At 46.0% G+C, this 288,358-nt stretch overlaps 1 protein-coding gene and 1 long non-coding RNA gene across 11 annotated transcripts; one reads left to right on the plus strand and one right to left on the minus strand.

Moving 5' to 3' along the window:
• Nucleotides 1–7,282: 7,282 nt before the first annotated feature.
• Nucleotides 7,283–208,883, minus strand: ARNT2 (aryl hydrocarbon receptor nuclear translocator 2). 10 transcript variants are annotated; one of them, XM_082388504.1, is made up of 21 exons: nucleotides 208,366–208,880; nucleotides 207,957–208,027; nucleotides 206,969–207,085; nucleotides 155,031–155,145; nucleotides 148,149–148,196; nucleotides 135,332–135,545; nucleotides 131,482–131,695; nucleotides 99,920–100,022; nucleotides 96,960–97,025; nucleotides 96,532–96,617; nucleotides 57,854–57,930; nucleotides 55,550–55,684; nucleotides 53,145–53,219; nucleotides 45,502–45,653; nucleotides 35,441–35,513; nucleotides 33,997–34,120; nucleotides 28,745–28,844; nucleotides 25,338–25,476; nucleotides 24,461–24,611; nucleotides 13,285–13,421; nucleotides 7,283–11,673 (listed from the first exon to the last, which is right to left on the minus strand). In XM_082388504.1, the coding sequence occupies exons 3-21, from the start codon at nucleotides 207,027–207,029 to the stop codon at nucleotides 11,575–11,577; spliced, it is 2,169 nt and encodes a 722-aa protein (XP_082244630.1). In that variant the 5' UTR covers nucleotides 207,030–207,085; nucleotides 207,957–208,027; nucleotides 208,366–208,880; the 3' UTR covers nucleotides 7,283–11,574. The 10 variants fall into 10 exon arrangements, with proteins under 10 accessions (XP_082244630.1, XP_082244631.1, XP_082244628.1 ...); XM_082388505.1 differs by having other exon boundaries at nucleotides 13,260–13,421; nucleotides 24,461–24,626; XM_082388502.1 differs by having other exon boundaries at nucleotides 24,461–24,626; nucleotides 208,366–208,877.
• Nucleotides 104,986–118,588, plus strand: LOC309627049. The gene is made up of 2 exons (XR_014243515.1): nucleotides 104,986–109,142; nucleotides 109,858–118,588. It is a non-coding gene; the product is annotated as an uncharacterized lncRNA (long non-coding RNA).
• Nucleotides 208,884–288,358: the final 79,475 nt, after the last annotated feature.

Here is a 288,358-nt window from a genome sequence, read left to right on the forward strand (position 1 = left end):
GCCCTCTCGAGCTCAGACAGTTTTTATCATGACCCAGTGCTAACCACGTCTCCATCCCAGCTCTCCACTGACTTCCGTCCTCTCCATCTGCTTGAAGCAGACAGGAATAAAAATACAAGTGTGCATGCCCATCCCTGGCACAGACGTGGGGTCTGAGACCTATCCAGAAGCCTCTCAAGCTGCTATCAGTCATTATGAACTCACTGTAAATCTGGACAATTGAGGAATCTGCCTCTGCCTCTTCTGTCAAATTCTTGTGACTTAGAGCAAAATGAATTCCTTATAGTTTTTTTTTTAAACTTTAAAAAAACTACTTATTTATTTTTATTTATTATTTATTTATATTTATTTTGGCTGCGCCGGGTCTTAATTGTGGCACACGGGATCTTTAGTTGCGGCATGTGAACTCTTAGTTGTGGCAGGTATGCGGGATCTAGTTCCCAGACCAGGGATCGAACCCAGGCCCCCTGCATTGGGAGTGCGGGGTCTTACCCACTTGACCACCAGGGAAGTCCTGAATTTCTTATAGTTTAAAAAAAATTTTTTAATTCAATTTTTATTTTATATTGTAGTTGATTTACAATGTTGTGTTAGTTTCAGGTGTACAGCAAAGGAATTCCTTACAAATTAAAGACTAGTCACTGAGCACCATGTACTGTTGGATGTACTGGGCAGAGACTGATGAAAAAAAACCCTGAACTAGCCTCCACTGAAAAGCTCCTCAGCACCACACCGGAGATCTTTTCTCTTTTCTGTCCCACCTTCCTGGGAGCCGGCCCTTCTCCCTGTGTGAGCACCCATGCTTAGACGAAGGTCTCCCTCCCACCCTTACCTGATGACTTGGAAGTGCATTAACACTTCCTTCTGCCAGAGGGAAGTGAACCTAGGAAAACATAACTCCAAGGTCTCTAGCATTTTCTCAGCACTTGCGATCCTGGCTCCTCACTGAGCTGATGTGACTAGGTGACCTTCTGTGTCTTCCACAGGCAGCTCTCAGAACTACGCCTCCCAGAAGAGTAGTCAGGGGTCTAAGGGATCAACCGACAGAGCTCAGTTCTGTGGGCCCAGCTTACGCTCAAACATGGCCATGATGAAAAACATGGTAGCCATTTAGGGATGTGGAAGTTCCATGAGAAACATGAGTCGACATGGCTTTTACTGTCAAGGACACTTCTGGAAGAGAAATGCTCACACACTGATGAATCGCTGTGATGAAATGTTGTTTTCTTTGCCCCGTTAGTGCCAGGTCATGTTTCTTTGTTTTTGGCATTTTTATTTGACTCTTAAGTGAAATGTGTGGGAAGAATTAGGAGTTGGGCTGTAGGACCAGAGGCAGGCTGCATTCCAGTCATTTTAATCCGGTGTGCTGCTGAGGGGTGGCATACCTGGTTCATGATTTATAAGGGTCTTGGGCTTGGAGACGGGAACCCATTAAGTGCTTTCTGCAAAAGCTGAGCCAACAAGCTGTGAGCCCAGTGGGGAGGGTCCATTGTTGATGGGCCCCATCTGGGACCTGTTGGGTGAAATCATGCTAATCACAGCCTTCCAAGCTATTCAGCCCTTCTCCAGCTCTCCTTGCCCATCTGTGTTGGCACAGGATGTGTGCTCTCCTCCTAAACCCTTAGCACACTCTAGAACGTCATATTCTGTTTGCTTGTCTCTCTCCCCTAGGGATGGGGCTTCTAGGGGTGGGGATGGGTCTTCGCTGTGTAGCCCCAGCACCATGCCTGGCAAGTGGCAGGTGCCACGCAAGTGTTTACGGAGAGAACATGCTTGAGAGGGTGTGCGGGAGAAGTAAAAGTTCACAACCGTTAGGCTTCAAAATGGTAACAGGGGAGACGACCTTATTTTCCTCTCAGTGGAAGATGAGGAGCCATTGGGACCCCGGGGAGGCTGGGAGGTGGCCTTGGAAGTGTAGGGAGCACAGTGAGAACGTAGCTGATGGTCCTGCATCTTTATTCCCCCCTCCAATCCTGAGAAGCCTCGTGCTTCCACACCACTGCTTTTCAACCCTGTCGCCCCTCCCTTCTCACTGGGTCCCTTCATCAACAGCAGAATTGGAATCAAATCTTTCATTCTTCATACTTTCCTATACTCTCTACTTTAAAAATAATGAGCATATATTATTAGTAACATGAGGAAAATAATAACTATTGCTCTGTCTATGACAAGAGTGTATTTTCGTTTAGTTGTCTATTTGGGGGATTAAAGAGAGGCTACAGGTGAAGTACCAGCCCAGGTCCTGGCAAGTATTTGGGCTTTATTCACTATTTCTTCTCTCCTGTTCCTGCCTGGCAATTCTTTCACTGTCCGGTCTGTCACAGGTGTGTCCAGCTACGGCTCTTTCTAACCACTGCATAAGTGCATGCTTCTCTCTCCCACCTCTTGGCATCTAAATTCCTAAGTATGTGGCTACTCATTAACTTTCTTATTCTTTTTTCGTTTTAAATTGAAGTATAGTTGCTTTACAGTGTTGTGTTAGTTTCTGCCGTGCAGCAAAGTGAATCAGTTATACATATACATATATTGCCTCCTTTTAGATTTCCTTCCCATTTAGGTCACCACAGATCATTGAGTAGTATTTTCTTACTCCGACAGGCGATTCGCTTTTTATTATTTTTCAAGATTTTATAAGTAATATATATTCTTTGTAAAACATATAACATTAAAAATTACAAGGATAAAAGGTAAATTCACCTGAGATTCTATCATGTTGAGATAGGTTACTATCGTTTCATAATCTTTCATGCATATAAACGCACACAGAATTTTATATAAATGCAATGGGACCAGAACACTTTTCCAGTTATATGTATTTATTTTCATTTTTGCTTACTCTCTCCACTTCTACAATCCCTGTGACCATTCTCTCCCCTTCAAATACAGTCTAATGTGAATATTTTTATACATTTTCTACATGTACAACACACACACACATATATATACACAATCATATACTCATAAACGAACCTACAAAATGAGCTTTTGCTAATGTTTGTTTTTATCAAATGGATTAAAATTATTTATGCTTTTCTGATTATTGCTTTCATTTGCTAATACATTGAGGTAATGCTATATAATATTTAATGATACAGATGTTCTCCAGTTTGTTCATCTGTTAAGGCTTTGCCTTAATTTCGCTTTTTCCCACTGGAAAATATTCCTGCAGTAAACATTCTTATATATCTATCTATACATTTCAAAGCTTTTATTTCACTAGGAAGGGTGTTTAGAAGTGAGATAGCTGAATCAAAATATGTTTATTTTAAATTTACAGTTATTGCCACAGTACCCTCAAAATAAGTTGTGAAAACTTACATTTCTACCAAAATTGTGAGAAAATTCTTTCCCATGTATTCTCACCTGTGGCAGATATAATCACTATTTTGTGCTTTTGCCAGTCCATCAGTGAGAAATGCCATCTCATTGTTACTTTAATTTGCATTTCTCTGACTACATAGTGAGATTTCTTTTTTTTTTTTTTTTTGGCTGCGCCCCATGACATGTAGGATCTTAGTTCCCCGGCCAGGTATTGAACCTGTGCCCCCTTCAGTGGAAGCCCAGTCTTAACCACTGGACCACCAGGGAAGTCCTACAGAGTGAGATTAAGTAGCTGTTTTTTTCATTTACTGATTTATGTTTAATTATTAAATATTTCTACTATACAGCAAATTTGAGAAAAAGTATACCATATTCTTATGTGCTCATCACCAAGATGAAACAGGTGTTTAACATTTTGCCATAACTGCTTCAGATACTTTTCTTTTTCCCTGTATTTTCAATCAACACCTCTCTCTTTTCTCTGTCTTAATCTGCTTTAAGGAATTCAACCGCACAAGCCACTCCTTCCCCTCTTTCCCTCTCTATCTGATCTCAGGCGGCCTCGGCCTGCAGCAGCTTGAAGCAAGGTTTCAGTGCCGGCCAGAGATTGAGGTTGGGTCTTGGCAGTGAGAGTGCTGAACCCTAGCCACTAGACCAGTGGCCAGTGACACGGCCCTGGCCCATACGGCTTTGCAGAAATGAATTCCCACAAAGGCGAAAGTAGTGAAACAAAGTGTTTATTAGGAGGAAAAAGAGTACGTGTGGATAGACACACGGGAGGACTCGGAGAGAGATTAGTGCCCTCGTGGTAGTTTGAATCACTTATAGGGGGCATTTCTTCCCAGTTTCCTTGGGCCAATCATCTTGCTTTGCCTGGTTCTGAGTCCATATTTGGTTTATCTCAGGGTCCGCCCCTGTGTGTGCACGCATGTCTTAGCCAAGATGGATTCCAGCAAAGAGGCCTGTGGGTAGGTTGGCATCACTCCCTTTTTGACCTCCAAGGAGGCTTTCTGTGCTTGTGTAGTCGGGAAGGTCTCCTTGACTTTGAGAATGAGAAATATGTGGTCTCTGTCTTTTATCTGGGCAGGGCTCAGCCTCTCCTATTATCCTCCTGTTATCTTCATCTTAGAGGACAAACTCCAGCTGCTCAATCTGGGGCTCATCTATGTCCTTCCTCAGTTGTGCCTATCCGTCCATGAGATTCTTCTTTTAAAAAACTTTTACTGCATATCTATTTATGCACAAAAAAATATGTAATTGCCTTCAGTTATGCAAATATGCACAGTCTTTTAAATTCAATAGTATGTTTTTAGGACGTGTGCACGCTGCTACAAGATCGTTTTAAGTGCTGCACACACATTTTGTGTGACTAAATCAGTTTATTCATTTCTCTGCTAAAAGGATGGTTAGACCCGTTCCCACTTTTTCACTATTACAAGCAGTGCAGTGAATTTCCTTTTACCTGCCCTCTCGTGCACACGTGGGAGGTTTCCTAGGACAGACGCTTGTGTTCACTGAGTCATAGGGCTCTTACATTTTTGATGTGTCGGGATATTGTGTAACACCTGCCAGGGCATCTGTCCTGTTTCCCACCAGCATGGGAAGAGTCCCTGTTTCCCCATATCCTCATAATAAATGCCTAGTAAATCTGAGTGACAGATGTTATCTTGCTTTAATTTTGCATTTCCCTTAATTACTAGTGAGGTTCAGTCTTTTCTCATGTATCTAATGCCATTAGAGTTTCTGTGAATTGGCAATTCAAACTCTTTGGCTCTTCATCTACTGAGTTGTACTGATATTTTTCTTATTGATTAAAAAAATATATTTATTTATTTATTTGGCTGCACCAAATAAATAAATATATTTATTTATTTGGCTGCACCAAATAAATCTTAGTTGCGGCATGCAGGATCTTTTAGTTGTGGCACGTGGGCTCTTAGTTGCAGCATGTGGGGATCTTAGTTCCCTAACCAGGGATTGAACCCACGCCCCCTGCATTGGGAGTGCAGAGTCTTAACCACTGGACCACCAGGGAAGTCCCTCTTATTGATTTTTATGAATCCTTATACTCTGAATATTCTTTCTCAACAAAGTGAATAGCACTTTGTTGGGTATATAAATTGCAAATATTTCTACCAGTTTATTGGTTGTCTTTTCCATTTCTTTAAGCTGATTATTTTTTAGTGAGCTTAAACATAACAGTTTTTTCCCTGGTTTGTGGTCTCTGTGCCTGGTTTAAAAACTCCTTCCCTGACTTGATTTCATAAATATATTTTCCTAGATTTTTTTCTAAATATTTTACATATATTGCTTTTTAACACTCAGATGTTTTCATCTGTGTGGAATTTATCTTTTGTATATTGTGTAAGATAAGCATATAATTACTTCTTTTCCTATGTGCTTTTCCCCAGCACCATTTATTGGAAGTCTGTCTGGTCGCCATGATATGTAATGCTGACGCTTGCAAATAACAGTCTCCGGCTCGCTTCAGTGGTACGTGTACCAAATATTCTCTTTTCTGAATGTGTGTACTTCTAGGTTTTTTGCAGTGTTCTATGGATCTAGTTTTCTATCTCTATGCCAATCCACACTTTTAATTATGACGTTTCCAGGCGCCTCGTAGTTTGAATGTTCCATCTTTCTCCTTCTCTTCTTCTTCGTTCTTTCTCTTCTTTTTTCTAAAATATCATATTAAAATGTATTGGCTATTCTTTTTTTTTTTTCTTCTTCCATGGGAAATTGGGGATCACTTTGTCAAATTCCACAGAAAACACTCCTGCAATGATTTTTACATCCACTTAATTTAGACATAATTTACACAAAACATAATTTAAAGAACCCATCCTAAGTGAACAATTTCATGAGTTTTGTCATTTAAATACACGTTTGTGACCTTTGAATTTTTAAAGTCCAATTTGTCATTTTATTCTTTTACAGGTCATGCGTTTGTTCTAGTATCCAAGAAATCTATGCCTAACTCAAGGACGCAAAATTTTCTCCTGTCTACATTTATTTTATTTTTAAAAATATTTTCTTCTTAAATAACCACAATCACCTGCTGATGGGGTGTGTGCACCACTTCTCAAAACTTGGAATCGGATGGACATCGTCACCTTCATTTCCTGTTCCGCACTTACTTTCCCTGTAGTACTTGCTTTTGTTTTGTTTGGCTGCACCGTGTTGCTTGCTAGATCTTAGTTCCCCGACCAGGGATTGAACCTGGGCCTATGGCAGCGAAAGCACCAAGTCCTAACCACTGGACGGCCAGGGAATTCCCACCTCCCGTGTGCAATTAAATATGTGTAGTTTCTTTTATGTCAGTAGTAGCTCAATAAAGCTGTAAAAAATAACAATGCTAAATGTTTGATGGAAAAGAGTTTCCAAGTGATTTTAGTCTGCCATTTTGCTAGAACCCAAATGGTCTTCTTTCAACAGAGAAGGTTAGATTCTGTAAGCATTTACTAGAAGTTTGAGCATATTAAAATACTAATTTAATTTTGGGAGAATTTTAAAAAGAAATAATTACTGTAGAGTGTTTGAAGAGGACAGTATATACAGGGTTTTGTAATGAGACCTAAGATCAAATCTTGGTTCTGTCATTTCCTTCCTGTGTGTTCTTAGATAAGTCACTTAACTTCTCTGAGTCCCAGTTTCTTAATCTATAAATCAGGAATCATATCCACATAGCAGAGGTTTATAATGATAATAAAAATTGCATTTGCAAAGAGCCTTCTAGAGGGCCTTGCCTAACATACAAAGCCAAGAACTATTAGTTTCTTTTTTAATTTTACATAGCTAGACCCCCTGACAGAGTCACTCTTTAGCATATGTGTATTCTACACACTTTCATGGCTACAACACAACACAGCCCTTAGGAAGCGTAATACGAGATAATCTCCCAAACTCCAAGAGTAGGTTCTACGAATTGTTCAATTACAAAGTTGGCCTGGGCTATTCAGCGTTCAGAGCAAAGCCATTTTTATTGTAATGAAATTTTAAAAGGCAGTTACATTAGTTACACATATACACAACTGACTTAATAACTGTTAGTCATAGAGAACATTCAAGAAATACAAATGATGATTTATCCACAGCACAGTTCACATTCATAAGAAGAAAGGTTAAAAGAGAAACGATTAAGTGCTTAAATTGTCCACTGAAGCTCATCTGTGAACTCTCTCGCTTTTGAAGGAAAATGAGATTGTTACTGGAAGCAAGCTGCCCTGTTCCTGTGAGACCTCCCTTTTCCCACCTCCACAGTCATTGGCCCATAGGCTCTGGCCCCAAGACCCAGCCACACCTACATGTGAAAATGTGCCTGCATTGTGGTGTGATGTCGCTTCAAGTTGCCCCAGACGCCAGGCAGCCGAGGAAAAAGAGGACAGCCAGTTCCCTTCATATCCAAGATGAGGATCTGGCATGGGGGGAAGGGTTGGAACGGACAAGTTGGGCTGTCCTGGCAAGTCAGGACACAGCGACCTCATGACCAAACCCATACTTTCTAGTGGAACAAGGAGCATTTCCATCCTGACTTGTTACTGGCTAGAGCTGTTAGGTGACCGGCTTGGTCTTGCTAATATGACAGGTCGTAACTGTTAGGGAGCAGGTGGGCCCAGCGGGGAGAGGCTCACTGCTCATCTGCTGGCCCAGGTACTGATGTGGCCGGAAGGGAACGCACTAATTTCCCCGGGGCCTGACTCATCTCTCGGCCAAGCCCGGCCACAGCACTGATAGTGTCTAGGGTGGCTCGTCTGGGGAAACACGGTCTCTTTATTGGCACAGGAGATCCACGCTCCCCGATGTCAGTTCCATCAGCTACCAGACTCCTACTCGTTGCAACAGGTATTCAGGAAACAACAGAAGGGTTGAATTTGATAAACCGGGAAGCAGAGAAGAATGCGGCTGTTTGTGATGCTCTATTGCTCCCTGAAACCAAAACTAAAGACAAAGCTAGTGGGGAGCAACACAGAGGCAGGGTGTTCTAGAACCTCCGGAGCCACTGTCGCAGTTCCCTAACCAAGTCCAGGCCGAGCCTCAGCGTGGCGGCGTCTGTGTCCTCACCAATAGTTCAGGCAGCCACTGCCCGGCCCTTCTGGGTGGAAAGCCTTCTGCTTGCTCAGCCTAAGGAAAGCCAGCCGAAGGCCTAGTAGCTGTGAGATGAGGTGTGAGTGAGGAAGAGAGTCCCAGAGCCGAAGTCCCAGGTGCCGCTCGCCTTCCCAGCCCAGCTTTGCCTCCGTCTCCAGTAGGAGAGGGATCAGGACCGAAGGCCACGCCGACGCAGGGGCCGTGGGCATCCTGGCCTCCTGGCTGGGCGGGACTGGCGAGGGAGGTTCTTCTGCAAACTGGGGTAATTAGACCCTCTAGGGCTTTAATTCTCACTCCAGTTTGTCTTAAAATTCCTTGGGGAGAGAATCCCTCGGATGTGGGATCCTCTCGGTCTTCTCTGTTCCTTCGTGGCCACATGGTGGCTTCTAAGAATCACAACCAAAGAGTGGAATGGGGAATAGAGAGAACAGAGAACTCGAGCTGCGGGTCAGACTGCAGTCAGACACCCGCCGTGGGCTCCGGGCACAAAGCTGGAAGGGGGACGTTGGGCCTATTTAGTCACGATGCTCCCCCTTTATGTCTGGCTTTCAGTCGCCCATGAATCCTCGCCTTCTAGGACCAAGAACTGAGTGGTCCTCACCCTAGATGCTGTGTAAGTGGGTGAAGTAGATGAAAGGTCCCTGGGGGCGAGGCTGTCCTCCTCTGTCCTTTTGCATCCCCTCGGCACCCAGCACAGCCCAGATGGGCTGGGCCTAGTCGGCGTGCCGACCAGTGTGTGCCCCTCAGAAAATCCCCAAGTGCCCTCCGAAACCAGAAGGAAAGACAAACGTACCCTCATCCCCCGTCAAACTTCCAAACTCAGAGACTAAACGCCACAAAAAGTCCATTTTCATTTCACTGAGAAACCATTCTTTGATCCAAAAGCTCTTTTTGTGCCTTTCTGGGAAATAATGAAGCCCACCGCCTGGGGCAAGCTCAGGGCTGGGGGCAGGGGCGGGCAGAGGTGGCCCCAGGGGCAGGGCGCGCCCCGGAGCCCCTTCTGGGTCTGGTACTGACAGGGTGTGTGGAGTTTCAGCCACTTGCCATTTTCCCAGAAGCCAAAAGGCTCCTAAGGGTAAAAGGATATCATGTGCGTCTAAACCCCACGTCCAATCACCACTATATACAAAAGGATTAAGAGCCACTCTAGAAACTGTACAGTCAGTGTTAATTTAGAGCCTAGAAACTGGGATCACACAAAGCTACCGGACAAAGGTATTCTCCTGGACAGTGGTGGACTTTCATCGCTGGAGCTCTCCAGGCAGGACTGAGCACACACCCCCTCTGGACGCCAGCCAGGGCTGGGGTTTTAATGCAGAACTTTCAGAGGATGAGAGCAAACCCCGTCCCCCGGCTCCTTCCTGCAGGCCAGGCTCACTCCCCGCTCAGGCAGCCCAGAAGCAACTCCATTCTGCCTGGCCCATCAGAATTACGGAACGAGGGATACAAGGGTCGTTTCCCAGCCAGGTGCCTGACAGGGGTGGGCCGGAAGGGAAGGCTTTCCCCGTGCATGGGCTCCTCCACCTGCCCCGAGGCAGCCACGCACGGGCAGCGTTTCTCCCCTTTAGGAGTCGGTGAGCTGATGGGATGCTGATGCAGGACAGGAGGGTGACCATTAGGAAAGGAAGAGAACGCGAGAGTTTCCTTCCTTAGCGTCAAGGGCATTCGAGGGGCAGAGGTAAGTAAAAATGGAGGGATGGATTCTTAAACTGATCTCCTCAAATCTGAGGGAAACACAGCAAGCCAGGGACCGGGAGCTCAGAGGTCAGCCAGGTAGAAGCTTCTAGAAGTCAGCTCTTACTCTGTCTTGAGACCACCTGAGGAATTCAAGGCCCTGGCGAGTTTGCGGCAGAACCAGAGCTGGAACCAAAACCGGAGCCGGGGTCCCGCAATCCCCACCACCCCCCGCCCCGCCTCCGCCCCCCGAGAAGCCACTGTTCCCAGCCGGCTGGGGAGAGAAGGCTCGGGTGGCCTGGTGGGGAACGTCTCAGAGCTCCCACCTCCACGCACAGGGCTCACCCCTCAGTCATCTCCAGAGGTTGGTCCCAGGAAAGCACCCTGTGGCACAGAAGGACCGGGAGGCCTGGGCGCCCTGCCCTCCCCCTCACACTCCCATGGGGGCCAGGGTCTCTGTGAGCTCAAGGGGTGCCCCCTGCAGCCGTCGGGCGGGGACAAAGCCCGGCTCTCGCCAACAGGGCAAGGACGAGAAGCCCTGGCGGAACCAGGAGAGGCTGCTCTTCAGACACAGAGAGGAAAGGGTGGGCACTCTCGTGGACTCTGAATCTGCACACGGGGGGCTTGGACCAAACAACTGACCCATCAAAGTGAGCAGCTCCCGGCCAGGGTGACACTGTCAAGTGCCCGTCTGCTCAGTTCAGCCTGTCCGCCCGGCGCCCAGACCCTGGGCCCTGCCTCCTCCGGCCACAGGGGCTCCTGCTCAGCTTGGATGGGGCTGCACATCCGGGATGTCACTCTCGCCACACACCCTGGATTCTAGACCCTCACTGTGGCCGCACACGACAGACACGGGGCACAACACATCCATCAGGACAAGGATTCACATCACACTGCACCAAGTACACACGTCTCACGGCACGACGGATGCACAGACAGACGTGGCTGAGACAGGGCCCAGAGGAGCCGGCGTCCCCCCCCGGTGTCCCCAGGCTCCTCCTCTCCGGCTCCGAGAACAAAGCCTGTGCACCCTGCTCACGTCTTTCCCCAACACCCCCTAAGCCCCACCCGGACACAGGAGTTAAAGGCCAGAAGAAACCAGATTCCAGCTTCCTGGGCAGGCCTGAGGGTGCGGCTTGGGCTCTCTGAGCTGTAACTGAACTTTTTACAGATGAGAATTGTCTAATATGAGATTATTCACAACCAGATTTTAAGAACCCAATGGGCTCGCCTCCCAAGCATAGACAGGTAAAATACAATAAATACAACCAGCCCCTGACGTCTACCGGGCTCCTGGTCGGTGGCCGCGCAGCTGCAGCTGTGGGTTAGAAGCTGAGCAACACCATGGCAGTGAGGGGAACACGGGGGGCGAGATGTCTTCTGCTGGGGGGTCCCGCGGCAGGGCAAGCAGGGCGCGGGGGGGCCCCGTGCACGTGGGCGTCGATGTCACAGCATGGGGGGCACTGCCTGGTGGAAGCCTCGCTCTGTCCGCAGCTACTCAGAAAACGGCGGGAACATGCCCAGGTCGGCAAAGTCTTCGATGTTATAGTTGCCGGTCCCCTGGGTTGGATCCCCTGGCATGGGCAGCATGTCCTGCAGGAGAGAAGACAAGACAGCGCAGCGGAGTGGGCTCACCCTCCTGGGCACCGGCACATCCCGGGAGCCCAGCCGGCCAGCCACCCTCACGGTCATCTCTCTAAGGGGGCGGCCCAGGAGCACGCCACCGGCCACCTGAGGGATGCTCTGAGACGGTCCTCAAATGTCTGAGATCCCGGGAAGCTGTCATTCCAGCACACAAACACAACATCAGGACACGACCTTTCTCTATTTAAAACGGAGCCAGGACACAGGGCGGACGAGAGGCCCACTGGTGGGGAGAACCCAGCTTGGTGCCAAGCAAGGTACATACAACCGACGATCAAAATGCAACAGCACTGCAACACGGGGAGGGGCAAAAGGAGGGCTGCGTGCGTGAACAGCTGAGTGGCCTGTCTTCACTGTGTATATCTAGGGCAAGGCCAAATCCCTGCCTGGTTAGACTTCACCTTTAACAAGTCCTTCAAGTTCTCTGGGCCTCAGACTACCCATCCAGAAAATCCGAGGAGCTATATTTCAATCCCTTATGGCAAATTTCCCAAAGTGTGTTGTGTCCAATTCTTGGCCCATGAGATACTCTGGGAGGAAAGAATTCTGTGGACAAATGAGTTTGGGAAACAAGGTATACTTTGCCTACCTCCTAAAAATCCTCAGTCCTCGTTAGTATAATAAAGGCTCTGATAAGTCCTGCAGTCAAGAAACCGAATAACTCTGTTTAATCATGTTTCACAAACTTCTTTGACCAAGAATTCTTTTTAGCATCGTGACCATGAAGAACCAGGTTAGGGAATTCTGCCTTACATGGCAATTGTGAGGCATAAGGATGGGCCAGGGCTGAGCCTTATGGATGGAGGAAGGAGGGACTGATCATTATAGGTCAGGATACCTCTCTGCATATGTAAAAGGATTCTGCCCCTTTGGGGACCTGGAGTGACATCTGGGTTCTAGACCTTTGTCTCTGAAGATGCTGCTCGACCTGGTGGGAAAGGTGCTTGGGACGAGGGTGGGGTAAACGGAAAGCTCTCCCTTGAGAAGGGGGATCATAGTCTGCGGGTCTCAGAGCCCTACCACCAGGTGCTTCCTCCCCCATCCTTGCTCTGCGGGGCAGGCTCTGGGACATGACAGAAGGCACCTGGGGCCCTTGTTAGGAGGTGTTTCTCCCTCATGAAGACCTGGTGGGGTGGATGGAGCCTCAGCCGGTTCATGCCCCCAACAGGAGCCTTTCCCCAGTGAGAACTTTTCTGGCTGAAAAGTGGGGCTCCGAACACCCCGAAGGGGCTGGGTCCTGCGCCGCGGGGCTGCCGGCGGTGTCCACTGCCGCTGCATACTTAGGTCAGGGCTGCCCCAGGTGCGAGGGTTGGACCAGGAATGGTTCAAAAAACTCAAGGGTGGCAAGGCGCCCAGGCAGCCTCAACCAGCAATACCTGCGTGGAGCTCACGAGAGGAGCCGAGCCTCCTACTCCTGGCCCCCCTCGAGTCGGGGCTACTACCTTCCCTGGGAGGGGTCAGCACTCACAGTCTCGCTGTGGCAGGGAGGCAGAGACCGAGGGGGAGAGGAAGCAGAGAGAGGCGGCGGTACCTACGAGAAGGCGGTGCTCGCTGATTTACCTGGAACACTTCAGTCTGACCGGGCTGCTGGTGGGGGTGCTGCTCCCCGCTCTGCTGTCCGTGGTGCTGGCTTTGCCACTGCGACCAGACTTCCGAGGGCCGCCCTTGGAACTGCCCGCTACCTTGTCCACTTTCAGCTGAAAGATCCGACGCACAGGACACTTCCTTTAAAAGCCATCCCGCGGCTCTGGGAGACCTAAGAACCACTGCAGCCCAGAGGGTCCCACATTTCTGAAAGGCGCGTTCCATCCAGGGCTGGCTGACTGTGTTCGCCGTCCCCCTCTCGCTCACGCTGGCTGATAGATAAGAAGTTGGCTGCGCACCCGAGAGCTGGATGGGTGAAACAGGAAAGGGGGCTCTCTGCCGAATGGCGCAGGGACTGGGCAGACAGGGTGGCTCTCCCCGCGTGCACCTGCCGGGTGACCAGGGCCTTAAGCCTCAGAGCCCTCGGCCCTCTGTGATCACTGCTGGAGGCTTGCTTCCGTGGGGCCTGTCTGTGGCTGAGAGCAGCCCTCTCCTGGACATGCGCGAGAAGGGAGAGGCGGTCCCTGCCACTCTGGATGCCCCTCGGCTCACAGGCTGATCTTTAAAGGAACCTGGCCCTGACAGAGGAAGAGCCTCACTCAGCAAGCCCTGACCTCCGGCAGCCTCGCTGCCTTTTGGGCAACTGGGCTGAAGCCACGTGTGGCGTTCCCCAAGGTCCTTCCACGGGCGCCAAGAGCCATGGCCCTTTCTGCCCATCTCTTTAGCTGAGGGTTTCTCAGCACCACTGGTTTGGGAGGAAAGGCATTTGGGTGCAGCTTAGACAAGAAGACAGGTCTTTTTGTGGGAATCAGCAAATTATAATTTGTAAGTGAGAGCAACCTTGCTTCTGTCTACACTTTACAAGAAATACCCAATGGAAAAACAGAAACTGAGAAAAATGAGCAGAATTTTATCTAAAACATTTAAATATTCAACCCGAGGGGGGTAGTTTATCCTAAGGTGTATTAAAAAAAAACCACAGGAACTTTTTCTTGTTCCAAACCATGCAATAACGTTTTGGAGGCAATGGGTTCACTGTCAAGCTCTGGGTGGCAGGACAGGCCTCATCGTGGCTCCACTTGTTCTTCCAACAGGTGACCCTACTCACCACCTGCTGAGTGGGCACTGGGTTAATCTGGGGGAAGGCTAGACAGTGTGCAGGGGGAAGAATCAATCCCTCTCTCTCTGACACATACATCTCACCTACTGCCTGAGACATAAACGGCTTTAATAAGACATACACTCCCTCGAATGCTTCACCACTGGTGCCTTTCAAGCTTTGCACGATCACAGTTGGTAAAGGGGTTTAGAAAATCAGGGAAGGATACGATTCCCTATTTCAGCACAAGAGGGGTTTAAATCTATCGTGTATGTAGGATTCTGTTGTTTAAAAAAAATGCGTCTGGCTTTGCTGAAATGCCTTTACCTAAGACTCTCTCATGAGACTCCCTGGGCCAGGAGGAACTCTTTCATAGAATCACATCCCCTGGCCCAGTTTCGGAATGGGACAATCTAGAACAGGCCTGGTGTGGCAAGATTAAATGCACAGCAGCCCCAGCTGGTGCAGTGAGGGAAGCCCCACTGGACAGACACTCGGCCCCCATCCTGGAGGCCCAGGAGGCTAAGCACAAGCTGGGCCACCTGTTGCCCGGAGGGAGGACGGATGGACACAGCCACCTGTGCTGAAAGCAAGGCTGGGGCACAGCATGAGGACTGTCCTCGCATATTCAGAGACGACTGCCTCTCAGGAGCCCTCCGGCTTCCTCCAGGACCCTCCTGCCACAGTGATTCCCCGCTGGAGTCATGCCCGTCATGAATTAATTCTCTCCACTCTGCCTTCCTACGTGGCCTGAAGTGTGTCTCCCAAATTCATATGTGGAAGGTCCAGCCGTCAGTATCTCAGACTGTGACTGTATTCAGAGAAGGGGCCTTTAAAGAGGCAGTTAAGGGGACTTCCCTGGTGGTCCGGTGGTTAAGAATCCACCTTCCAATGCAGGGAACGTGGGTTCGATCCCTAGTTGGGGAACTAAGATCCCACATGCCACGGGGCAACTAAGCCCGCATGCCACAACTAGAGAGCCCGTGTGCCACAATGCAACTACTGAGCCCATGCGCCACAGCTAGAGAGAAGCCCGCGTGCCAGAACTAAGATCCCGCATGCCACAACTAAGGCTCGACGCAGGAAAATAAATAAATAAATATTTTTAAAAAAGAGACAATTAAGGTGAGATGCGCTCATATGGGTGGACCCTGATCCAATATGGCCGGTGTTCTTATAAGAAGAAGAAATCCGGACACAGGCACAGAGGGAAGACAATGTGAAGACCCAGGGAGAAGGTGGCCATCTACAAGACAAAGGGAGAGGCCTCAGAAGAAACCAACCCTGCTGACACCTTGATCTCAGACTTCCAGCCTCCAGAACGGTGAGAAAATAAGTTTCTGTTGTGCAAGTCACCCAGCTGGTGGTATCTTGTGATGACGGCCCTAGCAGACGAATACATGCTCCTCAAGCTCCATGTCTATCTCTCCTTCCCTTTGCTGTCCATACACACAGCACCTTCTCACCTTTCCCTCCCTCCTCCACGCTCTGCAATCACTCTGCAGCCAAGTCTGTATATCTGAGCCCAACCCAACAGAAATTCAAATTCAATTCTCATTGTTAAGCTCTCTTGGGTATCAACACTTAATGACCACCATCTTCTCGAAATTGTTTGGTTGACTTCTCCGACTACATCTGATTTTGGTTCCACCACCTCCTACGCCACTCCTTGTCAGGTGCCCCCTGGTTCTTACATATGTCTCTGCTCCTTAACATGGGCTGAATGCAGAGGTCTGAGTTAGGCCTTCCCTTTGATCAGCAGACAAGATGCGGGCAACCTCTTCTATCCCCATGAACTAACTGATTGATTGATTCATTGCACAGATATTTCCCGAGCTCCTACTCTGACCCAGGCTCCAGGCAAGTATTGTACATACACTGGGAAACAAGACAGTTCCTATCTCGAGGAGCTTACAGCATGGTCGGGGGAGAGGAGTAAGCAGCTATGTCCATCCAGTTGTAAGCTGCTATAAGAAGGTTGAGCAGAGCTGGAATAAAAAACCTCTTAGGAGGGATACCTAACCTAGTTATCCCTCAGTATGAGTTATGGCAAGTAGAAAATGCTTTTCAGAGACTTCACTTGAGAGCAGAAGGGGAATAGTTAGTAGTCAACCAGGTGTAAGCCTTGGAGGTGGGGTTAAAAAGCATTCCAGACACAAGGATCAGTCTGTACAAGACGTGGCAGTGAAGAGGGTCCGTTCCACCCAGGGACCTACAGGAGGTTCCGGATGCCAAAGGGCCCGGAGAAGTGTGACCTGGCTGGAGGGCACACCAGGGGTCAGGTCCCACACCATGAGGGTGACGGATTTTGAGGGCAGCAGAGAACTGCTGAAGGCTCTTAAGCTGAGGTGCGTCACACACAGACCTTCACGTTTGGGAAGGTCACTCTTGTCAGTGGACGAGGGGACAAGGTGAGGGGGAAGAAGCCCAGGTAGCATAAGGCTGCACGAGTAATCCTTGCAGGAGATGACAGTAGCAACAGACGTGAGGTGGAGAGAAGTGGATGGATCTGAGGTATTCTGGAGAAAGAGGTGCCAGGACTTGTGGACTGATGTTTGGCTGTGCTGAGGGGCGTGAAAGGAGGACCTGGGAGTGGCAGAGTCACATCTCACATCTCTGGTGGTGTTTACAGCGCAGTTTCTCTCCTAAGCTTTGGGTCCATCTATCCACCTTAGGAAACGTGTCTAAACAGTATGACAGACACCTTGGACCCCTCACGCCTAAAACAATCGTCCCACCTCCTTGGACAGCCCAGACGGGGACACCACACCTGTCAACTCCTTGCTCTCACCCACCCCTCACGCCCAGTCACTCACTGGGTTCTGCTGCATCCCCAATCCCCTAACACCCCTCCGCCCAGTCTCCTTCCCTCCATCCATTCTCACAGCCGCCACCAGTGCTCCGCGCCGGGCCAGCACCCAATCTCCCCCAGACCCACGCAGCTACCGGGGTGGTCTTCCTACAGCGGCATCCGCTGCTTAGAAACTAACACAGTCTCCCCTCGCCGCACCCCACCCCCACCCCATGGGAGTTCCCTGGCGGCCCAGTGGTCAGGACCTGGTGCTTTCACTGCCGTGGCCCCGGGTTCAATCCCTGGTCGGGAAACTAAGATCCCACAAGCCACGTGGCGTGGCCAAAACAAAACAAAACAAAAAAACACAGTCCCCCACCGTCCACGTCCCTCATAGTGGGCACATTCGAGCCTTCAGCATATGGTTCCTATTTTTCGAACCCCATCTCCCCCTTCTTTGTGCCCCCAGCCCCTCTCCCCCTAGTCACATACCCCCGCCCCAAACACTGCACACCGCTCTGTCTCTGTGCTGTTGGCACCTGTGGTCTCTCCGTCGTGGGCATCCTTCCCCTGCTCTGTGCCTGCAGGAATCTACTCATGCTCAAAGTCCCGACTGAACGTGACCCTGCACGACGGATTCCCTCAGTCATTCTGTCTTCTTCGCTCGTCTGCAGCACTTGCATTGTCTCTCGGGATGGTGCCCATCACGCTACACTGACCCATCCCCAGATCGTGAGTAACTTAAGGCCAGAGATCTTATCTACGTCTGTCCCAGGCCTTACTGAGTATACTGCCTGGAATAAAGGAGGCTTCAATAAGTATCTGCTGAAGGCAAGAATAAAGGAATGGAAAAAGGAGAGGAAAGAGGGGAGAAGAAGGCAGAAACATGAACATTCTGTTCACTTTTACTTCTATTCCCCTTTGAGGCTTCCTGGACATCGTTGACTTATAATGAAACAAAAACACATTCTCTCATCAGTCTTCCTCGGTGACAGCCAGAGACAGGGCAGGGTGGAGTGGGGGTGAAGATTAGAGGAAAATTAGCTCTCCATTTGTATCTGGGGTGATTCTATTAATTACAGGGACAAGATTTCAGAATAAAAATTCTTAAACTTCTGGGGAGGGAAGCGCTCTTCTTAAATGTGTGCAACAGAAAAAAATCAATTAACTGGATTGCTTTAGAAACAGCATAAAGTAGTTAAGGAAGGAGGGAAACGACTTAGTATTTTTGGAGTACTGACTAGTATTTTTGGAGTACTGACTAGTATTTTTGGAGTACTGACTATGTGCTAGGCATCGTGCTGGGTACTTTCTAGACATTATTTCATTTCTTCTTCACTCTGACTCTAAGAGATGGGTCCATCTTCCACATTTTTCAGATGAAGAAACCGGGGCTCAAAGATGTGAAGAAATATGCTCAACTCATTTAGCTTATAAATGCCAGAGGCAGGGTTTGAATCTAACCTTTCTGACACTGAAGCCCACGTGCATTCGTTTGATAAATGCAGCTTTCATACTGAACCCTGACTATGCACCTGACACTGAGCAGTGTGTTGGGGATACAATGGATTGCAATGGCCCAACCCATTGAGAAAGAAAGATGAGTACTTAGGCAATTGGAATTGTTAAGAGTGCTTATAGGGGAAGCATGGGCAGTGTGGAGGGACAAAGGAGCAAGACCTAACTTAATCTGCATCTTCCTGGAGAAAATTACATCCAAAGATGATCTGCAGGATGAGTTCCCCGGCCATGTGGTGGGAGAGTTAAAGGGGAAAGCCCTCCATTCAGTCTCTGCTACTGAAATTTTTCCTGAGCTGCATTAGTGACCTCTCTGATTAAATAATGAGTAATAACTACGACATGACCTCTCCCAGATGACAGAGCCGTGTGGGGTCTTAGCCTAAACCCTGGCCCTGACTGACCTGCCTGCAGACAGATGGTGAACAGGGCATGTTCGTGGCCTGCCCTCGAGATGTACCCACAAGTTTCTTTCTGGAAAAAGCCCCAGTGTTAACCAACATCCTTGTGTTGCCTTATTGCTCCCAAAGCCATGTATATGGCTGCAAACCATGAGCTAGGTTCTAGCCATGCTCTGTTTCTTGTGTTCTGTGGGCTTCCTGAGCAAGGCCTAGGCTGCTACAGTCCTGGCTGGATGCCTGAGCCACCTGCCAGCCCAGGGGTCCAAATAGAGTATATTTTTAGGCTGCTACTATCTGGGCCAACTGGGTGGGCTTTCAAACCAAAAGTCAGAATCTTGAGGAGCTTGTAGATTTCCAGGTTGTAGGGGGAAGCGGATGACAACTTCCTTAAAACAAAAATTCACTGGCACTCAACGTTATAATTTCACTTTTGCTAACTAACATTTTTGGTGAGATTCATCTGATTTGGAAATTGCCCTAAGGGTCAAGGTTCACTTGAAGGTCCTAAGTGGTTGGGTTTAGCTCAGTGGCTCTCAAGCAGGGATGATTTTGCCCCCTCACCCTGGAGGGACAATTGTCAATGTCTAGAGACATTTCCCATTGTCATAAATGGGGGACAGAGGCCAGGGGTGCTGCTAAACACCCTCCATGAACAAACAAAGAATCACCTGGGGCCAAGTGTCCACAGCACCGCAGCTCAGAAGCCCTGCTGGATAAAGCCAGCAAAGAGCACCAAAGGGGCAGCTTATCCTCTTATGAGCGCCTTCCAGCTGCACCTCACAACAAGGATCACGTGCTTCACACGATTTCTGGTTAAGATCTTGTCTTTTCATCACTAACTAGTAAGGGTGGAATGGTCTATAATTCCCTCAAATTACAGAATTTGAAGAAGTCCCAGGGCTGAGTTTTGGGGGTGGGAGCTGGGGAGTAAGAGGGACAGGGTGCCTGCAAACATTTCGGGTTATTGAAATCCCCTCTCTCATAGTGCTTATCCTACCCTGCTTCCCTATCCCTAATTATTCATCCTATTTCTCCCTGAAAGAATCTTCCGACATTTCTGGAATGACAATATTCTTTCAATCTTCCTCTCCAAGGTAAATCTGCTAGGCCAGCTGTGACTTGTGTTATGCGGGAATGAGATACTTTAGCTACCTCTTCCTAAACTGAAAGGCATATGGGGAACAAATGAGAAGCAATGGACACGCTTGTGTCTGCCAACTTATTACATCAGGAAGCACGGTGGTATGACAATAATGTAAGTTAGCCCCAGCCCTGAAAAGGCATATATGCAGCCCTTGAGCCAAGTCAGGGAATGAAAGCCTGGCCTGCCACAGCACCTCTGAACCACTTTCATCGAGCAACTTGTCTGCGTGGCTCCCTGCATTTCTCCTAGAAACACGGTAATATCAACAAGCAGACGCCTGAGGGTAGTTGAAACAGAGAACTAACCAATTCAGGGATTCGCATCGTATAAATCTTTGGCAGTTACCATTTGAATGCCTCCAACCTCTAGATCCACCCTTCTTTGCCCTGCTTCGTGAAATGGGAACTGGACCCTGTAAACATTTCTCCTTTGCTAGCTGGTGCAATGTTAGGCTTTGTCAATAGAGGGAGCTGGAGAGACAGGCCGGGCACAGAGGAAGTGGCTTGTCTTCTGGTTCGGGTGGCTTTTCTGCCTGGCGTGTGTCTACCAGCAGCGTGCAGGAGGCCCAGGGGCACTCATGCTTCAGCAAGCATCCTCAATCACTCAGAGGGCTGCAGGCCAGCCCCACCCTGCCGGCGCTCTCCCTGAAACCTCAGCCACCTGGTGGGTGGGTCCACTGGCTCTGGTCCACCTGCGCCCTCTAGCCAGTGTCTCTGCCAGCTGCCAGGCTGCTTCTGCAGACCTGCTGCAGCCCACAGCCTCTGGCAAGTTTGTTTACCCCCAGTAGGTTGTGTGTCCTGTGGTGGATACACCTTCAACAAGGTAAGGCTTCATGGGGTGTGGTCTTCTCCAGGCTGCCTTGCTTGTAACCCTCAGGCCCAACCAACAGGCCCCGAGGTACAGCTGTCTCACCCATGCACTCGCGGAGGCGCGGGGAAGCCGCTCAGATCTGCACCTACCGGGCCAGGGTATGTTCACACCAAATGCAAACACCACCAGCTGTTTTAATGGTTTCATATTTATTTAATAATTAATGTGGGCTTCCCTGGTGGTGCAATGGTTGAGAATCTGCCTGCTAATGCAGGGGACACGGGTTCGAGCCCTGGTCTGGGAAGATCCCACATGCCGCGGAGCAACTAGGCCCGTGAGCCACAACTACTGAGCCTGCGTGTCTGGAGGCTGTGCTCCGCAACAAGAGAGGCCGCGATAGTGAGAGGCCCGCGCACCGTGATGAAGAGTGGTCCCCACTTGCCACAACTAGAGAAAGCCCTCGCACAGAAACGAAGACCCAACGCAGCCAAAAATAAATAAATTAATTAATTAATATAAAAAAAAAGGAAATCAGGCTTTAAAAATAATGATAATAATAATAATTAATGAAACTGACCTTTTACCGAGATTGCTCGGTTCCCTCCCCACTCATCCACTCCCATCTGCTCTTTCCTGCATCCCTCCCCTACGTGCTCTGGAGCAGCCATCGTCGTTAATAACACACCTCTCAGGCCCTTTCCTTAATCACGCCCCCCACTTCTCTGACCATAACCGAAGCTTGCCCCCTCTCCTCCCCCAGGACTCCATGCCCTTGAAGCCCTCTGGAGCAGGAGCTGCTTGTTTTACCCACACTCCACAGATCCCATGGTCCGCGCACTCTCCAGGCCACCTCCACACCATGGCTCTCCACCCTGCTGTGAACTCTGACCCCTCTGCCTGGGCCTCCCCCGCCTGCCCTGGGAGCTGTCCTCCAGGAGCCTTGCATCACAGATGACTGTGGCGCCCACCCTGCTGAAGGTCCTCCTCATCGCTCCACCTGAGCTGGCTTCCAAAAACACGCCAACTGTGTCCTTTCCCACTCAAACTGCTTGTGTGAGGTTAACAAACGAGGTGTTGATGGTAGGGCCCCAAGAAACTTCTCAGTCCTTACTTTCTCTATTTTACAGTCTCTTCCATGCACTCATTGAAAGGGTTCCAGCCCCTTTCTCATTAATATAAATTAGGACGCATCCAATTCCCACGTAACTCTAAGATACCCTGAACGATGGATTAGAGAGAACGGCCAGGATAGGGTAGTGATGGGAGCACAGACTCAGATGGCACTACCTGGCTCCACAGGCATGATGCTACCACTGACCAGCCGTGAGGCCTTGGGTAAGTTATCTGACCTCACTGTCCCTCAGTTTACTTATCTGTGCAATGGGAATAATCATAGTTTCTCCCTCATAGGGCTACCATGAGCTTTAAGTGAACTCAAATGTGTAAAGTGCTGGGCACGTAGTAAGCATCTGGTAAGAGTTAGCTACTGTCATAATTATTATTGTTATCATCCGCGTGTGAGATAGCTGGACGGCAGCTGTAAAAATGGTTGCTGAGCCTCGACCCCCGTTTGTGTGATCCTGTTCTTGGTCTTCAGGTTGTACGGTGGCCTCAGCCCCACGCTTTGTCCTTTCTGTGTTCCAACTCCATTTGCACTTCAGGGCCTGGCATTTGCTAAGTGGAGACCAGACAGATTCACAGAGCTAAAGGCCCTAGTCGTTGGGGCAGGGGGTGGCTTCCCCTCCTTTCTTGCTAGAGCCACACTGAGGTGCTTCTAGGCCTTACGGGGTGAGCGCCAGGTCTCCTCTGAGCCTCTCCTGACCCTCCTGCCTTCAGTAGACCTTGGCCGCTGCACCTCCAGCACTGGCCTGCCGTCTCCCTGTTCCCATCGGTCTCCCCTGCCTCTGTGTCTGCACTGCTGGTCGGAACCGAGTCTCCTTCCCTCTGTTTCCAGGGCTCAGCCCAGGGCCTGGCACTCAGGAGGGCCTGGCACTCAGGAGGGCCTGGCACTCAGGAGGGCCTGGCACTCAGGAGGCCTGGCACTCAGGAGGGCCTGGTGAGTAGGTCAGTGCCAGGTGGGCCCTGTGCTTCCAGGAAGGACTAGGTGCCTGCATGCCACGCGTGCCAAGGCCAGCCTTCAGGAGGAGACTGGGGGTGGGGGAGGGTGGGAGGTCTCTCCGTATCCAGGTGAGGGAGCCGGACGCAGAGACTGCAGGGAGGCGGGAGTGCTCCTGGGAACCAGACTTCCAACCTCAGGGTGGGTCTACGTTGAGGGCCTGGCTGACTTGAAAGCAATTGCCTCAGGGCTTCTCCTTCCTGAAATAGGGCGCTGTGCTTCTAAACTCACCAGATAATCTGGCAAGAATATTTAAAGCTGAATGTGAGAACCTGCTACAAGGAAATGGGATTCACGCTGAGGGGACGGCTGAGTCCAAGGGGGAGCGACAGATAAGGAGTCGGGAAATGCTGGGCCCCGAGACTCGAGACCTCGGGCTGAGGGGACCAGAAGTGCTGCTATTAGTGGTGGGGACGGAGAGGGCGTGAGAATAGCTGCCAACCCCAGGTATGGGCTAGGAACAAGGCACAGCTCCTTCCTAAGGCTGACACGGCTTAAGAGGAAGCTTGCAACTCAAATGGAAATTCAGATGTTTGGGCTCTGCTTCATGTTCCCTCCCCCGAGCACACTATTGGCTGTCTCTCTCCGGGGACACGGGAAGATGGGCACCAGCTCAGGCTTCTTGCCAGCCCCACGGTCCCTTCTGAGCCCCCGCCATGTGACATGGAACCCTGACCCTGGCAGACATGCTGAGGGGGTCCATTAAATACCTGCAGGGTGAGCAGTGGTAAGGGCTCCTGGGAAGTGCACCACAGGGAGTGGTTACTTAACCCTTTATGGCCTGAGGTTGTGCAAACAAAGCTAGGCAAGGTGTTCTTACGCGGGATAGGATCCCTCTTTTAATATTAAAAAGTGAACTTTACAGTGTTTATTATTTACCCCATTTATTTACACAATTGGTCATCCCTATAACCTATACTTCTCTAGTTTTTTGAAATAGGACTATAGGGTTTTTGACTTGGGCTTGGGCGACTTAAAAGTTCTTGCCAAGGGCCATAAAGGGTTAAAATAGCATTCAGATGGCATCAGCGCAAGGGAGTAGAGTCCCAGAGCCTTGAAAATGATAAAGTCAATCCACAAAGCCGAGGTCTGGGCAGCCAGTCTCTTAGGGACACGACTGGCCTCCAGATAGCCAGAGAGAAGAGGCGCTTGGAAATCTCCAGACCCGGCGGCAGGATTCTGGGAGCTTGGGGCTCAGACCCCCAAACTCGGCATGTCCAGAAAGCACCCCTGCTGACGCTCCCAGGCGTTCCTTCCCTCCTTCCCCACCTACCGAACCCTGGAGTCCTGTTGGCAAGACTGGAGTAGGCGTTCCCGCCGGGCGAGGAGGTGGCTGGGCTGGAGAGAGGACTGTAGGAGGAGGGGTCGGCCGGGTAGGTGTGGCTCGTTCCAATCCCGAAGGGAGAAGACTGAGTCTTGCTGGACTGAGAGGGGATTGGCTACAATCAGGACGAAGCACAGAGATGGAGAGCATCAGCTGCAGGACTCCCCCGCCCCACGGCCTGGGCTGGTCACTGCCACCCGCAGTGACAGTCCCGCCCTGGGCTGAGAGCGGCTCCGAAGGCCCTCCTGGGCCTGCTGGGCACAAGGCCTGGGATCGGCCCACTGTGTGCTGGCCCAAGAACCACAGCACTCGGGCCCCGGACCTCTGGGGCAGGTCTGGTTGAAATTCACCCCCAGGGCTACAGTGATCTAGGTCCTCTGCCTTCTGCTTATGGGACCTTGGCAAGGAGCCCTCAGCCCAGAGGACGGCCGTCCTCACAGTGGCTACAGGGAGCCGCGTGTGTCCCAGCGTTGATGTTCTCACGCACTCCTGGGCCAGGGAAATGCAGGTCCAGAGTCGGGGGGGGGGCCTCGCTCCTGATGGAGGGCCTCTGTGCGCCCGCCCCTCCCCCAGGTTCCCCAGGACTTCCCCGAGACTGCCGGGAGAAAAGGCTGCTGAAACCAGACTCGGTACCATTGCTGGGGACCCAGTTCCTCAAAGTACCCTTAGGGTGGCCAGTGCCCCTGGGAGCCCGGCTGTGTCTGGGGTGGTCAGCTGCAGCTCAAGAGCGCTGCCCCTTCTCAGAGCTGGGATGCAAAGTAAGCACAGCCCAGCTGCTCTGCACCCTCCGGGCACCTGGGGGCAATGCCCTCACCGACACCCGTACCTGTCCGGGAAAGGGCGGCCGACTCCCCGTCCACGCCACCTGACTCTGGTTTAGCTGCCGGGAGATTTGGGACATGTTCTGGCTCGTCGAGGAGGAGGACTGGATATCATTCACGCCAGGCACATGCACCACCGAAGAACTGCAAGGGAAGAAACTGCATTTGTCCTGGGGAGACGCCCCAGCTCCACGCGCCCTGCCCCGGGCCACCTCTCCCGGAGTGCACCGCTCTCTCCCACCGGGGCAGTGCATCAACTGGATCGAAGGCCCTCAGGGGGAGCCCCCGGTCTTCCTTCTCTCCCCCAGGGCTCCCTCGACCCACCACTGCTGCCTCTTTTTCCCCACAGGGTCTCCCCCTCACTCTCCTCTACGCAGCCCCAATCCCACCCCTCGGTGTCTCTTGCTTTCAACGGATGATTCCCAGCAAGAGAGCAGCTTCTTGGAATAAAAATCAGTCTTGGTGTTAACTTGCTGTCTGTGCTCTGGTTAATTTGTTCCTTTGGGGCACCGATAAAGCTTAAGGATTCAGGAAGTAGGCCACAGGCTTTCAGAGAAAAGAGCGTGTCAGTGGAAGCCTGCTGGGTGGGGCCTGGACCTGCCCGCCCCCAGCCCAGCGCAAACTGCTGTTTGCCTCTTTTGACCCTTCAGTGAATCTTCAGTTGAATCCAACGAGTCCTTAGCAGACACCCGCTGTGTGTGTCACCCGTGCTCTCCGCCTGTCCTCCCGCAGGCGCGGTCCCTGACCGCTGTCTCTGCCCCTGGCCTGCGCTGGCTGCACTACCAGACACGGCTTCTGCGAGGCGCTCCCAGTTCCGCCAATTATACAACAAGCTCATTAAAGATAAGGAGACGGGGCAAGACTTGCGTTTGGTTTCAGGCTCTTCCTCCTGCCTCCCCAGGGCCAGCTCCGCACAGGCAGAGTGCTGGGCGCCCACGAGCGAGTCACGTGGGGAGAAGGGGGCTAATCACGGAAGGCCTGGGTGGAGGTGGGTTTTCAGCCAGGTTTTAAAGAAAGGAAGGTTACAGACCAGTAAAGGAGACCGGGTACCGTTCCACTAATTGTTATTACAATATGTTTTCCATGCTATCCGGTCCCTCTTAAAACAGGGAGAACTCAAAGATGATAAGACATTCCCACACTAACCATGATCAAGGGGAACTTCATTCCCAACCTCCTGAAAGCACTTCCTCACTCAACACAGGACTCCTTTCCCATTCTCCCTCCTGATGAATGTGTGAGCTCAGAGGGCCTTTTCTCATCACAGTTCTCTGGGGCAGGGTGGCCCTCGGTGCCCTCACAGCACTGATTGGAGAGCTGGCAGTAGCCTTGTGGGGCCTAGGAAAGGTGCCCTGGCTAACGTATGCACAGGGCCCACGGGACCACAGCAGGACTTGGGCTGGGGACATACTTAGGGATGTGCTGCCACAGCTGTGCCGTTCTGCTGGGGGCTCAGGGTCATTCATCCCATAGCCCTTCCCACTCAAACCAGCTCAGGCCCTGCAGATTTACAGGAAACTGCCCATCCCACAGGCGTAAAGCCTCACGCGTTCTTTAATTAATTAATCCACTCATTCTATAGACCAGGATCTAGTGAGTGCCTCCCCAGTGCCAGACTCCACACGGGGGCTGGTGTCCCCCCTGGACTCCTTCCTTACACAGCCGTCCAGACACCAGCCTGCCTTCCCTTCTCGGTAACAGCCCTCCACCCCGCCCCGCTCTTCTGTTTCCGTGACGACAGTCCACACAGGCACAGCACCTCCAGCTGGACCGTCTCACTCCTCCACTGCGCCCCCCGCACCCCTGCCACCCTGAACTTTCTCCAGGACTCTGCTTCCTCAAGTCCCTCTTCTCCCACAAGTCATCAGTGATGGAGTCCAAACTCCCGGGCGTGGTATTCAAGGCCTCCGAGGTCTCATTCCATTTCTCCCAGACTCGAGGCCTCCCCATCTCTCCTGCTTCCCGGGCTCCGCTCACCACATCCCCGATGGCTGGGTGCCCGCCCTGGCAGCAGGTGGCCACCTGACTTTTGCTTCTGGGCCGCCCTCCCGCCCCCTGCCACGCTGCCTCGGGCTGTCCCTCCTCACCTCTGGCCTCTGCTCCGTCCCTGCTGCCCTCTGTCCAGACGGCAGGGGAGTAGGGGGGGAGCAGCAAGTGTTACGAGGACTCGATGAACACGGGCCTGGGCTGGCACACAGCCTGGCACGGAACTACAACTGGTCACCGTGTGCTGAGTGCATGAGTAACACAGCAGCAGGGCAGAAGTCTGGAGCCTCGGCCAGCGCTCAGCAGAGCGGGGTGACCGGCGGTGATGATGGCTCAGGAGCAGCTCACCGGGGGTTGTCGTCTTGTCCTCCTGTCCCCAGACCAGAGAGTCGCTGCCTGTGGCCAGGGTTCCCCAGAGACTCAGAACAGGCTGCAATCCAGCGAGGCCCCAGCTGCAGGGCTGGTCAGAGCCACCCTGAGATTTCAGAGGCTGCTGTTCCAGGGCACAGCTGCTGAGCTACCTGCTGCTTCCCCAGGAGGTCTGTCCATGGACCAGTGTGGAAGCATGAGCCTCATCCCCTTCGAGAGGGCAGTCCCGGCCCGGACCTCTCCCTGGGGTGGCTGGTCCCACCTGCCCAGTCTTGGCCCCTGCCTGCATCTCATCTGGAAACTCAGCTCTGGCCAAGTCAGCCAGAGGTTGGGCTGTATGAGGGGCCCCGTCCTCCTGGGCATGCATCTGAGATGCTTCTCCTAGTTGTCTGGGGGCATGTGATGCTCACTTGGGTACCCACACCCCCTCCCTGAACGCCGCGGGTCTCTCCTCTAGCCATTCTCCCAGCCCGTGCTCCTGTTTCCCCGGCAAGCAGTGGAGCCAGGCCTTGCCTCTGGTGGTGTCGTCACAGCTTCCTCTGTGACAAGAGGCCCCTGATGCTAAGAACCAAGCTGTGGGAAGGCCAGACATCCTGCTTGTACCTCCCATGAGTGGCCCTTTAGGCTGAGACCCCAGGCACGATGGGCCAAGTTGTCCTCTCCCCCTTGGAGTTGGCCATGGCCTCAGGACCAGGGAACAGGGCACTTTCTGCTGCCTTGTCAGGTGTCCCCAGCTCTGCCCCATCTGGGTCCTGGCTAGAGGCCACCTCACTCCCTTCTCCCCGGCAGGCACCGCTACACGACGCAGTGGCTGGCACCTTTCACAGCCGAGATAAAGTAACCGACACCGTGCATTTACGGTGACTCACCTAGGGCTCACAGGGCAGAACCTGAGACACTGGACTCCTCAGCCTAGCCCGGGCATGTGGATGTGTAAGCACGAAGTGAGGTCTGTAGTATTTGTTGCACACAGAGCCAAGCTCTGAGACCCAGGGCTTCACTGGGTAGGGGGGCCTCTTCCTGCCCTCTTGCCCCGCTGCCCGCCCCTGCCAGGTACCTGAAGGCCTTTCCCGAGTGTCCCGGGGGAAATGGGCTTCCTTGGGAGTAGATCTGCTGAGTTCCTGCTGCAGAAGCTGAGCTCATCATCTTCTTCTCCGCTGGGAAAAGCAGAGCAAGGGTCACATTTGAGGAGTTCCTGCCCTACAGACCCCAGGGCAGGGAGCCCCGAGCACAGATGCAGGGGTGGCGTGCACAAGCGGGAGGGCACAGGCCCCGGGCAACCCATCCCACCCGCATGCAGCCTGCCCCGCCCTGATCGCCGCAGCTGCTCTTGAGGGCCCCCGGCTGTTCCCTGAAGCCTCAGCTGGGCCACATGCTGTAAGGCAGGCTCTTTTCAAGAGAGTCGGAAAGATGAAAAGAACTAAAGAGGGTTCTTCCTCAGACAGTATCTTACGGAGTTCTTCTCACCTGGGGTGGGTGTGATGCCTCTCATTTTTTTTTTTTTCAAGATTTTTTTGATGTGGACCATTTTTTTAAAAAAGTCTTTATTGAATTTGTTACAATATTGCTTCTGTGTTATGTTTTGGTTTCTTGGCCGCAAGGCATGTGGGATTTTTTATTATTATTATTATTATATGTTTGTGCTTTTTTGGGGGGGGCGGCACTGGGTCTTCGTTGCTGCGCGCGGGCTTTCTCTAGTTGCGGCGAGCGGGGGCTACTCTTTGTTGCGGTGCGCAGGCTTCTCATTGGGGTGGCTTCTCTTGTTGCGGAGCACGGGCTCTAGGCGCGCAGGCTCAGTTGTTCCGCGGCATGTGGGATCTTCCCGGACCAGGGATCGAACCCGTGTCCCCTGAACTGGCAGGCGGATTCTTAACCACTGGACCACAAGGGAAGTCTGACATGTGGGATCTTAGCTCCCTGACCAGGGATCGAACCTGCACCCCCTGCACTGGAAGGTGAAGACCTAACCACTGGACCGCTAAGGAATTCCCGATACCTCTCATCTTATGCGTGAGAAGGTGCAGAGCCATGGTTAGGAGGACAGGCTCTAACGTCCAGCTCTGCCCTGTTTATCTGGGGTGTGGCCTTGGACATGTTATTTAACCTCCTCCTGTCTCCGTTTCCCCGAGTGAAAGATGGTGATAATAATAGTAGCTTCCTCATAGGGCTGTGGTGTTAGCAATGAGTTAGCATAAGTTAAGTGCTTAGAACAGGGGCCAGTATCAGAGCCAACAGCATTTAAATGTTCGCTATCACTCGCTAGTGTGGAAACTGAGGCTCAGTTTGTCCAAGCTCACGAGCCAGTGAAGGAGGACTCAGGGCTTGAATCCAAGTCCAGCACTCCTCCCATTGGCCCAAAACCCTGCCTGACCCTACTGCCCTAACCCAGCAGGTGCTCCAGCTACCCTGGAGCAGCCCCGACCTGTGTTCCTTACCCTTCCACGAGGGTTTCTTTGAGAGGCCAAGCTCCTCATACAAATGAAACACTCAGGCCCAGCCAAGATGCGTAATAGTGGATACTTTTCTGCCACCACGGATTGCTAAGTAGAAAACTCAGTTCAGCAGTCTCTTCCACAGAGAGAGGCTGAAGAAATGGGCTCAAATCCCAGCGGGGCTGTTAGATCTTAACACGAGGAAGAGGGTGGTAGTCTGAGAAACAGCAGTGGGAACGGGAGCCTTCTCGCTCCCTCTGGTAATTGAGGGGTCCAGGGCTCTCCGAAGCACCCTCCCAATTTCCCTAGAATCCCAAAATCCCTACGCGTCTTATTCCTATAGATCCTAACATCCCTGCTTGCAACAAGATCTTGGAATAAAGGATATAAAGGTGAGTTACATGGCAATTATTTTGTGCCTGGACAGACCCCACGTCTGCACCTGTCTCTGGCTTGCTGGTGGGGGGATGGGCGGTGCGGGTGGATCCTCCATTGAGTGGGCGTGAGAAGTGATGGACGCTCAGGCTTACGGGCTTGGGGCCCAGAGAGCTGGCTTCAGGGGCCATGTGACAAATCGCCCACATGTGTCAACAAACCTCTATGACGTTTTGAGAAACCGGACGCACTGAGCAGTTTTCCTGGTCCATTTTCTTTTGCTGCAGTGATGGGGTGCTCGTTGGGAAATCCTTACAGGATGGAAAGAATCAGACTCTTGGGTGTGTATTTCTAACCCAATCATAAGGCCTTGGATCTTGGAGAGAAAGAGATGAGGCTAAACGTTGCATGAGTTAGGAAGACTTCTGGACTTCTCTTGACTATAAACAAGCCACTTTTTCTCATGTATTTAAGGTTTTTTGGTGGTTGGTTAAATAAGAAACATTTTTTTTCTAAATGCTCCAGGACATCTGTGGGGTACAAAATTACACCTATCTATCTATAACTTAATATATACATACATAAAATTATTCAGTCTTCTATATCTTTATTATTTTGATCTACATGATTTGCTAGAGATGAGGAAAGGCATATTGAAATCTTCTGCTATAATCTGGCTTTGTCAGGATCTCTTGTGTTTCAAACTATTTTTGGATTTCACATTTCATTGTTCATGACATTTATAACTTCATTTTAGGTTCCGTCTTTTACCTGTATACAATAAGCTTCTTTCTCTGCTTTCCTCCTTGGTTTTGGAAGGCATCATCACCACCCGCTCTTTCCGGTTACATAGTTTTATTTCATCTTGTTTTGGTTATATCATATTTTGGCACCATACTATTCAAGAATTATCAATCAGAAGCCCTTGGGCATCAACTTATTTCATTACTCGTGCTATTCATATTTTCTTGCTATCTCTATTTTTCTCCTGAGTGTTTTGCAAGTTGCTAAAAATTTCCTTGTCTTTTCTTGGAAGTGGTTTGGAGGCGAGACCTCTTTCCTTCCATCTTTCTTTTTTTTTCCCATCCATTAGCGGTTATGTTTAAACATACTTGAAGTTATATGTCAGAGATAAAATAGTAGAGACTGATGAGAAATTTCTGTTTCTAGTCCCCTGATCCAAAGTATGTATCTTTGCTGAATTGACTCTGGTTTTTATTTATTTTTAAATATCTTTTTTATCTTCTAACAATGTTATATTAATTCCAGGTGTCTGTCACTAGTTTCACTTTTTCATCGCTACTTCTTTTCCAACCTATCACTTTCATTCTTGTGTTCCATATTTTGATCCATTTCACAAAAAGCACAATCTTCTGCAAGTAATTTTTTCCCAGGAAGTATAAGTAGATGGTGCATGTCCGAGAAGGTCTTTCTGTTGCTTTTTCATATAGGAAAGCAGCTTGGTTGGTAGAAATACTTTTGGATTACATATTTTCCTTCCCTTCTTTTTCCTTTTCTGTTAATTTTTTTTTCTATTTTGTCATCTTTATGGGAAAAGGTCTATGTTTGTATAATATTAAAATTTCAAATGGGTTTCCCAGAAATGCTGTGGGTATCTGACCAAATATTTCAGGCTTATCTGAGAGGAAGAGGAACTTTTGCTATTGTTTCCTCTTGCTGGATGAAATGACGTTTCTCTATAAAAGTCGCGGAAATACCGCTGCGGGCGGGTGGCACATCTGGATGGCCGCTGGGAACCACCAGAGGGGAGCCTCCCTGTCATGCTAACAGGTCTGTTCTCTGTTGGCAGCTGGGCACCTGCTGCTTTCGGTTCAGGCAGCTCCAGCGCGCTCCCTACTTTCCTAGCTTCTGGTTCACAGCCACGTGGGCACGAGGGCTGGGGTCTTCCACTACAGGTGCTGGCAGCAGGAGGCCTGAGATCTGCTCTCTCCCAGCTGCCCGGGGCCTCTCTGTCCTCCCTGTGGCCCGTGCTGACCCCAGTTCCTCAGTCCTAGGAGTACGCTAATGGGGGGGGTCCCTTCCCATGACCGCGTTTCCCACGCTTCCATGGCATGAGTCGGCCGGTTTCTCCCTTCAGCTGATCCTGATTACACTGTATCTCACAGATCACATGAAAATGGAATCTTTTCCCTGAATTTTGGAATGGACAAAGACATTTCCAAGTTTTATATGTTGCTGATCTTGGCGGCAGTCTGAGCGGGCGAGGGAGGCAGCTGCACACGTGGGTTCCACGTGACACCTGAACTTTGAACGGCACCATTTTCTTTTTTAAAAAAATTTCTTATACCGTTTTATTTTTTATTATTTATTTATTTATTTTTGGCCGCCCCTCGCAGCATGTGGGATCTTAGCTCTCCGACCAGGGATTGAACCTGAGCCCCCTGCAGTGGAGGCACAGAGTCTTAACCACTGGACCACCAGGGAAGTCCCAAGAATGGCCCCATTTTCTCTAACTTTAGTGCTAACACAGGTGAGCACCCCAGGGACCACCGTGAAGGGTGACCCGTGGAACACCCACACAATGGAACACTACGCAGGCGGCAAATACGATTCAGACCATTCAATAATCCAGAAAGATGTTCATAATAAATTGTCATGTGAAAAAGTAAGCTACCAAACAGCAGGAGCTCGACTTTGTATATAAAAAGATTTCATATGTGTAGAAAAAGACAAAAAGGACAACCTTTAAAAAGTTAAAAAAGATTAAATCTGGGTGGTAGGATACTGGATAATTTTTATTTTCCTTTTTACTGCATATTTTTATTTTAAAATGCGGTCCTCTCTGCATTAGAGATTAAGTTGAGATTCTTTTTTTTCAATAAATTAGTTTATTTTTGGCTGTGTTGGGTCTTCATTGCTGTGCGCGGGCTTTCTCTAGTTGCGGCAGGCAAGGGCTACTCCTGTTGCGGTGCTTGGGCTTCTCATTGCGGTGGTTTCTCTTGTTGCAGAGCATGGGCTCTAGGCGTGCAGGTTTCAGTCGTTGTGGCACGTGGGCTCAGTAGTTGTGGCTCACGGGCTCTAGAGTGCAGGTTCAGTAATTGTGGCGCACGGGCCTAGTTGCTCCACAGCATGTGGGATCTTCCCGGACCAGGGCTCGAACCCATGCCCCCTGCATTGGCAGGCGGATTCTTAACCACTGCACCACCAGGGAAGTCCCAAGAGATTTTTTTTTTTTTATAGGGTCATGTCTTTGTCTTGATAAAACTAAATTCTACCATGATTAATACAGCTCATTTATTCCAATTCCTCAAATTTTGAAGATGAGATGTCAGAGGCCCCCGGTTGGTTGCCCCAGGTAACGGGTAAATGAGAGGCGAGGCCAGGAGTAGAGAGGATCCACTGGGACCCCTGTATTTGGTGCTACTTTTCTACCCTGTAGAAGTCGCTGTAAATTCACCCTCAAGGTTGGCTGCCTCCAGATGGCTGGATAGCGACTGTAAACCCCGCAATCTCACCGCCTCAGCATCCTCTGGAAACTTACATGCACTGATTCCTGCAAACATCTCGGCAAACCGCGGATCTCTTTCCTGGGAAAAGATTGAGTCTGCCTTTTCCACAGACTTCCCGGCCTCGTGAACCCCGGCTGGTAGGTTGGAGACAGGAACCTGTTTGCACATGAAAACACAAGAGCATCCTGCGTGTAAGGTGCAGAACAAACGCTCTGAGCGGTCACCTGTTTGCCTCCACCAGATCCCCCTCCCTCAGAACAGCTGGCATTTCAGCCTTTGGTGTTGTGTAGGGCAGGAGCTTTTCTGTACATGAAAGCCAAGAACAGACGGGCGGGGGTGTGAACGAGAGGTCACAGAAAGGTCACTGGAGTCCCACTGATCACTTGGAGAGAGATAAATAAAAATAATCAACCTAGTCTGAATATCGGGAAAAGCGAACGTAAAGTTTAATTGGAGAGAGAGGCCAAATACCAACACAAGCTGCGGTTTCTCTATGGCGAGAAGCAGTGAGAAGAGGAGGGGGATGAGGGGAGGGAGGGGGGCCTGGGGAGATGGAGAAGGAAAGGGGACAGGGCAGTGAAGTGGGAGACACAGGCTGTGACCGGACAAGTGTGCTGAGAACAGAGGGGCTCAGACTAAAGGCGGGAGAAGCAGCGAGGAGGCTGCAGGGCTGACACAGTTCAAAGCCGTGCGGGCTTAGGGTTAGGGTTAGGGTTAGTTCCCACACAGCCTCTGCATCTCAGTACCAGTAAGTCCCCTACATACGAACGAGTTCCGTTCCGAGAGCGTGTTCGTAAGTCCAATTTGTTCGTTAAGTCCAACAAAGTTAGCCTAGGTCCCTAACTAACACAATCGGCTCTATAGTACTGTACTGTAATAGGTTTATCATACTTTTCACACAAATACTACATAAAAAACAAACAAAACATAAAGAAGACCTTTTTAATCTTACAGTACAGTACCTTGAAAAGTACAGTAGTACCAGCTACATCACTGTTGCTTTTACGCTTGCTTCCAGACATCCTGGGCTTGAAATAAAGATACTGTACTACTGTACTCTCTACAGTACTGTACAGTAAAGTACACAAAAGCACAGTCACTTGTAGAGGACGCACGCATGTGACCATGTACGCCAGACACGTGAGCTAACTTCCGTGACTGGACGTGCGAACGCACGTTCGCATCTTTGAAAGCTCGCAGCTTGAAGGTTCGTATGTAGGGCACTTACTGTGCTGGCTGACCGCGGCTCCTAGCGCTTCCTGTTTTACACTCTTCATGGCTCGGCTCGGCTCTGCACGGAAGAGTCACAGCCGACCCCCCCCGCCCCACTCCGGGGACCAAAATGCTTTTTGCAGGGTGGGTAGAGGGAGAGACAGCACCTCTTGAGCGGAGGGGCTCAAGCTAAGGATTGGATTTAGTCCGCAGTCCTTCGGTTGGAGACAGTTCCAACTGGGAAAGCGTTTTCCAGAAATTCACCTGCGGTAAGTCGTAGGATGACAACCCGTCTCGCTGGTGCACCTCCAGTTCCGCCTGCTGCTGCTGAAGCTGCCTGGGAAACAAGGAGTCAGCAGTCACGAAGAACAGAAGTGGCGCTGACGGGGCGGAGCCACAGCTGTCCCCGCTCCCCAAGGGCACGGAGGGCAACGCCCGATGGATCTCTAAACTGTTCTCAGTTATGACTGATTTCATTATTTTTATGTCCCAAATCAAGACCCCAAGCCTTGTCTTTTCAGTGTAGGCTGCCAATATTTAGGAAATAAGTTTTGATTTATGACTTCATTTTATGCAGGGTAAAAGACACCAACACTAAAAGAGAAAAAAAATTTAAGGCAAAATTCAGAAAAGCCCAACGATGCTGTTGGCTTCAGCCAACCCTTGCTTCCCTGTAAGCTGGTAGGAGGTGACATCATCCCATCCAAGTCTCACGCTAAATTTTCACAGTGGTTACTTTACCCCACATTAAAATTAAGAGATGGAAGTCGAAAGAGGCCAAGTGGTTGTCCCGGTTGGCTGACCAGCAAGTGGCTGTGACACGACAGAGCTGGGATCTGACCTCACGTGTCTGACCCGGCTTGCTCTGCTCTCTGCATGGTACCGGGATGCTTGGGAAAGAAAAAGACTCCTTAGAGGGAATGGCTGCCTGACGTTTTAAAGTATGGAAACTGGGTTACTTTCAAGGCACAGTGAGTCCTGCAGCTCAGAGCCTAAAAAAGGGGAAGGATGGGCTTCCCTGGTGGCACAGTGGTTGAGAATCTGCCTGCCAATGCAGGGGACGCGGGTTCGAGCCCTTGTCTGGGAAGATCCCACATGCCGTGGAGCTACTAGGCCCGTGAGCCACAATTACTGAGCCTGTGCGTCTGGAGCCTGTGTTCCCCAACAAGAGAGGCTGCGATAGTGAGAGGCCTGCGCACCGCGATGAAGAGTGGCCCCCACTTGCCACAACTAGAGAAAGCCCTCGCACAGAAACGAAGACCCAACACAGCCAAAAAAAAAAAAAAAAGGGGGCAGGATGGCCCTTAAACACCAACAAGGATGTCAGGCAAAAACTTACTGGCAAATTACTGACAAAAATCAGTCCCCCACCCTTGCCCGTGCATCAGTTTAAAGGACATGAACAGACCATTCAAGCATAAACAAACATGTAATATGCAATATGTATACATATAACATGTATATACATATAACAAGCAAGTAATTAGGGAAATATTTTCACCACTAAACTAAGCAAAATAAGTGCAAATTAAAATAACCCCGAAGTATAATTTTTCACCTACTAAGTTGGTAAAAACATGCTTAGTGTGGTGGCTTGGTGTTGAACCCACTCTGCTCACACCCTGTAGGAGAAGCGTGTGTGGACGCAATCTTCTTGGAAAGCAGTACGGCGACCACATTAGGAGGTATGGCCAGGGTCACACCCTTCCCTTCCAGGTGGTCCCCCTGCTGCTGGGGTTTCTGCTAAGGAAATGATTCAGGGGCAGGAAACAAGAGCTATCCACGCAAAGCTGGCTCTAATAGGGGAGTGGCTTTGTAAACTACGTATATTAATTTGCTAAGGAAATACTCCACCGTCACCAACGGTGGCCACTGTGAAGACTATCTGGAAACACCAGAAGGTGTGATAAGAGTGTGTGGAAAAGTTCAGCACGAAATGTTATGAACGCTATGATTACGGCTACAAACGTTATGTCCTATGTGGGTGAACAAGATTTGGAACATGGAAAAAAATATCTTAAGTGCTTGCATTAATTGGACAGATTTTCATTTTCACTATTTCACTATTTTAAGGCAAGAATGATCCTAGGGGGTCCCTTTGTACATCTTTGGACATCAAGCTTTTCTCATCCCTGGCCACGCCCTGGACAGGGAAGTAGAAGGACCCCTGGAGGGACGGCTCACAGATTCCCCCCGCCTTCACTCGGGGTGTGAGGTGCACGGAGAGCTCACTAGCACTAGACAGTCCACGGGGAGGAACAGAGGGGTGGGCTGGTGTGGACCAGCTCAGTCAGGGGAGCAGGTCCCTGCAGGGGGGCCACTGCGAGCTCGCAGCGGGATAACTGCAACCTGAATCAGCAACCGAGGATCTGGGGGGCCCCCCTCGGAGGAGCGGTGTAGTTGGGCCAGGGGGAGGGCAAAGACGCCGGCATCCACTGTGCATCTGCCCCAGCCCTCTGCTACGGCTCTGCACTCACGCAACTCACGCTAGCCTCACCGTGAGCTAACCCTCGAGGTAGGTATTTTAGAAACTCCCTTTACAAGTGGGGAAACTGAGGCCCAGAGAGGCTACTGGGCTGCAGAGCCTGGATGGCGCTCTTGGAAGGGGTGATCCAAGAGGGTGGAGGGAAGGGGTTACTTGGCAGGTGTGGGACAGTGGTAAGGGAGACTCGGCTCGGATACTGAAGAACCCTTGGGCTAGCAGCAGTGGGGGGGGGAAGCCCAACTTCCCCCCGGGCCGAAGGGGCAGGAGGAGCCGGCAGGGATCAGCTGCCTGATGACGGATGCAGCCTCCGCTCGCCTTGGGAGGTGGCCGGCCTCCTCTCACCCCACTGTCTGCAACCTGTCCCTCCAATGGCCGGACAACTGGAAACCCTCTCGCTCCTGTCCACAGAGCTCAGTGTTGGCCCCTCCCGGGCACATAACAGGGCAGAGTGTGGAAACAAGGTCTCAAAGGGCAAACACAACCGCCAGGCTGGTAGGTGGTGAAGACTGAGAAAGAAGAGACTTTCTAACTCCGAGCGCAGAAGCATTCCTTTTACTGACCATTCTCAGCAACTAGGAACGGAATGAACAGAGGGGATCTGGTCCCCAGCTCCCCAGCTGGATCAGTCTCTGGTATTGATACACCATCTCCTCAGACGGGCCACTGGCCAGTCTCTGCCCGACCGCCACTGTCCTGGGGAGCGTGCTACTTTCTGAGGCAGCCTGCTCCATTTGTAGACAGAAACAATATAAAAAGTCTGTCCCCAAAACAGCCCAAATCTACCTTCCTACAACTCCCAGTTTGAGTTCCAATTCTGCCCTGGAGAAACACAAAATAACTTGAATTGTGTTTCTCAACTCTTTTTCTCAGCATTCAAAGAGATGTACGGTCCGAACACTACTCACTCCTCCAGCCTTGCCTTTCACTTGGTGCCCCTGGCGTGTGTGTCCCCTGTAAGGGAAGACATGCTAGAAAAGGACCCCAGTTGGAGGACCCAGTGAATAGTTTATTTGGAACTAAGCCCGGGTGAGCCACGTCTTCAGTGAAGTGTGCTGAAATATCTACGCCAAGCTCTGTGCCAGGCACTGGACAGAGGATGATGACTCAGAACCTATGTGGTCTCTGCCCTTGGGGAGCTGACAACCTCCAGAGGAAAACAGACAAGTTGGCAAGCAACTGCAGTATGTTGAGTTAAGGCCACGACACAGGAAGAATGAGGTTCTATCTGAGCACACAGTATGTCTTCCCACCTTGGTGTGAGAGCCCAGGGAAAAGGTTAACAATAAAACCAGCATCCTGAGATTGCCCACCAGGCAGTCTAAGCCTATGCTTATAACACCAGGAAACAGGAGCACTAACAATAATTTTCAAAAAAATGGATATTTCAAAAACATTTTAAAGAATCGATATAATCATCAGTAGAAAAATCACAACTTTCTATATTTTCTTATTCTTACTTGACAGTTTTGTTTTGTTTTATTTTGATTTACATCTTGAGGGCACCCTCATCTTTCATTTGCAGGGCCTCTAAAATCTGAGTGTAGTACCCAGAGCCAGTACTTCGCTACTCTTTTCACATCTCTGCAAAAGTCCCATTTTACAGATAAAGAAATTGAGGCTCAGTGACACAGGTCTGTGTGGTGCACACAGGACTCAAAGCCAAGTCTGTCTGGTTGCAGACCCCGCACTCTGTCCCACAGGTGTAACAAGAACCATCATGTCACGCCTCCCATTCCAGAGCTGTGGGCCCCACAAGACACCACCTTGAGCCACCAGGTGGGAGAGAAAAAAAGACCTGTGCTTTGGGATTTTTGGAGCAGTGAACTCCCCTTCTGGGCTTCTAATTTGCACAGAAGTGTGGTCAGGGCCTGAGGTGTTACGATGGGAGTTTGTTCTCAGCTCTGTTGCTCTGGGGGCTTTGAGACCACAGAAAGCAACTTTCACTGTAGAAGGAAAATAAAGTCTCAGCTTGGCTGGCAAATCCCAAGGATCCTAACCTCACTCCCCCTGTGGTCCGGACATCAGATTCTCTGTCCTGGCCTTTGGTTTCCGCTTCCGTAGCTGAGTGCATGGGGAAGAAATGCTGACCTGCAGGCCGCCCCATCCTGAGAAGAGGCCAAAGGAGCTTTCTCGGCCATTTCACGGCAACGGAATAAAAATAAACCTTGGTGTGCTTGCAGATTCCAGAGAGGGAGAGACACGGCAGCTCGGCTGCAAGCTGACTGACAGTGTACGGGAGGGACCTGAGGGAACCGGGCTCCCACTGCCCCCGACCGCTGCCCCCTGCCCCCTGCCCATTAGCTGGGGGACTAGAGCTGATGACTAGAAACCAGACGCATCAAGCCCAGGCTTCCTGTCGGTGTGGCCTCCCTGCATGGGAAGGCGCAGGATGTTGGGCAGATGCAGACAATTTATCTCTGACGCTCCCAGAATGGAGGTTTTTACTCAGCCTGAGTAAGTGAGCAACCAGCCATTAGGGGGGCATTCGGGGGCAGCGTGTGATCGCACCCCTGGGAGTAACCGGAATCCAGCTTGGAGCCATCTCGGGGCTGGGCAAGCTCAGCTGACCAGAGCGAGGCTAATAATACCCACCACTGATTGAGCGCCGTCTGCATGCCCATTGTGAAGGACTCTGGGTGCCTGTCAAGGGGTTTGGAACTGTTCTGATCAGGGACAGGGCACAGTGTGAGTGTGGTTTTACAGAGATGGCGTCTGGGGCCGGATGGAAGGCAGGAGGAACCGGTCAGGAAGGAGGACGGATGCTCACCCAGGAGATGGCAAAGGCCTGGATGGGGTCATCGGAGAAGGGGCAGAGGAGGAGAAGGAGGGCCAGAGAGGACCCCAGACGGAACCTGTGGGCCCCGGTTCTCTGCCAGGTTGTCTGTTGCAGGTGGATGAGAGGGCAGGACCCAAGACAAGTCCCAGGATGGGGCTTGGCGACAGGGAGTTTTCGCCCCTTCCCCTTCTCTAAGTTCTGCAGAGACCAGGAATGACACCTTCCGTGTAGGTCTTCTTTGCTTCCTTTTACTCCCTGCTCCCACATCCTATCAACTACCGGCCAGGTGGGCTGGGCCCGAGACAGCCATCCTTGAAGACGTGGGGATGGACGGCGGGCCCTGAGACGCCCACCATGACTACGGGCGTGGTGGAGTTTCAAGGACACACACACACAGGCACAACACGCAGCTGTGGTTATGAAGAGCCACAGTGACTTTGTAAGGGGCTGTCACACAAACAGGGCTCCGACCCAGCAGATGCAAAGGGATGCCTTCGGTCCCCGCTAAGGAAAGCACAGCACCTGGGTTGTGCGAATGACTCCCGCACCAAGACACCCACGGCTTGTCTACCTGAAACAGTGTCGATCACTAGACACTAAGACGTGGGCGCGTTTCAAAGTTGTGCCACCAGTGTGTGAAATGGGAGTCTGTGTTTTCTGGACTTCGTTCCATTTTCCTGCATCAACGTAACAGGAAAATAGGCAAGGGTGACAAAGAGGCCTTCTTTTCAGCAGCTTCAAATGCTAACCATTAACACTCCATTTCCCTGGGAAGTTTCTTTTGGGTGCTCCTGACTGAATGCAACTGGGTCTGCAACTCCCCACCCAGCCCCGGCCCCCGCCCTGCAAGCACAGAGCATGTAAGGACTTTTCCATAACGAGTCTGCCTACTGCTGGCGACGTTTAGCCACAAATTTGAAGCAGGGCGGACAGTTCTCGTGACAGTTGTCACTGCCCTCTACTGTCCACAGTAAACATTTCCTACCATCTCTACCCACCGAAGACCTTTTGGTCCAGCAGACAACAGCTCAGGCCTCTGCTGTGAACCCATGTGCCAAGGGGCATCGTCACCCCATCTAACCTCAGTGAGCTGCCAGGAGCAATCGTCCTGAGAAGAGATGTAGGGAGACACCCCTGGGGACAGAATGTTCTGTTTTGTCAACGATGTCTGACTTCCAGGAAAATAAATCAAAACCTCTGCCTGTGATTGCTTTTAGGAGGAAGGGCTTCACTTTCCTTCCAGGCTCCGCTGCAGCGCTACCTGCTGGGGATGCTTTCTCAGAGGCCCTGTGTGGAAGCGTGGATTCTCTGTCTCCCCTGTGCCCTCACGATGGCGTTTTTACCTGTCCCTCCCTCCTGCTGCCTACTTCTCACGCTCTCCATGTGATGGGAGCCTTCCGGGGGGGCGGGGGGTGGTGGTGCAGAGACCAGAACAGAGGCATCCTGAGTTTACTGGACGCCTGGCACAGCGTTCAGTGACTACCCACTGCATTGAACTGAGTCGCAACAAGGCACGCGACCGTGATGGCTGAAGCTTGTATTCATGTTAGAAGTGAATGAATGGTGAAAAAGGTAAAACTACCAAAAACCCAAAAAAGGGGAGCTTCAGTCTGTTCTTCTGCCCTAACTCTAGAGGACTCTGCCCGGTCCCCAGCCTGGGACCACGCTCTCTACTGCAGAGGGAGGCCCGCACTTGAGCAGCTTCAGTGACAGGTGGGCTGTCCCCGCCACACCCTCAGAGGTCCTCTCGCTGCAAGCCACAGACATCAGGCACCACACGCGCGGCAGGCGTGGGGCAGGAAGGCAGGCAGGGATGAATGGGAGAGAAGAGGGACAGGATCGTAGCAGGAGGCACCTTGCACTAAGAGCCAGTCAACAGGTTGGCATCAAGAGGGGGAACGTTCTAGGAGAGCGCCCACGGCTCGGAATGCGTGGCCGGCTTGCCCGTTTCCACGGCTTCGGGCACAGGCAGCTGGCGGGGCTGGAGAGGGGCCGGGACAGGCGGGGGGAGCCTGCGGATGAGCTGTGGCTTGCACAGATGCCGAGCAGGTTGTTGCTCTCTCGCTCACTTCAGCCTCGTCCCCCGGGGCTCCCACTGCCCGTCCCTGGCTCCAGGTCAATGAGCACACCTGTTACCTTCATCCTAGGAGCTCCTGGAGGTCAGGCCTGTGTCTCACCTCCACATCCCCCTCTGCGGAACGAAGAAGGAGCCATGGGATCCTGAGCCCTGCCCGTCTGACTCTTCCTCCTGTTTCTTGAGATTCACCATTTTCCCCAAGGCCAGGGTGGGACATAGGCCTGGCACTAGCGGGTGCCGCTCGGCTCCCTCTCCTGCCCAGGTCGGGTGAAGTGGGAGAAGCAAAAACCCCTCCATCTGACTGAGTTTACCAAGCAGTGACTAGACAAAGTCAGTTATTAAAACATAATAACATTATCTTTTTGCATACCTGGATCTACAGCTATATTTACTCCTGTTATTCTCACCACCAGCAAAGTCCTGACTAGAATATGGAGGTGTAAGAAGAATCAGAATCAAGTAAGCCAAGGGATAAACTGTAAAGAAAGAGGAGTCGGGACTTCCCTGGTGGCGCAGTGGTTAAGAATCTGCCTGCCAATTCAGGGGAGTTGGGTTCGAGCCCTGGTGCGGGAAGATCCCACATGCCACAGAGCAACAAAGCCCATGCGCCACAACTACTGAGCCTGTGCTCTAGAGCCCATGAGCCACAACTCCTGAGCCCACGTGCCCCAACTCCTGCCTGCGCTCTAGAGCCCGCGAGCCACAACTACTGAGCCCATGCACCACAACTCCTGAGCCTGCGCTCTAGAGCCCGCGAGCCACAACTACTGAGCCCATGCACCACAACTCCTGAGCCTGCGCTCTAGAGCCCGCAAGCCACAACTACTGAGCCCATGCACCACAACTCCTGAGCCTGTGCTCTAGAGCCCGCGAGCCACAACTACGGAGCCCATGCGCCACAACTACTGAGCCTGCACTCTAGAGCCTGCAAGCCACAACTGCTGAAGCCCGTGCGCCTAGAGCCCGCGCTCTGCAACAAGAAAAGCCACCGCAATGAGAAGCCCGTGCACCGCAACAAAGAGCAGCCCCTGCTCGCCACAACTAGAGAAAGCCCACGCGCAGCAACGAAGACCCAATGCAGCCCAAAATAAATAAATATATAAATTAATTTATATTAAAATAAAAAAAGAAAAAGACAAAAAGAGGAGTTGGTCAGACAGTCTGGGAAGAATGACCAGAGAGAACGAGTTATTGATGGGGTCCCTGGTGGCTGCTGGGAAAGCAAGTTAGCAGAGCTGGGTGCCACAGCCAGGCTCTCGGGGGTCAAGAGGAGATGCATGGTGAGGGGGCTCCAGTACAGACAGGTGGCAGGGCCAGCTGGGAGGAAAGCAAGGAGGATTGGCAAGACAGGGGTTTTCCAAGATCAGGAAGCCATGTGCCTCGGTGAGGGCCTGGGAGGGAGGCTGTGGCGGGACTGGACGAGAACCCAGGGGCCACAGGAGACAGAGGATGTGCTGGGAGCTAGAAAGCAAATGGAGAGCTTGGCCCTGGAGGGAGAAGCCAGCAGAGCAGGAGTGGAGGGGATGGAGACAGACCCTCACGTGAACAAGGAGAGGTTCACGCGGAGGGCCCTGGCTTCTCTGTTCGCTGGAAGGCAACACGATGTGTGCAGGGTTCGAAGAAAGCGCGCACTTAGCGGATCTGGGGCAGCCCGTACAGAACAAGCCAAGAAACCTGAGCAGCTGCGGCAGGTGGCAGAGGGCTTGCCGCCGCCTCCAGAGCATTGGTACTGACTGCTGCAGACCCCACCGCCCAGGGCTGCTACTCTGCCAGGGTGATTCACACACACCGTCTACACGCAGGATCCGAGGCGGGGGGGGGTTCTGTTATTCTCTCCATTTTACAGATGAGCAACTGAGGCTTCAAAAGAGCAGGTGACTTGCCCAGGTGGGAGCTGGGATAGAAACCATGGTCACCTGTCCTCTGAGCGATCTTGTGTGGACCCAGCTGTCAAGCTCTGTGCCTTGTGGCCCAGGAGCAGGGCCAAAGCCGAGACATTGAGGGTGCTGCCTGGAAAGGAGGCTGCTTTGTGGGACCCAGATGGGAACCCCCAAACCCAGGGAGCTGGGCTATGGCAACGGAGAGCCCTGAGGGAGGCCAGGAGGTCACGGTGAGTGCCTGGAGGCATCAGTGCCCAGGGGGGCTGTTAGCAGATGAGGATGGGGAGGTGGCCAGGGTGGGAAGAGACTCCACGGACTCAGTGTGGAACCTGGGAAAGCGGAGGACGGCAGTGCACTGACCGGTACGGGGAGACACGGTGACAGTTTCACCAGTCAGCTCATCTCATGCCCCTGAAGGCTGCAATTCCTCCCACACACTGGGCACAGCTTCCATGTGCTCCTGCACACCTGAACATCATTTTGCCTTTGTTCCTGTTGGTTCTCTGGACTTCTATTTCCTCGAGAGGAAGTCCAGAGAGGAGGCATGACCCTCCTGTATCTAGGAGCCGGACCTCATCTAATCCTCACGGGAACCTGAGAGGGAGGTGTTATCACCCCTTCCACACGTGAGGAATGAGGGGACACACCAGTCAAGGTCACACGGCTGGGAAGTCGGGGGGGCCAAGACAGGAGCTCGGGTCTGTGTGTTAACATGCGTGGGACACAGCGGTGGTGACGCCAGCAAAGATCTTGGGAGGACTGCGTCAGTGATCAGGCAGAAGAGAAACCACGTGTCCCGAGGGCGCCCACCCCCACGCCGCCTGCCCCGACACCCTAGCGCTGCCAAGAGGCTCAGCCTCATTCCTCTGCCCCCGGCTTCAGCAGGACCACGAAACCAAGCCAGGCGGCAGGCACACCGCGGAGGCACGAGGAAGCCCCCAGCTCTGCCCTGCTGGGCTCTGCAGCGAAAACAGCATGGGAAACCAGAGCACCTCGAACCGACTGTGCTGACGGAGAGGGAGGGATATGGGGGTCATCGCTCAGCGCTGGGGTCTCACACCTCAGGAGGGAATTGAGAAGGGGGTCCCGGAAGGGGAAGGTACCTACTTGACATTGGTGTTGGTGCAGATGATGTACTCGATCTCATCAGAATAGGGGTTCTGGAAGGTGAAGCTGCTGGTGCGGATTAACACCCACTCCCGGTTCTTGGTGCGGAATCGATACATGACCGACAGCACTTGGCCTTTCAGCTTCACCACCTGAGCAAACATTTGGAGAAGGAAGTCAGCGGGAGGGAGGATGGTGCCAGACAGAGGAGGGGGAGGCAGCCAGCGGGAGCTCAGGACAGGAGCATCGTAGCCAAAGACAGGCACGGAGGGAGGGTGGGGGTGGGAGAGAGCGGTCACCTGACGGGAGCCCTCTGTCCACTTCCCCCGTGAGGCAGGGCACTGCATTTAGGTTATTCTGTCACCACCGTGTGAGAAACCAACTACTCAATGCCCATTTGATATCAGAACGTTTCAGTGTTTACAAATCAGATCATGAAAACTCTACAAGCTGGAGGGTTTCCCTTTTCACCTTGGCTGCTAGGGCGCTCTGAGTTTGGTGCCAGTGCTCCCGTGAAGTAAGGCTCTCACACTCAGCTATGTCGTGACATTGTATTCATGGGTTTATTTATTCATACCTCTCATTAAGAAATTCTTAAACTGTTTAACATTGTAGATTGGATTAAATATACTCTCTGGGAGAGATAAAACAAAATAACTAATTTCTATGCATTATCTATTTGTATGCATGTATCTATTATTACCCTTCTTCTTCTTTTTTGGCTGTGCTGTGTGACATGAAGGATCTTAGTTCCCTGACCAGGGATCGAACCCGTGCTCCCTGCAGTGGAAGCGTGGAGTCTTAACCACTGGACTGCCAGGGAAGTCCCTCTACGATTACTTTTATGTTGCAGTATGGTTTCCAAAATACTTCCAAATGTAAACCCTCACAAGAACTAGGTGAGGTGGGCTTTACTATTTACAGAGGATAATGCTGAGTGCCACCGAAATAAAATAAGTTGCCCAAGATCGGACAACTTTGGTGGAAAAGCTGGGACAGGAACCAAGATCTTGCTTCCAAACCACAAGTGTGTTTCAGCGGACACACGGCTGGCTTTCCTGCTCTGTGCAGACACACACGATCTATCACACACAGAAACCCGGAGATGCGGAGGCGGGCGGGCGCAGGTGCAGAAGGCGGCAGTTCTCAGGGGCAGTTCTCGGCTGAAGCAGGAACGTGAGAAGAAAGGACACAGATGGCTGGTGCGCCTGGGCCTGGCTGTGCTCATGCACCCAGGACAAAGCAAGGCAGACAGGAGCGCCCCCTCCTGGCCTTCGGGACGGGAAGGCCCCAGGCGCTGGGCAGCCGGCCGGCCCGACTGTGGACCATAGTGTGACCAGAGATGAGAATGGGGACCTGGTCCTAGGGGTCGGCGAGGCACTTGTGCTTTATTCCAGGTTGGACGTCAGTAGCCAGTCTGGGGGCAGGGACCCCCTCGGTCACCGAGTCTCCCCCACCCTCAGCCCAGGGCCTGGCACAGAGCAGGCACCTGAAGCACATTTCCTGAGCCGACCTGATGCATCTGTGGCCCCGTGCCCTGGGCTGATGCAGCCGGGGCGACCATCTTTCTGCGCCACCCCTGGGGAGCAGGATGAGCCACCCCTGGGGAGCACCTGAGGGTGCTGGGCTCCCTGGTGGGAAATTCCACGTGATAGAGAAACCAGACCAAAAGCGCAAGGAGGGGAGACCCTTCCTGACACTTCACGTGAGGAAGCAAAGCCGTGGGGCGAGGCCAGGCCGGGCGCTTGGAGGTGCCTGCCAGCCGGCCTGCAGCCCCAACAGGAAGCTGGCCAGAGGTCAAGGCCACGTGCCCCTGAGGTCGATATTCTGAGGGGTCCTCTGGGGGACTCCTCTGAGTCTGCACAAAGCACACGGGACACAGGCAGTGCCCCCGTCGTGAGACCACGTCTTCCACACTCAGAAGCTCGCGGACGGAGACTTTTCATGTTTCCTCTAACCAGGATGTCTGAGATGGTGTGAAATTTTTTAACTCCATGTAACAAACACTCCCAAGGCACGGCCTGTGTGCAAGCTCAGCCCTTGGAGCTGTGGCTAAAGAGCTGAGGGAGGGAGCGCAGCCCTGCATCCGCCTTGGGGCTGACGTACAAGCATCTTGTGCATGTTACCTCACGCAGTCCTCACAGCAGTATTTTGTGTAACAGGAAACTGAGCCTCAAAGGAGTTAACTTAACTATCCTGCCAAAGCCTTATGACTGAGGAGGGGCAGAGACAGGATGGGATCCCAGGTCTACCTGACCCTGTGCCCCTTGTCTTTTCTTGAATCGCTATAGCTGAGACAGAACACTTGTCCCCAAAGAGCTTCTCACCTGGCACAGGCAGGGCAGATGCATGGGTAACTGTAACTCAGAGAGAGCAAATACAACTACAGAAACATAAGATTGAGGCAGGAGATAGATGGGCCCCAGGCTGAGCAGCTCGAGTTTTCCTGCTATGGACAGATACTCCAAAATAGCAGGAGCGAGAGAAGAGCTGGGCCCTGCCCAGATAAGAGATAAAAAGACCACATATTCCTCATTCTCGAAGTCAAGGAGATCTTCCTGACTACACACGTGCAGAAAGGCTCCTTGGAGGTCAAAAAGGAAAGGGGAGCCACCCGTAGCAGGTGATGTCAACCTACCCGTAGGCCTCTTCACTAGAATCCACCTCGGCTAAGAGATGCGCGCACACATGGGAGGACCCTGAGATAAATCAAATACGGACTCAGAACCAGGCGAAGCAAGATGACTGGACAAAGGAAACGGGAAGAAATGCCCCATGTGAGTGACTCTCTCTCTGAGCCCGCCCGTGTGTCTATCCACATGTACTCTTTTTCCTCCTAATGAACATTTCACTTGTTTCACTACTTTCTGCCTTTGTGGGATTCTTTTCTGCAAAGCTGAAGGGCCAGGGCCGTGTCACCGGCCACCGGTCTAGCGGCTCGGATCTGGTGCTCTCACTGCCGCGACCTGACCTCAATCTCTGGCCGGGAACCGGAAGCCCTGCTTCAAGCTGCTGCAGGCCGAGGCCACCTGAGAGCGAGATCAGGTGGCACGGGTTCCCAGCATGTCGAGGAGACGGCCTTTCTCAGGGTCCAGAAAGGGTTCCTGGAGGGAGATGGGTTTGGGTGAAACGTTGGCAAGTGAACGCGCTGCACCTTCTGGGGAGGGCTCTCCTGGCAGAAGGAGCAGCGTGAGCAGATGCCTGGGGGCGGGGAGACCTGGGGTGCGACGGGGGATGGGACGAGGCACGTTAAGGCGGTGTGGGTATCACAGACCAGGCCTGGAGACCAGGCTCGTATGGTCAACTGCGCCTTATTCAGGTGCGATGCTAGTGTCCTAGATCACAAAGGCCAGGCATAAACCCAGCCTCGCCCAGCTCTTCCTGAAAACAGCTTTACTCATCACCACCACCACTACTACCACCGTCACCATTGAAGGCATCTGAGCAGAGAGGAGAAGGAACCTGTCTCAGATCTCACTGGGTTCCACTCTTTCATCTGACTTCTAGGTCAACTGGGATCCAGAGAGGGAATCCAAGAGCAGACACCAGAGCGAACTCAGGATTCCCAGCCGACCTCACAAACCAATCTCAAAATTCCTCACAAACTCGATCCCACTCCAAGGTTTCACGTCAGGGCCATTCAGATACTTTTGTTTAAATCCAGAGTTCAAGGGCTGACTCCGAACTGACATAGTCTCCTCCGTGCTTTTGCAAAAACGAGCCACTTTGCTTTATCAACATCTGTCCCTCACCCCGACCACCGGTGGCTAGAACCCAAAGAACACAAGCGAGGGGCCTAGGCCTGGCGCTCTGCAGGATGTCCTTGTGGCTGCTGCCTGCTGCTCGCTGAGCCCTGTGACCTGCCCTGGCTGCCGGCTCTGGGGCGTGGCTGCTTTGGCTTTGCCTCCTGCCTGAGGAATGAGGTGGCTGCTCTCAGAGCGAGGGTTACTTAAGCCAGATACCAGGGTGGGATCGATGTTAAATTCCTTCTTTTCCTTTTAAAATCTCAGGGGTGCTGTCAGATGGTGAGGCCGGTGTGGGGCTTTGGTGATGGGGATGGATGCTTTGGAAGGAGGCAGGCTCCAGCCCTAGCTCTGTTATTGCCTTGCTGTGTGACTCGGGGCAGGTGACTGAACCTCTCTGAGCCCTGGTTTCCACTGCAAAAACGTGGGGATGATAATATACTGTGAAGGATTGAGGATCATACAGGATAATGTATGACAAAGGGTCTGGCTGGTTACCAACAGTGATGCGGGGGGGGGGGGCGTCCCATCACTGTTAGAGCTTCATTTCCATATGAAAATGAAGCCAACCCAGTCCAAAGAGGACGACGCTAGACCACGCAGTTTATAATAATTTCCACATATTTAGCAAAGATGGCATAAGAGATATACTATAGCAGTGTTTATTGAATGTTTAACCATTCTGATTTCACATTTTTTCCAAACTGAAAGTCACCTGCTGTGGGTGACGATCCATTTAGCCTACTTTATTAAGAGCATCCACATGCAAACGCCAGAGCCAGTGGTGGAGATGATGGTGAAAAGCACAGATGTGGAGCGTGCCCACAGGAAGCTTATGTTTTAGTAGAGGAGACAGAAAAAAAAAAAGGAAATCAATGGACAAAGAAAACAATTGAGGGCTTCCCTGGTGGCGCAGTGGTTGAGAATCCGCCTGCCAATGCAGGGGACACGGGTTCGAGCCCTGGTCTGGGAAGATCCCACATGCCATGGAGCAACTGGGCCCGTGAGCCACAATTACTGAGCCTGCGCGTCTGGAGCCTGTGCTCCGCAACAAGAGAGGCCGCGATAGTGAGAGGCCCGCGCACCGCAATGAAGAGTGGCCCCCGCTTGCCGCAACTGGAGAAAGCCCTCGCACAGAAACGAAGACACAACACAGCCATAAATAAATAAATAAATAAAAATTAAAAAAAAAAAAAAAAAAAAAGAAAACAATTGAAAACTGGAATAGTTGCTGTGGAGGAAAAACGAGGGACTGAGAAGGAGGTTAAGGGATCTTTCTCAGTTAGGTTAGTCACTGATGGGGTCTCTGAGGTGACAGGAGTTAAAACCTAAAAGATAAGAGGTGTCGGTCACGTGAAGAGTGAGGGTCAGAGGAGACACGTGCAAAGGCCCTGAGGTGGGAGAAAGCATAATGTGTTCAAGGAACCAAAAGAAGGCCAGGGTGGCCCATGTGTAGTGAACACATGCGGATGAGACACGCAGGGCGAGGTTCCTGCAGCCGTGGTGAGTAAGGGGCTTGGACCTGCTGCTAGGTGCACGGGAAAGCCATCGGCACTTTTTAGGTAAAGATGTGGCAAAATCTAATTTACGTTTTCAAAATGGTTTGGCCTGGGACAAGAATAAAAGCAGGGAGACCAGCCAGGAAGCTGTTGCAAAAGTCAAAGTGAGAGATACGGACAGGTGGCCTAGGCAAGGTCAGTAGGAGCAAAGAGAGGGAGAAGGGGGCGGGTTACGGGTGTCTCTTGAGGTGTAACAGGAGCACTCGATGGGCTGTGTGGAGGGAGATCAAGGGAGGAGTGAAGACTGTTTCTTGGTTTCTGGCCTTTGCAACCAGAAAGACAGTGGTGCAAGGGAGATTGTGGGCTGTGAGAAGAGAATCGAGCATTCTATGTTTGAAGGTTAATGTGCATTCGAGTGCAAGGGTGGGGTAGGTGCCTGTATATCCGCAGGCGATGGTCTGGACTGAAGTCATCCAGTGGATAAAATCGCCTGGGGGAGTCTGTTTCTGTTTTGTAAATAAGTTCATTTATATCATTGGAAAAAATTAGATTCCACCGATGAGTGATATCATATGGTATCTGTCCTATTTACAAAACAGAAACAGACTCACAGATTTTGAAAACAAACTTATGGTGACTAAAGGGGAAACTGTTGGGGGGGAGGGATAAATTAGGAGCTTGGGATTAACATACACACACTACTGTATATAAAATAGATAACCAATAAGAACCTGCTTACTATATAGCACAGGGAACTCTACTCAGTATTCTGTAATAACCTATATAGGAAAAGAATCTGAAAAAGAATGGATACATGTATACGCATAACTGAATCACTTTGCTGTACACCTGAAACTAACACAACATTATAAATCAACTATACTCCAGTAACATTTTTTTTTAATGAAAAAAAAAATCGCCTGGGGGATATTAGAGAGAAGGAGAGAAGGTCCCTAGGGCATCATGGCTTGGAGACTCAGGCAGAAGAGGGACAACAAAGCAGTCTGACAGGTGGAAAGAAAAAAGGAGCTGATGATGTTTGGGAAGAACAGAGCGGAGCGCGCAGGGCGCAGGAGGGGTTACGCGATCTGCGTGCACAGGCGGCGGGTAATTGGAGCACTAGGTCTACTTGTGCAGACATATCCAGGCCTTTAATAGGAGAGCTTGGCTGTCAGAGGCCCTCATTCTGAAACACTTGTAAAGCAGAATGTCAAGGACTTATTCTCTCAGATGAATGACGAGCTATTATTCCCTCTTAAAAAGTCATTTAAAGGCCCCTCTGCTGTAACATTGCCCGTGCTTTTCTTTGCGGGGGCTGAAGCGAGTCGCCGGAGTCCTTTGAGAAACTGGCTCTCTCTCTCTCCTCCCAGGTGGACCCGGGCTCAGGAGGTGGCAGGTCCTCAGTGAGAAGCCTGGTTCTCTCACTGACTGCCCACGTGACCCTAAGGTGCTCTTCCTTCACTGAGCTTCACTTGACTCACCTGTAGCATGAAGATAATAACGCCCATCTCCTGTGACTGTCGTGAAGGTTCAGGAAAGCAGTGTGCGCGAAAGGGATTTCCATAGCGCCTGGCACATAGTAGGTGCTCAATAAACCGTAGCTGATCATAATGATGCTCGGGATGCAGTCAGTAGTGCGGCCTTCCTCTCAGACCCTCACGGTCATCCTCAATCCTTCTCTCTCCTTCACTGTCTCTATCCAGAGCATCACTGACCCCACAATCGCTTCCTCTGCTGCTCCTACCCCATTTCAGGTCTCACCATCTCTCACCCGGGCAACTGAAGCAGGCTCCCAATTTGTCCTTTGTTCCAGTTATTTCGTACCCGTGTCTCTCCTGCATACCTGGGCTGCCAAAATCGTTTTTCAAAAACATTGCTCCACTTCAAATCCTCAAGGGAATCCGTACTTAAATGACTCAGGAGAGAATTTAAGCGCCTCGCAATGGCACATGAGGCCCTTCAGAATTTGGCCTCACTGGCCTCATCTTTGACCACTGCCCACCTCCTCCCCACAAGCCGGCCAGTGTCACTCCAGCCGTGAGGAACTACTCATGACTCTCCCAAAAGGCCACGCTCTTTTGCATCTCAGGTGCTGGCCCCTCTGTCTAGAATGTCATTTCTTCTCTGCTCACCTTTTAAGACCCATCCCAATTGTCGCCTCCCCTCGGAGACTGTTCTGGCCTCTTCCCCACACTGCCAACCTCCCCCTCCTCTGCTCTTCTCCCATGAACAGAAATTCCTTCCTGATGGTCTGCCGTCCCCGCTGGAGTGCGAGCTCCTTCATGGCAGGGGCCCTGACTGATGACTTTGGTGGGACCCTGCTGGCCTGCCTGGTACATCGAAGGACTACATCCATGTGCACCCGGCTTCTACATCAGCTGTAAATGAGCACTGGGGGTACCTGCTGAAAGCTCTCCCGCAGATGGCTCTGATCCTCAGAGTGGCAGAATTCCAAAATGTCCTTTCCTAGAAGATCCTAAATAAAGAGACAAGCTTTAATAATCTCCAATCCCACGTTTCATGTTTTTATATCTCACTGTTAGACAACAGTGTTCACATACACCCCCTTCAACCCTTTAGCTCACACCATCATTAGGGGGAAAAAAGTGGATGCAAATTTTCTCTTTGAGCAATCATGGAGCTGGCGTCTGGGACGCTATCCTCAGTCCTTTCGGCATGTTCAATACCGACTTCTAATTTTGCTAAGGCATTAAGAGCAGCAGCTTCAAAACGCAATTTTATTTTTGTTTGCCTTGGAGAGGCAAACTGCACAGGCAAACTGTAATAAACATATTTTAATAAACAAAAAGAACGCAAATGATAGCATGAGGACAGATGTGTTGCCTATGAAAACTGGAATTGTTTAAATGGGGAAACTGCAGCTCTCTCGTGCCTGGAGAAATGCCGTTATCATAAAATAACTGTACTTGCTAAAAGCCTGTTTACTACCTACCTTTGCTCCTCTATGTTTCATTCAAAGGACCCAGCATTAACCCCAAACAAAAGTGTTTTGCAATGAAACCAACTATAAAAAGATAAACCGTCAAAAGGCAAATGCGTTGTAGGAAAGTGGTCCAGTTGGAAGTGCCTTAAATGGCAAAGGATTTAAACTAAGTCATCGATCAAAACCCAAATCAGCAAATGGCCTCAGTGGGAGCTGACACTGACAGTGGAAAGGAAGTCTTATTTGTGTGCCAAAAAGCATCTAGATGCCCATGGAAGGTGCCGGTGGATAAATGGATCTGGCTGGAAACAGAGGGCCATCAGAGGTTATGGTGATTTTGGAAACAGATTAATTTTCCCCATCATTCCAATCCAAAATCTGAAGTTTGCATCAACCTAGAGATATAGAATTATATGAATGGTTCCAATATTTCAATTTGGTCTGTTCTAAAATATATATGTGGGCTTCCCTGGTGGCTCACTGGTTAAGAATCCGCCTGCCAATGCAGGGGACACGGGTTCAAGCCCTGGTCCAGGAAGATCCCACACGCCACGGAGCAACTAAGTCCGTGAGCCATAACGACTGAGCCTGTGTGCCACAACTTCTGAAGCCCATGTGCCTAGAGCCTGTGCTCTGCAACAAGAGAAGGCACCGCAATAAGCCCGCGCACCGCAACAAAGAGTAGCCCCCACTCGCCACAACTAGAGAAAGCCCGCATGCAGCAACAAAGACCCAACGCAGCCAAAAATAAAATAAATAAAATAAACAAATTTATAAAAAAATATATATATAATTAAAATACCCATATCAACATAGCCCAAACTTTGTTCCTTTTTTTTCTTTCTTTTTTGTTCAAATGCTTTTTATTTTGAAAATTTAAATCTACAGAAAAGTTGAAAGGGTGGTATGATAAACACCTGTGTGTCGTTTAGCTTGATTCATCAATTGTCAATATTTTGCCATATTTGCATTTTTCTCTTTCTTTCATATATATGTAAACATAAATATATAAGTGAAACATAAAATATATAATGAAATATCTTTCATATACACATATATTTAAAAATTTTTTATTGAATCATTTGAAAATAATTAGCAGAAATCATGACACTTCTCCCTGAAATATGTACCTCATAAAAATGACACCATCTCACAAATCCATAATATACCATATTATGCCTAAAAAAAAATCAATAATTATTTGATAAAATCACTCACTATTCCATATATATTAACATTTCCTCCCAAATGTCCTTTATAAGTCTTCAGGCTGAGGACCCAATTAAGGCTCTTACATTGCATATTATTATTTTATCTCTTTGGTTTATCTTAATTTGGAACAATCTCTCCTGCCTTTTGGTGTTTCTCATGACTTCTGTGTTTCTCACGGACTTTTTTTAAAATAAAGGCCTTGAAAATGTGCCCCCTGTAAAAAGAGGTTCCAAATACATTTGAGAAACAAGCAGTTAGACAAAATTAACTGAACATCTTTAAGACTTTTCAGCGTCTTTCACACTAATATACTTTTAAAGTTCCTAAGGAGATTTCCCGTTTGGTGTTAATCAAACTTAATTGATCAGAGAGCCTCTTTTTCATACAGCATTTTAACTCTAGTTTGAGAAAGATCAGCTAGATTAAACGAAATGGTTAGGACAAAAAATGGAGAGTTAATTTTAAGCATTGAAGTGGCAAACAATGTTCTTTTTTGCTTTGGAAGGACATTACTGTACCCAGGTAGGGAGATGGATTTTTATCCTGTGTTTCCCTATATTGTGATGTACAATATCTCAAACAAATGAAGTAGGTGCATTTTAAGTAAAACTAAATCTCTAGCTGACTGCCATGAGCTCAAAACCACCTACCTGGGGTTGGTAGCCAATCACACTGATGCATCTTGGGTCCACAAATGTGATGATCCCATCAGAGTTATGCCGGGATAAGAATTCCGTTGGCACCGACATCCCGCTCATGTCCATGCACACAGGAGAGCTGGTCACCTGGATGGAGAAATCCACAGGGAGGTGGTGATGGAGACTGAGTTAGAGAATGGGAACAATCCATGTGGATTTTTTAAAAAATTAATTAATTTATTTATTTGTTTATTTTTGGCTGCGTTGGGTTTTCGTTGCCGCGCACGGGCTCTCTCGTTGCTGTGAACCAGGGCTGCTCTTCGTTGTGGTGCGCAGGCTTATTGCAGTGGCTTCTCTTGTTGCGGAGCACGGGCTCTAGGCACGTGGGCTTCAGTAGTTGTGGCATGTGGGCTCAACAGTTGTGGCTCGCGGGCTCTAGAGCGCAGGTTCAGTAGTTGTGGCGCGTGGGCTTAGTTGCTCCGCGGCATGTGGGATCTTCCCGGACCAGGGCTCGAACCCGTGTCCCCTGCATTGGCAGGCAGATTCTTAACCACTGCGCCACCAGGGAAGTCCCCCATGTGGATTTAATTTCACAGATCCCTCCAGGTCATGAGTACAATGAGTCTAAAATGTTTCAAACTGCCTTGGCCACACCCTGGGCTAACCCGAAGAGTGGACCACTTTCTTTACATTTCTGAGCCCCAGTTTCCTTATCAGTCCCTGGGAATTAGGAAGCTGTAACCTCATAGGGTGGTTGTGAGGTTCAGAGAGACACTGCACGTCAAACCCTGGCACAACACCTGGCACACAGCTGGTGCTCAGAAATGTTAATACCCTTCCCTTCCCCCACCTTCCCATTACTAAGGATGGGAAATGAGTCTAAGGAACTGGTCAAAATATTTGGAAAGTCTATATTTGTGAACTGAATTTACCCAAGTATTCTTTCTTCCCCATTTGCAAGGAATAACCAATGCTTATCACATGTGAATGGAATAGCTTATTCACCTGTCTGAAAATGGTAAGACCTAGGAAACCAGGGATGTGAAAGGTCAGTGTCCCCCTGAACTACATCTATCATGGCCCCTTCATCAGTACGGAGAAGGCGCTCGATGCCACAAGGAGAAAGACTGAGTGGCTACTGTGTGTGCCAGGCATGAAGCCAGTGGACTTTATATACATTATTCAGCATATCTAATTCTCAAAAGATTAAAAAGACACATTTTTTGCCCTTGAGGAGCTTGCAAGGAAGGGGACTGCCCTCAACTAACTATACGAAAACAGACAGTGAAGAATCATAACTGACGTATAAACCCAATGCCAGTCGTGTAGGGAGGAGGGGATGATTCATTTTGACTAAGCAGATAAAGGAGTCATTTCACTGGATCTTGAAGGATGAGGAAATAGGAAGTAAACAAGAGGAGAAGGAGTTGTGAAAGGAGAAGAAGGGAAACAAGGAAATACCAGGCAGAAGGAACAGCCTGTGGACACCTGCAACGGTGGGGAAGTGCACGGTGGGCTTGTGGAAAGGGCATGCTGTGGTTTGGGAACAGGGCATGAGAGAGGGGAGGGAGGAGGTGGGGTCTTAAGATGAGTGAGTGCTTTATCCTGCAGACCATGGGGCAACATTCAAGGGGATTAAACAGGGGTGTGAAACAACAAGGTCCTACTGTGTAGCACCAGGAACTATATTCAGTATCTTGTCATAACCTATAATGGAAAAGAATCTGAAAAAGATATATCTGTCTATGCAATGGGTTGGCCAAAACGTTCGTTCGGGTTTTTCCGAAAAACCTGAACGAACGTTTTGGCCAACCCAATATCTATGTGCCTATGTGTCTATCTATGTGCCTATGTGTCGAGCTATGTATCTATGTGTCTATGTATCTATGTATCTGTCTATCTGTTTATCTATCTATATTTCTATTTATCTTTCTCTATATATCTGAATCACTTTGCTGTACACCTGAAACCAACACGATATTGTACATCAGCTATACTTCAATAAAAAAAATTTTAAAAACCCTGGTGTGATGTGAGCAGAGCTCAACTTTGCAGTAACTGGCCCACACGTGGGGACGGACTGACTCAGGCCCTCAGTGAAGCAAGGACAGCTTGCTTCTGCTGCTCACAGCTCACAGGCCCTGCCCCCCTTCTTCTTCCAGATTCAGCCTCATCCTTCTCCCCCAGAGTGAGACACAGAACCCAACAATACTGAGGACACAGGAGGTCGAAAAAGGCATCCAAACCTACAGGCTCTTGCTCTTTGCAATAATAAGCCTTCCCTGGAGATCAAAAAGGCTGTGAGCTTTTTCTTACCTGGAGTCTTCCAATTGCCACAAGGCAATATTTACTGCTTTGTCCCACGTCAGCATCTTCTTCAGGTATAGTCATTCCTGAAATGAGAAATGCCAGAGTCATCAACGACATGTCCAAGATGAATCGAAAAGGGGTAAAAGTGTCCATGATTTTATTTACATAATCAAAGATACAGATCCACTGTTGACCCTGCAGGGTCTGGGAGGCTAGCCAATGAATTAACCATCCCTCGCTCATTTCCTGCTCCTCTCTCTGCCTGATGTCTTTTGATAATTTCATGGTCCATTATCATCCGCATCTGTGGATGATGCAGAGGAATTTAAGGAAGATGAAACAAATTATTCATTTACACATTTGCAAAACTTGGCTAAAACACTTGGTTATAAGAGAAATTTCAATAAGAAGTGTATATGGGCACTTCAAATGACATAAATATTTCACTTATCTGTTGCCAAAAATCAAAGACCACCAGAGGCAGAATCATAAACAAAAACAAAAAACAAAAAATAAAACTCACCAAAACCAAAATGGCTAACTTGCCAGGCAAGAGAACATAACCAGTGTTCACCCTTCTGATGTAAAGTCAGGGTTTTCGAGGGATAGAAAGGAGAAACTGGTGATGGGAATGATGATTAAGCGCTGAAAACCAGTGCTCTGGATAGGAAGGAATTGGTTAAAACAATCCTCATTGTTGTTGGTTAGAACTGTTGGAGTGAAACAAGCATTCTGCTCTGATATCTCCTAGACAAGAGCTGTTACGCAGAAAATTCCCTTTTATACTGCATTAACACTTAACATAAGTATTTTCGCACTAGGTCAGACCGAAGGTTCACGGTGATAGAATCACACAAGCACAGTGACACACCATCACGACAGACTGTGGAGGGAGTGTTAACACGACTCTCGCTGTAAGGGCCAGAGAAATGTCACTCCCTCCTCATCCCCACCACCCTCTTCACACTCCCCTCTGCCTCCCCCGCCCGCCGGAGGTAACCAGCCCCTTAGGTTTCTGCTTTATCCTTTGCTGTATTTCTTTTGCACAAATGAGCATCTGTCTCCTCTTCTCCTATGAAGGGCAGTGCACTGTAGATGCTCTTTTGGGCTTTGTTTATTTCACTTCACAGTATGTCCTGAAAGTCACTCCATAATTATTCATAGAGCTCTTCCTTATTCTTTTTTCAGAATTGCATATTGCTGCGTTATGTAGAGTAACCAAGGTTGAATACTACCACTCACTTATGTATGAACATTGAGGTGTTTCCAATACTTTGTAACTACAAACAAGGCTGCAAAGAATAGTCTTGTGCACACACATTTTCTTAAGAATTGGAGGCCTGGATACACCCAGAAGATACACCTACCCTAGAAGTGGGATTTCTAGGTTACAAGGTAAGTGTATATGTATGTAGTTTTGTTAGGTGTTGCCAAATTCCCCTCCAGAAGGAGTGTACCAATGTGCATTCCCACCAACAAGGTATGAGAGGCCTTTTTCCCCAGTCTTGGCCAACAGAATATGTTGTCATATGATTTAATTTTGGTCAGTTGGATAGGTTAGAAATGGTATTTCAGTGCTGTCTTAATTTGCATTTCTCTAATTATGAGTGAGTCTGCACATCATTTCATATGTTTGAGGATCATTTTTGTATCTTATCTTTTAGTGAATTGTCTGTGTATCTTCCCCATTTTTTTTAAAAGGTTTTCTTTTTCTTTTTTAAATTTATATATTTTATTTTTTGCTGCGTTGGGTCTTCGTTGCTGCACCTGGGCTTTCTCTAGTTGCGGCGAGCAGGGGCTACTCTTCGTTGAGGTGTGCAGGTTTCTCATTGCGCTGGCTTCTCTTGGTGCAGAGCATGGGCTCTAGCGCACGTGCTTCAGTGTGGCACGTGGGCTCAGTAGTTGTGGCGCACGGGCTTAGCTGCTCTGCAGCACGTGGGATCTTCCTGGACCAGGGCTCGAACCCGTGTCCCCTGCTTTGGCAGGCGGATTCTTAACCACTGCGCCACCAGGGAAGTCCCTTCCCCATTTTTCTATTGGGATTTTGATCCTTTGCCCCTCAATTTTCAGGAGTTCTTCGTATATCAGGCATATTGAGCCTTTGTGGTATATGTTGTGAATATGTTCTCCCGGGTGGCCCTTTGTCTTTTGACTTCCCTTACGATGATTGAAAAAATTTATAATTTTTACGTAGTCGAATTTATCAATCTATTACCTCTAGTATTTGAGTCATAATTAGAAAGCCATTTCCTACACCAAGGTTAAAGAGAAAGTCAGCCATGTTTTCCTCTGATATTTTATGGTTTCTTTTTTTACATTTAGATCCCTAATCCATTTGGAGTTATTCTTGTGTAGGGGTGTGAGATATACTGGATTTAATTTTATCTTTTTCTAAATGGCTATCCAGTTGTCCCACTAACATTTATTAAAAATGCAGTGATTTGTGATGCCACCTTTATCATACTATAAATTCTAATATGTATTTGGGTCTAATGCTGGGCTTTCTCTTCTATTCCAGAGGCCAATTGTGCATCAAGCATTAGTACCACACGATTTTAATTACAGAGGATTTATTGTATGTTTTAGTATCTGGCAGGGCTATTCCTCCCTTGTAGTTTTTCTTTTTCATTGTTTTCTTGTCTATTCTTGGACGTTTATTTTTTCACATGAACTTAGTATCAACTTATTTAACTCCATAAATAGCTTGCTGTTAGTTTTATTAGGACTGCATTAAATTTATAAATCAACTTCAGGAGAACTGACATCTTTATAAGGTTGAATTGTCCTACTCAAGAACAGGGGATGTTTTCCATTTGTACGCCTGCTTTTGTGTCTTCCAGAACTGTATTAAAAATTTCCTCATATATACTTGTACTTTGTATACTTATGAAAATTCCTAAGTACTTACATTTTTTAAAAAATTTAAGTGTAATTGACATATTAGTTTCAGGCATACAACACAGTGACTTGATATTTTTATAAAATGATCACCACAATAAGTCTAGTTACCATCTGTCACCTTAAAAGTTGTTACATTTCCTATGCTGTATGTTACATCCCTGTTACTTATTTATTTGATAACTGGAAGTTTGTACCTCTTAATTCTCTTCACCTATTTCACTCTCCCTCAACACCCTCCCCTCTGGCATTCGTTTATCCTCTGTATCTATAAGTCTGTTTCTGTTTTATCTTGTTTATTTTCTGTCTTGTTTTTTGGATTCCACATATAAGTGAAATCATATGGTATTTGTCTTTTTCTGCCTGACTTATTTCACTTAGTATCAATATAATACGCTCTAGGTCCAACCAGGCTGTCACAAATGGCAAGATTTCATTTTTTTTTTTTATGGCTGAGTAATATTTAGTTGTGTATATATACCACATCTTTTTTATCCAGTCATCTATCAATGGACACTTAGGTTGCTTTCATATCTTGGCCACTGTGAATAATGCTGCAATGAACATAAGGGTGCATATATCTTTCTGAATTAGTATTTTGTTTTCTTTGGAAATATGCCCAGAAGTGGAACTGCTGAATCAGATGGTAGTTCTATATTTAATTTGTTGAGGAACCTCCATTTTGTTTCCATAGTGGCTGCACGAATTTACATTACCACTAGCAGTGCATGAGGGTTCTCTTCTCCACATCCTTGCCAACACTTATTATTTGCTGTCTTTTTGATAATAGCTATTCTGACAGGTGTGAGGTGATTATCTCATTGTGGTTTTGATTTGCATTTCCCTGATGATTAGTGAGGTTGAGCATCTTTTCATGTGTCTGTTGGCCATCTGTAGTCTTCTTTAGAAAAATGTCTATTCAGATCCTCTGCCCATTTTTTAATTGGGTTGTTTGTTTTTTTGATGCTGAGTTGTATGAGTTCTTTGTATATTTTAGATATTAACCCCTTATCAGATATATCATCTGCAAATATCTTCTCCCATTCAGTAGACTGCCTTTTCATTTTAATGCTAGTTTCCTTCTCTGTGCAAAAGCTTTTTAGTTTGATGTAGTCCCATTTGTTTATTTTTGCTTTTGTTTCCCTAGCCTAAGGTGACATATCCAAAAAAATATTGCTAAGATGGATGTCAAAGAGCATAGTATATTTAGTTCACAGAGTTTTATGGGTTCAGGTCTTACATTTAAGTCTTTAATCCATCTTGATTTTTTTTTGGTATGGTGTGAGAAAGTAGTCCAGTTCGATTCTTTTGCATGTGCTGTCCATTTTCCCAACACCATTACATATATGTATGCAAGCCTTGCTGGCCTTCAATGCCGGATGTCTGGGGGCTTGTCTTCCTGATGCAGGACTCTCAGTCCAGGGAGTCCGATGTGGGGCTTGGACCCCTCACTCTTTGGGGAGAATTTCTGCAATTGTGATTATCCTCCTGTTCGTGGGTCACCTCCCTGGGGATGTGGGTCTTGACTATACGGCATGTTTGCCCCTCCCACCCATCTTACTGTGGTTCCTTCTTTATCTCTTTAGTTGTGGAAAATGTTTTCTGCTAGTCTTCAGGTTGTTCTCACTGGTAATTGTTCTGTAAATAGTTGTAACTTTGGTGTGCCCATGGAAGGAGGTGAGCTCAGGGTCTTCCTACTCCTCCCATCCTAAGTATTTAATCTTCCTTCTTGCTATTATAAATGGGGTTTTCTCTACCCTTATGCCTTTTGTGTATTGTTTATGTATACAAAGACTACTGACTTTTGTATATTAACTTTGTATTGTGTTACTTCACTGAATTATTGCTTCAGTTAATTTTATTATTGATTCACTGGGCTTTTGTAGGTATATTATCATATAATTTAAAATAGAGATAGTTTTCCTTCTTCTTTACACAGGTTTTGCCTCTGATTTCTCTTGTTTAAATTACATGGGCTAATATCTCTATTACAATGTTGACTAGTAGTAGAGATAGTGGGCGTTCTTGCCTGGTTTCTGATCTTAGTGGAAATGTCTCAAGGGTTTCTCCGCTAAATAAGATACCTAAAAAGTTATCTCTGAATTACTGTTTGGCATTTCTGCAAATCTCTTTTTATTTTAATTAATTAATTAATTTATTTATTTATTTTTGGCTGTGTTGGGTCTTCATTTCTGTGCGAGGGCTCTCTCTAGTTGCGGCAAGTGGGGGCCACTCTTCATCGCGGTGCGCAGGTCTCTCACTATCGTGGCCTCTCTTGTTGCGGAGCACAGGCTCCAGACGCGCAGGCTCAGTAGTTGTGGCTCACGGGCCTAGCTGCTCCGCGGCATGTGGGATCTTCCCAGACCAGGGCTTGAACCCGCATCCCCTGCATTGGCAGGCAGATTCTCAACCACTGCGCCACCAGGGAAGCCCTTGCAAATCTCTTTAATGCCTTGCTTCATAGTAGATAGCTTTATTCTATTATCTGCTGTGCATAAAGTCTATTACAATATGTTGTTTTACTTGAAGAATATGAAGAAAATATAGCCTCACATGGAGGCTAGTTGGAGGGGGGAGAAGTTTTTTAAGGTAATTATTTATTTTCTTCTTTGATATTTTCCTAAACCTTGACAAGTGATAGTTTCTTAAAGGTTAATTGAAATGTGATTCATTGACTATATCAATGAATTTTTCATACTCTGTTACATGAAAATAGATTGGTCTAACACTTTGACTGGATCTTTTACCCATACATGATTTTGAACATCATGTATTGGTCATTTGGAAAATATTGGTTTACCAAATTACACAGATCTTCTAAATGTTGACACATTACATTATACAATATAAAAAAAAAACACACTTGTTAATTTCACCATGTATCGCATCAGAAGATATGGTTAGGTATTGGTCATGATTATGGTGGTGGCTACAACTTTTCCAAAATTCAAATTTTCACTAAACAGTTTGAATTTTATCACTGACAACAAATACTATCAACTGTTTTCCTTGAAGTGACAGGCTCATTTTAACTTTTTAAGAAAAATATCTGCCAAACACACAAGTTTGAATAAACATAGTTTGTTGTCATTCTTTCAAGTAAAAAAATGGTGTTTGTGAAAAAAGCAGCTAGTTCAGCTCACAACTCAAACAACTGCACAAGTGCTTTTCCTTGACACAATCAGCATGCTTTGGTATGCAGCAGAAGTCACTTTATACATACTGACAATTTCAGACTTTAATATAATTAATATTATTATTATTTTTACTTCTTCATCAAGGACATTCTCAAGTGAAACCAGCACTTTTAAATTAAATTTTGAAGTTAATTTTTCCTGCAAGTGCATGGTGATAAACCCCAAGCACGAGAAATGTGAAAATTACACCAGGGCACGTCATAAGTGTCTCAAAACCAGTGATGAAGAGAAAGTCTTCAGGACTTCCCTGGTGATGCAGTGGTTAGGAATCCGCCTGCCAATGCAGGGGACACGGGTTCGAGCCCCGGTCAGGGAAGATCCCACATGCCATGGAGCAACTAAGACCCTGCGCCACAACTACTGAGCCTGTGCTCTAGAGCCTGCGAGCCATAACTACTGAAGCCCACGTGCCTAGAGCCCGTGCTCTGCAACAAGAGAAGCCACCGCAATGAGAAGCCCGCACACCGCAACGAAGAGTAGTCCCCGCTCGCTGCAACTAGAGAAAACCCACGCACAGCAACGAAGACCCAACACAGCCAAAATTTAATTAATTAATTAAAAAGGAAAAAAAAGAGAAAGTCTTCAAAGAATCCAGAGGGGAAAAAAAAAAAGACGTTTACATACAAAGGAACAAAGATAAGTATGACAGCTGATTTCTTGTCAGAAACAATGTAAGTAAGAAAATAATATTTTAAAGTATTAAAAAAAAAACCTGTCTACTTAGCATTCTATATCAAGTGAAAATATCTTTCAAAAATAAAGGTGAAATAAAGACTTTTTCAGACATACAAAAGCTGAAATAGTTCAGCAACAGCACACCATCATTATTAGAATGTTAAAACCATCTTTATGCCACAAGAGAAATAACATCACATGAAAAAATGAATCTACACAAAGGAATGAAAACCACTGGAAATGGTAACCATGAGTAAATACGTAAGTGTTTTTTCTTTTTTTTTTTGCCACACCACGCGGCATGCAGGATCTTAGTTTCCTGACCAGGGATTGAACCCAACCACCTAGGAATTCTCAAGATTATTTTCCTATGAAATAAATCAGTAACGTAAAAGCCAGGAGGGGAAAAAATGGATGCACACTATTGTGAGATTGTTATACTGTATGTGAAGTGGTATAATATTGCTTGAAGATAGACTCTGATAAGTTCAGATGCATATTATAAGCGCTACAGCAACCATTAAGATACCAAAACAATTACAGCTAATAATTCAAAAAAGGAGACACAATGAAATCATTAAAAAATTCCAAAAGAAGGCAGGAAAAGAGGAAAAAGGGAACAAAGGACAAATAGGAACATAGAAAACGATACATAAATGAACCATAACAATAATCACATTAAATATAAATGGTCTAAATGCCCCAATTAAAAGGCCAAGTTTATCAGATTGGATAAAAAAGCAAGACCCAACCATATGCTGCTTAGAAGAAATACTAAAGATCTAAGTTCAAGCTTATTTGTGTCTTAGATGGTTTTTAAACCCTCTTGGGGGTAGTATCCATATTCTTCAGTTTCACTTCATGGAAACTTCTCTAGCATGGTATATGCCACTGACAATATATGACACAGAAGTCAGGGTCCTGGAGCCACACTGGCTAAGTTCCATCTTAGCCTGCATTAAAACTGAGGTCCGTGTGACGACTCTACATCCACCTTGGGAGAGGCCTCTACGTGCTACAATGCTCATGAGTGGTACAGCAACTACTGTCATTGACTGCAGTTCCAGAAATTACTTGAGAAGGAAGTTAAAGTGTTAGAAGACTGAATGCACTGATTCACATCCTTCTTCACTGATTTGTTCATGCCAATCTTGATAAACAGTCTTATTCAAGAGAGGGCTGCAGGAGAAACAGTGACTATAAGGAACCATCCCATCTACTCTTTTATCCTCACCCTCTCCCCACGCCCAACTCTTCTTCCACTGAATTTGGCTGACAGTGGAAAAAGTCTCGAGGGGCCACTTGACTCATACCACTCCTCAGGTTCTGTGGTCTAAACCAAGTTCAGATCCCAGTTTTTCAAATCCTAGTTTTTCCAGAAAATGGACAAGTGGGTATCTTGGTTTAGGGTCAACCCAAAGCAGAGCCTGAGACAGGACTTTAGTGCAGATAGTTTACATGGGAGGTGAGTCCAAGAAAGGAGGGGCGAGCCAGTGGGGAAAGTGAAAGAGAAAAGGAAGAAAAACCAAGATCAGGGAAGCGCCTCCACACTCTGGGCTTTGCCTACAACTGGGCCAACTGTGACCCTTGCAGGGGAGTCCCTGGTGCAGAGGAGAAAGACACCACATTGTGTGTGTTTTTTTTTTTAAATATATGTTTATTTATTTATTTGGTTGTGCCGGGTCTTAGTTGTGGCAGGCGGGCTCCTTAGTTGCGGCATGCAGGCTCCTTAGTTGTGGCATGCATGTGGGATCTAGTTCCCTGACCAGGGATCAAACCCGGGCTCCCCGCATTGGGAGTCTTATTCACTGTGCCACCAGGGAAGTCCCAGACACCACATCTTGATATGGGATGCTGTCAGCCTGAGGTGAGTCTGAGCTCACCTGCTGCATGCAGCTGAGGCTGAAGTGCCACAGGGCACCAGCGGTGTCTGTTAGAGTGACCCAGCCTCTTCTACCCTCTGCTTCCTTGTCTGAAATGGGTATGAAATAGCTCACCTCATGCTGTGAGGCTTGAATGAGAGGATGCGTGGAGTCCCCAGCCCAAGGCCCGAATGTCAGCTTCTTTCTCGCTTCCCTGACCTCACTCCCCAACTGCTGGTAGCAGGTACATCTGTGGGCAGTGGGCACAGATGCATCTTTGCCACACTTAGGATGAGGGTGCAATACCAATGGCCAGAACAGGAAGCAGAGAGGACAGCATGAAGAAACCATGTTTTTCTGTTCTATCCTTTGGAGGAATCGGGCAGGATGAGGCTCTCATTGGCTGATACCTGAGACCATCTGCCTAGAGATATCACAATCCATTTGTTGATTCGTTCTTCATCCCATCAGTGTTGATTGAGAATTTTCACAGATTTTTAAAAAATAGCCACAAATGTTCTTTACGTACCTTCTATCAAGAGTTGAAGTTAGATTCCCTTGTGACTACTTTGACCAATAAAATACAGTGGAAGTGACACTGTTTGGCTTTTAGACAAGGGGTCCCCAACACTGAGAAGCAGAGACGGGTCATCCTTACTGCACCCTGTGTCAACCCCTGGCCCACAGAAGCTGCAAGTATAAATAAAATAGTGGTGGTTTTATCAATAAAATAAAATAAGGTGTCTCAATTAGAAGGTGCATCAGTCTAGAAGTGTAGAGGAAGAGAGCTGATGGGGGCCCAAGCTACAAGTCCTTTAAGTGTATAAACAGGCTCATCTGTAAGAAGGCATTTTAATCCACCAACTATGATTATGTTAAAATAATCCCTTGGCTTTGCACAAATGAGGTGGAAAGTTGCGACTTATTAAATAAATAGTTTTGGCCTTCACGTGGGCAAGTAATCTTCAGTTGTGAATGAGATCCAAGTATGTGTTCGCAAAATTTCCAGAAAATCTTCAGTAAACCCAAACTTCCTTAAAGGAGTTTATTTATGTGCCTGTCTGAAGGTTCTCCTTAGGACATTGGACTCAGTTTTCCCCTGAAAGGGTTGGCATCTAACAAACACAGTGGAGACAAACATTTGTAAAGGCGGCTCTGACACAATCCCACGAGCAGCTGTAGGGATCCAACTGCCAAGAAAGCCATGATCATCGTTGCTCAGACTACCAGGGTCTATAGGTGGCTGCGGATGAGCACAGGAAGGCAGGCGCAGGCTCTGGCACTGGCAGGTGGAAAGGATTCGGGATCAAGCCCTCACATGCTTTTCTGATGAAATGCCTCTGACAGGGCAGTGATGTGCAATCTCCAGATTATCATCCAGATATTTGGATTTTCTCTATTTTCCAAGCATTGCTTGGGTAATACTCTCAAGTTACAGATGATCTTTTAAAGTGGTTTTGACTTTCAGTACTCAACAATAAAAAGACAAATATCCCCAATTAACAAAAGGGCAAAGGATCTGAACATTACTCTAAAGAAAGTATATGAATGGCTAGTAAGCATGTGAAAAGATACTCAACATCATTAGTCATCAGGGAAATGAAAATCGAAACCATAATGAGACACCACTTCATACCCATTAGGATGACTCTAATAAAAAAAATGCAATAACAAGTGTCGGTGCGGATGTGGAGAAATTGGAACCCTCATATACCGCTGGTGGGAATGTAAAATGGTACAGTCGGTTTGGAAAACAGTCTGGCATTTCCTCATGAGGTTAAACACTGAGCTACCATATGACCCAGAAATTCCACTCCTAGGTATGCACCCAAGAGAAATGAAAACATAACGTCCACATGAATGTTCACAGCAGCAATATTCACAACAGCCCCAAAGTGGAAACAATCCTAATGCCTGTTAACTGATGAATGGATAAACAGAATGTGGCAAACCGAGACGCTGGAATATTATTTGGCAACAAAAAGGAAATACTGACACATGCTACAACATGGATAAACCTGAACAACATCATGGTAAGTGAAAGCAGTCAGTCACAAAAAGTCACATATTACATGAGTCGACTTATATGAAATGTCCAGAATAGGCAAGTCCACAGATACACACAGTAGATTAATGGTTGCCTAGAATTGGGGGGAAACAGGGCATAGCTGCTAATGTGTATGGAATTTCTTTCTGGGATAATGAACATGTTCTAAAATTATTTCTAATGATAGTTGCAAAACTACGTGAATATACCCCAAACCATTGAATTGTACACTTCAAATTGTACACTTTATGATATGTGGATTATATCGCAATGAAGCTGGTACATAAACAAGATTTTGAAAAAAAAGGGGGGTAGAAATAAGGGGAGTAAAAAAGCCACTCGTAAGGCCTACCACAAGAATATCAAAAGTGATGTCTTGGTATATTTCCGTCCAGTCTTTTTGGAGCAAATTTAGAAAACTATAGATAAATAAAAGGACAAACATTAAAAATTAACCTTGGCCTTCCCTGGTGGCACAGTGGTTATGAATCCGCCTGCCAATGCAGGGGACATGGGTTCGAGCCCTGGTCCAGGAAGATCCCACATGCTGCGGAGCAACTAAGCCCGTGCGCCACAACTACTGAGACTGCGCTCTAGAGCCCGCGAGCCACAACTACTGAGCCCGCGTGCCACAACTACTGAAGCCCGCGCACCTTAGAGCCCGTGCTCCACAATAAGAGAAGCCACCGCAATGAGAAGCCTGCACACTGCAACAAAGAGTAGCCCCCGCTCACCGCAACTAGAGAAAGCCCACGCGCAGCAATGAAGACCCAACACAGCCAAAAATAAAAAAATAAAATAAAATAAAATAAATTAAAAAAAAATTAACCTTAATTATGCTTAATATCCTTATGTCCTTTACTGTGTGTATATGTGTATAATAAAATGTCTTTTTTTTTCTTATATTGTTTTATAATCTGCTTTGGAAACTTTCCAGCTTACTGAGAAAATCTTTCAATGTGTTGAAACATTTTTGTGTTTTCATTTTTCTTTGTATGGATGTGCTGTGATTTGTTTAACCCAATCTCTCTGATACTTAATGCATTTAGTTTTTCCCCAGTTTTTCATACATACAAGAAATATAATTACTTGCATCCTTCTAGACAAAATCTTGGAGCATACCAATGATTTCTTTAGCATAAAAATCCTTGGAGTGAAATTGCCAGCTCAAAGAGTATAAATGGTACTTTATTATTAGTTATATTTGCTTCTCTCTGATTTTCTTTGAACATGTATTTGTTTTCCATTTGTTCTTTTATGGGTAGCCTGTACGTGATTTTTGCCATATAAAAGTTCTGTTTGCAGATTTTTTCCTCATTGATTTTAAAACTCTTGTTATGTATTAAGAATATAGGACTTCCCTGATGGTGCAGTGGTTAAGAATCCGCCTGCCAATGCAGGGGACATGGGTTCGAGCCCTGCTGCAGAGCAACCAAGCCTGTGCACCACAACTACTGAGCCTATGCTCTAGAGCCCACGAGCCACAACTACTGAGCCCGTGTGCCACAACTAGTGAAGTCCATGCGCCTAGAGCCCCTGCTCCGTAATAAGAGAAACCACCGCGATGAAAAGCCCGTGCACCGCAACGAAGAGTAGCCCCCGCTCGCCGCAACTAGAGAAAGCCCGTGGGCAGCAACGAAGACACAACGCAGCCAAAAAAAAAAAGAATATATATGGGTCTCATATAAGTTACTTTCTATATTTTTTTTCTTTAAAGTGTTTTCTTTGTTTATTTCTACAGAGAGTATGATTAAAGTATAGATAATCAAAACTGTCAGTTTTTACTCTGTGGTTTTTGCCTTTGGGGGTCATTCTTTGAACAGCACAACCTTTATCCTTATAGATTAAGATTCCTTAAGGATTTTATATAATCCTTAAGATTATATAAAATATTCACCTATATTTTCATATAGTACTTTTATAGTTTCATACTTACCTTTAATAAATCTGAAACTTATTTTTGATATGCTGTATTTCATGGTTTTCCAAATGATCAGTCAGTTGTCCTCAAACTATGTACTAATTTTTTCCTTTCTAACTGAAAATGCAACTTTCATCACACACCACATTTCGAAAGATACTTGGGTCTGTTTAGGTCTTTTCTATTTGTTCAGTAATTGGATTTATAAAATTCATCGATCACATCTTAATTATTTAGGCTTTAAAAAATATTTTCACATATGGTAAGGCAATTACTCCCCAGTACTCTGTTAATCAAAGTTTTATCAGCTATCTTTTATATTTATTTGACCGTATGAATTTCAGAATTAATTTTCATTTAAAAGAAATCCCACTGGGGCAATTATTAAAACTGTATTAAATTTATAGATTGGTTTAGAAAAAACTGAAATCTTTGTAATACTTAAATCTTTATATCAAAGAATACACGTGACTCTCCACTTAGCTATATTCATATATAATTCGTATATTAGCTACATTCATAGCCTTCAATATTATTTTGTAGTTTAAGTGAAGAAATCTTCTACAATATATTTCATGTTAATGTTATTAGCATGTATTTTAAATTGTTGCTATTTTTATAGATGGGTATTTTTTCATATGCTATTGTCTAATGTGTTACTGATTTTTTTAGTATTTCCTAAATGGCTTTGTATTCAGTTTTCTAAAAGATTTTCAGTAGATTGGATTTGGTTTTTCAGGTAATCATATCTTTTGCAAGTAATGTTAAGTCTATCATCATTTTCTTTCTTTTCTTCCTTTCAAGTAGTTATGCTTTATTTCCTTTCCTTTTTAAAAATAAATTTATTTATTTATTTTTGGCTGCATTCGGTCTTCATTGCTGTGCATGGGCTTTCTCTAGTTGTGGCACGCAGGCTCAGTAGTTGTGGCGCACGGGCCAGGTTGCTCCACGGCATGTGGGATCTTCCCGGACCAGGGCTCGAACCATGTCCCCTGCACTGGCAGGCGGATTCTTAACCACTGCACCACCAGGGAAGTCCTTATTTCCTTTTCTTATTTTATGGTCTGGAGTAGAAACTCCAAAACAATGTTGATTAACAGAGGTGATACTGAGCACTCCTCTCATATTCCTCATTTTAATTAGAACCCTTCTAATATTTCACCATTCTGCAAGATACTGATTGTTGGTTTCAGATATTCGTTTTGTCTGCATTAAGGAAACATATTTCTATTATTGGTTTACAAAGACGTTTTATTTAAAAAAATTAATAGCTAAAATTAATTAGCTCTCCTCCTTTGATTAATTACATTAACAGATTTCCTAATGTTAAAGCACTAAGGTAGTCTTGTAATTAATACATATATGTATAACGTATAACTGTTAATTTGATTTGCTAACATTGCATTTAGCATCTGTATGTTCATAAATGAAATTGGGTTCATTGTTTTCTTTTTTAAAATGCCCTTGTCAGTTTTTGTATCAAAGTTGTGCAAACTTTAAGAAAGGAAGCAGTACACTTGCTATCTCTTCCTGTGCTTTTTAAGTGTTTAAATAATTTGCTCATAAATCCTCTAGGCCTGGCACCATTGGGGAGAGCAGTTCTTTGTCAGCTTTTGCAATTTCTTGCCTAGTTTTGATCTCCTCTCATTAAAAAAAAACAAAAACCTTTCTTTGATTCAATTTTCCCAGAAATTAGCTTTCTTCCCAAAGATTTTAGCATGTATCAATTTAAATTATGCACACTATGCTTATAAGTTTTTTAACTTTCTCTGATAAATCTCTTCACCCTTAACATGCATTTCTTTTCTTTCTTTTTTTAAAAAAAATAGGAATAGACTTGTCAGAGGTTTTCTCTTTTACCAGTCTTGATGAATAACTATCAATAGGATAATAATTTTGTTTTCTAGTTTAATTTTTCTCATTTCTATTTTTTCATTAATTCTATCCTTTTAGTTTGCTCATGGTATTTTGTTATTCTTTTTCTATGTTTGTAAGCTAAATAAGTTCTATTTTCACAAGTTAAATTCCTAATTCATAAGTTAAATACCTAGTTTTCCCACACTTAATAAGAAAAGCATTTCAAGCCACAACTTTCCTATAAACACTCTTTTGGCCACATCCACTAAGTCTTGATATGGAATGGGGCCATGGTTGTTAATTACAAAACAGTCTTTAATGAGAGTTTAATTTTGATTTCCATCCTGCACCAAAAGTTAGCCAGGATAGGTTTCTTTGTACAAATACCATAACTGGTTTACCTTTTCATAAGGACACAAGTTGTATTGGATTAGGGGCCCACACTACTCTGGTATGATCTCATTTTAACTTAATTACATCTGCAAGGACTCTATTTCCAAATAAGGTCACATTCTGAAGTACTAAACATTAGGGCTTCAACACATGAATTTTGTAGGGGGACCCATTTCAACCCCAAACACCTCTGTGAATACTCTATTCTTGGCCTTTCTAACAGGTTAGCCATGACACAAACCTAGCATATGAACTGGGAGAACCCCTTCCTGTACCCACAACAAGTGTCACTAATTGGTTACGGTATATTTTCCCACTAGTTCTTGAAGCAGACCCAAAACAGTTCATCAAAGTGGGCCGTAAAATAAAACGTATTTGCCGCTTCTGTTTTCTTAGCTTAGTATTTTATTACAAAATTGTACAAATTATTTCAATAGTAATGATTAAATAACAATTTTAAATAGTGGTATTAGTAAACCTGGGTTCCTTCTGAGTAGGTATTGCAGGGTACATGAGCGGGAGATGCAAAGAGAAATTTCATCACCAAACACTCACCAGGCCCCCTTTGTGTTCTAAGCCCTGTGCTCAGTAGCTTAAATAATACAGAGATGCATATGATCTGGTCCTTGCCTTCCAGGAGCACTGTTATAAGCAGGGAAGACAGACAGATGCAAAAAAGCTATAATGAAAAGTTCAACATGACACACATAGCTTGGCTGGGAAGTTGTTGGGAGAACACTGGTGAAGGCTTTATAGACAAGGATTCATCAGAATTGGGTGTGTCTGTCTGGTGGGACCGGCGGAGACTGGGGAAAGATGTCTCCGGGGATGGCATCAGGTGGAAGAGGGTGAAGTATGGTGTCTTAACGAGTTGGACACAGTTCCATATAGCGTCAAGGCTCTGAGTCTCATGCAGTCAGGGCAGAGGCTCCAAATAAATGTTTCTCATGTAAGAAAAAAGCCTAAGAAAAAAGCACCTCATCCATCAACAAATTATATGTTTATCAATCTCAGCAAACCAGAACAAGGTCTCTATGCAGCCCTAACGGACATCTCAAAGGCCGTTCACTACAGCCTGGGCACTTTACTCTCAGGAAAAGCTGTCAGTTCCCAACTCACAACCTATTTTATTCCCTTTGCCCATGATACTGACAAGTTGTGCTGTTTGGTTGTCTAGACCATGAAGGATGAGAACCAGCAATTTGTGACTGGATGGGACGGTATAAAAATAGGCACATGGAAAGTAAGAAGAGTTATCTACCAGTAGGTGAATTTGAGGACAGCGAATCCTCACAGAGCATAAAAAGAAACAAACAACAAGCCAAACAAACAACCAACAAAACAACAACAGCCGCAGGGCAGGCAGCAGTGGGCTGAAAAAGTCCTGAGGACATCTCTGAATTGTCCTTTCAATTCCCGTCCAGCTCTGGACCTTTGTCATGCCAGCTCTGAATCATCAGGGAAAAAGATGACAGCATGTTCTGGGCCTCTCATTTAAGCAGAAAAAAAGTTCTGTGCAATGAAAGATACTGCAAACAAAAGTAGAAGATAAACGACAGGCTAGAAGAAAATATTTGTAACATATAGTAGACAAAGGATTAATGTCCATAATATTATAAAGACCTCCCACAAGTAAATAAGAAAAGCACAAATCACTCCACAGGAAAATGTGCATATACCATGAACAAGCAACCCACAGTAAAATACAAGTAGTCGATATACCCAGGAAAGATGCTCAACTTCACTAATGAAGACAATCCAATTTAAAATATGTCATCTGCACCCCCGCCAAAAAAACCTATCAGACTGGCAAAACTTACAAAAGAATGAAAACATTTAGAGCTGGTAGGAGTGTGGAAAAATGGACACACATCCTGCCTTGTAAGGTAATTTGATGATATCTATTAAAATGTATTTTATTCCACTATTCCACTTCTGAGACTATCCTGCAGACCTGCAGAAACACCAGCACTCATAGGAAAAGAGTCATGTGCAAGGATATAAACTGTGGTATCTTTTGCAAGAGCCCCAAACTGAAAACGGTCTTTTTTTTTGGCTGCACCATGCGGCATGCGGGATCTTAGTTCTCCGACCAGGGACTGAACCAATACCCCCTGCATTCGGAGCACAAAGTCTTAACCACTGGACCGCAAGGGAAGTCCCTGAAAACAATCTTAATGTTCTAATTTGGGGAGCAGCTGATGGAATATTACACAGGCATTTAAAAGAATGAAGTAGTGCTATATGTACTAACTTGGAAACATTTATGATATCCATGAAAAGTAAAAAAAAACAAAAAACAGGCTGTGTAATAAAATATACATATATGAGCTCCATTTTTTTAATATATAGAAAAATGTCTAGAATAAGAAGCACTGGGGTGTTATGAACTGGTTCGTGGGGGTAGAACCAGGGTGGAAAGGGAGACTTACTTTTTACTTCACAACCCCTTAAAATTTTTTAAAAATGGGTTTTCAGGTGAATTTTACTTTAAAGATTTTATAGATCTTCTCGAATTCTTTAACAAAGATGGGCTGTTTTATAGTAATAATAATAAAAAGGTGATTAAAAAAAAAGGCTGGCACATGATGTTTGGTATTTTAAAAGGTGGGCTTCACATACCTGGGAAATTTTCCCAGTTTGCACCTCATTGTCCAACAAGGTCAGAAACATGAGCGTGGCGTACTTAACATCAGACTTTAGAGCTCTGCCTCGATTACCAAATTGAGGGAAAATGCACGCGATGATGGTGGAAGTTTAATTCTCAAACATGTGGCAGGGATGCAACACTTCTTGCCAAATTAACTGCCATTAAATCATGAAAATTAACGTGCATCTTCTTTTGTCTAAAGGGAAAGTTGTAAATGAGTATTTTCTGTATAAACTTGGACCCAGAAGATAGAGCTTCATTTCCAGTAAATTGCAATCTGTAAACAAAGGGCTAAGGGGCTGTAACAATAAAGCTGCACTGAGGTACAGCGGAGACATCAGGAGAAAGGAATTCGGGGGCACGACAGCCGCCCCTCTCCCAGCCTTGGTGTCACCATGGGTACAGAGAGGAGTGGGCCATGAGGTCCCCCAGTCCCCCTGCCCACTTCGAGGCCTCTGAGTCCATGTTATCTTCCCTGACAGAGGAGGGATTTCGATGGAAAGCAGTGGGCTGTGTCCCAAAGGAAGCCAAGGACACTGAACCTCCCATCCTCTCCGTAGTTTAGCTGCAGCACTTCACTGCTATTTTTAGCTTTCAGTTATAAAAAGTTCAGAGATAGGGCTTCCCTGGTGGTGCAGTGGTTGAGAATCTGCCTGCCAATGCAGGGGACACGGGTTCGAGCCCTGGTCTGGGAAGATCCCACATGCCGCGGAGCAACTAGGCCCGTGAGCCACAACTACTGAGCCTGCGCGTCTGGAGCCCGTGCTCCGCAACAAGAGAGGCCGCGATAATGAGAGCCCCGCGCCCCGCGATGAAGAGTGGCCCCCACTTGCCGCAACCAGAGAAAGCCCTCGCGCAGAAACGAAGACCCAACACAGCCAAAAACAAATAAATAAATTAATAATAATAAAAAAAAGACACAGAGAAATGCAAGTTTCCCCCAGAAAGCCTTTGTTTAAAAAAAAAAAAAAAAAAAAAAAGTTCAGAGACAAATGACATGCTCCATTGACCGGCTTCTCCCCCATCTCCACCTTTTAGAAGCTGGAAATCCTCACCAGGGCCGACCAGGCATCTAGAAGGTATGGCTGTGTCTAGCAGCCCACCTGCCACCCATCCCTGCCCTGGGGCTACACCATTGCTCCAACTTCCGGTCACCATACTTCTGTCTTGGGCAGGCTGGGAACTGGCTGACACCAAGAGTTCCTCCATGACTTCAAAGTTTGCTAATTCATCACTCACCATAGCCGGCCCCCCTCGTGGCCCTCACATCCTGATTCTGCTATCACCTCTCACCACCATCAGTGTCTTGCTGCATTCTGCTCCGCAGTCTTCCCCCCATGAAGATCAGCCTCCCCCTGGCCTTGCTCATCTTTCTCAAAACTACCCAGCTCCCAAATAAGTTCCTTCTACTCAGTCCTTGGGAACCGTACTCTTTGCAACTGAAGACTGGCACCCTTGGCCGTCTACCTCTCACAGGCTCTGTGATCTGGCTGCTTCCAGGGCACCTCCCTGACAGTGACCCCCTCCCCAGGAGAAGCTGCTTCTTCCTCCAACAGCCCCTGGTCACAGTCCCTGGTACCCTTCCAGACGCTGCCTACACACAACCCTCCCGTTACCAGGGCTCCAAAGACTCTTCTCCCAACAGGTACTCCTGCCACGCTTTCCTCCTCAGCCCCGCCTCTCCCTGACTGTGGTCTACACTATCGCTGCTTTCGTCTTGCCAAAGCACAGCCTTGACCGTATTTCAAGCCCCTTTTCCAAAAACCTCAAAGGCTCCCAGGCTCCCCACCGGTCACCAATTTCAGGGCCATTCATTCCACCTGTGAAATTGATTCTAGCGACTACTCCCTGGAAAACACATCTCAGAATCTGTTCCGGTGCAGCTCACCCAAGTAAGAATCTGGACAGTGAGGAAGTGATAAGTGATACGAAGGGCAAATAGGTTTGATAGAAGAAGAATATGACTTTCTGTTACAGGCTGGCTGAGCTCTTCTTCCTGTCTTGCCCTGCAGTGTACTGGCCACCATGGGGGTCTTTTAGAAAGTGGTCTATGGCCTAAGCACATGGAGCAAAGAAGGCACTTGCATCCTTAGGAGAGAATTTTTCCGAGCACAGCAGTTGAACACTGTAGGTTACCTCTCAATCCAGGAAGGTAGGCAGTTTCTTTATATTTGAAATGGTGGTGACATGACTTTCTGTATGTTAGGGGCAGAGGTGCCACTATGAAGGCCTCACGATGAGTGCATTGAGTGGCAAAACTGGTTCCAGGAAATAATGCTTTAAAGGGAAAATGGTCATCATGCCTGGCATTGACACTGACAGAAGACAAGTCTATGGGACAGGGTGACTTGCTGGTGATTAAGGGCTCCAGCTCTGGAGTGACCAGAGGAGTCTCAAGTCAGGAACCCTGACTCCTCTATGTACTGACTACAAAGCCTTAGGCCTCTTGCCAGTTTCAGGAAATGGGAATAATAATAGCTATGATCTGTGAAATAGGGACAATTACAGTTCCTCCTCTATGGGGTTGCCTTGGGCATCAGATGAGAAAGTATACATCAAACATTCAGCACAGTCCCTGCCACATAGGGCTTAATACATCCAGCTCTCGTCTTTGCTGTGATGCTGGTATGCCTTCCCTGGCACTGGTCAAAAGACGTGGAATCATCCCATTTCTGAGCTAGCCTCTTGGTAGCTGAGCTCTGCCTGGCTGCAGGCTTCCCACGCAGGGTTTGGGCTGTGGTCAAGGGGAGGGGAGAAGTGTTGGGGTCAGCTGAGATGCAAGAGCCTTGAAGGGTTTTAGCTTCTTCCTCTATAGAGAGGAGGGGCTGGCTCAGGGTAACGCTGAAGGTTCTCTTTGACTCTGATATTCTCGGTCTGAATACCAGGTCAGAGTTTGGCCATGGGGTCAGTCAAGTTTGACATACCTTCTGAGCACCTATCAAGTGCCTGACAGTATGCTACACACTAGGGATTCAGCATGCATGAGACCAGTTCCTACTCTCAAGGAGTTCATGGCTGGAGGGGGAAACAGAGAACCAGATCATCACAATGCATGTGGTTAGTGTTATAACAGAGAAAAGAACACGCTGCTTTGAGGAAGGGCAGGCGCCAAGGCTGGAAGCCAGGGCTGGGAGGAACAGTGGCGGGAGGGAATGCTTCCTGGCAGGAACTGCAACATTTCTCAAAGTGGTTTTTAATAGGAACAGGATAATCCTACCATTTAAACAGATTTCAATGATTTCCTAATTGGTTTCACAAGCCCATTTTGCCTGACGTTAAATTACCTTTTCTTTGGAAACACTTTTCACTAATGCCAGGTCTAAATAAATCTTGAGTAATAGAAACAACACTCAAGTTTAGTGTAACTGGAAACTGCTGTTTGGGATGAAGCTTAACATCGGCCAGAAAGGCTTCTTCATGTCTTACTATGGGTTGCATTAACTCTGTGCAAACACTCATGGAAAGTTGCATTGTTTTTCAGTTAACGCTGGGTGGAGTCTGTCCTGGGATTCACATCTTCACACGTGAATTAAGACGTATTTTTTTATTCCACCAAATGCAGGGGGGAAAAAACAGCCACTTGTTCACAGTATGTTTCCAAAGTATTCTCTGAGGAATATTAATAAGTTTTAGGGGAAAAAAAAATGATTCTCTGGCCAAATACATTTGGGAAACATAGTTTAAACAAAGACAAAGAGGTTTTATCACTGTAGGCCTTCTCAGGACATATGCAACTTTGGAGTACGATTCTCTAGGAGAGAGAAAGGTACTCAAATTATTGACCAGGTAATCCTTTCTTCATGGTGTGTCTTTGGGGATTGTGATCTCAGAATATACTTTAGGAATTGCTGACCTGCAGGTATGCTACATTTCAGGGTTCCTGCTGGGAACCCTAAAGAGCTGGATCCCCCCACTTTGCAAAGCAGAGCTTCATAGTACAACTGGTGCTTTTGGCTCCTAAGAGCAAACTGAGACCACTTGAGTAGCTACCCTGTCCCTCCCAAATTACTGTGGAAATGACCAGAGTCTGAGATAGGAGAAGGATATGTCAGTACCAGAAACCAGGGAGGATTACCTTAAAAGACCAGCAATTGTGAGAAACTGTTGAGGTATTGTTTGGGCAAGATGGGATTGAGGGAAGAACTGAGTAAGCTATGATTCCCTGCACATGAAGGAATAGGGAGTGTGTGGAAGGGCCCCCAGCAGGACTAACCTACAAGCTTAGAGCTGCTTCGGCTTGACAGTGGCACAGAACGGGCCAAGTCTCCAGGGAGAGCCAATCTTGACCTCACGCCTCCCAGGAGACAGCATGGCGGCAGAATGCCAGTGTGCCCCATCAGGGTTGCTTGTGACTTTGGTCACCTCGCCCCACCACTGGTCCTCAGCTACAGAAAACTGAACTCCTCGTCAGGTAACAGTAAAGCTAAACGATCCTCTTCTGCCCTTGTCAGGGTCTGAGAGCTCTTACTAGAATCCACATGACCAACGATGGAACCGTGCTCAACACTCGATGATGGACGCCCATACGGCGACCTCTCTAAGGGGAGCCACGCGGAAAAAATCACAAGCATGTGGACAAGAGAAGACTGAGTTAAAGAATCACAGCAACTGTTCCCACTAAAGAAAAGACTTTTTTATTTAAAAAAAAAAAAAAAAAAGAGAGGAAAAATCTAAATTCAACTACTCAGTGTGACTCAAGAGGACATAACGCTTATGAAAAAGGCACAGCCTTTATTCAGCAAGGATTGAGGTCAGGTGAAAAGTGCAATGGCCAAATTATTAAAATATTCAATGGGAATCAGGAATAGAAGATTGGGGTTGAGAAATTCTCCAAGAGTTTGGAACAAAAGGATAAAGAAATTAATATGATGAACGAAACTCTGAAGTGGTAGGGAGAACAGATCCAGGAAACAGATATGGAACTTCCGGGTGGGAGAAGAGCGGGCTGAGAAGCGGCAGCAACCTGGAAAGATCCAGACGAATCTCCCCCTGGTGAGGAAGGGCTGAAGTCTGCAAACTGTAAGGGCCATCCAGCTCCAAATAAAATTAATGAAAACAGATCTACACTAGATATTTCTAAGTGAAAGTCTTGAATTCCAAGGGTAAACTCAAAACAAACTACAAGGGTCACAGTGGGAGAAAAGAAAAACAGCCTGCGGAGAAAAGAAAACAGGCTGGTCTCAGACCTCTCTACAGTGCTGACGTCTGAAGATGACGGAGCATTGTCCCCGGGTTCTGACGGAGAATCCCGTGGCCCACGAAGTCTCCATACAGCCGTAAAAGAGCAATAGGAGGAATTTCTCACATTCCAAGGAACTGTGAAATGTAGCACCCACTCACCCATCTTGAAGAAATTATTTCAAGGCTCATCCTGGCACTGACACAAAATATGGAGGGAGCTCGGTCAAGAAGCCAGGAGAGGGGAGTGAGGAAACCAGGGAGGCTGATTAATTGTTGGTAACATAGTCCCAGACTTTACTGCAAATGGCAAACCTATTTCTTGAAAGATAGATAATGTAAAATAATAATGACCATATATCTAAATTCTAAATTACGGATCTAAAGCCCAGATTATTTCCATGTTAGTTGGCAGGGGTGGGGGAGGCAACCTAGTGTAATTCTTAAACACACAGACTCTGGAGTTGGCCTCCTTGGTTTTGTTTTTATTTATTTTAAAAAAATTTTTTTTGCCGTGCTTTGCGGCATGGGGGAATCCTAGTTCCCTGACCAGGGATCATACCCGCACCCCCTGTGCTGGAAACGCAGAGTCCTAACCGCTGGACCGCCAGGGAAGTCCCTGGAGTCGGTCTCCTTGGGACCGAATCCCAGCCTCACCACCCACCAGCCATGTGCCCAGCACGGCCCCAGCCTGCGGCCTGCTTTTCCCCATCAGCTCACACTTTCCCCCTGTCCGTACACTCTCCACGCGCCTCTCCATCTGCACAGCCGCTGCCTTCATTCAGGCCTCACAATTTCTCCCTGGGTTAGTGCTCTCTGGGCCCCCCTGCCATCAGGTCTATCCCTCTCCTCCTCTCACTTCATTCCAACTTCTAGAATGATCTTTAAAAACCTTCAGTGGCTTTCAGTGACTCTCCACAGAGAGCAGAGAAGGGTCCAGACCCCCAGGCTTAGCACAGAGGGCCTCGCCCCCAGGATCTGACTCCACCCAGCTGCCCAGCCTTCCTCCATACCAGCCACAGTGAATTGTACACGGTTCCCAAGACAGCACCTCTCTCCCACATCAGAGTATCAGGAAGGCCTAGAGTCACTACCCACCTCTGCTACTTACTGTGTGAACTGGGCTGATTCAGTTGCTATGCGAATCCTCCAGCATCTCCTCTGCAGACTGGAGATAATAACAATGCCTGGACCTCATTAGGGTCGTCGTGAACACTGAGGCACGAAGCGCATAAAGTACTTTGCACAGCACCCGCACATAGTGGGCTCTCACAAATGAAAAGGAGGTATACCTCCTCTGCCCTATCCACACCACTCTCTGTGCCTATAAAGCACTTTTTCAACTAGCAAACTCCTATCTCTCCCTTATGTTTATGTTTCAGCTCAAAGGTTACTCTCTGCCTATCAGGCTTTCAGTGAGACTTGGCCATAGAGTGTAGGAGTGAGAAGCCAACCTTGACATTCCCAGCAGATGGAATCTACCTCCTACATGCTTTCCCCTATGAGTGCCTCTGTTATGACCCTTGATCCAGGGCTTTGCAATGACCTGCAAGCCTACCTGTCTCCTCCACTGTACTGTGAGCTCCTTAAGGGCTTACTACATCAGACTCACCCTAGGATCCCCAGGACCTAGCAAAGTACCTGGCCCATGGCAGGTGTTCAGAAAGTATTCACTGAAGGAAATGGAAGGGTGGCTTGTGCCCTGCTTAAGAACGAGGAGGAGGGAAGATGTGGCCAACCGTTATTCTCCATCTCACAAGCTAAGTTCATGGCTCTGATGTCTCACCAGGACATCAGAACGAGATCTTGAGCAGGAGACTGAGTCCTGATGTGCACATGCAACCTGGGCAGGACAGAACTGGCTGAGGGTTGGAGAGAGCAGGGATCCAGCCTTTGTCTCGTGGGTGGATGTCTTCAATACAGACAAGCAGCTTTTGAAGATTTTCAAATGAAGGAAAAAAACAAACACACTATGTTCAACAAGCAAACTGCAAGAAGTGCAGGGCTCTTGTCGATGAGCTTGTGGCAGGGCTGAGGTGTCTGGTAAAGTGACAACACAGGCCTGACCACTGCAGATTCTAGCTAAAACCCCAAAATAACTTCAGGCCTCTGGCATGCTGTGGCCGAGGCTTACTGAAAGTCTAGCGGCACAACGAAGCAAAACATCAGCCTCACTGATGAAAAAGCACACGAGGCCACCGAGAACCAAGCCGCTTCCTGACCAGGATGGTCCCAAGGGGAGGTAACCAGAACTTGGTCAAGCACTCCCTCCACCTGGGCAGACCTTGGCTCTCCTGTGCAGACACACTGCCAATTAATCAGAGATTTTCCGTGGATGACTCGGTGATGAACCAAGCACATCAGATGACGATTACTGGAAAACAGGCCTCTGTTACAGAAATGGCTTCTGGCTCAAAGCTGGATTCCAGTCTTCAAAATGCAAGGTGCCGGGGCAATGACAGTGGGGTGGAGACAATTCACATCTTCAGAATTTCAAAGTTTCCCTTGGACTCTGAACATACCTCACAAAATGTAAAATGCAACCCATTGTGGGTGCTTTCTTCTGCACCTATGGTGATGCCTTCTTTCCTATGTTGAACACAGCGTTTGTTCTTGAGACTGGAGGGTTAGACAAAGCAACTGTGGAACTCTGTTTTTTCTTTAGTCATACCCCAAATAGTTTAAATGAAACCTACATAGTATAAGATGCTGTGAGGCCCTGGGAAGGCCATTGTGTAATAGAAAGGGCTTCTGGAATATAGCAGAAGTTTTTGCAACATTTATGTTTACCGTGGAGTCACAGGCACCAGGCAAAACCTCGAGTGCAGGACTCACCGGTTCAGAAATAAGCACACGTGTTGCAAGTGGGTTGTCAAAGAATTACTTATGAGGCCCTTGTTTGCTGCACAAAGTCTACTGCTTCTGCTCACCTTTAGAGATTTCCAAGATGGCCTGTAGATATTGTTCACAACTTGGGTGCTTAGGAATCTTCATACTTCCTAATGAAGTCATTATTTATAATTAAGGAGCTTAAGTCCACGAACAAGCAGGGACAGCATTCCTCGTGGACATTTACGAGGCATCATTCAAGCATCAAGTGAGTTGCTGTTCTAATGCTCCAGTTTCATGACGTTATTATAGGGCAAACATGCCAATGACCTCATTTCAGTCACCTCATCTAGGCCAGATGACTGTCTGCACCCTCTCAAAAGATTTCTGTTAAAGTGGATTCTATAAATACCTTTGGAAATTCTGGCAAGAAATTCTTTCAAATACCCATCCCCTTAGGTCAGCTATTTCTTTTGTCTAGGCAAGACTCTTTCCTTCCTTCCTTTCTTTCATCCATCCATCCATCCATCCATCCAGTCTGTGTGAAATATATTCTATGTGCTAAGCACAGCTTGAGAAAATGAAGCATGCACTTGGTCTTGAGAGATCTAAATGTAAGTGCAAGATAGTGGGTTATATGTGTAAAGAATGGAGTTATCAATCAAGAGACAGAGTATTAACAGCCATGGAACAAGTTACATCAGCTCAGGACCCTGGAGGCATGATATAATCATCATGTGTGGATACAAGCTTATTTTCCAGAACCTCTATCTTTATAGAAACACAACAACTAAATACAACAACAAAACCAAACCAAAAAACAAACAAAATGACACAATTTCTGAATTCAGTGCAAACCACTCAATCCAATTGTCTGAAATGCTGTTTAGAAAATTCAGCTTGATTTCCTAAAAATGTCATTTTCTCTGATTATGAAAGTCATGTAAAATTTCGGAAAATGTAAGACTGAATAGAGAAGAAAAAGTAACCAATAATCTACTACAGAGAAATAACAATGATTAATATTCTATGTACAAATTTTCAATGCATAGATACACTATTCATTTATAATTTAAAAATAAAATTGGGACCATGATGTTTACATTGCATAACCTGTCTTTCTTTTTAACACTTCTTAGCACGTTGCTTCATTCTTAAATATCTTTTGAAAGCATGCCTGTTTAATGGTTGTCCAGTATCCTATCATGTAGATGTTTCATGCTATTTTTAGCCAATTCTTTATTATTTAAATTTAGATATTTAGAATTTTAGAATTTGAAATTTAGAATAATTCAAGGTTTTCACAATTATGAATAATGTTTAACCATACAGCACACACACATCTCTGATCAATTCCCTAAAATAACTTCTTAGAAGTACAATTCCTGTATATTAAGGAATGCACATTTTAAGACATTTAATATATACTCGCAAGTTATTCTCAGAAGGTTTGTACTGATTTATATTCCCATCAGCAGAACATAAAAGTGTCCATTTTTCTAAACCTTACCAGTACTGTGTGTTTTGTCTTTTTAATTTTTTGCTATTTGATAGGTAAGAGAAGATGGTATAAAATTATTTTAACTTGCGGTTCTGATTAACAGGAGGCTGAATTTTTTCCAGATGCTTAGTGTGTGTATGTATTCATATTTGTATATGTATTTAACACCCTGTTCATAGCTTTTGCTCATTTCTCCCTATTAAGTTAAAATCTGCCTTGTGCCTTCTGGAACTATCCTAAGTAAGCTTAATTCCTCCTTCATATGACAGCCCCTTAAATACTTGAAGACAAAAGTCATGTCTCACTTTCTCCAAGATAAACACTTCCGGTTCCTTCAACCGTTTCTCCTGTGGCAAAGTTTCAAGGGCGGTCGTCGGAGAAAATGCATAACAAGTCCTCCCGCCCCTGTGACCCTCTACCCTGCAGCACTCTCGGGTACAGAACTCCACGCGACTCCAGGAAAGCTTGCCCCGAATCCTCCTGGCAGACTCTCCGGATGCAGTCACCTGCCTACACCTCGGGCATCAGCCTCCTTTCTCCTGCTCATCCACAAGAATACTGTGGGTTAGTTTGATCACGATGGTGGCATTTCCTGTGATATGTAGGCCTGGCGCTCAAATAAAGTGGTAGAAAAAGAGCACTTTGACGCCAGAAACAGGAAGAGGAATTGCCTGGTATAATGAGAATGATGAATTCAAATGAGGAAAGCATCAAGAAGGAGATCGCCCGCTTGTCCTGAGACGCTGCATTTGGCAGGACTGGGGCGGCTATATAATGGGTCTCAGGAGCCCAGGAAGCCTCTCCTGACCCCGGGGCAGGTTAGGGACCCTTCCTCTGCCCCAGGGCTGACTGCCTGCCCACTCTCTCCTGGAGTCACCTGTGCACGTGCTGGTCCCCCACTAACACATCTTCGCGCTCCCTGAGGGATGGGCTATGCCTGGTGCCCGAGAGCCTTGCTCAGCAGACTGCACATATGAGGCCATCTCATGTGCTTGGTGAACTAAGCCCCTGCTGGAAATCTCTCTCCAGGCTGCCCACATCCCTTTGCTCTTACTTGCTTCTCATTGGACAACCTTCCAGTACAAATCTGTTGTCTCAAGTACTTCAAACCTCATAGATTCCCTGGACAATGGACATGGACATCCATGCCAGTGGCGAGGAAACCCCAGGGCATCACAGAATTGCACCTGATTAACACGTCAGCTTCGGAGAACTCCTGCTGAGAACCCTGCATCTGATCAGTCTGACAGCACTGTCTTGACAGTGGATCTACAAAGCTGAGGTCCAGGCTCTAGACACTTGTAAAGGTATCGTTGCCTTCTGAGTCCCTGTCCTCGAGTCCAGCCTTTAGGCAAACAACGGCTTGACAATTTTGTGCATTATGGTCTAAGTAGAAAAACATATACAAATAAGATATAAATATAAATAAAACTGATATAGCTATATCTATCTATCTGTAGATATTTACATACATAGATCTCAAACATTAAACACTGCCAACTCATCACAAGATTAACATAAAACCTCACCCTAAGGGCCTAATTACCTCAGTTCCTATTACCTAATGCATCATGTCTGGATATCAACAAAGATTTACAAATTATGCTAAAAAGCAAAAAAAACCACAGCCTGAAGAGACAACTAGACATCAGAACCAGACTCAGATATGACATGGATTTTGAAATTACTAGCCTGGGAATTTAAAATAACTATGATTAATACATTCAAAGTGCTAATGGAAGATGTAGACAAAATCAAGAACAGTTGGGTCATGTAAGCAGAGAGATGGAAACTCTAAGAAAGAATCAAAAGGAAATACTAGGAAAAAAAAAACCCCACTGTAACAGAAATGAATGCCTTTGACAGACTCATCAGTAGACTGGACATAGCCAAGGAAAGAATCAGTAAGCTTGAAGATGTGTCAATTGAAATTTCTGAAACTGAAATGTAAAGAGAAAAAAGAATAAAAAACCCCAAAACAGAATACCCCTAAACTGTAGTCCAATTTCAAAACATATACATGTAATTAGAATACCAAAAGGAGAAGAAAGAGAATGGAACAAAGGAAATATTTGAAGATATAATGTCTAAGAATTTTCCAAAATTAATGACAGACCCCAAACCACAGGCCCAAGAAGCTCAGAAAATACCAACCAGTACAAATAATGAAAAAAAAACAAACCACAAAAAAAACTAAACAAACTACACTATCATATTCAAACTGCAGAAAACCAAAAACAAAGAGAAAAATCTTGAAAGAAGCCAGAAAAAAAGTCCCACATACATATAGAAAAACAAGGATAAGAATTCTGTGGACTTCTCATCAGAAACCATGCAAACAAGAAGAAAATGAAGTGAATAGTTAAAGTGTGGAAAGAAAATAACCACCAACCTAAAATTCTATATCCAGTGAAATTATCCTTCAAGTGTGAAGGAGAAATAATGACTTTCTATGAAAAACAAAAATGGTGAGAATTCATCACCAGCAGAACTGTCCTGCAAGAAATGTTAAAAGAAGTTCTTCATGAAGAAGGAAATGATATAGTTCAGAAACTCAGATCTACACAAAGAAAGGAAGAGCATCAGAGAAGGAATAAATTAAGGTAAAATAAAATATATTTTTTTATTATTCTCAATTGAGCTAATAGACTTTTGTTTGTTCAAAATTATAATAGTAACAGTGTACAGTTGACCCTTGAACAACATGGGGGCTAGGGATGCTGACACCCCACATAGTTGAAAATCCATGTATAACTTTTGGCTTCCCCAAAACTTAACTACTAATAGCCTACTGTTGACTGGAAGCCTTACTGATAACATGAACAGTCAATTAACATATTTTGTATGATATATGTATTATATATTGTATCCTTACAATAAAGTAAGCTAGAGAAAAGAAAATGTTACCAGGAATCATAAGGAAAAAAAAATACATTTACAGTACATATATGTATTTGCTGAAAAAAATCCACTTATAAGTGGATCCATGCAGTTCAAATCCACGTTGTTCAAGGGTCAACTGTATTGGGCAATGACAGCCTATGGATAAGTGAAGTGAATGAGGGCAACGTGAAGACATGGGAAGGAGGAAGGAAGGACACTTAGCTATAAGGTACTTGCACTGCCCATGAAGTGGTATGATATCATTTAAAAGTGGATTTATATTAGTTGTAAATGTATATTTCAAACTTGGGCAAACAATAAAGATATTTTTAAAGAAATATAATTGATATGCCAAGAGAGAAGAGAAAATGAAATCATATAAAACGCTAAATGATGTCGGATAAACCGTATGTCCTGGAATTATTTTAGTAGGTTTCAGTAGTATTAACTGTACTTTCCTGCTTGTTTAGATTATTTCTGGTAAATCTTTGTCAACAGTTCCTTTTAAAAACAGATCAGTAAGTTCCAAAAACCTACCAGTTTTTGAATTCTTCAATATAAAAATCCTTAAAATAAAGGCTGCTTCTTTAAAAGGAAAAAAAGAAACACCCTAAAAAAAGGAGCTCATAGCATGCAAATGAGGTATCGAACTGGCATGTTTTAGAATTAGACACTTTGATCATAAAATGTTTGAATCAGATATAAAGTCAACACCAGCTGGACTGAAAAATAAATAAATAAAATGCTCAATGAAACTAGAGAAGGTGAAAGAGCAGGGAGAAAAAGAAGAAACAAAGAACAAATACAATGAATCAAAAACATGCTAGGTATTTTTCTAGATTCCACATATATGCATTAATATCCGATATTTGTTTTTCTCTTTCTGGCTTACTTCACTCTCAGCTCAGTGCTCTGTGACAACCTAGATGGGTGGATTGGGGGGCGGGTGGGAGGGAGGCCCAAGAGGGAGGGGATATAGGTATACATATAGCTGATTCACTTCATTGTACAGCAGAAACTAACACAACATTGTAAAGCAATTATACTCCAATAAAAAATAAAAAAATAAAAAAAGTAAACATTGAGCTAAATTAAAAAAACATGTTAGGTATTAATCAAACTATATCAATAATCACATTAAATGTGAATGGTTTAAATACCCCAAATAAAAGAGAGATTGTTAGAATGGATTAAAAACACTAGACCCAACTATAGGTTGTCTACAAGAAACTCGTTTTAAATACAAAGACAAAGGTCAAAAGTTAAAGGATAAGAAAGATATACCATGTTAACACTAATCCAAAGAAAGCTAGAGTAGCTATGTTAATTTCAGACAGAGCAGAATTCAGAGCAAGGAAAATTATCAGGGATAAAGAAGGGCACTACATGACAAGGGGTCATTTCTTTAAGAAGACATAAAAACCCATAACACGTATGAGCCAAACAACAAAGCATCAAGATATGTGAGGCAAAAACAGAGGAAAATGCAAGGAGAAATAGGCCGATCCACTATTATAGCTGGAGACTTAAACACCCTTCTTTCAGTAATTGATCTATCAAGCAGGTAAATAATCAGTAAGGATATAGCTGTCCTCAACAGCATTATCAATCAACTTGATCTAATTGACATTTAAAGAATACTCCATTTAACAGTAGCGAAATATACATTGTACTCAAGCTGACATGGAATATTCACTGAGCCAGACTACTCTGTGGGCCATAAAGTGTCCACAAATGGTTTAACATTGTATATATTCTTTTAGCAATAGATTTATTGAGATATAATTCACATACTGTAAGATTTGCCATCTTAAAGTATACAATTCATTGGTTTTTAGATTTGCAAAGTTGCACAACTATTACTACTATCTAAATTTAGAACATTTTTGTCACCTTGAAAAGAAACACTATATCCATTAGCAGTCACTCCCAATTTTTCTCCACCCGGAGAAACCCGGAAACCATAAATCTAATTTTTGTTTCAATGGATTTGCCTATTCCAGATATTTCACATAAGTGGAATCATGATGTGGCCTTTTGCGTCTAACTTCTTTCACTCAGCATGATGTTTTCAAGGTTCAGCCATATTATAGCATGAATCGGTACTTCATTGCTTTTTATTGCTGAACACTATTTCATCATATGTATATACCACTTTTTATTTATCCACTGATGTACACATGTGATTTGTTTCCACATTTTGGTCACTATGAATAATGCTGCGATGAACATTCAGGTACAATTTTCTTTGTGAACATATGCTTTCAATTCTCTTGAATATATATATATATATACATACCTAGGAGTGAAATCACTGCGTCATACGGCAACTCTGTGTTTAACCTTTTGAGGAACTGCCAGACTGTTTTCCAAAGCAGCTGCACCATTTTACATCCCCACCACAACGTGTGAGGGTTCTAGTTGCTCCAAATCCTTACCAACATGTGTTATTGTCTGTCTATTTGAACCATCCTAGTGAGCGTAATAGGTATTTCATTGTGGTTTTGATTTGCATTTCTCTAACGACTTGAATACAATTATCATTTCAAATGTCACTCTGACTTTACAGAGTGCTCTGGGTGACAGATCATAGAAAGGATTTGTGAGGCTCCCACCACCTTTGCAGGATTGCTCTTTTTAGAAACCTTTGTTTCAAGTAGCAGGACTTTTTTTTTCAGTTACAAAGACCACTATGTTCTAACTACAAAGGAAAATAAGACTATTTTCCTGTCTCTTTCTTTAAGAGTGCATTTCTGGTGAAGTCAAGATGGCATACTAGGAGGATGCGTAATACGTGTCTCCTCACAACTAGGGCACCTACCAGGTACCAATGGGGGACCATGGACACCTAAGGGGATGGAGGCAACCCCAGCGATCAGCTTGTGGTATCTTGGTTCCCTGGCTGGAGGTCGGGCCCGAGTTCCTGTGGTGGGAGCTCCGAGTCCAAACCACTGGACTAACAGAGAACCTCAGACCCAGGGAATATCAATTGGAGTGAGGCCTCCTGGAGGTCCTCATCTCAGCACCAAGACCCAGCTCTATCCAACTGACTGCAAACTCGAGTGCTGGACGTTTCAGGCCAAACAACAAGTAAGACAGGAATACAGCACTACCCATTAAAAAAAAAAAATGAAATGACAAAAAAATTTGTTACAGACAAAGGAGCAAGGTAAAAATCTACAAGACCAAATAAATGAAGATGAAATAGGCAACCTACCTGAAAAAGAATTAAGAGTAATGTTAGTAAAGATGATCCAAAATCTCGGAAACAGAATGGAGAAAATATAAGAAACATTTAACAAGGATCTAGAACTAAAGCGCAAACAGTGATGAACAATACAATTACTGAAATCAAAAATACTCTAGAAGGAATCAATAACAGAATAACAGGCAGAAGAACGGAGAAGTGAGCCAGAAGATAAAATGGTGGAAATAACTGCCAGGGAGCAGAATAAAGAAAAAAGAATGAAAAGAATTGAGGACAGTCTCAGAGACCTCTGGAACAACATTAAACGCACCAACATTCAAATTATAGGGGTCTCAGAAGAAGAAGAGAAAAAGAAAAGGTCTGAGAAAATATTTGAAGAGATTATAGTCGAAAACTTCCCTAACATGGGAAAGGAAATAGTCAATCAAGTCCAGGAAGCACAGAGTACCATACAGGATAAACCCAAAGAGAAACATGCTGAGACACATATTAATCAAACTATCAAAAATTAAATACAAAGAAAAAATATTGAAAGCAGCAAGGGAAAAGCAACAAATAACATACAAGGGAATCCCCATAAGGTTAACAGCTGATCTTTCAGCAGAAACTCTGCAAGCCAGAAGGGAATGGCAGGACATATTTAAAGTGATGAAAGGGAAAAACCTACAACCAAGATTACTCTACCCAGCAGGGATCTCATTCAGATTCGATGGAGAAATCAAAACCTCTACAGATAAGCAAAAGTTAAGAGAATTCAGCACCACCAACAAATGCTAAAGGAACTTCTCTAGGCAGGAAACACAAGAGAAGGAAAAGACCTACAATAACAAACCCAAAACAATCAAGAAAATGGTAATAGGAACATACATATAGATAATTACCTTAAATGTAAATGGATGAAATGCTCCAACCAAAAGATACAGACTGGCTGAATGGATACGAAAACAAGACCCATACATATGCTGTCTACAAGAGACCCACTTCAGACCTAGGGTCACATACAGACTGAAAGTGAGGGGATGGAAAAAGATATTCCATGCAAATGGAAATCAAAAGAAAGCTGGAGTAGCAATTCTCATATCAGACAAAATAGGCTTTAAAATAAAGACTATTACAAGAGACAAAGAAGGACACTACATAATGGTCAAGGGATCAATCCAACAAGAAGATATAACAATTGTAAATATTTATGCACCCAACATAGGAGCACCTCAATACATAAGGCAAATGCTAACAGCCATAAAAGGGGAAATCGTCAGTAACACAATCACAGTAGTGGACTTTAACACCCCACTTTCAGCAATGGACAGATCATCCAAAATGAAAATAAATAAGGAAACACAAGATTTAAATGATACATTAAAAAGACGGACTTAATTGATATTTATAGGACATTCCATCCAAAAACAACAGAATACACTTTCTTCTCAAGTGCTCATGGAACATTCGGAACATTCTCCAGGATAGACCATATCTTGGGTCACAAATCAAGCCTTGGTAAATTTAAGAAAATTGAAATCGTATCAAGTATCTTTTCTAACCACAACGTTATGAGACTAGATACCAATTACAGGAATAAAACTGTAAAAAATACAAACACACGGAGGTTAAACAATATGCTACTAAATAACCAAGAGATCACTGAAGAAATCAAAGAGGAAATCAGAAAATACCTAGAAACAAATGACAACAAAAACACGATGACCCAAAACCTATGGGATGCAGCAAAAGCAGTTCTAAGAGGGAAGTTTATAGCAATACAATCCTACCTCAAGAAACAAGAAAAATCTCAAATAAACAACCTAACCTTACACCTAAAGCAATTAGAGAAAGAAGAACAAAAAACCCGCAAAGTTAGCAGAAGGAAAGAAATCATAAAAATCAGATCAGAAATAAATGAAAAAGAAATGAAAGAAACAATAGCAAAGATCAATAAAACTAAAAGCTGGTTCTTTGAGAAGATAAACAAAATTGATAAACCATTAGCCAGACTCATCAAGACAAAAAGGGAGAAGACTCAAATCAACAGAATTAGAAATGAAAAAGGAGAAGTAACAACTGACACTGCAGAAATACAAAGGATCATGAGAGATTACTACAAGCAACTATATGCCAATAAAATGGTCAACCTGGAAGAAATGGACAAATTCTTAGAAAAGCACAACCTTCTGAGACTGAACCAGGACGAAATAGAAAATATAAACAGACCAACCACAAGCACTGAAACTAAAACTGTGATTAAAAATCTTCCAACAAACAAAAGCCCAGGACCAGACAGCTTCACAGGTGAATTCTATCAAACATTTAGAGAAGAGCTAACACCTATCCTTCTCAAACTCCTCCAAAATACAGCAGAGGGAGGAACACTCTCAAACTCGTTCTACGAGGCCACCATCACCCTGATACCAAAACCAGACAAAGATGTCACAAAAAAAGAAAACTACAGGCCAATATCTCTGATGAACATAAATGCAAAAATCCTCCACAAAATACTAGCAAACAGAATCCAACAGCACATTAAAAGGATCATACACCATGATCAAGTGGGGTTTATCCCAGGAATGCCAGGATTCTTCAATATATGCAAATCAATCAATGTGATACACCATATTAACAAATTGAAGGATAAAAACCATATGATAATCTCTATAGATGCAGAAAAAGCTTTTGACAAATTCAACACCCATTTACGATAAAAACTCTCCAGAAAGTAGGCATGGAGGGAACCTACCTCAGCATAATAAAGGCCATATATGACAAACCCACAGACAACATTCTTCTCAATGGTGAAAAACTGACTAAGATCAGGAACAAGACAAGGTTGCCCACTCTCACCACTATTATTCAACATAGTTTTGGAAGTGTTAGCCACAGCAATCAGAGAAGAAAAAGAAATAAAAGGAATCCAAATCGGAAAAGAAGTAAAACTGTCACTGTTTGCAGATGAGATAATACTATATGTAGAGAATCCTAAAGATGTACCAGAAAACTACTAGAGCTAATCAATGAATTTGGTAGAGTAGCAGGATACAAAATTAATACACAGAAATCTCTTGCATTCCTATACACTAATGATGAAAAATCTGAAGGAGAAATTAAGGAAACATTCCCATTTACCATTGCAACAAAAAGAATAAAATACCTAGGAATAAACCTACCTAAGGAGACAAAAGACCTATACGCAGAAAACTATAAGACACTGATGAAGAAATTAAAGATGATACAAGCAGATGGAGAGATATACTACGTTCTTGGATTGGAAGAAACAACATTGTGAAAATGACTATACTACCCAAAGCAATCTACAGATTCAATGCACTCCCTATCAAACTACCAATGGCATTTTTCACAGAACTAGAACAAAAAATTTCACCATTTGTATGGAAACACAAAAGACCCTGAACAGCCAAAACAATCTTGAGAAAGAAAAATGGAGCTGGAGGAATCAGGCTCCCGGACTTCAGACTATACTACAAAGCTACAGTAATCAAGACAGTATGGTACTGGCACAAAAACAGAAATATAGATCAATGGAACAGGATAGAAAGCCCAGAGATAAACCCACACACATATGGTCACCTTATCTTTGATAAAGGAGGCAAGAGTATACAGTGGAGAAAAGACAGCCTCTTCAATAAATGGTGCTTGGAAAACTGGATAGCTACATGTAAAAGAATGAAATTAGAACACTTCCTAACACCATACACAAAAATAAACTCAAAATGGATTAAAGACCTAAATGTAAGGCCAGACACTATAAAACTCTTAGAGGAAAACATAGGCAGAACACTCTATGACATACATCACAGCAAGATCCTTTTTGACCCATCTCCTAGAGAAATGGAAATAAAAACAAAAATAAACAAATGGGACCTAATGAAACTTCAAAGCTTTTGCACAGCAAAGGAAACCATAAAAAAGATGAAAAGACAACCCTCAGAATGGGAGAAAATATTTGCAAATGAAGCAACAGACAAAGGATTAATCTCCAAAATATACAAGCAGCTTATGCAACTCAGTATCAAAAAAACAAACAACCCAATCCAAAAATGGGCAGAAGACCTAAATAGACATTTCTCCAAAGAAGATATACAGATTGCCAACAAACACATGAAAAGATGCTCAACATTACTAATCATTAGAGAAATGCAAATCAAAACTACAATGAGGTATCACCTCTCACTGGTCAGAATGGCCATCATCAAAAAATCTACAAACAATAAATGCTGGAGAGGGTGTGGAGAAAAGGGAACCCTCTTGCACTGTTGGTGGAATGTAAATTGATATAGCCACTATGGAGAACAGTATGGAGGTTCCTTAAAGAACTAAAAATAGAATTACCATATGACCCAGCAATCCCACTACTGGGCATATACCCAGAGAAAACCATAATTCAAAAAGACACATGCACCCCAATGTTCATTGCAGCACTATTTACAATCGCCAGGTCATGGAAGCAACCTAAATGCTCATTGACAGACTAATGAATAAAGAAGATGTGGTACATATATACAATGGAATATTACTCAGCCATAAAAAGAAACAAAATTGGGTCATTTGTAGAGACGTGGATGCATCTAGAGACTGTCATACAGAGTGAAGTAAGTCAGAAAGAGAAAAAGAAATATCGTATATTAACACATATATGTGGAACCTAGAAAATGGAACTGATGAACCAGTTTGCAGAGCAGAAATTGCGACACAGAAGTAGAGAAAAAACATATGGACACCAAACAGGGAAAGCAGCGGGGGGGGGTGGTGGTGGTGTGATGAATTGGGAAATTGGGATTGACATATATACACTGATGTGTATAAAATGGATGACTAATAAGAAAACAAATAAATAAATAAACAAACATTAAAAAAAAAAAAACCAAAAAGAGTCATGTACCACAGTGTTCATTGCAGCACTATTTACAATAGCCAGGACATGGAAGCAACGTAAGTGTCCATCGACAGATGAATGGATAAAGAAGATGTGGCATATATATGCAGTGGAATTACTCAGCCATAAAAAGAAATGAAATTGAGTTATTTGTAGTTAGGTGGATGGACCTAGAGTGTGTCATACAGAGTGAAGTAAGTCAGAAAGAGAAAAACAAATACCATATGCTAACACACATATATGGAATCTTAAAAAAAAAATGGTTCTGATGAACCTAGGGGCAGGACGGGAATAAAGACACAGACGTAGAGAATGGATTTGAGGACATGGGGCAGGGGAAGGGTAAGCTGGGACGAAGTGAAAGAGTAGCATTGACATATATACACTACCAAATGTAAAATAGATAGCTAGTGGGAAGCAGCTGCGTGGCATAGGGAGATCAGCTTGGTGCTTTGCGACCACCTAGAGGGGTGGGATAAGGAGGGTGGGAGGGAGATGCAAGAGGGAGGGGATGTGGGAATATATGTATGCATATAGCTGATTCACTTTGTTATACAGCAGAAACTAACACAACACTGTAAAGCAATTATACTCCAATAAAGATGTTAAAAAAAAAAAAAGAATGCATTTCTAACAGGATACCATGATGAGGTGAAATAGCATGAAATCCCCTGGGAATGAATATGCAGGTTCTGCTTACCTGCTGGAGGCCAAGCCTTGATGTAGCCTGTGCAGTGGACCACAGCATACTGGGCTTCTCCTTCTTTCACAGGGCCAAGGCCATTCCTAGAGAAAGAACTTCTGTGAGCTTGCTTTCGACACCTGGGGGTGAGGCAAGGATGTCCATGACTCTTTTGGTATCTAAGTTACTGGGTTCTCCTGTTGGCCTTGTGTTTTTCAATCTTGACTTCCCACCATCCTGTTTTCCCTCCTCCTACATGGTCTGAATGTGCAAAATAAATCCACCCAACTCCCTTCCTCATCTCAACCACTGCAACCCTGATGTGCGGGTCTGTTGGTGCTCTCCAAGGCTAAGCCCCATCTTCAAGTTCGGCTACTCCTTAGCTTAGTGCATTTAAGCTATCTACCAGCATAGCCCCAAAACGTACATCAGAAAGTCTTACTGACCTGAACCTTTTCCTCATGGTGGTTATTCTGTTTAGAGGAAGGTGGTCCAAAGGAGCATTTCCACACCTAAGATTTGATAAATATATTAGAGTGAGTGAAGACCTAGGCAACTTTATAAAGCACATAGTGCTGCAGGCAAGTATATGGGCCTTATCTAATGCGAGCACCCTGTAGCCAAGTTCTTTCCAAAGTGCAGAAGCAGGGTTGCAAGCCTGTGAATTTTGATTGTCACCGAAGGCAAGAGGCATGTGAGCCATTCTGCATTGCACATGGAAATTGTCTCAGGGCCCAGCCCAGGAGCCGCAGACATCCAGAAAGACACTAGGAGGATCCTGGCCATGCTCCCTCCTGCAGATCATTTCAGTGTAACTTGGTGGCTTTCAGGAAACAAGGGAAGGGGGTGATGACAGCAACAGTGTCTCTCCAGGCCCAAGCAGAGGCATCAACTCAAAACAGATGTTGCCAGCTGATGAACAGAAGCATCTTCTCAGGCTTTAGCTTCACAGTGTGGAAACTGCCCCCCTCCCCTGCAATGTTCTGGCACTAGGAATACGCAGACAGCTGCAAGCCTGCGGATGGCAAAGGACAGAGTGGGGACAGGGAGGGATGAGTCTGGAATCAGGGCTTTCTGGGGTCCTTCTCTGGGAGGCAGGGGACGTGAGGCGTCCCACTGCCCACTCTGGTAGCACCTTTTCTGCCTTCTCCATAACTCTCTCAGCATCCAGGCTCTGCACATCCAAAGCCTGCACTGTGGCCAACCTCTGACCTGTGCTCTCAGGACGTCCACTCATTACATGCGCTTCCACTTCCCAACTACATAGCAGGTAATGCCCTGGATGCCTCAGTATTCAATACAACAAAGAGTCCAATTATATACTCTGAGACCTGGGATGGCTGCCAGCACGAGCGTATTTTCACAGCAGTGTCAATCTAAGACATTGCTGCCTGGGGATGCCCAGTGTCTTCCTGAAACTAAGCTGCTTTATTTGGAGGGGAAGGCCATGCTCTCAGCAGATGGCAGTGCTCCTCACCTTACAGGTAAATCCAGGTAGTGTGGGTCTGGCACTGGGAAAAGCTACCTAGAGCATGTCTTGAGAGGCACCAGGGCAGGGAGCGGACCCCCCCCTGAATCTGGTCAATAGGGCAGTGATAATGGCATTGGAGGCTACTCAGGAATGGTGAACTTGATGCTTCCAATAAATTTATTCACAAGGCAACTGCTTAGATGGTGCAATTAAGAATTCACATTGCTGGTGCTAGACTGAATGTCCATCAAGCTAGGATGGGCATTTACCCTATTGGCCAAAGCACGGCGGAAAGCCCTTGCTGTGCTGGACTACATTTACTGATGGCATTCTGTCCCTGGGTGGACACTAATGCATGTGAGTCGAGCCCCCCAGCTTGCCCCTGTAGGCTGAACAGAGGGAAGGCAGGCTGCGCAGCCTCAGTGCTAAATCACAAGGAGATGCTCGTGTATTGTCACTCCAACACCGCCTTATGACCTGAGGCAGGAGGTGAAGGGGATTCCATCCGTGTCTTCTGGAAGCATTCCAAATGCTCAGCCTGGAGAGGAGCCAACTGGGAGGAAAGGACAGCCATACTCAAGTCCTCTGCTGGTTCTCAGGACTCACCTAGAGGTTAGAGAGGCAGGTCTCCCCTCAACACAGGCAACCTGTGATCTGAGATGGCTTAGCCTGCAGATTAACAGTTTTATTTATCTATCTATCTATTTATTTATTTATTTATTTTTGGCTGTGTTGGGTCTTCGTTTCTGTGCGAGGGCTTTCTCTAGTTGCGGCAAGCGGGGGCCACTCTTCATCGCGGTGTGCGGGCCTCCCACTATCGCGGCCTCTCTTGTTGCGGAGCACAGGCTCCAGACGCGCAGGCTCAGCAGTTGTGGCTCACGGGCCCAGCTGCTCCGCGGCATGTGGGATCTTCCCAGACCAGGGCTCGAACCCATGTCCCCTGCATTGGCAGGCAGATTCTCAACCACTGCGCCACCAGGGAAGCCCAGATTAACAGTTTTTGTTTAAGAAGTAGAGTTGCTTTAAAAGGTGACTTTGAATTAGTGAAAATATAGACTTATTTTAAACATCGATTGTCTGTAACTTCATAGTTCCCAACAGATGCTCAAGTGGTAAGTTCCCGTCCCAGAAGCAAACCACTGGAGGAAGGTGACGGTAATGAGTGGCTCCACTGTGCCCGGCCCTGAGATCGGAGCATCGGGAAGCTTGGCAGGGGCGGGGAGGAGGTCGGAGAGGGCAGGAGGCGCTGAAGCTGAATCAGGATCGGTGTGGACTTGGGTGGACTTGTCAGGAAAAGTGCTCAAGAAGAGCCTGGGAGACCACGTGCCCGGGCCAGCGGGGACCGACCTCTTTCCTGGAGGAGAGGAGGACGCCCGCCTCGCTCACCGGCCTGCAGCTCCGGCTGCTGCTGCTTCTTCCTCTGGGGTCCAGTGATGCATCCTCAGTCCTCGTGTCTGGGAATCAGCAGCAGCATCTGGCAGTGGACCACGCCTTCCTCCTGGAAACTTCCTCCTCCCTCTCTTGTTCCCTGCCATCTGCCCAGCCGCTCCTTCTCAGTCTCTGCCGGTTCTTACTTGCCTCCCTGGTGCAGGGGTGGCCTGAGCTCAGAGCTCTGACCTCTTCTCTAGCAACACTCATTTCCCAGGTGATCTCATGTGGTCTCAGGGCTTTAGATACACCTCACTGTCGTCAATCCCTGACTCTATGTCTTCAGCCCCAAACTCTCCCGTGAATTCCTGAATTATATGTCCAACTGTCGACTTATCTTCTCCATTTACAGGTGAGACAGACCAAGAAGGAGGAGGCTCACACGCTGCAGTCAGGAGATGACATCACCAGAGTGAAGGTGTGATCTTACAGCCCATCAGGACTCTCAGCGGAGGTGAGAAGGGAGCAACCCCATCAGAGCCCAGCCCACTGTTCCCCCAAACAGACCTCATCCTGCAGATGAAGGACCTCCGGGAGCCCATGCACATCCTCATGGATGACTGCTGCCCTTCTTTCTTGACCGTCCCAGTCTTCAGGTCCAAGATCCGGCCTGAGAGATAGAGAGAGAAAGAAAAGGACACTTGCATAAGTCTCTGCCTTTGATTGGGGGGGTGGTGCAAGTGCAGGGAGAGCTCTGCAAATGCAAACACAGGGGGCAACACAAATCGCAAATCGTTTGTTTCTTGGAATTCCCAACATTCTTTAAGCAATGAAATCCACACAATTCAAATGCCTTGTTTTCTTCAAAGAGTGGCCCATGCTTGCTGTCTCTGCACTGTTCAATTCCATCACACCAGTCCCTCCAATTCGGCTTTCTCCCCCACTACTTCATGGAAACGGCATTCACCAAGGTCACCAACAACTTTCTTATTGCTAAATCCAAAATGCGTTCTCTCTTTGACTTATCTGACTGCTTTGCAGAACTCTACTCAACGGCACAATGATTCTCAAAAATCCCCCCTCCCCTTGGCTTCTGACAAGCACTCTCCACTCTCCTCGTGTCTGCCCCGTCATCCCCCAGGGGCTCCAACCTCAGCCATCTTCTCTTCTTGTTCTGTGCATCCCCTATGCGATTTTATCCACTCCGAGGTTTCGATGATCACCTCTATCCTAACGACCCTACGTCTACACCTCCAGCACCAAGATCTAAACCACCAGCAGCTGACTGTATACCTCGAAGGTGGCATCACCCACTTCTCCCCAGATACCCGCAAAAGCATCTCCATCCAACAGCAATCGAAGCCAGAATTCTAGATGTCATCTTACCTTCCTCTCCCTTGCCTACCGCACACTCAGTCGGTCCATCTCGTCTGGCTCATCATTCCTCGAGGGAGACTCACTCACTTCCAACCCCCAGCATCCTCTCTCCTCGGTCCACCTTTCACACGGCTGACAGCTGTCTAGACAACACACATCTGACTGTGCCCGCCTTGGCTTAAAAATGCATTGCTATATGGTAGGTCCCTGTTGATTATCTATTTTATATATAGGAGTGTGTATAGCACAGGGAACTCTACTCAATACTCTTGTAATAACCTATACGGGAAAAGAATCTGAAAAAGAATAGATATATGTATATGTACATGTATAACTGAATCACTTTGCTGTACACCTGAAACTAACACAACATTGTAAATCAACTATACTCCAATATAAAATAAAAATTAAAGAAAAACTGCATCGCTTACAGGAGGTCCTTACAGAGTCCTTCATGATTTGGCCCCTGCCTGCCACTCAACCTCATTTCCCCTACATTTCCTAGTACCCTGTCCAAGAGAAACATACTAAGAGCCATCTATGTAATTTTAAATGTTCTAGCAGGAACATTTTTAAAAAGTTAAAAGAAGCAGGTAAAATTACTTTTAATAATATATCCAAAACATTATCCTTTCAACATGTAATCCCTGCAAAAATTACTAATGGGATATTTCACATTTTCTCATACTAAGTCTTTGAAATTGGTGTGTATTTTACATGTAGAGCATATCTCAATTCCGACTGGCCCCGTTTCGGGTGCTTAGTAACCATATGTGGTTAGAGGCTTCCCTGCAGTACAGAGAGCAGCTCTGGACCGTGCCCTCATCAAAGCACTCACCAGGCAGGCATGTCTGTAAGTGCCTTGTGCCGTCACACATTGGCAGATATGGTCCTTTCTGCCAGAAATTCTCTCTCTGTTCCACATGAACTGTCATCCTGGTGAACTGCTACTCATCCTTCAGCACCAGTTCACATGTCACAACCTCTGGGAAATCTTTTCTAAGTTCTTCAGGCAGAGCTTCATGTCCTTTTCTTCCTTCTTCTCCCTTCCTCCCTCCTTCCTTCCTTTCTCCCTCTCTCCCTCCCTTCCTCCCTCATTCCTTCCTTCAGTATTTATCAAATGCTTTTCATGAGACAGGCATCTTGTGAGGCTCAGGGGATGCAAATATGCGCAAGATCATGTCTACCACCATGTCTGGTGGAAGAAATAGACATTTATAACACTTTCCACATTGTATTGTAATGATTTAATTACATGTCTATTTTCCTTGACCTTGAGCTCTGTACCTTGAAGAAAGGAATCAAGTTTAAAATGTTGATGACATTTTATGTGATGTGATGACACCACTGATGGTGTCTGATTCAGTGTACAATCAGCCCTCCGTATTTCATGGGTTCTGCATTCCCAGATTCAACCAACCACGGATGGGAAATATTTGGGGAAAAAAATTCCAGAAATTTCCAAAAAGCAAAACTTGAAATAGCTATTTACATAGCATTTATACTGTTATTACATATAGGTGTTACAAGTAATCTAGAGATGATTTAAAGTATACAGGAGGGGGACTTCCCTGGCAGTCCAGTGGTTAGGACCCCACGCTTCCAATGCAGGAGACGTGGGTTCGATCCCTGGTCGGGGAACAAAGATCCCACATGCAAATACTACACTGTTTTATATAAGAGACTTGAGCGTCCATGGACTTTGGTATCTGTGGCGGGTACTAATCTGCATGGATACTGAGGCTCGACTGTATATGCTTGCTAGTTGAACTGAGTTGTTTTTACCCATCCATAAGAGGACTTTTCAACACAATTGGCATTAAGTAACATGCTAGTATAAATGGATTGTTACCTCCTTATTTCCCTGTCCCTACATTAAAACACACACGCATCTGCACCCATCACCCGCTGTGCTCTCATCTCAGAGGAAGAAATGCTGAATCTCAGTGCGTCCTTCCCACCCACAACGGGCTTTGTTCCATCAGCCAGAGCCCTCCAACCCAGTTATTTCTAACTTCTCCCCTCCCTACCATCCGCTCCTTCCAGTATTCAAACATCATCAAATATCTTTCATCATGGGTGTCTCAGGGTGGGGTGGGGAACAAATAAAAAAACCTTCTTGGAAGTTCCCGTCCTGTCCCCCAACTTCTGAAGTTCCCATCCTCCCCCTAAACCCCGCAGTCAGAGCGTCCTGCCCACGTGCACTGTTTCCCGCCCCGCTCCTCCTGATGGCTTGGCCCCTGTGCTCTGCCTTCTCTACAGCTCACAAGGCTGCTCCAGCCTAGACCACAGGGTCCCTGTTTGTTGCCACATTCCATACACACTATTCAGTCCCTCTTGCTTTCATCCCTGACCTTGACCATTCCCTCCTCCTTGGAACATTCTTACCCCAGGACACCACTCTCTCCTGCTTCTCCTTTGCTGGTTCTCAGCCCTTGTGGTGGCTCTTCCTTCTCAGCCCAGCCTGGCACTCCCGGGGTGTGGGGGGGTTGCTCCTTTTCTCTCTCACTCTCCCCAGGACCCTCTAGTAATGTTTTGGCTCCCCTATTCCCTACATGCCGATGACACCAAGATGTCATCTCCAGCCAGACCTCTGGGAAGCTCCTCTGTGTCCAACTGTCTCTTGGGCATCTCAGACACCTTACACTCCACAGGTCCAAAACCAAATCCGTCCTCCTGTCCAAAGCGTCCAGAGCTGCCTTTTCCATAGTTCCCTACCTTGGTCGTTGGCACTACCACTACTCAGTTGCTCAATCTAGAAATCTAATAGCTAAGAGCATGGACCTAGCTTTAAATCCTGCCGCCTTCACTTACTGTGTGACCCTGGGCAAGTGACCTAACATCTCTGTGCTTCAGCTTCTTCGTCTGTAAAACGAGGATAATAATAGCACTGTGCTCGGATGGTTGTTGCGAGGATTAAATGGGTTAATACTATAAAGTGAGTATGGCTCATAGAAAGTGCTCTATAACTGCTTATTAAATAGTGAATATGAAAAACTCACTCCAACATCTGGTCAATTACTACCATTCTGTCAACTCTCCCTCCTGTACACCCTTGGTCTATACACGTCCATCTGCATTGCTACTACTTAGATCTGCCCTCGCTGTTCCCCTGGATGGAGTGCTGCCACAGCCTTGCCCCCTTCAATCAGGCTTCTGCACGGCTACCGGAAGTCTTTACTGAAAACACAAAAATGACAATGGCTCTATGCCTTGTGTGACCCCCAGCACTTAGCTTCTCTAGTCCACAGTTTTATTGCTGCAAAATGGAGGAGTAGGATCTCACTTTCAGGATCATTGTGATACAACACATACACAAGTGATCTGCACACAGAAGGAAAGCAATAAGTGTGAGTTTCCCAGCAGACTTCAAACAAATGATCCTGTCACACCCCTCCTTGAAAACTCTTCATGCTCCCGACGATGGAGTCCCAATAAAATCCAAGTCCTGCAGCCCAGTATCAAAGGTCCCCCAATGGGACTTCCCTGGCGGTCCAGTGGTTAAGACTCTGCGCTTCCACTGCAAGGGGGCGTGGGTTCAATCTCTGATCGGGTACTAAGATCCCGCATGCCGCATGCCGCATGGCATTAAAAGGTCCCCCAAGATCTGGTCTCTGCTCACCTCACTCTACCTGTCACCCCCTCCTGCTGACCAGTCACCCACCACGGCTCAGCTCCCTCCCTGGCATGCAATGACTCATCATGGGTCCCCAGGGGCCGCTCTCACCTCTCAGCTCTGGGCCTTCCCTGCAGCTGCCTTGGGAACCTCCCTTCCCTTTGCCTGACTAACTCCTATTTATTGTCACAATTTACCCAAGGTGTCATCTTGCCATCATTTTAATACATGTTTATTAAACACCTACAATATGTAGGCACTAATATAAGCACACAAAGCTAAACAGTCAAAGGCCATTAGATTCCAGTGCGTGAATAGACAGCAAAAACCAAGGAACAGAAGGAGTAGGAGGGAAGGGAGGGGAGAGGAGGAGAGAGTGTCAGGAGGAAATAAGTGCTAGGAGCAAAATAAAGTCAGAGTAAGAAAGTGGTCAGAGAGCCACGCCTTTGCAATAAGTAGTTGAATGCGTTTCTATCACTTGAAATCAAAAGGTCCTTGAAGAAGGCACCCCCCCCACCCAAGTGACTCCCACTGCTTCAAGGGGAGGGGAGGGAGCAGGGGCGGCACGCAGGGTTTTGGAAGGGGCGTCAGCTCTCTTTCCCCAGCACCTGCAGCAGCAGCTGGGACACTGCAGCCTTCGCTCCCAGGGCTCTGTAGGGTGCGGGGTGAGCAGCCCTCCAAACACCGGTAATCACCACCATGCCCACTACAGAGCCACGCATCTTTAAGCAGGAGGTGCACCCCAGAGTTCAAGCCCGTCTGGCCGGCTCTCTGTCTGCTGGGAGCTCTGGCACCATCCCGCACGGAGGAGGCCCCGGGGCATCTGCCGGCGTTTGACACCTGTCTGTCTCACTCACAGACGTCTTCTTTTCAGGGCTGTTTTAGTGGAAATTGTCACTTGCTTCATCATCTACCAAATGGCAAATGGTTTCAGCTGTGAAGCAGGCCAGCATGAGAGTCTGTCAAATTCCAGAGTGTGCTGTGAAAATAAATCACAGCTGCGAAGCACATGAGCCCTGGAACATGAGGAAATGAAAAAACACATTTCCATGGTCTGCTGTCCTGACCCTGAGGGGCCACAGCTTCAGCGTTTATTTCTCCGTGTGCTTCTCCAATTTCCTCAGGCACAACGAACCCCCTTTCCAGGCTCCTTGGGAATGGAAAGCACGCCTACTTTATGCAGTAGGTGTGTTCCTGAAAGGCTTATGGAAATTGGATTTTTGACAAATTTAATAGCAGGGGAGATGTATGAAGGTAGGGGGCTAACCCCCGGCTCTGGGCAGTGAGTCCCAGTGTAATGGACTGAGAATCACGCTCCATCCCATGGCAACTGGGTGTCGAGTTTCCTTACAACGGGGCTCCCCAGGAGAGAAGCAAGCACGGAGACAGAGCCGCTGTTTACACTGCTCTTAACCTTCTTTCCTGAACCACAGAAACCTTGGTCTGCTTAGAACCATGGGTCTGGATTTCTAGGACTGGTTCCCAGTGGGTCCCTAGAAACACAATCAACCAGGCCAAAGCTGACCCCTTCCAGAATCTCCCCTGACCCCCAACCTCATCCACTGGGTCAGGAGGACTCGCTCCTTTGTAATCCTGTCACTGGCTGGTCCCACCGTGAATCTCATCCTGCTTTCGTTTGGCCGGTGCCTAAACTCCCGGCCACCCTGGTCACCTCTCTCTACTCTCTGTCTTCTTCAACCACGACGATCCAAGCCCCCCGTCCCCCTCCTCCCTCATCTCCTCTAGGTGCCCTCTGGAACACCCACTCTGAAATAAACAAACTCCTACATCCTCAGCTCCTTTCAGAAGCGGAGGGCCTTTCCCCAGGCCCCCTGACTTAACAGTCCAGCCTGAACTGCTTGCTTCTCTGGCAGCATTTCTTCTGGAGAAGAGACTTGTTCTCTCACATCCCATATGCTACGGGGTCAGAGGTAGGTCTGCCATCTTCCTGGGCCCCCAGAGCCCTTCCAAACCAGCACTCCTCTCATAGGACCCCAGGCTCCTTCCAGACTCACCATGTCAGCCTCGTTCACCTGCAAGCCCTCTTTTTTTTTTTTTTTTACAGTATTTTAAAAAAACTTTTAATTTTATATTGGAGTATAGTTGATTAACAATGTTGTGTTAGTTTCAGGTGTACAGCAAAGTGATTCAGTTATACATATACAGGTATCTATTCTTTTTCAAATTCTTTTCCCATTTAGGTTGTTACATAATATTGAGCAGAGTTCCCTGTGCTATACAGTAGGTCCTTGTTGGTTATCCATTTTAAATATAGCCGTGTGTACATGTCCATCCCAAACTCCCTAACTATCTCTCTCCCCCCGTTCTCTGTAGTCTTCAAACCTCCGGGTCGCTGTTCCTCTTTCATTTTTAGATGTTAGCACATCTCTCGTAGTCCTCCTCTTCACCCCAAGACCTGCTGTCACCATGGATGGATTCAGCATCCATGTGGAGGACTCACCTAGCATCCCTGCCTCAGTACTTGCCCTCCTCAACTCTGAGTATGTTCCCCCCACCCCATGGCAGACCCCACGCCCACCACCGTATTCTGGAACTCACAGGCATCTACAACTGCTCCCTTGGAGATTTTACATTCAAACATCTACAACTGCTCCCTTGGAGATTTTACATTCACACATCCCCTTCCGGACCACAAATTTCACACCCACTAGTCGTTTCACTCTGGCCCTCCCACTTCACCAGTTCTTTGAATTCAGCCAGTCCAGTGCCCGAAGCCTCCCATCCCATCAGCTCTTCCTTCTTTCAGTACAGAAGCCATGAGCCTCTCTCTGAGCACTGGCATCCAGCCGGTCACCAGAGCAGGCAGGTCTCACGTTACACAATGGCCCACTTTTCCGAAGAAGCCCCAGAAATCTTCCAACGCAACCAGCAGCTGTGGAAGCAGATATTTTTTCTGCATTTGATGTACAAAGGAGAACCATCAGCGAGTTAATAACACATCCCAAACCTGAAGTATGCTGACTCAAAGAGAAAGGCTGGGAAGGATGGGAGACACAGATCCTGCAGGTGCAATTGTGGGAGAGGAGCAGGTCACTTCCTTTCTCTCTGTCTCAGTCCCTTTAACTGGAAAGCAGGATCAAACCTGCCTACTTTGAAGGTTCTATGGGGATTCGAAGACTTACACGTAAGAGCTCAATAACCCCCTTCGAGAATTAGCACATAAATGACTGGCAGGCTCCAGGCAGCCACTTTGTGAGTCCTAAGATGACTGTCCTGGACTACAGAGCACAGGTCTGAGAGGCTCTCCTAGAGTCAACCCAGCCCCTGCCTCTTGGCTTCTCTAAGGAAGATTCTAGAATAATGCATACTACACTGTCTCAGGCTAAAAGGTTGAAGAATCACTTTTCTCCTTAAAATACTTCTTTAAAATTCTAAAACTAAAGTGGTCTTTTTAGAAAAATCAAACACACACACACACACACACACGTACGCAGTAAAAAACCCAGATAATCTTCCTGTCTAGAGAAAAAACTATTATTACTTAGGTGTATCTCCTGTCAATCTTTTTCTACGCCTGCCTGCTCTTTTCTTTTAATTAAATGAGGTTTCATGGTATATATTTTTCCACTTTATAGTACAACATAAACTCATAAGTATTTAATCATAAATATTATTTGAAAGGCTCTGTGATATTATTTTGAGTAGACAATTTACCATGGGACCTTAAGTTGTTCCCAGGTTTTTCATGTGGCAAATAATGCTGTGGTAAATAACTACAGAGAAAAAAATAGCCATATCAGCTTAGGACAGATTCCTGAAAACGGAATTACTGCAACAAATGAAAAAAATTTTCTTAAGGCTCTTAATACCAGGTCCTAGTGAACCCTGCAGTTAACACATTGACCAATATTCAGTGTTTCTGCTCCATGAAATGGAAAGAAGAATGATGACAAATCCCGGATTTTAACTATAATTTTTAAAAGATAGTGAAAAAGCATAAGATGCTTCAGAACAGGAGCTGGCAAACTCTGACCTATGACCCAAAGCTGGCTCACTCTCTGGTTTTTAAATATTTATTGGAACACAGCCATGACCATTCACTTATGTACTGCCCATGGTTACCTCCATGCTATGACAGTAGAACTGAGTAGTTGTGAAAGAGACTATATGGCTCACAAAGCCAAAAATATTTATTATCTGGCCCTTTACAAAAAACATTTTGCTGACTCCTACTTTAGAAGAAGAATGAGTCCAACAACGGAGCACCTTTTTCTATGGGCAGAGGGCCCTTCTGTAATTGTTTTCAGTAAGCTGATTTTTAAGTATTATTTTGGTCAGTAGTAACTCTTTGATAAAAGAAGAATCAGAAGTTTGTCTTGGATAAGATCACAAAAGAAGGCTTTGTGCTCATAAAACAGCTCCCCAGGCTATAACAGAAATACAAATATAAATGAGAATTATTTCATCAAAAGAATCCTTAAGAAAACTAGAAACATCTTATCTTGGTTTGAAAAGGAGGAAAACAAGAGAAAATGATTAGCAACAAAAGCAAAGCCACGGCTCCATGATGGACAATATTTGATGTCCTTCCAAAAATGTGTGGCCCCTGAAACGGGAGCCCAGGGGCTAGAAGAGACTTTGGTTGCTGTTCCAGTGACAATGTGTTCTCATTCTCAAAAGGCTGAGCACAGCCATTCCAGCAGCTGTGCACACAGGAACAAACACCCCACAGCAGAGGAACCTAAGCAGAGTGCACGAGGCCTGTTCCAGAACAAACTCCAGAGCATGAGCTACAGCTACTGAGCCTGGGAGAGAATGGGCCTTCTGCTACCGAGGGTGGGTACATTTCCTTCATTTTTCATTATCTCTGGCAGGTGTTTGGACACAACTAAGGGTACAAATATACCAATTCTGAAGTTGTAGCCAAGCTATTTTCTTCTCAAACCAGAAGTGGAAGTCTCTGAATGGGCAGTAGAGTTACTAAGGACAACTGCTCCTCTATCCACCCAGAACCTCCCCCACCACAATGTTCTTGTGTTATTCCTTTTTTTAAAAAAAATTTTAATTTTACTGAAGTATAGTTGATTTACAACGTTGTTGTGTTAGTTTCAGGTGTAAAGTGATTCAGCTATACATATACATATACTCACTCTTTTTTAGATTCTTTTCTCATGTAGGTTATCACAGAATATTGGGTAGAGTTCCCTGTGCTATACAGTAGGACCTTGTTGGTTACCCTGTGCTATTCCTTTATTATGGAAGTCAAACAAGAAGCTGCCGTCTTATAAGATCCCATCTCCTGGGATGTAGTGATTGGTTGAGTGTTGGGTACCTGACACAAGCTGGGCCAATCATAGCACCTCATCCACCCTATGCCCACAGCGAATGGGTGAGGGCTGGGCAACCTGACACAAGCTGGACCAATCACTGGACCTCACTCCTCCTCTGTCCATAGTGACTGGCCCCAAGACTAGGACATGGTCCAGCCAGGCCAATCAGAATCCTCCATAGGCAAAATGTGACCATTTCTACCTCTCCCCTTTTTCTTTAGGAATCTGAGCACAGCTTTTTCAGCAGCCATGATTCCAGCTTCATGGAGAGTTGAATCTAAGACAATGAAGCTGACTCTAAGAAGGCAGTGAAGACATAAACCGGTGAAAGAGTTCCTTCGCAGTGTTCAAATCATTGATGCCAATAAGTTCCCTCTTCTAATGCCTAAACTAGTTCAATTTTAATTTCTGTTACTTGCAACCAAATAGCCCAGACCAATACAACAATCCCTGGCCTCTGACAAAAAAGGAAAGACAAGGGACTCACTTTTAGAGGATTTTACGAAGGGCCAGTTATTATCATAATTAAACATTTTCTATGCATCATTTGTTTGATCTACATCACAACCCCGGGAATTAGGTCAGACTGGTGTACCGAGGTAGAGTGGGGAGAAGGAAAAAGGGCATTGGGAGTCACCAGCCTCAGAGGGGAGAAATATTTGATCACTGATATTGCCGAGAACTGCTGGTACAGGGTGATAATAAAAAGCAGATTAACTTTTAGTAGGCTTTGTTATTGTTTTTTAATTCTCTATAAACAACGTAGCCCTTTATTCCTGGCACCCTGGGCAGAAACTCATAACAACACCCCCTCCTTGCTAGCCCCTGGGTAGGTTGTATTGTTCCCACGGGGAAACTGAAGCCCAGAGATACTGAATAACTCGGCCAAGATGGGTCTCATCACTGGGGAGTGGGGAGTCACGATCTGAACTAGAGTCTGTGCTCTTCACAGCAGCGACTGCCCAGGGGAGCTGGGAGGCCACATCCCTCAGCAGAAAATAAGATAGCGCTCACCAAACGGAAGCAGATGGGCAGTCAGGGGGACAAGAGGTCAGCCACCTGCAGGGGATTGTTGCCAGCCTGTAGCTGCTTCAGGATCAGAAACCTAGACTAGGAAAAGGCAAGGTTTTTTTCCTTGTAATTCTTAACTGTGTGTGTGTTTCCTGCTTTTCAGTTTTTCCTTCTGATTTAATGGAGACCTGTAGATTATGCTAGCCTGTCTCAACCATGCCTCGGACATCACTGGAATGGACTTATGTCTATATTTGGATGGAGTTATGGAAGGAGCAGCACCCCTCAGGGCAGGTATGGTTAGAATGACCACACCTGCCCATCCTGGCTTTTGCCCAGTGTCCCAGCATAGTTATTAGTAGGGCCTCTTTTCACTCCCAAAGTGTCCAGGTTCGGATGATAGACTATATACATATGGTCCCTCTTTACAGGTGATCTCAGAGGGAATCAGAGTGAGAGATGGATCTCACCCTAGGAAGACTGAGAAACTCTGCTAGATTCGAGGTCACCTAGCCCTCCTGTCTCTCGCTCGGGCTCCTCTGCTCCAGGACAGGTCCCCATTTTGTCTTTAGAGGTAGGGGGCAGTTCTCCAGGAGCCTCTCAGAAGAACAGGGTGCGCTAGCAATGCAGTCCCTGGTTCAGAGGGACATGTTCACAAAAAGGAAACGCTCACTCAGGTTTGGGAAGGGGGAGTTAATGCTCGGGCGGAGTGGGAACGCTCCATTCTAAAGAAACCCTCTGGGGGCCCGAGTGGAGCGGCTGGCTGAACTCGTGCTGCTCTGGTCTGAGCTGCACCGGCTTAACGCTACTCCAGGAGCACCGCCTGAGTCACATTCAGGGGTTTGACTTGTTGCAAATGCTTGGAGATGAACAAGAAAGTGAAGTCACGAGATGAAATGTATCAGAAAGCGCTTCTCTTTCCCCTTCCCTCTAAAATTCTTGCTCTAGAAAGAAGGCCTTTCTTTTTCACATTTTCCTCATCAAGAATACATTCATAATTATCTCGTCTGCAACGCTGCTCTACTATTTCAAAACCACATGCAACCATTTACTGGTCATGGCAGGATGTGAGCTTCTCAGGGCAGGGACCTTCTCCTATTCCTCTGGGAACCCCCGACAGCCCAGGGAATGCTCTGCCCCCTAATACCTGTGTTCCTTTTTATTGCCCTGTAGCAAATTACCCCAAACCCAGAGGCTTAAAACAACACCTATTTATTAACTCACGTTCTTTAGGTCCAAGTCTGGGTGGACTTGACTGGGTTTTCTGCTCAGGGTCCCACAAGGCCAAACTGAAGGTGTTGGCTGGGCTGGGCTCTTGTCTCAAGGCTCTTGGGAAGACACCACCTCCAAACTCATTCAAGGTCTTGGCAGGTTCAGTTCCTTGCAGCTGTTGGACTGAAGTGCCCATTTCCATTCTGGCTTTTTTTGTGGGGGGAGTCACTCTCAGGGAGACCTTCACAGATCATTTCTCACGGCCCCCTCCACCTTCAAAGCCAGCAACGGTATCCTTCTTGTGCTTTGGATCTCTCCAACTTTCCCTTCTGTCACCAGCCAGATAAAATTATTTGCTTTCAAATGGCCTACCTGATTGGGTCAGGCCTACCTGGATAATGTTCATTTTTTAAGGTCACCTGACTTGGGACTTTAATCACATCAGTAAAATCCCTTCCCAGCAGAACCTAGATTCATGTTTGAGTGAATAATCGGGGGCGGGGGGCAAGCTTGGGGAACCTTTGAATATACTGCCCACCATTTTCCCTAACATCATAGCTACTAAGTCCCCTACATATGAACCTTCAAGTTGTGAACTTTCAAAGATGCGAACGTGTGTTCCATCCACGTCAGGCGTGAGTGAAATTGCAGCTTGCCCTCCGTCTCCTATTGCTGACGATCCTTCAGCTCTACCATCTCCCACCTCCTCTCCCTCCTCCAATCAGTAACTCTTCTTGCCTGTTCACTCGATGCCAGCCCCTGGATGCCAGCTGTTGTACTGTACTACTGCACTTTTCAAGGTACTGTACTGTAAGAGTCAAAATGTTTTCTTTATTTTTTGTGTTTGTCTTTTATGTGTTATTTGTGTGAAAAGTATTATAAACCTATTCCAGTGCAGTACTAGAGAGCCGATTGTGTTAGTTGGGGACCGAGGCTAACTCTGTTGGACTTATGAACAAATTGGACTTACGAACGCACTCTTGGAATGGAACTCGTTTGTGTGTAGGGGACTTACTGTACTTGGTCACATGACTTGGATCTCTTCGTGTCCCCCAGGCCAGGTGCCTCCCACACGTTTGGTGTCCAATAGCTTTGTCCTGAATTGCCACCACCTACCACGGAGGTTAAGCTGTCATGACTGTATGGTGGCTGAATTACAATCTTCATGTGCTCCAATGAATGTCCCATGAGTCTTTCTTCCCCCTATTTTCTAAAGGATCCCTGAAGTTTTAGGGCTAGGGCTTCTGTCTCAGAGCACCTCCACCCACCTCAAGCCTCACTGCATCTCCCTTTGGCAGTAGGAAACCTGAGCAGCTACTGGAAGCCGAGCTCCTGAGATCTCCTCAACAACACAGAGGCAGTAAACAAGGGCCCTCCCCTAGTAACCTGGGCCCCTGGTTCTGTATGGTTATCCAGGCAGGGAAAACTGGGTGACATCCAATGAATGGCAGGCTGTGTGTCACACTAGCCAGTTCACAACTATTTATACACTGGGGACACTGGCACTTGACTCTGGAAGGGGTTTCGTAAGAAAAGACACACGGTCTAATGGCAGCAACCGAGGGACGCTTCTGTACCCAGCTCGAGTTACACGCTGCGTTAAACTCTCCCCACCTAGACCGTGTGCTGGGTAGGGTTCTTCCGTATCACATCCGGTGCTCACGACTCAGGCTGGCAGGAGAGGAGGGCGGTTAGCATGCGGTGAATTTGGACAAGAAGGGACTACAAAAGTCAGCCCAATTACCCTGAGATGGAAATAAACCACACAGAGCAGCAGTTTTTTGTCAAAATAACATTGTTGAAAGAGGGCACATGGAAGCGCATGAAGATCGAAAGGCTCACAGGGAGCAAGAATCTATGAACTGGCTCTATTCCATAGAAACTTCAAAGTGCAAGCTCCAGCAGGCTCACAGTTAGGGGGAGACAAGGTCCCGTTCTCAGCCAGCTATTCATCCAACTCAACTGAGGGCTGGAGAAGAAGTCTAGACCAAGTGCAAAGGCAGCACAGAGCAGAAAGAGAGTGCTTCATATCAGAGAGCACAAAGGGGTATCAAGGGAAGCTTCCTGGAAGAGGCGGCATTAGAAGGAGCCCTGGAGGTCCAGAGAGATGGAGCTAGAGGGGAGGGGTGTCCCAAGCCAAGGGATCTGAGCAGGGTGCAGGACAGTGGAGGGAGGGGTCAGCAAACGGGGTACAGTCCTGTCCAGATGGAGCTCAGCGGGAGAGAGGCTGGGGCCCAACCCCAGGGCCCAGAAGGCCAGAAAGCCATGAACAGAAGCAAACAGAAGAGTCCAGCCTTCAGGGCTGTTCCACTGTCTCTCACACAGAGGCAGGAGAGCCAGAGATTCCAGATGTTTAGGAAATGTGCTTCCAACAGACCCATCCGTCCCCTGATGTCTTTGGCAACAAACGCTCAATGTGCTTTGCATAGGCCACATCGTATTGTAAAAGCAAAACTTCTAACTGCCCCAGAACTGCCTGGGGAAATTCGTATGATTTATATAAGAATAACAATAATTTCGATTTTAGAAGCAAAAAACCTGTAAGACTAGCATTACTATCCAATGTTGCCTACCTCTGACACTCAGGGAAAGAGAGACGCCAGGCTTGGGATTCACTGTCCCAAGTATCCAGGGACAGTGTTCAGTCGGCAGCAAAAAGCTTGCTGGTGTGGACAAAAAATTGTTGCCTGCTTTTCAGGTAAACAACAAATGTTGCCTGCCATCAAGCCATCAGCCACTGCAGCTGCCTTATGGTGCGCCCTGAGGGGATTCAGGATGGAGAAAAACAGGATACTGGCCCCAGATAGTTAAGATGCATATCAAAGGAATGATTTCAATGAGCCCAGACTCACTGCATCTTCCCATACACAGAAAGGACTAACATCCTTGAGATGTCTGTTTTTTTGTGATTAACAGTAATTTTTTCATGTTCAACTATCTGGTTTTATTTGTTTGTTTTTGTTTTTAGCAAAAACTCCTGTACAGTAAGTCCCCTACATACGAACAAATTCCGTTCTGAGAGCGCATTCGTTAAGTCCAACTTGTTTGTAAGTCCAACAGTTAGCCTAGGTACCCAACTAACACAATCGGCTCTATAGTACTGTAGTGGAATAGGTTTATAATACTTTTCACGCAAATAATACATAAAAAACAAACAAACACAAAAAATAAAGAAAAGACTTTTAATCTTACAGTACAGTACCTTGAAAAGTACAGTAGTACCAGCTACACCAATGGGCTTTGAGGCTTGCTTCTGGACATCCTGAGCTTGAAATAAAGACACTGTACTACTGTACTCTGTACAGTACTGTACAGTAAAGTACACAAAAGCACAACCACTTGTAGAGGATGCACACACGTGACAAGGTACGCCAGATACATGAACTAACTTACGTGATTGGACATGTGAACGCATGTTCGCATCTTTGAAAGCTCGCAACTTGAAGGTTCGTATGTAGGGCAGTTACTGTATATCCTGACTCTTCCCTTACCTCTTTGGAACAGTTCCTCAGAGCGATCTGAGAGACTGATTCCCAGGCTATAGTCCTCAGTAAGGTCCCCGAATAAAACGTAACTGTCAACTTTTAGGTTGTGCTTTTTTCTAGATCAACACTGGGAAGAAGTGACCGTTGGCAAGAGCAATCATGATCACTGAGCAGAACCAGGCTCCTGGCCGACACACAGAGTGAACTGTTTTCAGGGGTAGGGATAGGTTTGAGGGGAAACATCCCTCCTCTGAGCCCTTTTGCTTTTCTGGACGAAGGAAGCTAGTGGCTGGGGTTTGGGTCAGGACTCTAGCCTGTGGCTGTGAAATAACAAAATACACAAAAGGGCTCACGGGGACCCTTGGCTAGGGCTGGCAAAAAGGACTGACCACGGTGACTAAGAGGCCCCGCAGACACTCAGAAGGAGCCTTCCAGACAAGCAGTCTGGTTTTTGTGTCAATCTTTCCATCTCCCCACTCCACCATCTGGGAAAGGTGCTAAGGAGTTGCTAACTGGGCAAGGAGTCGGCAGCAGCTCTGCAAAAGGAGGGCGGTGAATTCAGCACAGAGCATCAAAGGGATAATTGCCTTGTGTGCATGGACAAGCCCAAGACCAGAACATTTGGGGCAAATCCGTACCAAGGATGGGGCAGACAGCACCAGCAGGCATGACAGGCCACACTACCTCACCCACCTAAACAACAGCTCTCGTACCTCGCTGAAAAGCCCCAGAGCCTAACAGCTTTCTCCAGCGCTCACATTCCAAACATGACGTGGAGTTTGGAGTGCCGCGTGGTGCAGGCCGGGGCTCTGCTATTCATTATAAAATCGTCACCCCGCAGTCCCCCCTGTGGCCGGCCCGGCACCTCTTCTGCTATTTAATCTGTAGACAAAGTACAAATTCTTCATCCTGTTTAGAATATGCTGGAGTGTGATTTAAAGAAATACATTCCTCTTGGGGTATCATGCTACAAAAATGCCAGAAATGCAAGCCTGAGGGTGGATGATTCACCCTACTCTCTGTCCTCTGCTGCAGAGAGGCTGCCTGGTGTATGGAAAGAGCCCAGGCTGACATGTAGTTCAAGAAGGCAATTTCAGGTCGTGCTTCGCCTCCCCTGCAAATTGCTAATGAAATGATCAAAGAAATACGAAAGTAGCAGGGACGATGTGCGCCCATGCAGAAAAAACAGTGGACGGGGTCTGGAAACATGCATCAGAAACACGGAGGGATTTCTGCAAGAAACAGTACATCTAAGGATGGGATGAGAATGAGCATGAGCAGCCCAATGGCTCAACAAATACAAAAGAATGGGCTGCCTGGGAAGGAAGTGAAAGCGTCCCCTAAAAGAAGCCTCTAAATCTGCAAGCAGGAAAGAGACTAGGGGGTCAGAAAGCAGAGAAGTGGTCCAGGGTCTGGACCCAGAGAGGCCAGGGGCAGAGCTCTCACATCACCTTGACTTACAGCAGCCAACCTGCTCCACGAAGAGGAGGAAAGGCCGCTTCCAACGGGCAGCATTCTAGTGAGAGGAGTGGGTGATGCCTTTGCCAACTTGAGGCTGCCACGTCCAGAGCACACAGCGGCCTCTGCCTGCACAACCTCATAGCCCCTCCCAGACAACAGACCCCCAAGCTAGACAAGTTAAGTTTCAAAGAAATATACAATGACTTAAATCATCTCAAGTCTTAATAAATGTTAAGAACATAGGATGAATAAAAAGGTGAGGGAGGGGGAAGGGTAGCTTAATAGATGAAAAGATTCAGTACCTAAAAAGGAAGGAAGTGATTTGAAAAGTTAGAATAATACCACTCCACTCCATGAAACACATTCCAAGAAAGAAAACAATATTTCGAAATACCAAATCTCAGCGATATTTGAGGAGATCCTTCATAAATAAAAAGAGAACAACCTGAGACCAGGAAAGATTAGTTTTAGATGAAAAACATGATTTCAGGATTGAAAACTCAAATGGAGGCAGTACAAAGTGATACTTCTGAAAGCTCAATTGCTGAATTAGAAAGATCCATTGAGAAACTGCCCCAGACATCACAGACAAAGAAAAAGAAAAAGGAAAAGGAGCTGAGTGTGATAAGCAAACATCTAACATTCCGAGGGAACAGTCAGGAGATCCATCACGGGAATTGCAAAACAGAGTTGACAGAGGAGAGACAGTCAAAGAAATATAAGGACTTCTGCTCCCAGCCAACACAGAATAACAGAGGCCAGATTTGCCTTCCCTTCTGAAACAGTCAAAACAACTGACAAAATTGCTGAACAGTTGAACATAGAACAGTAGTGCTCAAAACACTGGACATGAGGCAGTGAAGGATAGTGATCTGTGAGAGATAGGAAACAGACAGGTTGAGCCCTACAATCCCCCACCACACTACCTGGAGAACTCCAGCCTGCACCATAGGCAGAGGGCACCCAGGCTGAGCCCAGCTGACTCCCTGAGTTGAGGAAATCAAGCTGAGAGACCAGGAAGACCAAGCAGCTAGAAACCACAGGACAGAGTACCAGCAGGGAGAGAGGTCCACATAGCGAACCCCAGAGATCTGTAGAGGGTCCTCCTTGAATCAGTACCAGGGTACTGATCAGCACATGCATGTGAGGAGACTATCTGAGGTCAGGGAAAGCACCAACTGAAACATTAGAAAGGACAGTAAAAACTTGAACACTGAAAACACTGAAATTCTGGATACAAAAACTACCATGTCTAAGATAAAAAATTCACAGGATGGAATTAATAGCAAATTAGGTATCACAGAAGAAAGACTGGTGAACTTGGAGACATAGAAAACAACTATTTAAAGTGAAATACACAGAGATAAAAGGATTTTTAAAAAGAAAAAGAAACAAAGGTAATAAAATAAAGAGAGCATCAATGAACTGTGGAACAACTTCAGCCAGTCTAATGTACAGGTAACTGGAGTCCCTGAAACAGGAAAGAAAGATGGAGATAGAAAAAAAATATGAAGAATGAATAGCTGCTATTTTAAATAAATTTGATGAAAACTATAAACCTGAAGACCAAAGAAGCTAAATGAACCCCAAGCATAATAAACATAAGAAAACTGTACTAAGCCAAATCATAATCAAATTGTTCAGTACCAATGACAAAGAGAAAAACCTCAAAACCAGCCAGAGAAGAAAAGAGGAACAAAGATGACAGCAGGTTTCTCATAGGGGTCAATGCAAGTGACAAGACAGTGGAGCAAAGATACTACCAGAAAAAAAAAACGAAAAGCCAAAAAACCTGCAGACCAATATCCCTCATGAACATGGACATAAAAATTTTTAAACAAAATGTTAGCAAGTCAAATCCAACAATATGTAAAAAGTATAATACATTACATCCAAGTGGAGTTTACCCCAGGAATCCAAGATTGGCTTTACTTCTGAAAATCAAACAATGTAATTCATTGCATGCATAAACTAAAAAGGAAAAACCATACTATTATCATGATGGATGCCACAGAAGTATTTGACAAAATCCAACATCAATTTGTAATAAAAACACCCAGCAAACTTTGTGTAGAAGATAACTTAACTCAAATCTCAAGTCTATGAAAAACTGAAGCTAAGATAATACTTAATGATGAAAGACTAAATACTTTGTATGATCATAAAAAGAACAAAGATATCCACTCTCACTACTTCTATTCTACATTATATTTTACATATAAGTTCTAGACATGCAATCAGGCAAAAAAAAGAATCAATTCTACTTCTATATTCCATCTATTAGAACTTTAAATGAAAAAAATACCATTTACAAAAGCATAAAAATGCAAAATACTTAGAGATAAATCTGACAGACGTGCAAGATCTGTACCATGATAATAACAAAATAATGCTGACAGGAATTAAAGAGAAACTAAATAAATGGAGAGGTATACAGTACTTACGAGTCAGAAGACTCAATATTGTTAAGATGTTAGTTCTTCCCAAATTGATCAATAGATTTGATGCAACCTCAATCAAAATCCCATCACACTTTTTTTGTAGGATCAGACAAGATGATTCTAAAATTCATATGGGACTGCAAAGGACCTAGAAGAACCAAAATTACTCTAGAGAAGAAGAACAAAGTTGGAAGATGAACACTACCTGATTTCATGATAAAGCTGCAGTGATCAAGACACTGTGGAGCTGGTGTACAAACAGACAAAGAGGTCAACAGACCAGCATAGAGAGTCCGGAAATAGACCTACACACACAGCGATAAGCGATTTTTGACAAAGATGCAAAGGCAATTAAGTGGAGAAGGGACAGTCTTTTCAACAAGGTGCTAGAACAATTGGATATCCACATGTAAAAAAACAAAAACAAAAAACGGCTTGTCATGAGGATTATATGAGAAATATTTGTGAAGTTACTTCACAGAGCACCTCAGGTAGTATGTATATATTAGTTCCTTTCATTCTTGGATTCCAAATAAAACCATTTCTTTCCCTGCACCAGAAAATGCATAAAAATGAAAATCGGAGCATGGTAACGTGCTTTCAGGGACTGCTTCCTGCACTTTGAGTAAATTCTAATGCGTAATGGTCCTCCGTGGCTGCCACTGTCCTGGCCTTTCCCCCATCACACTCCATGGCCTTATTCACCTCCCCAGACTCAACAGTACCTTCCCTGCCACAGGGCCTTTTCACATGTTGGTCCCATGGCTGGGGAAGTTCTTGACACTCCAGGCCCTACAGATTGCTAATCCCTATTCATATCCTTCAGGTCCCAACTTAACAATCATTTCCTCAGAGAGGACTTTCCTTGTGCCACTCTCCCCACTACTTCTAACATGGGAGTCGGGGTCCCCTCCTACTGTGTTTAGACTCCTGTTTTTTCCCCTTAGAACACATCACCATTTAAATTCTATATTCGTCTGATCATGTTTGCTATTTTCCCCCAGCCACGCCAAAAGCTCCATCATAGATGGTGACCATGTTTGTTTCACCCACAGCTGTATTTTCAGTTTCTAACACAGTGACGTGTGCTAAATAAATATCTGTTGGATTAAATAAAGACATGCAATTTGCCTCCCAGGAAGAGGTTTCCCCTTCATCCATGAAGACTTAGTGGTCAAGCCCTGGGAGCTGGCTTCAGTCTTGGGCCTGGCTATTGCCAGTGCTAGAAAGCTGCGACAGTGGGGAATCCAAAGACTTGCTTTGTCAGGCTGTCTAGGACAAACCTCAGCTGCTTTTGTGGGCAAGCCTGAGGATCCTCATCTCCGCCCTCGGGCTTCTTTACTTCGAGGGCTGTCGTGGCCACTGCTATTGTCCCAGCCAAATTCCCTGGATCTCTTGTACAATCTGACTGGCAGATCCCTCTTCCAGCTGCTGGAGGTGCTTCAGCTAACGGCTCACACGTGCATCTTCTCAGAGGCGTGTCCTTGGAGCCCCTTGGAAGCCACCTGGCCTAAAGTTGCCTGGGAGTTACACGCACCCCTCGAGGTCTGTGACCAATGACAGCCCTCTTCCTTTCCTCCAGGTGGGACAAACTCTGGTGCGAGCTCCCTGTGGCATCAGGCTGAAGCTGACCTCTCCTGAACCCAACCTGGCGAGGCGCCTCCTCTGACCCACACTGCCTCTCCCTCACCATTCCTCTTCGGGGGCTCTTTTAGGAGGTGCGCGCACGAACCCCCAACCAGGCGTGGTGTCTGGGGACTCCACCTGAGACCAAGGCTGCAGGCTGCAGGGAGGGGATGGCCACGAGCTTTGAGCACGCAGCACAGGCCAGGCACCGTCTTAGGTACCAGCCGTATGCCAACCCTGAGGAGGAAACCAAAGCCCAGAGAAAACCTGGCCTCTGTTCAAGGTTGCCTCTCCGGGCGAGAGTGAAACCAGGACCCAGACTCACGGCAGACTCTGTCTCCCAAGTCCATGTCCTTCACTTGCCGCCCCACGTGTGTGTGTTGCGTGCGTGTGTGCAGACTCCCAGTCCTATCAGACAGGTCAGCTGTGCTGGTTAGAACAGGGGCTGCGGTGACCAAACTGGCTGAGCACAGGGATATTATCCCAAAGCAGACAGGGCTGTCTGCCGAGGCCGTCAGCTCTGCCCCTGAGGACATTCCAGAAGGAGCCAGGCGCCCACTCCAGAGGCGTGCTCTGGAAGGAGCTGCGTGATCCAGAGAAGGGTCAGCCCGTGCGACCTCTGAGGTCCACACAACGCACAGCTCTAGTGACTCTAGGTCCCCAGAATATGAGCCTTCAACTCAAGGTTAAAGAATGACACTGTCAATCACTCATTGGAGAGTAACTTACATCATCACCAGAGAGGGGAGAACTGAAACCCACCTGTCAGATCACAGCCTGAGAAAACTGGTGGATAACAAAAGAAGAGCCAGGACATGGAAGCAACCTAAGTGTCCATCGACAGATGAATGGATAAAGAAGATGTGGCACCTATATACAATGGAATATTACTCAGCCATAAAAAGAAACGAAACTGAGTTATTTGTAGTGAAGTGGATGGACCTAGAGTCTGTCATACAGAGTGAAGTAAGTCAGAAAGAGAAAAACAAATACCGTATGCTAACACATATGTATGGAATCTAAACAAAAAACAAAAAAAAATGGATCTGAAGAACCTAGGGGCAGGACAGGAATAAAGATGCAGACGTAGAAAATGGACGTGAGGACACGCGGAGGGGGAAGGGTAAGCTGGGACGAAGTGAGAGAGTGGCATGGACATATATACACTACCAAACGTAAAATAGATAGCTAGTGGGAAGCAGCCACATAGCACAGGGAGATCAGCTTGGTGCTTTGTGACCACCTAGAGGGGTGGGATAGGGAGGGTGGGAGGGAGAGGCAAGAGGGAGGGGATATGGGGATATATGTATACATATAGCCGATTCACTTTGTTATAGAGCAGCAACTAACACAACAATGTAGAGCAATTATACTCCAATAAAGATGTTAAAAAAACAAAAACAAAAACAAAGGGAAAACCGAATGTAGATGTTTTCCTCAATTAGCTTCTACTGAGAAAGCAATAAACAGGAAAGATCAGTGCTATATGTGCATTTTTATTTAACCATTTGGCGTGAGTCACAACCTTTCAGAGGAAATATGTCTCTTTTTTTAGTGAAACGAAAGGAAACTATTTTAATTTTCTTGATCACGCTGGGGTTTTTGCAATCAAGTTATTTTTAACCAAAGCATTACACAATATGACCATCACGTGAGAATATTACTGAAACCGAAATCATACCAGCAGGAAGCAATGACTCCATGTGTCTTTTCAAATGTCCTAAACTAACTCCAAATAATTTCATCTGCCTAAAAACAATGCTACTTATAGATTATTTTTGTTATAGTTTCCTCTTATACATGGAAGGCAAAAAAGGTCTTTATTTCTTGAGCATCAGAATTAGGACAAAAGATACCTCATTAAGAAATCAAGACTCTTGCAAACAAGTTCTAAAAAGCTGAAGCTGCTCATTTTTCAATAGTGTTGCTACATGATTACATTTTTAACATTTTGTTTCTTTGTTATTTTGATCTTGCTGAAATCTCTTAGTGTAAAACAGATGGGGTTGTATTATTTGATTGGATTGGGTTTTATTTGGCGGGGGATACGCCAGGATACAGCAATTCTCAATCTCTAGTTCACACTGGAATCACCAGGGCTGCTCTTACAAATACAGATGCCTGGGCTTGACCGCAACATAATCAAAAACAGAGAAATGTGGTGAAGCCCTGACATTAGAATTTTTAAAACATCCAATAAAACTCTGATGTGCATCAAGCTTGAGAACCCCTGTTTCAGGGGCTGGGAATTTAAAAAACTTATTTACAAAGCAGCTGTGTTTCAAGCGCCTCTTGGATGTTCCTCAGTTCAAGAAAAGCCAGGATACAAAAATGAGCATGTAGAGAACAGATCTTTAGGAGGTGATTTTAGCGTTTCAGAGAAATGCACCAGTGGTTCTTTGATATGGTTAAATCTTGGCGTGAATTTGAAGCAAGATTTAGAGTTCTCAAGTCTAATTCACACACCTCTACAATGGGATGGAAAATGTGTATGCTGACCTATTTAAGAACTTGAACCTCAGGCTCTCCCTTTCTCAGGACAGACTCATTGCTCTTGCTAGTTGGGAAAAGACTACTTGAGGCTGTGTGCCTCTCCGTCACTTCTCTTACAGAGGTGTGCTCCATGATGAATGGAAAACCCAATCGTTCAGTGCCATTCCTGGGCAGGCCTCTTGCAGGCTTGTAAAGCTGGGCACACTTAAGTTTTGGACCCTTTCCCAACAAGCTGTTACTCCGGACAACGCAGAACAGGTCCTGAGACAAGGGGAGGCAAGGACAGGAAGAGAAAAGAGTCTGGGTCTGGTGAGGGGATGGGTGCCCTGCCCTAGCTAGCTGCAGGGCCCGACTCCAAAGGAAGCCTCAGGAAACGCACGCACAGTGGCTGCACCAACCATCTAAGTCCTACATCTGGAAATGGATTCTGTGCCTTGAAGACGGCCAGAGACAGGCCTGAGCAGGCCAGGTCCGCGTCACAGCAGAATACATCCCAAGCTGGAGGACAAACTCCACCTCCCATCTCGGACGTGCCCTGCTTGTCCCCTGCCCTCGGCCATCCTAGCATCGCCCAGCTCCCTCTCTAGCTTCAGGCGCTGACCTGGACCCCTGCTCTCTCCCCATCTGAGCCCGCGCTCAGCCGTGGCGACCTTCCAGTGCCCTCCGCACAACACGGCCTTGGCCCCGGCTCTGGACTGTGGCTGGCTCTGCTCTGTCCGTGAAGACAGTGCAAAGTGGCAGGTCTGGCCCAAGACAGGGGGCGGTGGGCGGGACTCAGACATCACGCAGTGAATCAGGTCGCAACGAGGGCAGGCAAAGAGAGACGGAAGCCCAGGCTAGGAGCTGGAGGGAGCGTGAGAGGCAGGAACGAGATTGCCCATCCCGGTCGGGAGGGGTGACTGAATGCCAGGCCCCACCAGCTCTGAGAGGCTGCTCTGTATCCGGCCTTCGGGCAGACTTCACTCTCCTTCAGATGGATGCGGGCGAGCCTCGGCAGGTCCAGCCGGAAGGAAATGAAGAGGAGGGGAGAAGGGGCATGAAGCAGAGGAACCCGGAGAACACAGCCCTACCTCTGCTGAGGCTCAGATCTGAAGGGGCACCATGCATAGTCGGGGGAGGGGCGAGCAAAATCCACCCCACCCACTGGGCTGCAAGACCCAGTCCTGGGGTCGTGACGCTGTCGACTCACGCTGCAGGGTGACCCACAGCTATACAAAAGGAACAACACTGAGTCTCTTTGCTTCCCAGCACTGTACACTGAGCACATTCTGCATTGTAGCCAAGTTGATCATGAAAGCAGGCTGATGGGTCCAAAGGGATCCCCTGGGGTGCAAATGCATGACAGGAAGGGATGAGCTTTGTGACTTGATTCAACATGACAAGTCGGGGCCACTGAGGGGGTACCTCCAGCTCTCCCCGGTCCAACTCACTTCTGGTGGAAGAAAGCTGTCAGTGACAATCCAGGCAGCAACAAAAGGTCACCAAAGGCCCTAGATCATCAGCTTTTTAAACATAATTTGGGTAGAGATAGAACTAGGGTTAGTGGATCATCTCCCCCTGTTGGTTTTGCTGCCTAAACATCTCTTGAATCTCCGACTCCCTTCCACCTCCTGTACTGGGTTGAATAGTAGGTCCGCAGAATGCACATCTACACAGAAGTTGTGAATGTGACAATATTTGGAAATAGGGTCTTTGTAGCTATAACCAAGTTAAGATGAGGTCATACTCTATCAGGGTGGCTTCTAATTCAGTACATCTGGCATCCTCGTAAGAAGAGGGAACTTTGGACACGGAGACACACACGCCATGTGATGAGAAGGCAGAGATGGGAGTGATGTGTCTACAAGTCAAGGAACGTCAGGGATTGCTGGCCACCATCAGAAGCTGAGAGAGTCTCCCTCAGAGCCTACAGGAGGACTCGACCCTGCTGACATCTTGCTTCTGGACTTCTGACCTCCAGAACTGTGAGAGAGTAAATTCCTGTTGTTTTAAGCTGCCCAGTTTGTGGTAATTTGTGACTGCATCTCAAGGAAACTAAGACACCATCTTAAACCCTGCCTGCCATCACCGCCCCAGGATAATTCCCACACCCTCGTTACCTTGACTCCCCCCACCCAGGCTGGCTCCCACACAACATGTTCTCCACTCTGTAGCCGGAGTGAGCTTCTCACAAGCACCATGGATCCCGGAACTCCTCTGGTTGAAAACCTGCAGTGGCCTGGGTACTTACTGCTCTGGGACTGAGCATCTACTCTCCTCACCCTCCACTGTCTCCTCGGGCAACATTTAGCTCCCAGATGTCACTAAGCCTCATTCACTCACAAGAGCTCACTCCAACCTGCCCAGATGAGCCAGGTCCTATGTTATTTGTTCTCCATGCCCCCGCTGGACTTTTCCCCCTTAACACTTGTCACGGTGTGCTGTGTGTGTTACATGTGATTATTTCTTCGCTGTCTCTCTTCCCCACTAAACTTTAACCTCCAGGAGAGCCAGACTGCGTCAGTTTTGTTCATCACTATATCCCCAACACTCAGCACAAAGTGAGTTAGTACTCAGTAAATATGTGCTGGATGAATGAATGAATGAATGAATGAACCAAGAGAACAAAGAGAGAAAGAGAGTAAGCACATCTTCACCCCCCTCTCCTCCTCCTGAATGTGTGATGGATGATCTCAAGCACAGGGTGGGAAGGGCATCCTTTCGTAACTGGGCAAAACTCAGAAAGGTCAAAGTCTACCCACCTTCCCTTGTCAACAGTGCCAAAATCCTAAGACACGTTTTATAGGGGTAAGAAGAGAAATAAAGCAAGCAAGACAGATAGTTTGGAAAACCACTGATCCACATCAGTGTTTAAATATAATTTTCAGTTATTTAAAAGTGAATGAAATCTCCACAGTTCTCAAACACAACCATTAATACTATCCCGTATGTCCTGTCGTGCATGCTTCAACGCAGTCCTGTAGGGGGCATATTATTGTCTGCATCTACAGGTGAGGAAACTTAGCCCGGGGAGATTAAGTCATTCACCCAAAATAAAGGGCCATGAACCGAACTGTCACCAGGTCCATCTGACTCCAAGCGCGGGGATGCTTCCACGACCCCCAGCAGTCTCCCCTCGGCCCCCGTGCCCACCCCATCTCACCCCTCAGCCGCCCTGGTGAGCACACACGCAGGCTGGGGTGAGCTCTCTCTGCTCTCCCTGCTGGCAGGGAAGCTGGCCGTCCAGCCACAATCTGCGATGTGTGTGAAAACGATGCCCAGCTCCTTTATCCGCGGTGACACCAGAGTGATAATGAACCCAGCAACCCAAGCTGGAAATCTGTCCAGATTCATGAAATATCTTTCAACATAAAATATGTGAGAAAAACACAAACAGTTCAGCAGCAACAACATGCTATGTATGTAGCAAAGCAAAACAAGGCAAGTTGTATAAATATTTAACAATGAGAAAGAACTGAACTGGCGCCAGAGAAACATCTGGGATAACAGATCTAAGTAGGTTGCGGTTTCTAGTGGAAAAGTCACTAGGAAGACATGAAACTAACCAGCCCGTGATTCTCCGATTGCACTCCCACGTGCATTTACCAAGCACCTCTGGCGACCCAACTCTAAACGCTGTTTCCGGTGGCCTAAGTGTTTACTACACAACTGGGCAATTTCTAAGGAGCCTGAATCAAATAAACATGCTTTGCTTGCCACTAAAACACTTTATTTCTATTTCAAACAGCAGAAACCCAATAACAGTGTTAATAGTTGACTCAGATAAAATAAGGATTTTTTTTAGGGGGTGGGCCACATTTATCTACGTTACCTAATATGGCAAGAAAGGGACTGATGAATGCGTTTAGGAGTTGAGAGTCTGGCATTAGTCCAAAGACTAAGTGTGGCTATTCCAAAGAAAATAAGCCATAGATTTGCAAGTATGGTTTTCATGAAGTTACCTTCATGACTGACATTTGGAAACAGACTATATTTTTCCAGAGCTGATACCACAGGGGTGGACTTCATGGGACCCCTGGGGGACCAGTTATTGGCCTGACATTCTTCCCGGAAGGACCCAACTGCGTGGCTGAGTCCAACACAATTTCGTCCTCGCCCTCCTTTGCAAAGTGCTACGAAGGAGGCCCAGCTGCCTTGGGTGAGTGAGGCTGAATGCTGGCCACCGTCCGCTCTTTTCCCAGGCGGGCCTGCTGTCCTCTGTGGCGTCACGCGTAACTGGTTCGCTTCCGCTCCAGACCGGGTCTGCGAGGGCGCGGTGTGAGCCCACCCTCAGCTCCTTGCTCTCCTCGTCTTCTGCAGGGGAGGATGCCAACTGCCGACCCCGCAAACCTCCTCCCGACCCTGGCGGAGAGGCTGTCGCGTGTGGACTGCAGAGCGAGGTCCCAGGGCTGCAGGCTGCTCTGTGCGCGCCCGTGCCCCTGCCTGGCCAGCGAGTGCCCTGGGCGTCAAGCCTCCAAGGGCTGCTCCTCCAACTGCTCTCCCCAAAGGTCTGGCCTCGGGCCCGAGAGCTGGGCAAATCCAAGCCGGGCAGCAGAGGTTGCTGGGGCCAATCCCACCACTTCCTGCCGGTCCCAGCAGTCGAAGGATGTCCCCGACCCCAGCAGCTGCAAGACCCCAACCCCAACTTGCTAAATTCTTTAGTTCAGGGCTTCTCAATCTAGAACGTGCATATAAATCCCTTGGGGATCTCATTAAAATGTAGCTCCTGAGTCAGCAGGCCCAGGGGGCCTGTGATTTCTAAGATGGTCCTAGGAGATGCAGGTGCAGCCCGGGTTCATAGCCACTAAAGTGGTAAAGACGTGCTATAAGAATGTAAGAGAGTTTGTTAGAGTTATTAATAGTTCACTGTTAGGGTTGAGTGAGAAAATAAAAGCAAAGCGTGCGATGGGTCCCACAGGCGTCCCCTCTCGCGGACGAGCAGGGAGACCGCACAGCAGATGCCGCATCTTTAACCTCTCCCAGAAACAGCGTGATGACAGGTCAGCCGGCAGAGCTGGCTGAGCACGGCTTCCTGGTGAGCTGCTATCTGTGCCCGGACCACGGCCCGGCCAAATCCTGTGATCCAAGGCTGGAAGTATCTCTGGACTTCAGCGAAGCTCTCGGGGAGATAGGCAAGCTTAATCACAGCTGATTGGGACATGTGAATCATGCACAGGAGCTTTCCGGCCAAAGGCCTCAGGGACCGACCTGGCTGGGGCTCTCCCCAAATTATCACAAATAATTTGGAACAACTGAGAAATGGGGGTCCATTCATTCAACAACAGCTGGAAACTCCTGTCGGTGATTGGGAAGGAGAGGCTGCATCCCAAATGACCTTTCTATGGCCATGCAAAACAGGTATTTGTTGAATGAATGAATAAATGTTTTTTTAAAAAGTAGTGACTGGATAAAGAAAGAGGGGGAAAGAGGAAAGAAGGAAGGAAAAGAAAGGAAGAAAGGGAGGGAGGAAGGAAGGAAGGGAGGAAGGGAGGAAGAAAGAAAGGAAGGAAGAGAGGAAAGTAAAAAGAAAAAAAGCCACGAAAGAGCACAAGGAACTTTCTGGAGGTGAAGGATGCCAAGGCCACCATCCAGTGTCCACTCCAGGGACGTTTCTGTCCAAATGTGGTTCACTCTGCCCCTTTAAACACTGCCAGACACATTAAGACTTCCCACAGACAGAAGTGTCCATCCAACCCTGGTGAGCCCACTAGCTAAACCCTTGACCCAGAGCCTGACCTGCCCTTGACCATCACTTCCCCCACCAACTGCCCCAGCTGGGTCTCCTGACTGGTTTCAAAAAGCCACATCCTGTGTTCAAACACTGAAGTCTGGAAAAAGACAGCTCTTTCCACAGAAGGTGATTTCAGCTGTCAAACCAACACTTCCTGGCTGCTTTATTTCCCTTTCACATCCCTCCCAGATGTTTAACTTTACAAGGTGTGTTCCCAAGGATTTCTACAGGGAATTCTCTAATTCACCCCAGGCTGGGGGATGGCAGAGCACATCTTTCTTTGCGTCTGTTTCAGCACCGTTGTTTTACAAGTACGGTCACGTGTCACCATTTCAAGAGACACAGAGATAAGCACAATGTAGACTCTGTCCTCACACCTTAATCCTTTATCTTCTCCCTCCTTTTCATGTATTGTTGATAACCAACACTGAGAAAATGACTATTATCGTTCAGAAACAGTGGTACTGCTGTCACTTTTGACAACATCTGATTCAGTCTTATCATAGGTGTTATGGACTGGACTGTGTCCCCGTCAAATTGATATCTTGAAATCTTAGCCCCCCAGAACCTCAGAATGTGACTGTATTTGGACACAGGGCCTTTAAGGAGGTGAATCAAGTCATATAAAGTCAAAAGAGTACGGTCCTAATCCAATAGGTCTGGTGTCCCTATAAGAAGAAAGAGGGAGTGGGACTTCCCTGGTGGCGCAGTGGTTAAGAACCCACCTGCCAACTCAGGGGACACAGGTTCGAGCCCTGGTCCAGGAAGATCCCACATGTCGCGGAGCAACTAAGCCTGTGCACCACAACTACTGAGCCTGCGCTCTACAGCCTGCAAGCCACAACTACTGAGCCCACGCGCCTAGACCCCGTGCTCCGCAACAAGAGAAGCCACCGCAATGAGAAGCCTGCGCACCACAACGAACAGCTGTCCCTGCCTGCCACAACTAGAGAAAGCCCGCACGCAGCAACGAAGACCCAACGCAGCCAAAAATAAATAAATAAAGAGGGAGAGACACCAGGGATGTGTGGACACAGAGGAAAGTCCATGTGAGCACAGAGTGAGAAGGCGGCCGTCTACAGGCCTGGGAGAGAAGTCTCACCAGAAACCAAACCTGTCAACACCTTGATCTTGGACTTTCAGCCTCCAAAACTGTGAGAAAATAAATGTCAGCTGTTTATGCCACTCAGTCTGTGCTATTTTGTTATGGCAGCCCTAGCAGACTACTACAATGAGCAAAGCACTGCCTCATTTGCTCACCAGGCTTCTGCTGAATGCCTACTGCATGCCAAGCACTGAGTAAGGCTCTGCAGGCAGACACAGAAGTGAATGAGAATCCAGCAGCTCTCAGTGTGGCAGGAAGAACACCACTGCACAAACAGATCTATCATAAAGTGGAATGCAAGTATTATGGTATAAGTCAGCTCTACTATAACACTTGCTTTGAAAATGCAAATCTGTTCCAATGCCATTGATACACTGGGGGACAATTTGAGCAGAATGTGAATTTTGTGTTTGCTTATGCATGATTTCATCTGCAAGAAATACTAGATGAACACAGAAAACTGCACCCAGCTGAACTGAGTCACATAGGAATTCACAAAATGCACACACTCAGGCACACAGCAGCCGCCTCAATTTACCGTGTGTGTTATGAGACATACCTGTCCAACATCTGGTGTTACAGTTTTTGATTTCTGCCTGATTTCACATGACTGTCCTTGCACCATTTCACAGGAACACCGAAGTGGCAGCCCTTCTGAGGCTCACTTCCACAAGTAAACTTCAAGTCAGTTTCAAGGTCAAGTGCCATATTTATGGTAATATTTATAAATTTCTTAACCATTGAATGTGTCAAGCTGTGCTCCCATTTTTATCAGGTTCCTAGTTTTGTTCTTACTGGTCACTGACAAATTTTTGAGTGTTGTGTTCCTAGCCACTTTCTCCCGCTAAGCTCTGTGGGTTTTGTTTCATCATTCTGTTTATTGCAGTGATTTTTATGACATGTATTTTGTGTTAGAGCAGAGCTGACTGTATTTAAACGTCTCAATGAGAAATTTCATTTCTGGTACGTAAGGTCTGGGAAATCAGTGCCTATAATCAGGTTCACAAATAATCATGCACTTGAGGCATAACCCTCATTTCAGAGCATGTGGTTGTGACTAATGTGTCAACAGTGCTTCCTAGTGGTGACATGCCCTAATTGCAGGTAAAATATAGGAAAAAATGATGTATTAAAAATGAAGTTTTAAAAATTACAGGATGAATGAAGCTATTACACAAGCTGAGTCAAACATGTCCCTCACCTGTAGGCAATTTTTTCTGACCTCCAGCTTCCTGATATGTTTAATGAAAGAAATTTTTCTCCAGGGAAAAGTCTTGAGAGAGAGAGAGAGCTACACTGACCTGTCATTGAGTTTTCTGAGGTGCACAGCTGCTCTCTCAGCTTCTCCACATCGTCAGGATGCACCTGTTCATAGAGGGTGCTCCCAAACCACTCTGACTGGGGCTGGTTCAGCACAGGGGTAACGGAGTCAGACACATAAATCACTCTCCCCGTCTCAGCCGCCACTACAAACAGAAATCCATCAGCCGCTTCAAGGATGAGATGCTTCAGTTCCTGGGAAGAAAAAATCATGATTAGGACCAAGCACAGACAAACCCAGGCCAATTAAATAGTCTTATTAGCAACCTTCAACTTTTATTCAGAAATTCATTGTGATACACAAAGAGTTTTGGGGCTTTTTTTGGTTTGTTTTTGGAAAATAAAAATGCACGAAGCTTATACTAGCCCTAAGATACAGCTACTCCAAACACTGTTAACCCTGTCTTAACCAGCCCTCTCTTAGGGAGAGAGGAAATTTCCAGCCCAGGGGAATGAGAGAGCAAGAAGTGATCACCAGGAGGTGTTGGGTTGCCAGAGATGTGAATGGCCTCACCTACATATTCAAACTGCAGTCATGTCATTGGAGCAGAAGGGGCTCATGGAAGGGAAGGAGGGACCATGGGAAAGTGGGAGGAGAGAAGGAAAGGCACCAGGTGTCTCCCCAGCCACCACCTGCCACACTCAGAGTGCACTCATTCTTCTTCTCTTCCTTCCTTTCTGAGCTGAATGCTGGCGGCGGATTTAAGAGTATCACCTTACATCTGCATGTCTGTCAAGCTTCCAGGACTCCTTGACAGCCAACATCTCAACAGACTCTCAGAGTAATCCCAGAAGGTGGCAGGGCACCTAGCATTGTCCATGTCACTTTACGGTGAGAAGAGAGGTTGACTGCACCAGCCCTGGAGTCACACTCACACAGCTCATGACTGTCAGTGAAGGCAGGAAGGAAGCTGCTTGGGATCAATGAATGGGCGGCAGGAAGCCTGGCCATCATCCCGAGAGGGACACAGAGGGGGCAAAGTCAACTCTGTTAAAACGTCTTCTCTTTGCAGGGCCTGCAGGCAGCTCAGGTGTGGCTACCCACCCTGTCATTCTCACATCAAGCTCAGGAGCCCTTTCCTGCTGAATGAAAGGAGCTCCGTTCCTGCAGGAGTTGGAGGGCTATCTCTTCCCCGTGTGCTGGAGTCCACAGCCACCTCTCTAACAACCTCACACACTGCTCAGGGCCCAAAGAACAAAGCGATCCTTCCAGTCAGCGGTTGGCAAACACTTTTTGCTGGGAATCCTTTGTTCACGCGTAATCTTAGGCGGAATCCCCGCTGTAACACAGAGTAAGGGCCATCTGCATGGAGGCAAAAGACGTGGAGTCTAGAGCATCTGGTCCCACCCTCAGTGCCCGTCCCGAGGGGGCTCCAAAAGCCCAAAAATTAGAAAATGTGAGTCTGCTGGGGAGCAGAAACTGGGGAGATTTGCCAGTGTCTCTGAGCCCTTGGCTGAGTCAGAACTGTAACATCCTCTGTCTGGGAATCTAGGGCGGAAGCAGGCTGTACAAGCATTTTTTTAAGGAAAAGTTGATTTTGTCCATTTCTTTTGCTTGGCACTTCTGCTGTTCCATGTCTCTTAGATGCTTACTCAGTTCAGAAGACTGGGTCAGCGGTTTTACTTTCAGTATGGAGAAGATCTTCCCAACAGGAAGGACTGTAAAAAATGAAACAGGTTGTCTGGGAAAGTAGAGAATTCTCTGTCTCTGGAGGAGAGGAAGTGGACGCTGATGAGTCCACATAGGTTTTCACAGTTTCAGCCCTTTTGCAAGGACTGTGGGAAGGGCTTATGGAACAGAGCCTCATCCTCATCACGGGCCCCTCTTTCTACACCCTCCTCCCCGGTTTTTGTCTTCTGGGAGCACATCACTCATTACCAAGGTCCTGTGCCCTGAATCCAGAATGAGCCTTGCCTCTATTCTCCAGTTAAACCAACAGTTAGGTCTAAAGGCACGGATTGTGGCATAAAAGGAGACCATCAACTATGGCCCTTCCACTTCACTGTGCAAGTCTGGGCTCCCTACTGAACATCTTCGGCTTCCGTTTTTTCACACATTTTTTTTCAGTGAGATTTTGTGAGGTTCAGTGAGATCCTACACGTGAAGGACTTAGTAAGGGCTTGGCACACAGTAGGCGCTTAACACATGTAGCTGTTGTTGTCATCAACAACCTACCTGGGAACCGAGAGAGAAAGATGGGGAGGACTCATGTAACTTGCATAACTGCCTTCTCTCTTCTCTTCACTTTCTTAATCCTCAGTCGTTTACAGGTAAAGAGATTAATGTCAAATATGGACCCTGGCAGGTCCATGTAAGGATTAAAGAAATGCAGAGAGAAAGCTTTTCACGACCCTAGTGGTCAGGAGGTGCCTAATGCATTTCTGTCTGCTCACCTGCCAGCTCTCCATCCTTCATTCCACTGCAGCCCCGTGTTAAACCTTCTCCTCTGCTGCCCCCTGACCTGTCTCCACAACCCTGCCAGGTGGGAGCTATCACTGTGGTCCTTTTGCAGAGGTGCAAAGAGGCTGGGCGCTGTGCCCTGCACCACTGGGCCCCGTGGCCTCCCAGCGAGGGTCACTCCGCTGCCACACCTCCTCACACCTCGAGGTGAGGAACACGTGGGCCCTGAGACGACCCAAGCCCTTGCTAAAATGCCTGCCACACAGGAATACACGTTAGCTCCTCTCCCCTTGCTCTTTTTCTAAACCTAAGTCCTGTGACGTGAACAGATTTCTCGTACTGGCAGAATAAACGATTCTGTCTCTGGACACGCCTTCCTCACCTGTTCCTCCAAGGCTCTGTGCTCACTGGTCTGCTCCTGTCGAATCCCTTCCTCTCCCCTGTTTCTGTGCATCTGCTGGGGCTCCTTCACAGCCTGTCAGGGCCAGCTGTCTCCCGAGAAGCCCCTGACGAGACCTAACACTTCCTACCCGCCTCCCCGACAGCACATCACTTTCCTTTCCCCTGCCTGCACCATATACAAAGTGTTCTCAAGTCCATCATCTCCTTTATCCTGCAGTACCCCTCAGAGTCAGGAAGGCAGAAAGCTCATGTTCATCCACAGATGAGCAAACAGAAGCTGAGAGCATCTGATGATTTGAGCTACTACTGACCAGCATGGAGAAGAACCAGGACCCAGAACACAGGCCTTCCAGCGCAGAGAACGGTCAAGTTACAAAATACTTCCCAGTAACCATTTCCTGGGTTTGCCCTTCCCAACTATGCAGCTACTAGTACAGCTGTTAAATATATGGCTTTGGGGTCTGACCAACCTGTGTCAACTCCTGGCCCCACCACTGAGCAGGGGACTGACGCTTTCTAAGCCTGCACTTGCTCATCTCTAAAGCAGGGATGAATTACAGCGGCTTCCTCCTCAGGCTAGAATAAGGATTGAATGAAATCCTGCACAGAAAGATCTGACTTTGACCCGGCTCAGGGCAGAGGCCTAAGTGCTGGCTGTTAGGATCCTTGCCACTATGATTGATCACCATCATGATCACCACTGCTATTCTACCACAGAAGAACTGTGGTTTTGCTTGGCTTTTTCCTGTGTTAGCATGCTAAGCACAATGTCTTTTTTTGAGTGATGCCTTATTAAGGTACATGGGAAATTAAAAAAGCAGAGGATGCAAAATCAGACAAACACCCCCCGGAAGGGCGTTTCCTAGTGAAGAATGGAGATAAAATTCCCTGGTTTCGTCCCTACCTCAGCCTTTAACCCTGTTTGCCCACATAGCTTATCTCATCTTGGCGATGCTGTCATTCTCTCCCCTTCCAATGATGCCATTACCCGGGGAGAAAAGCACGCAGACGAGGGACGAACGGGGTACCTGCTCCGTCAGGAACGAAGGCTTGTAGGCGCCATCTGTGGACTTGTTCCCGGTGCCCCGCATGGACTTCATGTGCGAGACGGCCATGCGCAGGATGGTGAGCTTGTCCGGCTTCCGGGCCAGCGCGCTGCACGTGGGGACCATGTCGGAGAGCTCGGTGATGTACTGGGTCATCTTGTTCCGCCGCCTCCTTTCAATCTCACTGTGGTTCTCTCTTCCCGAAAGCACGAGTTCAGGAGGGGGGGAAAGAGAAGGATCAGGCTGGGGGATACTGTCTGACGGCGTAAAACGGCATGTACATCGTTAACGCCGAGTAACCAAAAGACTAGCTCATAATGGCTAATTCAGTGGCTTTGAACACATCTTGGGCAGAGCAGCTCCCCGACACATTAGCAAGTTTCTTTCTCAGGGGGTGGGGTGGGGACAGGCTTCTACAGATGCCACAGACTCACCTCTAAATATGTACTCAAAGCTTCCCACTGCTCCCCTGTGTACCTAAGTACTTTTTAATAAGCATAAAGAATGAAGACACTATCCTTCAGGCATCCAAAGTGAACTCAACATGCTTTCCATGTGCACCCACGGATCTGTTCATGCTAGGTGTGCACACACACACACACACACACACATGCACACACACTGAATGTAGTTACCATCTGCTCAAATACGTGGTTTACTTTGACCCCCAGTGAGAAACATGTCTAGCCTTGCCATTCTTGGTGTCACTGAACAGACAGCCACGCCACAGGCCTACGTCACATCAAGCTGTGAACGAGCCTTCGCACTATGCGCAGCACATTTTCTGCAGCTTAGTAACAGAACAGGTGCACCCCGCTCACTAAACAACAGAGAGCCAATTAAAAAACCCAGCGCTGCCAGGAATTCTGAAAGCAACCTTCGCTGACGTGTTAAGATGCAAAACTAGCAAAAAGGATGATAGACTGTTTCTGTCTCAAGATTATCACCTCTAGGCTTGAAAGGGAGTAACAGCCAACCCAGTTCAACGACACTGAGACAAAGCTGTCACTCTGGATAAAAGAACTGTCTAAAAGCACATCACACGTCCGTTGTAGGATTTAGGGTTTCACAGGTGCTCAAAGTATGAGGGTGACGCTACGAGCAAGAAAGGAACCAGCCCAGGCGAGGCTGCCTCACACACCGCATGTATCCATGGGGCTTCGCACCCCACCCTCCCAGGCTGGGGCAGACGCCAGGCAGGCCTGATTACAGGCAGGTGTCACGTGAACACGCAAACCAACCAAGGGGGACGAGCTAAGCTGGGCGGCCTGGTGAGCACCTTCTATACAAAAAGCACTGAGCCAGGCGCACAAAGGGGAGGGGACGAAGGAACCAGGGAATGTCCCGCTCCTGTCCTAAAGCAGCTAAGCACCAGTTAGGATGGTAAAACATCACCTTGCATAGTAGAAATGAAGGCAGAATGTGATTAAATGCTCCCGGAGGCACATGGAAAGTAAAGACCCCAGGACAGAATGAGAGAGGAGAAGGGGAGGTGCTCCTGGGGGCGACAGGGACTGGAAGGGGTGGGGGAGGAGCTGGGAGGGAGCTGGCCCTGATCTGGCAGCAGGTAAAGGGGGCGTATTCTGGGAGGAGGGTCAGCAGGATCAAAGAAAGGGCTGGAATTGGGATGAAGCCTTTGTGGGCAGGAGCAGACAGGCCCTGGTGCAGGGGCAGCCCTGGGGCTTGGAGGAGAGGGCCGAGGAACCAGGAGCGTGAGACGTTGGGCTGGTAACAGGGCCTGGGTCTCCCATGCCCCTCAGCTGGCTTCTGGGGAGAGGTTCGGAGGTGGGTGAGTCCTGCGGGGAGGCAGGAGGAGAGGGCGGCTGAGGCCAGCAAGGGGACTGCTGGGGCAAGGTCTCCCCTCCCGCCCATAGTGAGGACCCTTGGGAGCACAGGAAACAGTCAGCGGCAGCCCAGGTGCTCCTGCACCACGGGGCAAGGGAGGATGCCCGCTGTTCAGGAGAAACGGCTCTCGGCTCTCAGGTTACTGGGCAGGGGCTTGTATACTGTGCAGAGAGAAAAGACAACCAAGCAGAGGGGGTCCATCACAGAGACGGGGGGAGTGGGTAGAAGGGGGCATTTGGTCAGGGGACTCCTGTGTGCCCCAGTCTTCACCACCATCACCCACTTGTGCCCTCCGCACACACCTGTCACAGGCGGCCTGGAGGCGCTGGCCCACTGTGCGCTGTGCATCGGGAGGGCCTGGGTGAGCTTGCTCGAGGGCGTGCTCTCCACCCTGCCAGCCCGCACCTCATCGAGGCAGACAGGGGCGGAGATGGTGCGCAGAGAACGCTGCCTGGGACTGCTGAAGGGTGTGTCGGACAGGAACTATGGCCATGCAGGAACAGTATATTATGATGTGGGATGCACATCCCTGCCGGGGGGCCCTGGACATGCTTCCCCATATCTCCTGCTCAGAGACACTCCCGAACCCTAACTTGCTCCTACGGCTTGCAGTCTAAGTTCCATCTCCTCAGCTTGATTTTTAGGACCCCCCCCTGCACCCCAAGTCAGGGCCCACCCACTTTTCCGCCCTCTGTTCCAGCGGGCATTCAGCTCCTCCACTCCCCTCACAGCACAGGAACGCGCTGTCCCCTCTTCCTCATCTTCAGGGCAGCCCACGGTGAAGTGCTTCTTCCCCTCACACTCAGTCTGCGTCGGATCTTTTCTAAATACCTCCCGGTTCTCTTCTACCTTCTCCCGGCCCACGCCCACCGGCTGGCACCACTCCTCACCCCCTCACCTCGGTGCCACCAGCCTCCGCAGTCTGGTCACCTCTCTCATCTCCTCGCCCTCAGTTTAGTCTGCATGCTGTGACTGGGCAGATATTTCTAAAGACGCAAACCCAGCCCTTCCCTTTCCATCCCTTCAGTGATGCCCCAAACCCACAGGGCCAAGTCCAAGCCCCTGGCTAGTTACCACAGCAACCGCGCCAAGACTGGACCAGGGCACGCCTGCTTCTGATCCTATTTCCAAAAGAGCCACAGACCATCTCGCTTTGTAAACGTCTGGGGGGAAGAGTCTTTGTGAAGTTCTTAAACGTGGATCTAAAGCAATTTCATCACAGCACTGGATAAACCCAACTCATGAGATCAGGTGCTTGACGGAGACACGAGGGCAACTGTTTAAAACCGACTGTATTGACTGACCAGTGCAGAAAATGCTCCGATCATTTCACGAAATAAGACTGGGTTACCAACAGAAGGTCAAAATGACGAAGAGCTGCCAGTTATCTAGCAACAAGATAAATGAGTGTAGCTACCGAATCTATTAAAATATGTATATGTCTATTCATATACATGTATGTATATATAGTTCCATTTTGAAAGATCACGGAGGCAAGAAAAAGGAAAAACACCCTCTTGTGAAAACAGAAGGAAGTGTCCCCAGGACCAAGGCCACCTCCTCCACAGGGTGTGGGCCGATGCGGGGTCTGCTTGGAGGAACTGCAGGGGCAGCCTGTGACCTTGGCATCTGAGTTTCGTGTGCCCCACGTGCAGCATCAATAAAGCAATGAGCCCCTCTGTACGTGGGCACAGGGGCAAGGGCTTTGCAGCAATGACAGCTGAGAACGCAGGCACAGCCGTCGGCTGTAACACCTCTGCTGGGACAAGAGGGCCCCCAGCCTGGCCCAGGAACACGGCTGCAGAAACTAAGGGCAAGAAAGAGGAAGTGCAGCTGCACGCTGCCTTGGGTTTCTCTTCCAACTCGGCTCCCAAGGGTGACCTCCTAAGGGTAATGGGAGAAGTGAGATACACGTCCATCCTGATTAAATACAAAATAGGGGTGCTTTGGAAATCTCAGTAAAGATCTTCCTTCAACTCTGCGGATGGCAGCTGAGTCTCCCATCTCTGGTGGGAAGGGAACGACAGACCTGCACAGGCAGACGGACAGGACAGCTCCACGCTGGGGCCAGGTCTCCCGGTCACCACAGACTCGAGACACCTGGGGCACCTCAGGGTCTGAGTGCTGGGGGCGGGCAGGCAGGACAGACGCTGACAGACCAGCAGAGGCAACAGAGAGTGGGCCGGCAAGGACACAATCCCTGTGTACAGCGAGTCCCCTACATACAAACCTTCAAGTTTCGAACTTTCAAAGATGCGAACGTGCATCTGATTCCAGCAAGGAACGAGAACCTGTGCCAGCGACGTCAGGCGTGAGTGACACTGCAGCTTGCCCTCTGTCTCCTATTGCTGACGATCCTTCAGCTCTACCATCTCCCACCTCCTCTCCCTCCTCCAGTCACTAACTCTTCTTGCCTGTTCACTCCATGCCAGCCCCTGGATGCCAGCTGTTGTACTGTACTACTGTACTTCTCAAGGTACTGTACTGTAAGATTAAAAATGTTTTCTTTATTATTTGTGTGTGTTTGTTTTTATGTATTATTTGTGTGAAAAGTATTATAAACCTATTCCACTGCAGTACTAGAGAGCCGACTGTGTTAGTTGTGGGACCTAGGCTAACTCTGCTGGACTTACGAACAAACAGGACTTACTACAAAAGTCCCGAGAAATCTCCAGGAACCCGAGGGCCCCAAGACGCTGCATGCCCCTTTGGCAGGCCTGGCTGAGAGGAGCATGTGGTAAACCTAAGTCCTCCAGCTGCCTCTCTTTGCTCTTGTCACCAGCTGTGAGCCCTGGGGGTGGCAGACAGGCTGACACCATCAGGGACACGCCCAGCTCCCTCTCAGCCTGGTCACCCACACGGCCAGGTCCCAAACCTGAGAAGTCAGTGCTGACACCCGCCCCGCCCCCCCCCCCTTTGCCAGCTTAGTAGCTCCACAGGTGACAGGACTGTTGGTAGAGCAGCCCTGCTCCAGGTGGCACCAGGACCACGTTCCTCTATGACACCTCAGCTTCCACCACCACCTCCTGACACGCACACTGCTCTCCAGGCCACCACGGTCTCAACAACAGACCAGCAGGAAACAAGCAAAACGCCTCTTCTGTCCACTTGGATACACACGGTCAAGCAGCAGGAAAGGTCTGATTCGGTAAAGGTCTTCAGCACTTCTCATGCAAAAGAAGCATCCATCCCCTCCAGCCAGGGGGGGAGTCAGACTGTGGGAGGAGACCCTTCGCAGAGGTGCAGAGACCATCTGTCCTTCAGGACTGGGATGGAGAACCATCCTGACCAAGGGGGGAGGATTTTGGGGGGGGGGGGTTCCACACGAGTCCTTGCCGGCTGGCAGCAGCCTCAGGCTCAGACTGGCCCTGGCTCCTCCTCCCTGACACTGGGAGGGAGACTGTATCTTGCAAACTTTCAGGGAACACCCTTCCTGTCCTGGCCAGCCCTTCCTGGGTGGCAGGGCAGGGCACCATGAGAGCCGTGAAGGCCCGAGGAGGGCATTTTGGGCAGCCCCACAGTGACGCTGGCCACAGGCCCTGCGGAGGGGACCCACAGAGGCATATCCAGCGAGGCAGTTTCCCTGGGTTCCAAGGCTTCTGCAGAAGGAGCAAAAGATGTCTCCTCCTTGGGACAGAGGCAGGAAGCCCGCCCCCAGGAGCCATCCACGGCATGGTTTTCTGCAAAGCAGCTGCAAGGTTCCCCGGTGTTTAGGCTGAAGATAAGGCTCACACAAGACACAGGGAGACGAAGTCTGAGAAAGCCCAGGTCCTCCAAAGAGGGGGCCCAGGCCCAGTCTCTGATCACCCCCATTCCGGTGGGACCACTTCCCCCGTGTTATATGGCTTACCCACAGCTTCCCAAGGCCTCTCCCACTGGTCACTGCACTGGTCCTCATGACCGCCCTGCGTGGAAGAGGACCCTGAGGCTCAGAGTGGTACTGACTTAGTAGGACTTGAACTAGGCCCCTCAGCAGAGCGCTAACTGGTCCCGGAGTCAGAGCTTCAACAGCCGGGGAGACTGACAGGCAAAGGTACCTAAGGCTCTATGGGGAAGAAAAGGCCCGGCAGCTTCTAGAGGGACACAGCTCAGGACTACTTAGGACTCCAGAAACAATTTCCTCCCCTCCTCTACAAAGTCTGGGGTTATCCAGGTACTGTCATTTCAAATCTAGGTTAGTCTCTGCAGGAGAAAAGCAAGAGGAGCTGGGGTTGCTGAGCAAGGAAAGAAGGGCCTCAAAACTGAAGCCAGTGACATGAGAGCCAAACATCTACGAAGGGGTGACTGATCCAGATGGGCCTGAGGGCAGAGGACTGGCTCCACCTGAAACAGAGTTCATGCCAAAGCGTTCTAACTCCAATCCTAACCCCAACCCACTGAAACGACGAGAAGGTCTCAAGCTAAACCCCCTAGTAATTTGGTTGCTCGTGGGCGACACCATGCCAGGTTCTACCCAACTTCTCTGCCAGACTTTACTGGTTCATAAGAACTAAGGCTGTCGAAGCCACTATGGAGAACAATATGGAGGTTCCTTAAAAAACTAAATATAGAGCTACCACATAACCCAGCCATCCCACACCTGGGCATATACCCAGAGAAAACCATAATTCTAAAGGATGCATGCACCCCAATGTTCACTGCAGCACTATTAGGACATGGAAACAACCTAAATGTCCATCGACAGAGGAATGGATAAAGAAGGTATGCTACCTATATACAGTGGAATGTTACTCAGCCATAAAAAAGAACGACATAATGCCATTTGCAGCAACATGGATGGACTAGAGATTGTCATAGTGAGTGAAATAAGTCAGAAAGAGAAAAACAAATACTGTATAATATTGCTTATAAGTGGAATCTAGAAAAAAGGTACAGGTGAACTTATTTGCAAAGCAGAAATAGAGACACAGAAGTAGAGAACAAACTATGGACACCAAGGGGGAAAGCGGGGGTGGGACAAACTGGGAGATTGGGATTGACATACATATACTACTATGTATAAAATAGGTAACTAATGAGAACCTATTGTATAGCACAGGGAACTCTACTCAATGCTCTGTGATGACCTAAGTGGGAAGGAAATCTAAAAAGGAGTGGATATATGTATACATGTGACTGATTCACTTTGCTGTACAGCAGAAACTAATACAACATTGTAAAGCAACTATACTCCAACTAAAAAAAAAAAAGAAAAGAAAAAGAAAAGAAAATCACAGTCCAGAAAAAAAAGAACTAAGGCTGTTGAGGCAGGGAGAAGGTTGGCTGTGCTCATCTTGGGTGCTTACTCGGCAGTGTCAGAAGGATCAGCTGAATCTCTCCCTGCTCTAAACGGAGTCCACGTGGCCAATCCAGGGTGTCCCCCACAAGGTTACTGATAAGATGAAGTCCAACAAAAAAGGGCAATCCGGGCTTCCCTCGTGGCGCAGTGGTTAAGAATCCGCCTGCCAATGCGGGGGACACGGGTTCGAGCCCTGGTCTGGGAAGATCCCACATGCCACGGAGAAACTAAGACCCTGCGCCACAGCTACTGAGCCTGTGCTCTAGCCCATGTACCGCATCTACTGAAGCCCCCGTGCTCTAGAGCCCGTGCTCCGCAACGAGAAGCCACCGCAATCAGAGGCCCACGCACTGCAACGAAGAGTAGCCCCCGCTCGCTGCAACCAGTGAAAGCCCGTGCGCAGCAACGAAGACCCAATGCAGCCAAAAATAATAAATAAATAAAAATAAAGTTAAAAAAAAAGGGCAATCCTTGCTCCTTCCCGGCTGTCCTCTCTGCATCAGAAGTACTTTGAGCATCTTCCCACCTCGAAACAAAATGCTCAGCTCTCTTAGCTAAGATGCACAGACTGAGAATTCTGGGAAATGACAACCTTTTTCTTTTTCTGCCAGGAAAGATCTTTGCAGGACAAGCCCACGTGGCATAGTTTTCCCTTATCAACGGGGTTTTGATATCAGAGCTCTAAATAAAACAGGGTGGGAAATTCAGAGGGAAAGACTAAACTAAAACATCATCACAACCCACAGAGCCAGAAAAGAAAATGCCCACAAGCGTAAATACTGCACAAATCCAAGAGGAAAATATCAAAATGGGTGTGATGAAAGAGGAAAAGTCAATTCTGTGGAAACTTGCCTATCGTGGGTAGCTTTACTTTTAGATAATGTTAGAGGTTCACTGGCGAAACCCTACAAAATATAAGGACTCCTTCTGGACTGCTGCAGTTGGGTGCCACTGTGTCCCCAGGGAACAGCTGAGAGTCACACAGATGATGGATGGAACCTCGGGAAGGTCAATTAGAGCCGGTCCTCGAAGGGTGAAGGGTGAAGGGTAAAGGAAGGGTGGGAGAGAGACTAATAAAACTCATCAACAAGGTCTTTTAATTCCAGGTTTGTAGATGGCCCCATGCACTATAGTAGAATTCACAGTAACAGATGTGAGAACTCCTTGCAAGATCTCCTGGGTCATCTGAGAAAGGGTGCAGAATGAGTGTAAACATGGCAAAAATCAGGTTGATAGCACGTAGTGACAAAAATGAAAGGTTTGGGAGTGAACACTTGGTTGTTCCTAAGATATAAACCCAACATTTTAAAAGATCTCTATTTTTCATGTTTCCACTCTTCTGCTTTAATGAACATTACACACATACACGTACACATGTATGTACACATATGTAAGTCACACAGAGAGCATGGTGTGTAAAGTTGACTCTGTTGATGACAGCTCTGGGATGCCAGCTGTCCTGTGTATGAAACAGTATTCAAGACGCCACTGAGGGACTTCCCTGGCGATCCAGTGGTTAAGACTCCGCACTACCAATTCAGGGGGCGTGGGTTCGATCCCTGGTCGGGGAACTAAGATCTCGCATGCTGCTCAGCGCAGCCAAAATGAAAAAAACAAAACAACAACAACAAAGAATTAAAAAAAAAAAAAAAAAAGACGCCACTGAGCCCAGCTGCAGGCACAAGAGGAGATGTTGGGACTCACTAGATTATCCACCAAGGGGGCATTAAAGTAGGAAGAACCCTGAACCGCTCAGCATGATGGAAGAGTTCTGGCCTCTCCTCGAGTGTAGGGATGCAGGATCTGCTGGACAGGATTTGCGAGCGCCTCCCAGGGAGACCAGGGCTGTCTGTGAGGGGACGGGGTCAGGGAGGGGCTCACACTGGCCTCCCCGAAGGCGGGTCCAACCCCACTCATCCCTGCCCGGGAGGTTCATCTTCGGAGAAACACTTTCTGGTGTATCATCAGTTTTCCCGGAGATGGAGAGCTCACCCCCATCCGATGACAGGAGGATGACTTGGTAACTGGAATTCCCAGAGACATGAGGTGGAGCCCACCCTGGGAAGAAAGGCCGGCTCCGAACGCCCACTCCTCTGACGCTCCCACATACTTGTCTTGACCACCCTCCAGGCTCCTTGTCACCATCCCCATCAGCCGCCAACGCCGACAGCGGGGACCTGCACCAGCCCGCCCGGCTGTACCACCTTCCGCGTCCCCCTTCTTCTCCAGCAGCCATCCCCCCACCCCCGAGCCTCGGCCGACCTCTCCCAGAGCTGCGACTCCGCACTTTGTGAACACACCCGCTGCTTCTCCAGCACCCTCAGATTCCCACAAAAGCAGAAGATTCTTCGTTCATCTGCAGTGGGCAGAGGCTTACAGGTGTGCCCGAGAGGGAAGTCTGGGATGCCCCGGCTTGAATTCCAAGGAGGTTAACGGAGGAAAGGGAGGTAAAAACGTTAGACCCCGACTGAAACTGCAGACCACGAACGTGGCGTGGCACGAGCTGTATTCGAGTCTACTCCCCTCCATGTTCCCCCAGGTCATCAACCCTCGTTTCTCCCTGCTCCTGGCCTTTCTTCCCTCTGCAGCTGCACCTGTAGCTTGATCTCTTCAACGGCCCTCTCATCAACATCAACCACCTCGCTGCCCCGCCCCTCTGCTGCCCCTGCTGGACCCCCCGGGCCTGAGTGCACAGGCCGTCTGCATTCCCCCGTATCCAACCAGCTGGGCGCTGCTGGGGGAAAACTGCACATTAACACAGTGTGCTAGGTGTGGGGTCTACAGTTCGTACATCTCGTCCACCCAGGCATCCCAAACTTCTCTCTCAGGCACACCACTAAAGCCTCTGCCCCTGACAGCACACGGCCTCTGCTTAACCAGAGAGGAGGAACCATCAGAATGAACCCCTCAACTCTCCGGACACCCAGCAGCATCACACTCAGCGACACTTGCAGCTCCCCCGCTCTGCGGCCAAGGATGGGTGGTCCTCATGCTGGGCTTGGATCTATTTCTCCCCTTCTCCACTCCCTTGACCCACGTCTCCCCAACCCCACTCCAGAACCTTCCAAATCCCCGGTTATACTCACTCTTCCCCCTCCCCATGAACATGTGCTCATGGTGCTCATGTGCTCAGCAGAGCCCTGTCCTGCGTGTCACAGCCCCCAGAGCGGCATGAACCGTGTGTGGGAAGGGAGGGCTGAGGCCTGGGGACGGTGCAGCGGGCCTCAGGGCATTTCTGGCCCTGGAACACACGTGTGCGCGCATGTGCACGCGCATATGTGTGTACCTGTGTGCAGCGGCTGGGTACACACACGCACATGTGCGCGCGTGTGCATGTGTGTGGTTAGGTGGCCGTGGGCAGCTTCATGGCTACTACCTTGTTCTTCCTGAGACCTGCTGTGATCAGGCAGGAACCAAAGCCAATTGATTTACCTCCTATGTGACTGTGACCACATTTCCCATAGCAAAAATTGAGACACGACGTCTGACGATAGGTCGGACATTTGAAGTTGGGACCACCCTTGAGAAGACCTGGGAAAGCTGGCTGCACACACAGCAGGGGGACAGAAATCACAGCCTAGCACCCTGGCCGGATTCTGAGACGGCAAATTCTGCTGGTGAGATGCCCGCATCTCAGCCACCCTCTCTTCCAGGGCCTCGCCCAAGGGCTCCCTAGGCGGACTGTAAGCACAGGAGCAGGAAACAGAAGTGGCCCCGAGGCACGCCATGCGCGCCACTGGCAGCAGACAGCCTGGAGCAGTCTCTCCGACCCTCTCCTGGACGGCTGCCAGAACAGCTGGCAAAGCGGAGGGCACGGTAGACTCAGTCGTCTCCCCAGCTGAGAGCCGCTCAGATGCCCCCACCGGCAGACAGGTCCATCAACTCTCCTACGGTCACACGCTGAAGTGGCCCCAGGCTTCCGCGGATCCCAGTGTATGTTGGAAGCGTGTCCCATCTTTCCCTCTTATTTTCCATGTGCAGGGGAAAGGATATGGTTCCCAGAAGCCTAGGTTTGAACCCTGACTATGTACAACCTGACTCACTGGCGGGCTTACAAGACAGTTTCACAGAGTCTAGGGTTTCTGTTTCTTCCTGATGGGACCTCAGACAATGAGCTCTCTGTGTCCCTGCACTGTTATTTCATCACTGACACTGATCTTCCATGTCAAACAAACGTCACTCCTCGTCTCTCTTCCTCCCTCTGTTCTGAGACCCAGGAACCATCATTTCCTGAGGTCAACATGCTATGCAATGTTATCTCAAGGGGAATTCTGATCCAGAGAAATCACAGGTCATTGTTTCCTTGTAAAGGGAGGCTGTGTAAGGGGAGCACAAACTAGGCTGGGGAGATGTGTGCCCTTATTTCCAAGGCTAGCTCTCTTTTCGGGAACAAAGCACTCCCTGCTATTAAAACTTATCCTAAGAAATGGGTGGACATCCAAGCTGGGGTTCTGTCTGCACCAAGGGAAAAATAATACACGCTTTTGTTGTTGAAACTCGTGTCTTGATTTGATTAGAAACTCCAGGGTCATTCGAGGTCAAAGCGTGCTCCACCTTCTCTGTCCTTCTCACCCAAGCGGAGGGGGTAGGATGGAAGGCAAAGTTCTCGGGGAGGAAAGCGTCTCAAGTGACAAGACTTTCGATGGACTTGGAGACACCAGGAAGCCCAGAAATAGGAACGAGATGCATGTTCCTCTTGGATTTGGGGAAGGGGTGCTCGATCCACACCCACAACACGGGTAAAAGGTACCCAACCCAAAGTAACTGCCGTGGGGATGAGCAAACTGGGGGAGGCCATGGGTCCGGGGCTCAATACGGACATCATTCTGCTAAAAACTTTTATAAAATAACCGAGGTTGTCAATCCAAACTGTGGACTGTGCATACCGCAGAAAGGTACCCATAACCTGGGGTACGTTTCCAAATGCATCAACAACCAAGAATTAGGAATGCTTTGATGGGGCAGCGGGGGAGGAATCTCAAGGCAGGCTCTTCCATAAGTAAACTGAGTACAGATGGGCATTTTGCTAAGACTGATGGAATGATCTTTGCCCTTTTCTCCATGTTGCCAAACTTCCTCTCATAACTTAAACAAAATAAAAAAAAAAAAAAGGAGCCATGGGCCTGGGCCTGCCTTGTCCTTCATGTATGTGGTACATCTACCACCACCGGCTCCCACGGGCCAGTATCCTTCTGTGAGGCGGTCTGTTCTCAGGACAGCCCCACAGAGCCTAGTTAGAGATGCTGTCATGTGGCCAGTGAGTGATACAGCTCTTAGGAACTTAAGGTCCAGTTTTATATCCTGCATCCAGAACAGGGCCACCCAGGTTTCTTATATTTCTCCTTATTTTCCATGGTAGAAAAAGAGGCTTTATCTTGATTGTTTTTCTAAACTTGAACTCTAGGTCTGTCTTTTAAAAAAGAATCCATTAAAACTGGCAGTCAGTATTTAATTTAAAAAGCTAACAGAGTTAATAACTTGTTACTTAACTTTTGATCATCCAGGCTGGGGTTGGCAGGTTTGCTAATAGTTACCTGTCCCTGGGCCAAATACTGGCACAGAATGAGGCAATGGCTGTTTTTCAATGACAAAAGACATTTAAACCCCTGTAGGTCCCAATGAGGTGATAAATGGTTCTTGGCTTCTTTAAATCTAAGGAACATAAAATAAACTCACCTTGAAAATTTGCTGGGACCTTCTCCATCTTCATCATCAAAGTCCATTCTGAAAAGTCAAGATCACGAGTGAGCATTCATTATAGGTAGGACATTTAACTGGACACATGAGCTGGTGGCACACAGGGGGTTTTATTTGGTCAGATTGCTCTCCAACAATCCCAACCCTTGGCAGTGCAAAAAACAGTATCTCTACACAGTCATTGTACAGGTTCGAGACAAGAAAGGGCAGAATGAAAGGTCTACAGTAGCAGTGCCATTAATTATATGATTGGGGACTTCTGCAAAAGTGCTGGAATATCAACTCGAACCCTTCTAGAACCCTATACAGGCTGCCAGTGGGTTGCTCAGGCTGTGCTGGAAAAGTCAACACTCCTTATCTCCCACCACCTTGGGGGATACCTGCTCCCCTCCACATCATTTATTCCACAAGGAGACTTCCTTCTTTAACTTATTTTGTGGTATATTAACAGACTGAGAAAGCTCAAGAGGGTTTCAAAAACAGGAAGTTTTAAGGGCAATGAAGGGATTATGAGGAAAAGAACACATACTACTGGTTGTGCCATGTGAGGACTTGGCTGGTCTGGATGAGTCAACATGGAAAGGGCATTTAAGGCCATTATCCTATAAACTCCAGGTCCAAGTAAATGGGTGTGTGGGAGAAACAGTCGTTTGGGGCCCAAGCTACTCAAAGTGGCTGTCTGCTTATTGAAACTCACCCAATAAATATTCAAGATTCCCACTTTACTGGGCCTCTCCAAATACACATAAAACAAAAAGTTTTGACAGATATTTCTTTAACTGATATCCCAAACTCTCCTTCTCAAAAAACAAAACAAAACAAAAAAACCAGTCCTCTCTAATGTCAATTAATTTTACTCCTGAAGATGTTAGAGCAGAGCAGGTACTTATTTAAGGAGCACCCAGAGTCTTCGGGAACAAAACAGAAATAGTACAGATGTCTTGGCTCTCCTGGACATTTGGGGGAAGTGGGATTCCTTGGGGGAAGAACGCCTCAGAGCCACTGCATCCCCCATCTTGTTCTCAGTGGGACTGAGGGACTAAGTGGGACACAGTTCCCGTGGACCCCAAGCAGAAGGGAGACCAGCCTGCCTGGCGGCCAAAAGCTTGCCACCAGAATGGCGGGTGTGCTCTAGGACCACAGCTACATATGCCGGGGCTGCTGGCCTCACAGGGAACGTGATCCCCCCCTCAGCTCTCAGGGTGGGGGCCCCAGTGGGTAATGGGTGATGGGGGGAAGGCACAGGGCACCCAGGCCACCAGGAAATGGCCAGTTGCATAGGAAGAGCCACCACTGGACAAGCACATGGGAGAGGCCCCTAATGAGATAAATCGTACCCTCTAGGCTTTGGGGTTACTTGGGGGACCTAGGGACTGTGATGACATAGGGCAAAGGAACATTGTCTTCTTTAAAATGGTATCACATGTTTATTTTTGTATTGTTTTACGTGCAGTGCGGCCAGAGTTCTAATCTGAGTTGACTTGATGGGATCCCCTGCCAATTTGGAATCCCTGATCTCCAGGCACCAGGGCTTGCACTGGCTGCTTGGAACACAAGAACAAAAGGAGTTACGTAACTGGGAGAGATGACAGCAATGTTAACAAAAATACTTCTGCACAAAGAGGAGGGAAGGCGGGGAAGAAAAGTGATAAGAAGGGGAAAGCAGAGTTAAAACACCACTGGGGGAGAGAGACACGCACCCCCTACAATGCAGACGGGGCAGCCGGGCACCAGACAGCAGCTGCAGGGTTGCCTATGTTGTGGGAAAACGGGGGCTGAACGCACGACTTTCTAAATGAGGTAGAGTCATCAATATACTGCTTAGCTACTAAGCCATCACCTCACCTTTCCTGAAAAATTACGTCTGGGAGATAGCACCAAAAATCCTGCTCCCAGAGCCTCTGGGCCTCTGCAGAGCTACAGAACCACACTGCCACCCAGTGTTCATCACGGGTAAGAGCGACTTTGCTGCAGACATGAAGGTTATTAGTTAACACCCCTGGGCTGTCAAAAACAGACTAGTGTTAAGAAAAAGAACTCGCATTTTCAAAATTCTAATGGATTTATGCAAGCATTTAGCAACACGTCAAGTGGGTGTGAGATGTACAGTTATCTTTAAAATGCCTTTCAGGTCAAGTTGATATGAGTGTGATAAGCTGGCTCCTGCAAGATACAATTTATTAGTCAGCCTTCCCTCCTCAGGCTGCACGATTTTTGGGGTATTTAGGGTGACCAACTGTCCTGGTTTTCCCAGAATGTGGGGATCTGTGGAGGTACTGGGCTTCAGTGCTAAAACTGGGAAAGCCCTGGGCCCACCAGGACGGTTGGTCACCCGAGTTTTCATTAAGGACAGCTGGGCTCTTTACCTGACCCTCATGCAGCACATGGATGGGGAAGCAAGCCATACGGTAAATGGTCCCAGTCTGGATCAGCTCAGCCCAGTCGAGCAGAGAGTGTAAGAGAGGGACGGCCAGGCTCTGGAGCCAGAGTTTTCTGAAGTCTGCTGAAAACTTAGGAAGTAGGATTTGGCTATGAAAACTCAGGGACCACAAAACTGTGCCTTCCCACCTGTGGAAGCGTGTGATCACACGTGTGCTGCAATCACATCTAGGAATTTTGAAATGCATAATGCGGGCGTGAACTCAGGAGAGAAATCAGGACACAAACGACCGTTCAGATCCTCAGGGTAACTCACTTGACCCCAAAGCGGTCTCACTGCTCATCAGCTACACAGAAAAAAATTCAACTTCTGAGGACAGAAGGATCTTTCGGAGGAGCACTTGCCAAGACGCTGCCTTTGGGTCTCCTGTCACCAATTCAAATGCTCCACTTTAAATACAACTACAATAGCTACGCTTATTTCTTCTGCTATAAAAACTCTGAGTAAATCATCCTTTGTTTTATGTCTTTTATGTGTCTCTATTATACTTAAGCATCTGGATAATAAAGGAGAGAAATTAAAATATGACTTTTAAGTCCTACTGTATTCACTTTAAAGAATTCGGTACAATAAGTGGATGATGTAAGAGTCCTCGAAAGGTGGGCTGAGAATGCATTTTACCTCACTTTCCTGTTGCTGAGCATGAATTCTAACCTCGATAAAAAGCCGTGAAAAGCATTTCTGAGCTTGCAGATAGTTAAGAGTGAGTGATGAGGATCTGCCTAACAGCGATTGCATAATAATAATAATGCATCATCAAATATGAGTCAGCAAATAATTCACTTATGCTCTTATGAGAAGATGAGAGGCCGTGCCAAGAAGGCTGGTTCTAGAGTGCAGCAAAGGAGCGACCCCAGGCCAGCGTGAAGCTGCTGCTGACAAAAAGAGAAGTGACACGGGTGCCAGCCAACACCCTTCCTTGAGGGCCTGGGCCAGCTGACTGGGGCTACAGCAACACTACTGCAGAAATTTGAACCAAGCAAAACATCTGCTTATGTAATATGTCTTTTACTCAACCACATTCCAGCAGCCGTGGGGTTAGATTGCAGGCAGACGCTGACCTACTGGCTGCACACAATTTGGAAATCATTTCCCTCCAATGACGATGTTTTAGAAGCCCAGCATTTGACTCCAAGGCAGCGGGAAGGGGCTGGTACACCCAGTCCCCTCTACCCTCACCCTCCCTCCCCAACAAGGGCTGACTCTGGGGGTGGGCACAGCCTAATGACAGTCACTTCTCCTGTCACTTGAAAAGCACCAAGTGTGCCCCTGTGGATGTCCCCCATGCCGTCCCACCCCCTCACTGGGATCAGGGAGTTCTCTACAAAAATGCAGTTCAGGTGACTTGCTTCTGGTCACTTCTGCCACACATGTGGAATCACTTTTCAAAGAATCTGAAACTTCTGAACCCTCACCTCTGTCCCAACTGCTAGCAGAGCACGCTGCTTGCTAAGATGCCTACTGGGGAAGCCGTCAGGGCAGTGGGAAGAGCATTCATCAGAGGATCCACAGCGATGGGCCGGGCATGTGGCCCGGGGGATCCAAACCCCACAAGGGGTCAGTTCTACTTGGCTCTGAAACACTAGGGCTGGGTGGTCATCCTGGGAATCTGGGACACGTCCCTCCACCGGAATCACCAGGTCAGAGCGGGGGGAAGACCTAGGCAGGGAATAGGGGACGGGAGGCAGGTCCTTACCTCTCCCAACCCCCCACTCCTTTGCTCTCTCCTTCTCCCCCTCCCCGTGTCTCCAGCTGTGCCCCACAGTCTCGGAGAGAAGGAGGAGGAAGAGCACCGCGGCAGTGACGGGGGAGCGTGCGTAAATGCGCCATGGTGCAGGGGTGGGCGCCGCAGCGGGACGACCTGCTTTCTGATGAATGTGACTTCCATCAGGCTTGAGCGCGCAGGCTGTGGTCAGGGGAGCGTTATCGCTGCTGTGGCCGTTCTACCACCGCGGTGGCCTCCGTCACAGAATTTCAGCAAAACACGTGAAAATACCAGATGTGAGAATTACTATGGAAACTGCCCTGTAAAAATGGAGGTTTCCTTGCTGAGACGCAGAGGATACATCCCTCAGTCACAGGGGCGTAGTAGGAGGGGGCGCGGTTTGCCTGCTCTTCCCTCTGATGGGGAAAAGGAGGCAGCCGCACGGGCTCCAAAAAAGAGGAGAATAAAGGATGAGCCCCCCGGAGGAGGTCGGCTCCTTGATCTGCCTTTCGGAGGCGCGGGCCCTCATCCTGCTGGTTGGGTAGCGTGCCAGCAGTTGCTGTTCGTCCCCTTGAATCTCTGGTTTCTTTGCTTGGTGTGGTGCTTCCCTGCTTCTAAGTGGAAGTGACCTCTGGGCTCTGTCTCAGTCCACCCCAGGTCCCCCTCCACCTCCAGTGTCACGCCATGTACGTGTGACCTGGTAGGGAAAGGGGCAGCCTGGAGGACCTCTGCAGAAAGGAGACTGAGTCCACTGTCCTGTCATCAGCTCAGGCAGCAAGCAGAAGTCAGAGTCTGGACGCCAGGAGGCCAAGGAGGGGAGTAGCCTCAGCTCGCCACAGCCCAGCCCTGAGCAAAGCGTAGGCCCAGCACACACCCTGCGGGAGGGGTGGCAGAGACTCCTGGCAGAGGCTCAGCGACCCCTCCCCTGCACGGAGAGGGCTCCTCGTCCCGCAAACACTGGGTCCGAGCATCTCTGCCTGTCCTTGGCCCTGGCGCAGCCTACCTTCCTGCATCAAAGAGTCCTGTGCTACAGATGTAGAGAACAAACGTTATGGACACCAAGGGGGGGAAAGTGGCGGGGGGTGGTGGTGGTGGGATGAATTGGGAGATTGGGATTGACATGTACACACTAATATGTATAAAATGGATAATTAATAAGAACCTGCTGTATAAAAAAATAAATAAAATAAAATTCAAAAATTCCAAAAAAAATTTTTAAATATACAGAAAAAAGAAAAGAGTCCTGTGCTTCCTCTTCTTAAAAAGGATTGGGCCAGCAATGAGGCTCTGTCCCCAGGGAATGGAAGTTAGTAATCACAGACATTTAAAATCATTTTTGAAAGGCCTGGCATTTAAAAAAAAAATTCAGTAAGTTGATATGTTGACATCAAGTGCATTCTTTCAACAACCCACACTCCACTGAGCTTAGCACCTAGTTGGCAAGAATAGCTGGTTAAAATAGGATGTCTGGGTTTGTAGTAAGCCCTAGGGCAGGCTGCTTCCTACTATAAAGCTGATCTCAGGAGTTCTGCCCCAGGCACCACACTGCTGGTCCCGCTGGAAGGAACACTGACTGCATCAGCACCCTGGAGGGGAGCGAGCTGAACCGAGGGGAGAAAGCTGGGGAACGAGACTCCATTACCCTCTCACTAATCACCAAAATCTTAGCCCTTCTTTTAAAGACTACTACACGCACAGCAGTCTTTTCACCATCTCAAATTATAACGCTGAAGGGCCTTTTTCATCCTACTCCGTTCCATTCCAGATCCTCATAACATACCTGCTCCCCCTCCCCCAGCCCCCTTTAATAATCACACTGGTTTAAAAGCGACTCTTAGGTTTAAAATGATGGACCATTTTACAAATGAGCCTGGATCCTTGTCTTCCTGGGGAGACCTGGGTTATTGGAAGTTGCTTTAATAGGACAAATTGATTCTACTTCATGAAAGTATTTGTCTATCAAATAGTTGTCCATCAAATATTTCATTGAAAATAAAATTGATTCAATGAAGGAAAGGGGTTGGTTGATATACAGAGTCTGAAAATGACCGTTATGTTTTTCCTGCAGGGATCTGGATCTGTGTTGGTTGATCGGTTTCGTAGATCTCTGCACAGCTACAGACACCATACATCATGAGTAGATGTCGTTCTGGGTTCCATCAGCTTAAGAATGATGGTCTTTCTGGTCCCACCAGAACTTAACACTGTTACCAACTTTACTGGCAGAGCAGGTTACAATGTAAGCTGCCCAGACTTTAGGTGCTGGGCTAGAGCCAGTTTTTTTGGAAAGGAATTCCTGCACACCACCTAGCAAAGACGGGTAGACGGAGCAAAGAACAGAAAGCACCAGAGGGATCTTTGCTGCCCACAGGGGCTGAAGCTCGACCTGCAGGGCTGCCCTCCGGCTGGTGGGCTCAGGCAGAGGGATGGGTAAGCCCCCTCCCTCAGAGAGATGGCCTGAGCAAAGTCCAGCAGGATCACAGAGCCATTCTCACCACAAGGACAAGCAAACAGAAGTCCCCAGCTGGGTGCTGAGGCCCAAAAACACTTAGAGGCAAATCACATGCACAGTTAGGAATCTTGCAAAATCTAAACAGGATGCAAACTGCTGAGCTTTTATTCTCCAGGAGGGGGAGAGACAATATTTTCCTAACAGGTCAAGAGTGTTGCTCAACATGTATTAAGCCCAATTCCTGGAACCACCGAGGTTGCTTACCCAGAACGCCGCTTTCCTCCGCGGGCGGGCATGGCCCCGGCCATCCTCACCTGTCCAGTGGCCGCCATGGGGGCAACGGGCAATGTCACCGATCCCGGGATGTCCGAAGCCATTTCTGCAATTCAGCAAAGATGAGAGGTTTTGTTAATGCCAGAAAATCCAGGAATAAGCAAGAAGACTGTCCGGCAGACCAAAAGCACCACCTGGGAGGAGAATCCAGGAACCTGGGTCCTGGGCCCATCATTAGTCACATGACGCAGCTGAGCCCTTCCCCTGTCTGGAAAAGGATATCCCTGGGCAGTATGCCCATACTTAGTTTAGGTGGTAAAAAAAGAGTTCGCGCAGCTAACTTAGCTTTCATAAAGAGCTCTTGTCTCCTGTCACCTGGAGGCGGGTAAGACGTTCAGGAAACCAGGCATGTGGCCAAAGCTTAAGGGGAAGGACCCCACTGCTGGTCCCAACTACTGGTAGCCCACATGGGGCCAACCCAGAGAACCAAAAGAGCCAATCCCCTGCAGCACCACCACTGATGCTCAGTCCTCACCCTGGGCATCTGTGTTCAAGCGGAAAGTCTGTTCCCCTCTCTAAATTTGGACTCAGAATCCCTGAATATAGAGCCCTGCCTGGCCCTCCATTCATGATGAGGACAGTGAGGTCCAGGGGCCTTAAAAGCATCCCTTCAGGCTGCACGGTAAGCCAGTGACAACGGCTCTCCACAGCCAGGCCTTTCTAGGAAGAGATGTTAATTTAAAGAATAAGTAGGTCTTTGTTTTTCTCTTTCTGACTTACTTCACTCTGTATGACAGACTCTAGGTGTGGTACAAATGAACCTATTTGCAGGGCAGGAATAGAGACACAAGACATAGAGAACAGACTGGTGGACACGGTGCGGGGAAGGGGAGGGTGGGATGAATTGGGAGATTAGGTTTGAGAGGAATACACTACCATGTGTAAAATAGATAGCTAGTGGGAACCTGCTGAATAGCACAGGGAGCTCAGCTCAGTGCTCTGTGATGACCTAGATGGGTGGGATGGCGGGGGTTGGGAGGGAGGTCCAAGAGAGAGGGGATATATGTATACATACAGCTGATTCACTTCATTGTACAGCAGAAACCAACACAACATTGTAAAGCAACTATACTCCAATTAAAAAAAAAAGAACGGGCAGGTCTGGCATTAGATGAGAGTACCTTTCCTGTGCATCTTTATCATAATGTATTATTGCTTATAAGCTAGAAACTTTCAGAAGCTTGTTAAGGCCAAGGTACACATCCCTAACGTCAAAGAAACCACAGTTAAAGAATTTCTCCTTCCCACTTTGTGGAGAGTTCTTGAACTCAGATGCCCTTTCCTCAGACCATTAAATGGCAAAAGCAATACTCCAGGGGCCTCTCTTATCCTGTTTATTGTTCTTGGGAATGACTTCCACAGGGCTCGATTTTCTCAGCCCAACTCTTATCCAGGGCAGAAGGGATGCAACAGTCTACGAAAATGTATTTCAGAAAGACAGTCTGGGATAAAGACAGGGATCTGGGCCCTTGTTAGTGAAGGAACGTTCGTGATGCTCCAAAGTGTTAAGTTACTGCTCTCTGCCCCCTCCCAGAAACCACGGAGGCATCTGACAGCTGATCCACAGTTATGTCCAAAGACATTGTGTTTAATAAACATAGTCTAAGGTCAACCTGAACTACTCCACTCAAAAGTTCTGTAGAAGAATTTTACAGTACTAATAAACAAAATCTTAATTTAGCTACTCCACTATGTTCACAAAAATTTGAGGGCTATTAGTTTTGTTTGTTTTTTTTAACTAATGTACACATTGGAAAGTACTCAAGGAGAAAAAAAAAATCCCTTTCTTAAAGCAATCCTCTCCTCTCTAAACAATTCCTGTACTGGATTTGTGACAGCTAGGCAGTATGAACAGCAATGACCTCATAACCTTATATCTGCCTGCTTCTGATAAGAAATCTATATTTTTTTCTGCAATGGAGGCTAAAGCACGTTAAGTCCATTAAGTCCCAAAATTAAAAGGCCAGTGCAAACATGGGCGAAAACAAAAGTTACCGCTTCCCAAAGTTAAGTCCCACAGAACATCAGGCCCTTAAGATTCTCCAGGAAAAAGGGTTGCGTGGTCAAACAGGGTAGGGAAAAGCCACACACTTATCCCCCTTCTCGAAGATTTCAATGTCCACCAAAAAACACAGTGAGAAGTCCTGATATAAGGACATTCGTTTACCTGTGACTAAGCCAGCGTATCATAAAGGTCTCTAGTGGTGGAAACTCTTAAAATGTGTTCTCTGAACAACTCATGTTCCACGTGACACTAGTTTAAGTATTTTAAAGTCAACTACCTCATTCCTGCCTTTGAGTTAAGGAAACATCAGGCTGGAGGAGATCTTCGCCATTGTCTGCAGACCTGGAAAGGCCCACCCTTTCCCTCTGTGGTCACCCTCCAGCTCGGAGGTGGGGAGTGGGGAGGAAGGAGTGGAAAACGGAATTCAATGTGCAGTTAGGAAAGAAGATGATATTTGTCCCATTTTATTTGGGGAAAACAAAGGTGCAGACGGTGAAGTTCCACAAAAACCCTGGCTATGCGGCAAGGGTTGAGGAATATGGAAAGTCCAATCCTCTCCTCAGACAGATGAGGGAAGCAAGGAAAAAGAGATTAAGTGACTTCCACAGGTGCCCATGGTGGACCAGGGGCCGGGCCAGGGGCAGGCCCAGTCTTGCTGTCACATCAGCATCTTATTCTGCTGGACTGTTTCCCATGATTAAGTTTCACTGGCCCAGAAAAAGGGCCAGCTCTGCGAGGACAGGCCCACACCAGCCTGCCTCCATCAGACCCCACTAGGTATATTCTTGTGCCCTCCAGGCTTGGTGCGAGATACCAAGTGCAAGTGGATGGGTAGACACAAGTAGTTTCTACCACAGAGAAAGTGTATGCTTCATGAAGGCCATGCGGCAGATATGCTGAGTTGGCTACAATCTTTACATGTGATATGCATGTGTCATAGAACCCGTGCACCATGGGATAAGGGGAGGGGGGCAAGGGAGCCCTATATGCAAATACATCGACATAATTTGAAAATGAGAGGCACATACGCATCTCCAGCAAAGGGGGCTACACACACAACACAGAAGGATGGCGGCTCACCATCCACAATGTCCAAAACTACCCCCTCCCCCCTCCCGCATGCAAAAAGCATTTCTAAGAAGACCTGACTCATTCTAGGTTTACGTTTTCTCCTGTAAACTGCATCTGTATATCATGTACCCGTTTCTCTACTGAGACTCAGAGGTTTTTTCTCATCTATTTGTATGATCTCTTTTTATGACAAAGATATTAGAGCTTTGCCACATTTTCTGAAAATCCTTTACAATATTTTCCCAATCTGTTGCTTGCTTTTTTAGGTTAAGAGGTTTTTTTTAATACTAGAGAAAGCTTTAAGAGGTAGAGTTTTAAGATGTATTGGTCAGCTTGGGTTGCCATAACAAAATACCACAGCTGGGGGGCCTAAACGAAAGAAATGTATTTTCTCACAGTTCTGGGACTGGGAAGTCCAAGATCAAGGTGCCAGCCAATTTGGGTGCCAGTGAGAATCCTCTTCCTGGTTTATAGACCACCTGCCCTCTGTGTCGTCACATTTTCTCTTCTTCTAAGGCCACCAATCCTAGGGTCCTACTCTTATGACCTCATTTAAACTTAATTACCTCCCATAAGCTCTAGCTTCAAATACAGTCAATGGGGGGTGGGGGGGAGTGGTACGATTAGGGCTTCAACATATGAATTTTGAGATGATACAATTCAGTCCACAGCAGAAGAAAAGCTCAACTGTCCTAACCTCATTTATTCGAGTCCTTCCTTTTCCCCATAAGTTTTTTTGATGCTCCCTCTGTTTTACATTTTATTTGTACATAGAAAATGTGTCTGTTTCTAGAATATCTATTTTCTTTTTTTGTCAATTACCCAGTTATCTATACTTGCTCTAGTATTGCACCATTATAACACACTTAGTGATGCAAGTTTCTCTCACTGCTCTTACCTTTCAGAATTATCTTTGTTCTTCTGGCTTATTCTTCCATTTAAATTTTAGAATAATTTGATTAAGATATAAAGTTTAACCTCCTTTGGAAATTAACTGGATTATCTTGAACCTACAAATTAATTTTGGACAAAAGTGACATTTTTGCAATATTTAGAATTTTCAACAAAGAATTGACATAAGCCTATAATTTACTCAAGACTTCCTTTTTAGCTCAATAAAGTCTTGCATTTTCATCATATAGATCCCCCCACTTTCTCATTCAGTTTATTTCTAGGTACTTTGTGATGTTATTATGATGTGATGTTGTGTTGTGTATTATGATCATTGCTACTAGTGTGAATGAGATCTCCTTTCCCAGATTACTTTCTGATTGGTTACTAGCTATGAAGACACTTGTGCTACAATAACTCTGTCATGCTTGATGTCAACTGATTCGACCAGCAGCTAAGATAGGTGTTGCCCTCCCCTCCCTTGCTGTTCTATGTACGTATTATGCTTTCAAAATTTGCATGCCTGGCTAAAGAGTTTCTAGGGCCATTGCCATAAGTCCTGCCATTTCACCAAATTTTTTAAATTGTTGTAATAATTCATCACTAATTCTTCTGAATTTTCTAATTTTACAAATCCTATGGGCTACAAATAATGATACCATTTTCTCACTTTAAATAGTTAAAGGTTTAGTTTCTTTTCATGTCTTATTTCACTGGCCAGAACTTCTAGAATATTCAATAATAATGAGCAATAACTGGGTAACAGAAAGGCCACAGAGCTTTGCAGTGAAACATACCTGGTTTCAAATCACAACTCAAACAGTTCCTAGCAATAATCTACTTTAAAGGATCATTTTAAAAATTAAGGATAATGTATATGAAGAGCCTAACACAGTGCCTGGGAGGGAAAAAAACTCTCAAGCAGCAATGATTAAAATTATCATGAATATGGTGATGGTAAGCAAACTTGCTTGGTCCTCGAATTTAATTGTAATGACCCACTGGTTTAAGACAAATATGCTTTATGACATCAAGGAAAACTGCTCCTATCCCATTTTCTTAGTTTTTTCAAGGAATGGATGTCTCATTTTATCAAACGCCACTGTGGTAACTAAAATAGTGTTTTAGATACGAAGCAAACCAAGTGAAAGATGCAATCGATGAGACTAAAATTCACTTTAAAGGTTAAACTTTTCTCTGATGTCTTTTAGGAGCCACTCTTAATACATTCAAATAAAAATATAAAAAACATGTCTCTCTCATCTGTAATCTATGTTCATATCTACCAATGTAATCAGCTGTCAGCCTTCTTTGGAGAAGTGACTACCTGCTCCCCAGATCTGGCAACTTTTTCATATGACTCGAATGTAAGTTACCAAAGCTCCTAGGACACCCATCCAGGAAAGGTGGCCAAAGGAAGGTCACTCCCCAGGTCAGAGGTGAGGGTCTCCAAGGCAGAGCCTGGTATTTATTTATTTATTTATTTTTTTGGCTGCGTTGGGTCTTCATTGCTGCGCTCCGGCTTTCTCTAGTTACAGCGAGCGGAGGATACTCTTCATTGCGGTGCGAGGGTTTCTCATTTGCGGTGGCTTCTCTTGTTGCAGAGCAAAGGCTCTAGGCCCATGGGCTTCAGTAGTTGGGGCCCACGGGCTCAGTAGTTGTGGCTCGCGGGCTCTAGAGTGCAGACTTAGTTGCTCTGCAGCATGTGGGATCTTCCAGACTAGGGCTCAAACCCGTGTCCCCTGCATTGGGAGGTGGATTCTTAACCACTGTGCCACCAGGGAAGTCCCAGAGCCTGGTATTATACATTTAGATGGAAAGTAGCCCCATAAGCCCATTGTTGATTTGCTCCAGGGCTTTTGAATTTCACTCCAAAAGGAAGAAAAGTGGAACCTTGACTGTAGCACTGAGCAGAGAGGAAATCGAGTCGGATACCTACTGGGTGACAATGTGGCCATGGTCATACCTTGCCCCTGGGGGTGTACATGAACACAGCCTTTGTGAAGGATGAGTTGGCAGTATGTGTCAAGAGACATTAAGTTACCCATGCCTCACAAGAGGATGCCACAGCTGTGTGTGTGTGTGTGTGTGTGTGTGTGTGTGTGTGTATGTACTTAATATATGCACAGAAAAAGACCAGAAGGCAGATACAAGTACACCAATGTGTTAAACTTGGCTATTTTTGTTGTGGGAATTATAGGTGGGTTTTATTTTCTCCTAAAAGCTCTTTTTGTTTTTGAATATACAAGGTTTTTTTCTTCAACAACACGTGTTAATTTAACATTAATCTAATGATGTGTTAATTTAATGACCACAAATAGAGAAATAAGTATTTTTAAAGGGTTTCATTGTAAGCCACAGTCGAAAGCGTATATAGCTGGAGAGCTAGAAGCAGTGAACGAATGAGACAGAGATAAAGGAAGGGGATACCTTTTTAATCACAAGAGTGTCCAACAATGGAATGGATTGGCTTAATAATAATGATAAACATCCTATACAAAAATGTGTAAAATATTTTTGTATAAAGGTAATAAGATATATGTTGAGCGCTCACTATGTCCCAGGCTCTCCACGTGTGCTTTACATCCAGCCTACAAGAGAGGTATAAAGTCAACTCATTTTACAGACGAGGGAACTTGGGCAGAGAGAGGTCAGGGCCATGCCTCGGTCACATGACTGCGAAGCAGCAGAGCGGGCTCTCGCCATTCAGCCACTCCCTGCAGGGCCCTCGCCTCTCAAGGTGCTCAGGCAGAGGCTGGGCGGCCAGCAGACCCCTTCCCCGGGTGGGGTGGGGGCAACCAGAGACGCTGTAACATCAAGACTCTAAATCACAGGCCCAGGTGGAAGCTGCGTGACATGCAGGAAATGTCCATGCTTTGGGGTCACGGGCAAGCTATTCATCACCCCTAAGCTCCAGTTTCCTCATCTATAAAAAAAGGAATATCCCCACATCATGCACAGTTACCGTGCGGATTAAGGAAGATCACTCATTTAAGACGCCTGGCAGTCTACAAGCCACAGAATGCCAAAGACTGTCAGCAACCACCAAAAGCAATGAGATTGGCATGGAAAAGAGCTTTCCTCAGAGCTTTCAGAAAGAACCAAGCCTGCTGACACTTGGATTTCAAACTTCTAGCCTCCAGACTGTGAGACAATAAATTTCTGTCGTTTAAAAAAAAATAAAGACGATTGGTAAATAAAAAATAAAAATAATAGATGCCTGGCAGAAGTTATTTCCCCTTTCCCCTTTGACTTTCCCCCAAGAAAAGAATGTTTTTTAAAGCAGACATTGTGTGTGTGAGTGGGTGTGTCTGTATTTTTACATAACCCTTGAGCAAAACTTAGCTTTTCTGTGCCTCAGTCTTCTATCTATAAAATGGGCATAATAAGAAATAGTAAATCCCTCATGAGGTTGCTATGAGGATTAAAAAAGCTAATACCCATAAAGCACTTAGAATGATGTCTGGCACATAGTAAGCGCTTCTAAGCGTTTGCTAAGTAAAACACACACACAGGCACTAACAAAACTTACGATCGTTTTCTTACTGTAAGGGATTAGGTCACTTCTGTGATTTGATTTCTATGGCTCTGTCTCACAGAAGTGCAGTAAGGGTGACAGTGGGCCACAGAAGAGGGAGGCGGCCACAGGACTGACTCCTCTGCAGCCCCACGTGCAAAATGCGCCCCAGGGTGATGCTATTACAAGGGAGACACAGGGGGCTGCCGCAGGCCCGGGCAGCCTGAGCCGCGGTCCTCGTCCTGTGCCGACCTCACACTGCCTCCCTACTGAGAGCTCTGGCTGGCCCACCCATAGCCCAGGGAGGGGTCAGCAGACAGGCCCCAAGTGTGCCTCCACCCGCTCTCCCAGGTCCCTGCAGGGCTCCACAGATGCACACCCCCCGCCCTGGACTGACGTGGACACGGCTCCCTCCTCACTACACCGTGCTCTCACCCAGGAGAGCCTCACCTGAGCAGGTGCACGTGCCCCCGTCACAGTCCTGGGACCCCACGGTCCCACACAGCCGCACACTGCCTTCAGAGGGTTCACGCAAGCCAGCAAGGGAGCCCAGAAATCCCGGATGAACCACCCGCGACCTCTCGACTCCTGTTCCCTGTGGGCGACCCAGGCGGGCACTGGCAAGGAATTCCACTGAGAGAAGCGTGGCGGTCGTGGTCCGCACCTTGACTTCCCCCGCAGTTGAGGGCTGACCACACGTAACAAGGAGAGGCTCTAGTGCCACAGAAACATGAACACATCCTACGGACCAGAACACCACGTCAACATGCAAATCAATCCTAAAAGCAGAGGAGGAATTGTCAACTGTACAAGTAAGAGTTGCCACGTGTGGGGACTTCCCTGGTGGTCCAGTGGGTAAGACTGCACGCTCCCAATGCAGGGGGCCTGGGTTCGCTCCCTAGTTGGGGAATTAGATCTCACATGTATGCCGCAACTAAGATCCCTCATGCCACAACTAAGGAGCCCACATGCCGCAAGTGAGACCCAGCACAGCCAAATAAATAAATAAAGAACATATAAATATTAAGAAAAAAAAAAAAAAAGAGTTGCCACATGTGGCAAAGTCACTGCTCCCCTTCGGGTCTCCCCTCAGGGTCTCCTCACTTCTCATTCTCCCTTCAATCCCCTGCAGTCAGGCCTTTGTCTATGTCACCCGGCTAGGGAGCTGGCATCATCACAGGGGTCTCATCTCTGCCCCCGCCCTTTTCTGTGGGGTGCAGCTGCCCGCTCCCCACCACCAGCACTCTCTCCTGGGTTGCCAGGGGCTGCATCCCCTCCCTCCCACCTCTCAGGCCCTCCTTCTCCTCTCCTTGGCCAGCTCCCCCTCCTCCACCCGGCCTCCAGGCACTTTCACCACTCCCTCTTCTCTGTTCTCCCTCCAGGTGAACCCATTCAAGCACCGGCATCAGTACCACTTCTGTGCTGATGATTCCCAAATCCAGTTCTCAAGTCCTGCTGTCACGTCCTAAAGGTCTCTCCGTCCTCTGGGTTCTCTGCTGGCCTATCGCAGGGCCTCCTCCCTTGGTCTCTCTGCATCTACTCTCCCACTGTTCGCACAGGAGTCAGCTGACCAGTCCACCTCTTACTTCTCTCCTCTAGCGGCTTCTCTTTGCTCTCAGCACAAATGTGGAGTTCCCTGCAACGATCAGCCAGTTCTTGTGTGGTCAGGCTGCTGTCCACCTCTCCTGCCCACCTCTTCGGCTCTGGCCACCCTGCCCTATCAGTCTTATGAACACACTGTGTTCCCTCCCACCTCAGGGCCTTTGCACATGCTGTGTCCTGTGGTCAGAAAGCCCTCTTCCATCTCTTCACCAAGTTAACTCCTAAGAGTCATTGAGATTCAGCTCAAACATCACTTTTCCAAGGAAGCCTGTCCTTGGCCAATCCCTTTCCCTCCCATTCTAGGTCTGGTCCCTGGTGATTCATTCTTACTGTACCTGTACTTCTCCTGTGAATGAATGAAGGTCACAGCGGTCCAGATGACAGAAAACAGGGCCTGAATGATGGAGCCGCCCAGAGGGCATTCAGGAGGAAGGAGATGATGTTACTGCCTCAAAATACACGATGTGTCACCGTCAGGGCCCAGAAAGGAAGACTCTAAAAAGCCTTGGTCACCTGATCCTCCTACACTGAGACTGCACGGGGCAAAAAATTTCGGGAGGAGGAAGAAAAATATGGTTGGTTCGGTTGCATATTTACATCTACCACACCATACACTTGATATATGGGGACTCTGCAGCAAAGGAGAGGTGTGATCGCTTACACCTTCCTCTGTCCATTTATTCAGAGGGTCACGCGCTAAATAGGCGTCTGGTTCTAGTCTGGCTTCATTACTATGCGACTCAGTTTCCCCATCTATTCTCCAACTAAGAAATGGGGTTAATCAGGACATCCCTTCCTTCTGCAGAAGCTGCTGTAAGAAAATGGGGCCTGTTTCAATTACACACAGCATTTGCTAAGCTCTGATTTTGAGCCAGGAGCTGTGCTACAAGCTGGTCAGTCAGAGATGGAAAGACCCCATCCTGCCGCTGACAGGTTCAGTCTTGAGTGTGATGGAGACCCAGAGCCAGGTAATTTCATACTGAGAGCTGTGTGCTGTGCAAGAGACTGGACACTGGGTGGTGGGAAGGACCAGGAAGATCCAAGAAGGCTTCCTGGAGGAGGCCACACCTGTGCTATCCTGGCAATGGACTGCAAACGCTTCAGGGAGGAATGAAGCACGATATAAAAGATGCCCTTTTCCTAAATGTATTCCTTTGATTGCTCCAGAATTTATGAACAGACTCATTCATGCCCCTGCTTGGAGGGGCATGCCCTCTTGTTCATGTCCAGTCACTGGAGCTTTCTGGCCTTTTACCCCAACTGCAGCTCCCAACAGGATCTAGAATTATTCCCCCACCTCAAATGCAACCGTCTTGTATAGCTCCTTGCTCAGGATCCCTGGTCATAACCAATGACAAATGCACAAATAGACAGAAATCTCTCCATCTACAGCAGTCCCACCCCAAATGCCAGTATTGCCTCCAACCCAGGAAATGTTGTTTCCCGTTACACACAGGGATGGAATGACTGCCTGCCCTTACACAAAGTTGCAGGTTTTCAGCTCATTTCAACTGCAGTACAAGCTGAGGCTTTTGAAAGCTTCACCGGAATACAGAAAACAGATCTAGCTTACAATGCAGCATCTAGCTAAGGACTATTTCACATTTCAAATGCAGACACAGTGTATAGAATTCCTAAAATACAGTATAGGGAGCAAAAACCTGGGGAAAAATGTGAAACTTGAGAGCATTACAGATGAAAAGAACATGAGGAAATGAAAAAACATTTTGTTCCCTCCCCCACTATTTCATGTGAATCTAAATAAGAAAAATATCCCTTGATCTTCACACTGCAAAAAAATGTTACTGACATGCAAACTCTCACAAAACAATGACATAATATTTTAATAACCGTTCAAATAAACAAAACCCAAAAGGGTCTCTCCATGGTTGGGAGGGAGTGAGGGACAGCTACCCAAAGAAAAACACTCTCTTCACTATTCATTTCTCTTAGAACAATTCTTTTCACAGAAAGCACATCAAATATCACAGCCATACCTTTTCAGAGGGATTAAACAAAGATCTTTCTTCCTTGTGACCAGCACCTTCTTGGGAGAATCTGTTATCCGTGTAGAAGAAATGTCAGAAACCTCTGGGAGGAAATGAGCTGCATTTGTATTCCGCTCAGAAAATGTCATCACAGATCTGTTTACCTTAACTGTGGACCATGATTCAGCCGTGACAACTGTCTTGCATACTGATCAATTTATTTGCAGCAAAATTTCTAATGTTAACTGCTTAGGTTCTGAAAAATTGGTGACTTGGATTTCTTGTGCAACCACAAGGTATGCTGAAATCTCTAGATTGTTATCAAAACATTTCAGGCAGAGATGAAAAAGGATTCCTCCTGATGTGCAAGGGAGAAAGGGTCCCTTCCACTTCTGGAAGGAAGGCAGGGCACATGACTCCCAAAGGCCCTCCATAGGGTGGGATTTTTGTAGCACAAGGTACAGAAAAATCATTAGACCGAGAGCCAGGGGACTCTGACCCCAGGTCCTTGCTAGACTTTAACCAGCCGTGTATCGTCTGTAAGGCAGCCCTCATCCAAAGCCGGGCTGGGTGGGGGTCTCTGCAGCAGGGCAGGAGGTGGTAGACATGGGAAGAGACGGCCAGTGGACCCAGGAAAGGAGGAAGAGGCCAGGTCCTTCCTCCATCAGCTGGTGTCTCCCTCCTGGACACAGAGCCCTGGCTGTGGGCCTGAGTCACTCCTAGCCAGCAGGCAGGTTTGGCATTAGGGAACTGGAAGCAGTCCCAGGGCAGCCTGGGGAGATGCCCTCCCACCTCAGCTAGCAATGCTGGCTTACGCAGAGCCCTGCTCCCTGGCCCGAGTGGGCAGTGCTGTGCCCTTTGGAACACGGACACTGCACCAGAGCCCACTAGGGCGTCAGCACCTGTATTCCCACTAGGGTCCAAGCCCACCCTCGTGGCTGAAGGCCCTGCATCCCTGCCTTGAACTTTATAAAAAGGGTAAAACACACAGACCCAAGAAGAAGACGGGCAACCAACAGTTCCAGAGGAAGAAAGGTAGGGAGGTTACTGATGAGGTTACGATTCTGGCGGAAGACAGGAAGAGTGAGCTCCACACTCAATCTGGCCGCCTTCCGGGACATGACAGACAAAGGCCCACATATATAACCACAACGGGGCCTCCACCACGAATTGTCCCATGCTTGAGTCAAATACGACAGCCAGAGATCATCAGAGGGAAGTGGGTCTCGTCTGTCAGGCAGAAGACAGGCCAGGTCACCTGGGTTGTAGGCTCGGGGTCTGTCAGTGGACAGGCTGCCCTTGAGAGGGTCTTAGAGGGATCCTCAGTTAAAACCCAGGCTGTGGTTGAAGGAAACTCCTTGAGGCAGGAGGACACATGAAACTGTCTTCAAATACATGAGAGACCTTCCTGTATGAAACAGAAGAGGCCAGTTCTCGATCATTGCCAAGGTCTTGGCACGGCGGCCAAGGATATGAAGGGTAAGGGAAGAAATGAATGACTCACATGCGCGCTGACTGTCCAAATACAGTTTGAAGTTGAAAAGAAACCAAATGAACTAAAACGTCTGACATAAAGTGAAAAGCTAATAAATTATGGAATACCCACACAGATAAAAATCACTCAGCCATTAAATATCATGATTTCAAAGAATAATGTTACAGGAAAATGCTAAGGGTACATTAATAGAGCGCAGGATACAAAAGCTTAGAGGCAAACATATATCTGTCAGGGATCCATCAAAATTCAGCTTCAGTCACAGTATTTGCCCTGCTTCTGAACGAATGCCTCGACCTTTGAAAGGACGAGCAGTGGAATACCCATTTCAGGATCGTTTCTGGCATCCCTGAACTTGTGGGTAATCAATGACCCTACAATCACATGGGTCACCATCGTTATCTACATCTATAGTATATCAACAGCAATCCCAAAACAAGGCATGCCACACAAACTTACTGTTCAAGTCTGAATATTCACTTTCAAACGTAAATAGGCATTCTAGACGAACTAAGATTGAAAAGCTCCTTATATATATGTTTCAATTCTCCCTATCAGATGGTTTATAAATATATTGTTGTAGGAGTATAATGTGTGATAATTCACTGCCATAGGCTGAAAGCTATTAATTTTACGTGCAAAACCAATTATTAAGAATTTTCAAATACTTAAATGTAAGAGAAAATGGGGAAATAATACAAATATTAAAGGAGAATGCATTAGCTTGCTGCCTTTAGGAAGACTATTATATCCTTTTTGAGCTAAGATGTCTATAGAACCATAAATAATAATACAAAGCAGAATAAAAGAGATTATCAGAGTATGCTGTAATTAATATCTTTTTTTAAGAGATTTTGAAAGACTGCTTTTTTTAAATTAATTAATTTATTTATTTATTTTTGGCTGCGTTGGGTCTTTGTTGCTGCACGTGGGCTTTCTCTAGTTGCAGCGAGCGGGGGCTACTCTTCGTTGTGGTGCATGGGGTTCTCATTGTGGTGGCTTCTCTTGTTGCAGAGCACAGGCTCTAGGCACGTGGGCTTCAGTAGTTGTGGCACACTTGCTCAGTAGTTGTGGCTCATGGGCTTAGTTGCTCCGCGGCATGTGGGATCTTCCCGGACCAGGGCTCAAACCCATGTCCCCTGCATTGGCAGGCAGATTCTTAACCACTGCACCACCAGGGAAGCCCTGTAATTAATATCTTTGTGGAGTTGTCTGGTATATGTACTGGCCTTCATAGCAATAAACTGTCAAGATTTTTAATTTTTATAATTTATTTGTTTAGGCCATGCATCTTTCAAGAAAAATTCTTATTTGGAAGTTTTCATATCTGTACAAGGGTGAATTAATAGCCAGCTTTGTCAACTTTGCTACCTCAAAACTGCACGAGAGAAAACCTTCAAAATCAAGTACATCAAGCTGATCTAGAGGAAATCATCATCAATCTAGATGCAATTAAGAAAACAAAGAGAAAAAAGAGGAAATGTTATGGAAATATGAAGTCCCCCTGATACCTCTCATTCCTCCCCCAAACTCAACTGCAAACGAACATCTATTTAGTATCACCGACTGCAGCATGATGAACACAGGAGCAATCAGCCGTGAACAGTGCCCATATATTATTGAGTCAGATGTCAACCTTTTACAATGTAACTACTAGTAATAAATAATAATAAAATAGTAATAAAACCTACTTTTGTAAAATGTCTGGCTTTCATTCAACGATGGTGATATTCAGCTCCAGCCTCAAACACAACCAAACGTTGACTTTGATGCTCAGACATTCAGCATTAGGTCCAATGGATTTAATTCAATGCACCTCTAATACACACATACAGTAGAGAAAGATTCTGTGTGTGTGTGTATGTGTGTGTGTGTCTTGAGGTCAATACACTAAAAAGGGGACAAAGCTATATTTGAATGGTCAGATTACCTGTGATTTTTATTTCCCACTTACCATTTTCTGTATCTCTAAGTTGTTACAATTTAGAATACAGTACTCTTATGATGGGGGTACAATGCAAGTGGTTGATTTGAAAATGAAGGAGCAGGCGCGGGATACTGGACCCGTGGGCAGGCTGCTTGGGAACTCAGAGCACAGAGCTGGGAAGTGGAACAGAGGCCGACAGGTGGGAAGTCGGGCAGCACCTACAGCTGAGCAAGCTCGCCCCGGAGGAAGGGGAAGGGGTGGTGGGCGGGAAGGGGGCGCGGCTCCAAGATGAAGTACCTGCTGAGCCCCACAGCAGGGCTGTGAGAGAAGCATCCCCATCCCCGTTTCCCAGGTGAGATAGTATTTACTCTCTTCTGATGAGAACAGTAGTAAATGTACGTGGTAAACGATCTGAAATATTCAGGAAAGTGGAAAGAATGGGGAGATGAGGCCAGACAAGAGGACAGGATAAAAACAGGACAAGAGAAACAGAGAAGGTGAGACTCCAGCCAAGAGATACTGGAAAAGTAGTCATTCGAGGTGAGGGGCGTGCTGCCGGCAGCTCAGAAGCCGGAACGAGGGACAGCGGTGGCCAGAGACCTGGGCATGTTCCTCCTGCCCCTCATCCCCCACCCCAGTCTATGGCTTCTCGATGCCTGTGGGCAGTGAGGAGCTTCCCTGCACACACAGGGGGCCGGTTATTCCAGTCGGTACCATTCAGAACCAGGACCTGGTCCTGAACTCCTCACAGCCGTGCCCGCCTCTCAAACACACCCCGACGCTTACCTAGCACTTGCCAGGTCCCAGGCACAGTGTAGGCGGTGAATACAGAGAAAGGGAAGAGGGAGCCCGGTAAGGTGAGGGAAGAAGGACCAGCAAAGAGCCCAGGACACGTGGCTGTGTGAGAAGTGACGCACAGGTAAGTTCACAGAGCTCCGGGAACTGGAGGTGTCAGCACGCCCAAACCGCAAGCAGCAACACGTGGGAAGGGTCCAGAGGCTCTGGAGGCAGTGAGCTGGTGGACTCGTGGTGAACACTGTCCAACCAGTAAGCGACGGACAAAGCGAGTCAGACTAGAGTCTCAGAGATACCGTGGCCTTATCAATTCTCATCCAAACAGGGACACTTTTGACAGAGAGTGGGACATGTATTAAACCAGACCGCATGCAGCTGTGTGTGGACTCCAGGTCCTGGATGCCACAGTGAAAGTGGTGGGTAACATCTCTGGCGCCAGGACCCATATACCATGAAGCAAACACACCCCCACCAGGACACTAGATGGTTAATGATTGGGGGATGTGGGTCACCTGGGAATACCACTGCCGCGTTTAGACTCCCCGAACCACCCAGCAAACAAGACTTCCGTACATTCACTCAAAGCCTAAGGAGGCGGCACTGTGATGGAGACCCTCGGAGGCACGGGGTGGAAGCAAGATCATGCTGTTACAATCTGTCATTTGCTGAGCATGGGTCTCTAGTCCCTGAGGGCAGGGAGCAGTGTCTATTCATTTTTCTTAGGGACTCGACACATCTTTCAACGACTACCATGCTTTCCTTGTTGTCATGTTTGAGATGACCTGGGTCCCATAGAACAAGGTTCCTGGAAGCCTTGCTGAATGCTCAGATCCCACCTGCTCTTCTGAGTGATTTACCCACCTGTTATAGACTGCTTTGTGTCCCCCCGAAATTCGTATGTTGAAACCCTAATCCCAGTGGAATGGTATTTGGAGGTGGGGCCTTTGGGAGGTCATTAGGTCCTAAGGATGGGGCCCTCATGATGGAATTAGTTTCTTTGTAAGTAGAGACAGGAGAGAGCTTGCTTCCTCTCCCTGTCTCTCTGCTCCCAGCCATGAGGACACAGCAAGAGGGCATCCATCTGCAAACAGAAAGAGGCCAGCACCTTGATCTTGGACTTCCCAGCCTCCAGAACCGTCAGAAATAAATGTTTGCTGTTTAAGCCGCTGGTCTATGGTATTCTTGTTATAGCAGTTTGAACAGTCTAAAACACCACCTCTGGCCTGAAAGTCAACAAGAAACAGAGTGCTTGTCTGGTGAGAAGTTGGGACTTCAGCTACAGCTGGCTCACCCAGGCTGGATGAAGCCCCCGCCATGTCCTCGGGTAAAGACAGGAGGGGAAAGCTCTATAATGGTGAGAGCTGGGCAGAGACAGGGAAGGACGAAGGAAGGGGGTGACTTGGGTGAAGACAGTGGAGGTTTCCTGGACACCTGGATGGAGGTCATTTGCTCACTGGTGCAGAGCATCATAGATGGGATGCCCAGGCCACTCAATACACATATTTCACGTGAATGAATGAATGGGTGGAGGAATTAATTTTACTCTGAGTGCTGCTCCAAGGGGCACATAAAAGGTTCTCAATTATTCAGGTGCAAAATCAGTGCCAAGTAACCAATGGCAGTTTGGAAGCCGTCTCTGGAGCCCACACACCACCCGTGTCTGACCCGGTAACGACCTTGGATAGAGTATCCTTATGACTGTCCTGCCCGATCCAGGTGGAGGGAGAGAGGGGAGGAAGCAGGCCCGAGACGGAGGAGTGTGGTGAGAAAGACACACAGGAGGCACTGCTGTTTGGATTGGGAGGAAGTGGAATGGATGAGAAGGGGGGGAAAGGGAGGACTGGGAACCCACAGTGAAAGGAAGCCAGTTCAAAAGCCTGCATGGCCTCTGCTCAGCAGCACCGGGCCCTGCTGCCCCCAAAGCAAGAGGACCAGACAGTGGCTCTTGTTGGGGGGGGCGGTTCCTATGCCCTGAATCTGGGAGCCTAAGGGTTCCTGAACACTGAAAACCAAAATATAAAGGAGCAAGTGCTACAGCCCAGAGACGGAGGAAGCCCAGGGGGAGAGCTGGCAGCTGGGCATCTGAGAAAAGCGGCCTGGAGGTAAATGGAGGAGGGAGGACACGGAGGGCCAGGAGGAGCCATGCTGGTCACCTGCTGTGTCTGCAGACACTAAGGGATGGGGAGCTCTCTGGAAAGTGGGCTTTGGGGAGTGTAAAAGTCGTCCAGGGAGGGATGGGCATGAGTGGGTGAACAGACCCACTGGTACCAGCAGCTCACCTGCAGGTAGAGTCCAGGTGGGGCCTCACGGGAGAAGGACTTGGAAAGAATCAAGGAGAAGGTGGCCTTGGACGTTCCCACCTGCTATGTGCTCTCTCCACCCGCCACCTCGCACCCAGGACTTAAGAAAAAGTCATGACTTACTTCACTCTGAATGACAGTCTCTAGGTCCATCAGAGTGAAGTAAGTCAGAAAGAGAAAAACAAATACCGTATGCTAACACATATATATGGAATCTAAAAAAAAAAATGGTTATGAAGAACCTAGGGGCAAGACGGGAATAAAGATGCAGATGTAGAGAATGGACTTGAGGATACGGGGAGGGGAAGAGTAAGCTGGGACAAAGTGAGAGAGTGGCATGGACATATATACACTACCAAATGTAAAACAGATAGCTAGTGGGAAGCAGCCGCATAGCACAGGGAGATCAGCTCAGTGCTTTGTGACCACATAGAGGGGTGGGATAGGGAGGGTGGGAGGGAGGGAGATGCAAGAGGGAAGAGATATGGGGACATATGTATACGTATAACTGATTCACTTTGTTATAAAGCAGAAACTAACACACCATTGTAAAGCAATTATACTCCAATAAAGATGTTAAAAAAAAAAAAGAAAAAGTCATGAAAAATCTCCTTGAGGGTACCACTTTTTCTCTCTCTAATCTAAGCTCGGGGTTTCCTGCCTCCTTACCTCCACCGTCCTGCTCCTGTACATTTCCTCCCCTCTCCTCTACCTCCCCCCCTCCCTGCACTCCTGCTCCATTACTGCCCCCCCCCTTGAGCCCCTCCCTCTCTACCCCTTGTCAATTTTCTCTTGACCCCTCCCCCTCTGTCCCTTGCTTGCTGGTCCCACTTCTCAGCCCTTTGACATCTCTGATTCCTGCCAACCCTCTACCTCTCCCCCACACAAAAGCACATGCACTCCTTCACCTAAACTCTCTCTTTCTGAGGTCCCTCTGCCCTGGTATTGTCCCTCGGGACTCTATCTCTGGCTTCAAGTTTTCAGGTGCGGTCACATGCGACTGTGTGACTCCACACAGAGATTAATGTCAATGAGGCAAACTTTCCATAGGAAAACACAGCAGAGAAAGGCAATATTGTTACACACCCTCAAGTCTATAGACGTCCAGTGTCATGCTGTCGCCTGGGGAAGGACCAGCGTTTCTCATTCAGGAAATCTTGTCAAACAGGAACAAAAAAAATAAGAACGCTTCTCATTCTTTAAATGCAATTCTTTCTTTAAATGCAATTCTTCTCATTCGTTAAATGCCTTTACTTGAAAAGGAAGAAAAAAAACGGGAACACACCCCACAAAAAGTTGATTAAGGAAATCATTATCCTTCCAGAGATATAAAATCTCCTTTGAAAAGTTTTATGAAACAAAGTGGTTTCCTTGTTGAATATATTCCTTGATGAATGTAATTCATCCATCATGCGAGAAATACGTTGTGCATTCAGTTTTAAACAGTGAGTTACTCTACAAATACAAAATATGCAAAAGAGTAACAATGTTTACATGCAAGGCATTAAAATCAGTTTTCTTTTCAAAGTTATTACTGTATTGTTTTTGTGCTCCTTGGTACCAAAAACCAAATGGATTTGTTCCCCGTGGCCCAATTTCTGCCAGGACCCTGATACTTGAAGGGAGGAGTGGGTGAGCTCCTGGAGAAGGAGCTACTGAGGTTTCCTAGAACCATGGAAAGCTTGGGCTGGAGAGGCCTTCAAAGATCATGAGACCACACTCTCTGGTTATAGATGAAGACCCCAGGCTCCAAGAGCTCATGGGAACATCGCTCTGTGTCTCAGAGGCTCTGGCCCAAGCAGGAAAGTCCCCCTCAGTCCAGACCATCTAAGCCAGAGGTCGGCACACTTCTTCCGTGAGGGGTCAGGGAGTAGATATTTCGGGCTTTGCAGGCCACGGTTTCTGTGGCAACTACTCATCTCTGAGGTTATGGTCCCAAAGCAGCCATAGATGGTATGTAAATGAGTGGGTTTGGCTCTGTGCCAATTTATCAACTGATATTTGAATTTCATATAATTTTCACATTTTGTAATATTCTTCTTCTGTGGGCTTTTTTCCCCAACCATTTAAAAATGTAAAAATCATTCTTAGCTTGTGGGCCATAGAAAAATAGGGGGCAGGCCAGATGTCGTCCATCAGCCACTATTTGCAACCTCTGGTCTAAGCAAATGAGCCCAAGTCTCCTGCCAAAGCAGGTCCCAGGAGAAGCTGAGGAATCTTCTACCTCTAATGCAGCTGACGGCGGGCAAGGCATTGCCCTTCCACTGTGCCCCAGAGATGCAGGCGAACAGCAGCAAGTGTGTGTATTTCATCACGGTCCACACCCAAAAGAGTAGTAGTTAGATGGGAAACATATGTTGCATTTTTACCTATTGAGAAAACCCCCAATCTCTGAGGCTGAGCTCCCAGGAGGGTTCCACCGAGTCAAACCCTCACAAGGTCTGTGGTCAGTTTCATCAGGCCACCTGAGAAGGGGACCGGGGCCACCACACCTGGACTTGTCCCCGAGGCACAGGAGAGGCCCAGGCAGAGATCAAGGGGTGGCTGGTCATTTCAGAGAGCTGCTTCTACTGCTTGGCCTCCTGCAAGATGATCCCCACCAGCAGGCCACCCAAGCATGGCCAGAGAGGGCTTCAGCCTCTGGGTGATCTTTCAAGGAGGATGAGGGATGCAGAGCCTGCCCTTGGCACCAAGACAGGAGCTCCTGTTGCCAGCAGGAGCTGCCAACAGCAGTGCAGGCAATGAGAGAAGGCCGCAGAGACCTGCAGAAGCAGCTGGGAGCGGGAACAACAGCTCGGGCTGCGGGCTGAGAAACAGCTGACTGGCTTGCAGAACCAGGGTCCCTGCAGTAAGCAGTGGCACTGTCCTGGCCACGAGGCCTGAGGGGAAAACGCACAAGGGGAGGACAGGAGAAGATGAAGCAACAGAGAGAGAGGAATCGGGCCTGGCCTGCAAGAAGCACCGGCCAAGCTGCTTCCGCCCGTCCCCACCCATAGCCCCGATGAGGGACGGTCCTGAAACGGGCGTTCTGGGAGGAGGCGCAGAGCAGCCAGGGCCCCTCCGTGCCACCTTCAGGATCCTGAAGGAAGCCCCGCAGCTACCGGGGAAAGGAAAGGCCAAGGGGCTTTCAGAGGAAAGGTGCTGGCGGGACGAGGGCCTCGGGAAGACTGCCCTGGAGATGGGGGGCGGGGGAGGGCTGGGGCTGGTATCCCTGTGACCAGGACATGGGCAGGAGCAGCGGCCATAAAGACTCCATGCAACCCATCATAACCCTGCTGTTCCCGGCAACCCACCTGTCGGAAGAGAGCCAGGGCCTCTGGAAGGAGACCTTGCGGAGCAGGCAGACGGCCTGCTAGTCGCAGGGCCTGGGCTGCTGACTTTGCAGGGACAATTCGGGGTTTGAGTCCTGGTTTTGTTGCTGCCTTTACAGTAAGTCCCCTACATACAAACAAGTTCCGTTCCGAGAGCGCATTCGTAAGTCCAACAAAGTTAGGTACCCAACTAACACAACTGGCTGTATAGTACTGTACTGTAATAGGTTTATAATATTTTCACACAAATAATACATAAAAAAGAAACACAAAAAATAAAAGAAACATTTTTAATCTTACAGTACATTACCTTGAAAAGTACAGTAGTACCAGTTACATCACTGCTGCTTTTATGCTTGCTTCTGGACATCCTGGGCTTGAAATAAAGATACTGTACTACTGTACTCTATACAGTAGTGTAAAGTACACGAAAGCACAACCACTTGTAGAGGATACACGCACGTGACAATGTTCGCCAGACACGTGAACTAACTTACGTGACTGGATGTGCGAATGCACATTCGCATCTTTGAAAGTTCGCAACTTGAAGGTACGTATGTAGGGGACTTACTGCATTGGAGGGATGGGGTGGTGGCGACAGGTGATGGTTGTTTTTCTTCAGAAGAATTCCACTGCACGGTTGCCCTGACTGTTGCCCACTGCCCCATGGCGGGAGGTCAGGGGGGCGGGGGGTGTGATACTGGATCCTGGTGAAGGATATCAATGAAGGTGAGCAGAGTGTCGGCTGGTGGAAAACTCCCCTAGGACATGGTCTGGGGCAGGAGAATGTGGGATTCATCCCTGTGCACGCACCACCCGGGACAGGGCCCAGCACAGAGTGGGGCAGACTGAGCTCGTGGGTGAGCTGACCAGGGAAAGCTGCACAGGCTTCCCCGGGCACACCGTCCTCCCCCCACCCAAGGTCCGGACAGGCTGCCTAAGTGACTGCTTTCAAGCGTCTGGCGGTGGGGAGGGGGGGGAAGGGGGGGAGGATATTATGACCCTCATTCCCACATTCCCAATCCTGATGATTTCTCTGTGTCACTAAAGCTAAAGAGACCATCCGAGCAGAGCAAAACCCCAAGGTCACAACCAATATCCTTGAAGCATCAGGCAGATCCAGCCCTTCAAAGACATCAGGAGAAGGGTATGGAGAAGCCAGGAAGGAGAGCCTGAAGCCATTTACATGTCAAATCTGAGACTGGCGGTGGTGGCACCTGGAGTCCTCTGGGCTCTGTCTCGTCTGGGCTTGTTCTTCCTGGCTCCTGCGTATCCCAAGAGGGAACACACCCAGGGAGCTTTTGGAGGGGAAGAACTTTGACTTAGGAGCTCTGCTATGGGTTTGACTGGTTTGACCATACGAATGACACATAGCTGACCTTTCCATTTTCCCACGGGTCTACCTTAGATCCAGGGTCTGGAAGGAAACTGGCCAGCATGGCTGGGGGACAGGGGAGAAGAGAGGCTGGTTGGGCCTGGGAAGTGGGGAGACCACCTAGATCTCAGAGCCGGGACCACACACATCGTCATACGACCTGTTGACTCATCTTAGAGGGTGAAAGCCCAGTCACAGCTATGGTATCGAGTCAGAAGGCCTAGGAAGCCATGGTGGTACCAGGAACAGTAGCTCTCATCCTGGGGAGGAGACCTGAATGGCAAGAGAACCCTTCTGAGGGGATGAAAAGATCCCGATGACGGCTGGTGGTCCCTCACCGGCTGCCCTGTTGGCACTTCTCAGAGGGACAGTGATGTCCTGTGGATGTGACTCCAAGGGGGGCAGAGTAGGGAAAAGGACGAGATGCCAGGCAGGGGTGCAGGGGTGTTTCTGCCGCCTCCTAGGACAGAATGGTGGTCGTGACCCTGGCTGGCACGAGAAAGGGCCTGGCTTTCTTGACTGGGCGGAGGCTCTGCTGGGAACTTCGACCCAGCAGTATTAGGCCACAGCATCCCTTGGTTCTGAAAAGCTGGGTCAGTCAAGTTCATTTCCTCTGCTTTCTATCTTAAGAGGAGGCTTGGAATATAGAAAAGCCATTCTGAGAAGAAAGAACCTTCTGGTGACTTACACTGTATCAAGTAAACCCTCCATATTTTCCAGGCCACTTCCTGGCATGAAGGATGTGTCAAATAAACATTGAGGGTTAAGTTCATTACACGTCACAAAATTATTTTTGTCTATTTCTAGATCCAGGGGCCAGATGTGGATATGAGCAGATGACAGAGAATGAAAGTTGGGAATTGCATATCAAAGGGATAACGTTCACTTTGAACCGACAGTGGTTCTCTGCTTCCTCAGAATCCTCTGCATCTCTCTTCCAAAAGAGAACGGAATTTGCTCCCATTAAACTGAAAACCTGCTTTGTGAAGGCATGTGTCAGCGACATGGGACACAAAGCTTAGGGTCTTGGTTCTGCCAGTTCCTCCTCTGTGTGACCTGGACCCTCCTTCAGTACCACTTTCCACATTAATCAACTGAGAGCACTTTAGCGGACAGTGGTTTCACGCAGCCGAGATAATCCCTGCACAGTTGCGGTATAAGGTAGAACACAATGCTGAGGCTGGAACACGAGAACATCCAGGTCCCTTCTTTGCTCACTTGTGAAGCTGGGTGAGCCACACTCTGACCCACCCCCACTGCATCTGTAAATGATGCAACCCATGTACTCATGCCTCATGAGATAACGTCCAATAAATGGTTAGTAGGTCAATATGGCAACGCACATACGAGTACGGCTCACACTGCTCAGCAGTTTCCCTAGCGTCCGCTGAGTCTGTGCACAGACGTGGTCAGGGTGAACCATTCCCCAGCGCTGCCTCCTGTAGGGTTGGAGGAAAGCACCCAGATCTTGGGCCTCTGGCCCACAATGAGTGTTCCACTCAGTCATTCGACGAGTACAGTCCTTATTATGCAAATATCAGTGGTGTTTAAGTGCCTGTACTCAGCCCGCATGTCAATACAATAGACAAGCAGAGACTGCCCTTCACCATCATCAGGACCAGCTGCTGAGGGTGGGTGATCTAACCATAAATGCCAGAGAGACACGGCGAGGCAGAGCGGGGCTGGCCGGGCAGGAGGAAGGGAAGCTGGATGCAGACTGTAAGCCCTCAGATGACAGGAACAAGGAGGAATTAGAGTAGAACTGAAAGGTAGCAGAGAACTTTCCAAGAGCCGGGACTGTCTAAATGCCTTATAAATGAACAAGTCACCCAGCATGCACCAAGCAGGGCCTGGGGTGGGGGGCTATCGGGCCATGGCTTTATCATAGGGATCCCTGCTGTGACTACAGGGTTAAAATAAATGGCCTGTATCTTCCTAAGACGTATGACTACATGATCTTCAACTACTTGGCAATAACGTACGGACTAGAGGTTCCACGGTTAACCTCAATCTTTATATTCTAAAACGGAACTCAGTTTTTCCTTCCCGAACCATCTGGTAAGCTGACTTCCATTCTTTCCATCAGCAGAACCTCACTTGTTTTCAATCTTGAGGCTCAAAACTCCCTGCTTTCCTTCCATTAAGGTTTTCTAGGCAGCCAACTTCTATCAGGTACCATGCCAGGCACTGCCGCAAACTCAAAATTGAGTGGGATGGTCCCATACAGGCTCAATTTGAGCTGTGAACAAAGAAGTAATTTTTAAATGTCTTAGGAGAGAGGGAGGCAGGGACACAGAGCACACAAGCTCAGGTCTCAGCAGGAAGAGCCTCAGTCACAGAGCCCATACCTCGCAGGCCTGGTGCCCCTGCTCACTGCCCTTCCTGACGTCTGTTTCTTCTCACTTTTCCCACCCGAGTTTACGACCTTACTGCCCCAAACACGGGTCACTACAACAAGCATCTAACAAAAATAGTTCTGTGCTAGTGCTACGGACTGAATTGTGTCCCCATCAGAAGTCACATGTTGAAGCCTTAAAACCTAATGTGATGGTAGTCAGAGGTAGGCCTCTGGGAGGTGGTGAGGTTTAGCTGAGACCTTGGGGGTGAAGGTCCCACGATGAGACCAGTGCCCTTATGACAAACACCAGAGAGCTTGCTTCCCCCCTCTCGCTACCACGTGAGGACACAGCAAGAAGGGGGCCATCTACAAGCCAGACAGTGAGCTCCCGTCAGGAACCAAACGGGAGAGCACCTTGATCTTGGACTTCCCAGCCTCCAAACTGTGAGAAAATGAATATCTGTTGTTGAAGCCACCTGGTCTGTGGTATTTCGTTATGGTAGCCCAAGCGAATACAGTTGGTCAACAGCACCTAGTCAAAAAGAATGCCTTTCGTTTGTGAAAGGTGTTCTAAACAATTTAACCAGGTTAAGAGTAGTGAAAACTTTTTTCCTCTCTCTGTCATGGACACCGAGGGAAAACAACCCAATGAATGATGACCACACCCTTGTGTTAACCAAGTCTTCCCTTTCCTTGGCCCTGCCCCCTCCTAGGTAGTGGCCTTGGGAGAAAGGGGCCATTAAGAAGTTGGGTTTTGCTCTGATGGAAAGAAGGTCAAGGGGAGCTGAATTCTGATGGCAGCCTGGGGCTCCTATGATTGCTGTTCTAGGTATCCTGTTAAGATAATATCCTAAAACCCAACTCTACTTGTCCAGCTATGCTCAAAGTAGAAAATATGGGGACCAGGGGACTTCCCTGGAGGTCCAGTGGTTAAGACTTCACCTTCCAATGCAGGGGGCGTGGGTTCGATCCCTGGTTGGGGAGCTAAGGTCCCACATGCCTCAAGGCCAAAAAACCAAAAACATAAAACAGAAGCAATATTATAACAAATTCAATGAAGATTTTTAGAAAAATGATCCACATCAAAAAATCTTAAAAAAAAAATAAGAAAGAAAATATGGGGGCCAGCATGACCCAGGAGCTGTTAGGAGCTACCCATAATCCACATTTATCTTGAGAAGAAGCACGGACCTCAAGAATCTACCTCCCTGGCCACAGAAGGCAATCATTCACATTTCCATCTTTTCTCTTTTATCCATACACCAAATAAATGGTAAATCTCCATTTCTAAAGAGTACTTAATTCAATTGAGCCTCCTGGATAGACTGGGGAACCTGAAATAGGGAGCAAATATGGATCACGACCCTCAGAGGTCATCCTGTAGAGACGCTATTGATATAGCTATCTTCATCGAAGAGAGTGGAAAAGAAACGTGTGTATTAGGGTTTCAGGTTTTAACACAGCCGTTTAGAGAGCCACACTAGCAGACACAGGAAGTCTGCTCTACATTTAAGAAGTGAAAGATTACACAGCATTTCAGGCTCCCAGGAAGGACATTCTTGTCTTGAGCTATTTAAAGGCATTTGAGTCCCTGTTCATCCTCATCTTGATCATCTCATTTATGTTCATCTTGACAGAAACAAGGCTACTCTGAGCAGACCTTCAATATTGTAAAGCAAAAACACCCCGTGTGCCAAGATGTGGTCAAGAGCAGCTGGATATGGACTAATATCCCAAGTTACTCTGCAAAAACATCTTTGTGATAAGTGTTTATTTTAACAACTCGCTTGCTGTATGTCCTATGTGATCCTTCAACTTCAGCGCTTTGTGCTGCAAAACAAGATTTATTTTTCACAAGGAATGTTACAAAATTCATGTCAGATTCTTGGAAGCAACCATAGATAGAGACAGCTCCACTTTCACATCTTTGAAGCAAAGATTCTGGGTTTCAGTTGTGTCTGGAAGCCTGAGTTTGTGAGACGAATTAGAAATCCATTCTCTGCCTGTTTGTCTTTTTAGGGTTCTTTGGGAGGAAAACAGTAAAAGCTGTTTTGTCAATAAACCAAAGGAAAATTATGACTCAGACCACTGAAAGGAAAGGTTTTAGGTGATAATGAAGCAGTAAGGGTACAATCACTTTGGCTTCCACCCGCAGGTAGATTTTACAGCACTATTACAGACAAGAGGGTGCCATAGTAAAACCACGTGGGACATTGACAATGACACTGCCGTGGTTGGCCTGAGAGCGTCCCCAGGAGACGTGGCACAGGTTGTCCTGACCGGAGAAGCAGCCCCACTGAGGGAGAGGAGTCCTCAACTTGGACTGACTTCACCACTCTATAGTCCTGCCAAAGTGGGAAAGCATCTGAGCATCTCCCCAATAAATACAGGAGTAAAGGGACATAAAACCAAACTTCATGGGAGTGGTGTGCAAACCAAATGAAGTAACCACAACCTGGGACACACAAAAGCACCTGATCGATTACGGATAATCAATCATCTGTTGAACTGCCTGTCCCGTCCCCTTCTGCACTTTGGTGACAGTGCTGAGAACCACGTTTGAGATATGCACCCCCCCCCCACACACACACTCACAGTCCGTGTGGCTAAGGTGGGACCCCAAGAGGGCTCCTGGGGTGGGCACATGCCCAGATCTGGTCCGTCAGAGCACTGCATCCCCTGGCAACAGACCCTGGCTCAGTGCTATCATCTGACTTCTTCTGCAGGAATTTCGCTGATGAGATGTAACTGGACCACCACTCGGGGAGAGCCTGACTGAGATTAAAACCAGCACAGGAGGAAGGACTAGAGGACCAAAGGAAAGATAAACAGTGCCGTAGGTACAGGGCTAGCACCTCTGGATCTTTATCTGAAGCCAAATGCCTGCCTGGCTATCCTAATTTTATGAACAATTCCTGCATGGTTTGTTTAAGCTAGTTTGAACCGGGCCGTCTGTCTTTTGAGAGTGAAAGAATCCTGGCAAATATACTGTGATTTTATTTTCTCTGAGTCTCCCCTTCCTCCTCCTCCTCCCCCCTCCTCCTCTCCCCCTCTTCCTCCTCCTCCCCCTCCTCCTCCCCCTCCCACCTCTTCCTTCTCCTCCTCCTCCTCCTCTCCTTCCCCCTCCCTTTCCCCTTCCCTTCCTTCTTCTTCTTTTTCTTCTCTGTGTCTCTCTCACACACAAAATAAATATTTGTAATCTATATATATGATGAATTATTGGACAAGCACAACGCTTCACTGGCTACACTACAAATTCTGTATTTGCAGAAAAATCTCACTCATTAATATGGATGGAAAAGCCCTAAATAAAACCAAATCCAGCATATCTTACAATAATAATATTAAAAGAACCATGCAGTGTTACCATGTACCTTTTATTCCAGGAAGATGCAGATAATTCACCATTAGGAAATCTATTAATAGCTTAAAAAAAAAAAAAAAAAAAAGGCCTGTGCTTATCTCAATAGACACTGAAAAGGACATGTGACATAAGTGATCACGTGACTCATTCCTTTGACAGGTATGTGCTCCTAGTGTTAGGAGCTGCTGTGTGCTTCCACACTGACTGCTCAAAGCTGACCTTGTTCAGATCACTTGAGAATCATTTCTCAGCTCCACGTGGAAATGGTCCTCAGAGCCAGAATGATTCCAGTGACGGGAACAGCTAACACGTACTGGGCACAGACACCGTCCAGCACACTGCCAAACACTTCACATGCAGCGCCTCATTTCAACAGCTCAGCTCAACTGCTCCTGAAGGCAGGTATTGTTCTTATTCCATTTCACAGATAAGGAATCCAGAGTTAAGAGGCTAAGTAATCTGCCTAAAGTCACACAGCTAAGTAATGGCTAGAGCTAAAATGCATGCAAACCAACGTACATTGGATTTAAAAGCTACTGCTTTTAATCACACAATACGAAATATGGCCTCTAAGTTAGGAACACATTCTCTATTTAAAATTTTATTCTATTATAAATTACAAGACCAAAAAAGCTGGAAAATATGCTTACACAAAAAGAGATAACTATAGTTAACTTTTTGTTGAATATGAATCCAGACCCCTTTCTGTACATATATAAATACAAATAAAAATAGATATATTTAATATGAATAAGATCATATAATTTATAGAATTTACTTTTTTCAACTAGTAAATCATGAAGCGTTTTCCTGTCAATAAAAATAGAAGTATATCATCATTGTAATGCCTAAATGATAGGCCATTTAAAATACATACAAATAATTTAACCATTATTTGTCATTGTTGGACATTTAGATTGCTTCCATTTTTATAAACAACACTGCAAAAATCATTTCTGCATGAGGTATTTTCTCACTCTGATTATTTTCTTAAAATAGATTAACATACTTGAATCAGAGAGTTTACACATTTACTACCACCAGAAATAAACGAACTTCCCGGCCAACTCAAGATTTTATAGTGCTTTTTAACTATTGCCAAACTGACAAGCAAAATGAATACCTTGTTTTGACTTTTATTTCATTAGTTATCAATGAATCTAAACATAATTGTGATTATTTTTATTTATTTTCTGAATTGCTTTGTTCTTTATTTCAAAAATGGTCCTCCAGGTTTTAGTCTTCCTTTTATTGTTTGTGTATACACACATAGACTCACACACACTCACACATGCACACACGTGTACAGATATACACACATTGATATTAACTCTTCCTCACATACTTAAAAAATATTTTCTCCATTGATATTTAACTTGGTCTAAGCTGATTTTTAAATTTTAACTTATGAAAAATGTTAAGATATACAAAAGGGAATGAAATTTATACAAAAAATTCCCACCTTAAGAAATAAAACATTCCCTATGGAAGCTGTAAACTTTTCCAATGGAAAAACTTCACACTTCCTTGTATTACATTTTAAATATGATTCTAGTAAACCACATATGGTTATATATATATATATATATTTTTTTTTTAAATCTAATTTGACAATCTTTGTTTCCTAATCCAGAAACAAAGGTTTATTCATTTATTGGGACTATTTATATGTACCGACTTATTTCTACCACTTATTTTCTTTTTGTCCCACTTTTTCTGTTTCTTTTCCCCTCCTTTGTTGCTGTTTTATTGGAGATGGGGGTTATATACACCATTCTGTTCTTTGTTGTTCTGCTAGTTCGAAGGTTATATACTCTATATGCATTAATTACTACTCTAGAAATATGATTACACATACTTAGCAGAGTTCAGTAATCCTGAATGGCATAGCTTTACCTCTGATCACCCCATAGAGTACATGTTAATATTATTTATTTATATTCAAAGCATGCCTATATTTATTCTGTGTTCATCACCCTCTTTGCTCAGCATTCCTCCCTGTGCCTGAGAACTTCCATTTGGGGTTACTTACCATCTCCCAGAAGGAGATCCTTTACAAGCTTCTTTGATGAAATCTGTAACTCTCTTGATTTATTTATCTTGAAATGTTTTTATTTTCCTCTCATTCTTAAAAGAAACATTTTGTAAGTTTAGAATTCTAGGTTTACAATTTTTTTCAACTAGCGTATTGAAATTATTATTCTATTGTCTTCTGGCTTGAATTATTGCTGTCGAGAAGTCACTCATCAATCTACAGCTGACCCTTGAACAACTCGGGTTTGAACTGCACGGGTCCACTGATACGTGAATATTTTCAATAGTAAATACTACAGAGCTACGCGGTCTGTGGTGGGTTGCATCCACGGATGCGGAGGAACGGGGATACGGAAGGCTCACTACAGGCTGTATGTGGGTTAACCCCCCGCATTGTTCAAGGGTCGGCTGTCACTGCCACTGCCGTGTAGGTGATCTGCCTGTGCTTTGTTACTGCTTTTAGGATTTTTCGGTGTCCTTGGTGTTCTCTATTTTCATTACATTTTATTTAGGTTGGGATTTCTTTGTATCTTTTCCGGGATTTGTTGTAGCTTCTGAATCTCAGGCTCAATGCCCTTCGTTACTTCTGGGAAATTATCAGCCTCTTTTCTTCGAATATTGCCCCACCCCTGTTCTCCCTACTATCTCTGACTGGAACTCTAATTCATGCACATAAGAAGTAGGAAGCCTAATGCAAATCAAAATTACAGTGAGGTGTCACTTCACACCGGTCAGAGTGGCCATCATCAAAAAGTCGACAAACAAATAAATGCTGGAGAGGGTGTGGAGAAAAGGGAACCCTCCTACACTGCTGGTGGGAATGTAAATTGGTGCAGCCACTATGGAGAACAGTATGGAGGTTCCTTAAAAAATTAAAAATAAATTGGGAGATTGGGATTGACATGTATACACTACTATATATAAAATAGATAACTAATAAGGACCTACTGTATAGCACAGGGAACTCTTCTCAATACTCTGTAATGACCTATAAGAGAAAAGAATCTAAAAAAGAGTGGATATATGTATACGTACAACTGATTCACTTTGCTGTACAGCAGAAACTAACACAGCATTGTAAAGTAACTATACTCCAATAAAAATTTAAAAATAAAATAAAATAAAAACCTAAAAATAGAGCTACCATATGGCCCTGTAATTCTACTCCTGGGCATATATCCAGAGAAAACCATAATTCGAAAATATACAAGCACCCCTATGTTCACAGCAGCACTATTTACAATAGCCAAGACATGGAAACAACCTAAATGTCCATCAACAGATGAATGGATAAAGAAGATGTGGTACAGGGACTTCCCTGGTGGCTCAGTGGTTAAGAATCTGCCTGCCAATACAGGGGACACGGATTCAAGCCCTGGTCCGGGAAGATCCCACATGCCGCAGAGCAACTAAGCCCATGTGCCACAACTACTGAGCTTACGTGCCACAACTACTGAAGCCCGTGTGCCTAGAGCCCGTGCTCCACAACAAGAGAAGCCACCGCAATGAGAAGCCTGCGCACTGCAACAAAGAGTAGCCCCTGCTCGCCGCAACTAGAGATAGCCTGCGCGCAGCAATGAAGACCCAACCCAGCCAAAGATAAATATAAGTAAAGAAACAAATTTAAAAAAAAGAAGATGTGGTACATATATAATACAATGGGATACTACTCAGCCATAAAGAAAGAATGAAATAATGCCATTTGCAGCAATATAGATGGACCTAGAGATTATCACACTAAGTGAAGTAAGCCAAAGACAAATATATCGCTTATATGTGCAATCTAAAAAAATGATACAAATGAACTTATATATGAAACAGAAATAGAACCACAGACCTGGACAACAAACTTTTGGTTACCAAAGGGGAAAGTGGCAGGGGGAGGCATAAATTGGAGTTTGGCATTAACATATACACACTACTATATATAAAACAGATAAACAAGAAGAACCTACTGTGTAGCACAGAGAACTATACTCAATATTTTGTAATAACCTATAAGGGAAAAGAACAGATATATGTGTATGTATAACTGAATCACTTTGCTGTACACCTAACACAACATTGTAAATCAGCTATACTTCAATTAAGAAAAAAAAGAAGTAGGAAGCCTAGTCTCTTTGTCTCATAGCCACTCTTTGATATGTTCTAACTCTGATCTCTATGCTGAATTCTGTCATATCTTTCATTCCACTTTCTAATTCACTAATTCCCTATTCATCTGTGGTTAGAAGCTATTTAATTCATCCATCAGTTTCCTAATTTTGTTTATTTTTCAATGCTATAATTTCCTGACAGCCCACTTGGACTAAATGACAGCTAGCCAGCAGGTTGCCTTCAATCAGACCTGAGGGTCTGGGTAATGAGCATCTCACTGGGAACTACCAAAGACCAGAGGCCTGTTTCCAATTTTCCTGAGTTGTGTAAGGTCCAAAGATGTCATAAATGACCAAAGGGTGTATATTCCCCGGAAAAATGAAAATGGACGTTGCAACAGCCAACCTGGCAGAGATGAGGCAGGTTTAATTTGATGGGTAAAAATAAAGCAATAAGATGGGGTTTCCAAGCAAGTTATCATAAGAAATTCATATCAGTTATACAGTGTTGTTGGGTGCACTAAGGTTCAAAACCAATACATTATAGGGTAATAATTTCTTTGTACAATTAGATGTTTTGGCAATAATTTCCTTTTTACTGATTTTAAAATTGTGATCACAGCTTTCCTTTTGTCTGCACTGGCCTGACAGACCATGGTCAGTCCTTTTATTTTCAAACCTTTAAATCACTTTTTTCAAGTTGTGAATAGTAGTACATGGTGGTATCGTTTGGCTTCTGTTGTTTTACACAGTTAGAGAATCTTTTTCTTTTAAAAGAAAAGTGAATCTAGATGCTTCTTTTAAAAGCCACCGTTTTCCAGTTAAAGGAGGCCCAGTGACACATGCCTCATCCCCTCTTCCTTCCCGACACCCCATTAATGACAGTAAGGAACTTCTAACCCCTAATGCCAACAAGCTGGCATTGCCCCCAAGGAATGAGACTGGAGGTTTATTTTCTAAAGAAATATAAACCTCCCCAAAGCAATCAAGGAACTGGGGAAGGAGAGAAGAGAGAGATAATCAATCCAGGAGGTCTGTATCTAACTAACAGAATTTCCAGAAACAGAGGCTAGAGAGAAAGAATTTACTAAAAAAAAAAAAAAAAATTCAGCCCTAAAGTCAGTCTCTTGATGGAAAGGGCCCACTGAATACCAAGCACAATAAATGAAACAAATCCCCACACCAAGGTCCAAACCTTCACTTTGTAGATGAGAAAATAAAAGCCCAAAGAGAAAAAGCGGGGTGCCCAAGAGTACAAACCAGGCCAGTGCCGGATAGAGCCAGGACTGGGCACGAATACAGCACTCTTCCCACCTCTCCTGCCTCCTGGAATGCCTATCACACTTCGAGTTCACATCTCCCCAGGTCAGCTCAGTCATTCACCTTCTTCCTTCTCTCCCAAACCACCCAGGCAGAGCCAGTGTGACAGTGGAAAGAGGGTGAACTTAGGATCAGAATGGGTGCCAGTCTCAGCTCTGCCTCTTGCCAGCTGTCAACTTCCTCACCTGTGAAATGAGGCTATTACGTCCAGCCATCAGAATGATCCTTTAAGTTCACAGATCCAGAAGCCTTGAGACAGGCTGAGTTAGTTGGCAGTGGGCACAGTATTGGCTTAGCTGCTTCTGCTTCTGTGGACCTGAAGGGTGGTCCAGAGACCAGCACCATCAGCATCACCTGAGAACTTGTCAGAAATACAAATGTCAACCCAACCCCCCTCTGACCCGACCCCGACCTACTGACAGAGCTTCTGGGACAGGGCAGCACTTGGTACTAACAAGCCACCCTCCTGGTGATTCGGAGGCAGGTCGAGTTTGAGTGACTGAGCTACCTGTGTGACTGCGCCACCTAGTGGTAGACGGGCCTAACAGATCCTGCGCGAACATTCAGCCTGAAGGACTCAGGGAAGGAGCTGCCCTCTACAAGACTGTAAATGCTTGAAGGCACAGACTGTGCCGTTCTTCCTAACCAGCATAATCCCAGCACTTAAGCACCATGATTAAAAAAGGGCATACAGTTAATGAATATTTGTTGAATGGATGAAGACGAATGAATAAACTTGAACAAAGAAGACACACATCCTAACTCCTAGTCTGTCCACAAAGTGTTGTGCAAAACTGAAATGTCTTGAGATGCAGCCTGAGGCCCAGTGGCGCCAGTTCAAGAGGTGGAAGGAGACAGGGGCACTGAGCCACCACCTGCAGAGGCCACTTCCAGGCGCCCAGGCACCACGTCTGAGGTCACAGCAGCCCTAAGCATTCAACAGGGGACCCTCTTGGGTGGTCAGCCCATCCCAGTCTGTCCAGAGTAAGAAGAGGCCAGGAGGGAGACTTGTTCTTGGGCGATGGGACCCTTCCCCCACCCCACTATGCCAGTGAGGACAGGGAGCGGAGAAGTGGGGGACAGGGCATTACATACTGGTCTGCACTTAGGGGCAGGACCAGGGCAGAAAGTCTAGCAAATAGGGAGGGATGGCGAGAAGGACAGTCACAACACGACAGGAGGGAAAAGCCTGGAGTCCAGCAGGGTGGGGGAGGGACTGTCCCTGTGGCTGATGTACTTCTTCCCAGGACTGTAAGGAGCACAGGCAGGGCGGGGACTTTCCCAGCACTGAGTCTGGGAGGAGGAATACTGGAGCAGGGACAGCTTGTGATCCCCACATGCACAGAAGAGCCCCAGTAACACCAGACTGCCTGCTTTCATAAGCACATTTGGTTATTTGTTCCCCAAGTTTTCCCTGCCCAGCTGGAAAGATGCCCTTCACTTCTGAACCCTGCGCCATGTTCCGCATCCCCGTGAAAAACAATTACAGGGAGCAAAGTCACCGCTGAGCCAGTGTGGACCATGTGCCAGGTCCCATCCCAAAAGGTGTTAAATAGAACCATCTAATCCACAATGCAACCAAATGAGGTGCACCACTGTACACGTGAGGAGGCAGTGGCAACGAGAGGGTAACCAGCCAGCCCAAGAGCCACGGTCACCACGTCCGCCGTGGCCTGCCTCGAGCCCGGGGGGCAGTGTTCTGCTCACCTCTGAATCCTGAGCACACAGCACAGTCAGTGCTCAATGAAGAAGTCACCGCATTTTACAGATGGGAAAACTGAGGCCTTTGCCTGTACTGTCCCCTAGTAGATGGTGTTCGCATCGTCACCACTCACACAGTACAGGAGTCTGGGTTTTTAAATACTTGTAGCAAGATGACCCAGCATGAGCTACTGGGGTGACCCGAACATTTCCAACCTCTCTGGTTCCTTTGGGTCTTTGACGCAAAGGAAGGGGGAGCGGGGAGGGAAAGAAGGACCAAGGGAGAGAGGGAGGAAGGGACGAAGCACAAATGGAAGAAAGGAGGAGAAGATGGAGGAGGAGGAGAAAGAGACAGAGGGAGAAAGAAAGAAGGGAGGAGGGGGTAGAGGGAAGGGAGGAGGAGGGGGATTCTCAGACCTTGGGGAAAAACTCAGCAAGTTTCTGCAGGCAAATTATGCACCCAAAATATCTGATTTTTAAGTCACTAGGTCTTTCTTTATGAAGTCACAGTAAAATGCAAACTTGTTTTTAAGTGGACTATAGAAAAAACAGCAGGGGACTTCCCTGGTGGTCCAGTGGCTAAGACTCCACGCTTCCAATGCAGGGGGCCTGGGTTGGATCCCTGGTCAGGAGCTAAGATCCCACATGTAGTGCAGCCAAAAAAAAAAAAGCAGCAGCAAATTCACTTCCTAAAGTAAACACAAATACACATCTAAACCTGGATATGCACCAGCCACAAAGAGCAAGACAAATCATACACTAATTACTGTTTGAAGAAGATCCGATTGTTAATTGCAGTGTGTTTCAGGCATTCCGCATGAGTAACTTACCTGAAAAGCTTTCCAATCTGTATGTCAGGAAAGTTGGTAATTAAACACTTCAACTTCCTATTGACTTTATTAGAGATATGATAATCCTTACACAGTTAGATTATAATTATTTTATTTTTCAAGTGAAGTTGATATTTAGTTAGGAAAGTGTTATCCTTACAGTCTTTAAAAAAAAAAACAAAAACCCTGGGACCTGCACTCGACAAGGAGCATCTGAAGCTGCCTATATATGGTGTATAGAACCCAAAGAGGTTTGCCAAGCACGTAGGGAATGGCACGTGGAACCACTAATCATCTTTCCTTAGCTTTATCTGCACAGGACCTTGACTTCATCAACTCAGAGACTTGCTTTTAGGCAATGCCTGCTAAAAGCAGCCTTGTGATATAACATCACTTAGGGGGGGTTCTTGATAAAAATTTTAAAAGCAAAATCCCAACGTAATCGTGAGGCAACATCAAACAAAACCAAATTGAGGGATATTTTATAAAGGGACTGGCCTGTACTCAGCAAAAATGTTACAGCCATGAAAGGGAAAAGAACAAACAAAAAAAGACAGCAATTATTCCAGAATTAAAGGAGACTAAGGGACATCATAACTTGTAATCCTGGTTTAAACCTGGAGCCAAAAAAAAATGGTTTTGGCTATGAAGAACAATTGGTAAAATACGAATAAGGTCTGTGGCTTAGATGATACTGTTATATTAATGCCAACTTCCTGATTTTTAAACATTTTTAAAAATATTTATTGGGCTTCCCTGGTGGCGCAGTGGTTGAGAATCTGCCTGCTAATGCAGGGGACACGGGTTCGAGCCCTGGTCTGGGAAGATCCCACATGCCGCGGAGCAACTAGGCCCGTGAGCCACAACTACTGAGCCTGTGCGTCTGGAGCCTGTGCTCCGCAACAAGAGAGGCCGCGATAGTGGGAGGCCCGCACACCGCGATGAAGAGTGGCCCCCGTTTGCCGCAACTAGAGAAAGCCCTCGCACAGAAACGAATACCGAACACAGCCAAAAATAAATAAATAAATAAATAAATAAATTTAAATTAAAAAAGAAAACTTAAAAAAAATTTATTTATTTATTTTGGCTACACTGGGTCGTAGTTGTGGCACACGGGATCTTCGCTGCAGCATGCAGGATTGTTTTGGTTGTGGCATGCAGACTTCTTAGTTGTGGCATGCATGCGGGATCTAGTTCCCCGACCAGGGATCGAACCCAGGCCCCCTGTATTGGGGAGCGCTGAGTCTTACCCACTGGACCACCAGGGAAGTCCCACTAACTTCTTGATTTTGATCATACATTGTAGCTCTGTAGGAGGATGTGCTTATTCTTAGGAACACACATTGAAGTATTTAGAATTAAAAGGGGCATCGTGTCTACCATGTATTCTCAAATTGTTCAGGAAAATAAAGAGAGAGAAAAACTGAAGAAATTGATTAAGCAAAGGTGGTGAATGTTAACACTTGAGGAATCTAGGTGATGGGAATACAGGACTTCTGTGTACTATTCTTGCAACTTTTCTGTAAGCCCGAAATTACTTCAGCATAAAAAGTTACTAAAAACAAAAAAGGAACCTTGTAGTGGTCATGCTGCTTCTCATTGGTTCGCAATTTGGGGGACTTGGAGACCAATCCATTCATTCATTCATTCATTCAGTAATATTTATTAAGCACCTATTATGTGGCAGGCCTCATTCAAGCCACTGGGGATACTGTAGTGAAAAAAGAAAATCCCAACTCTAAAAGGGAAATGAAGCAACTTGAGGTTTCTGGCAAATCCCCACTTGGATGCCTTGAACTCACGATGTCTTCAACTCAACATGTCCAAGACCAAGTCTGTCATCTCCCTGCCACCTCCACCAAAATACCCCAAAATACCAGGACCTCATCAACGTTCGCCGTCTTGGGAAATGGCACCCTACCCTTCCCGTGACTGAATTGGGAACCTAGCGACTGCCGCCTCTATCAGCTCAATCTGATCCATCTTCTGGTCCTGTTGGCTTTACCGCCTAAATATCTCAGGGATCCACCTGCTTCTCTCCATGTCCACTGCCACGTGGAGCAGGCCTCAGTGGTCCCCTCCCTGGACGGGGAGGATGGATGCCCTCACCCGGCCGGCCTGATTCAGCAGCCAGAGAGATCTTCTTAAAATCCACCTCCCAGTACATCACAGCCCTGCTCACAACACTTCAATGGCTTCCTGTTGCATTTGGACACAAAGACACCTTTTTTTTCCCCTAATACTTACTTAAATAATACCCTCGTTCATGCGACTGTTTAATAAAGGGCCGACTCTCCCCACAGTGAGCTCCATGGGGGCGGGACCACGCCTGGCTTTGCACACCACTGTGAGCACAGAGTTGGCATTCAATTAATATTTGTTTAATTAGGTGGATAAGCAATTAAAATAATTAATGTCGGGCTTGGACCAGTGAATGGAGTGTGGTGCCATTCACTGCCACAGGGGACCTGGGGGAGGGGGACGTGGAGGAGGTGCTGGCTTTGCAAAATGTGAGGGAGATGTGGACAAGACGCCGGGCAGGCAGCGGGAAATACAGACCTGTGGTCTGTGAGGTTGACTTCAGGAAAAGGTACGTACTCTGGTGCTAAATCGAGCTGTGTGCCCCTGAGCCATTCCTGTAACACACTCTCTCTCTGCCCTTCAGGAGGAGCTGGGGGGCGGGGGTCACTTTCGCTCCTGCCCTCTAACAAGCCGCCAGTCATTTGCCTAAAACTGTCCTGCCCCTGCCTGCTGTGGACACTGGCTGAACACACGTGTGGCCAACCTACTTCGCTCAGCATCTCTCTACACGCCAGCCCCAGCACTGGGCACCTCACCCTTTGTGCAGGGGTGGCAGAGGGGTGCCCGGGGAAGGCTGGCTGAAACAAATTAGAAGTTTTCTGGTGTGAAATGCTTTCAAAGAGCGAGAACACAGCTGTGATCCTTGATCACATTCATTCATTTCATCCTTTCTGGGACTTGGAATCCATCAAGCATATCAAATTATGGCAAATGAGTCCAGACTATGCCTCATTTTAAACCTGCTGATGTGATAGAAACATCAATGCTGTTCTAAAAATAATAATAAAAAATTCGGGCAGTTCTGTTATTTCACATTTAAATGAACTTCCATTATGGATATCATAATTTTCTGAGAAGTACCATCTTGTTTCTAAAGCCACCATGTTTTCGTACTCTGAAGTGGTGGTCTCGGGGGCCAGCCCCTTCGTTTCTGCCAGCTGTGTACCCCATGGAACTCCTGGGTTCCTTTCCCAGTTGCCGCTGCCCAGAGGCTTACGAGAAGTCCTGTCCGCATAGACCGGGGTTTCTCAGCCTGGCACTGGTGACATTTGGGGCTGGGTCATTCTTTGTTGTGGGAGCTGCCCTGTGCACTGCAGCGTGTTTAGCAGCAGCCCTGGCCTCCGCCCCCAAGATGCCCCCTCCCACCCTACCTCCCCACCCACCCCTGACGCTGTAACAACCAGGAATGTCTCCCAGTCGATAAGCAGTGTGGACACATCTCTGCCCCCTGTGCCAGGGTTCTTAGATGCTCTGCCGCTTGGCTCAGTCAGAGTCTCCAAGAGAAGAAAGAGAATAGCATTTGATGACAGCTATGAACGAAATAAATGGGGGCAAAATGAACTTTGCTGCTTGCTGTTGCCTCAAAGTCTGGAATCCAGCTCATCTATTGATGTCTGTAAGGAGCAACCATGTGGCTCTCCTGATAAATAATCTATCATTTATCGATTCCAGTGGATTTTCCTTAACTGCTGTTAGGGCAACTTGGCAGGCCAGACAGAAACAGGCGGGAAGTTGCATTTCTCAACAGGCAGAGAGCCTCTCATGGCCACGAGTAGGTCACTGTAGGGCCCCCAGGAGTGCCCCGTGTACGGAAGACCACCCTCCTCTCCTCTGGTCCCTCACTCGGCTACCAGCAAGGTACTCCACTGACCTGGCTCCCGGAAAGCTCTGAATCCACCCACTGAGCTTGGTTTTGGCTTGGGCCAACCCCCCGGGGTGCTCTTCACCCTGGACACAGCACCCCAGAATTGTCCCAGGCTGCCAACACCCAAGCCTTTCCTTCTGCTACCTGAGCCTGGGTGCAGAGGTGCCCAGTGCCACCTGCAGCTGGTCTCTGTTTTTTTAGAGTTGTGGAAGAAAAGCAGGGATCATCAAAACCAAAAGCAAACACATTTACCCTCCGTTATTAAAACCTCCTGAATCTGCATCTGAAGCGGCAGTAACTACCACGACTTGTCTGATGCCACAGAAGGCAGGCGGGAAGGACAACACCTTGCCGCGCCCTGTGCTCTCTGAGCCTGGGGGCTGGTCAGCCAGGCGGTCTGGTGGGGGATGGACAGTTCAAAACAAGGAGGATGTGTGGACAACAGACAGGGATCAAAGGTTTCCAGGCCAGTTATAGCACGTGTGTTTGGGAAGGCCACGTGAAAGAAGGGAACGGGTTAAGGGCAGGGCTGGGGTGCAGACAGAAGCCGGGGGGGGCAGAAGGGAGCCTGGCGGGGGCCGCAGGGCCCTGCCCAGAGCAGGAAGCAGAGCATCTGAGCTCATGTCCTGTTATTCCATGTATGCCCTAGGGACCCCAGGTGAGTCTCTGAACCCCTTTGAGCCTCTGGTTTAACCTCTGTGGAAAGCAATATAAAATAGAAACATACCAACCCACTTGGCTATTTAATTCCACTTCTAGCAGTTACCCTAAGGAAAAAAGTCATGTAATTATGTATTTACATACAGGGATGTACACTACAATGCTGTGTATAATTCTGAAAAATGGAAAAAAGCACACCAAATATTACATGCCTAAATATGAGACTAAGTCAAAAAATTATGACGAGGCCATAAATCAGAACACTTCAGTATCTCTGGTAAGATACACTGTTCCTATTAATGAAGGTGGAAAAAAAATGATATGTTCTGAACAATTCTATTTTGTGTTGATTTATGACATTTTTTAAAAAGTCTGTAACAACGTATGCAAAAATCTTAATACTGGGTAGTAGAACTATCTTGGCACTTATGTATAGTTTCCAAATTTTTCATAATCCACACGTATCTTTCTTGTTGTGTTCAGGAGGAAAAGTGATTATGGGGAAGAAAGAAGCCAATTCCTCAGCGGGGGCTAGGAGAAGACCCCGTCCAGGCTCTGCTTAGCTGCTCTCACAACACAACTGGAGCAGTAAAAGATGCCCCATGTTACTGTACAATGTACAAGAGCAGGAATTACCTACTTGTGAACATTATTGCTTTTCTGTGGATTTCCCTGAAAAATGTTCCAATTGTTACAGTTAGTCTTGAAAGCCACGCAGGTTCTGCTTATCTGCAAAGGGTCTCGCTTTCCAACTCCAGGGCCTGTGGCCCCTCAATGCTGTCTTCCTGGGACCCGTGTCAGCCCCTCTGGGGGGGCAGTTGGATGGAGAGCCAGCCCGGGGGACCTTATCTGTAACTGCTGGTGATTACACAAGCCACAGCAACAGTTTCGCACACAGAGCAGAGGCCCAAAAGGTAAGGACCTTTGTGGGACTTTCACAGGGAATCTGGTGGGGATATGGGTCTTCCACCACTACCAGCTGGTCTCCAGGCTACTACCAGTCTGCCCTGCCCTCCTTCTGGGGAGAAGGATAATATGTGTGTTTCCAAGGCCTTATAAAGTCTAGAGGCACTGGTGTGGGGACAGATTATTCTGGTAGGATTTTCAGATCAAAATCAGTTCCCACCAATAAAAATCAGAATCTAGATTAGACAGCACTGGTGTATTTGGTTTCAGAGACCCACAAATACAGTGCACATGCTTTCTTTTCTTCAAGGTGGGCATTTCAAGGCAGTCACATACAAAACTGTAATGCAATTGTCTGGTGTCCAGACATTCACTCATCAGCAAACCTTCCTGCATGCCTGCAGTACGGGAGGCAGTATGGTGGATGCTGGGGCCACCTCAGTGACAGATGCCTTCCCTGCCCTCAGGGGGCTCCCAGACCTGCAGGAGACACAGGCATGGATCAAACATCTAGGTGATTTACTGTTTCATTCCGCATGAGAGGAAGAGCTCCAACCCAAGTCCACCCTGCAGGGCCCTGGCGGAATGCATTACAGGCACACTTTCTCTGGATAAAGGGATCAAGAGAGCTTTCTCCAATGGAGTAAGAATTCAAGCTGAGGGCATAAGGAAACAAAAGGAGTCAGATGGGGAAATGGTTAGGTGTGGGGAAGGGGTGGGAGAGAGGAGGAAGGGACAGGTGAGCAGTTTATCATCCCAAGAAGAGGAACACAGCACATGCAAAAGCCCTCAAGCGGGAAAGGGCTTGACTAGAAGTGGGAGTCAATTTTTATTCACTGAACAAGAAGTTCTGTGTGTGAAACTAGTCCATCAGCCTGGCCCGCACGGCTCCTACCCGCTTCTGTGTGAAAGCCTCCTTGGCTTCTCACACAGCATGTTCCATTCCTGGGCAACTCTACTGGACGCTCCTTTCCTAAGGACAGCCTAGCACAAAGCTGACACTGTGAGTGGAGTAATGGTTCTGGAAAAGATACAGACATGATTTCTCTGTGCATCTTGGTGAATCTCAGCACAGGCCGATGATGAAGAAGTAATGGAGGCACTGCTGGGGAACTGAGGGGATTTGGTCCAAGCGTTCCACTCTCCTTGATCTCACTTTCCCCAAGGAAAGCATTTAGAGAAGCTGCTCTTTACTTATTTCTCCAGCCCAGATCCCTCGGGCCCACACGGCCCTCGGTCTCCCCAGCGGCTCCACCTCTGTGTCTCCTGGGCACCTGCACCCAACCGTCTAATGCAGGAGCCTCGAGCACGCCCCACGGCCAGGTGTGCCTCACTATCTTCCCATCACCTCCCACCACCCGGCTGTCAGGACAGAAAGCTGGGACTCATCCTGGACTCTTCCTTCCCCCTCAGCACCTTCTCCCAACCCCATACCCTATAGTTATGGTGCTACCTGCAAAAAAGAGGTGCTGCAGGCGCCCTGCCCGACTGCAAGGATGGCCGAGGATATAACTGGTGCCCCTGGAGCTGCTCGGCATGGCGTCCTGGTCCCCAAATATATCTCAACTCCATCTCCTTCTCTCCACGCCCACTGCTACCCCCACCCCCGTCCACGTCAGCAACATCTAACGGGACCCTTGCTTCTCCGCTGGCCTCCTCCCAGTCTGCTCTCCAGACAGCAGCCACTGCGGGTGGGATCACGTGCCTCCACTGCTCAAGACCCCTCTAGCTATCTATTGCTCTTAGAATCGAACCTCAACCCCCTACCCCCATCCGTGCCTCTCCATGAGCGGTCTCCCACACCCCCGTCGCCCCTGCTCACCCACCGTCCTCGGCCACCCTGGCCTGTTCTGGCTCCTCGAACCAGCCCAGCCCTTCCCAACCTCAAGCTAGCGCAGCTCCCCGTAACTGACACATACTAGTTGCTTAATAAATACTGACTGAGGAATAAATAAATCTCTTTTTTAGATATCACTCCTATCTTTTGACAGGTGCTAAAAGGCTGTTGGTTCATCACTGGGCTCCCTGGCACATGCCTAAAGGGCAAACTCTGTATCGTTTTTTACTGGAAAAAGAGACCATGTGTTTTACATACGGGTGGTGAGGCAGCAAAAATGACCTTTTCTTAAGGCACGGTATTTTACTGGTTCTAAATGCAAACTTCTCAAACATCACTGAAATGGAGGAGCATTTTACGATTGATAGTACGTCAGAATTGAATTGGCAGCAGTTTTTTCTTGGAAGCACATAAAATAATGATGTATCTTGCAATCAAGAGACTTCTAGAAAGCACGAAATGCAGTGTGTAAAGACACTGGACATGTATGTTCAGCTGGTTTGGGCGTTCCACCTCTAGCTGAGGCAGTGCTGCTGGGCAGCTTGCAATCACAGCAAGCATCTCTCCAAAGCTCTAACTCTACCCCGTCATTCTTGGGGGTCCATCTGGGTCCCTGAGAGCACTGAGAAGACAACCACTTGACGGTTCCCCAGACTTTCACAAATCCACCCACCCACACACCCACCCCCAGCTCTCTGTGACCCTTCCTAGATTCTCTATAGGCCAAATGCTCTCTTTTTGAGAGGCCCAGTTTCAGAAGCTACCTCCCTACAAAGCTTCCTCTCATGATACATACACACCTAGTCAAGTTCATTTCATTCCACCTTTCGTTATAAACCTGGTCTACTGACGTCTCCCCTATTAGACTCAGAACTCCCAGAGGTTGAGGAATGGATGTTCACATTGCCCTCCACCCTGCACAGTGTTTGGGAGGTCAAAGGTGTTCAATATGTTTGTTGAACCGACCCAAATATCCCTCCATCTAAGGCAATTTGCGCCAAAAATCTTCTGCACTATACAATCAATTCCAAACTAAAATGCCAGAGACCAGAAACCTGGAGGGAAAAAAAAATCTAATAGTTGATTTCAGAAAAAAGTAGAAATTCTAAATCTCTTAAAACATACCTCTGAAGTATAAAAAATGTGCAAGCTTTATTAACACTCTGCAAATACTCATTTCTGAGTGTGCTCCAATAATGCATAATTCCTAATGATCACTGGTCTGAATTTGAACCTGATTCCCTCATGCTCAAGTTACAAAAGATTAAGGTGGAAACAATGGAGTTGGAAAAACAGTCCCCTTCCGAACTGTGCCATTTCAGCTGCCCATACCCTTTCATGCATGAAACTAATTCAAACCTTCGTTATTGCATACAAATCAGAAATGCTTAAATATCACCCAAAGGAAGTGAAACAAATAATACATATATACGGAACAAAAGATTCTAGAGTTCCATTCTCTAGTCTAGAGAACATAAGTTCTTCCTATCTAGAAAGAATAGAGAAAATCAGCCACTACCATAATATCAGCAACCAAGGTAGGGACTGCAATGACCTAGAAATAGGGAGGGGTCAGAGGCCCCAGGAGATGGGAACCAGACCAGGAGCACTGTGGCAGATGCCATGAGAAGAACGTCTGGAAGCCAAACCCTTCCTTCTCCAAAGACCACTCCTCCCCCAGAGTAACTGGTAGAATCTGAAAACTAAAACAGGGGACCTAGAAGGGGCAGGCTAGAGGTCTGAACCTGGCTCAGATTACCTGAATACATGAGAGCAGGAAGATTCCAACTTCATCTGTCATTACCTAGACCCCAGAGTGCCCCTGCCATACATCACAGACAAGCATCATTGCAAATGCGTCTGCTGGTGTGCAGTGGTCAGCTGCAGAAAAAGGAACAAGTGGTGGGGAAGTGATGGCCTGTCACCTTCGTACCCTGGACACAGATTAGCAGCAGAAATAAACCTCGGTGCCTCCCAGTCCATTTGCCTGTGTTCACTGAGCTCTTATTCTTTGCAAAGCAACAACATCTGGGGAGAGGGGGGAGGTGGGAGAAGGAGGAGGAGGCATTCAATGAAGCATCACATGACTCATGCCTCTGAGAGGTGGACTCTGGGTGTCCAGCTCGGGCACCTTGCCTCTCTTGGTTGTAAATTGCCAGGAAAATCTGAAACCTCTCTCTGGGCTCTAACCTTTAGCTGTATCCCTTGAAACTACACCCTTTCCCCAAAGAAGTTCGAGATTCACACGGTGAGAGAACAACCTGCCCCGCAGATCTGAGGGTTACCGCGGAGGACCACTCAAAGAACAGACGGGTGGGTAAGAGAAAAGGCGACCCCCTCAAGGAGTTTTCCCTTGAGAAGGTCTCACCATGCTCAAGATCTCTGGCATCTCTGCGAACAGAGAAAAGGCACAGACATCACTGTCCATCAAGCAAGCCAAATTATTTTATTATTTTTCAAATAATAAAAACAATCCCCTGCACTTGCTTGATTCTAGTGTCCCACAGTCCAAGGCACAGGCATTTGTGTGCTCAGCACCGCCAAGCCCAGCAGCTGCCCCGTATTTATTCCATTAAGCTCACGGAACAATGTAATGGACAAAACGCCTCAAACAGAGATGTAATGGTATGTACATATATGTGCATATGTGTAAATGTGTATATATATATATATATATATATATATATATATATAAAATGTACATTGCCTCTGATTTTATTCCTATTTCCAATATAAACCTATATTGGACTAAAATATCCTCATTTAACTTCCTTTGCTTTTTCTAATGTCATAACATTTAAATCGATCAAGTTGCTATTGATTTTTAAGCAGCTGAACAGGTTGAAATGGCAGGCTTCGGTCGCAAGCGAACTGGCACAGCTGTTTTCAAACTCAGCGTTCTGGACAGGGAACTCATCTGTTCTTCCAAGACTCCCTACTTTGCTAATGCAACCTCCGTCCTTGGAACTACTGAGGCTCCTCACCTCGGTGTCTCCATGGACACCCCACCTCAGTGTCTCCTAGGCCTCCCCCTTTACCCTTACCCCCAATCTAAGCAGTGCAAGTCTGAGCTCCTCCACCTGCCCAGTGGTGCTGTCCTTCCTCTTTCTGTTCCAAGCCAGTGCCGCTAAGTCTCACCTCCCCAGCACCTGCCTCATTTTGACCCCGCCTCCCTGCCTCCAGTCTTGCTCCCTCCTTTCCATGGTACCTCAACTTAGCTGACAAATTAATCTTCCACAAGTACTGTGACCATGTGGCTACCCTATTCAATACCATAGAGGACTCTCTCATAATGTGTAGGGCAAGAGTCCATACTCCTTAGCCTGTCCTTCAAAGCCCTCTAAAGCCCGGCCACCGCCAAACCAGTCTGTGTGATATTCCGCTGCTCCCTCTTATACCCCTAATGCTCCAACCACCCACTGGCATCTACACATGCTCAGAGTAAGTCCACCATAGCTCACGCCATCCCTTGTACCTGCAAGTCGCTTCAGCACCCGGCTCTGTGTATTCAAACCTTCCAGTTCTTCAAACTCCGGTTTTAAAATGTCCAACCTCCGAAAGCCTTCCCTTACCACTTTAGATGGAAGGAATCCTTCACTTCTAACTTGGATGACACATTTTTTTTCTTTGCTAGGCACTGTGGGTGTTCACCCTCCCACCCACTCCACGACCTCCCTCTACAGGGAATTCCCTGACGGCTGGCCTCTCTCTTACTCTCCCTGCATCCTCCACAGGGATCTAGCACCATGCCATGGCCATAGCAGTCACCGCACAGCACTCAAAACTTTGTAGCAGTCTGTCTAGGTGTCCCCCTTTCCATTCTCGGACACCCTCAGGCTGTCCTATTCACAAGGTAGGGCATTTTCCCAACTAAAATAGAATTTCCCTGCTACAATTCCGAAGCAGGTCAATATTCCCACCTGATCATGAACTCTTCCCATTTTTTGAAATCTGCCCAATGAGCACAGTTGTCATAGACGGCACCCTGAGAACAGGTCAGCCTTAGAAAGCAGAGGATGTTGAACCGGCCTGGGCTTCTCCACGCTGCGTTTCTACAGACTGTGTGTGTGTGTCCGTCCATTAAAGATCAGGATACACAGGAGCTAGTCGCAAAGGGCTCAAAGGACCAGCGCTTGGGGAGCGGGGCGGGCAGGAGAGCATCCGGGGAGTTCCACCCTGTTGAATCCTGGCTCCAAACTTTTCCCTCGGTCAGCGCGGTACCCTCCTACCCGCCCCGACCGGCTGACGCCTGATGCCACAGGGGCCGCGACAGGAAGAGAAAAAGGCGCTGGAGGGGGAAGGCAAAGCTGGGTATTTTCGGAACTTAAGGGGATCCTGGACTGGCCCTTCTGGTTCCCAGGGATGCGAGGCCAGCGTCCGCCGCCCGCGGGTGGGAGCTGGCGCATCCCGGAAACGGGGATGGGGCAGAGATTGGGATGAAGATGCAGCTGCTGGTGCTGATGCTGAGGCCGCCGCGCAGAATGACAGCCGCTCCCCCGAACCTGCCCCAGGGGGTGTCGAGCGCCCGGCTCCGCGCTCCCGGGGGCGCTCGGCGCGCCCAGTCCCTCCGGCCCACTCCGGCCCCGGGCAGGGCCTGCGGGCTGCGATGGGGCCCGCGGCCACTACTCACCCGGAGGGTTGACCGCCGCCGGGGTTGCCATCTTGCTCGGAAGGCTCGGCGCGCGCCGGGCGGGGACGAGGAGGGGCGGCGCGGAGCCGGGCGCCCCACCCGGGGCAGGCGAGGCCGGCGCAGGCCCAGGCGCCGCCGCCGCCGCCGCCGCCGCCGCCACCGCCACCGCCGCCACCGCCACACAAAGGACGGCGCGGGCGGGCGCTGCCTCCGCGCTCTCCCGCCGCCGCGGCCGCCCGCCGCCCCCGCCTTTATCGCCTCCGCCCCCTCCTCGGCCTCCTCCTCCGGCTTCAGCCTTTGTCACGCGGCGGGGGGCGCCGGGCCGCGGCTCCCCCGGCCAGGCCGCAGCACCGCGAGACTTGGGGCAGCGGGCGGGGGGTGGACCCCCGAGTCTGGGGCCGCCCCCTCGGGCCCGCGCAGGTGCCCAGGCTCGGGCCGGAGGCGCGCCCCCTCCCTTCTCGCTGGGTCCGGGTCTCCCCCACCCCCGGGTGTCCGGGACGCATCACGGAGGGGCGCTGTCCCCAGGCCAGAGGGCCGGGGCGGAGAGGGGGGGGCGGGCAGCCTCTTAAGATTCAGAGGGACGCGGGTCTCGGAGACGGAGAGAAACAAAGGCGCCCCAGTGCTGCCCACTTAGCATGCCAGGGCCGCGCCGCTCGGCTCCCGCGGCCAGAGACGCCCAAGGCCACGGGCACCTCCAAGGCCACGGCCACGGACAGCTGACGAGCGCACTCAGCAAACACCCAGGCCGAGGCAGCCGGCCCGGGAATTTGTGAATGATTTGGCTTTGAGAAAGGCTCTCAGCTCTGCTTTCCTTCTTGCACGGTGACTGTCATTGGTTATCACCTGAAGTTCTTGCAGGAGCCTTATACGACCACCTGAGCGTTTAAAAGATTCTCTAAATGCTTTTGTCGGCATATCCTGGTAAAGTTAGGCTGTAGGGAGCTTGGAGGGATTGTTTCTCTGCCAGACGGTAGGCTGGCTCTTAGGAAGAAGCCTGGCACCCTAGTGGGTGCCCTGTGAAGCTTCCATGGAAGAGTGAACACATCCCAGTGAGAGCCACAAAGGGTAAGATGGCCCCTAAATGTAGACATGTTTGCAAAAACATCGGACTGTCTTAAATCCTTACGAAGAAGCATTTGGAGGGGTGGGTAGAGAAAAAATGCTTGGGATGTATTTTCACATAAGCATTGTCTTCCGGAGAGTATTTGACACTACTGATTTGACTAATACGTGCTTAATATTCATTTGTTTATCGATTCCACGAAATTAAATGTCTGCTGTGTGCCTGGCACAAAGCTAGGTATTGGCCAGACCACGGAAAGAGAGCCACAGGGGCTCTGCCCTCCCTGGACTTCTAAGGTATTTGCACTCAAGAAGCACACAGCTGCCTGGGGCACTTTGTGGTCTCTGGTGAATGAATGAGGCCAGAGAGAGGGTGGAGTGATCAAGAAAGCACAAAGTAGGCTGTGAAGAAATGAGCAGAATGTGGAGAGGTGGAAAAGAAAGACACTTCAGGTGAAGACTAAGGCATGTGTGCATCCGGCATCACGATGGGCCAGCTCCAGACAGATAATGAGAGGGAGAGAGAGAGCAACTCGGGTACCAGCTGGGACCACCCCATCCTTGTATCAAGTAGCTGCCCCTGATTTCCCCAACATTAGTCAAATGAGAGCTCAGGCTCTCTTCCACATACTCCCAACCGGCAACACCCTCAAATACCCATGTGCACTTAATAAATACACAGTATACTTGACTGAAGATTTGTTAGGGTAAGTGGAAGAGGAGGCTTATTTCACTCACTCCTCCTCAAGCAAGGTAAAAATCCACCTTCAATGTTTCTGCTACCCAGAACGATCCCCTTTTAGGACCCGCTCCCCACTGGCAGTTCTGTCTCTGGTGGCGCATCTTTACATAGCCCCCGGCATCACTGTACCCCTGCTCCCACCAAGCTCTTTGAATTCTCCAACTTTCCACACCTCTCAGAGGTAAGCAAGTCCCTCTCCTTGGTGTTCATGCATCATCCACAACATGTGGCTCATTTTGGTATTATCTCCAAGCAAATACATTTTTAATAGTCTCCCTAAAAAATAAAAGTGTAGTGAACATGACCATTATAGCTGCATGCACACATATATTTAACTGTGTTGTTTCCCTCTGCCCATTTTTCTAAAATGTTGCTCTGCAGATATCTTTAATCCTTCTTCTTGCATTTGTCCATGGCAATAAAAGGTAGAATATGGACAGCTACAAGAGGCTGGGACACTTACCATGGTCTGCTTGGAGTCTGCCGTGCTGTGGTTTTCAGTAAGTAATAAATATGTCTGCGTTTGAACAGAGAAGGAGGCATTTCATCCTCTCCCCCAGTCACTACATCTTAGAGGTGGAAAGGACCTCTGGCATCACCCAATTCAGCCCCCAGAGTTTGCAGATAAAGGAAACTGAAGCTCAGAGTAGGTAAGTGACTTTCCCAAGGTCACACAGCTCAGTAGCCAAACAAGACTTGGAATTGAGTCACTCACAATGCTGGGATTTGGGGGGGGGGGTGGAGGGGTGGAATGGGCAGGGTGTTGTGAAGGGATAGAGGAGTGGGTGATTTGGGCCCTCGCCATCTCTCTTGTCTCTCGGTGTTAAATAGGTAACTACCCAGAAACATCGATTGTGGATGCAAACCCCCCACTCTTAAGTAAACAGTCTGAAATGGAGCAGTTAGTCATTGTTGAATACTGAGTGGCGTTTGCACAGTACAGTGATCTTGTGCTAATTATGAGAGCTAGTAGACTGTGACCGGTTAACAGCCTCAGGAATTCCACTCAATGTTTAAACAACCTAGAACTCTTTTAAATTCCAAAGGAGTCTATTGCTTTTGAAGCTGAGATTTGCATTTTTTTAAAAAATTAACGCAGACCCGCTGGGCCCATAGCACACGATTCTGGGTACGGTATTCCCAGAAGTGACTCGGGTTGCAGGCCACAGTGCTGATAACACTAGGTAGGGGAAAGAAATCACCTTGCCTCTGCTTCGTATCCCTTTGATATGAGAGACAGGACTTCCGTTGTATAATGTATAATGATCCCAGGAATTGTTATCTTCTTTTAACTTTAAGATAGCAAGAGACCAGGAAGCATGACATGAAAATGTATACAGCAAATGCTACTAGAAATTCAAGAAGGAACTGACAAAAATCACAATGGCAGTGCAGGCTAAGCTTTTTCTGGTTGTTGATAGAACAACAACAAATGCTAAATGTAAGATATGTTGATGTGAGGTTTGTTGTTTACTCTTGGCCATAGTGTGGGACCGTAAGACTCTGCTCCACTAGCCTGAGCACAACTCTTCCTCTTAGCATGGGCCAGAGTCACCCGGCCCCAAGGGGAAAGCATGTGGCTATGATTGAGTGGGTTTGGAGACAATGACTAGACCATAATGGGACAGGCATAGTCTTCCTCCCTGGAGATGTCTGTCTCTTGGGAGTTGCTCTCATGCTCTCATCCTAAGGCCTGAACTTCTTTAGGTACTGGTGAAACAGGAGGGAAGGGGGCAACCATTAAAAGAACGACATAGCCATAGAATGTGACAAAAACTGGTTAGAACCAACTAGGTCCAAGGTGGCGGAAGATCTGACTTCCAGTGGACCTTGAGCCTCATTATACGTTCATTGTAATGCATTAGCATAAGCTAAGTGACATACCAACCAGCGCCATGATAGTTCCGAGGCTGACCATCAAAGACCAAAAAGTGGGCAGCGGCCCAATTCCTGGAAATCTCTGCCCCTTCCCCAAAATAGTTGGAATAATCCTCCCCCTCATTAGCCTACGAAATTACCCAGCCCATAAAAACTAACCATGCCATGATTCGGGGCCTCTCGCCTTCTGAGATGGCCCACACACTGTCTGTGGAGCATGTTTCTCTCTAAATAAATCCACTTCTTACCTCTCACTTTGTCTCTCACTGAATTCTTTCTGCAACGAGACATCAAGACCCTCAGCTTCATTAAGTCCTGAGACCAGGTGTGTCATCTCAGTTAAAAGACTGTGGGTTCCTCTTGCACTGTTGGTGGGAATGTAAATTGATATAGACACTATGGAGAACAACACGGAGGTTCCTTAAAAAACTAAAAATAGAATTACCATATGACCAGCAATCCCACTACTGGGCATAAACCCTGAGAAAACCATAATTCAAAAAGACACATGCACCCCAGTGTTCATTGCAGCACTATTTACAATAGCCAGGCCGGAAGCAACCTAAATGCCCATCAACAGACGAATGGATAAAGAAGATGTGGTACATATATACAATGGAATATTACTCAGCCATAAAAAGGAACGGAATCGGGTCATTTGTAGAGACGTGGAGGGATCTACAGACTGTCATACAGAGTGAAGTAAGTCAGAAAGAGAAAAACAAATATCATATATTAACGCATATATGTGGAACCTAGAAAAATGGTACACATGAACTGGTTTGCAGGGCAGAAATAGAGACACAGATGTAGAGAACAAACGTATGGACCCCAAGGGGGGAAAGTGGCAGGGGCAGGTGGTGGTGCTGTGATGAATTGGGAGATTGGGATTGACATCTATACCTAATAGGTATAAAATGGATAACTAATAAGAACCTGCTGTATAAAAAGATAAATAAAATAAAACTCAAAAATTCAAAAAAAAAAAAAAAAGACCGTGGGTTCAAGTCCCAGTCTGGGTTGTGGCCGGGTTCGAGTCCCAATTTGAGTTCCACAGTTTTACTGGGGCAGCACATGCTTGCCCTTGCCCTTTTGCTGACTTTCTCAGTTGCTGGTGGCATCTGGATTGGCCTCATCTACCATGTAAAGCAATGACAGCCTAGCAGTGTAGACTCTAAGCTGCTCTGGCCTCCAGAGCCAGACAGCCCATGTTCAAATCTCAGCAGCTCTACTCACCTGCTGTGTGAGTTAAACGCTCCGTGCCTCAGTTTCGTCATCCAGGAAACAGGGACAATGAGCGCATTCACCTGAGAGGAATTTTGTGGGAATTAAATGAGTTAATATTTATAGAAAGCTTAGCACATTATCTGGCATGTGGTTGGTATAACGTATTTGTTGATATTTTTGCTGTTATCAGAGAGGTAAGGTTCAATAGCCTAGGGTAAGATGGGGCAAAATGGAAAAGAAAAAAAAGGAATTCAAAACCACAGCAACTCCCCAACTCATATTGGCTCAAAGGAGTGACCTTTCATGAGATGCTAAATACGCCCAGATAATCCACAGAGTGAACAAAACACAGAAGGCAGGGATACAGTTAGACCTCAGGGAAACTGGAAACAAACATCAGAACATTGCCAGGACTCACCGTGCACATTTTTCTCTTCTCCTCTTCTTTGTGGGTCATTCTTTCTCACTACACACCACCTTCCTCCACATGGTGCAGAACATAGCTCCTGACATGTAGAGATGAAACTCTCTGGCTCCCACGAACAGAGAGGGGCTGAGGCTGGCCCTGGCTTGGGTGCCTACCTCTAGCCCAGCCGTGCCCAGGAGGCAGGTGACCTTGACTGTCCCATCTTGGGATAGGAGACCTGATCATGTGAGAAGAACGCAGCTCCTGATGAAACCTTGTGGCTGGAGCCACAAAGAAGCAGCGCTCAAAAACACGGGGATGCTGTTCCGAGAGAAGGGCGGGAAAAAATTAAAGAAAGAGAAAAAATTAACAAAGAGGAATGCAGAAAGTGATGTAGCAAGCCCGAAAAGAAGCACTTATCAGTTACTCCAAGGGCTGAACCTTTGGAAAGGACCTTCGTGTATCCGCTCCACCTCCCTATCCATTTGACCTCTGACACTCACTCTCCACCCCCCACCAACAACTATGCTCCAGTAAAGTCCAGTACTTGTCATTTCCTACACACACCATAATGCTTCCTTTGCCCCTCCCCCATGACCTTCTCACTCATCGGTCACCATTTGTTGATTGGCTTCTCCCTTCCAAGCTGGAGGGGCTCCATCTCCCTCCTTTTCCTTTACTTTAGCATATATCTCACTGTACTGGGATTGATTTTTTTATATGTTTTTTGCTTCATTAAGCTGTGAGCTACTGCCTTCATTTTTTTTTTTTTTTTTCCCTTTGGTACCTAGCTCATATCCTGACCCATAAGAAATATTCTAATATTTATGGAGTGAGTGCTTGAGTATCTTATCAGACATGGGTGATCATATAACCCACCATGCCTCCCCACTGTGACTGCCTTGATAGGATACACAGAACGAAATGTTGCTTCTCTCTGCAACATCTTACACGTTTCCAGCAATAGGGAACCCCAGCAGCTCTATCTTTGAACTCCTCTTGGCTGGGTTTTTATTTTTAATTTCCTGCTATTGTTCTTTTTTTTTCTTTTTTTAAATTAATTTTTATTGAAGTATAGTTGCTTTACAACGTTGCGCTTTTCTGCTGTACAGCAAAGTGAATCACCTATACGTACACATATATCCCCTCTATTTTTGGATTTCCTTCCCATTTAGGTCACCACAGAGCACTGATTAGAGTTCCCTGTGCTATACAGCAGGTTCTCATTAGTTATCTATTTTATACATAATAGTGTATGTATGTCAGTCCCAATCTCCCAGTTCATCCCACCCCCCTTTCCCCCCCTTGGTAACCATAGTTCTGATCCATATTAAAAGCTACATCAGTTACCCTTGGAGAACAAGAGGGAAATGAGTATGAAAAAAGATATTCTACCCAGTGCTCAGCGCTGTATGCAGTGTAAGTCTTCCTTTTCTCCAGGTGCATGAGAACGATTTCAGCAACTCCATTTCCAGTAGGAATTAGAACCACCCCTCTCCTGTGTGCCCCACCCTCTGACTTTCACATCACTCTGACACTGCTATTCCATAGGCTCAGGCATTTTTGATTTGGCTTTATTAGTGAAGAAATACAGCCTATGTGAAATTATTCATATTTTGATAGATAACCACTTTCCTGTTTGTATTAATCCATTTTGGAAACCACCTCACAAAGGACAACAATTTTCTTTTTCAGTGTAACAAGATTCTCTGGGTGTTTTAGTAGGTAATACTAACTATTATGCATTGGGTCTTCTCCCACGTTATACATTTACAGAGGTTATTTTTGCTTAAAAATACCAAGTGAATTAATGGGGTTAATGATTAATCTCCCTTTCCAAGCGATATTCGACATTCTGTTGGCACCCACACTGGTTACTCCGATACAACACGTCTAGACCAAATTCATTATCCAACCAACTGGTCTGCGACTGTTCAATCATTAGCATGCAAATTACTACAAATAAAAGACAGGTGACAATGACTTCCCTTCCTGTAGGTCACACTGTTAGAGGGAAAACTGTTTCTGTTTAAGAACATTTATTTGGCAAACGTTCAGTCTCACTCATTGAGGGGTTAGGTTTTGGCCTTCTGAATATCTACCTGCTTTAAACACAGTCATAGACTTTTACAGGTAAACTTGAAAACCCATCTCGTGTGTAATTTAGAGGTAAACCTTTGAAACTTTCCAGTTCTTTCTGCTTATTGTATCTATTAGGCAATTAAAGGTTAGAAACGGCAAGAGACGTGTACCATGTTAGCATCTTGGGCAAGGTGGGTGCCTTATGGCTAGAAGGAAGGGGAAGAAATCCCTAGTCCACCATGATGGTGCCTCAGAGTACGACATAAATACCCACTTTATTAGCAAGAAGTCTAGTCTTTCACCAGGTTTCCCATGCCCAGGTATCTCTGGGGGGTCCTCGAGGAATTTGAATTTCCCACGAATCTGTCTTGGTTGCCTCTTGCCACCCCAGGTGGCCACCTCCCCACAACACCTTAGTCCAGACTTCTCTCCTGGTCAGCACCTGTCTCTTCTAGGAACCCTGCTAGATTTCTGCTCTACTGGGCACTGCTGCCAACACCCTGGCTGCCGTCCCGGCTTGGCTCTAGGGCAAACTCTGCTCTCCTCGTTTACAAAGGACAACTCTGTGCCTTCCTCTCACCTGTGAATGGGACCAGACCTCAGAGTATCTCTAACTACAGGCCCATGTGCCGACTGCTCCAGAAACTGGCCCTTCTCTCTGCTGCTAAGTCACCTGCCACTTGCACTGAACACCAACTTGCCATCAACTGAAAACCAAGCCAAACCAAATGAAGCACAAACCAGGGGCATGTGGGTACCACGTACCTGGCCTTACCTCCACGTGCACACCTCTCACCACCCAGTGCTCTAGCCTTCTCTGCTCCTTAAAGTCCAGAGTCCCAATGTCTTCCAGCTCCCAGAAACCTGGAACATCCCTCCCTTAGACAGTTCAGAGCCCACTTCAATTCCTGGTTTAAGATTTCCAGCTTCCCTAGAGAACTGAAAGTGGGAACACACATTCCCTTCCTGACCTACCAAGATGTGGGTTCCTCCCCGCTGTTCCTGGGGACTGGATAAGACAAGGATGAGACTGATAATGGTACCCTTCCCTAAGCATGGGTTTCTCAATCTTGTAAGTCAGATTCCCTGTTACAGAGACTGTGGGATGATAGCAAGGTTGGGGCTGGGTCTCCTCATCCTCATGTCACTGTTTAAGCATAGCATCCTGCAGGACTGAGGGAAAATGAGCAAGGAAATGCTTAGGAGAAAGCATAAATCCTCATGTGGTCTCCATTTCATCACGTGAGTTTCTAAAATTTTAATTTAAACAGAATATTTGTCCATCAAATTATATTTGTCTTACATGATCCTTGAATGGAAAAGTAATAACTGACTATCCCTGTATTCATTGTGAGAACCGTTCGGCTTTGGCCCCTGGATAGTCCCCTGGCACTTTGTTGACATAACTCAGGAGACTTCGGTCAGAGGGAGAGCCAACCCACAGGACAGTAGCATCCTTGCTGTGACAGGTCCCAGACGTTAATACAAGGTATCTTTGAAACCCTCACTTTTTTCTCTTTTTCAGGTGCATTCCTAATTGGGAACTTCCCCAGTCACGCTCTCACGGTGCCCAAAGAGAGGAGATGTTTGCCGAGTTGCCACGGCCATTTCTGAAGTTCTGATCAGAGCAACGGGACATGTGCTGAAAATGGGACCCCCACCTCCACCCCCAGCCCAGAGCTCAGGGGGTGGGAAGTCAACATAAAATGGATAAAGTTGTTTAAAGCAGACATTGACTTAAAAGAAGATCTTTATTCGTTCTAAAGCAGAAAGAACAGGACTAGAAAATCTAAGCAAGCCCTGCCGAAGATAAATATATATTCAAATAAACAAAGAATAGACTAGTTACAACTAACAATTAAAAAACCAACCAACAAACAAACATACTCAAGAACTCCTTTGGCAACAAAAAGGAATGGGCTACGAGGAGTCTTATCAAGGAACACGCAAAAAGCAAAGTGTGTCCAAGACTCCAGTGGGATCTTGGGACCTGTTCATGTGGCTGGTTCCTCCCCTTGGATGTATCAGGCTGTCATGACTGAGTGATACTGGCCTCAAGGCCATCTTTCTCATCTCCTATCACTCAGCATCTGGCCTGTACTCCTCTCCCCCCCCCAAAACACACACCACCCTGCCCTCACAGCCTTCAACCTATGATCTGGTTACCTAAGGAAGTAACGAACTGACCGGCCCTTGGGAGCACTGTGGTATTTATGTTCCCTATTAAGAATAGATTGGCATTTGGTCAGTTCAGTCTGTCCCTCAACACCTGATGAGCTCTGCTTAAATTAAAAAAAAAAACAAACAATGTTCCAGACCATGGGCAGTGTTCATGCCCCGAGGTGAGGCTGAGCATCCCCTGACCTCCCTGGAGAAGATCCTGGTCTCACCAATGTCTAATTTAAATCAATACAACCTATAGGACAACTATGTGACATTTGTATTCATGTGACTATCCAGGCCTTTATCTACACATATACCTATATAAAGAGTGCCTAAAGAGAGAAAAATTATTTCTGTATATATTTCATTTAACCCTTTATGTAAATCTTTGCTTATTATCATTTTACAGATCTGGTGACTGATATTCATAGAGGTTAAGTGACTGTCCCAAGGTCACATAGCTAAATCTTTGAACCCAGGTTGATCAGACTCAAAAGTTCTTGCTCAATCTCCAAGTGTTAATGTATGCAAAAAAGAGCCCCTCACTACTGATAGATATTATAACATACAAACTAGAAAAGTAACTTCCCTGGTAAGCCCTCAACGCCCCAGATAAGCTCTGGTCACGCAGATGGCAGGAGCCTGCAGGCTGCCCGCTCTGAGACCCGGTTGTTGTGGTTTCGCTGGTCACTAGCTGAATACACACTGTGACGAGTGCCTTGTCCCTTATCCTGTTGACAATGTCAGCACACAGATTCGACCCCAGATTGTTGAACTTTCTGGTGAGATCAGAAGTGAACTGAAATAACTTCTCTAAACAACTTCTCTAAAGTACAAAGTTGGGTTTCCTAAGGTTTATGATTGGACTCTGTGTTTTATACCCTCAACAATTGGGCAAGGAAGCTCTTTGGGTCACAGTAGCAGATATGCCCCCAAATTGCACAGGGATGCAGAGGGACACAGCTGATTCACAAAAAGATGCTGATGGCAGCATTTTATTTAATAGCTCCAAACTGGAAACAGCCCAAATAGCCATGGATAAGAGAATGAACAAACACAATGTGGTGTGTGCTCCAGAGTAGAGTAATACACAGCAGTGAAAAGGAATGAACAATTGCTACTAACATCAACATGGCTGAATCTTAAAAACAGCTTTCAATAAGAAAAAATAAGTTTCAGAAGAATACGTAAGCATGATTTTGGTTACATAAAGTTAAAAACATGCATGTTTAAGGGATACATACACATGTGGTAAAACTAAAAAGCTAGCAGAGGAATAATAAGCACACAACTCAGAAAAGTAGGGAGAGAGGGAGAGGAAGGAGATCCGGACCGGGGCACATGGGGCTTAGACATCTGTCATGTGCTATTCTTTGAGCTCGGTGGTGGACACGCAGGTTACACAGGTGAGAACCCATTTTACGGCTGCCCCTTACACCTTGCTCATGTATGGTAATTATAATATGTCATGTGTCCCTTGCAAAGGAAAACACGTAATGAGCATATTTGCTCCTCTGCAGCCACAGGTGTACAGTCTGCTCCTCGACATGAACGTGCTCAGCCAGGTCTTTCATTCATTCATGTTGCTGCACACAGACAACTGGACTTCTCCCCTTGCCTTGTCTCCAAAACATATGAAGTGATTTTGTGTGGACAGAAGCTATTCTAGTCAGCTATTCTGTTTTGTGTTTCTCAAGGATACCTGATGACCTATAAGTGGTGCTTCGTGAGATGCCCAGGGGCCAGAACTCACAGATTCAGTGAGAAAGTGAGAGCAGGTGCAAGAGCAAGAAATGTACAGGGAATTGGTTTTTCACAATTACTGATGATGGTATTAGTATTGAGATAGATAGATAGATAGATAATACATACATAGATGATGGATGGATAATAGATATAGATGATAGGTAGATAATAGCTAGATAGATGGATACATATACAGGTAGCTAGATAGATAATAGATATATAGATGATAGATGATGGATGGATAATAGATATAGATGATAAATAGATAATAGCCAGGTAGATGGATAGATAGATAGATGACAGATAGACGATAGATACATAGATGATAGATGACGGATGGATAATAGATATAGATGGTGATAGATAATAGCTAGATAGATGGATAGATAGATAGACAGGTAGATAGGTAGATGATAGATAATAGATACACAGATGATAGATGATGGATGGATAATAGATATAGAGGATAGATAGATGATAGATAGATAGACAGATAATAGCTAGATGGATGGATAGATAGATAATAGCTAGCTAGATAGATAGATAGATAGATAGATGATAGATACATAATTGATAGATAGATGATGGATGGATAATACATATAGATGATAGATAGGTAGATAATAGCTATATAGATGGAGAGATAGATAATGGATATATAGATGATATATAGAGTCAATAAAATAAAAGTACTAAGGAATCAATAAATGCCTGAGAAATAACTGAAATTCCTAACAATAGTACGGCAGCTAAGCCACCAAGGCACAGGCACACAGTGGGTTCCAAACTGCCCCTAGAGTGTGGCTGGTCGTTACACTCTGCCAACGCAAGGCATTGCTTATGTGAAGTAATGTTGGGTTACAAAAACAAAAGGGCAGGAAGAAAGAAACAAACACTATGATTCCAATTCTATGAATGTGCGTATCAATAATGAAAAGTCGGGGGGGGGGAATTTAGAATTGGTCCAAAATGAGTTTAATACTCTTTGCATCCTTTTTACTTCCTTTGAAGTGGTTTATTTCCCCAATTTTCTATTCTCTTTTATTTTGAAATAATTTCAGGCTCATAGTAGAGCTTTAAAACAGTAGAAAGAGCTATCCTACCTTTCACCTCCATTGTTAACATGTCACGGCACTCGTGTTCTCGCTTCCTCTCTATATATACATCTTCACATTACTTTTCTGAACCATTTGAGAATAACTGGAGACATTGCAGCCCTTTCTGCGGACTACTTCAGTGTGTATTTCCCAAGAACAAGGACTCTCTCTCACATAAACACATTATATTTATTAAAATCAATAAGTTATCACTGATGAAATAATTATCTACTCATTTTTTTCCCCCAATTACCCAAAAAAATGTTCTTTATAGAAAAAAAGAATTCTGACTTAGAGCCCAATCCAGGGTCACATGTTGCTATGTCTCTGTAGTCTCCTGTGATCTAGAAATGTTTCCACTTTTTTCTTTAGTAGACTTCTTTTGGGGAACAGTTTTAAGAGTCACAGCAAAACTGAGCAGAAAGTACAGAGTTCCCATATACCCCCTGCCCACCCAAGCACAACCTCCCTGCTGTCAACATCATGCACCAAAGCGGTACCTTTGTTACAATTGATGAACTTACAATGACACAGCGTAGTCACTCAAAGTCCATAGTTTACATCATGGTTCACTCTTTTTTTTTTTTTTAAATTGGAGTATAGTTGCTTTACAATGCTGTGTTAGTTTCTACTGTACAGCAAAGTGAATCAGCTCTACGTACATGTATATCCCCTCTTTTTTGGATTTCCTTCCCATTTAGGTCACCACAGAGCACTGAGTTCCCTGTGCTATACAGTAGGTTCTCATTACTTATCTATTTTATACATAGTATCAACAGTGTATATATGTCAATCCCAGTCTCCCAGTTCATCCCACGCACCCACCCTTTTCCCCCTTGGTGTCCATACGTTTGTTCGTTCTCTACATCTGTGTCTCTATTTCTGCTTTGCAAATAGGTTCATCTGTACCATTTTTCTAGATTCCACATATATGTGCTCATATACAATGTTTGTTTTTCTCTTTCTGACTTACTTTACTCTGCATGACAGTCTCTAGATCCATCCACGTCTTTACAAATGACCCAAGTTTGTTCCTTTTTATGACTAAGTAATATTCCATTGTATATAGGTACCACAGCTTCTTTATCCATTCCGCTGTTGATGGACATTTAGGTTGCTCCCATGTCCTGGTTATTGTAAATAGTGCCGCAATGAACATTAGGGTGCATGTATCTTTTTGAATTATGGTCAGAATGATTCACACTTGGTGGTGTACAGTCTATGGGTTTTTAACAAATTTATGACAACATTGATCTTACTATTATAGTATCATACAGGTTGTTTCACTGCCCTAAAAATCCTCTGTGCTCCACCTGTTCATCCGTCCCTCCCCCTCGCCCCCTGCCCAGAACTCTGGCAATCACTGATTATTTTACTCTCTCCAAAGTTTTACCTTTTGCAGAATGTCACATAGTTGGAACCATACAATACAGTCAGCCCTCTGCATCTGTGGTTCCAAATCCACAGATTCACCCAATCTCTGATGGAAAATATTAGGAAAAAGACATTCCAGAAAGTTCCAACAATCAAAATTTGACTTTACTGCTCGCCTGGCAACTACTTACATAGCATTTACATTGTATTGACAACTATTTACATAGCATTTATATTGTATTAGGTATTACAAGTAATCTAGAGATGATTTAAAGTATATGGGAGGACGTGTGTAGGTTATATGCAGCTACTGCCTTATTTTATATAAGGGACTTGAGCATCTGTGGATTTTGGTATCCAAGGGCCGTCATGGAACCAATTCCCGCAGATACTGGGGGACACGGTATGTAGCCTTTTCAGATTGGCTTCATTCACTTAGTAATAGGTTTCCTCCAGTCTTTTCATGACTTGATAGCTCTTTTTTTTTTTTTTTTTTAGCACAGAATAATATTCCATTATCTGATGTACCACAGTTTATCGGTTCATCTACTAAAGGACACCTTGGTTGCTTCCAAGTTTTGGCAAATGTGAATAAAACTACTATAAGTATCCATGCGCAGGCTTTTCTGTGAACATAATTTTCAGTTCCTTTGGGTAACTACCAAGGGGTGTGATTGTTGGGTCATATGGTGAGAAACGGTAAAAGTATGTTTAAATTAGTAAGAAACTGCCAAACTGTCTTCCAGGGTGGCTGTACCACGCTGCACTCCCACCAGCAACTGAGAGTTCCCGTTGCTCCACATCCTCGCCAGCATTTGGTGTTGTCAGTGCTTTGGGTTTTCACCATTTTAATAGGTGTGTGGTGGTGAAATGTTTCCATCGACATTTTAAAAACATAAAAGTCTTTGTCCATGAATCATATATCTGAGTCCATGGCTGAACTGGCTGCAACAATGATTGTGTCATAATGAAGTTGCATAACGCATTCATTGCTGGTGGGGTGATCTTAATTAACCATGAGTAACGTAACCAGCTGAATCTTTATTCCAAGTTGGGATCTAGTACACCTAAGTTATCTACATAATTTAGTATAAACTTTGGTCTCAATTTTCCATTTATTTGAGACCAAACATACACACATTCCTAAAATAACTGTATAATTATAGTCCGGGTATAATGTATTAACTTAATCAAATTATTTGATAATTTACATATACAGAGCCATCACAAAGTATTATAGTAGCATTACTAATAGCTACTATTTACTAAATGCTTAATAAGTGCCAGGCACTATTTCAGGGTTCTATTTGAATTTTTCTCACAGCAACCCTGGGAGGACACTGCTGCTACAGTATCTCATGGATTTTAGGATGCACGTTTCTGAAATCGAGACTTATCTTACAGTCAGTGGTGTTCCACAGTCCGTGTCACATTGACACAATCATTTTTCTCTATCTAGACACAGCTTGGACTAAAAGCCTTTTGTTGATGCTTTCTGGTAAGAACAAGAAAGTACAGCGTCAAGACTTGCAGAATGTCCTGAAGACAACAGTAGGACATTCTTGTAAGAAGTGCTCCAAATTCCACACTGCTGATGGCCCACATGATTATACTGTAAAGAAAAACAAGGACACTGAGAGCTCTGAGGTGAAAGTGATTCAGAGGAAGGACACTGAATGTGACCAGCTTTTAGGAGAAGATTAAATAATATATGCATAAGAGTGATATATGATTTTCTAAAAAGTCTCTGTCTAAATAAATCTAAAAGATCTCTCAATAACATGAAATAAAAATTTAAATGCTAAGAAAGTATCATGTCAGTTTAACTGTCATTGTTTCTTGTGCATGTGTGTTTTTTGTTGTGGTACATCAATCAATAACGTATTTTACAATTGACGGTGTCTATGAAATACAGTACTCTTCCCATTGTTCAGAGGAGGAAACAGAGGCTGAGGGTGATTAAATAACTCACCAAGCAAGTAAAAGACGGAGCCAAGATCTTCACTCGGGTCTGACTGCACATCCCAGCTCTTAGCCAGTCTGCACCCCACTGTTCACAGCTCAGTTTTTGATATTATGGTGTCAACTTCCTTTGCCCTATGAGTCACCTAATACAGAGCACTCACACAGATATTTGGCTCCGTCTCGAGGCAGTGCAGGTTAACCAGATACCTTCAAGCCCATCAAGATAATCTTGGGATCAGGGAACTGGCATTCCTGAGTTCTTTCTACTCATGGGACCATTTGCAAATTAAAACAATGGATTCTTTCAGTCTCTTTTTAAGAAATATTCATTATCTCAGACAGGACCTGGGCCTCAGGTCTTTTTCTGGAATTTCGAAATGAAAATCAGAAGCAATATTAACATGCAAGATAACGAAAATGTCTGTGTAAACTGAGTCAAGAAAAAATACAACAAGATATACATTCAAGGAAAAGATGGCTTTGGGGGAAACATAAGCAGAATATTCTCGGCTTGTGTCCCCATAGTGTTCCCCCCAAAACATTATGACCCACAGAGCTGCATGCTCACTGTTACTGCAGCTCGAATGGTGAAGGCAAGGCACAACACACAGCTTGAATGCTCTTTTTTTATTTGCTTCTTGTACCTCATAAATATGTTCAATTATTCAAATTAAATTATATCGAAGCCAGCTCAGCCCAAAAGATAACATTTCCTGCCCTCGCAAGGTATTTGCCCTATTTATCCCAGAACACAGTCAAAGAAAACATACTTCGAGAACTACTCTCTTGTTTTGCTGAAAGCAGGATGTACAACAAAGGACATTGAACTTAATTAGCACATTAACATAATCACATCAAGCATAGAGGTAGCACTTGACAATAGGAAATTGGGTAAATCAAAGCAAATGACTTCAGCCCCACGCTTTATAATTAGACCAAAAAAAAAAAAAAAGGATAGCTTAAATGCTGTCAGATGCATTTACTGTAGTTGTTCCTAATTTATGAGGTTGGAACTGTTGACACCAAAAGAGTGCTTAAATTTCTCTTCATATTTAAATGAGTCAAAAGTTTAAGCACACATACTTTCCTACTTAGAGGCTCCCTTCTTACCTTCTGTGCTAAATGTAGATGCTCTTCTGCCTTCAATAGCATCCCCCACTGGAGCTATAATGCTATTGTGAGAAGTTTTACAATGAAAACACGTGGTCATGCAGATTTCAAGAACTCTCGACCCAAGAGGCAGAAAGTGGGCAGAAACCTGGTGGGAGTTTTCCAGGCTGAACTTGTATTTTGGGTTTTTGTTGTTTGTTTTTAAATCTTTATTGAATCTGTTACAATATTGCTTCTGTTACATGTTTTGGTTTTTTGGCCGCGAGCCACGTGGGATCTTAGCTCCCTGACCAGGGATCAAACCCGCACCCCCTGCATTGGAAGGCAAAGTCTTAACCACTGGACCACCAGGGAAGCCCCTTGTCTTGTATTTTGTACCAGACTTTTTCCAGGAATTTGCATGTATTTACCAGTCTCAGCTGCTTTTTTTCAACCTATTTAGGCGATTTGCAATTATAGGTCATTTTCTTAGTGGAGGCAGAAAAATGTGATACATCAGATGCTATTTTTGTGACAACTCCGAAGTTAACAGGCAAGAGACGGAACCCACAGACACTAGAGTGATAACAAAACACAGGTGTTGGCGTCACACAGACCTGGATCTGTCACTTAGTCGCTGTGTCACCCTAAGCAACTTGCTTAACCTTGGCATTTAAAGTGGGAATAATGACACCTAGTTCATTGCACTGTTACAGGAACCTGCTGAGACAGTATAGGTGACACAGCACCTGGCACATGGTAAACTGCTCACCAGATGTTAACTAGTCAGAACAAGAATGGGAAGGTCACTGAGGATAAAACATGAGAGGTTCTTTGAAGATGAATCCGAGGAATGGGCACGGGGTACCTCCGCAGAGCCAGCTCTTTGAGAATCGCAACTTTCCTATGCACATCACAAAAGGAAAACTTCAGGACAAGCTCAGTCCCAGCTTTCCTTCTGAACCGCTTTGCCTCATCTAATTCCTGGCCCCTCATTCGATATTGTGTTCAGTCTCCCCAGTTGCTGTTTGATTATCCCTTAGACTCCCTCCGCTTCACCCTTTGGGTTTGGGGTTCCTTCCAATTCCTACGCTGGTTGAAATATTCCTTCAATGCTCCATTTATTCCCATTGCCTCCCTCTCTTCTCCCTCTGACCTCCCCCAGCACTTTATCTGCACCACTCTTCCAGATCTGGTGATATTTTGCCATTTCCATCGCTGTCTGTGCAACTTGAGTAGTGTCACTCACTGGACAGTAAGCTTCTTGAGGGCAAAGGCTGCATCCCCCATTTATGTCCCAACCTGATGATTTACTCTATGGGGATGGTTTACCCAAGGCATGACTCACTTTCCCTGAGAACTGCCCATTGCCAGCAGAGTGCCCTGCAGTTGCCAAGTTGCTATGTGGCTACAGTTGTTTGGATTTAGGGAAGATATACTTAAATGTGTGGGGCAGCCAATTTCCATCCTGTTCCTGGAGAGGCAGAGAAAGAAAAATGGAAGAAAGGCAAGAATGAAACAGACACACAGGGAGAAAGAGATGGGGAGAGAGAACAGTTTGAGTATCTGAGGGCTTTTTGGCTTTTGGGTACCATGAACGGTCCTGTGACCTTCAAGCCTTAGGGCTCCCCAAAGCATTTCAGAGCCCATCTCTATTTTTAGTCCTGAAGCCACCTGAGTTGCTTCCCTTTACCTGTAACCAAATAATTTTAATTAAGACAAATCTGCATTCAACAGAACTTCTGACTTTTCATTGTAAAATGTATGACGTTTTGTCATAAAATTGGATTTATGTAAGAGTGGCCTCCTTTATCTTTGTGCCATTACAAGGAATACTCTTTCTTCCTGCATTGCACAAACTCATATTTTAAACTTGGTGGCATTCTTTCTGCACAGTCATTTGATTCAATGTTTACATGCCTGTAGACCTCACCCACTGAGAGTCCTTGAAGGCAGGACTCTACAACCTGCATGCCTATGGTATGGAAGAGTTCATTCCTCTTTCCATCTGTAAAGGTCAAATGGGCACTTTTCAGGTCTCCACACTTGACGGTTTGCAAGAATGTGCCCAAACTGGTGTTTTGGGAGAGCATATGGCTGCTATGGGAGAAAATGCTGTTCTAGAAGCAGTACTGAAAGATGGGAAGGGGTCTGGTTTCCTACTGTTCTATATTCTTGGACTTGAAGAATTCTCAAGCACTGTCTTCCAGGCAAATACTTTGTTCGTGATAACCAAAGAAAAAAAGCAACAGTTTGGTAATAGTCAATGAATAATTATCGATCATTTTAAAATTCTTAATATCACTGATGCACAATAAGAGACCATAAGTGTAAATGAGAAAAATACCATATCAACTTTTTTCCCAATGGGGCATAGCATTCTCTACCTTTTTTCTAGGCCAAGTGCTGGCTGAAATTTTGTTTTCCAGCACAGTTTAAAACAGGTTCTAAAACAAAAATGCTTGACTTTGAAAACATATATCCACTGCGATTGAATGCATCACACACATTTTTCATTGGGAGAAATTGTAATTCTTACTGGGGAGTTTTGGGGGGAATCTTGAAAACAAGAATAACCACTTATTGGGTGTCCACTCTGCTCCTGGGATTCTATGTGCATTATTGCTAACACCTGATGACACGGAGAACGTATTTTATCACTGCCGTTTATATTTGGGGAAATTGAAGATTGCCCAAGGTAATACAGCTGTAGCTTGAGATTGGCTACAGCGTATTCATACATAGGTATTGGTAGGTGCCACAAATCTGGGCATCCCCCCGCAAAACCCTCAGTGGCCAGTTGTTAAACATTTAGCCTCACATCACTGGCTGCCAAGCCCCTGGGGCTCCAGTGGCTTGAAATCCCAATGATTTGAAAGATCCTACCCAGGAGGTCAGCTAAACAGTCTAGCCTCCCCTTCTTTCTACCTTATATTCTTTTTTAAAATATTTATTTAGTTTGGCTGCGTATTTAGTAGTGGCATGCGTGCGGGATCTAGTCCCCCGACCAGGGATCGAACCCGGACCCCCTGCATTGGGAACACGAAGTCTCAACCACTGGACCGCCGGGGAAGTCCCTCTCCCTTATATTCTGACGGGGCTGCTGCCCAAGAGCCTCATGGAGATAACTTCCATTTGCACCCCACAGCTCCCAGATCAGGGGGTCCCTGTAAAAGAGAAGTGATCACCACCTAGACTAGTAGTTCTCAAAGGGCGGCCCACACACCAGCAACATCAACACCACCCGGACACTTGTTAGAAATTTTCAAATTCTCAAGCTCTTCCCCAGACGTCCTGGATGAGAAACGCTAGGGGTGAGGCCTGGAAATGTGTGTTTTAACAAGCCCCCTAGGTGATCTTAATGCTTGCTCGACTTTGAGAGCCACGGGGCTAGGTTGTCATGATGAGGGTTGGGTCCAATCCATGAAAGGAGAGAATACATTTAAAACCAAAACTCTGCATCAGAGGATTGGAAAGAAGCTGGAATTGGAGGCAGGATGGCAGAGCAGGTGGCTCAGGGCAAGTCTGGGATTCTGTGAAGGATTGGCTGGCGTTCCGATCCTGGGTTTGGGGAGAAGCTGATTAAATGCTATACTGATCTCCCAGTTCATCCCACCACCCACTTCCCACCCTGGTAACCGTAAGTTTGTTCTCTTCATCTGTGACTCCTTTTCTGCTTTGCAAATAAGTTCATCTGTATCATTTTTCTAGATTCCACATATAAGCGATATTATACGATATTTGTTTTTCTCTCTGACTTACTTCACTTTGTATGTCTATATACAGCATATGTATATATATACACTACTATGTATAAAATAGATAACTAGTGCTCGCTTTGGCAGCACATATACTAAAATTGGAACGATACAGAGAAGATTAGCATGGCCCCTGCGCAAGGATGACACGCAAATTCGTGAAGCGTTCCATATTTTTTTGTTATAAAGCAGAAACTAACACACCATTGTAAAGCAATTATATTCCAATAAAGATGTTAAAAAAAAAGTTATATTTACACTATTCTGTAGTCAATTAAGTGTGCAAAACAATGTATGTATCTCAATTGAAAAACACTTTATTGCTAAAAAAATGCTAACCATCATCTGACAATGCAGGGTTGCCACGAACCTCCAATTTGTAAAAAACGCAATATCGGCAAGTACAAGAAAGCAAAGCATAGTAAGATGAGGTCTGCCTGTACAATAAAAATGGTAAATTGCTATAAAAAAAAATAAATAAATAAATAAATAAATAAAAATAAAATAGATAACTAGGGCTTCCCTGGTGGTGCAGTGGTTGAGAATCTGCCTGCCAATGCAGGGGACACGGGTTCGAGCCCTGGTCTGGGAAGATCCCACATGCCGCGGAGCAACTGGGCCCGTGAGCCACAACTACTGAGCCTGCGCGTCTGGAGCCTGTGCTCTGCAACAAGAGACGCTGCGATAGTGAGACGCCTGCGCACCGCGATGAAGAGTGGCCCCCACTTGCCGCAACTAGAGAAAGCCCTCGCACAGAAACAAAGACCCAACACAGCCAAAAATAAATAAATAAATAAATTTAAAATAGATAACTAATGAGAACCTGCTGTATAGCACAGGGAACTCTACTCAATGCTCTGTGGTGACGTAAATGGGAAGGAAATCCAAAAAAGAGGGGATATATGTATACATAGAGCTGATTCACTTTGCTGTACAGCAGAAACTAATACAGCATTGTAGACCAACTATACTCCAATAAAAAATAAAAAAAATAAATGCCACACCTCACCTCACACATCCTTGTACATTACTCAGCACTGTGCACACGCTGAAGTTTGCACCATCCACCCACCTACCCATTTACTGACTCCATTCACTGAACAATCAAGTGGAGGGACTCCCATTATTTGTGTATAAGAAAAGCAGAAGTGAATAAGCACCTCCTCTCCTCCTAAATAGCTCATGGGGAAAACAATCAGGCAAAATATACTTAGGATGCAGTGGCATGAGAAATGGGCTTGTGGATAAGAAGTGCCACCTGAACTCAGAGGAGAGATGGAGCCACTCACCTACCGGCCCTCGCCGGAAAGCTTTCATTTAAATTATACCGTTTACTTCTTATAAATAACCCTTTAAGCTGTGATTCTCTCATTATACAGAGGAGGCAACAAAAGCCCAGAGAGGTGAAAGGACTCCTCTAAGGACACACAGCCTTTACATGATAGCAGGGCCAGACTTGAATCCAGGTTTTCCTAAGCTAATTCCAGTTCCCTGTTCTCTGTGCAGCGGGGGCCTTTGTCCAGTGTTCGTCTGTGGTTTGTGGCATTCATATTCCTAGACAGCAAATAAGACCATGCCTAGCAGTTCATTTCTGTTTGAGCACCTCTTAGAAGAACAGCACTGCCGCTTCTTTTTAAAGCAGCTGTCCACTTTTTTGAGAAATGCAAAGAGAGGATGCGACTGCTTTTTCAAAACGAAATCCACATTTTTTTTTCTTATTGCTGGGTCATATAGTAATTCTACGTTTAACTTTCTGAGGAATTGACAAACACTTTTCCAGAGGGGCTGCACCATCTTACATCAACATGACACATACAGGAATCGATGAGGCTTGTCTTCCTTCACATCCTCACCAACATTTCCTATTTTCCATTATTATTATTATATTATTATATTATTGATAATACCATCTTATTTGGTATGAAGCAGTATCTCATTGTGTGTGTCTGTGGTTTTTTTTTTTTATGGTTTCTAAAACAACCCATTTTTTTTTAACATCTTTATTGGAGTATAATTGCTTTACACTGTTGTGTTAGTTGCTGCTATATAACAAAGTGAATCAGCACTTTGATACATATACATATATCCCCATATCTCCTCCCTCTTGAGCCTCCCTCCCACCCTCCCTATCCCACCCCTCTAGGTGGTCACAAAGCACCGAGCTGATCTCCCTGTGCTATGTGGCTGCTTCCCACTAGCTATCTATTTTACGTTTGGTAGTGTATATATGTCCATTCCACTCTCTCACTTCGTCCCAGCTTACCCTTCCCCCTCCCCGTGTCCTCAAGTCCATTCTCTACATCTGCATCTTATTCCTGTCCTGCCCCTAGGTTCTTCAAAACCATTTTTTTTTTTTTTACGTTCCATATATATGTGTTAGCATACGGTATTTGTTTTTCTCTTTCTGACTTACTTCACTCTGTATGACAGACTCTAGGTCCATCCACCTCACTACAAATAACTCAATTTCGATTCTTTTTATGGTGGAGTAATATTCCATTGTATATACGTGCCACATCTTCTTTATCCATTCATCTGTCGATGGACATTTAGGTTGCTTCCATGTCCTGGCTATTGTAAATAGTGCTTCAATGAGCATGGTGGTACATGACTTTTTTTGAATTATGGTTTTCTCGGGGTATATGCCCAGTAGTGGGATTGCTGGGTCATATGGTAGTTCTATTTTTAGTTTTTTAAGGAACCTCCATACTGTTCTCCATAGTGGCTGTTTTTTCAAGGAAACCAATTATATTGAAATTCAGCTATAAAAATAGTAAAACATTTGTGACACTGTAGTACACACCTGTGCTTCTTTAACACATTAAATACTTAGATATATCTGCAGTAACTGTGAAGAGAGAGGACGATGTCTGTGAGGACGAAGTCATAGGTACCCCGAATACACTACTGTGTGATTTGCTGTCTGCAGTCATATGGGAGGAAATGCTACATCTTAGATGGAGGTTTGTGAAAATACAGATGCAGGTATCTACAAGATGTGGGTGTATAATAAGGAAGTAGTCTAAGCCAAAGGCTCACAAAAGCTTAGTGTTTTGAATAAATTGATTGCAGTCAGGGTTAAATGAAAAGGTATTAAATAACACCTTTGTTTGCTTTACCCCATTTTTTAAGTGATAAATTCCCTCCTCTGACACGCTTCTCAACAGCTGAGAGTCCGGCATTCGTTCCTTGGACCTGACCTCCCTGTAAAGCCAGGGATCCCCTTCTAGCTGTATTTTTCTCTGGTGTGCATGATTTCTGGGCCAAGAGAAAGAGAAAATTTTAAATACACAGCGGCATACTGATCAGTAGAATTGTATATTTATTTAGACATATGAGAGAATTTTGCTCAGTTAAAATTTCTGTGTTCAGGAGTGCGTGGCAGCCTGACCCAGGACGGTCTTAATTTGATCTCTATTCATATTACTGCTACAATCCACAGAAAAAAACACTCAGTAAAGTCAGTTGGCCCCGCCATTGCCTACTTTAGGGGGAATGAGGCGGGTGCCTGACAGCTACTCGCTCCAGCCTTGGCTAAGAGTTTATACGACTAATCTGTTTATAGTAAGAAGCCCTGACTGGATCACTGAGACCCTAAAGGAAATAGCAATCCGAAGAGTTTATGCAAACTAACATCCTTATCTGCTCACTGGCCTAAGAGGTGTGAAGGGCAAGACTGGAAATGGCCTGTGTAGGAATCCCAGCTTAAACCTTTGACCAGCTCTGTTCCTTAGGCACCTGACGTCAGCAGACTCACAAAACTCCTGAACATTTAGCCACGGGCTCTCACGAGCCAGCGTAAGTGGATGTTAGCATCCCGCTGCTGGGCACCTGAGCCCGCTGGATTCTTTAATATTCTTCCTGCTGGCCTTGTTCTCACGGGCAGCCCTTTCTTCCCTTTATTTCTTGTTCCTTCCTTATTAATTTATTAAAGTGGTCCAGCTCTGACACTCCACTGTTTCTGGTCTGGCCCCCTGTCCTATTCCCAGGGGTCCTTGAGGTCTTAGCGCTTGGTGTGGCCTGAACTGGACCATCTTGTTCTCTGTTTGCTGTAGCTCCGCTCTGATTCCTCCACCATCTGCCAGCTTCCCTGCTTCTCTCTGCTCAGGCCTCCCTCTGCCCACTTCACTCTCAGCATCTCTCCAACTTGCAGGCGGTTTTTTCCCATATTTTATTCAGGAATTACATTTCACAAGTCCTCTCCCTTGTTTGCAAATTCAAAGGAAGATATTGATCCCTGGAAGATGTCTGCTCTCGGAAAAGGCTGAGGAGTTTGCACACAGAGTGGGAAGCAGAGCCAACCGTGGCTCAGGACGCCGATGATTTCTCCTTTCTTAACTGCTGAGATGTTATATAGACGAACCTAATACCCAGACCTGAGGGGCAAGAGGGAGGACAGAGTTTTTGCTTCTGTGTCATAGAGAAAAGCCGCCAAAATGTGATTAAGCTTTTTGAGTTAAAACCTAATAAAAATGCTTTTGCTATTGGTTTCCACGGCTGTCCAATGAATAGAGTGAATACATTTATAGGAAACACAAAAGGCGGTTTTAGAGCTGGGCAGGACGGAAGACATATTCCTTCTACTGTTTGCTCCTGTGATTTTAGTGCCACAGACCCACTCAGGAGTCTGGAAGATGCTGGTGGGAGCGTTTTCTTTACGAATGCTGAGCAGGTTTAAACTTCTTCCTAAATAAGGCAAAGACCTGGATGCTGAGGAAGACTCACCTTCTTACTAATGAGTTTACTGCTTCTTCCAAGATAGCTGGCCTTGAAGAAAGACAGAAGGGAAAGATGCTGTCTGGTCTCCTAGATCTTAGGAAAGTATTCTAGGGGTCTTTGGCCATGGGGAAGATGCCACAGCTGCCCCCACTTCTCCTCTTGGCCACCAGGACTTGTGGTAGAGGAAGATGTGTTAGAAGTACAGTAAGTCCCCTACATACGAACGAGTTCCGTTCTGAGAGCACATTTGTAAGTCCAGTTCGTTCTAAGTCCCACAAAGTTAGCCTAGGTCCCCAACTAACACAATCGGCTCTCTAGTACTGCACTGGAATAGGTTTATAATACTTTTCACACAAATAATACATAAAAGACAAACACAAAAAATAAAGAAAACATTTTGACTCTTACAGTACAGTACCTTGAAAAGTACAGTAGTACAGTACAACAGCTGGCATCCAGGGGCTGGCATCGAGTGAACAGGCAAGAAGAGTTACTGACTGGAGGAGGGAGAGGAGGTGGGAGATGGTAGAGCTGAAGGATCGTCAGCAGTAGGAGATGGAGGGCAAGCTGCAATGTCACTCATGCCTGACGTGGATGGCACAGGTTCTGGTTCCATTCAGTTCTATCTACCCTATTGAAAAAACGATCCAGTGATGTCTGGGTAGTAGCTCGTTTTTTCTCATCATAGATGACATGGTAGCACTGGCTGGATTGCATTCTGAACGGCTGCTCCAACCTTTGTGTACCGTTCTACGTTCAGGTCCTGTGCCTCAAAAACTAACAGTGCCTCCGCAAATACAGAAAATACCCATGCCATTTCCTGCATCGTGAATCTTTTCAGTTCTTCAGTTACTTCTTCTTCCTCTTGTCTCTCTTCATCCTTTCTCTGGGCCTCCAATTCCATCAGGTCTTCATTAGTAAGCTCCTCGTGTTGCACAGCAAGGAGTTCAATGAAGTCATGTTCCTGAAGATCTAGCTCCAGCTTCTCCTTGAGGGTCACTAAGTTGCTGAAGACCTCTTTGGACTCCTCATCCAAACACACGTTCACATCTTTGAAAGTTCACAGCTTGAGGGTTCGTATGTAGGGGACTTACTGTAGTAAAGATCAATGGGGTGGCAAGGTGGCAACAAGGAATAATGAAAAAGGCTGTGAGATGAGGAGTCTGAACTCAAGTCCTGCTTGTAACTTACTTCCCTGGGGGCTGGATCCCAAATAGTCACGTCTCTGGTCCAACAAATGCCTCCAATGACTCGACGGGGACAACCTCTCTCTTCTTTTACCTGCTTGATTTCTGAGTCTGCATGACTGCCCTGAGAGATGACTAACACAAAGAATTCCAATTTATTTAACGGCTCTGTGCCTCGGTTTTATCATCTGTAAAATGGGTATAACAGGAGTAACTACCGAAGTTGCTTCCATGTGAAAAAATATATGAACTGAACTCTAGTTTCTTATCTACAACTGTCGACATAACATCTTCTCTTATGTCTAAGATGTCCTAGCTTTATAACGACCTTCAGAGAACACCGGACGGGCTTGTAACTTACTTCCCCTCTTAAGACAAAAGAGCTTGTGAGAGGTGGAGAGACCATGAAATCATGGTTCTATAACTGCAGAGAAAGCTGCTGTAACTCTGCCACCCCTTAGGAACAGCACGTCACTGTCACTGAAACAGAAGATTGAAAATCGGTCCATGCTATCTAGGAGCTGGGAGGAAAAAAATAAGCCAGGCATATCTTGTTTCAATATTCAACAATATTTTCAAGGACCTTGGAAGAGATCATAAAAGAGTCAGGGACCTAAAGGGAAATTAGAACCTTGTTTTCAATTGCATTTTGACCTGGAAATGAAATGAAAGCCTTGATAGTAATGACTTGACGGACTGCTATCCTGACAGCTCTCCTCTTTGCACAACCGACGCTGTTTCGTTTCCATAGGTACTTTCTGCCGCACTTCAGACTCTGGAATGAATCCTCTGCCAGGCCGACAGCTTCCTCCTGGGAAGAAGCCGTTAACGGAAGCAGGAGTGTTCCGCACCGAGGCGTCGAGCACACGATTCGGGGAGATCCCCATGCTTGCTGCACTGCCCCTCGCTCGGGGTCACGGTGGTCATGGTGGCTGAATTCCCACCATCCATTCCTCTCCAAGTCTAAGCCAGTGGTTCTCAACCAGAGGCTATTTTGCTCCTCCCTCCCTCCATCCCTACATGATATTCAGCAATATCTTGGCCACATTTTTGGTTGTTGCATCTGGGAAGGTGCTACTGGCATCTGGTGGGTAGAAGCCAGGGATGCTGCAAAACATCCTACAATGCACAGGACAGCTCCTCACAACAAAGAAGTATCTGGCCCCAAATGTCAGTAATAATGCGCAGCTTAAGAAGCTCTGATATAATGGGTTCCGTTTGCCAATGCTTGGTTTAGAGCAGGAATGTGGCTTAATCCCAGTTTATTAAACTTAAGACAAAGTCTGCTGTGAAGTCTCTGAGAAAGATTCTGTCATTCCTAAGAAGAGAAATCAGAAGAGACTATGTCTCTCCCTTGTGGCTCTTGTAGTATTTGGATGTGATGTCTTGAACTGTTGCAGCCACCTTGAGACCATGAAGGGAACCATTTTGAAAGCAATTCAGCAATATCCAGTAAAGTTGGAAATGTGTATGACTTATAACCTATCAGTTTCACTCACAGGTATATACCCTGGAGAAATCTTTACACAAGTGCACCAGGAGATGGTGTAGAAGTGTTCCCAGTAATGTTGTAACACCTACAACCCAGAAATACCTAATATGTGAACGGGAAAGTGGATAGTTAAACTGTGATATAACTAAGACACATGAATATTCAGCAGTGAAAGTGAAGAAGTTATGCATGTGGATGCATAGCTCAGATACTAAGTAATAAGTACAAATTAATTTTCACTCCCTCGCACTCTCACCGCCTAGTCACTCCCTCTTCTGAGAAGCCCCTGGCGGCTGAGACCCAGACTGGCTATTTTCTGTGAGGCCAGACATGCAGTTGGGACAGAGAGGGAACATTTTTGTAGGGCCTTATTTTCTTCTGTTCAGGCTGCTATAACTCCAAATATCAGGTTGGCCAAAAAGTTGGTTTGGGTTTTTCCATAAGATGTTATGGAAAAACCCAAATCAACTTTTCGGCCAACTCAATATCATAGACTGAGTGGCTTAAAAAACAGAAATTTACTTCTCAGTGCTGGAGGCTGGGGGTCCGAGATCAGGGGGCAAGCATGGTCAAGTGGTGACAGCCCTTTTCCGATTGCAGACAGTGGCTTCTCTTTGTACCCTCACCTGGCAGCCAGCAGAGAGAAGCAAGCTCTCTCATGACTCTTACAAGGGCCCTAATCCCATTCATGAGGGCTCCAGCCTCATGACTTCCTCTAATCCTAACTACCTTCCAAGGGCACCACCTCCTACTACCATCACATTGGGGGTGGGTTTCAACATACGAATTTTGATGGACACAAACATTCGGTCCATAATAAGCCTGAAACAAAGTTAGCTTCTAGAACTCCCAAGGAAAATAGGTGTTGCTGGCGAAGTGGATATAAGTTTTCCTTAACTATTTAAAATGGATAACCAATGAGGACCTACTGTATAACACAGACAACTCTGCTCAACATTATGTAACAACCTAAATGGGAAAAGAATTTGAAAAGGAATAGATACATGTATATGTATAACTGAATCCCTCTGCTGTACACCTGAAACTATCACAACATTGTTAACCAGCTATACTCCAATATAAAATAAAAAGTTAAAAAAAAAAATTAAGTCTTCCTTGATGTGTAACGGATGGCCTCAGAGGGATAAGGAAAGATAATGATCTCATCAATATCACAGTAGCTGGGCAGGATTAATCAATGGTCCAATTCAAAATAAAGCCACACTCCGCCATAAACAAATTAATGAAGGTTTATTCTTGGGGCTTGTCAATGACACAGACTTGATCTATTTGATGGGCAACCCAGTAATGCAGTACAGAGCCCAGCCCAGCCAGGGAAGGCCAACCAGAGGGGTACCGCAGGCTGGCTTTGGAAAAAAGGCATCTGAAGACTCTCATCACATGTCATGTCGCTGGATCTTCACTTTGCTATTAAACCACAAATAAGCAAATGTGCCACTCACAAAAGATTCTTCTAAAGTTCAGGACATCTACCAAAGTTATTTTCTGCTCTTTGACATACCACTTGTGCAATTCAAAACTGTGCCTGCAGGGACTAATCTACAACATATTAAATTGTGCCCATAAGTGTGTCTTTGTTTACACACAATGAATGGAGGGCCACTTCCATACTTTTCCTAAATCTGTGGCCAAAATGTCTTGTTTTATTTTGGAGAAACATTTACCTCTCGTGTTCTTTATTCCCAGATATGATTTTCTTGCCACTTATTCCCCTAAGGTAAGTTTCTCAGTTATTACAGTGGGGAAATTTTTATTGAATAAGCTTTGGGGACATGGTGAGAATAGAAAAAAAAAATTGACTATATATTGTGCACACTGTCATTAAAATGATAAACTTCTAATATCAGAATTGTACATGTGGATTCAGTGCTTAAAGTTTAAAATACTGAAAATTTTGAGTGTGCTTTGACAGAATATGAGGAAACTGAGGGGGAAATAGTGGAAAGTTTCTAAACAGGAAACAAAGATAGCAGCTTACACCATCAGTAATGGCCACTAATGTTCCCTTCTCTCCTTTACAATTTCTCTGAGTCTTGACTACTAGCAGAAACTAGGTTCCAAATTAAAAATTTCTGTTACGATTGCTCAGCAATATGTAACTTTTATACTGGACAAAGACACAGCCTGTTTCTCTTTGATATTAACATAGGATTAAAACCCCACTCTGCTTTTCATTTGGTACTAATATTATGACCTTAGACCTCCTCTAATATCTGCTTCTGATAATTGTAATATATAAGTATATTATTTTATTTACTTATATTAATTAAAGATATTTAAATATGCTTTTCTTCTCATAATTATAAACATAATTTAGTTTCATAAAAGCTGAGACTGATTATTGATGAGATTGCAGTTGTATGTGTTCAAGAGCTATTCAAAGAGCAGTTAAAAAGGAAACCCATGAAAAGATAAACAATATTCTCATGAATTTTTGCTATGCAGCTTTCAATGAATGTTCTGGATTTATACATTTGTATGGGTATTTTAGTCTCATGAATTATTTTGGGAACAGTATCAGTTTAATATTTTAATATCCCTGCCTATTTTCCTTTGATAAGGAAACATTTCTGCTTAATAAACATTCTCTGTATTTTAAAATGTTTATCCTTTCAATTTAACTATATCAGATCCTCTCTTGCTTGCTTGAAATCTTACTAAAAATGTCCTTATTTCATTTGCATGTTATTAAATATGGTGAGATGTCTTCCTGACTCCATCATATTCACCAATTCATTATTTTTTATATTCACTGCTGTATGTAGCAATTATAGTTTGTTTTTAAAAGTAGATTATAGAAATAAAGAATTATGTGATATATATATAAAGTTTAAAAGCATTCAAAATAATATTAGAGTTTGCGTATACATGTGTGTATTTTGTGTATATAATTTTAATATACAGAAACGTTAGTTTAAAGGTAAATTAATATCCATTTCAGATAAATCTATGGAAAATGACAAAAGCATAATTTGGAGATTTGGAAATCAATTACACGGAAAAAAAACCTGTAAAAGATGCAAATACATGGAAGCTAAACAGTGCATTACTAAATAACCAAGAGATACTGAAGAAATCAAAGAAGAAATTTAAAAATACATAGAAACAAATGACAATGAAAACACGACAACCCAAAACCTATGGGACACAGCAAAAGCAGTTCTAAGAGGGAAGTTTATAGCAATTCAATCTCACCTCAAGAAACAAGAAAAATCTCAAATAAACAATCTAACCCTACACCTAAAGCAACTAGAGAAAGAAGAACAAAGAAAACCCAAAGTCAGTAGAAGGAAAGAAATCATAAAGATCAGAGCAGAAATAAATGAAATAGAAATGAAGAAAACAATAGCAAAGATCAATAAAACTAAAACTGGTTCTTGGAGAAGATAAACAAAATTGATAAACCCTTAGCCAGACTCATCAAGAAAAAAAGGGAGAGGATGCAAATCAATAAAATTAGAAATGAAAAAGGAGAAATCACAACTGACACCACAGAAATACAAAGGATTATGAGAGACTACTACAAACAACTATATGCCAATAAAATGGACAACCTGGAAGAAATGGACAAATTCTTGGAAAGGTACAATTTTCCAAGACTGAACCAGGAAGAATTAGAAAAAATGAACAGACCTATCACAGGTAATGAAATTGAAACTGTAATTAAAAATCTTCCAACAAACAAAAGTCCAGGACCACATGGCTTCACAGGTGAATTCTATCAAACATTTAGAGAAGAGCTAACACTGATCCTTCTCGAACTCTTCCAAAAAATTGCAGAGGGAGGAACTCTCCCAAATTCGTTCTATGAAGCCACCATCACCCTGATACCAAAACCGGGAAAAGATAGCACGAAAAACGAAAATTATAGACCAATATCACTGAACATAGATGCAAAAATCCTGAACAAAATACTAGCAAACAGAATCCAACAACATATTAAAAGGATCATACGCCATGATCAAGTGGGATTTATTCCAGGAATGTAAGAATTCTTCAATATATGCAAATCAATCAATGTGACGTGACATATTAACAAATTAAGGAATAAAAACCATATGATCATCTCAACAGATGCAGAAAAAGCTTCTGACAAAATTCAACACCCATTTATGATAAAAACTCTCCAGAAAATGGGCATAGAGGGAACTTACCTCAACATAGTAAAGGCCACATATGACAAACCCACAGCAAACATCACGCTCAATGGTGAAAAACTGAAAGCATTTCCACGAAGATCAGGAACAAGACACGGATGTCCACTCTCACCACTCTTATTCAACATAGTTTTGGAAGTCCTAGCCATGGCAATCAGAGAAGAAAAAGAAATAAAAGGAATACAAATTGGAAAAGAAGAAGTAAAACTGTAACTGTTTGCAGGTGACATGATACTATATATAGAAAATCCTAAAGATGCCATCAGAAAACTACTAGAACTAATCAATGAATTTGGTAAGGTTGCAGGATACAAAATTAATGCACAGAAATCTCTGGCATTCCTATACACTAACAATGAAAAATCAGAAAGAGAAATTAAGGAAACAATCCCATTTACCATCACAACAAAAAGAATAAAATATCTAGGAATAAACCTACCTAAGGAGGTGAAAGACTTGTACTCAGAAAACTATAAAACACTGATGAAAGAAATCAAAGATGACATAAACAGATGGAGAAATATACCATGTTTCTTGGATTGGAAGAATCAATATTGTGAAGATTACCCAAAGCAATCTACAGATTCAATGCAATCCCTATCAAACTACCAATGGCATTCTTCACAGAATTAAAACAAAAAATTCTACAATTTGTATGGAAACACAAAAGACCCCGAAGAGCCAAAGCAATCTTAAGAAAGAAAAACGGAGCTGGAGGAATCAGGCTTCCTGACTTCAGACTATACTACAAAGCTACAGTAATCAAGACAGTATGGTACTGGCACAAAAACATAAATATAGATCAATGGTACAGGATAGAAAGCCCAGAGATAAACCTACGCACATATGGTCACCTAATTTACGACAAAGGAGGCCAGAACATACAGTGGAGAAAAGACAGCCTCTTCAATAAGTGGTGCTGGGAAAACTGGACAGCTACATGTAAAAGAATGAAATTAGAACATTACCTAACACCATACACAAAAATAAACTCCAATGGATTAAAGAGTAAATGTAAGACCGGACACTACAAAACTCTTAGAGGAAAACACAGGAAAAACACTCTTTGACATAAACCACAGCAAGATCTTTTTTGACTCACCTCCTAGAGTAATGAAAATAAAAACAAAAATAAACAAATGGGATGTAATTAAACTTGAAAGCTTTTCCACAGCAAATGAAACCATAAATAAGACAAAAAGACAACCCTCAGAATGGGAGAAAATATTTGCAAATGAAACAATGGACAAAGGATTAATCTCCACAGTATACAAACAGCTCATGGAGCTCAATATCAAAAAAACAAACAACCCAATTAAAAAATGGGCACAAGACCTAAATAAACATTTCACCAAAGAAGACATACAGATGGCCAAAAGACACATGGAAAGATGCTCAACATCACTAATCATTAGAGAAATGCAAATCAAACTACAATGAGGTATCACCTCACACCAGTCAGAATGGCCATTATCAAAAAATCTAGAAACAATAAATGCTGGAGAGGGTGTGGAGAAAAGGGAACCCTCCTGCACTGTTGATGGAAATGCAAATTGATACGACCACTATGGACAACAGTATGGAGGTTCCTTGAAAAACTAAAAATAGAACTACCATATGACCCAGCAATCCCAGTACTCAGCACATACCCAGAGAAAACCATAATTCAAAAAGAGTCATGTACCACCATGTTCAATGCAGCACTATTTACAATAGCCAGGACATGGAAGCAACCTAAATGTCCATCGACAGATGAATGGATAAAGAAGATGTGGCACATGTATACAATGGAATATTACTCCGCCATAAAAAGAAACGTAATTGAGTTATTTGTAGTGAGGTGGATGGACCTAGAGTCTGTCATACAGAGTGAAGTAAGTCAGAAAGAGAAAAACAAATACCGTATGCTAATGCATATATATGGAATCTAAAGAAAAGGTACTGATGAACCTAGTGGCAGGGCAGGAATAAAGACTCAGACATAGAGAATGGACTTGAGCACATGGGAGGTGGGGGGAAGAGGAAGCTGGGATGAAGTGAGAGTAGCATCAACATATATACACTACCAAAGGTAAAATAGATAGCTAGTGGGAAGCAGCAACACAGCACAGGGAGATCAGCTCGGTGCTTTGCAACGACCTAGAGGGGAGGGATAGGGAGCGTGGGAGGGAGGCTCAAGAGGGAGGGGATATGGGGATATACGTATACATATAGCTAATTCACTTCGTTGTACAACAGAAACTAACACAGCATTGCGAAGTAATTATACTCCAATAAAGATGTATAAAAAATAATAAATAAATAACATGATACAGAGGTGGTGAGATGGGGAAAGTGAGTGGAGACTAGAGGGGAGATAAACAGTCTAATGGACTTCTTCCAAATTAAACCAATACACTGAATAAAAAAGTAGATAATAGAAATAAAAAATTATGTGATATATATAAAGTTTAAAAGCATTCAAAATAATATTAGAGTTGTATGTGTGTATACATATATGTATGTGTGTATATAATTTTAATATACAGAAACACTATTTTAAAGGTAAATTAACATCCAATTCAGATACATCTATGGAGAATGACAAAAGCATAATTTGGAGATTTTCAATACATTTTTTTCAGAATCAGACGTATGGCAGACAAAAGTTATAAAGGATATAGAGAAATAGAATACAACCAACAAATTGGTTTTAATCAATATATGCAGAACCTTATATCCTTTGAATAGGGCAGGTTTTATTATACACACACATATCGCCACAGGAATGGATGATCTCTGTTTTCATTTTGTTTTTAAAGAAATCGTTTCATATTCTGCAATGTGTGTTTTCGCTTTTAGATTTCTGCTGATTCCCAATTCCCTGGAGACTGGAGCACTGGGTGTCGACAGCTCCGTGGGCCCAGGACGCAGTGAGGATCAGCAGGGGCCAGAGTGGGGTTCCCTGCTCCAGCCCCCACCTGCTTTCTGCTCTCCCACTGTTTCTTACTTCTCTCCACGTATTGTCTCGCAGACAACTATTTCTGCCTTCCCACGCCCCAGGGCGATAGAGGTTCTGGAGTACTTCCTTTACTCATCGGCTTCCAATTCTCCCCAAATCATCCCCCTTTGAGCATCTTTGATGGGCCCCAGGATTCAGGATGGAGTAAACTCCCTTGGGTACCACGGGTCTCTGGCCCATGTGTGCTACAGAACCAGGGATAGGGCCCAGGACCAGCAGAGCTGGGGCAGTGCGGTCACTCCCACAGGCGTCCCTCATCCTCCAGACCCTGCCTGGTCCCCCATCCTGCCTCTAGAATCTCCTGCGTTTTTATTTTCTCTTCCCCAAATCCCTCTTGTTAAACACCAACTCCTCTTTGGGGACACATTTTGGACCACCTAACCCCCCTCTCATCCTCTTCTGTCCCCTGTCCTCTTCCTTCTACCCCCACCCTTGCATCTGTCCAAAGCTGTTCTTAATACAAATAAAACCCACAATAGTCCATATGTGAAGGGACTGGTCCTCTCCTTAGATACCTTTGAAAGCTGCTATCAGTCACGGTACAGAGACTGCAGGTCTGAGCAACTGAGAACTGCATCAGTGCCTGTGGCTGACAGATCTTAAAACTCAAGGTAAGATTCAGGCATTCGTGTTTTCCCGTATTTGTGCTTTCTTTTGCTCATTCCTTCTTTCATGTATTCATTTGTTCCTCTGCAGTGGGAACACTGGTGAGTAGCTCAGACATCAGTGATCCTCTCTTCCTGGGGAAACCAGACTGTCTGCCCAGTCCCCATTACTGGAGAAAGATATCCCCCCAACCTTACCAGAGGAGTTGGGGGTAGTTCTGCTACTCTTGAGTTGACACTCCATCCGGCCAGGGTGAACCTGAGCCTGGAAGGAAGGCCATGAGTGATGTTCTGTCACTGCTTTTGGCTCTAGGTAATGTCCCCATTTCTCTTCTGGTTTCTCTAGTTTGTTGTGAACTGCTAGCTAAAGTCACTCTCTCGCAGGAAGCTCCTAGAACTACAGCCTCCAGTTGGGTTCTGAGTGATCACTAAGGTTTGCAGGAACCGTTGTGTGATATCACTGCTGACATGGCCATGTTCCATGGGCCTCATTTAAACTCAGACGTGGCAACAAGATAAACACGAAGGAGAGGGTCAGGAGGCAAATGAATTGATAGTGGTTCTGCCTTCCTCAGGATTGAGAGATGCACATGATTCAGGGCTCAGCAAACATTTTCCGTAAGGGCCAGAGAGAAAATAGTTTAGGCTTTGTGGACCACATATGATCCCTGTGGCAACTACTCAGCTCTGCAATAACAGGGTAAGAGCAGCCATAGAAATGGTGCAATGAGCATGGCTGTGTTCCAATAAAACTTTATTTACAAAAAACAAGCGGTAAGTGCCCATAGTTCGCGGACCCGTTATATATTGTTGCTGTAAAAGCTCCTCTTATCTCATCCTTTGCCCCAGGTTTCCTTAAAGTAAGAACATTTGTTTACTAAAATATGTGGAGTGCATCAGGGGCTGAGAGGTCTTGAGTGTAAAAACGAGACCTCCACCTTCCCAAGCCAGCAGCATCACACTGGCCCTTAAATCTGGGGGTCCTGATGGAGGCGTTCACTTCACGGCACATGTGGGTTTTGGACCTGGAGACGGGGATCCACCAAGTCTTTTTAGCAGCATCATAGCCTGAGAGAACAAGCCGCCAGCCCAGCGGGCCAGGCTTTGTGTGGTTTCTCGCGGACTTCTTTGGTCAAAGAGCACTCTGCAGTCCAGTGCCCGGCACGATGCTTGGCAGGTAAAGGCTGCTCACTAAATGGCTGCGGCTTAAGAAAAGACATTGAACCGGAGTGTGAGGCAGGGATAATGTCCAAGTGAGTCAGGCTGAGGATGGTCAAACTACCCCTGCATCCCTACAGCAGAAGAGGAAAGCTGGGACAAAGCGTGGGGATAAGGATGGAGGCTAAGGAATCAGAAAGGATATCCTAGTTCTTCTGGCAGCCTGCGCTCCACAGTCTAATTTAACTGGTGACTAAAAACCACTCCCCATTGTGGATATCTTTCTCATATCCCTTTTCCTGACCCCTCTTCCCAAGCTCCCAAACTCTTTCATCATATTTGTACCTACTCTCCTGCCCACTCATGGGCAGACTGACCAGTGAAGAAGGGGCAGGGAGCAGAGCCCAGAGGCAGAAGCAGGACTGAGCACCAGCCTCCTTTCACTGGTGTGTTATCTCAGACCCTTGTTTATCTGGGCTTCATATTAGTGCTTTCCAGAGAAACAGAACTAATAAGGTGTGTGTCCATAGAGCGATTTATTTTAAAGGACTGACTCATGTGACTGCAGAGGCTGGCAAGTCTCAGATCTGCAGGATGGGCTGCAGGCTGGAGACACAAGGACGTGTTGATGCTGCAGTCCCCACTCCAAAGGCTGTCTGCTGGTGGAATTCCCTCTTCCTTGGAGGACCTCAGTCTTTTTCTCTTGAGGCCCTCAACTGATTGGATGAGGCCCACCCACATGATGGAGAGTAATCTGCTTGATTCAAAGTCTGCTGATTTAAAGTTTAATCACATCTAGGGCTTCCCTGGTGGCACAGTGGTTAAGAATCCGCCTGCCAATGCAGGGGACACGGGTTCGAGCCCTGGTCCGGGAAGATCCCACATGCCATGGAGCATCTAGGCCCGAGCGCCACAACTACTGAGCCTGCGCTCTAGAGCCCGTGAGCCACAACTACTGAAGCCCGCGCGCCTAGAGCCTGTGCTCCACAACAAGAGAAGCCACCGCAGTGACAAGCCCGCGCACCACAACAAAGAGTAGCCCCCGCTCGCCACAACTAGAGAAAGCCCGTGCGCAGCAATGGAGACCCAATGCAGCCAAAAATAAATAATAAATAAATTTAAACAAACAAATTTAAATAAATAAATAATTTAAAATAAATAAATAAAGTTTAATCACATCTAAAAAACACCTTCCCAGTAACATCTAGACTGGTGCTTGACCAAACACGTAGACACCATAGCCTAACCAAATTAACATGTACAATTAGCCGTCACGGGCTCCAAACCATTAAATGACATTTGATTTTTGCTTTTGTTCCACATCTTCTCTTCTGATTACTGGGGTAGGATGCATGATATTGATCTAACAACCTAAAAGCAACCTATTGCTGACATGGAGAATTTCTTCGAAAATCACACCGCAAAAATCTCTGCTTCAGAAAATGGGTGAAGCTGAAGATATTTAGAATGCACAGTTTTGAGAGACTGCATCAAAGGTAAGTTTTTATTTCTTTCCTAAAGCTTTTGGCCTTTTTCTAGCTGGATAAATTTGATATGCTAGTCAGGACTGAGCCAGATTTCTAACAAGAGGTCTGTAGAAGTGTAGGAAATAAAAGGAAAAAGCTTTCATGGTGTAATCTAGAGGAGCATCCCTTTTTTTTCTGACTGAGGTTTGGGGGGGAAAAAGACTAAGTCTGAGACCTGGATGCACAGAATGGCAACCAGCACCAGCCCCCCCACGACTCCTTCTTCAGGTGACCCTGAAGGTCGGCAGAGGTGTGCTAACCTGTAGCTCATGAGAGTGACTTTTACTACCAGTGCCTTATTGCCAGCTCATACGTCTTCTAACACACCCAGCCACTGAGAATAACATCCTGAAGATGAGAATTGGGAAAAGGAGGTACCCTTTCCTTCTTTGTTCATTGCAGCCCCTCAAAACCAAGCCAAAAGGTAAAATTCCAGCCTCCTATCAGAAACAGTGTATCTATTTCTTTCCATAAGGAAGACCCTTGTTCTGAAACATACAAACGGCTCATACAACCCAATAACAAAAACAAACAAACAACCCAATCAAAAAATGGGCAGAAGACCTAAATAGACATTTCTCCAAAGAAGACATACAGATGAGCAGTAGGCACATGAAAAGCTGCTCAACATCACTAATTATTAGAGAAATGCAAATCAAAACCACAATGAGGTATCACCTCACACCTGTCAGAATGGGCATCATCAAAAAGTCTACAAATAACAAATGTTGGAGAGGGTGTGGAGAAAAGGGGACCCTCTTACACAGTTGGTGGGAATGTAAATTGGTGCAGCCAGTATGGAGAACAGTATGGAGGTTCCTCAAAAAACTAAAAATAGAGTTGCCATATGATCCGGCAACCCCACTCCTGGGCATATATCCAGACAAAACTCTAAATCAAAAGATACATGCACCCTTATGTTCATAGCAACACTATTTACAATAGCCAAGACATGGAAACAACCTAAGTGTCCATTGACAGATGAATGGATGAAGATGTGATATCTATATATATAGAGAGAGAGATATATAGATATAGATAAAATGGAATATTACTCAGCCATAAAAAACAATGAAATAATGCCGCTTGCATCTACATGGATGGACCTAGAGATTATCATACTAAGTGAAGTCAGACACAGAAAGACAAATATCATATGCTACCACTTATATGTGGAATCTAAAAAGATGATACAAGTGAACTTATTTACAAAATAGAAACAGACACACAGTCTTTGAAAACAAATTTACAGTTATCAAAGGGGAAAGGTTGCGGGGGAGGAATAAATTAGGAGTTTGGGATTAACATATACACACTACTATACATAAAATAGATGATCAACAAGGACCTACTGTGTAGCACAGAGAACTCTACTCAACATTCTGTAATAACCTATGGGAAAAGAATCTGAAAAAGAATGGATATATATAAAAAAAAAAAAGAAAGAAATGTTGAAGAAGGATGTGGGGAAAGAGGAACCCTCATACACTGTTGGCGGGAATGTAAATTTGTGCAGCCATTATGAAAAACAGTACGGAGCTTCCTCAAAAAAAATTAAGAATAGAACTACCATATGGTCCAGCTATTCCACTTCTGGGTATTTAACCGAAGAATACGAAAACACTAATTTGAGAAGATATGTGCACCCCTATGTTCATTACAGCACTATTTACAATAGCCAAGGTATGGAAACAACCTAAGTGCCCATCGAGGGATGAATGAATAAAGAAGATGTGGTATATTATTTATATTTTTGTCAACCAAAAATTCTATGTCCAGCAAAACTGTTCTTCAAACGAAAGGGAAATTATGACAATTCCAGGAAAAAAAAACCTGAGGGAATTCATCACATTATATATATTCACACACACACACACACACACACACACACACAATGGAATAGTACTTAACCATATAAAAAGATGAAATCTTGCCATTACAACAACATGGATGAACCTTGAGGGTATTATGCTAAGTGAAGTAAGTCAGATGGAGAAAGACAAGTGCACTATGATTTCACTCATGTGTGGAATAAATAAATAAATAAACAAAACATACACAAACACATAGATACAGAGAACAGATTGGTAGTTACCAGAGGGGAAAGGAGGTGGGGGACGGTGAAATGGGTAAAGGGGGGTCAATGGTGTGGTGACAGAAGGTAACTAGACTTTTGGTGGTGAGCACACTGTAGTATATACAGAAGTTGAATTAAAATGCTGTACACGTGAAACATATAGTGTTATAAACCAATGTTACATAAATTAAAAAAAAAATATTCCGTATGATGCCATAATGAAGGATATATGTCATTATACATTTGTTCAAACCCACAGAATATAAAACACCAAGAGTGAACTATCATGTAAACTATGGTCTTTGGGTCTATGGTGAGTCAATATAGATTCATCAGTTTTAACATATGTACCACTTGGGTGGCAGACAATAGTAGGTTGATATGGGGGAAGCTATTCATATACGGAGGCAAGGAGTATAAGGGAAATCTCTGTATTTCCCCCTCAATTTTGCTATGACCCTTAAACTGCTCTGAAAAAGTCTAAATTTAAAAATAATATAGTAGAATAAATAGGATAAATAGACATGAAGGTACACGTCCAAGAAAAAACTCTAAGCAGGATAAACTTAAAGAGATCCACACTGGGACATTATAGTCAAACTGCTGAAAACAAAAACAAAGGGAATCTTGAAAACAGCAGAAGCAACTCATCATGTACAAGAGATCCTCAATAATTTTAATAGCTGATTTTTCATTAGAAATCATGAAGGCCAGAAGGAAGGATGATAACATATCTAAAGTGCTGAAGGAAAAAAACTGTCAACCCAAAACTCTGTGTCCAGCAAAGCTATTCTTCAAATGAAATAGAAATTATGACAATCTCAGAAAAAGAAAAAACCCAAGGGAATTCATTACCAGAAGACCCGCCCTACAAGAAATGCTAAAAGGAATCCTCCAGGTTGAAATGGAAGTTTGGTAGGTTACAGAGTGGTGTATGATCTTTCTTTTTAAATTGACGTATAGTTGATTTACCATATTGTGTTTGTTTCAGGTGTACAGCAAAGTGATTCAGTTATATGTATATATTTTTTTTCAGATTATTTTCCATTATAGGTTATTACAAAATACTGAATATAGTTCCCTGTGCTATACAATAAATCCTTGTTGCTTAATACTTTATGTACTCAGTGTCAAAGAGACGTGAAGTGCTGGCTTTGAGATGGAAGGTCTGTGACTCCAAAGTGTAGCTCTTGACATTACACTAGAAAAAGGGAGGCGCAGGGAATCTTCCATGACCCCACAGCCCAGGGAGAACCACTGTTAATATTCTGGAATTATACTATGGTTACAAATTACATCATGAGCATTCTCCTATGTCATTAAAAATTAATAGAAAAAAAAAAAAATACTTTATGTATAGTTTGTATCTGTTGATCCCATTCTCCTAATTTATCCCTCCCCCTTCCCTTTCCCCTTTGGTAACCATAAGTTTGTTTTCTATGTCAGTGAGTCTATTTCTGTTTTGTATATAGATTCATTTGTATTCCTTTTCATTTATTTATTTTTTTGGCCACGCCTCGTGGCTTGCGGGATCTTAGTTTCCCGACCAGGGACTGAACCCAGGCACTGGCAGTGAAAGCGCTGAGTCCTAACCACTGGACAGCCAGGGAATTCCCTTATATTACTTTTTAGATTCCACATATAAGTGATGTCATATGATATTTGTCTTTCTCTGTCTGATTTACTTCACTTAGTATGATATTCTCTAGGGCCATCCATGGTGCTGCAAATGAAGAGATCAGTGCAAAGTTAACCAACCCAGCAACACTCATTCATTCATTCAACACATATTTTTGAGCACTTTATAGATGCTAGCTAGGCACAGTTCCAGGCACCAAGGATACACTGAGAAACCAAATAAGTTCCGTCCTCATGGATCTTCCATTTATGTGAAGATAATAGACACACTATCATTTACGAGTGGCCCAAGTTCTGTCTCTCTCACTGAGAATCCTCTCTTCACTGTGAACCCACTGTAAATAAAGCCCTTGAAAAGACTAAGGGGTAAATATGTAAAAGAAATTTCATTTGTTTCATTTTATTCTTTTTATCTCCTGTCTTGACAGCTTTTGGGTTTTTTTTGTTTTTTTTTTTTTCCCCAAAGAAAATCATGCAGCTGAGAGTGGAACCCTAAGTAATTACTGCCTGGAGGAAATCTGACAGGTGCTCTTTGTGGAGGTCTGAGGATACACTTCCAGTGACTTCCAAGGGGTTGGGGTTTGCTGGTGAAGATTCCACAAAGAAAGGATGGGAGTTATCCCTCTCCGCATCGGCTTTTGCGTACTTCCTTGGGGTGCTGCCTCTGCTCTTTGAGTCATTCCCCACCAATTATCTCACAATTAGAAATTCTGTTTCCATCTTCTTGCAACTTCTAAGAAGCCTGAAGGGATTTTTCTCCAAGGCCATGGAACATGCACAGAAAGATAATTTATGGAAACACTAAATTGCACATGAAGTCTTCCTATATTTTCTTCCTGCTCTACCTCATTTCAAGAAGCGGAGCTCTGTGAGGCAGATGCTGCCCAAAGGGCATGGCTCTCAGGGCCTGTTGGCTAAGCCTCAGCTCACTGAGTAATGATCACAGCCAGTGAACTGGAGGCTGAGGGGAAGGTGGGGCAGGGGGAGAGGAGAGCCATAGACATGGGGAGGGGCTGGCCCCACTTCTGGCCAGTGCCCTGGAGTAGGACTCAGCACCTTGGAGGGAAATGGCAGCACCTAGTGGGGCAAACCCCACCTTGGGGCTCCCAACCCTGCCAGAGTGCTCATGCTCAAGCTGGGAATGGAAGCCCCACAGCAGTGCTTCTAGAAACACCACACAGGCTGGGACTATGGCTGTGCTGAGGCTCTTCTCCAAAGCTCTGCCCCTTATTAGAGCCAGGGAATCATCACACAACTCTGGGAGGACGTATCCTAAGAAATATTAAGGTTAACTTTTAAATTAATTTTAATTAATTTTTAAATTTTTTATTAAAGAAATATCATAAATAAGATGGTTTTATGAACATGTGCTTATGCACAAATTCACACTGACATACACAGTACATATCATTCCTTCATCCATTCAGTCAGCATAGATTGACTGGATAGTGGCTACATATCAGACCCTCTGACAGATGCTCTTGATTCAGAAATGACTGGGAAAAGGTTCCTCACTGTCTGGCAAGAGAAACAGCCAAGTTGACAGGTGTATCAGTTGTCTACTGCTTGGTAACAAGTGACCCCAAAATGTAGTGGCTTAAAACAACAACCGTTTAATTAGTTCATGATTCTGAAGGTTGGCAACTGGGGTTCTCATGGTCTGGGCTGGCTCAGCTACCCTCAGCTGGACTTGCTCATGTGTCTGCAATCAGCTGCCAGATCAGCGGCGGGCCAGCTGCTCTAAAAGCAACACAGCAGCACCAGCAGGATCCACCTCTACAAGGTGGCTCATCATCCAGCAGGCTGGCCTGGGTTCCTTCCCATGGGTTCTCAAGATGTGAAGGGGGTCAAGAGGACATGCTCAATGTGGAAGGCCATGTCAGGTCTCTGTCTGCAACAGGTTTGCTACGGTCCCAGTGACCAGCCCTTATGCAAGGAATGGAGAAAGAATCCTGCTCTTGAAAGTACAAAGTCAGTCATCAAAGAGGGAAGTGGATACAGAGAGAGGAAGACTGTGTGGGCATTTTCACAATCAATTACAAGAAAGGCAATCAGGTGTGTTCTAAGCTAGAGCAAAGCCTTCCTTGAATACAATGGGGTACCCAACAGGGGTGCGAAATTATACCTGGGGTTGGTCAGGGAAGGATGCAACCAGGAAGTGATACTTGAACCAAATTTGGAAATACGAGGGGGTGAGGAAGTGGGAGATGTCCTGGTACATTCAGGAACATCCCTGCTTCAACCGCTGCCATGCTTTCTTGTTGCCATGCTGAGGGTCCAACGGGGCCCTCGGAACTGAGCTATGTCAGCGATGGCATCACACAGGGCTTACTGGAAGCCTGCGAGCCCACTCAGATCCCAACTGCTCCCAGAGAGGTTGGGGCTCCCAGATCTCCCTGTGGGACAGCGCCTGTAGCTGCCGAGTCACAGAAACCCAGGATTCAATCACACTCCCCAGTCTGAGAGAGGGTGAGACGCCACCTAAGAGCGGGACGAGGGAGAGAAGTCCTTCTGGAGACCACGTTTTAGGTCACCTTCGCCCCGACAGGATGAACGAGCGGCAATGGGAGGAAGAGGCTTTCTCTAAGAGTCCAGGTAAGCGAAGGGGAAGATGGTCTGATGGATGATGGAGCTTGGCAGCCAGGGGTCTGCTTTCCCTGGACAGGGGGCCAGGAGAGTGAAGGTGAAGGATTTGGCGTGAGGGGTGAGGCTTACTGAGGTTTTCACTGAGAAAGAACCATCCTTTAGGAGACAATTCACTCAGTGTGTAACGTGAATGAAATCATGTGAAAGCAAGAGCTCTGCTGGCTCTGACTTTTGTACATCCTTGAGTGTGCCTTCATTCAATGGTTCAAATCTTTGAACCCAACTTTAAAGATAGATTTATCCCTCATTTTTTTAATGTGAAATTTAAAACTATATATCTGTGATGTTTTTAACTTAGAAAAGTCTTACCTCCTTATTATATCACATATACCTACATTTTATAAAAATAGAGTATAAATAGATGTCCTCTTACATGTAAATTTCACCTCCTCCCTGAAGGTGTTTAGTATGGAAAAACACACATATATATCTTTGCTCAGACACTGCCATTTTCTTAATATTTGTCTCCCTAAAATTCGCTTGTAGAGTAATAACACCCAATATGATGATATTAGAAGGTGAGCCTTTCAGAAGTGATTCGGTCCTGAGGGTGCTGCCCTCATAAATGGGATTAGTGGTCTTATAAAGAGATCCCACCAAGTTCCCTAGCTCCTCCACCATATGAGAATACAAGTATGACCCAGTTAGGGCTCTCACTGTCCAGCTGGTACCCTTATCTTGGACTTCCAGCCTCCAGAATTGTGAGAAATAAATTTCTATTGTTTGTAAGCCACCTAGGTTGTGGTATTTTGTTGTAGCAGCCCCAACTGGACTAAGAGAGACACATATATACAGGGACACTGGCAGATCAGTTTCCTTGCCTTTTTAGAAACTGGATCACATTCTACTCACATTGTTCTCCATTTTTCGCTTGACAATCTCTGATGGGTTCCTGTTAGTCAGTAGATACAGCTAACACAAGCTTTTTGATTCTTTTCTTGACTTATATTTACACACAAATGAATTTAAATAATTGCTTAGTGTACATTAGATACATTTACATATACAAGTCTACAGAATGGAAATATGTTACATTCATGTTATTTTCTTTAAACACTGTCCTTCCCACATGTTCTAACTCTCCACCCCATGTTGTCCCACCATTGAGTTAAGAAAATTCTAACAACCTAACAAGTAGCCTATCTTATCCTTGCTTAAGGAAACAATCTGCTCAATAATGCACATATATATATATATATATATATATATATATATATATATATATATATAAGTATTTGAATATATTTAGATATTTGCCACTGTTTTACCAAAATGGGTTCATGTCATGCATATTAATTAACCTCTTCCTTTTCTCCCTCCCTGTGTGGAAAATACAATCTATGCCTCCATCAACAAAGGGCCTCAAGGACAAAGTTTAACAAAAAAGCAAAGCAGAAGCAACTTACATGTCCATCAACAGAGGAATGGATTAAGAAGAGGTGGTACATATGCACAATGGAATATTACTCAGCCATAAAAAGGAATGAAACTGTGCCATTTGCAGAGACGTGGATGGACCTAGAGAGTGTCGTACAGAGTGAAGTAAGTCAGAAAGAGAAAAACAAATATCGTATATTAACGCATATATGTGGAATCTAGAAAAATGGTACAGATTAACTTATTTGCAAAACAGAAATAGAGGCACAGATGTAGAGAACAAACATATGGACACCAAGGGGGGGAAGGGGGTGGTGGGATGAACTGGGAGACTGGGACTGACATATATACACTACTATGTATAAAATAGATAACTAATGAGAACCTGCTGTATAGCACAGGGAACTCTACTCAGTGCTCTGTGGTGACCTAAATGGGAGGGAAATCCCAAAAAAAGGGGATATGTGTATACTTATACCAGATTCACTTTGCTGTACAGCAGAAACTAACACAACATTGTAAAGCAACTATACTCCAATAAAAAAAATTTTAATTTAAAAAATTTTTTTAAAAAAAGCAAAGCATTTCCTACCAGCTCCTTACCTGAGAGGGTCTTTGTGAGGATCTCATCACACATGTGTAAAAGGACACAGTAACTGCTGTCTTCCTTACCTCTTCCCTCCTCAGGAAGCAGGAGTGGATGCTAACAGGTCAGGGCTCATGTCTCCATACTCCTTTCCTGGTTCCATTTCTCACTTGTGTAATAAAACAGGGAATCAAGCTATCAGCTGTGAGAAGATGAACCCAGGAAGTATTTCTAGGCCGGGGCACCTTTGAGGTCCAATAATCCAAGTTGAGGTCACCTGATGAGCTTGAGACAAATAACGGGTTCTTTACCAGCAGGAAGAACAGGTGGTGTTAGGCAAGGCCTCCTTGAACCATCAGGCACACCAAGAGGCGCTGGAGGTTTATATCATAAGTCAAAGGCACTTCCAATCCAGTTGAAAAGGTTCAGGGCAAAAGACTTTCTCCTTTGAAAGCAGAAAAGGGCCCAGGACCCACAAGTTTAGCGTGCTTCATCTGGGGCCAGCTTTGCGAGTTTGGGTCTCTGTCCCTGGCTGCCTTCAGAATCAGGCCTAACTGTTCACCTCTCTCCTTCCCAGTGTTTCTGTGGCCTCTGCCAGTCTTAAAGTTGTAGTTTACACAGCTGTTTGCCCAACCTCAGAGGTGGCATATTTTCCGGGTGCTAGGCACAAACAGAAGTGCCCTTAGGTCCTTTAACAGAAAAGCTGCTAAAAGGGACACAAGGACCAGAATAATCCTGAGACCCCTGATGAGAAGAAATCAGGGAGGAGGGCTGTCTTTGACTATGGGAGGTTCTCAGGGCACAGGGGCTCAAGGTCACTGGGGTCATGCCCATTGCTGGGAATTCTTAATAGCTCTGCAGCTTGGTGTGTTGAGTGTCAAGTACAGAGGCCCAGGGAGCCCAGGAGGACCTCGGACAAATGCCTGACCCAGCAGTGGGGGAGATCTTCGCTAGGTGACAGTAATATTCCTGGGATCTTTATTCCAAGCATTTTAGTTTGTACACTCTTGAGCGTTAGGAGATAAGAAAGCTGGGACCAGGGAGGTTGCCTAAAGGAAGAGGCTCATTTCTCGCCCATTGGGATTTTATTCAGGGCCCTTTTTCTTTTTGTTTTGTTTGTTTTAGCAAATAAAACTTTAAGCAGGATTTGTTGCTACTGTTGAATTTTCTGAGTTCCTTTCTTACCCAGAAGTGAGATCTGGAGAGTCTGTTTTAAGCTTATTCAGACAGTTCTTTGGTCTAGGAATAGGACAGTCTGTTCACAGCCAGTGATAACCGTGGGGAAAACTGAAAGACCAGGCAGGCTTTGCTGCAGATTCCTTGTTGTTTAGTGCCATCTCCTTCCCAAGTCTTCCATCTAAACCATGCAGGACAGTGGAGCTCGTGGGAAATCAGAGGCCAGTCTCACAAGGGACCCTATAAAATGCAAAGCTCCCACTTTATCAGCATCGGAATTACCTGAAGATATTGCAAGAAATGCAGACCCTCAGGCCTCCCACCCCAAGGTCCTGGGCAGCTGTTAGCACATGCACCACTTTCTAGCATCTTCCATGGGATTCCTACAGGCTGGGCATCCAGCGCCTCAGAATCACGTGAAGGTGGGGACAAAGGAGAACTGATGGATTCTCCCAAGGGAATTAAGTGGGGAGGGGTTGGGAAGTGGGGCAGGGGGGAAGAATAAAGAAATAGAGCTGAAACAAGATCTAGGAAAGTACATCATTGGAAAGGATCCATAAATTCTAACCATGGATCATGTGCTGGGCACAGCTGCAGCAGACAGGCCCAGGGCCAAGCGGCAGGGCGGTGTTCAGTCATAGACCTGCTCTCCCTGCAGTGTCTGCTCCCAGAAGCCAAAACCCACCGAAAAAGAGCCTCAAAAACACCAGGATGTCCACAGGGGACAACATACAGCCAGACCTGCTGCAAGGGAGGTGGCCAGACCCAGCCCTACGACCCCTGGCCCTGGGCACGCAGCAATTCTGGGAGGCTCCAGAAGAGCACAGTGTGGTCTCAGGCCCCCCAACTAGGGATGAGTGCCCTGGGAGGACCCTCCAGGGGCAGAGCCTCCAACCTGGAAGAGTGTGACTGTCCTGACTGTCCTCCTCCTGGTTTTCGACCCCAGGCCCCTCGCCTGGGCGGAGGCAGGCACATGTGTGACCGTCACAGTCCAGAAGCATGATGGCTGACAACCCTCCGCCACCCACTTGTGGCACAAGCACTGCCAGGGGCGGCTGCTACCTGGATCTCCCGGGGTCTGGGTTCCCGGCCTCGCCCTCCTCAGCCGCCAGCTTCCCCTCCTGTGGTTCGTCCTGGCAAAGCCCAGCGGCCCAGGGATATTGGGCAGGCTGGGCTGGGCTGGGCTGGTCGCTGGCGGCACGAGATGCTGGCTCCCAACCTGCCTTCCGCAGGGTTTGCAACGGAGTGGGTGGTGACCCCGAGCTGCCGCCAGGTGCCCTTGGCTCATGCCCCCTACCCCAGCCCCCAAGGCCCTCCCCAGTGTTCATTCCAGTAATGCGTACCCTTCTGATGGGCAGAGCAAGGTGGGTAGAGTATGACCCAATTTCCACTAAAAAAAGAAAATACTAAACTCAAAAAAAAATCAGCGTGTGTGCCTGTGACTGTATACAGATATATCCAAGCAAGGAAAATGCAAGGAAGGATACACAAGTATTTTTGAAAATTGGACACCTTAAGACAGGAAGTATAATTTACATATGAGGAGGTGGTTACAACTATAGCTACTTCTTTTTTAAAAATCTGTATTTAAACGTGCTATAGAAACGTTAAGACCTTTATAAGTTGAAAAACAATATATTTTTTTAAAGTTCAACAGACATACGCTTTGAATGTGTCATTTTAAAAAAGAATGACGTTCAGTTAACATCTTAAAGATATAAATAAACTTATTTTGTCTTAAAGAAAAAAAAACTTAGTTGAATCTATTTAAATACGTTAAAAAGTCTTGTAGTTGGATTCAAAGATTTCAATCAAAGGATGAAAGCACACATAGACTATACAAAAGTCAGACCCAGCAGAATTCTATCTTGGTATTCAGAGACAATGACCTCTTTCTGTTCTTTATACCTCAAAATGACCAGAGTATTCTGTGATGATTAAAACATCATTCTTCAACATCTACCGAGTGTACGTGTCTAGTGGTGAAGAAGAGGCTGGACACCACATGCAATTCAAAATAACGTGTGAGGGACTTCCCTGGCAGTCCAGTGGTTAAGACTCTGCGCTTCCAATGCAAGGGGTGCAGGTTCAATCCCCGGTCGGGGAACTAAGATCCCACATACAGCATGGCACGGCCAAGAAAATATAAAAATAAAAAAATTTTTTTAATTAAAAAAATAATAACATGTGAACCACCAAAGATTCTTTACTCTGATAGGCACCAATCCCAACTTCCTGCCCCAAAAGGCCCTACTAGAAAACCTATCATGGTGCATTCTAGGCCTTTTTTGGACTGTACATAGAGGAAGTTAACTAGGAATATGCAGTTTGGGGGGAAAAATTTTTTTTCAGCCAAAAGGTTTTTTGGACAGTGGGAAAATTCCAGCCAGCCTCTGCTCATCCTGGAAATGCCAGACCATTCCCAATTGGTACCTCTGAGAATCACAAGCTTTCCTTTTTCATCATCAGAACCATGCAGAATGGATCCTGCCTCAAAGCCCCGGCTTCCCTCCACTACAGACCCTGTCACTCTCAGAATCCCTCTCCGTCCCTCTGAGAAGTACAAACAGGACAGCCTACGGATGGATGTGCCAGGCCTGGAGCCCCTGCCCACACATCCTGGGCCCTAAAGGTTCCCTATGTCACTCCTCTCCTCTCCCAGGGACATGGACACACCTCTGGCACCGCCAGGGCTTCCCAAGCCCTAGGAATTGATGCTGTGGCTGTGACTTTGGTATTTCTGCCCAAGATGGAAGCTGGGCCTGAACATGCCCCTTCCCATCCTCACCTGGATCATCTGGGCCATCGCATAATTCCAGGGTTGAGGGGCCTCACCCTCTCTTTTGCTGCTTGATTCTCAGCCAGGTGTTTCTTCCAATTTTCTGGTCTCAAGATAGGTCCTACCTTGATACCACAGGACAAAGAAAGAATAAGTGCCATGGATGTGTTCATCAGCAGAGGGTAAAACCTGCTCTAAAGGGATGAACTAGTTTCTAAGCTGCTTCCATTGCACCTGAGAGGCTCCCTTGTAGAACTGTCCAGAACTGGATCTACTGTTCTGAGAAGAACACAACATCAAGCCCAGCTGCCACCTCTACTCCCCCCAGAAAGGAAACAGACATCCCTCCAACCCCAATTCTCCCAGGGAGGCCAGAGGACTTGGATGGTGAGCTGACCTTCTCTTAGAGGCCCTGCCCTCCTCCTGCAGGGCCTCCTTCCTGCCTCTCCCTGGAAGTGACTGGGAAGGGATCCTGCTGTCTTGGCTGAGGGCTTGTTCCCATGGCTCTAGGGCAGGCTGGTTCCTCCACATCCTGGAGTCCTTCTGCGCCCTCCTCCAAGGAATCAGCTACACCCCCTTCATAGCCTCTCCTCTTTAGAGCTGAGGTCCCCTCCCAGTCCCCAGAGTCCCCTGAAATCCCCTTTTCTTTCCCGACTTACGCCGTGGCCATCTTCAGGGTCTCCATGGGACTCATCCTCTAGGTGAGGCCTCCAATCTGTCCTGGCGGGCTAGCCTCTGCCCTGACTTGGTATCCAGAGTCGGCTGTCCCAAAGCCCCGGGTCCCTCCAGGTATGCCTCCTGGGCACGTGGAGGGCGAGAGCGGACCCCGGAAGCAGCGGGTGCAGGGGCTCCCGGGGGGGATGAGGAGCCGGCCCCGAAGGCTGTCGGGACAGACCCAGACCCCCCAGCCCTGCTCGCCATCCGGTGTCTGAGCGCAGCCCTTCCAGCGCGCGCACCCGCCTCTGCCGGGCCTCCTCCGGCAGCGGCCTCAGGGCCCGGCTCCGCGCCCGCAGCCTGGCCTCCGGGCGCCGACAGCTTTCCTCCTGGGCCTGCACCTCCCGGGCCTCGGCCGCCCGCAGGCGCCGCTGGGCGCGCAGGTGGCAGCGTCGGGGCCGGCGTGGCAGCATCTGGGGCGGCTGGAGCTCCAGTAGCTCCTCGGAGAAGACGCGGCAGCCAGGAAGCCCTCCTAATCCCGCACTCGGTGTGCGCCCCCGCGGGGCGGGGCCCCAGGAACACGCGACAGCAGGCCTTCCGGCGGAAGCCCGACTCGCCAGCCACTCGGGGGTGGTCGGGTGCCTCTGGGATGGAAGGCTGCGGTCGGCGGGCTCCAGGCTCCGGAGCACTGGGCAGGGACTCGGGGTCTGCGGGGCTGGGCAGGGAGCACAGGGTGCCTCCTGCGAAAACGCGGGGAGGCTGGTCCTCGGGGGCGCCGGCGTTCCGGCGCTGCCAGGCCACGGCCACCCCCTGCACCGTGCGCACTCGGGTGTCATGGGCACAGCGCACCCGCCGCCTCTCAAATCGCGCCCAGTAGCTGGACGAGTGGGAGGTCCGCTCCGTGGAAGCCGAGGACCGAGACCTCTCTGCTAGTCATGTGGTCTTCCTGGGCCCGGGCGCTCGGGCTTCTTGATTTGGACGTTGCAGGCTTCGTGGCCTTGTCCTCCGGGGTTGAGGCTTCTGAGAACAGAGTGTGAGTTACATGAGATCTGGGGCCTGGGGCCTGGTGTCTGTGCTCAGGCTCTGGTCTCAGGGGTCCCTGGGGCCTCTCCATCCCTACGCTCCTCCACCTCTGGAAATCTCATCACATCTTGCAAGGTGCTGGGAACACTGCTGGGGGAGATGGAGTCTCATGAGCACAGTGGTACCTTATACCAAAAGTCACTGGGGAGACACTGTAAGACAGGTTGGGAGCTGATGTTCGTAACTGGAGGATCTTCAACTTAATTTTTTTTCAATATCTGTTTAATGCCAATGAATTTTGTCCTTTGGCATGTGGAAATCAGCTGTTTCCCCGGAACCTTCATATCATTATGTTATTTCTGTGAGAGATGTTGTCTGTGAAGTGATTTTCTAGTACATTTAGGGTGTTAGCATACAACAGGTGAGATGCCTCTTTCCAACTTCTCTTAAAGAGAGCACTTACAGAAGGATTGTACTTCAAGACATAATAATGTGTATACTTTGTTAAGGTTCTTGCATGTACACTTCTTCCCCGTGCCCTTTTTAAACCAAGAATCAGTAGCAGGTGAAAAACCTTCTCCAAACAAGCTCCTTGAAGGTGTCCCTGTGAGATGAACTCCATCAGTATGGAGGCCTCTGGGGACCCTGATCCCTGCCTCCATGGCCAGTAGGTAACAACCTCATGGAGCGCATCTGCGTGGGTCAGACGTGCCAGCGTCAGGGTCTGTGCGTGTTTCTGATAGGAGGGTAGTTTGGAAAGCTCAGGATGCTGAGAGAGGGGGAGTTGCGTGTTTCTGTGGGTAGAGAGAAGTGAAAGGTCCAGGGAGAGACAGCAGAGGGCGAGGAGGAGCCTAGGAAGGTGTTGGAGGCCAGGCCAAGAAGGGAAGGGGACTCAGGACTGCGCCAGTGGGCGCAGGACAGGGAAAGGGGAGAGAAGACAGTAGACGTTGTCCAGATGGCAAACCGGCTGTGAAAGTGGGATCTGTGGCAGAAGCACCGGTTAAGTGGGAATTGACCTTGTGATTCTGATGTGATCCCATGTGTGCGCTGCTGAGGTCCTCGGAAGAAGTGGGTAGAGGCCATACAGGGAGGTCCGTGGAGCTGTGGGAGGGAGTCTGCCCAGACCTTTCTTTCCCTACACTGGGGACAGCTGCAGGCCCACCGGGGCAGGGACCCTGCGGCAGCATGGGGTACCGTGCTTCCTCATGCCACCCACGCCCATAGCCTCCTGGTCAATTGTATTTCTTAAAGCCACGCATGATATCTTAACTCATTGTCAGTAGAAAACGTGATGACTTGAAGGACAAGACCCCAAACCACTTCCTCCCCAGCCCCACACCCACTGCCCCACTTGCCCACTTGCTTCCTTTCCAAGGACACAAAGCAGGAAGGTCTCAGGCTTGAAGAGCTGAGTTCCTAGTCTCAGCCCATCCAGGAAAGGCCCTCAGGCTCCCAAGAGGAAATTCTTAGGTTCAGTCACTCATTCCTTCATTTCTTCATTCACATTACACACTGAGTGAATTGTCTCCTAAAGGGCGGTTCTTTCTCAGTGAAAGCCTCAGTGAGCCTCACCCCTCACGCCAAATCCTTCACCTTCACTCTCCTGGCCCCCTGTCCAGGGAAAGCAGACCCCTGGCTGCCAGGCTCCATCATCCATCAGACCATCTTCCCCTTCGCTTACCTGGACTCTTAGAGAAAGCCTCGTCCTCCCATTGCCGCTCGTTCATCCTGTCGGGGTGAAGGTGACCTAAAACGTGGTCTCCAGAAGGACTTCTCTCCCTCCTCCCGCTCTTAGGTGGCGTCTCACCCTCTCTCAGACTGGGGAGTGTGATTGAGTCCTGGGTTTCCGTGACTCGGCAGCTACAGGCGCTGTCCCACAGGGAGATCTGGGAGCCCCAACCTCTCTGGGAGCAGTTGGGATCTGAGTGGGCTCGCAGGCTTCCAGTAAGCCCTGTGTGATGCCATCGCTGACGTAGCTCAGTTCCGAGGGCCCCGTTGGACCCTCAACATGGCAACGAGAAAGCATGGCAGCGGTTGAAGCAGGGATGGGGTGGGCATTGAGAAACGATTGTATGATGATTACAGAATGAAATGACTTGGAACTTTTCCCTGCCCTCAGGGAGGTTCCTCTCCATTTGGAGAGAGCATGGAGTTGCAGGGAATGGTACAGACTGCGATGGGCTAGTGCTTTCTCCCAGACTTCTCATCTGACTCTTTGAAGCCTGTCTCTCCAGCCTGGTCACACGATGTCCACTAGGAACCCCACTCATGTCTCCTATGCCTCTGAGCGTTCTCACAGGCTGTTCCCCTTGACTAGAAGACTGTCTCTCCCCTCCCTCCTGGACCCACCTTATTATGGTGGGACACAGGGGAACAGAAAGCTGACACTGGCCATGCTCCTGGGTTGGATCCCTTCTCCACCATCGATGGCACTGAGATCTTTTTTTTTTAAGAGTTTTGTTTTTTTTTTTTTTGATGTGTACCATTTTTAAAGTCTTTATTGAATTTGTTACAATATTGTTTCTGTTTTATGTTTTGGTTTTTTGGCCGTGAGGCATGTGGGATCTTAACTCCTCAACCAGGGATCGAACCCGCACCCCCTGCATTGGAAGGCGAAGTCTTAACCACTGGACCACCAGGGAAGTTCTTGGCCCAGTAAGTCCACCTCTCCCTGCCTCACTTCCTGATCTGTACAATGGAGAGGACTCTATCCACCTGAGAGCATCATTCAGAGGTTGAGAAGGTCAACCAGCTGAGCATTTAGAGCAGTGATGGCTACAGAATAAGACCAGGCTAGTGGTCTGTACTGCTAATCTGCAGGGACAGCTTGCTGAGGGTACCCAGACTGGCTGACATCCCTGCTGTGTGGGTTCAGAGCTCACCATCATCCCCCATCACTACACTCCTCTAGGTTACAGGATAGGCTCATTTGCATATCTTTACATGGACTGTAAGGGATGTGGAGGCAGAGACAGGATCTGCCCTATGTCTATCGTCTCATAAAGTAGGACAGGGCCTGACACACAGCAGGTACCCAATGCACATTTGTTGAATGAATGAATGAATGAATGAATGATAACTCCCACAAAAGACCTTTCATCATAGGCATCCCATGCAGACCAAGCCTGTTTGTGTTCGATCTGGAGGCACCATTGCTCACAGGTGGACATCTGGCCACTGTTCCTTGACATCCCCAGTCCCAAGCCTCAAGAAGTGTCCCTATGAAGCTCCTTAGCTTCCCCTTGGGGCCAGTGGGAAAGGGGTAGGATATAGCCTCCCAGAAAGGCACAGATACTCAGGACCTCTGATGGTCTGGTAGGTTTAGGAGAGCACTTGGGGAAAGCCCACTGTCCACTGCTTGGGTTGGATTCTGTTTTTGTTCTGGAGGCCACTGAGAACAGGAACCAGCAAATTGTGGAAAGAGTGTGAGAAAGTTGAAGTGGTGAGCAGAGAACAGCCTGACAACTCAGAGGAAATTGAAGGCTCTCTGATACAAAGAAAAGAGGCTTGTTTTGTGTGATTCCAGAAGGCAGGACAGGACAGGACAAGTTGTTGGAAACAAAACAGAAAAAAAAAAAATGTGTGCTTGTTCAGAAATATAGTAGAAATGTCCCATTGTTCTCATCTCTCTCTTCAGACTTTTCTCCCTCCATGCCACCCTCCCCTGCACTGGCCCACAGGAGACCACCTGGAGGTTCCTGAATGTACCAGGACATTCCCCACCTCCTCACCCCCTCATATTTCCAAAATTGATTCAAGTGTCACCTCCTGGTTGCATCCTTCCCTGACCAACCCCTAGTAGAATTTCCCACCCCTGTTGGGTACCCCATTGTATTCAAGGAGGGCTTTGCTCTAGCTTAGAACACACCTGATTGCCTTTCTTGTAATTGATTGTGAAAATGCCCACACAGTCTTCCTCTCTCCACTTCCCTCTTTGATGACTGACTTTGTACCTTCAAGAACAGGATTCTTTCTCCATCCTTTGCATAAGGGCTGGTCACTGGGACCATAGCAAACCTGTTGCAAACAGAGACCTGACATGGTCTTCCACATTGGGCATGTCCTCTTGACCCCCTTCACATCCTGAGAACCCATGGGAAGGAGCCCAGGCCAGCCTGCTGGATGATGAGCCACCTTGTAGAGGTGGATCCTGCTGGTGCTGCTGTGTTGCTTTTAGAGCAGCTGGTCCCCCACTGATCTGGCAGCTGACTGCACACACATGAGCAAGTCCAGCTGAGGGTAGCTGAGCCAGCCCAGACCATGAGAACCCCAGTTGCCAACCTACAGAATCATGAACTAATTAAACGGTTGTTGTTTTAAGCCACTACATTTTGGGGTCACTTGTTACCAAGCAGTAGACAACTGATACACCTGTCAACTTGGCTGTTTCTCTTGCCAGACAGTGAGGAACCTTTTCCCAGTCATTTCTGAATCAAGAGCATCTGTCAGAGGGTCTGATATGTAGCCACTATCCAGTCAGTCTATGCTGACTGAATGGAGAAGGAATGATACATACTGTGTATGTCAGTGTGAATTTGTGCATAAGCACATGTTCATAAAACCATCTTATTTATGATAGCTTATTTATGTTTCTTAGGGTACGTCCTCCCAGAGTTGTGTGGTGATTCCCAGGGTCTAATGAAGGAGCAAAGCTTTGGAGAAGAGCCTCAGCATAGCCATAGTCCTAGCATAGCCATAGTCCCAGCCTGTGTGGTGTTTCTAGAAGCACTGCTGTGGGGCTTCCATTCCCAGCTTGAACATGAGCACCCTGGCAGGGTTGGGAGCCCCAAGGTGAGGTTTCCCCGCTAGGTGCTGCCATTTCCCTCCAAGGTGCTGAGTCCTACTCCAGGGCACTGGCCAGAAGTGGGGCCAGCCCCTCCCCATGTCTATGGCTCTCCTCTCCCCCTGCCCCACCTTCCCCTCAGCCTCCAGTTCACTGGCTGTGATCATTGCTCAGTGAGCTGAGGCTTAGCCAGCAGACCCTGAGAGCCATGCCCTTTGGGCAGCATCTGCCTCACAGAGCTCAGCTTCTTGAAATGAGGTAGAACAGGAAGAAAATATAAGACTTCATGTGCAATTTAATGTTTCCATAAATTATCTTTCTGTGCATGTTCCATGGCCCTGGAGAAAAATCCCTTCAGGCCTCATACAGGTTGCAAGAAGATGGAAACAGAATTTTTGTGTCAGTATCTGTAGGAAGAATGCTAAGTGTAGTGGTGGCTCCAGGTGAAATTTCTGGAATAGCCCCATCCATCTCTCCTAGCATCTTCACCAGCACAGCCCCAATCCCTGGAAGTCATTCAAGTATTAGTCAGTCCTTCACACCTCTCCAAAGAGCATCTTCTTGATTTGTCCCAAGCAGTAATTGCTTTGTGTCCTCTGTCAGTTACATTATTGGGAGAAAGAAAGGAAGAAGGAGGGAAGGAAGGAAGAAGGAAGAAAAGGAGGGAGGGAGGGGAAAAGAAAGAAAGGAAGGAAGGATGGAAAGAAGGAAGGAAGGAAGGAAGAAAGGAAGGTGGGTGGAAAGGTGAAATCAAGAAATCTGACAGGGCAGCAGGTTAAACCAATAAAATTAAACTTAATTCTCTTTTTCCTGTATTTGGGTTCACAGAGTCCTTTTTGGAATAGTTTACATTGCTCTAGTTCACAGTGAAGAGAGGATACCTCTAAAATAATAGAACCCCTTCTGCCATTACATTGTATGTGTGTTGTGTTGCTTGGGTATCATCCGCCTCCTCCACATCAATGAAAAGTTGGTGAGGAGGGGAACTTGAGTCGCTTTGTTACATTTTATCTACCATTTCCATGTAGCTGTAATAGGAGGGACTTCTCCATGTAAGTTCAGCCTGACATGTGACCAAATCCTGCTTTCCAAATTCTCTGTGAAGAATATATATTCATTTTAAAGTCAGCAAGAAGTTATTTACTTTACTTTACGAATAATCCCTTTCATAATCCTTAGGATGAAGGCTCAAGAACTATTTTTTTTTCATAAGAATTGGGGAAGGACTGTAGTCCATCTGCATTATGTGTAAGTAATATGTGTTAATTGCTGTGTGCCCAGCACATGGCGACTCACATGCATTAAAGTACTTATCTTCCCAACAGCCCCACAAGATAGACACTGTTAAGAAATGCATTTTACAGCTGAGGAAACTGAGGTGAAACAATGATTAGTGACAGAACCAGAGTTCAGATTAGGCAATCTGATTTCAGAGCCCACACTCTTGAGTGCAAACCCACCACCACACACTAAAAGTGCAGTGCTGGTCTGAAAGAAGACTCCTCCAATTACAATAAGATCCTTTTGAGCCTCATTGAATTAAAAATAAAGAGGGATTGTGAGTACTTGACAGCATTCGTTCGTAAGATATTCTGTATGCACCCCCAAAAATCTACACTTATGAAATTCATTTCACAAGTGTAGGCAAGGATGTGGAAGAACTGAAACTCTCATATACAGCTGAGGGAAATGTAAAATGGTCCGACCATCTTCAACAGATGAATGGATAAACACATTTTGATACATTCATGATGACTGTTACTCAGCAATAAAAAGGAAAAAGCTATTGATACACTCGATAACATGGTTGCATCTCAAAATAAATACACTGGCGAAAGAAGCCAGGCATCGACAGTACATATTGGGTAATTCCACTAAAAAAAATTCTGGAAAATGCAAACCAATCTATAGCGTCAGAAAAGCAGCTCAGAGGTTGCCTAGGGATGGTGGGATGGAGGGGCTGAGGGTACTTGAGAAGGGATGAATCCAAGGGGTACAATGAAACTTTGGGAGTTCATGTAAAAATTCATTATCTTGATTGTGCTTATGGTTTCATGTATGTATATGTGTCAAAAATCATCTAATGGTACACTTTAAAATGTGCAATTGATTGTGTCAGTTATACTTCAACAAAGCTTTAAAATTTTTAATTAAATAAGAATAAATGCTGAGTGTCTGCATTTGACAGCATTAATTGGTCAGGTAGTCCATGAGTACCAAGAAACCACACATTTATGAAAATCACTAACATGCCTTCTTAGCTTCTGATTACTTTAATCTGAAATAAATCTGTCATCCCTATGTTTATCTGATGTCTATACTACTAGCTTAATTATGCAAATGGTACACTCTTAAAATGATCTAAAATAGCATCATAGATTTTGATGAACAAAGGCTACTTCTGATAAAAATTTCTCACCATATGTTTCATGGATCTTTTCTTTTGCCTTCAAAGATAACATAAACCTTCCCAAATATGGGTATTTTCCTCACACAGAAGTAAATCCTCTTTTCTCTCCTGCTTGGTTCTCTAGGCAGCTTCCAAACAACATTCTATCCTGGTTGTTGTAACTGCAACAAGTAAACAAATAGAGACAAATATGCATGGCTTAATGAAATTATAAATACATAATGACACCCTTCTGTTTTAGTTTTGTGCTTGCAATGAGCTTTTCGTTTCCAAGAAAATATCCATGTGAGTGTAATCTTTGATTTCATTGCAACTTGAGTAAGTTCCACATCTCTGTGCCTGTTGCTAAGCTGGGTTTTCATTGTGATGTAGTTTGCACACGGCTAAAGTCTTTCTTTTTGAAATGAAAGTATAAAAAGTCAGTGTATATAATCTAGTGGGAAGCAGCAGCATAGCACAGGGAGATCAGCTCGGTGCTTTGTGACCATCTAGAGGGGTGGGATAGGGAGGGAGGGAGGGAGACGCAAGAGGGAGGGGATATGGGGACATATGTATACATATAGCTGATTCACTTTGTTATACAGCAGAAACTAACACACCATTGTAAAGCAATTATACTCCAATAAAGATGTTAAAAAAAAAAGTCAGTGTATAAACTTCAAAAGGTACATCAAGCAGCATCTGTATAATGAATGGAGAGATAAAGCCCACGTATGAGTTCCCTGTTCACTAAAGCCTAAGTAGCTTAATTAGATGATAAAGACACACTTGTAATGGATGAAATGCACTTTGTTGAGCACTGCTGCCTTTGAAAGGTGAGTTCTGCTTGGAAAAACAGTAAGGAGTTTGAAAACCAGAAGGAAACTTCTAGTCCAATGGTTCCCAAATTCAGCCTTTGGATTGATGTTGATCCTTGAAGATACGTTTACTAATACATACAGAGAAAGAAGCAAAAACGACAATGCAGTAATTTTTCATAAAAATAGAGTCAAACTAAAATCTAGAGGTCAAAGCAAACAAATAAATAAACCAAAGAATCAAGCACAAACCACACAAAACTATTTTCCTTGAAAAATAGAAGCAAACACACTAACGTATCTCTCCGTCACTGCGCAGACAGATTTCTAAAATGGTCCCTCACAGCCCCCACCTCCTGGTGTTCATACCCTATGTAATCCCCTACCCTCCATCCCCCAGTATGGGTTACAGAGAGTGACTTACTTTTAATGAATAGAGTGAGGCAAAAGTGATCGATGTCACCTCCCAGATTTGGGTATAAAAGTTCGCGACTTTCCCCTTGGCCGACACCATCTCTGGCCCTTCTTGCTTACTTGCTCTGGTGAAGCCAGCAGCCAGGTGGCGAGCTCCTCTATGGAGAGGCCCACAGGGCAAGGAACAGCCAAAAAGCTGAGCGCTGCCGACAGCCACACGCGCTGGGAGCAGACCTCCCCCAGTCTAGCCGGGAGACCACCAGAGCCCCAGCTCACGGGTAGATTGCAGCCTTGGGAGAGACCCGGAAGCAGAGCATCCAGCTAAGCCACACCCAGAATTCTGTCCCACAGAAGCTGCGACATAGTGACTGTTGTTGTTTTCAGCCAGAGTTTTGATGTAATTTGTTGTAAAGCAGTAATGAAGGGGTTCAGAACAAGCGTCCCCCAAATGCGCCACTTTTGCATATGGATTATTTGGAGCTATAGGCCAGTGAGACTCAGCAGGCTCAGAGAAACTTCTGCCCCTCCCTTAATGGTAGTTAGGGTATAGAAGGTATAGGAGTATTTAAATTGGGGAGGGGGTCTTCCCCAGAATGAGAATTATTACCAAAGATAAGTTTTGATTTGAGCGACGCATCTGTACATCAGGGTAGACACCTAAGTACCAAACATCTGTTCTTCTTCTTCTTCTTGTCCTGTGAATGACCCTCTTGTCCTTGGAGGTCCCAGGCCCCATTCCTTAGCTCAGGATGACATACATACCTCATTTTACCTTTCTGTCGTTGAACATCTGTATGTACAAAATTAAATCTGGTTTCTCTCCTATTAATGTCTCATGTCGATTTGATTATTAGACCAGCTGAAAGAACCTCTGAAGGGTAGAGGGAAATTCTTCCTACCCAATACATAGTAGGTAGCTAGAACAGTTACTGTTGTTCCCAGTACAGTACACACATAATCATGGGGAGACTTTTGCAAACAAGACAATAAGTTAAAAGAGAAAAGATAAATGTATTTGCTTGAAAAATAATGCTGTTTTAATTTTACATGGCAGAAGATATCAAATTCAAAGTAACTAACTTCTATTTCACTGAGGAAACTGAATATCATGAATTCAAAAGATACATGTTAGGCTGGGAAAAAATATTCAACACAGATGGCGGATAAGGCATTGGTATCTATAATGCACAAATTAACTTTTTAAAGGAAAAAGAACAGGAGATTCACAGGAAAGCATAGCCAACTGGCCAATAAGCCTACGAAAAGATACTCAAAACCCTTTGAAGTCTGAAAAATCACAGAATAAAAAATGCGTTATCATCTTAAGCCCATCAGGCTGACAAAACTAAAATGAATTGTAAACTCTCCCTCTGGTAAGCTTTCAGGGAAAAGAAGATTCTGACACACCACTGATAGAAATGGGAATTTGTTTTAGACCACTAGAAAAGAGTCTGGCAGTAAGTTTTAAAATTAAAAACATACTCTGAAACTATATTCTCTCTCCTGGGATTCTACCCATAAGAAAAAGAAGCACCAAAACGTAAAACTTCATATGTCAGTACAAGGATGTTTACTGCAGCATATTTGTAATGGCCAAACCCAGAGACAATGTGAACCAGCATCAGTAAAGGAGACGTTGATATAAGGGAGCTGCATAACATCCTGGTGTCCCGAGCAGTTAAAATGAGGCTGTGTGTCAGCTCCTTCTTGAACAACAAGCATGCGTGATGCAATCTCACTCCTGCAAAACAATGATCCCCCAAGCTTATTTTACTCACACATGAGAGAGAGAGAGGCAGATAGGTAGATAGACAAACAGACACAGACATAGTCAGGAAGGAGACAGGGAAATAGGAAAATACCCATTAGGTTCTTAACATGTGTTGGAATTGGGGTAGAGACAGAGCCAGGGGAGAGACAGAAAGGAAGAAGGGCCGGGCAGGCAAAACAAAATGAGAATTTAAATTTAAAATGATGTCCTGAGTAAATACAGCACAACCTCATTTGTGTAAATGTTGTGTGTGTGTGCGTGTGTGTAAGGATATGTACAAAAGGATAATGACAGAAAGGTAATGATGACTCTCTCAGGAGGTCTGATTTCAGGGGCTTTCATTTTTTCCTTTATACTGTTTTGTACTGTTTTCCTCCCCAACAAACATGTGTTATTTATATAATCAGGGTGAAAAAAACCCTCAAAAATCTATTTTCACCGTGGAAATGAAGGAACCCATTTATCATTTTTATCAGTTTATATATTGTACTAGTTCTACAGAAGGTTTTATTTGAAAAAAGAGTTCTGCAAAACACTGCTCTGGGCAATAGAGCCTTTCTCCCTGGCCCCCAAGCCCACTGGAATTCCAGAAGAATAGATTGATATCTCTGTTTGCCAGCAAAAAAAAGTGAGCTTTAACGGATGACAACTAGACTTGTGGTGGTGACCGCTCTCTGGTGTAATCAGAGGTTGAATTATAATGCTGTACACCTGCAACTTTTATAATAAAAAATTTTTAACCTAGAAAAAAATTAAATTTGCAAAAATGAAAAATAAGCAAATCACTGTTGAATTAAAACACATTGGAAATTATAGTTTACAAGACAGGTTTAAAGTGGCAGCCACAGGCTGCATCCAGCTCAGGGATGATTTTATGAGGCTCACGGTGTGTTTTTAAAAAATGAATTAAATAATGGGACTTCCCTGGCGGTCCATAGGTTGACTCCATGCTTCCACTGTAGGGGGAGTGGGTTCGATCCCTGATCAGGGAACCAAGATCTCACATGTCCCCTTTAGTTGGGACTCACTCCCTCTACCTCCCATACTTCCCCCTGAGCCCTTCCTCATGTCACCTGCCTGACATCTGCCATCATTCTAGGTGTCGACCCTGATTTACCGCGATACAAGGGACAGCACGGGCCAGAAAGTGACTCTGGGGCTCACTTTGATTGCTCAGGCAATGAGCTCCCTAGGACCAGGATAGGAAGCTTCAACTTCCCACAGGACCTAAGATTTCCAGGTTGTTGCAGCCACATTCTCAGACAATGGCTTCAGCAGCTGCACCCAGATTCACACTGCTGGTCTCTGTGGTTTGCGTGTCCTTCGCCAGTAAGGCTTCTGTCTGCCAGCACGGTCCTGTGGAACACACATCCACAGCAGGGCCAGGGAGCAGGGCAAACTCCCAACCTCATCTCTCCATGAACCTACCTTTGTAAGTTCCTCCTTCCCTAAATAAAGCCTGTGCATGAACCTATACCAGGTGATGTGGAATTCACTCAAGGCCCTGCTGCCAGACGATCGCAGTATTGGTCTCCCAATCCCTCCTCCTTTGGGAATTCATCTCCTCTCAGTCAGGGAAAGTCAGGCAACAGCTACGTTCTGGTTGCACCCTGGCCCTGACTTAGTTCATCACCCTTCTCCTGTATTCTTCTTCTTGCACCTGCTTCCCTGATGTGTGTTGGCAACGTCAGAACTGACAATCTGGTTCCAGAACATTCTCAGTGTTTAGGTCGACACATGCCCCAGGCATGATCCCAAGAGCAGAAGCTCTCAGCCTTCACTGTGAGGTTCCCCAACTGAATTGCTCTTGATCTTAGCTCTCCATGACTCAGCACAAAGGGACCACGCTTTGTTCTTAGCAGCACTGTGTCTGCTGCTGTGGCCCGGGTGGGGATGGGGTTCTCCTCTCTGATTTATAGAAGGAAAAAGAGTGTATTCGGGGCTGAGTTCTTTCTGGAAGAATCCATGTGATTACTCAGACAGCCTTTCTCTTCTGGTTGTTTCTTATTCTTCCCTTAAAAATATGCCCCGAGTTTGCATGGGGGCATCTTGCCAAGCTGTAAGCATTTGAGCCACCATCTAAAGGCTACTCTAAGGCCATCAGGCATCTCAGGGGTTATGGTTGGTAATATCTGCACGGCGGGGAAAGGGAAAACAAGAATGCCTCTCTGCTAAGTTGCTGTGGCAATCTATGTATGTCTAGAACGGTTGTTTGGGAAAAGAGCTGGAAAGAGAGGTGTGGACCTTGGAGAGAGAGACTTCTCCTACTGGGGTGTTCACAGAGTTCTCAGGAAAAGGTCTTCTGGGGCCTGGGCTGGTGGATTTATTTGCAGAGGTCTGAAATGGGTATCAGACCAAGAGGTAGAAACCCAACTGAAGACTAGGGAGAGATTTGTCTAGAGCCTGGGAATAAGGACAAATCCTGAGGGCTGAGCACCTAGAAACACCACAAGAAAAGATGGGGTTCAGAGATGGCATCAAGGAACAGGTGGGCAGAGGGTCTGCTTTCCAGGACCAGAGATCCACTGAGCACCTGTGTAATGGATTTTTATAACATGGGACATACTGACGATTCTGTTGTTTAGCCCATAACTTTTCAACCAACTCAGAGAATGGCCAGCAAAATAATTAATGATCTTCTTGGACTTGGTAGACTGTAATATCCTTCTTGTCATTTGAGCCTTACAGAAGCTATTTGTTTTGAAGTAAAGATATTAAATTCATGCTTGAGAGGATTAAGGAAGGAAGACAAATGGCCTCAAATGAAATAAACTGCTTCTAATGGAAAATGTCTCTTGAATTGCTCTAGCATTGTTGCCCTCCAAATCCCTTTTTTTCTCTTTTGCCTGGGCCTTGGGGAGTTGGACACTGTCTACTTTGGGTCAGTCACTTCTCATGCCCAGGCCTGATCCTTCATCTGTGAAATGAAAGGGATGAAACAACATCTCAATCCCTGACCTTTAGGGATCCTGTGATTTTCCATCCAGACAGTTTCTAAGCCTTAGGTTTGTATATGTATGATTGCTCACAGAATTAGAAATTGAAGTATAAGCTTTAGGAGGTATGCGTTTTTATAGATACAACTGGAGTGAGCCATACAGGTTCATTTAAAGAAGGGGATGCATTTGCTCAAGAGAATGCATCCAAGTTCTTCCTTTTACTTGAGTAAAAGATAAATGTCATGGCCTGAGTTCTTTTAAATTAGGTTTATTAAGCTTCAGACCACGCTCTGAGTGCACATTAATGTGCTGTCGAGCTTTCAGCTTTATTTAATATCACTAGGAATAAATGTGATGAAATCACACTTTATATTTCCTTTGATGGCACAGGAACTGAGATTAGGCAACCTTTCTGGAAATTAAAAACTAAATAGCTGTCCATGAATCACTCTTACGCAGGCACAAATCATTTCTTTTCCATTTTCCATTTTCTAGCTCAATCACTTTTCAGATATTACTCTCTGATTTTGAAATCACTGATCTCAAAGACTGGATGGCTATAAAGCCCAAATCATCTCACTACCTTGACCCATCATCACCTGTATGTCTATTGAGTCTGCCTTTCTTGGTCATGGAAATAGTCTCCAAAGAATGGCTTGGAGCAGTGCACCCTCTGGGGACACAGCCAGGTGTGTCCCTGTCTGGAAACCCCTGTGCCTCTCTCTGGAAGGGCCCAGGTCCCACTGCCCTGGTGAATGTATGAGGTTCACAGTGTGACAATGCTAAATAGCTTCTACGTCTGGCCTGATTTTGTACTCCACTCATACATGGATTCATTGGCAATACCAGGGCCCTGCCCTCTGCTGGCCTCTCTGTGCTGGCCACCAAGAGCTCCAAAGAGGAGCAATAGTCCCTGCCCTGGAGGGCTCCTTCCTGCAGGGAAGTCTTCCCTTCCCTTCCCATCTGTCCCCGCCTAGGTTCTTTGTTCTCATGGCTGCAGGAGAGCTTAGAGAGCCTTTACTTTCCCTTCCCCATTCCCCTCAGATGGGTGAAGCAGCTCACCTGCTTTCGCGCATACATTCTCAATAGCCAGGCTAGAGTCTGACAAATAGTAAATCCTTCAGATTGAATGAATTTACCATACTTTCCCAAGGTTCCTCCCCAATAGTGCTGTGCACATGTAAGAGCCTCAATAAATATTTGCTCATTCTTTATGAGATAGAAGACCCCAGTTAGTAGATACCACGGTCATTATATTGATAGCAAGGGCACTGTATGGAGTCAGATAATACAGAGTGTGCTGAAAAAAGAGAGTCACTGAACTGCAGGCATAATGGTTGACTTATAAAGACAGAAAGAAAAATTCTCCATTGAAGCAGCAAGAGCAAATACATATTACATACAGTGTTTATAGGGGCCAGCTCCAGTAATACGAAGCAGAGTAATGAAGGATGTACTGGGAGTTGAGAGGAAACCAGCTGATAACTGGTACCTGGGGCGGGGCAGGGGAGAAGTCATTTAAACTGAGAGGTACAATCAACAAGAAAAAATGGAACAGCCATGAACCATACACAAAATGGAACATAAAAATGTATAAAGCAAACTTATTCAATATACAAAGAGGAGCTAAAATCTTGCACCTTGCCTAAAGCATAGTGGGTGCTCCATAACTATTTCTTGAATGGTTTTTAAATGATTTGCCAGGATCACAGTTGCAATCGGCTTCAAAGTATCCATTTCGAATGGATTTGGCAGTAGACTCTGATAGAAGAAGGTCCTGAGGGACTTACCTTAAAGCTGTATGTGCACAGCAAGGCAGAATTGGGTTTTGTTTGTTTGTTTTTTAGATTGTATGTTTCTTTGGAATGATTTTAGAAGTTGCTGGCTGATAGAGAACATGCATAAATAAAAGCCCTGACAAAGTCATTTGGCATTACCTTTGGTACTGGGTGATTTTAGCACAACACTATCAATGCATTACAGATAAAACAGACCAAACTTGAAATTTGAGAGACTGAATACTTACTGAATCAATGGCACTGTATGTATGTTTGTATATATATATATACACATATATACACAGTGTATATATGTATGTGTATATATATATATATATATATATACACTGTGTATATATGTATATATGTGCCCTGTGTATATATATGTATATATGTGTGTACATACAAATATACATATCAAACTTTGACCTGTAAATGATAACATACCATATTTTCAAGTTACAATTAATCATTTACAAAAATTGATCTTAAATTTTAAGATCCAAAAAGTAGGAATTGCAGGAGCCAAATTTAACACTCAAGAAGCAATAAAACTACAAAACATAAAACAAAAAATCCAACTGGATATTAAGAAACACTCCGCCAAATTCTACCAGATAAAGGAGGGGGAAGTGACACTGTGTTAATATAATTGAGTATCACCAGTCATTACAAATTACATTTCAAATGTTTTTGACATCTGTCAAAATGTTCAAGATACAACCGTGAGTGAAATAATTGTAAACATTCTTTACAGACAGCATGATCTCAAACAGAACCAGATATGAGCAATCTGGGTATGGATAGGCACAAATAAAGATACAATAGACCCTTGGTTTGGTTGACGGATAGGTTCTGATATCTTCAACACCTTCTATCTTTGCTGATAACATTTAATAACTGCATAAAAATACAATAAAACATTACAACATCTTTTCCTCACTTATATCATCAATGTAGCAGTTGGCTTGCAGCATGGTGTAATCGGGGGGGGGGGGGGGGGCTGCAATTCCCAAGAAGTGATGTATTTGTTACTTCAGAGCAATTAACAGCCTAGACAAAATGAGTAAAGAGCCACGATGCCAATAAGTTACAGATGCTGGACCAGTGCCAGGCTCTCTTACCAGTTAAAACATTTGGTTCCACACAAAAGACTCACAGTACATGTACTAGTCAGGGCTCTTGAGGTTGCAAGTGCCAGAAACTTAACCAAAACTGAATTAAGAGGGGAAAGTGGGAAGTAGAATATATTGACTCTTGGGACTTCCTTGGTGGTCCAGCAGTTAAGACTCCGTGATCCCAATGCAGGGGGCCCGGGTTCGATCTCTCATCAGGGAAATAGATCCCACATGCTGCAACTAAGACCCAGCTCAGCCAAATAAATAAATAAATACTTTTTAAAAAATAAAGAATATATTGACTCTTATAACTGAAAAGTCCAGGGATTTCCAGCTTTAGGCATGGCTGTATCCAGGTGCGCAAACAAGGTGGTCTGTCCCCATCCATCTCTTGCACTGCTTCCCTCTCAGATGCCTTATTTGTATGTGTAGTTAGCTATAGTCACTAGCAGAGGCAGAATTCTATTCTATGGGCCACCCCAATGGAAAGGGCACATCTCATTTCCAGCCACTGTAGAAGTCCAGGAGCTGACTGCAATTGCACCGGTTTGGGTCGCATGCTCACTGCTGATTGGAGGATGGGATCTGCCAGTTGGCCAGACCTGGATGACTGTGCATCTCTGAGCCCACTTGGACTCAGCGCTACCAGAGTCACGTGGGCTAAGATGGTGGTGAGCCGTTTGACATTTTTTCTTTAAGTTGCTTCCTCTAGCACATGTGACTGGATACATACCTAAACGAGGACATGGACGACCCATCCAGGTCATGAGCCTTCAAGATCACTCAGATATATTCAGACCATGAGGGTCTAATGTACAGAAAATACATAGCAGTGTCCAGCAGAAATATAATGAGCCACACACATAATTTAAAATTTTCTAGCAGTCAAATTCAAAAAGTAAAAAGAAACAACTCAAGTTAATGTAATAATATAATTTAACCCAATATATCAAAATTAACATTATTTCGACATGTAATCCATATAAATAATTTTTAATGGACTATTTACATTTTACCTTTTTTTTTTCATGCTAAGTCTTCAAACTCTAGTGTATTTAAATGCTTACAGCCCATCTCAATTTGGACCAGCATACTTTCGAGTGCTTAATAGCCATGTGTGGGTTACTCTCTCAGACAGCACAGATACACATTATAACGAAACATTAACATTATACAACGTTAACAGTTGTTTCTGGAGAGGTGTCATTTTCTACTGCATATTTTCCTGTATCTTGTAAATTCTCTATAAGGAGCATATATTTCTTTCTAAATAATCGTAAAGTAATAAGAAGTGTGTCAAGGCCGTTCCTGTAACGTGTTCATTAATGGGATAAGGCCAGCTGAAGGGAAATATCTCGTAATCTTCCCCAAGGGTCTGGCCCTGGCATCATTCCCCCATTTTTTTAGTGAGCAGAATAAGAACAGATGCTTCTAACTATTTGATTTGCCATTAATGTGATGCTGAAAGCCTTAGAGGCTTCTGCAAGTGCCAGAAGCAAAAGGCAAAATAATCTCAACAAGCTGGAATGATGGCATGAATCTAATGAAACAAAATGTACACATGAAACAATGCATCCTTGATTGGGTTCAAAAAGCTAAGTGTCCATGTACAGAAATATGGATGTTATGGCTAAGGGAGGTCATTTACCAAAGGAATTAAGAGGTTAGGTTGACACTCTAAACTCAACATCAGTCAGTCGTTGAGGAGGCTACTAATAACGGGTGCGGAGGCTGTATTAATAGAAGCAGAGTGTCCTGAACAAGGGAGCAGATGGTCTTGGTCTCTACTCAGCCATCAACCACTGAAAGTATCTCATTGTTTTGGGTGCCAGGATTTGAGAGGGATGAATTCAATCAGATTTTCCCAGAAGAAAACAAGGAGAGGGAACAAGAAAAAGAACTGAAGAGCTGGCGCCCCAAGTTTAGAAAACTGGAGGAAATATAAGGTGCACTAAAAGATAGGAAAAAATGCCCACCCTCACCCATGATAAGAGGAATACAAAATAAGGCAACACTGAGGTGCCTTTATCCAGTGTTCAGCTTGGCAGACATCGACAGTGTAATGACATTATCCACTGATAAGATTACTGGGGTCCCCCTTCTACATTGCTGGAGGAGGAGTAGATAATAGGCATATTTTGACACCCAGAGCAGATCATATTTTAATACCTCTTCCTTTGTATTTATTAACTATTTTCAGTAAAAAGGAGGTCAAACAAAAAGTTATTGTTATGGCCAGAAGAGAGGTGCAGTTATTTTGTTTTCTTTCTTGAACTTCACATCTCTAATGAATCATACCATTAAAAAAGATAAAAAGGTACAAAAATAATCATTACAGTACCAAAAATATATGGCTCAATGCTTTTTAATTTTGTTAACAAAAATTTTTAAATGTGTACATATTTGTCTCTCATAGTAATAAGTAATAACATTGCAGTTTCTAAGACTAATTTTTGTAAATTTTTAAAGTTTTCAATGCAAGTAGAAGCTTTAAGTGATCGCACAGAAGGATAGAATTGAAGTAACCTGAGTTCTGTTTCTTCATCTTTATGGTCACTGCATAATCCTAGTTTATCTTTAATCTACTGGTTAAGCCCAGGCACGTGGAGGACTATGGGGGCTTGAGACAGGATTGCACCAGAAGCAGGTCCCCATGGACATGCACACCCCGATTCTGGAAACATTTGCCTCTCATCCTGCACCAATCGCTGACTCTGAATGGGGCCAACAGTATAACAATGAGTCCTCCAGATTAACTTTCATGTAGATAGAATGCAGTGATTGCATGTAGATTATTAAAACCCAATAGCGACGGCAGCAATTATTTAGAATTTAGATCAATCAAAGATCCGGGGAGGGAAGAAGTCTTTTATCACAGACTGTCGAATTTCCAGTTCATGGGGTCAAAAAGAAAGCACACCAGTTTTCAGTTGGTTTTATTATTGGCTTTTAAGTTTCCTACAGACAATATATCCCTTGTTGCCTCTACCAGGGGCCGAATTTCCCCAATTCCCTGCCCTCCGTACACTACTGGGAGGCAGCAGAAATTGGTACAACACTGCCTATGGAGGAGAATGTGGCACTATGAATCCAAGTTATAAGTGCTTTCACTGTTTCACCCAGCAATTCCACCTCTGGGAATTATACCACAGACACTCTAGCACTGGTACAAAATAACATATTTTTTATTCACTGTAGTTTTAAGTTTAAAAGACTGGAAATGACCCAAATGTCCATCAAAAAAAACTGGTTAAAAAAAAAATTGAAAATAGTGTATTGTATCCATAGGATGGAATAGCCTGCCACTGGATGGGGGACGGTGGGGTAGGAATAAATCTCTCTTCTGCTGAATCAGAGAGTCAAAAACAACAAAGCGCAGAACAGTATGAATAATATGCTATCTTTTGTATACAGGCGGGAGAATGTGAACCCAACTTACGTTTGGGTCTACACTCTGGAGAGATATATCAGTAATTAATGACAGTCGAGGTGTGGGTGAGGAGATAAAGAAATGAATGGATGGGTGGATGGATGGATGGATGGATGGATGGATGGATGGATGGATGGGGAGAGAGAGAGATTCAAAAAGAAAGAAGTCTCAGTGGAGACATACTAGGTCTCTTCATATCTGTGCTTGGCCATCCACTTCATGCTTGTTGCATGTGTCTCCAAAGGGCAAAAGTAGGACCCCTAGGCTGAGGTTACAACCAGTGCTCTGTTTAGCTCAATGTCTGAAACAGATGAGCAGGGGAAGGAGGGTAGGAGGGGGGGAGAGAGAGAATGAGAATGAATTCAACTCAACATTTGGTCTATTGTTTTGATGCTCTAGGGATTTGACTCAAACTTGGAGCTTTCTAGAAGCAGTTCACTAGTCTTTCCCTTGAGACATTAGCACACAGGTCTTCCTGACATAAGTCACTTAGACAGCTTACACTCCAGGCGTCCTCTTTGCAAAACATTACAAATTCTACCAAATCAAAGCAGTGGCCTGTATGTGAGTGATTTAACAGCTTTCAGCACAGGGTTACGTTGCCACACTGACTATACGGCACAGACAAATGAGGCCGAGGATTTTTATCTGTTGAGTGTATATTTTTAATGAAGAACCCATTCAGCTTGTCTTTCTGATGAATGAATTTAACGTCCTTTTCATAAACTTGGAAATGTCTCCAGTGACTTCCCATAAATCAGTTCTAATGAGCTCGGCACAAAAGTTGAAAGTACAGGGGAAAGTTTAGGAAAACTCACATTCACTCCCTACCTCATTTGACATCAGAAATTGCTTCTCACGGTATGGTAGAATCAGTAGCCTCTCCAGATGAGTGTGAGTGTGACATGTAATCATCAATTATTAATTCATTGCATTCTACAGAAAATGTTTCATTGTTGTCCCTCAGCTACCCCAGCAGGCAGAGGCTCATGACGTCTTACCTGCACATCTGTATAAGCAGGATGGGCGTTGACACAGACTTCAGATGTTGCCAAAAAGAGAAGTAAGGCTAATGAGGGTAGCAAACAGTGGAGAGGCTCAGATCATGTAAATTCAGGTGCCTGGCTATGTTCACACGTGACTGAGAGTAACTCTAACATTGGTCACAGTTGCATCTCTGCCTGAAGGACAGAGACAGTCCTTTGGAGAGGAAGATTCTGAAGATTGCAAATGTATTATTAGAATCTTGGAAAGTATCCACCATTAGGACATGCATTGAAAGCAGAGGAAATTGGTCTCCTGGATGAAAATAAGCAACGATTTCAGAGAGGAGCCATGATTTGTTTTGTTGTAACAGCCCAGTTATCAGGGAAATAAACATTTCATTGGAATGAAAAGCCCTGTAGCTCTTACTTCTGTATTTTCTTCAAATAGTATTTAACATGTGGGGACACAAACATCCAGACCATAGCATAAGGCAACTGTAGTCCTGACTTGCCAGTAAATAAATGTGGAATTTGTTTCTGTCTCTGTAAAGATTTCAATATTTTAGCTTCTTTCAAAAGTGTAGTTTGCATACTGGTCTGTTTATTTGAATGTGTCTCTCTGTTAAAGTAGAGGCATGTTTGACTACAACATAATGATTTTTTAAGAGAAATAGTAGAGGAATAATAGAAGAAAGGATCTCATAACAGATGAAGTAGACTAGGAAACACAAATCAAATAGGCATTATAAGAACAAATAAACAACGTTCTTATTTATTTTGGCATATAAGTATTTTATCCACCTGGAATTAATTTTGGTATATATGTCTGAGGTTCTAGCTTTCTTTTTTTCTTTTGTTAAAAAATCTCCTCATTCGTTTTAGACCTTTCCAAAGTATCTCTCATTAATACTTCCAAGTTTAATATATGTTTGTGTTTTTTGCATTAAGGGGGAAAAGTTTGGGCCAGGCATGAGTCCTAAGATTGAAAATGGAAACAAGCCAATTTAAATCAGTATTTCACTGAGCAGCATTTAAGGCCCAAATCCATTTTCATTCCTTCCTTCCTTTAGCATGTATTTACTGAGCATCTACTTTGTGCTGGGTATTTCTTGTACACCTATTTGGTACAAAAGAATTGTCAGAGGCCAGGACATAACTTTAAGGGGCTGAAGCCAGAGCCCAAGCCTTGTCCAGAGTGGTCACAACCAAGAGGGTGCCATTTGACAGCCATACTGGGATCCCCTTGCCGAGGTCCCTGTGGCCCCTGACTTGCTTCTTTTGCATATAAATCCCCTTTGGCGGTTTCCCCAGTTCCAGAGTCTTGGTTGCAGCTCTTTCTTTATTTTTTATTTTTCCTTTTTACCCTTTGACCCCCTTCACCCATTTCTCCCTGCCTCCCAAGCCCCTGCCTCTGGCAACCACCAATCTGTTCTCTGATTCTATGAGCTTGGCTTTTTATTTTGTGTTGTGTTTTAGATTCCACATATAAGAGAGATCATGCAGTATTTGTCTTTCTCCGTTTGATTTATTTCACTTAGCATAACACCCTCAAGCTTCATCCATGTGGTCGAAATGGCAAGATTTCGTTCTCTTATGGCTGAATAATATTCCATTGTATATATGTACCACATCTTCTTTATCCATTCATCCATTGGTGGACACTTAGGTTGTTTCCATATCTTGGCTATTGTAAATAACGCTGCAATGACCATGGGAGTGCATGTATCTTTTTGAGTTAGTGGTTTCATTTTCTTTGGATAAATACGCAGAAGTGGAATTGCTGGATCGTATGGTAGTTCTATTTTTAATCTTTGGAGGAACCACCATACTGTTTTCCGTAGTGGCTGCACCAATTTACATTCCCACCAACAGTGAGATCTTTCAATTTTAAAAAATTAATATTATTTTGACCACTGCTATGAAATGTCATCTTTATCATGTACTAATTTCCTTAAAATATTTAGTCTCTTGCTGTTTATCTGCCTATTTCTGAACTATAACCAAACTGGTGTAATTATCACGGCTTTCAGCCAATGCTCATAGCAAAAGCACTGACATCATTGTTTTTAATTCCTCAAAAATTTCTTGGCTCTTCGTGAGCATCTATTCCTTCTGATGAACTTAAATCTATTTGACAAGTTCAAAAATGATCTTCCTATTTTTTCATTAGAATCACATTTGATTTATAAATTGGTTTTGAGAGAATTAATATCTTGGAATAACTATTCCATTGCCTAGGCATCTCTCTTCAATTATTCAAGTTTGTTTTTATGTCCCTCAGTAAAAAACAAAACATTGCTAAAAATAAAGACCCAGCCAACTTCATAGTAAGTTTACTCTTTTAACATTTTATAAATTATGTTGCTGTTTGCTCGTGGAGTCTGTGATATTTCCTATTTAATTATTGCTAGGACAATTATGGATTTTTTGAATATTTATTTTGCAGCCAGCCACGTTATATTAATTCTTCCAGTTTTTCGATTTCTTCTCTCAGTTTTCTAAGTAGGCAATTGTATTACCTGTAAACAAGTTATGGTAATTTTTCCTTCTCCTTCCTCACGATCAAGCTTCTTTCCCTTTCTTGGTTGAATGACAGAGAACTTTCAAGAACAGGGGTATACTGAGAGTGGTGTGTAACATCATTTTCATTTTGTTCCTGGTTTTGAGGGGAAAGTCATCACACACTGGCCATTGTCTTGGGAGTTGCTCCCCGTCATGGCAGAATCAGGTTAACCCAGGTGTGTCCACCCCTGGCCCTGCTCGCAGAGCTTTCCTGCGGAGGAGGCTCTGAAGGCAACGTGCCCAGGCCAGGCTCCACCCACTGTGCTTCCTGCATCTCCTTCCAAGCATCTGTGGTCACTGGGTTTGGCTGATCTCGGCGGGATGTGACTGGACAGCACTGCTTCTCACTGGAGGTCTGCAGGTCGACGAGGAGGCTCTGCTCCATGTCCCTCGTCCCCTCCCTGGGACCAGCACCAGCAGATGAGCAAGGGCCTCTCTTCCCCTGGTGGTGGTCGAGGGGCAAGAGGGGAAGCAGAAAAGGGGAAGGACTTTTGAGGTCCAAACTCCGAACTGATATTTTTGCATTTCAGCCATGACAAGCCACGTGGCCAAGGCCAAACTCAAGAGAAGACGTGCACTCCATCCTAGATGAGCCACAGCACAGGTGTGAACGCAGGGAGCGCCATGCTGCAGTGCACTACAAACTCCGCTCCCTCAAAAAGGAACAGAACGACTGCAGGAACAGCAGAGGCAAGTGATACAAGACATGACATGTTCAACCTACAAAACGTGTAGTTAAGTCTAAAGAGCTCTCATTAGCATGAACGTTAACTTAATGCAAATATTATATACATCCTCAAAAAAGTTGTAGAAAAAAAAAGAGGCTGTTAATAATAACCTGGATCTAAAACACTAGATTATTCCATCAAAATATTGTGTTAAATGCGGGGGGGGGGGGGGGATAATGAGAGATTTAAAAGCTTATTAAATTTCTTATTTTTCTTAGAGTCATTTTTCACTGGAGTAAAGAAAGACAGGTTCAAGTATGTTTTTCCTTAAAGGTAATAACTAGTATAGTAAAATGAGATATATAGCTTCTAATCCACATGAGGAAAAAAAGCAGCATGAAAAAATATTAGCACCATAACAAAGAATAATTGGAAAAAATAGGAAAGCAGAAAAGCAGAAGGACAAAATAAGAGAGTCATAGCAAACATATACTGTGGGCCAGGTCCGGCTCTACGGGCTCGACGTGCGTTAACTGGTCAACTTCTATCACAATCCCGTGGGGTGGGTCCTGTTATGACCCGCACTCTGTGGAGGAGGAAACTAAGGTGTTGAAGTAATTTGTATGCAATTAATTAATTAATTATGCAGCTAATAAGAGGCAGAGGTGGGATTTGAACCTGAGGAGTCAGAGCCTAGAAGTCCAAGCTCTTAAAATTGCTCTCTTCTCATTGCAGGCTTGCTGATCATCAATCACATTAACTTACCCTCTACTGCATCAGCTCACCTGTTATCACATCAAGTCTGAACTGCTTCTCCACCCCTATTCAAAGACAGACTCCCAGAGCAGGTCATAAGCAACCACAAACAACAACAAATCCAACTCTGGTCTTAACAAAAGACATAGCTAAAACAGAATGACCCTCCCAAATTCAACATAAAGCAAGGACCAAAACAAACTGTGGAAATAGACATGAAAATATACCATGTAAATGGAAAGGAGGCAAAAGGAGGGGTTGAACATAAACAGTGGTAGAAGGGATGACCAGGAAGAAGCAGGCCCGAGACAAAGGCAGTGAGGGAAGGAGGCCAGACCGCACATCGTGAGGCCAAGGCTGAGAAAAGGGAAGACTTAGCAATGACGCTGGGTAAGTAGCATCATGGCCAAGTTAACCAACCCAAGAAGAAAAGCAGTTCTAAGGAAGAGACGCCAGCTCCATCCACTCAGTTATTCACTGAAGAACCATCACACCATTCCCAGGCAGTGGAGGGGCATGGTGAGTAAACTCATCCACAGACCCTGCTCTGTAATCAAACAACTGCTTAAATAAATGTAAAATTGAAATGTTGGTATGTTTTAATAAGTTAGGGGACTGGGGACTATGCTACGAGAGCTTATCACTGGGGGAGGGTGTTGACCTGATCAGGGGAGCCAACAAAAGCTTCCTGGAAGAGGTACTATTTGAGCTGAGACCTGATGGATGACGCAGCACCTGGAGACGAGCATCCCTAACGACTCAACATAAACAGTTAAATCCCCAGCCCCTCATTCTTTTCCCCCTTCCCCTTGCCCAGTTTATTTTTATATCACGTGTCACTTCCTGAATATGTGTTATTATGGATTTGCCCATTGCCAGCCCTCCATCCCCCAATCAACTCTAAGTTCCAAGAAAGTAGGACTATGATTGTTTTTGTTCACCGTTGTATCCCCCAGACCCTAAAATGGAGCTTGGCACACACCAGGCACCAGATACACATTTGCTGGCTCCGTGGATGAATGTACGTGGGGCTGGACTCGGGGAGGGGAAGAACTTTTCTGACTGCGGATTCAGCCGCCACACGCCACACGTAAACATCTGCTCCCTGGGCCGTCGAACCTTCTCAGTCGTTATCTGTGAAACTCATGCTGTCCCTCCAAGCACACTCACATGCTGTCACCCTCGGGGTAACAGCATCACAGCTTGATGCCAGCAGTAGCCGTGCGGTGGAGAGAGCAAATGCATATGCAGGAGAGGAAGACTTGCTGCTGGCACAAAGTCCGAGAGGTGGGTGAGCTCTGGGGCAGAAGTGGAGGGGTTGGACGTAGAACCAAGGACAGTCAACCCTTTGTATAGGACAGGAAACTAGAGTGTATGGGTACAAATGCAGGCGAGCCGCCAGGTTGGTGGTTGAAAGGGCATGATCACACACAGGGATGGTAAGTGTGACCTTTAGAATAATATTTTGGACTCAACATGGGCAAATGACCCAAGGACTAGGGTCCCACCGGTTAGAGGAGTAAAGTCGGGGGTAACTCATGCATTTTTTAAAAATTTTTATTGGAGTATAATTAATTTACAATGTTGTGTTAGTTTCAGGTGTACAGCAAAGTGAACACATATACATACATACATATATATATCCACTCTTTTTTAGATATACATATACATATATAACATATATATGCATATATATGTTATATATGTGATACATATATAACATATATATGCATATATATGTTATATATGTGATACATATATAACATATGTGTGATACATATACATATATTACATATATACATATATATGTATAGATATGTTATACATATACATATATTCACATTTTTAGATTCTTTTCCCATATAGGCCATTATAGAGTATTGAGCAGAGTTCCCTGTGCTATACAGAGGTCTTTGTTAGTTACCTATTTTATAATAATAGTGTGTATGTGTCAATCCCAACCTTCCAATTTATCCCTCCCCCCCTTCCCCCCGCTCCCCGGTAAACATAAGTTGATTTTCTACATCTGTAACTCTATTTCTGTTTTGTAGTTAAGTTCATTTGCAGCCTTTTTTTAGATTCCACATATAAGTGGTATCATATGATATTTGTCTTTCTGACTTACTTCACTCAGTATGTGAATACATTCTTACTGAACAAGTTCATAAGGACTTGAGCTAATCTGCAGGAATCTGTAAAATGTTGGTGGGAAAGTGTGTAGGAGGAGTTAGGACCCCTGCGTGTGACTCCCCTTGTTGCCCCTGATCCAGCATCACGTGACCCTTGGACAAGCCCCTCCAATGATGAGTTAAAACAAGATCATGTCTTTTACCAAATTCCCTTCTCTCACTTCCCAAGAAGAGAGATTGCCTGGTCCCTGTTTGCACGTCAAGGGTGAGTGTGCACGGACCAAGGGCTCCCACCCAGCCTGGGCTGCTACCTGCACGTGGAAACTCGGAAACTTCCTTGGCCTTTAAACAACTCCTGGGCTGCTGCAACCACAGGAAGTGAAACAGCACGACTGGCCAATGACAAGTGGTATCATTTGGCTGAAACTTAAAACAACAGGGCCCATATGGGGAGGAAATTATTTTTAAATGACTGAAATGTCTAATTTGCATAACTTATAGTTCTTGTTCATATTTGCACCCAGTGGGTGTTATATGAATATTTGAATACTTGATGCCTGATTAATATCATTTGGTAGGACCTCTCGTTGTTGAGAAGGGTTTAGACCAATTGCTTTTTTTAAAGGCTGCCAGCATCTGGAAAAAGTGAAAAAGCGTCAGAATGGATTTAGGAAAATTATAGTATGCCTTAAATGTTTACATTGAATGAAACAACACTTTAAACATACACACAAAAACACAAGGCATCTGTATACAAACCTCATTTGGCAAGAAGGTGCAAAGTCAAATTTGAGAACCTTGGTGGCCCTGATCCCATACGCACCCCTACACATGCTCCACCCCCATCCCCACCCCATATTAGGTCCTGTAATTGACATCATACACTGTTCATTTGGTGGGCTCACCCTTCAATTGCTAAACATCCTCCAGATAAACAACCTACTGGATTGGCAATCAGAAGACCAAGAATCACCCCGGCCCCTCCCTCCCAGTCACTTTGGGCAGCACCTTCCCAAGACATGGAAAAAGAAAGGACAGCCAGGTAGCCTGCAGGGCCCTTTCAAGTCCTGACAACATGACTAGGTTCACTTTGGATTCCTGATGGTTTTTTGCAACAAGACTTTTAATTCATGGCACTCCACAGAGCTGGTGCTATTAAGATCAAACTAAACTTTCAGGCCGATGGTCGCTCCCTCTCACCCACATAAATGGCCTTACTGGACCTCGTTCTCTCTCTGCGTCCATGGCAAGTCCATCGTGGGTGACAGCAGCTCTCTACAGACATTGATTTGTGGCGGAGAAGGGGACACCCTTCCTGAGTGACAGAGGGGCGTCCAGGCCTCCTGGGCCAGAGGCTGGTGGGGAGGCCAGACGCAGTGCCGTCATAATCACGATCAAGAAATGCCAAGTCCTTGGACTTCCTTGGTGGCGCAGTGGTTAAGAATCAGGCTGTAACACAGGTTCGAGCCCTGTTCCTGGAAGATCCCACATGCCGTGGAGCACCTAAGCCCGTGCACCACAACGTAGCCAAAAAACAAATAAATAAATTAAAAAAAAAAAAAAAAGAAATGCCAAGTCCTTCTGGATTGATCATGATGGGCCCAGGATGCTGGCTTTCAGGAGACCTAGCCTCAGGGGATTTGAAAAAAGAAATCACAAAGATGAACAATTACAGAACACCATGGGCACTGGCCTGCCAGGCTGGCCTTGACAGCGTCCTTCCCCTTCTCTGAGTTAAGAGGACCACCCTCATGCCTGCCTGCCCAAAACACCCCAACTCTTTTTTTTTTTTTTTTTGGCCGCACTGTGGGGCATGCAGGATCTTAGTTCCCCGACCAGGGATTGAACCTGGGCCCTCGGCAGTGAGCGCTCCAAGTCCTAACCACTGGACCTCCAGGGAAGTCCCCACCCCACCTATTATATGACCATATTTTCTTTTGTTCTTCCTTCCTTGCCTTCCTCCTCTCCCTCTCTCTCTCTCCCCACCATAAAGCCTCAAATTTGTCTATTTGCATGTCTCCTAAACAGGAGGAAAAAATAATTCCAGAAATGCCCACAGCAAATGTGTACCTCACAGTAGGTAAAAATCACTGAAAACCCACAAAAGATAAGATGAACTCAAAAATGACAATATAAGTGTACATGTTTGAATATGCATTGGGGTCACTCAGATGTGCAAAGAAAAGGCAGCTTGTTTATGCTGTTTCTGATGTAATCTTCCTCATGAACCCCGCCCAGCTGGGTGATGTCAACGGTTGACACAATGCCCCTTTACCTTGAGAAAAAGGCCCTGGGGGCTGAATTCTCCACCTTCCAAGCTGTCTCTTTGCCCTTCTCCTGCCCAGCAGGGGAGGTGCGGGTCTTTCAGCCTCACAGAGTGAGCTGCGGATTGGGTCAGAATGAGAGTCATGTTTTGTCCCCCTTTTCTCCATCCCCAGCCTGGTCACAGGCTGATGCCGAGTGAGGCAGGAATCCCTCACCCTGGGGTCCGGGCCACCCGGACCTGTGCTCACGTTCTGGGTGCTGCTGGGGCTTCCACCTCCTCCCCTCGACCTCCAGGATTTGGGCCTGGACAGAGCAAGCCGCAGCCCACATGCCAGCCACATGTCTCCCTGCTCCGTCCACAGCACCCCCTACCCAATACTGCAGCTTCCTCCCTCCCCAGGAACAAAGGGAGAGCTCCCCAGAGCTCAAAGAATCTTCCAAAAACATGTGCCTTGTCACACACACCTTCACTGAGAGCAAAGCTGACTCCTTGATGGCCAAGCTTGTCCCTCAGGCCACATGGGGCTCAGCTGCCCTGACAATTCGATGAAGAGGCATCCGGAGGTTGGCGCCTCAGAAACCCCTCCAGCCCATGCAGCCCAAAAAAGGATATTCTGAAGGAGACTGGGTGGCTCAGGACATCTGTGGGATAGCTGACTCTCACCCTCACCTCCACCCCTGCCCGCCAGGCTTCAGGAAGGGCAGAACCAGGGCAGTGTCAGAGACCTCGGCGCCAGAGGTCCGAGATCCCTCTCAAGGCCACTGCCGCCTGTGTCTCTCTGTGTCTGAGACCCAGACAGAGACTCAGATGCCCCAGCTGGGGTCAGTAGTGACCACAGACCAATCAGCCTGTAGCCAGGAGCTGGGTCCTGTGGACCAACACACCACTGGGATCCTTTCAAGGAAGAAGGGCCATGACCAGCCCACCACCCAGGTGGTGTTGACAGCAAAGGCAGCTGGGGAGTAATCCGCCTTCTGTAGGACCCTGAGCACTGAGAGGGGTGAGTCATTTTTCAGTGCCTGGGAAGCCTTTTCAGCTTGGCACACGACAGATGGTGCTAAGGTCAAGACCAGGAAGTTATTCAGTTCACTGAACACAGATGCCATGTGAAACTCAGCCCAGCTTCTTGCAAATAGATATCCTTGATCACTAAAAAGACGGCCCCCACCTCCTCCCATTCCAAGCCCACTCCACACATCCTGGCCAAGTGCATCCTGGCACAACCCTACCCATGCCACCCACATACTCAGGATGGTCCAAGATCTCCCCGCAGACACCCCCCAACTCCTCTGTGACTTGGTGGCCCCCCACCCAACACTGCCAGCCACACTGTCCCACTCACTGTTTCTTTTCTTTCTTTTGTTTTTGTTTTGCCGCACCACATGACATGCGGGATCTTAGTTCCCCAACCAGGAATCAAACTCGTGTCTCCTGCAGTGGAAGCACGGAGTCTTACCCACTGGACCGCCAGAGCCAGAGAAGTCTCTCACTGTTTCTTCTTGTACATATAACTTTGAGGTGTAATCCACATACCACAACAATCACCCTTTTTAAAGTATATAATTCAGTGGGTTTTAGTATGTTCAAAGTTGTGCAACCAGCACTACTATTTAATTTCAGTATATTTTCATTATCCCCTAAAGAAACCCCATACCCATTAGCAGTCACTCCTGATTTCGCCATTCCCCCAACTCCTGGAAACTACTAATCTAGTTTCTGTCTGTACAGATTTGCCTGTTTTGGACATTTCAGAAAAATGGAATCATACACTATGAGGCCATCTGCCACTGGCTTCTTTAACACAGCATAATGTTTTCAATGTTCATCCATGTTGTGGCATGTATCGGTAATTTATTCCTTTTCGTGGCTGAATAATATTCCATTGCGTGGATATACCACAGTTTGTCTATCCATTCATCAGTTGATGGACATTTGGGTTGATTACATTTTTCTGATTAGTACTAATGACACTGCTTTGAATATCTTTTTACAGATGGTCCTCAACTTAGCAAACCTGAGGTTACATCCTGATAAACCCATTGTAAATTAAAAATATCGTAACTTCAAAATACATTTAATACACCTAACTTATAGAACACCATAGCTTAGCCTAGCCTGCCGTAAACATGCTCAGAGCACTAACATTAACCTACAGTTGGGCAAAATCATCAAACACAAAGCCTATTTTATAATAAAGTTTGAATATCTCATGTAATTTGTTGAGTACTGTACTGAAAGTAAAAAACAGAATGGTTGTCTGGGTCCAGAATGGTTGTAAGTATATCAGTTGTTTACCCTCGTGGTTTTGGGGCTGGCTGGGAGCTCTGGCTTTCTGCCCGTACCCAGCATCACGAGAGTATCTACTGAATATTGCTAGCCTAGGAAAAAATCAAAATTCTTTTCTTAAAAAAATATTTATTTATTTATTTACTTGGCTGTGCTGGGTCTTAGTTGTGGCGTGCGGGATTTTAGTTCACTGACCAGGGATCGAATCCCGGTCCCCTGCACCGGGATTACAGAGCCTTAACCATTGAGCCACCAGGGCAGTCCCCAAATTCTAAGTACAGTGTCTACTGAATACATATCACTTTCTCACCATCGTCAAGTCAGAAAATCCTAAATCAAACCTCTTAACTCAGGGACCGTCTGTACAAGTTTTTGCATGGACATGTTTTCAATTCTCTCTGGTATATACCTGGGAGTGGAATTTCTCAGCACTTGTTAACACTTATGTTTAACATTTTGAGGAACTGCCAAATTGTTTATCAAAGTGAATGTACCATTTTGTATTCCCAAAAACAGTACATGAGAGTTCCTATTTCTCCACATCTTTGCCAAAACTCTTTATTGCTTATCTTGTTTATTTTAGCCATCCTAGTGGGTGTGTAATCGTATCTCATTGTGGTTTTAGTTTGGATTTCCCTAATGACTAATGATGCTAAGCATCTTTTCATGTGCTTCTTGTCCCTCTTGAATAGATACATGATGATGATGATGAAGATAGATAGATAGATAGTTAGATAGATATTCTATCTTGTATACATCTTTGCAGGAAAGTCTATTCAGATCATTGCCCATTTTTAATTGGGTTCTTTGTCCTTTTATTGTGGAGTTGCAGGAGTTTTTTAATATGTTCTGGATACAAGTTCCTCATCTGGCATAAGATTTGTATCAAATTTCGTTATTGAACTTTATGGCAAGATATGTGTATACCTTCTTGGAAAAGATATATTTCACATATTACAGCAAATAGAACAGGCAATGTTTACAAAATCTTTTTGTGTAGAAATCATGCTGGCTTTCTGTTTACTGTCAACCCTGGAACAAAACCCTTCCCACTGAACCACCTCATATGAAGTATGGGAGGTATCATTAAACCTCACCTTGGATAAGCAATCATTTCGGCCTCAGGGGAGATAATAAAGGAGTTAAATCAACTCCTAGCTTTGGGGCAATTTCAGGCAAAACCTTCCAAGAGTGACCATCCCCCCTCAAAAAGAAAGAAGTGTCCAGAAATGCTCAAGATATAAACAAAACTCCCTTCACCCTCAGAAGGTAGAAACCAAGATGGGTAACATCTGAATGGTGTTTGGTCTTGCTTTGGGTGGAGGGTGAAGGGGTGGCAGAAAAACACCTTTCTCTAGTCTCGTGTCTTCCCACCTTGAAATTCCCTCCTTATTTCTATACTATAAATAAGTTGAAATCTCCTCTGGGACAAAGAAAGAACTCATTTTGGATTTCAGTAAGGTCCTAAAATACCTCTATGATAATAGATTTTGCTTTACTCCAATGGCAATTGGAGCCACTTAAAGGTTTCAAGCAAGAGAGTGACATGATTTGATTTGAGTTATTAAAGATCGTTTCAACTACATGATGAAGAATGGGAAGGGCCAACCTGAAAATAAGAAAAGTTCGAAGGTTGCTGCAATAATCTGGAAGAGAGATGATGGTGGGTGAGGACAACAGGGATGGAGAGAAGTGGACAAATACAGGGGCTTGGTTGTTAAGAGTGTGGAGTACGGTGAGGTCGATCTCACGAATGACTCCTGCGTCTCGGATTTGAGAAGTTGGGTGGGCATGGTGCCACTGACAAAGATAAAAC

Source organism: Balaenoptera borealis (assembly GCF_965194805.1).
Source record: "Balaenoptera borealis genome assembly, chromosome: 3".
Classification (NCBI taxonomy): Eukaryota; Metazoa; Chordata; class Mammalia; order Artiodactyla; family Balaenopteridae; genus Balaenoptera; species Balaenoptera borealis.

What these genes read in the sequence shown, in the direction of transcription:
- ARNT2 (XM_082388502.1), bottom strand. Translation starts at nt 207,029, where the DNA reads ATGAAGCTGAGGGTCTTGATGTCTCGTTGCAGAAAGAATTCAGTGAGA. An exon ending in TGATTGGCTACCAACCCCAG is followed by an intron (nt 53,220 to 55,549) that starts GTAGGTGGTTTT and finishes CTCTTTATTTAG; the next exon opens with GATCTTCTAGGAAAGGACAT. An exon ending in CAACAGGACTCCAGGGTTCG is followed by an intron (nt 13,422 to 24,460) that starts GTAGGTGGGGAA and finishes CGGATCTTTCAG; the next exon opens with CTGAAAGTGGACAAGGTAGC.